The 288,358-nt window shown below is 44.2% G+C and overlaps 1 protein-coding gene across 13 annotated transcripts; it reads left to right on the top strand.

Moving 5' to 3' along the window:
- Window positions 1-2,933: 2,933 nt before the first annotated feature.
- nfasca (neurofascin homolog (chicken) a) lies at window positions 2,934-228,339 on the top strand. Of its 13 annotated transcripts, none has more exons than XR_012769529.1 (34): window positions 2,934-3,091; window positions 80,778-80,838; window positions 89,771-89,945; window positions 97,536-97,553; window positions 100,360-100,465; window positions 103,570-103,766; window positions 103,909-104,031; window positions 106,087-106,257; window positions 107,334-107,381; window positions 111,696-111,807; window positions 117,741-117,925; window positions 118,002-118,133; window positions 118,546-118,689; window positions 119,646-119,757; window positions 119,844-120,010; window positions 157,075-157,228; window positions 158,812-158,936; window positions 166,012-166,056; window positions 166,313-166,414; window positions 168,171-168,368; window positions 168,732-168,802; window positions 170,169-170,391; window positions 170,545-170,660; window positions 171,673-171,883; window positions 176,466-176,588; window positions 177,456-177,629; window positions 180,367-180,393; window positions 182,505-182,711; window positions 183,305-183,427; window positions 186,655-186,804; window positions 187,444-187,572; window positions 189,316-189,385; window positions 190,331-190,947; window positions 224,267-224,312. XR_012769529.1 is itself a non-coding variant. In XM_075461905.1 (34 exons), the coding sequence occupies exons 4-34, from the start codon at window positions 89,852-89,854 to the stop codon at window positions 224,493-224,495; spliced, it is 4,086 nt and encodes a 1,361-aa protein (XP_075318020.1). In that variant the 5' UTR covers window positions 2,934-3,091; window positions 33,076-33,162; window positions 80,778-80,838; window positions 89,771-89,851; the 3' UTR covers window positions 224,496-228,339. The 13 variants fall into 13 exon arrangements, 12 of the variants coding, with proteins under 12 accessions (XP_075318020.1, XP_075318018.1, XP_075318022.1 ...); XM_075461905.1 differs by lacking the exon at window positions 190,331-190,947 and adding an exon at window positions 33,076-33,162 and having other exon boundaries at window positions 224,267-228,339; XM_075461903.1 differs by lacking the exon at window positions 190,331-190,947 and having other exon boundaries at window positions 224,267-228,339.
- Window positions 228,340-288,358: the final 60,019 nt, after the last annotated feature.

Below are 288,358 nucleotides of genomic sequence, written 5' to 3' on the forward strand. Positions count from 1 at the left end.
CGAGTTCTGACACTCCCATGGCAGATATGGGGTGCCGTTTTTAAAGCGTCTCACGCTGAAAATAACAGCAACATTTAGCTTCAAACAATGTTTAAAAGACTGGTGTGAATTTTGGAGTCCATTTTTTGCACATTTACAACAATATTTGTCAACTTAGAGATATTTTAAATATTTAAATCCAAATGTTGAATGTAAAATGTAAATCTAAATGTTAAATCTAAATGTTTCGGGTGAAACTAAATATTTATCTAATATGCAAATTGAACACTGTTCACTAACAATGGCAATAAAACGAATTCGGATTCTGTTGCTGACAGTGTTTTCATGCTAGTCAGAGTTCACATTTACTTTAATTTAATATTACCCTTTATAAAGTAGGCTATGAAACATTTTGCGTTTTTTTACTCCACAAACACATAATGGCGTGCTAAAATGAGGTTCCACAGGCTTTGAGAGGACGCGGCTTGCTGTGCCATAGTGGATCGAAGAACAAAAGGCTCTTCGCGCCACAACCTCCCGACCCGTCACTCTGATTGGTTGACCCATGGATGATGTTCAGGCTCTGAGAGTTGGAACAGAGCCCGTCTACGAAGAGCCTCGCCACTCTCCGTAAGCCCCATTGTATGCAGTCCCACCAGAATTCCACTGGGGGTGATCGCGGGCGAGTCCAGAATGAATGGGGGTCTATGGGGCTAAACGGCTAAATATATTTATTTCACCTGCTTGTCGTTGAAACATCGCATATTTTATTCTAGATTCGGCAAGTTCAATATAGATTATAGGTCGAAAGTCGAATTAATGAGTATTTATGTCCTTTCAATTTCTTTCAGTTTGGGTCGTTGTTGGCCATAACACGCTAGCATTCTGCTAATGAATGCTGATTGGTCAGTGACGGACATGCGACTGATTACGACCAGAGACCCCGCTTGATGGCAGCTGAAGCCAAAGCAGTGGATGTCCAGAATGGAATATGAAACAGAATCTTAAGGAGGACCTTCCCGCTATTAATATTTAAGTTAATATTTGTTATTTGTGTATAGTAACTTATTTCTTCCTGCGGGCACTTTTGTTTTCAGATCGTTATATATGTATTGTGAAAGTACATGGGTATAAATGGAATTTGAGTCTCTTATTCGTGTGTTCAACGTGTCAATATACATGGTTTAGTATTACGACCTTAAAAAGTACAGTAAATGTCCCGCTCAATAATATTAAACAATCATTTTTATTCCGCCATTCCTTCACAGCCTGAATTCTGCAGCTTGACTGTAAATTGCAGTGGCAGTAGGGGGGGTTTAGTAGATAGATTAGGGGTTAGTTAGGTTTGTTAGATTAGGTTAGGTAAAATAGGTTATTTTAGGACATTAATAAATATATGTTTAACAACAAGGGCCTACTTTTGGAATCTTTACTTAAGTTTGTGTTATTATTTTTCATACTACATGCATCAAGTGTTACTTATTTAGTCAATTTATTCATTAGTCCTTTGTTTTATTAAGAAAATCAAACTCACTGAACGTGTCCATGCATTCAAACTGAGCTCTGTTGGTATAAACTTTGTCTAAACTTTGTTTTAATTTTCGCTATTGCCACCGTAAGTTGGCTAGGGCAGAGCTATGGAAAGAAGTATCTATATATAGCTCTGGGTTAGGGTACATAGCGACCGTGCTGAATTGCCAGACGGGCTCTGCAGTGACTCAGAACTTGCCGTAAAGCAGAACGTACGCAATCTGTGACGTCATCACCATTTTTGAACGGCTTTTTAGAACAGATAAGTGAACTTCAAAAATGCAATATTCAGCCGAGTGTATTTTTTTAGTCCCCCCTTTTGAATGCAACTTTCAAATTACTTGACAAAAAATTATATCCTGAGAAAAGTGGATTTTTAGGGTGCAACCCCCATAGACCCCATTCATTCTGGACTCGCCCGCGAGCGCCCTCACATGGACAGAGACACCAGTTCAGAAACCGGAAGTTACCGAGAGTGGGCAGTTCTCTTCCATTAGACATTCTCTGCTACTACATACTTGAAAATGGCATACTCATCGATCAGACAGCATGCAGAGCGTTTACACACAGTGCACTTCACTCCTGCCCGAGCCGAAATCAGCCGGCCTGAAAAGCTGATTTCCCTTAAGCTATAAACTCTGTAAATATATAACTTTAGCAACATTTGAAACATTTTCAGGCGAGAAAGTAGTCATTTAGACCCCCAAGGTGTTGAAAATCTGACAAAATACCGGCTATTTACAACAAGAAGAAGAAGCATGAATCCAGTCGAAGAGAGACTTGCCGAAGAGGTCCTGGCGGTGAATTTCCTTTCATCGTAGTAGGCTTGTCATTGAAAAAACCCGCTACTCCACCTACTGTCCTGGCGGTGAATCGCCACGCAGCACACGCAAGCGCCGACAAAGCTAAATGAAGCATAAACGTCTCGAGCCATTAACGCAAGCGCAGTTAAAAGAGGTATAACTCAGCCTTTAGAAATGAAAATCAGCACGCTCGTTCAAACAAAGAGGAACTAAATAAATACCAGGGTTGTGTTTTTGCGGAGTTCAGACACCCTGATATATGCTCCCAGGAACAGGAAGAAGGGTTTTTTACACAATAAGTCACCTTTAAGAGTTTTTAAATGAAACAATCCAACTGTTCTAAGAGGTCATTTGTTTTACATGAGGTTATATATTTGATCACTCAGCAGTCTTATATGGGCTTTGGATTGTAGGCTGTGTCCTCTCAGAAAATGGACAGAAGCAAAAACTACCGCTTTACGACCTAAGTATCCGTCATACCGGTAATAACGTTTTGGCCTGAAATATACTTCTCCATACCATGCCCTCCATCACCTGGCCGACACTGTGAACGTGTGCGCGCCCCGGCGCTATGGGGATGCGCACCGCGCGGTCCAGATGAAAAACAGATGAGGAGGGGAGGAGTACAGAGAGAGAGCTGCATCACACTGACAGGAAGCTCGGAGTCAGAGCTTCGGTTATACCGACAGCTCGGGGAGGAGGCAGATTGTTCTCTGATGCCGCTGCAGAGCTGACGGTGCCGGTACAGCAGCGGCGGGACCACCGCAGGACCACCGCAGGTAAGCTGGCACTTTGCCGCACTGACGCATCGGGGGGTGTCTGGGTTCTGGGCGACCTCGTGCAGGATGATGGGGAGATGGAAATGACAGCAGGGCAGCACACTGCAGGTCCGGTCCCGAGCCGGGCCGAGGCTCGGGGAGCTGTCCCCACGTCTCTCTGCAGTGCCTCCCGGGAACCCGGTGCGCACGGGCCCCCGCCTCTCTCTGCGCATCTTCTGGATGATGCTGCGGTTTTCAGAAATTTTGCTGCTCTGCGCAAATTACAAATACAGGTACCAAAGTCCGAGGAATGTAGTGGGCCCTGCTTCTCCGCCTGCATCTGCAGAGGCCCCGGGCTGTGCACGATGTGTGAACACAAGTGCCATTGCAGAGGACAAGTGCACGAGGGCATTTAAAGGGCTGTCAAGCGGGGCTTGTTTGGTTAGGCCCCGGGCCTGCATAGTGAGTCAGGACTGAGCTTTAGCACAGGAAGTGGATCAGAGAGCATTTGAATGTGCGTGTGTGTGTGTGTGTGTGTGTGTGGGGGGGGGGGGGGCACTAAAAGAAAGTCTTCCATCATAGTGGATTATGTGGTGTTACTTTTTACAACACACTAAAAATGTTCTCTCCTGTAGGAGGAACATCCACGTTTCCCCGTGCTCCACAGTGACCTTGTTGTGCGTCATGTGTTTGGATCTTCCACAGAGACTTCATTCTTCCCTGGAATTGTCTGATAAAGCTTGTTGGCAATAAGTAAAAGGATGTCCAAACTTTTTATTGACTACAGCAGCTTAGTATTGTAGTAAGTGGTTGTTGTAGTGGCCAACATGGCTACATGCACTGTAAACTACACTGTGCCATCCCAGCAATATTTCTAAAAAATGTCCAAAGTCTTGTGATTATCTTTTCAGTTCTGTTCTTTTACACAGCCATGTATACCAGAGGGTTGTATTACAGGACTCTGCTGGGCTTCTTGTTTTTCTGTGTGTGATTGAATGTGAGGGCAGGGTTTATGGAGTGCAAGACAAACTCTAATCATGTCCAAAAGAGAGGTTGAGCAAAGTGTTGGTGTTTGGCATATACACAGCAACCAGAATCATGCAGTGATTCTGGTGCTGGCCCACTCTCCTCTGGGCCTGCATTCTCTGCTTCTTAACTCAGTTTATACTGTCTGCATCTGCCAGTACAAAGGTCTGGCAGAGTTAATGTGGCAGAAATGTCATCTTAACAGGATGTTCCTGAGGTTCTGTACAAATTCCTTTTTTTGTGTGCGTGCCTTTGGGCTACGAGGGACAGTAAGGCAGAATTCACACGAACACCTTCCACCTTTGGACCATCAGTCATAACATCAGTCAGGTACTTTGATTGGCTGGAATCTGAAAGATTAACTTTGTTCAAGCAAGGCAAACACAGGAATGCAATGTATCCCCAGTTTGGTTTGGCAACACACCCCCCCCCTTCAGACGTAATGAGAAGTGAGACTGTAAAAAAAACACAAACCTAAGAATCCTGCATACGCTCTCAAAAACCCAAACAGATGTTTAACAGATGTGTCTGCTGAAGTACTGAACATGTGTGTCCTGCTGTCCAAGCAGAGTACAACTCATTTCTTCATGAAATGAGAACAAAAAGTGGCCCATCAATAACTGAGGGGAACATGCACATTACAGTGCCTGTTAACTGTACGCATATATACATATACATATATATATATACATATACATATACATATACACATATATATGTTTATATATATATATTTTTTTTAAATGGCTTGTTAGTAATGAATGGGGACCAGTGCAGTGTGACACTGGTCGTGACTACTTACTGGAGCCAAGAAAGGGTTTCTGCTAAAATGTGAGAAACAAACAAACACCCTCAGGTGGGCCTTCTCCCTTTAAAGCCTGGGTCCTCCAGAGGCCTGGGGGCTTGAGGGTTCACTCTCCCAGTGTGGGGGTCAAGGCCCCAAGTGCCCCGATCAGCACTGGCACCACTGCTACCTTCACTTCCCACATCTTTTCAACCTCCTCCTTCAGCTCTTGGTCATTTCTCGAGCTTCTTGCCCTCCTTCTCCTTGTTGTTGCTGTCACCTGGAATTGCTCCATCTGTCCCTGCTGCCTTCTTCTTTCACTAGTCGAGCAGCATGAAGTCCGGGTGGTCAGCCATCACCTGTTTATCGGTCCCACAGGGTCTGGGCTCTGTCATTATCCACTACCCTGAGCACATCAAAAAAGAGGAAGAATTTCTACATCCTGGACTTTGGAACTTGTGTGTGGCGACCCATTTGTCCTGCCAACATGGCACTGATATTCCCGTGGTGTTCTTATGTAGGGGCTGTGGCCTCTGTGTTTTGCAGTGACTGTGTAATTGCATAGAGAGGTTTTATATGAGCTTGTGTAATGGGAGCCTAATGCCCATACCCAGCCATGAACAGAGGTGTATGGAAGCGTGTGTGAATGGATGTGTGTGTGTGTTTCAGTTCAATGACTAAAGCTGTATAATACTGTAGAGAGCAGCGGATACTACCCTGCTTTGGAGTTCATTTCACAGCAGGGGGCATTTGAAGTTCAGAATGAATCATAAGCAGTCAACAGATAATTCTATCACTTAATATAATTGATTTAAGGCAACTTTGAAACAAAGCTTTAGGCTGACCTTGACTCGGTGTGGAGATCAGCATGGGCACATTGCTGTGTGGGATAAACTGACGGGTGTCTGTGTTTGTTATCCATCATAAGAAAATTTCAAACTTCATCTTACAAATGGGAGCTAGGACTGTCAGATGTTACATCAAAACAATGTCACTGATCCCAACCATATGTTCAGCAGGCGTCCCTTCTCTGTTTCAGCTCGGATGGAGGGCCACACACAAGCTCTGACCTTAGCTAAACTCATTGGTTTAGTGAGTCTCTATTCTACACGGTTCTTTTTAAAAGAAGGATCAGTGTTGTCCAACCTAAATGACAAAGTGAGGAAAATAATCATTGTGAAAAGCAAACTGTACGAGGTGATTTTGCACTGGAGTTGCTGAGAGCCAAAGAGGTCAGTTTGAGGTAAGCTATGTTCAGATTGCAGAGCGAGTGGCACGCTGTGCGTTACAGAGGCTGCTGGGACATGTGTCCATTGCCCTGCCTCAACACTTAAAACACTACGTTTGTTGTCGTGTTAAACTACTGATTGTGCTGCTGTTGGTACTGAAATGAGCTGACTGCATTCACGAATTCACTAATTGACTAATTCACTGGTAGAACGGGGGGGGGGGGGGGGGGGGGGGGGGGGGGTAGTCATTGGGGCTCGTTACCCCACCGACTGGCTGCTGCTGTCTCTCATACTGAATATGAGAGATAGAGATTCAGATCATCCACAGCATGTCCTGCGAAGGAGTGGAATGTTTTCCACTATGAATTAAAGATGTTAGGGCAGTCAGAATAGCTTCCAAGCTAACATGAGCTAGAGCCTAGCTTTGTTTGGTAATAAGCTCCCATTTTCTGGTAAGCTTGCTTCATCTCTCAGCTATGGTTACATGGTTGGTAGAGTTTTGCTCTAAAATGGAGTGAGTATGTTGTGAGGAAAGATTAGTGCCACACATGAAAAAAGTGGGCCAAGCCTGTATGGAGAGGAAGGCTAATATGTAGATGTAATGTGACCCTCTGGTGTCAGCTGGTTGAGGAATGACAAGAGAAGATGCAGAGAGCATCTTCTTCATATGAATATTTTATTATCTTGTTCATAAATATGTTCATATTTCACATCACACACCAACAGCATGATTTATAAGCTCGCTGCAGAGGAAGTGCTGGCCAAATGAGTCTGAGACTTGGTTTTAGTGATGCTGTACAGGGATAGTAGTGTGCTCTGCACAGTGTTTTGTTGAAGCTATAGTTTGTGTTGGTGGAACATGGATGTGATTGTTGTCTACTTAAAGGGATGTTTCTTTTTTCTTTCTTTAGGTTTGGCTGTGTGAAATTAGGGTGCTCTCAGTCTGAAGCATCAGAGGCTTTCCTGAACATTTCCCCCAGCAGTGGGATTACGATTATGTTGTGTGTTCAAACTTTTTCTGGACTCTTAGTTCTTGCCAGCCTGAGTGTCATTTCCCTGATCAATAAGCTCTATCGAGGAACTGTAAGCTCTCTTGGTACTTGGCATGATCTTTTTGTGGCATATCCATCTGTTATCCATTTACATGTTAAAGTTTGATACTTTAGGATAAAGTATTTTGATGTGGAAAAGCGAAATCTAAAAAAGAAATCTAAGTTGCCCTAATCTGTTGTCTTTTTTTTTAATTAGTTCTGGATAAGCCTCTTTTTGAAAACCCACTTGTGATCTCACACCGCTGTAGTTCCAGTGTTTGGCCAGTAGATGTCAGTGTTACAACACAGAAATGTGTCCTTTCCAGCTCCCGCAGATACATTCAGCATATACACTCTTCCTCACCGGTGCGTTCTACAGCCAGAAGGTTTTGTGCAGAGACAAGCCTTGATGATGTGTGTGTGTGTGTGTGTGTGTGTGTGTGTGTGTGTGTGTGTGTGTGTGTGTGGAGGGGGAGGGGGGGGGGGGGTTACAATGATAGGCTGACCTGGAAGGCTGTTTAACAAGCAAAACCTTTGCTGAGATGACTGCATGTAGCTGTAGATGAGTAAATATTTGCCCACACAATCTCCTTTAAACTCCCAGTTAAACCACCATTTTCTTGCGTGGTTCTTAATTAAACATGTTCAGATGAAAATAGATTCCTTTAATTTGGCTTAAGAAAGTCAGATTCAATCAACCAGATTCACACTGCAGCTGTAAGATCATAAATACAAGCAGCTGCAACATGTATTCCTTTTAATTACCAACTTTATCCTGCTCAGGATCAAAAGAGGACTGAGGCCTATCCCGCTGCACTTAAAAGGTAAAAAAAAGGAATCAACATTGGTAGATTTCACAGGTTGTGATTTTCACAGTTCAGGTCGGTGGTCCCATCTGCTATAGCTGTGGGCATGAGCGAAAACAAGATTATCCTCCAAGATATTGTGTGTATAGCTCACCATACCAGGTCTCACTCTGTGCACAGAAGGAAGAGAGGGTTGAGTTTTCATACATGTGAAAACGTTCTCTTGCCATTCCAGCACCATTTCCATGCAACATACAGTGGGAGTGCAAAAGCCTGACGAGTTCGAATTCATTCAGTGCTCCCAGTGCTCAGTCTGTGTGTTGTGTCTTTTTTCTACCATTCAGGAGTAATCATTCTCATGTCACAGCTCTGACACCTTCTGAAACTACTTTGCATCAAACAGCCCTTTTTGATGAAGTGGTTGTGGGATTTCTGTTATCATAAAAGTCCCATTCAAGCTAAATTGATTTGCCCTTTTGACTGATTATCAGGCTGGCTCTAAGACTTCTGATTAGTTTGCTTTATGTTTCTCATTTGTCTTTTATATATAGAAGATTGATTCAATTGACAGATACACATGTGATTCTTCCCGTTTGTGACGTTTTAAAACGTGTCCCAAAGCTTTTTTCTGTCCATCGTCTCCTTGGTGTGCAGCTCCTCTCAGCTAACCTGTGCCTTTCGAAGGCTTTTGCTCTACAGCAGCTTTCTATTTTTGAAATGTTTCTTTAGAGGGCAGGCAAAGGCAGAGAAACGTGAAGGTGGGAACCTCATGGCATGACCCTGTAAAGACTCTTTTCAACTTTTCTTTATTCCAACTGGTTTTGGGAGTGTGCAGAAAAGTTGAATTTAGTCCAGAAACCTTGTGGATACTGCGTTTGAATTATTTTTCTCTCTGTGCACATAAGATAATAAAGATAGCTCTTTTCACCTGGGTGACTGTCTGGGTGATTTCTCTCCCTTCCACATAAGTGTATTAGAGGAGAATTTACCTCAGAGCAGTCTGGCAGGCTGCCATGTGAAGAGGATAAACAGAGGATGGGGAGAGCAAAGCAAAGGAGGGAGGGAACTATCAGGTCTCCACCAAGATTGCAGCAAAACTTGTAAACAGGGATGGAAATGTGCGTGCTACTGATACAGTTGGAAGGGCAATCGTTAAAAATGCTGTTAAATGTGTGACTGTCAAGAAAATCTGCAAAACAAAGCGTGAATTTGATCCCTGTGTCAATTCACTTCCATGATGCAAACCATCTAATAGAACCATAGACTTCCTGCTGTGTTATACAGATGTGTCTGAACTAAGAATGATACTGATCTTTAATTATTCAGGAATTACAGCCAAATGAAAACATCTGAGGCCGGGGTCAAAAAGCAGGCTTCATTTTTAACAAGAGGACGGTCTGAAAAACAAATCTTTCAGGCGTATTACAGAGGAGCGGCACGGTCTGTGTTAGCTGAGTGATGACCATCATGGTCTGAGTGGGAGACTGGAGATTTTAGTTTAAAATGAGATGCAGGTTTCAGCTGCTGCAGAGAGACTGTAAAAGATGAGATGATGGTGTTTTTGTGTGTTACCACCTTTGGTTGTTCTTTACTGATCTTTGCGTGAATGCTGCTGGTGCAGGTGTATCCAAACAAAGCGAGCATCACTGATGTTTTATCTTTTTAACCCTGCTCCTGTTGTGTTTGACCAACTCCGGTAAATAGGCACAATCACATTCAAGATCAAGGTTTAAGATGAACAGTGTCATAGATGTGAGAGTAGCCATTTAAAACTAGCTAACGTGTGTTCTGTTTTATGGGTTACCTGTGCTCATACATAAGTGGAGACGCAGAGCCAGACATCTGTAGCTGGAGCTAGATGGAGCTGGAGCTGGATGTAGGTGGAGCTGGAGCTGGATGTAGGTGGAGCTGGAGCTGGATGTAGGTGGAGCTGGAGCTGGATGTAGGTGGAGCTGGAGCTGGATGTAGGTGGAGCTGGATGTAGGTGGAGCTGGATGTAGGTGGAGCTGGATGGAGCTGGAGCTGGATGGAGCTGGAGCTGGATGTAGGTGGAGCTGGATGGAGCTGGAGCTGGATGTAGGTGGAGCTGGATGGAGCTGGAGCTGGATGTAGGTGGAGCTGGATGGAGCTGGGGCTAGATGTAGGTGGAGCTGGATGGAGCTGGAGCTGGATGGAGCTGGAGCTGGATGTAGGTGGAGCTGGATGGAGCTGGAGCTGGATGTAGGTGGAGCTGGATGGAGATGGAGCTGGATGGAGCTGGAGCTGGATGTAGGTGGAGCTGGAGCAGTCAGTGCACTGCAGTGGGTGTCTTCCCTCGGCTGACTGGCCACACAGGGAGCAGGTGAGGAGTATCTGCAACAAAAGGCTTTCTTTACCATGAAGCTGAAGCTCCCAGAGCTGAACAGCCTTTCTGCCCACTGCACTGACCCTGCAGGGCTTTCTCGGTGCCTTCTGTCACCGCTTCATTGATCACAGTTAACCCATCAGTCAATAACACTGGTGCAAGGCTGTCACCTGATATGACTGCTGTTGACACCTGAGAGGGCAGTGGAAGGGCAGGTACTATCACACAAACAGTAGATGCCATACACAACTTCCAAGTCCTCTGGGTTGAGGGTTAGGGTTAGAAACCTGACTACTATGACCTGTGAGCTGGTTAGAGTCCACACAGAAGGGTTTCCATCACTCTGTTCTCTACAGTAGTAGTGCTATAGCAGCAGTCCCATTTCAGATGGGGAAAACTAGCAGAGTTGTTCCTTTTATATATGGAACAAATATTTCTCAATCCTTCCAACACATTTGCTGTTTGCCTACGCTAAGAATGTTTTAAAAACATTTTCATGTCTCTTAACTGTTCATAAAAGTAGCCATCAGGAACATTTGGACTGCTGGCCATCAGAGGTTGGGATCAGAAGCACTATGAGAGGCCATTAGCAGGGAGCGTTAATGACCACTGAGGGGAAATGCTCAGAGGTTATCCAGTTTTCCATCAAGGAGACATGTGTTGATATGGAGCAGCCGTGTGTGTGTTTGCGTATGAGCACGTCATCCTCTATAAAACTCTTTTCCCTGAAGAGAAACAGCCCATCGTTGCTAATTAGATATTCTCTGTGACTGAATACCCCCTTTTGTCACACACACTCACTCACCGACAAATTTGTTTGGTGGTTTGTGGGGGTTACTTCTTATTGTCTTTCATTCTGTAAACATTAACCTTAACCATCTCTGCTGAATCATCACATTTATGTTCCGATCGAGTCTTAACCCTGAATAATCAGTGTCTACACGTGCACACACACGCACACACACGCACACACACAGACACACACACTTGCACACTCACACGCACACACACAGACACACACACTTGCGCACACACACGCACACACACACACACACACACGCACGCGCGCTCACACATGCACACACACAGACACACACACTTGCGCACGCACACACACGCACGCGCGCTCACACATGCACACACACAGACACACGCACACACACACGCACACGCACGCACGCACACACACACGCACAGACACACGCACACGCATGCACACACGCACGCACACACACAGACACACACGCACACACACACGCACACGCACAGAACGCACGCACGCACGCACGCACGCACACAGACACACACGCACACAGACACACACACACACACATACGCACACACACACACACACACGCACACACACGCATGCACGCACGCATGCACGCACGCACACATGCACACACACAGACACACACACACGCGCGCACACATGCACACACACAGACACACACACGCACGGACACACACGCACGCACGCACATGCACACAGACACACACACACGCACGCACACGCACATACACGCACACACACAAACACACACACACGCACACTTGCACATGCACGCACACACACGCACACTCACAAACACGCACACGCACGCACACACACATGCACACGCACACAGACACACACATGCACATGCACACACGCACACACGCACACACACACACACACATGCGCACGCACACGCACAAACATGCACACACACACACACACGCACACAGACGACGACGGAACCCGAGCCGATCTGGTACCTACACCGTCATACAAAACTGCCGTATACAAAGTGGAGAAGAAGCATGTTCCACTTACTCAGTTAGCATTCATATGCAGCATTTCAGGATGTTAAAACATTCAGTCATCACTAAAGTGTATAACAAGCTGCATGTTTTAACTGTCATCTTGATATTCCAGCTGTGTGCCACTGCCTCTCTTTGGGCCAGCTTCTGAGTTAGTCTGCACCAAACTGGGATTGGTCCTGTAGTTACAAACAACATGTCCGACATGTCAACGCTCAAACTTCTGTTTCTGCTCCCTGTGTCCCAGATTCATGCCATTACTTTGAGTTAGCTTTTAAACTAATCAGTATATTAAAGGGGAACTCCGGGGCATTTGAAGCGTGTTTCCATTGCTAGAGGTTGTCAAATAATGATAGTATGACACAGAGAGGTGCGTATCTGCGCTTCCTGTGTGGAGATCGCTCTGTCCGCACAGCATGTCATGCGAGGCTAATACGTGGTGGCTAAGGGGCAAGCGCTAACCCTTCCACGTAAAACAACAACTTGCACACTGCAGAAACGTCACACCACTTTATAACCCATCCGACAATAAAGTCACAAGCCTTACCATCAAAACCATATGCATGGTTCTCACATTACTGGCATGGGGACGTTACAAAACAACTTTATAAACAGCATGTCACTCACCGGCTGGTTGTAGGCTCGCGCATGTGAAAGCCCAGAAGAGTCGATGGAGAATAATCCCATATACAAAACAATTATATTCTCTAGAAAAACTGCGTTCAAGTATTTAAAACATTACAACAATACTTGCCCAGTAATATTCTTGTAATGTTTTAAATACTTGAACGCAGTTTTTCTAGAGAAGATAATTGTTTTGTATATGGGATTATTCTCCATCGACTCTTCTGGGCTTTCACATGCGCGAGCCTACAACCAGCCGGTGAGTGACATGCTGTTTATAAAGTTGTTTTGTAACGTCCCCATGCCAGTAATGTGAGAACCATGCATATGGTTTTGATGGTAAGGCTTGTGACTTTATTGTCGGATGGGTTATAAAGTGGTGTGACGTTTCTGCAGTGTGCAAGTTGTTGTTTTACGTGGAAGGGTTAGCGCTTGCCCCTTAGCCACCACGTATTAGCCTCACATGACATGCTGTGCGGACAGAGCGATCTTCACACAGGGAGCGCAGATACGCACCTCTCTGTGTCATACTATCATTATTTGACAACCTCTAGCAATGGAAACACGCTTCAAATGCCCCGGAGTTCCCCTTTAATATTATTTACTACCAAAAACAAAGAAACAAAAATTTGTCACAACCCCCAGACAGGTTCTGTTGCTGGTTGGCTTGGCCGTCAGTTTGTCAGTGTGCCATGTTTAACTGTAGTCACTGACTGAAAACAGAGCATATGAAAATGGACTAGTGCATGTTAGATGAACTCATTTGGCACACTCGATAAATTGGTGGAAACTTCATATGAACAGGTCACCCGCAGAGACTGCCATGCTACTGCCAAGACCACAATGTTCATTTCTATTCTCCCACCATGATTCAGTTTGCATGTAGGACTAATAAATGTTAAAAGGATACCCGTCCAATGACTATCTATTGGAACCTTAACCTCAAAGCTGTTCCACTTTTTTTCCCTTCTCCTGGTTGTCACCTCCAGGAGTGCAGGGCGTTTAGAATCCATGGCCCTCAATGTCTTAAAAATGATTTAGCTCTCATGGTGAGGCCAGATTCACTTTTGTTCCATGGCCTGCCTGCAGTTCAAACCTTTAACCAACTGAAAACATTTGGAGCACCAGGAAACACAAAATACAGCAAAGAAGACCCAGGACTGAGCAGCTGGAATCCTACACAGACAGGAACGGGACAACATGCGTCTCCCAAAGGTGCAGCAGCTGGGCTCCTCAGTTCCAGATGTTTCCAGATGTTGTTCAAAGAAGATGGGATGCTGCACAGTGGGAAACATGGAGCTGGCCCAACTTTTTTGAGACGCGTTGCTGCATAGCAAATAGCAAAATGTCTGTCTTTCAACATTTGATATGTCCTGTGTATTCTGTTGGGAATACAATATTTATTTATGAGATTTCTGTGTTTTTTTTTTTTTTTTTAACTTTCTACTGAACATCCAAACTTTTTAGCAATTGGGGTTGTAGGTTTTGGTTCTACTAACCCAATAATTAGTTGTTTTTTCAGTGTCAAATGATGTACTTACTGAACACAATGAACAACACTCAGACGGCATAAATTGGTTACAACATGACTTAAAGTTGAGGTGATTCGTGAATGTCAATTGTTTACTGCAGTATTTATACAAACGTCCCTACAATGAGTTATTTGGAGCTTATTATTATTGTTGTTGGAGCATGACATTTCAGTCCCATGAGGAGTTAAAGTGCTGTTCTGCACCAACACTAGTGGCTTTTGTTTGTGCTCTTTCTTTAATGCTAACAAAATGTCAGTGTCTATATTCAATGAAAGTACTGTTCCATATATTAATGTCACGTTCACTGGGGCTTGACCTATGAACACTGCACTGACACGCCACAGTACACATACAAAATACTCACAATGCACATATACATGCATAATGCAAAGATACACACTACAATGTCCACAATACATCTGATCTCCAAGTCTCTCTGTGGTCCCTTCTCATCAGTACAGCCATTTGAAAGAACTGTATAATATAAGTAGGCAGTGAGTGTATTGTGTGTATGTGTATCCAGCTGACAGAGACTAGTGTGATAGGCTCCGTTTGTAACAATAGCATGGAGGTAAGAAAAAGTCTGCTCCTCTGAGGGAACTTTTTTTTCTCCTACACTTTATATCTGCAGATTTTCTAAAAGTTTCACCATCAACTCCATATCAATCAAATTTTAGCTCTGTTTGATTATATATGCTTCAAAGTGCTTCTGAAAGAAGAAAATAGATGCAGACACTGCTTGTTATCAGTAGGATGATGCCTTTATTTCTTCATCAGCTTCTGAAGCATGCAGGCAAACATCCAGGCATCCATTTAGCTGTTAGACTGTAGAAATATTATGTTCAGTATATACAGTATATCCACTCATTATCTTCTGTTTATTATCCGGGAGCTCTGGAGGCGTTCCTAGGCCAGATGGGATAAGTTTTGAGGCGAGCAGGAGGCATCGTAATAAGATGCTCAAACAACCTCAGCTGATTCCTTTCAATGGAATGGAGGAGCATTGACCCGAACTCCCTCCGTGTGGTCGAGCTCCACACCTTATCTACTGGGCTGAGCGCAGCCGCTCACTGAAAGAAACGTACTTGAGCTGCTTGTATTTGTGACCTCTTTCTTTTGGTCATGACCCAGATCTTGTGACCATAGGTGAGGACAGAGATAGACCAGTAAATGAACCTTTCGACCCAGCTCCCTCTTCACAATAACAAACTGGCACAACCTCCTTATTACTGCTGACAAAGCCCCAATCCATCTGTCCATCTCTCGCGCCAGCTTGCTATTGCTCGTAATTAGGATCTCAAGATACTTAAACCTCTCCGCCTGAGGGAGAGACTCATACCTGACCTGGAGGGAGCACTCCACCTTTTTCCATGGCCTCAGATTTGGATGAGCTGACTCTCATTCTGGGTCGCTTCACACAGCTGTGAACCGCTCCAGTGCATGTTGAAGGTTACAGACAACCCTGAGGTTTCCAACGACACCTTGAGATCCTATCCATGAAAATCACAAACAGGATTGATGACAAGGGGGAGCCCTGATGGAGTCCAACACATCGTAAACAAGCTTGACTTTGTGCCAAGAATGCAGAAAACAGCTCTTACTTTGGTTATACGGGTACAAAATTGCCTGTAAAAGTGACTCCGCTACCCCATAATCCTGTAGCACCACCTACAGAATCCCAAGGAGAACACAATCGTAATCCCTCTGCAAGTCCACGACTGGATGGCCAAACTCCCATGATCCCCTCAGTAACTCTGTGAGGGTAAAGATCTGATCCACGACCTGGAAGAAAACCACACTGCTCCTCCTGAATCCAAGTTCGACAACCTGGCCAAGCTTCCTCTCCAAGACCGTGGAGTAAACTTTACCAGGGAGGCTGAGTAGTGTGAACCCCCTTATTGGAACACACTCTCCAGTCCCCTTTCTTAAAAATGGGAACCGTCACATAGGTCTGCCACTCTATAGGCATTGTCCCAGACCTCCATGCGACACTGAAGATGCGTGTCAGCCAAGACAGCCCCATAATGTCCAGAGCCTTCAGCATCTCAAACTGAATCTATCCCTGGCACCTTACCGCTGCGAAGCCTTTTAACTACCTTAGCAACCTTAGCCAAAGTGATGGGCGAGCCTTCCACCGAGTTCCTAGACTCTGCCTCCTCAATGGAGGGCATGCTGGCCAGATTGAGGAGATGCTCAAAGTGCTCCTTCCACCACACAGTGATATCCTTGGTTTGGGTCATCAGTTTTCCACCCAGGGCAAGCACAACCAGGGATGGACGCTACTGTACCCTTCTAACTTGCCGAATGGTTTGCCAGGACATCCTTATATACAGTATATAATTGTATAGGGCCACTGTCCCAGTTTGGGGGTCACGGCCCTGAGTGCTCAGATTAGCACTGGCACCACTGCTGCCTTCACTTCCCACATCTTTTCAACCTCCTCCTTCAGCTCTTGGTAATTTCTCGAGTTTCTTGTGTTCTTTCTACTTGATATTTCGCTGTCACTTGAAATGACATCTATCACTGCTGCCTTCTTCTGTAGTTTGTTGGTTAGCCATCACCTGTTTATCAGTCCCACAGGGTCTTTGCTCTGTCATTCTCCACAACCTTTGGAGGTGTCTCCCACTTTGACTTTAGAAACCAATCAAATTTTTTAATCTCATTTATCAACATTGGTGAAATCATTCAAAGAAGTGGCATTTCCAGAGGTCATGAACACTTCTGGAACCACAAGCTCCTCCCACCTCCCCAGGTCTTTTGTGGGAAAGGGAGAACAGTGTGTTTACTGTCCAGACACAGATCACAGTCCACTCACTATCTTATGCTAGTCTGTCTGTCTCCGTCCTCATAAAGCTCCTGGTTTCCTTTCTGCAGCCCAGCAGATGGGAAACACTGCCCAACACCCCCCAACTGCTCTGTGGGGAGCAGCCTTTTGATACTTGTACTGCCCCTCCGATCTACATCCCCTCCCATCACCTCGGGGCTCACTCTTCATTGTTTCGACATAAAAGTGGGTTAAGAAAGACAGCAGCGTTGGACAGAAGGGACAGAGGGATGAGAGGGAAGGGGGCAGTGAGCAAAAGACACAGACAAATACTCAAAAGACAAAGAGTGAGAGAGAGAGAGAGAGAGAGAGAGAGAGAGAGAGAATAACCAAATGATGAAGGTGTTAGGTGAATCCAACACAGAGAGATGATGACGGGGGTGTTAAAAATGAAACACATTGGGGGAGGGATGAGATAAATTGGTCAGCAGTGAAAGAGGGGGAGGTGTCAAGAAATCATTGAACAGACATCAGGAAGAGGTTTGTGTTGACTGTTCATTTTCTACAATCTATATTACAGATGTATGAAAGTATAGATCCATATATGGTCTAATTACTTTGTTCCATAGAAGAGCGTGTCTGTGATTTCACTAAAAAGAGCACAGAATTAAATGAGACAATGTGAGATTAAATATGATCAAAGACGTCAAGTTACATTTGTGAGTCTGACGGCTCATCAGACAGCAAAACACACCCACACTTGTATAAAATATGATATAGAGCCATTTTCCAGCCCTGGAGTCATCACTCTGATAGTAATTGCTTATTTCCCGTCATGCTCATTGAGAGGCAAACAGGCTGGGACCAGCATCAGTCATGTGGTCATATTAGTTCTGCTGTTGTTGCTGTGGTTGAGCAGGGAAGTTCCTTGTTCAAATCTGGTGTTGGCTGAGGCTTGTGAGATTGTTAGATTATCTGGAAGAATCTTGTGTCTGTTTGGGGCAATATTTGCCATGTTGTTGACAGGGAAAACAAATCATTCCATCCATGTATTTCTTATACCCACTTTATACCCACTTTATACCCACATTTTGGGATAAGAGCTCAAACATGGTCCAGGCCACAGATGCTGGAAAAGAGCACACCTCAAATGGAGTTCACACACATGAAAAGCTTGCAGCTTTGTCTGACTTTCCATGTGGTTTTGACATTTCAGGGAGACAAACAAATGCTGAATACTTTACAGTACTTTCATTGTTAGCTAGGATGCTCATGAAGATGCCCTCACATACACAAACCTCTGAATCCTCATGAACTCTCCATATGTTTTTTAAGCTGAATGCCTTGTAAATGTTTGGTCATTCGTCTTTGTGAGTCTGCTTTGCAGCTGCCCTACCTCTGATGTTAAGGTTTTAAAAAAGGGCTTGAAGCAGACTGCTCAGATTACTCTCTGCTTAGCTGGGGGTATTCAGACTATTGTGTCCTTTACAAAAGGCATGTGGTAGTTCTATCTCAGTTAAAATGTGGACTTAGTGGGAAACTTTAAGTGCTCACTGGAACCATCAACAATTCTCTGTCTTAAAAAGAGTGGCCAAGAGAGCTGCAACAAAAAGCATGCATACAGACAGCTACACTGCTAATTAAGAAATGACAAAACCTGTGCCACAGATATATGCCATACATGCAGTGACTACATGGCCATCTGTTTGCATGTAAGGCCTACAGCCCCAGTTCTATTAGTTCAGTGTTCACACACCAATCAGTCATCCTTGGTATCTTGCCCACTGACACCACTAACTCTCCAATTACTGGACAACCCTATCTTTCTCCTTAGGCACCGATGCCCATGTTTACATGTCCAAAAATCTCAACTTCCAAAGAGTTCATCTTTGCCTTCTATGAGAGCAAATGTGGCAACACTGCCTTATCTTTACATCATTTGAAAACTTATGGACTTTATAACAAATGTGGAGCCAGTGCCCTATTGTGATAACTGCTTTTGGATCTATTTTATCCAAGACTGCACTGTTCCCAAGGCAGTAATAAGAACCAAGCTCAACATGGAGGCTAAACAGTCACTCTATAATTAATCAAGGCCTTAATCCTAATTTAAGCTTTGTGCGTATTTACTGAAGTGCCTGGTTGACAGTATAAAGAGACCATTGAGCTAATGTGAAGTGGAGTGAATTCATGCACCCAGCAGCTGATTTGATGACTAATGTGTTAGCCAGATCCATCAGTGGTGAGGTTTTGTCAGTCATAGGGGACTGTAGTGTGTGTGTGCATGTGTGTGACTACTCCAATGAATGTTCATGGTGTTATTTTGCATTCACATGTGCACAGGGAGTGTATTAATGCAGTGCATGACAGACGTTCCACCCACCCTCAGGCAGTAAGCTGTTATGACAATCTGTCTGAATGGACTAAGGGTTACGTGTTTAAATTCATAATCTTTCTCACGTCATTTCATCTCTATCCTTACTTTGCAGTATTTGCATTATAACTTATGCATTTTCTCACTACTTTATTTGCTCAACGCTTTTTTTTCTTTTTGATCTATCGCTGCACTTTTAACTTGCTGACTGAATGTAATGTGTCAGCTAAGACCTGACTGCTATCAGTTCAGATCAGTTTCAACAGGACACAGGTGCAACAGCGGGCAGTCTCATTAACACAGTATCTGTACTGCAGTTTTCACTTTGATTCAATTCAGTTTTATTTATAAAGCGTCAAATCAGAACAAATGTTATCACAAGCAAAAATACTGTCCAATTTAAGTCAATTATAATCCAATAAATTATAATCTATTCATGATCCAGTAAAATCAAAATAATTTAAATCCAAATTAGTCTCATTCAAACAAAAAAAGTATCCTAGCTAAGGAAACCAACAGATTGCAATGAAATTGTCTTCAGTCCAATCCCCCGTCCTGAGTGTGCACGAGGCGACGGTGGAGAGGAAAACTCCTTTAAAACTGCGATTATCTGTGCAGGTTTCAATAACCGAGAGGTGCTCAACTGGCTGAAACAACACCAAAGCACATCTTTTGTGATATCAATTTTTGCACACTATGCCACATGATGCCGTGCACGAGGGAGTATAAATGAAGCAACCCTGTGGAAATCCATGGTGTGTGAGGATGACATCATCATTTTTAGTGTGAGTAAAGATTAGGTATCTTCTGTTGTATTTGCACAGGGCTCTGAAGACACAATTTTTTTAATTTGGTCAAAGCATTCTTTGATACACTCCTACTATAAAGACATTTCTTCTTCAGATGCTGTGTAGCCAAGTAATGTAAAGTCAAAGGTTTTAGAGAAATAAGAAAATAGAGTTTTTTGTTCAGTCAGAAACGTGGACAGGTTGGTGGTGAACCACAGGCTTGACTTTAACGCGATGCCTGCTCTTCCTGGTGTCACCCAGTCAGCCTGCTGGGAGTTTTTGTCATTCATTGGTTGAATAAAAGTATGGAAAGAGAAAGGAGATGAGAGAAAGAAAGTGAAGGATCGATGTGAGACTGAAGCAAAAGTTTTTAAAAATGTTTTCCCCCATAGGTTACTCTTTTGTTTCAGTGGTCATCGCCTTGTTATCTCAATGCACTGTCTCAGTCTATCCCTGGTCTTCCGCTACTTTAATTGGACAAGGCGTTGGCCCCACTGGGAATGCACACCCAGTCATCTCAAAGGTCATATTCCTAAGCAAAGTGGATATATACAATGGCTTTGGTTGTATGATGATTGGAATGTTAAATAAGCAGACAGACCAGAATATATTCAAGATGAGCCAGAGAGAAGCATCCATGAAGACATACACAGTTATTTATAAGGCTGTGGTAGTCAGCTGTAACTCTCCCAAAGTTATTGGCCATAATGCTGAAGGTCAGTGGCTCAGGAAATGAGTGTGTATACCAAACACTGTGTTGTAATAGTGACCACTTTTTTACAGAGCAGCACTTTTCAGGAATATATTTATGTGCAGTCAATGGTATTTCTGATCTGTAGGCCTTGGTGACCTTTATAATGCAGTCCTTCTGTCACATCTAAGTAATTATGTTGGCATCCACGGCACTGCATTGAAGTGGTTTGCATCTTACTTACCACTTGGGTCAGTTATAGCCAGGCACAACCTTTCTTTCCTCTGTTATGCAGACGATTTACAAATTGATCTACCATTGAAGCCAAATAGTAACAGTGCACAATGTTCTTTGTTTAATTGTATTGCTGATATTAAGCAGTGGTTGGCCCAAAATTTTCTTCATTTAAATGATGACAGAACTGAATGCATTGTGTTTGGGGACACTGTGACGGCTGGCTTTGGCACCTTGTCTTCTTTTTTTTTTTTTTTTTTTTTTTTTTTTTCAATCTTTTTATTGCAAACAAGTCGTGGTACAGAAAATGGCATAGTATAAACAGTAAGTATTATCAAAACAGAATTATACCATTACATACCTGTTATAACAGGAGGACAATAGTGGAATGAGGGAAAAAAAAAAAGAAAGTAAAGTGCAACATTCTAAAGGACATCCTCATGGATTAAATACAGATAGCAATATGAGTTGCTCCACTAACACTTTAAGTTACCTAAAGTCCTTATTCACAGTCTTGTTTTATTTTTTAATTATATTTATCAAACCCTCCCCACCCCCCACCCCCTACCCACGGGTATGTTTGGGCCACAAATAATATTAATAACATATTAAGAATATAAGTTAACGAAAACAGTCTGAGTAAGTCCAGTATTAAAGAAGAAGATAATAGACAGTGTTGTCCTGGTAAAGAGAAGGTTACAATAAAAGGGGAAAAGGAAATATAGTGGAGTGTTGTACGGCAGAAGACAAAGGGCCAGTGGAAGAGCAGTAACAGGATGGTCACATTCTCCTCTATATATTTTTTTCCACTTCAAGCCTGCGACCCAGCGGCAGGATTGATAGGGAGTTTTTTAATAAGAGCTAATAGTGGGTCCCAGGTGGAATGGAAGGATTTCAGAGAACCTTTTAATGAGAATCTTAGCTTCTCCAGCTGGAGGCTCTGTAAGATGGACTGTATCCATTGATCACGTGTTGGTGGAGAGGCATGAATCCATTTGAGGAGAATAGAGCGTCTAGCTAGCAGAGTGGAGAAGGCAACGACACGGCGTAGAATGGTGGGCACGTCTCCAGGTGGAGGGAGACCGAACAGTGCAGTCATAGGATTGGGGTCTATCTTTATGTTATAGGCCTGTTCAATGGTTCCAAATATGTCAGACCAAAATTTGTCAAGCTTCGGGCAGGTCCAGAACATGTGCATGTGGTCAGCCGGGGACTGGTTGCATCTGTTACAAGCATCGTTCCGATCCGGGAATATTCTAGCCAACTTAGCGTTAGTAAAGTGAGCTCTGTGGAGAACCTTGCATTGGAGTAAGCCATGTCTAGCGCAGATGGAGGATGTATGAGCTAGGTTGAGCGCGTCAGTCCATTGGTCATCAGAAATTGTATTACCCAGATCACTCTCCCATAGCTCCTTAAGAGATAGCGTAGGATTTGGAATAAGGGAGCCAATCTGGCCATAAAGAACTGAAATAAGCCGTTTTTGGTTTGGGTCAAGAGTAACAATTTTATCGATTGGTGATTCGGGGGGGCGATTAGGAAAGTGGGGGAAAAGCTTTTGAATGAAGTGCCTGGTTTGAAAAAACCGGAAGAGATGGTTGTTGGGCAAGTTGAATTTAACTGACAAGAGTTCAAAGGAAGAAAAAACACCATCCACGTAAAGGTCGTTAATCGTCAAAAGACCACCGTTAGACCAAATGCGGAAGGCCGGGTCAGTAGACGATGGGGAGAATAGGTGGTTATTTGAAATAGGGGCATGAATTGAAGCTCTATGTAACCCGTGTTGTTTCCTGAATTGGATCCAAATATTTATGGAACTAGTAACAATTGGGTTATTTAATTTTTTATGGGTAGTTACCGGGAGTTGAGAGCAGATTATAGAGTATAGAAAGGAGGAAGTTGACAATTCAATATGAACCCAGGGTGGGCAGGGGTCTGAAAGTTTACAGTTAGCCCAATAGAGGAGTTTGTTAATATTAGAAGCCCAGAAATAGTGGCGAAAGTTGGGGAGCGCCAGGCCTCCTTCTGGCTTAGGGAGTTGGAGACACGACCTTCTAATACGCGCCGGCTTATTGTTCCAGATGAACGCATTCAACTGCTTGTCGAGATCAATGAAAAAAGACTTGTTGATGCACACTGGGAGATGTTGGAAAAGGTAAAGAAACTTTGGCAGGATGACCATCTTTATAAGGTTGACACGACCCGCAAGAGACAGGGGGAGGGAGGCCCACCTGGTCATGTCAGCTTTGCATTTGTCTATAAGTGGTTGAAAGTTTTTATTAAACAGGTCTTTAAAAGAGCTTGAAACAAACACCCCCAGGTACTTGAATCCCTCCAGAGCCCTTTTAAAAGGAAATATGGATTGAGGGAGTGCCTTTGCCATTTTATTAACCAGAAATACTTCGCTTTTTTGAATGTTTAGTTTGTAACCTGATATACGGCCAAATTGATCTAGAATTGACAGTATGGGGGGAAGAGAGAATAAGGGGTTCGAAATCATAAGGAGAAGGTCATCAGCGTATAGGGACAATTTATGAACCATGCCGTGACGTGTAATGCCTTCAAACCTATCTTGGCTTCTGAGCCAGATAGCGAGAGGTTCAATAGCAATATTGAACAGCAGTGGCGATAGAGGACAGCCCTGGCGTGTACCACGTTGAAGAGAGAAAGGGGGAGATCGAATGCCATTGGTATGTACCGAGGCAGAAGGAGAGGCATACAGGAGTTTAATCCAGGAAATAAAGTGGGAGTCAAAACCAAATTTGTCGAGAATAAAAAACAAGTAACCCCACTCAACCCTGTCGAAGGCCTTCTCTGCGTCAAGAGACACTATGACTTCGGGGGTGTTAGAGGAAGGAGAGTAAATAATATTGAGCAACCTCCTTGTGTTAAAAAAAGAATGTCTCCCCGCCATGAAGCCTGTTTGGTCGATCGAAACTATATCTGGCAGTACACGTTGGAGGCGGGTAGCCAGTATTTTGGACAATATCTTACAATCCACATTTAACAGTGAGATTGGTCTGTAACTGCTACAGGAAGTAGGATCTTTATCTTTCTTGAGGAGCAGTGAGATGGATGCAGTGGACAAAGTTTCCGGCAGTCTGCCTGTCTGGAGAGAGTCGTTGTACATTCTTGCCAGAATAGGGGCTAACTTAAAGACATATGCTTTATAAAATTCGACTGTATAACCATCGGGCCCAGGAGACTTCCCACTTTGCATAGATTTTATTGCATCTTGTATCTCCAGAGTGGAGATGGGGCTGCCCATATCACTAGCAGTGTTCTCGTTGATTTTGGGGTATGTTAAAAAGTTGAGAGGATTTGGGGTTGTGGCGGGGATCTGGGGGCATTCCGAGGTGTAGAGGTTGGTATAAAATTCTAAGAAAGACCTGTTAATATCAGCTGGGTTAGAAGAAAGGTTACCATTAGACAGTTTAATTTGGAGGATTGATCTGGACGTACTGGCGGCGCGAGCTTGTTGAGCTAAAAGTCTACCAGCCTTGTCACCCTGCTCAAAATAACGCTGCCTACACTGTTTCAGTTGTCTCTCAACAACGCCTGTCATTAGAAGGTCGTGTTCCGAGTGTAGCAGAAGGCGTTTTTTATAAAGACAAGGGGAGGGGGAGGAAGAGTATGTTTCATCGAGTAAACTAAGCTCCTCGCAAATTTCGGAAATCCTAGCCTTTTCATCTCTCCTCCTACGTGTAGTGTAAGAAATGACCTGTCCTCGCACTGTGGCCTTAAGAGCCTCCCAGAGAACACCGCTACTAACGTCAGGAGTGTCGTTAATTTCAATGTATGAGGAAATCTGAGTGGAAACAAAATCCTTGAATTCACTATCTGACAGCAGTGGGGAACTGAATTTCCATAATGGAAGGGGAGACCTACCAAGAGGGAAATTAATGTCAATTGAGGTGGGAGAGTGATCAGAGATGGTTATTGAGTGGTATTCGCACGAGTTGACTAGATGAATCAAGTTGTTATCGAGTAGGAAGAAGTCAATTCGTGAATAAGTGTGGTGCCGGTGCGAGAAGAAGGAAAAGGCTCTACTTTGGGGATTAATAAATCTCCAGGGGTCTGAGAGTCCTAATTGTGATGCATTACGCAGTACTACTTTAGCGGATTTGGAGAGAGAAGATTGTGTGAGCGATGACCTATCGAGATTCACGTCTTGGACCAAATTCCAGTCCCCGGCCATAATAATACGGTGGTTGTCGGCATTGGGAATTCGAGCAAAGAGGTTCACAAAAAATGTTTCATCATCCCAATTGGGAGCGTAGATAGAAGCTAGTATTACTGGTGTGCTCTGCAACATGCCCGAAACCACAACGTAACGACCATTAGGATCTGAAATTGAATGCGTTAATTCAAATCCGACATTTCTGTGAATAATAATTGCTGCTCCTCTGGCTTTGTGGGAGAATTTTGAGTGAAACAGGTGGCCCATCCACGCCCTCTTAATATGAAGGGTATCAGAAGATTTAAGATGGGTTTCCTGTAGGAATATGACGTCACCTTGAAGATGTTGCAGCCGCGTCATTACCTTACCAATCTTAGCAGCGTTATTCATGCCCTTAGTGTTCCAAGAAATCAGTCGCACTCCACTACGTGTCGTTGTCATGGGAGAAACCATCAAAGAGGGAGAACAGTTGACCTGGACAAACACTGTCTTTTTTACACAGGAGGGTGGGAAAAAGAAGACAGAAAATTATAGTAATATTGACGGTAACAAAAAATAAAATAAAAACCCGTGTGGCCATACCCAGAACTAAACCCAAATTACACGACATACTCAAACACTTCTAGCTTTAGTCTGTGTAATTACACAATGTTTGTAATTACACTAACACTAATCTTCCGGGGTTCTATTCCCTATCTAAACATTAAGGCATCCCCATAGTATTACATCCAGGATAAGTGAATGAATAAAAAAAAAAAAAATAGAACATTATCGAATATTATGCAATTAAATCTATGCCAACACCACAACAGTAACAGAGTAAAACACACATACACTTCAGTGTAGTAAAATCCACATGAGCAGCTGGTCCAGCAAAGAGACAAAATGTGATTGTTTGCTTTTTCATTCAGCGACCCTAAATGGGATAAAATAAATTAAATAAGGTGCAAAATAAAGTCTCTGAATGGCACCCCTGGCAACATATCACGAGATCCGGCAACGGGACCTCAAAACAACAAGGATCAGAAAAAATATGTAAAAAGTCACTGAAAACACTGAAAACCGGCCAGAAAAAAAGACCATTAACAGTGGAAAAACACACATCCGTCTTCGTGATAACGCCAAAACAACAAACCTTTGTTATTATAAAACAGACGGGAAACTGAGGTACAGAGGAAAGGTGCAAAATAAAGTCTCTGAATGGCAAAGGCACTCATGGCAACATATCGTGAGATCTGGCAACGGGACCTCAAAACAACAAGGATCAGAAAAAATATATAAAGTCACTGAAAACACTGAAAACCGGCCAGAAAAAAGACCATTAACAGTGAAAAACACACCTCCGTCTTCGTGATAACGCCAAAACAACAAGCCTTTGTTATTATAAAACAGACGGGTAACTGAGGTAGCCATGGAGGACTTGTAAACAAGGCTAATGTTAACAAGCTACAATGCTATGCTAGTGTTAACTCTCGGATAATCTTGTCCTTCTGCTGGAATCTGTGGAGTCTGATAATCACGGGCCTCGGTCTCTGGCCTGGTCTCTGGCCTGGTCTTGGCTTGCTGGCGAGTGTCCGGTGCGCTCTGTCGCACTCCGGGGGGGAATCAAAAACGTCGTCACCGAGGACTTCGAACAGAAGCTCAGAGAAGAAGATGGAGGGCTGAGGTCCTTCGATGGATTCAGGTAAGCCGACGATTCTAATGTTATTACGGCGACTGCGGGACTCAAGGTCCGTTAGCTTAGCCTGTAGCCTGGTGTTGCTCTCCGCTAGTTTAGCATACTTTGACTCCAGACTTTGTATGCGTCCGTCTTGTTGGTTTGCGTTGGCTTCAAGAGACACAATTGAATGGGTATGGTCAGAGACTGTGGTTTGAATGGAGTCCAGTTTGGCTTCAAGCATTGAAAAGGATGCCTTAAAATCCGAAGAAATAGCGCTCCGAAGCTCCTCCAAGTGGCTAGCCAGGACCGCCATGTTGAACTCCGAACCTGTTGCGGTAGCGAGGTCGCCCCTGTCAGACTCGTCCTTTCTGCCTGATTTTGATGGTTTGGGAGGCATCATCCAGCACCAAAGTGTTCTGAGTGAAATAAATAACAACTTGGCGATGGCCAAAATCGAAACTATGGGGATTTGAAATGTGAAATGAATAAAAGTGACGGGAGCTAGACTCGACGCTGCCTACTGCATTTCGTCCAAACCGGAAGTTCGGCACCTTGTCTTCAAAGCTTAGTTCAACTGTCAGAAATCTGGGAGTGACCTTTGACCTTTGACCTTTGACCTTTGACCTTTGATCTGAGGTTGGACAAACAAATGAACAATGTCGTCAGGACTGTTTTTTTTTCCAGTTACGTCTCCTGGCCAAAGTTAAAATGTTTTTAAGTCGTCATGACCTTGAGAAAGCCATCCATGCCCTAATAAGTTCAAGGTCAGACTATTGCAGTGCACTTTATGTTGGCGTCTCCCAGTCTTCTCTCAGTCGCCTTCAGCTGGTGCAGAACGCTGCTGCCCGTCTTCTAACCAACACCAACAGACGTGTGCACATCACTCCTGTTCTTAACTCCCTCCATCGGCTTCCTGTCCTTTATAGAACTGATTTTAAGCTTTTAATGTTTGTTTTTAAAGCTCTTAACGGCCTCGCCCCGTCGTATTTATCTGAGCTTTTAACAGTCCTGGTAGAGCTCTGAGGTCAGCAGATCAGTTTCTGCTGGAAGTGCCCAGGTCAGAATACAAACCGTGGGGTGAGCGAGCCTTTTCCCAAAGCTGCCCCCAGGCTCTGGAATAAGCCCCCCATTGACCTGCGTCTTATTTCTGACCTGGGCCTCTTCAGATCCAGGCTAAAAACCTGCTTATTTAGGATTGCTTTTAATACCCAGTAGTATGATGACACTTATCTTATTTTATCTTATTCGATTTTGTTGTATTTTGTTGCTTTCACTGTTCTTTTATTGTTTTTATTTGTTTTTACTTCTTCTTCTCTTTATTTATTACCTGCTGTAAAGCACTTTGGTACAGCGGAAGGATTGTTTGTAAAGGGCTGTAGAAATCAAGTACATTTACATTTACATTTATAAGTGAGTATGAATCAAAGTCTAATGAGATATGAACCTTAATGTAAAAAGAAAGAAATGTGATGGTGGATGGATGAGCGGTTCATGGTTTGAAAATTCAAGTTTGTCAAGAAATACTCAGCATTTGACCAAAGCTATTTGCAGGCTACAGTCCTAGTGTCCTAGTTTCATCAGAGATGCATTGGCTTAATTGTGCTGTGATGCAATGGTACTCACATTTACTGTGATATTATAAAATGAATACAGATATTGGGTCAATGACACTCATTTGATAATATCATAGGTGCTTTTTTTTCACTCAACACTATGTTGCAAATACAAAGGTGCTGTTGAACAGTTGGTGAGGAAGAAGAGCAGTGGCCAACCAATCGGAAGGTCGGTGGTTCAACTACTGGCTTCCCTGGGCTGCATGTCGACACGTCCACACTGAACCCCACGTCGCCTACCGATGCATCCATCATTGTGTGAATCCACCGAAGAAGACGTGTTGAATGTGAGGTGTTGTGTTAAAAGTGCTTTGAATGGTCAGCACGACTGGAAAAGAACTATACTCACTCATGTGTTTGACCTTTTCATTATCCTTTGAGATACAATCGTTGACCCTGGATTCCCCTGTAACTTTTCAATCAAGGGTCCATAACAAACTGTCTCACCTGTTTCATGTAACAGGAAAGTTTGTGTGTGTAACATTAAAATGTCTTATAAGATACCAGCTTTATCATTCATTTTCAGACTGAATCTAATGAAAAATCTAGTTTTTAACATTGTTAACATGTCCAAAGAATTTCTTTATCAACTCTTTCTCCCAGCAAAATGTGTAATAGTCATGGAACACAGAACATTGTGTTCATACAGATGGACAGTTGTTTTATCATCTACTGCTTGCTCTTCTCTTCATGATCTTTTTGAGTCTACAAAGGCCAAAGAATCCATCACTAATGTCCAGGTACCAGATACTCAGGGACACACTCAAATGTTCTGTGTCCATACCCTTAGTGGTGGTGTCATGGCTCACCTGTACATGTGTGTGCACTTGCAGTGCTGAGGGCTGTTTGTGTGGAGCAATCTAAAATCAATGGAGCATGGCAGGTCAGACCTGAATGCCAACATAGGCATTAGAGAAGAGTCAAGGACATTAAACCATACAATCACTTCAACTGGTGACCTTCACCACAGCCATATAGAATACTGGCCATGGTGACAGATTAACAGTGTTGGATTGATGGGCATAAGCCTGACCACACTGATCCTTCACTGAATGCCTTGCTCAATAACTCACAACTGCAGTGTTGTACAGCACTCAGTCAAATTATATCTGCTTTCCTTATGTGTGCAAAGACAGAAGCTCTGTGGTGAAATGTGAATGTTTCATATGCCATAACACTTAGATAGAGCAGTACAGTCATGAACTAATGCCAAAGAAATATTGCTAATATTCTTGGAATATTCCCACAAGAGGTTATTTTTTGTGGCTTGTGGTGTTTCCTAAATATGTAGGATGGCATAAAGTCATTTCAATCCCATTTTTTAGAATAAACCCTTCCCTTAAAGCGGCACTATGCAACTTTTTCATGGTCATAAAATTGCTTGGCAATCATCAGATACCTTGGCTGACCTGTTCTGATGAAAACGGTGACATTTCCATCTCCATCTGGTGGCCCTAGCCCGAAACAGCGCTTGCAACTTTGCCTGTGGCGCCGCGTGCTTTGTTTACCTCTGGAAGTCTCGCGACACACGAGAGCCGAGAACTACTGCTTCACGGCAGGTCTAAAGGGCTCTGAGCCGAGCCAGGGAGCCTGATAAGACACACCTCTCTCCATTAGCTGTCGACGGCTAAATTGAATGTGGTTAGCTTCTAGAGTAGTAATATATAATATGACTAGACTGTCGCCTTATTTTCTACGGAGCTCCCCCTACAGCTTTGGGGTGTGTATTGCATGGTAAACAAACCCCGTATTACTGAAAGTTGCATAGTGCCGCTTTAATTCCCAGTGGTCCTTGCCAATTGAAACAGATTTAGGGGTGTAGTGGCTAAAATATTCCCCTATGAAGTAAGACACCACTTTAAGAGTCATGTAAAAACATACATATAAACAGGCATTGTTGTAATCTCCTACATACAATTTTACACCAAAATTAGCATATCGATTAAATGTTTTTTTCTCTTTTAAGAAACAGGCCACTCCGTAAGCCAAGCTGTTTGAATCCTTTTCCACTGCCCATATTCCTGGCTTACACACATTTACCAAAGCTCAATTCAATCCAATAGCCACCATTTCCTTCCAGGGGGCTAACACTGTAAACTACTACAACAGGAAGGGATAATTAGCTGTTTGTAGCTTTGAGAGCTATCCGTATCCTTTCATAGTTGTCTGGAGTATATTAGAGAAATGTAAGAAAACCAAAATGTCTTCCATAGCTGCAAATACTGGTGGATCAGTTTGTGGAAGGTGTGATAGGTTGCAAACGTGTATTTTTGTAATTAACTGGATGCTACTTAGCATAAATAATACTTGTGACTTTTGTTCATCTTGAATTAACACGTAAAAGTTCCAGATGCATGATGTGATCACTTAATGAGCTCTGTGTTGAACTGTGTGAAATTTATTGTAAATGCTAGTTTGAAGTGTGCCTCTGCAATACTTGTGTGACAGTGTGAAGTCTTTGTGGCTTTTCAGTTTTGCCCTACCTACCATCTCAGAATGAAGCGACATGCACTAGCTCTTGGCTGTAATGGCAAAATGGAGGGATAGGGCTAACTGGTAGGGGTAAGAAGTGAAATGGGATGGTCTGATGCTTTCAGGCTCAGTACACCAGAGCATTTTCACAATGACATAAAAAACTCTTTCTGACCACTGTGTGTGTGTGTGTGTGTGTGTGTGTGTGTGTGTGTGTAATTACTGGTTCAGTTAACATGAACCATGACCAAATATAACCTGAGCCCAGGGGTCTCCTACATACTGAAGTGGTACATGTAGGTCACCCGATTACCAGCACACATTCACACCCATCACTGACAGCCCCAGTGTTCATGTGTCCTTCTGCCTGTTTTCATTTTCTCTTTCTAACAGTTATTGCTGACAGAGACTGCTAGCACTGCTGTCTCTGTCAGCTAACCTCGTCTAAACTCGTCCCTCTCAAAGACTATTCTTTGCGTTCATATGGGAGCGTCACTGAAGCTATGTAAGTTGATCTGAATTCAGAGGAGTCTATTGGTGAATAGATCTGATTGAAGCGGTTGATTATTTCCACTTACTTACAGGGAACATGACATGTGAATCTACTTGTCTCTCACAATGCAGTGCTTCCTGTAGTACAAATTGATCTAATGTTTTACTTTAGAAATATAGGCTCATTGAGGTGACAAAGCTTGTAAAAACAAAGCTGAATATAAACTATTCTAAATGCTCCTGAACTGTCACTTTGAGACAGCTGTAATTAATCTACTGTAAATGATGCTAAAGCATTTAATATTGAATGAGAGGTTTTCTATTGAATACTCCAGCCAGTCTCGCCACCAATCTGATGTTCAATATTAAGAGTTGTTTTAATGGCATTTCTCTTATCCCAACTCTTCACTGTGACTGTTGATAAGAAGTATTCAGAACAAATAAGTCACAAAAGTAGCTATGTTCCTCAGAGTGCACGACTCTTCCGGTTGAACATTTTGGTCAAACCACCCTGGAAAATGTGCTGTCGTTGTCTCATCTTAAACCATATGTTGGAATACCTCAAAGTTGCTCAACTGGATGAACTCATCTTAGTCTTATATACGATCAACCTCAGGATGAATTTTACACTTGCTCCATAACTGCTTTGGTAAGTGTTTGTTCTGTCCATCTTTTTGTAATGTTGGAGTGATAGAACCAGCAGTCTGGAGGGATCATTGGACTGTAGAGACTTTAGTTTCCCCTCAATGGGTCAAGGTTGCTTTAACATTAGTTTATAACTCCTTCTAATTCAACACATGCAATATATTCAGTCATGAAGAATACTGATGACGAGAAGATGATTATTATCAATCATGATCCGTCATTGTATGATATTTATGACAAAAACATGAGGGTGATTTTCAAAATGAGTTCACCTGCTCCCTAAATGCCTTTGTGCTGCCCTCTTCTGCCTTTTACAATGATGTCTAATGAATACTGTGACACTTCAGATTTGAAAAATGTTGAAGCAGATAAGCAGTTTCTAATGCAGTGTATGTGTGTGTATGTGTGTGTGTGTGCGCGTTTGTGTGCGTTTGTGTGTGTCAGCAGTCTCCAGTCTAACTGCCTAAGGGATGTGTGAACTGTGTTCTGGCAAATGTGCTCTGGTGTTCTGTTTCACAGAATAACAAGTATGGCTGTAGGTGTTTCAAGAAATGGGGGAGGTGTGTGTGTGTGTATGCAATCAAAGTACTCCACCAAAACAAAAAAAAAGTACTCCACCAAATCCTGATGTGTTTATAAGCAGCAGCACATTCAGATATCTATTGAGTATGTAATTGTGTGATTAATGATTGTGGAATTCTGCCATATCTGTTTACTTCCATACAGACTGTTAGGAAATGCAAATGAATGCCTCCACAACTTGAAATCAATAGAAATATGATTTTTTTGTTTTTAAATGGACTGAATTTATTTGGTGCTTTCTTGTCATATTGACTTCTCTGAGCACTTTCAGATTACAGGCCACATTAACCCATCCCCACACACACATTTCATACAAGGCTTCTTTTGTTTTCAGGAGAAGCCAGGGATTGAACCACTGACCTTCTAACTGGAAAAGCCCTTGATCTCCACAGCCACCAAAATGTCCAGTATGTTACTACTGGTATGTCTTATTATAAATCCTCTATACCTGCTTGATAAATTTCAGGGCCATCGGGGGGCTGGAACCTATCCTAGATGCCACTGGGCGAGAGGCGGGGTACACCCGGGAGGGTTTGCCAGTCCATCACGGGGCCACACAGAGACAAACGTGACACACAACCATGCACACTCACTTCTAGGGACAATTTAGAGTCACCAGTTAACCGAACATAGATGTTGGAAAGTGAAAAGTGGGAAGAAGGTACTCGGAGGGAACCCACACAGAATAATATTATTAATGGTTCCTAATGATATTTTGATCATATGTGAGACCCCCGCGGTCAGAATATAGAATTTTCTTGATTTTCTCGACCGGTGTGGTCCAGTGTTCTAGAAAAGCAGCGGCCCTCACATTACCCAACAGTCCACTGTGCTTTTACCTGACTACATCACCACCACTACTTCTTTTGTCATAGTCCCCTCTGCAGTGTGTCAGTTTGTGCATTTCAAATGTACTTTCACCGCCTTGCTAAACTTGTACTTGGCCTCTTTGAATCTGTCTTTGTCCCCACTCCTGAAGGCCTCTTCCTTATCCAACCTTAACCTTCTGAGTTTGGTTGTGTTTGTCGTTGTCGTAACTCACCCTGGTGCGTGATGGAACAGAGCTTTAGTTTCTGCCTGTAAGTAGGAATCAGGTGGACCATGACGTGGTCAGAGTGGCCCGGTACAGCACAGGGGACGGCGTGATAAGCATCCCTGACTGTGTTGTAGCAGTAATCCAGAATATTCTCCTGTCTGATCGGGCATTTAATAAGCTGTCTATATTTAGGAAGTTCGTGAGTGAGATTTCCTTTGTTAAAGTCACCAAGGACAATAACTAAAGAGTCCGGGTTGGTCCGCTCCACACACAGTATCTGGTTGGCGAGCATGTGCTGTGCGTCCTGCACGTTGGCATGCGGCGGGATGTAAACACCGACCAGAATGAATGAAGCAAACTAACAGGGTGAATAAAAAGGCTCACAGTTTATCATGAAGGATTCCAGGTCAGGAGAACAGTGCTGCTGGATCACTGTCACATCGTTGCAGCAACCACCGTTGGTGTAAAAACACATTCCTCCACCTTTAGCTTTGCCGTCGAGTTCTGTGTCTCTGTCCGCTCTGTTGAGTTGGAAGCCTGCCAGCTGCATTAATACCTATTAATCCACACAGCCACGTCTCCGTGAAGCACAAAACAGCAGATAAAGAAAGGTCCCTGTTTTTTCCCAACAGCAGTTGTAGTTCATCCAGTTTGTTGGACAGTGAACGCACGTTTGAAAGAAATATTCCCGGTAGCGGTGTGCACTATCCGCACTGGCGAAGATGCACAAGCCTGTTTCCAGTGTTGGGAGTAACGGTGTTTAAGTGTAACGGCGTTTAAGTATAACAGCGTTTAAGTATAACAGCGTTTAAGTGTAACGGCGTTTAAGTATAATGGCGTTATTTTTCCAGTAACGGAGTAATCTAATTAATTACTTTTCCCATCGTTACAACGCCATTATCGTTACTGAGAATATAAAGTGGCGCGTTACTACAATTCGGTTGTAGACTTTCGGCTACACATCAGCTGCATGCTGCCTGGAGAGAGCAGGGGTGGGGATGATGACACCGTTGCAAATGCGATGATGATTGGCTGTGTGGGCGGATGCCCTGCTCACGCTGTCTCACTGCACGCGCTGACGACTACTACTAAACACAGACAAGACAGCGGCGACGAGCCAGGGAAGTTCAAAGGTAGCGTTCTCTAACTGGAAGTACCGGCACTACTTCTCACTCGTGGAGATAAAAGAATGTGTATGTAACATGCATGCTATGCCCAGGGAAAAAAACTTTATCCACGTCTACCTCAAGTAACCCAAATCTAATGAAGCACCTTACATCAACCCATGTGAGTATGAAGCACTTGTTGCTTCTGCAGCTGCTAACCCAACCCCAGGCCCAAATGCAGCTAGCTAACCCAACCCCAAACCCAAATGCAGCTAGCTAACCCAACCCCAGGCCCAAATGCAGCTAGCTAACCCAACCCCAAACCCAAATGCAGCTAGCTAACCCAACCCCAAGCCCAAATGCAGCTGCTAACCCAACCCCAAGCCCAAATGCAGCTAGCGTGAGCCCCAACGAAGGAGGCAGAGCCACTCGAAAACAAACAACACTCGATTTTTTTGGGTCAGAAACAGGTGACCACCATTCTATATTCAATATTTATGTTTTTATTTCTATGCATCATATGGCAGGCTGCAATCTATTGAGTTCAAATAAATACCGAATGTTCTTTATTACTGTATATAGCGTTTTTATTGTTTAATCAGTTAATATAAACATATTTGATGTTAAAAATGTTGTAAAACGTAACAGCGTTATAGAACATAAAAAATAACGCCACAGTTACTTTGCTGAGTAACTAATTACTTTTGCAATGTGGTAACTGAGTTACTAACTCAATTACTTTTTGGGAGCAATAACTAGTAACTGTAACTAATTACTTTTTAAAAGTAACTTGACCAACACTGCCCGTTTCCCTCTCTTCCGGCGTTTCACTGCGTGAGCAAAGGTGAGCACACCTTTGACCAGAATGTCCAAAATTTCCAGTGTAGGGAGAAGAAAAGTCGGGAATAAATCGTCTGGTGATGTTACCCTGATGTTCATGAGCTCTTCTCTGAATTAAAGTGCAAAAAAAACCAACGCGCACCAACACATCGAGGCAGCTGTCCGCGGCGCCATCTTGGATGGTGTGAATGGAAGGCTTTATCTACTTCTGGGATCCAGGAGAAGGGGGTTTTAAATGAAAGTTAGTTTAGTTAAGGGGGACCTGGCTATAGTTGTGGATGAAGCGACGATAGAAATTGGCAAAACTAAGGAACCTCTGGAGCTGTTTTCTTTTGGAAGGAGGCGGTCACTCTGCCACTGCCTTTATTTTGTCCGGGTCCGTCCTCACCTGCCGGCCCTGAAAGATATAACCCAAGAAAGAGATGGATGTAACATGGAACTCACACTTCGTAGCCTTTACATATAGCCGGTTCTCCAGGAGGCGCTGCAATACTAGACAGACATGTCTCCAAAAAAATTGTTTTCTAGTTTCAAGAGCAAATTGACCCTTTTCAGCTTCCTCAAAGACCCAGAGATCTTGGATCAGTGGAGCCGTTTGTTTTTCATGGCCAGCAACACGGGCAGGAAAATGTTTGGATTTGCTTGCTGCACTTCACAAGGATCTGTTGGACTCTGGAGGGAGACTGACGCTAAAAGTGAAAGCTGTTCCAGCACTAAAAGGTCACAGCTCTGAAGCTGAAGTGGAGAGTGAAACTGTTTCAAATGTCTGTGCTATGTTGGCATTAGACTTTCAAACGTATTGAAGTACAAGCTAGTTACACTGAGTGAAAAAGCAGCTAAGGGGGCTAATATACTTTGTATTCATTTATATGTGCAATTCTTTGTAAATCATCTGTGCCCCCACCACTGTCATTTCCAACAGCGTCAATGCTGTTGTCTGGGACACTAAGGGCCTCTGTGTTGACCTCAACCAGAGGTCCAAGGATGGAGTGAAGAGAGGGACAATCAGACTGTCCAATCAGAGAAATCTTATCCATATCCTTTGCAAGAACACAGCGTCCAGTTCAACTATAACTAATCTCAAACACACAGTACTCAATGTCAGATCTTTAAAGGGGCACTAGGTAGCATTTTCACCTAAAATTAAAGCCTTCAGGAGTTTACCAAAGGTTAAACAAGTCAATAGTAAGCGAATGAAGCCTGTCTCGGTCCCAACAGGGGTCTGTATGCTGAGAATCCCATATGTAACTTCGGCAGGAGCGACCCGCTTCTGAAGTCTCGCGATGTGCGAGAAGAGTCGTTTGTGTTTACGGCACTTAGCTAGGTACTGTATGCTAGCTGTACCTGTAGTTGTAGCTATGTGTTAGCTTGCGTTGAAGAGCCAACACCAAGCGTTTCATATTCTGCCTTTCACAGACTGAATATGAAACGTTCGATGTTGGCACTTCCCATCTTTGTGAAATTTCTCCAAGCGTGATCTTGTTCATCTACCATAGTGATCTGCGTTTTAGTTCGTAAAGAGACAGGTGATGATGGTGCTCTAATTCCTCCTGAGTTCGAGACGTAGCCTAGCTTCAGAAATACACGGACTGACCTGATTAGAATAAGAATAGCGTTTTGATCCGAACAAGAATTGTTATCTACACATGAAAAAGGATTCATTTGTTCGGATTATGATTGTAATAGGAATAGTGTAGAGCTAGTCTGCGTTTATTGCGGCGTGTATGTTGGTAGTGCCTGTGCGCATCTGTCTAAGATGTAACTTTTGTAAGTGTCTGCTAATACAAAGGAATCACTCCACGAATACACTATGATGAGGGAAGAATCCCATTCAAGATCAGCAACAGTCCATCCATCCATCTATCCATCCATCCATCCATCCATCCATCCATCCATCCATCCATCCATCCATCCATCCATCCATCCATCCATCATCTTCCGCTTGTCTGGGGATCGGGTCGCGGGGGCAGCAGCTTGAGCAGAGAAACCCAGACGTCCCTGTCCCCGGCCACTTCCTCCAGCAACAGTATTATAGCATATTATCTTGAGTTCTCTCTTTAGAAAATCTCTGATTATAGTATCTTACGTGGGCATTCTACACTTGTGAATCAGATGACCTAACTGCACTGACTAAATAACACAACGGCAGCATTCGCCACGATGTTTAGTTAGTGGATGTGTATAATACAAACATGCAAAACAACCAAATTATCATAGGAAAAACGGACAATGTACAGAAGACATGGTCGCTGTCGTTTATCTGCCAGGTTGCACGAATAGGTCAGAGGTCTCATACATTCATTGCCATATCTTCACCTATTAACAGCAGCTTACTCAGAAAAATAGGGTGTGGAGCTGAGAGAAAACACAATCAGTAAAGTTGCAGGTTATGAGGGTACTCACCAAACAGACGTCCTGTTGTGGCAGTTTGTCATGCTGCTCACTTTCATTTTCTACATCCAATTCTGGCTCAGACATGTACAGCTGAATTTGAGGTGTTGTTGATACTGTGTTTGTCAAAGTTTTCTCTTATGTAAGGTATTAAAGAAGCTCAGTCTATTACTAGAGCTACTGAGGCATTTGACGTTGGATGGCTGGTTGACGCGCTGCCTGTCCTGGCTTGCTGCTCTCGTACCATTTTTAAATCAATTTCCACGCCGTCTTGAAGTTGCCACCAGTGGATTTATTCTCTCATAAGTTTAACGAACAAACAAACAACAAACAGCGGCATGACGAGAGCCTCGCGCCACAGCGGTCAAAAACCGTTAGCACTTCCGGGTCAAAACACCTGTCCAACAAGAGTGCATGAGACTCCTATATGCACCTGAGACCCCCTGGTGACAGCACAGTGACACCACACACATACAGAGTACATTACACCCTTGACTCAGGACACCAACAACACATTTAGCTCCTACACACCGGCCCCTATTGTTAATGGCAGACCGACATAACAATTCAAAATACAACGAAAAAGGAGCAACAAATGTGTTATAGTTACATTAAAGTACAGTACGGACACATCTATTTTCCATGCACCAAACACAGTTTTGTCACTGGCCTTTCAATAATGTTGGCCTTTGTCTGTAACCTCACAGAACGCACAAGTCCTTGCTTATCTGGAAAACCCTCCAGAACCTTGGCAAGTGGCCATGAATCACGTGGAGCTGAAGAATCCATGATCACCACAATATCTCCAGCTGTCAAACTCCTCTTCTTTTCGTTCCACTTCTGCCTCTTTTGTAGCAAGGGCAAATACTCCCGTATCCATCTCTTCCAGAAAAGGTCTGAGAGATACTGTACTTGTCTCCAACGTCTTCTCACATACAAATCATGAGGTTCAAACACTCCAGGTGGCAAAGCTGGTTTACCCCTCAAGAGAAGAAGATGATTAGGCGTGAGAGGTTCCAGGTCATTAGCATCCTCTGAGAGTTTGGTGATTGGACGATCATTCAAAATGGCCTCCACTTCACAGAACACTGTATGAAGTCTAGGGCTGACGGCAAATAATCGATTGGTCGTTGGTCGACCAAAAAAATTACCAGTCGACTAAATTCCATTGGTTGATTGGTCGCAGAAAAAAAAAAAAGGCGCGTCTCGTCAAAGGGCTCCCGGGACTTTTAATTTGAAGGGCTTGACAAAGGAAGACGTCAAACAAATCAAAACGGTAAATTCGTGTCACAAGGACAGAACGATCAGTTAGCCCGTAACCCGTCCTGGAGTAACGTCCAAGGAGGTCGTTGCGCAGGGCACACTTTGCAGCTGTGCATCGATCCGGCTCTTAAAAAAGATCCCATTTGCCGTGTCATAGCAGCTGCCAGACGTCTTGTTGGAAAAGTGCCAAGGCTACAGCGGCTCTCACTGAAAAACAAATACAACAGAACGTTGTTGAACACGTGAAGTTCCATCTCGTGGAGACATCCTGGATGAAACTCATCCAGGATGTCTCCACGAGATGGAACTTCACTGCATGTTGGAGCGCCTTCTGGAACAGAGGTGGCCGGTCACCGCTGTACTTTCCGACCCCGTTACCACACACAGATCACGGCCGCGCTGTCATCCTCGTGCAGCAACAGGTGTCTTTTCATGTTTATGAGCATGGGCAGCGTGTAGACCTTAGATCGGGCCTAAAAAATCAAACCCGACCCTTTCCGAGCCCGTGCACATTGTGTCCGAGCCCGGCCCGGCACATTAACTGTAATTATGAGCCCGAGACCGCTTTAAACCCGACCATTTCTTAATATGTGGGCCGTTATAGCTGACGTTGTCAACTACAATTCCACAAAGCCGACACATACATTGTCACTACCCACGACTTGTTTAAAATATGTCCATACCTCCGACTTTCCTTCAAACTTGCTCACTTTTAATTCTCCCGTTTTTATTTTTTTCTTTACTTCTTCAGGCTCCATGTTGCACGCCAGCCAATTCAGCACAGCAGGGCAGGCTCGGTGTTACGCTTGCCAGTGGAGGAAAACTGCGCATGACACATAGCTAGCCTTTTGCAATTTCGTAGACTGACTTGTGTAACTTTGTATACATTAAGAATATTGTCTATATAGAATATTTCGTCTAATTATTACATAATTTTGCCCATACCAATTAAGCTAATAGTGATTAAAAAAAAAAAAAGCTTGATCACGCCCGGTCCGGTCCGACCCGAGGATAGTGGCGTGAAATATCGGACCGGCATCAAGTTCGGGCTCAGGTGCGGGCAGAGAATCTAAACTCTAGCAGCGTGGCAGAGAGAGATGCATTAACATCTTGTGAAAGCAACTCGGTAAGTGTGACCATCGGCTTCAGCACCGACACTATGTCTTCTGTTATCCTCCATTGGACCGTGGTGAGATCCAAATCGCGGTCAAAATGTTCAAAGTCCGTCTGTCTTTCTGATTATTTTTGTGACACATTCAGAATGTCAAAATCTGAAATAATTTGCCCGTGTAAAGAGAGGGCAGACTTGAAGCACCCGGCTTGTGCGCTGGTAAAATTCTGCTTGTCAGCCAATGGTCACTAACGTAAATGCGGCAGCCGGGCATTAAAGGAATTATTTTTTTTTTTTTTGGGGTGGGGGGGGGGTGTCGATTAGTCGATTAATCGGAGTAAATGACGACCACTGGTCGACCAACAAAATCCTTGGTCGTGGACAGCCCTAATGAAGTCCATCGTCATCCAGCTTCTGCTGATGCAGAACAGAACTGAGGACTCTTCTCACCAGGCGGATCATCCGTTCCCACACACCACCATGATGTGAGCCTGCTGGTGGATTAAAGCTCCAATGAATCCCAACCTGTGACAGAGCTCCTTGAATCCTGTCCTGATTCAAAGCAGTAAGGGCCTCCTTCAGCTGTCTGTCTGCTCCAATGAAGTTAGTGCCATTGTCTGATGTTAGACTCGTCACCTGTCCTCTTCTGCTGATGAAACGCCGCAGAGCATTGATACATGCGTCCGTGTCCAGTGAAACAGCCACCTCCAGATGGACAGCCCTGCTTGCCATACAGGTAAATATAACACCATATCTTTTACAGGTTGATCTTCCTCTTCTCACTTCCACTGGACCAAAGTAATCCACTCCTGTGTTGGCAAATGGTGGAAGATCAGGAAGGATTCTCACCTTTGGCAGGTCAGCCATTTTTTGTACCACTGCTCTTCCATTGTAGCGCCTACAAAAACTGCATTCACCAATAATTTTCCTGACAGCTGCATTGGCGTTTGTAATCCAAAATCTCCTCCTCACCTTGGACAGTGTGTGAGTCCGCGCACCATGGCCCAGATTCTGATGTACATGTCTGAGAATAAGTGTAGAGATGTGCTGATCTTTGGAGAGAATGAGCGGATGCTTGGCTTCCTCAGGCATTGCTCCTCTGCTCAGTCTTCCTCCAACTCTCAGGAATCCATCCTCCAAAACTGGATCCAGCCTGTATATGGGACTCCGTCGACTCACTGACACTTTCCCGGAAGACAAAGCAGACATCTCTTCACCAAACCTCTGTCGCTGACAATAGCGTATTATGGCACTTTCTGCTCCAAGCAAATCATCCAGCGTCAGGGAACCACTCATGGATGTTGATGTGACTCCCTTTCTTTCAGTCCACCTCGAACCGTCCTGACTTCTTTTCTCGAGACAGTTAGCCACAGAAGCCTTAAACTGCTTCCCCTTGCGACTCCATTCCAACAACATGACCTTTAATCTCAAGATCCAGGCAACAGCTGTCTTGAGTCTCCTCCAGTCAGAAAAGTAGGCAAGTAGCTGGTCACTTGGACTAGAGATGTCACACACACTGATGGTATTCACCATTACCTCCTTTCTGACCTCTTGGTCACTTGAGTCCACTGAGACGTCCAACACAATTCTAGGCCAGTCCTCCTCATGTTTCCAAAGAAATGTAGGTCCTTCCAGCCATCTATGATTGTTCAGAAAATCCGAGACCTTCATTCCCCTAGATGCATCGTCAGCTGGATTATCCATGGTACCGACATGCCTCCATTGTGAGGGTTCAGATGTTTCTCTGATGGTCGAGATTCTGTTGGCCACGAACGTGTGAAAGCGTCTATCCTCATTGTTAAGGTACTTCAAGACTGAAGTGCTGTCAGTCCAAAAGACTGAATCCTCGACCTTAACGTCCAGCTCCGACTTTAACAATGAGTCCATTCTGACTGCTAGGACAGCTGCTGTCAACTCCAGGCGGGGAATAGTCACCGCCTTCAGTGGAGTGACCCTGGCTTTGCCGAGCAGAAAGGTGACTTGGATGTTGTTTTCCTGATTTAACATACGGATGTATGTTACAGTTCCGTATCCACCTTCACTAGCATCAGCAAAGTGATGTAATTGGGCACACTTGATCTCTCCAAACTCCACTGGCTTGATACACCTTCCCACATTGAATGCAGACAGCTGATCCAAGTCCTTCAACCACCTTTCCCAACGAGGTTAGATGTCCTTGGGTAGATCATCATCCCATCCACAGCCTCTCCTACAGAGCTCCTGCTGCATCATCTTGGCAGGCAAGGTGACTGGTGCTAGAAAACCCAACGGATCATACACTGAGCTGGTTACTGACAGCATACCACGTCTGGTGAAAGACTGTTGCTTCATCTCCATCTTAAACCTGAAAGAGTCAGTTTCCACACACCACTGTAGACCCAGAGCCCTCTCTACTGGAAGTTTATCTCGGTCCAGATCCAACTCCTTTAGGTCTTTGGCCCTTTGATCCACTTTGATGGCTTGTAACACAACACGACTGGTGCTAATCCATTTTTCCAGAATGAAACTCCCCTTCTGACATAGAGCAGTTAGCTCTTTTATCGTTTGGATAGCTTCTTCTTCGGTGGCCGAGCTCTTTAAACAGTCATCAACATAGAAATTCTGCTTAACAGACTGAACCACCCTATCCAAAAACTCAAGACTGGTTGTCGTCCGCAGTTTTCCTCAGTGCATAGCTTACACAACTAGGACATGACACAGCGCCGAACAGGTGTACAGTCATCCGATACTCCTTGAGATCCTGAGTGATGTCACCATCCGGCCACCAAAGAAAGCAAAGAAAATCTCTGTCCTCCTCAGTCACTTTTACTTGGTGGAACATGGCTTGAATGTCGCCCATGAATGCCACCACTTCCTTCCTGAAACGAAGAAGAACTCCAAGCAGTGAGCTGGTGAGGTTGGGACCTGGCAACAATTCACTGTTCAAAGATGCTCCTTTAAATGTGGCTCCACAGTCGAACACTACACGGAGAGATCCTTTCCTTGGATGATGGACGCATAATTCTTACTGATGAGCGTGTTCATGTACCCAGCATACTCTTGGTGCAAGTGTTTGTTGTTCAGGAATTTCCTCCTCAAACCTTGGATCCTTTGCTTAGCCACTGCAAAGTTATTAGGCAGATAGACCTCCTTATTCCTATAGGGCAACTTCAAACAATACCTTCCCTCCTGAAGTACTGCTGACTGCTCCATGATTTCCAGAAACTTGAGGTCTTCTCTGGACATTTCCTTCTCCTTTGTAGTCTTCTCATTACACTCATGATTGTATTGCTTGGCCAACATTTCTTCAAGTTTACACATAGAGATCCTGTTTACCATTACCAAGGGCAGCTCCGCCTCTGAAACACCACTGTTTCCATTCAGTGGTCCATTAACAACCCACCCAAGCACTGTCTTAATAGCATATGGGCCATTCCCACAACTATTAATGACCTCCCAAGGTTCTAATATCTCGGGAGCGTTGGTTCCAATTAACAGGTCGACATTTGCTTTTATGTTAGGGATGTTCACCTTGGACAAATATGGCCATTTTGCCAGTTCTTCAGATGTTATCATGTTATTAACATTGACTGGTATTTGTGTCTGTGTGAGAACCTCTGGGAGAATGTGAAAGTCGTTGCTGTCCAGATCAGATAACTCCAAACCAGTCAATGAGTACGCTGGAACCACTGTCTTTTGCCCCATTGTGCTCAATAGGAAGTTGGTTTTTCTCCCTGTGACATTCAGCTTCCGCATTAGATGTTCTGAGCAGAATGTGGCCGAACTTCCTGGGTCCAAAAAGGCATAGGTTTTTATGATGCGATTTCCCTTTGCACTCTTGACCTTCACAGGCAGGATGGATAACACACACCGGTCCTTACCGGCCCCTGTATGTCCACATGTTTTGATTGAAGTTGACTGGTTAGGTGTTTCAAACTGTTCCAATGCGGGTTGCCTTTTAATATGAAGCACAGTGGGATGGGTTCGCCCACATATTTTACATGTCAAGCGGCTTTCACAATCACGGCTCATGTGTCCTACACATAAACATGCAAAACAAACCCCCTTTTTCGTCAGCAGCTGAATCTTTTCTTTGTGCTTCCTTCCCTTGAACTGTTTGCAATCCTCCAAAGAGTGGCCACGAGCACAGCAAAGGCATTCAGCCTTTTCAGCTTTTCCTGGATCTGATGTAGGCTCTTTAATTCTCTCAGGCACTTCCATAGATGTTACGGTGGTGGCCCCAACGTTTCCTTTCATTCGGTTTCAAGGCTGTGCTTTAAACCCAGTGGCAGTCTTTATTCCAGCAACACCATATGACTCCTGTATCTCTCCAAACAAAGGGTCAGAAAGAATCCTGACACGGCGCTCAATAAACATGACCAGATTATTGAAACAAGCTGGTTGATTGGTTGTCTCCATTATGTCATGAGCTATGGTCCTCCTTTGCTCCCTCATTCTGAATGGCAACTTGGACACAATGGCTCTTATATTTACTGCCATATCCAGTTCCTGCATGTACTGAAGCTCTTCCATTACATTACAGCATCCACGCAGGAATAAGGAATAGGCTTGCAGTATTTTCACATCCTCAGATTTTATTGACTGCCACGCAAGAGCCCTTTCCATGTAAGCACTTGCTATTTTGTACTGATTTCCAAAATGTCTCTGGAGAAGTTCCTTTGCCATTGCGTAGCCATGCTCAGGAGCCATATGCTGACAGCTACGCACCAATTCACGTGGCTGTCCTCTTGTAAATTGTTCCAGATAGTATAAACAATCCGCTTTTCCTGCCTTTTCCTCAACTCCTTGCTCAAAGGCTTTGTTGAATACTCTGTAATGGAGAGGATCCCCTTCAAATGTGGGAATATCTCGTGGTGGCAATGACATCCTATTCTGTTGCTGTACCAGCGCTGCTGTTATTTCATTTTGTCTTTGCATGATGGTAAGTATGTCAGGTGGACCTTGACTGATATGTTGATAGTATGTAGGTTGAGCGGTTGTTGATTGGTGTTGAATTTTCAGTGATGTTCCAGACACATTTACTTGGTGTTGTTCATTTTGGCTGCACTTATGCGTTGAAGCAGCCTGGACCCATTGCTCAGTTTCCTTAGGTCGCACATCCTTTAATATTGCTTTGTTGGGTGGTAGTGACCATTTTCTTAATTCCTTTTGTTGTGTTGATTTCCATGCTTCAGGGTGGTACTCCGTTGCTGTAGGGTTTAATGCATTGATTGATTCTCCCTGCCTTTTCCTTGTCTCCTTTTCTAAATAGGAATTCATGCCATTGCTGGGTGCTTGAGATGAACTTGTCCGTGATGAAGCCTGTAATACAGCCAGCTTAGCAGTGGACGCAGCTATTTCAGCTTCCAACTCGAGCTGCTCTCTATTCCTCTTCAGCTGCTGTTCCTGCTCCTCCAATGCATGCTTTCCTTTTAAAGCTGCAGCAAGAGCAACAAGTGCTGCCTTTTCTGCCTCAGCCTTTATGGCTGCACAGGATGTTGTGCTTGATTTTGCACTGTTATGACTCCTATGACTTGAGCGTTTGCTAATATTTGAAACGCTGTCATTGGGATTGATGTCATCCACAGCATTACCATTTTCATTTGCATTACCTTCATCACGTGAAATCCACATTTTTGTGTTAGCAATGCACTCATTAATAGGCAGCATTTTAGCTTTAAACCATATATCATGTTTTTCCTTTTCTTCACATGGCAATAGACCCAACAAACTGTTATGCATGTTTTTTACTTCATAACACACTTCAAACAATTTTTCAAGAGCATTCTGTACCTTACTTTTATCATGCTCCAACATGAAACCTTGTATTGTTTTTCTTATGTTGGTTGCTTTATTTAAATTCACTTTTCTGCCAGATTGCAACCTGTCTAATTCATTGGCAAACGCCTTTGCAGTGAGTTTAACCACTTGTTTTTGAGTTTGCATTTCAACACTGCCAGCCACACTACTGGACTTATTTATAGTTTGCACATTAGTCCCGGTAGCTTTAATTATGTCCGAAGTAGTGTCACGCTTCTCCATGATAGTCAATTGATGACCAGTTCGCAGCAAAAAAGATAAAAGAACCGACGCAAAGTTTTATATACCCCGCCCTCCAGCGACCAATGCATTGGGTTTATGCCCAGTTATGTGTGCACACAATTTAAATGGCCATTTACCGGTGTAGCGCTACAAATACCTCCTTCTCCTTGCGTTGGGCGCCGTGCTGTGATCCGGTGCTCCACAGGCAGCTCACCCTAGCTCCGGCGTCCCGACATCCGCGACCAGACGTTCCTTAAAGTCCAAACCGTTTCCAGCAGCTCCACTCGTCCTTACGATCACCTCCGTTCCGTGCCAAACGTTCCGGAATGTCCAACGAAGTTTCAACTGGTGCGGGTTTTTGACTAATATTAAAGAAGCTCAGTCTATTAGTAGAGCTACTGAGGCATTTGACGTCGGATGGCTGGTTGACGCGCTGCCTGTCCTGGCTTGCTGCTCTCGTACCGTTTTTAAATCAATTTCCACGCCGTCTTGAAGTTGCCACCAGTGGATTTATTCTCTCGTAAGTTTAACAAACAAACAAACAACAAACAGCGGCATGACGAGCGCCTCGCGCCACAGCGGTCAAAAACTGTTAGCACTTCCGGGTCAAAACACCTGTCCAACAAGAGTGCATGAGACTCCTATATGCACCTGAGACCCCCTGGTGACAGCACAGCGACACCACACACATACAGAGTACATTACACCCTTGACTCAGGACACCAACAACACATTTAGCTCCTACATAAGGGTTGTGGTAGCTTCTGACTGGACACATGAGTCGTGAACATCCATGAATCAACACCTCCAGGAATTGACCAATCGGAAGACATTTTAACTAAATCCTCTCAGGAGTATGCTTCTTCCAGGGGTTCAGAAATAATTCCAAATTATTTTGAGTTATGATGAGTACAAAGCTAATCAAGAGATACCTAAGATTAGGAAATGACTGGAGATGATCGTGCCATGTCCACTTTCAGGAACAACTGAATATGTGACAGGTGATCATAATATTTAGCTAACATGGTAGCACATTATGCAAGTCAATGCAAAGCTTCCCTTGTTTTTTTTTCCCTTCATACTCACCCACCGGAGAGTATTCCTGCTTCCACTGTGCTCTGCAGTCACCACCTTGTATTCGCTGGTATTCCATGAAATACAGCTGACTTGGCCACCAAAAACTAAGCAAAGCACTGATTGTCCAAATGTTTGCTTAGCAACTTTAACGGGCACAGAGGCTGAACATGCTAATCGAGTGTGCACAATTAACAGCAACATAGAAGTTAAGACTCATTCACCTGTTTGTTTACTAGGAAACATTAAATGGAGGATTTCTGCAAAAATATAGCTCTTTTTATACTTAAAAGTATGTCCTTGCTCATACACATCTACTTGGGTCAGTGTGCACTCATGCGTGCCTTTATGCATGGAAGAGTGAGTATGTTATTGATTGGCACAGATGTTCCACATGGCCTCTGAACCACAGATGGCCAGTCAAGTTGTCTTCTCTTGTCCTTGTGTCATCTTGGCACCTCATTAGACATGCAGGGACTTGTAAGTGTGTGTATGAGTGTGAATGAGTGTGTGTTTGAGACTCATATGGCTACTGCCTACCAGATGCTGCCAGAAGCTGTGGTGTGTGTGTGTGTGTGTGTGTGTGTGTAGGAGGGGAAGGGTGGCCTGAAGGCTCTCAGGACTGAATGAATGAATGATCCATGCTTTGCTTTGTCCTCATGGGCCCGCCAACTCATTAGCTGTAGAGAAACGAGCATACCTCCTGTTGCTTAAGACTGTGGCTCTGAATGAAGTGTGCGTGGGTGTGTGTGTGTGTGTGTGTGTGTGTGGGGGGGGGGGGTTAGAGTGTGGACAATAGGGTTGGCACATGACAGCCTTTATTTGACTTAACAACCAAGGAACAAGTGTTTTAAGACCTGCTGCCTACTTGACCCACAAATGCACACGATCTTCCAAAAATGTCACTGAAGCCATTTCTTGCTGTCATTGTGTCTATCAAGAATTCTGCCTTTTTTATTTTAGTTGTACAAATATTAAATGAGTGATCTATTGTATATCCACATTGAACCACATCATCATAACTGGTCACATGCTATTTGAGATATTGGGGTGTTTTAAAAATTAAATGAAATGTACCACTCACTAATAATCCCACAAAGAGAGACAAAGAAATGAAAAGTCAACTGTTTTACCCAAGTTTTAGAACACAATAACTGTAATGTCATACAAACAAACACAAATGTATATAAATGTAACCTCAGAAAACCAAAGAAAAAAAGACTTATCATCAAGTGCTCCTATCAATGCAGCCAAAGAAAGTTTTTTGTTCATATAAGTGAGCCATAATGGTTTTCTCTAAAGCCCCTGCAACGCTGTGGAATGAGTTTTTTAACACCAAGATATGACAGCTCTATTTTACTTCTAGGTTACAGTCAATAACACAGCATAATTTTACTAAAAAACTTGATTTTAAACACCTGGTAGTGCTAAAAGATGAGGGTGACGTGCGTTTTTAAAATCAAGTTTAGTAGTACTGCTACGTCATCCTCATCTTGCCATTTTGCTGACTGCCTTGGTTAGAAGAAACCACAACAAGAAGTTACTACAGAAATCGCTCACTTACTAGTTGGGTTGACGCAGTAACATGAGCTGGTAAGGGTAAATATGGTATGGTATGGTAGAGTAAATGGACTTGTATAGCGCTTTTCTAGTCTAGCTGACCACTCAAAGCGCTTTCATTCTACCACATTCACCCATTCACACACACTAATACAGCAGGTCTTAGTCCACATAGGCTACACAGCAGCTTCTTCTACGCATTCACACACATGGATGCATTGGGATGCAACATGGGGTTCAGTGTCTCGCCCAAGGATGCCTCAACACAACACCTGGGTTAGAAATTTAATATACTTTCTCATGATTAGTTAGAAAAAAAGAACACCATCAGGACTAAAATCTGTCCTTCGTACTGTGCAGTGATCTCGTTATTGGACACCATTTTTGCACTTTACATGCAATTCACATAATTATTAGGGCTGGACGAGTTAACTCGTTGATTATTTAACACAGATAAATATTTAATTGCGCATTAACGCAGATTTTTTTTTTTTTTTGGGCTTTTGTGCCTTTAATGGATAGGAAAGTTCAGATAGACAGGAAGCATGGGGCAGAGAGAGGGGGAACGACACGCAGCACAGGGCCGTCCGATGCAAGACTGGAACCGGGGCCCGCTGCAGCGAGGACTATAGCCTCTGTACATGGGGCGTCTGCTCAACCCACTATGCCACGGAGCACCCCTGTTTTATTATTTATTTTATTATTGTAAAACTCTGTTGCTCACAGGCTTTTATTTTGTAAAAGTCTGTTGCTGTCTGCTGCAGAACCGGAAAAGAAAGTAATTTGCGGATCCACCAAACATGGAGAAGGGTACGGAACTTTTACTCGGCCATTTTCATGTTAAAGTTCTTTGTAAATTTCTTCTCAGAAACTGTATAGTCAAGTAATGTAAACTCAAAGGTTATCAGAAAATGGTCAGATAAGACAGAGTTATGAGGGAACACTGTTAACTGTTCACTCTCAATGCCATAAGTCAGCACAAGATCAAGGGTGTGATTAAGGCAGTGAGTCGGTCTGTGAACACTCTGAGAAAATCCAATAGAGTCCAATATAGAATTAAAGTTCATATTCAGGCTGTCATTTTCAACATCTACATGAATATTAAAGTCACCCACTACAATGACTTTATCTGTACTCAGCACTAACTGGGATAAAAACTCTGAGAATTCAGACAGAAACTCAGAATAAGGGCCAGGTGGACGATACACAACAACAAACACAAGAGGTTTCTGGGATTTCCACTTTGCGAGGGAAAAACTGAGAATCAGAGATTCAAAAGAGCTCAAACTAATCTTGGGTCTGGGACTGATTAGTAACCCTAAATATATCAGTATGATGATCACACATCAACTCATTCACTAACAGAGACTTGGAAAGGAGAGATCTGATATTCAGCAAACCACATTTAATAGTTTAAATGTTTTTGTTCAGTGAAAGATTTTGTTTTCAGAAATTCATCCATATTTCTAGAAATGAGAGCTGCTCCTTCCAAAGTGGGATGGATGCCGTCTCTCCTCATCAGACCAGGTTTTCTCCAGAAAGATTGCCAATTATCTATGTAGCCCACGTTGTTTGCTGGACACCATCTAGACAGCCAGCGATTGTAGGACGACATGCGGCTAAACATGTCATCACTGGTCAGATTTGGCAGGGGTCCAGAGAAAACTACGGAGTCCCACATTGTTTTGGCAAAATTACACACCGATGCAACATTAATTTTAGTGACCTCCGATTGGCGTAACCGGGTGTCATTAACACCGACGTGAATAACTATTTTACCATATTTACGTTTATCCTTAGCCAGCAGTTTTAAATAGGATTCTACGTCGCCCGCTCTGGCCCCTGGAATGCATTTGACTATGGCCGCTGGTGTCTCTTATGCCACGTTTCTGACTATAGAGCTGCCAGTTACCAGGGTTTTGTCCTCAGCGGGTGTGTCGCTGAGTGGGGAAAATCTGTTAGAAGCGTGGACAGGTCGATGGTGAACAACGGGCTTGACTTTAGAGCTATGCCTCTTCCTGACAGTCACCCAGCCACGTTGTAATCCTGGCAGCTCAGGTTCTGCTAGGGGGAGGCTAATTGAGCTAGCTACGCTAGGTGGCTCCACACTGGCTAAAGGGACCTGGCTCGCTATCGGTTGATTTTCAACAATGCAGAGCCGAGCTTCGAATTCAGATAACCTCGCCTCCAAAACTACAAAAAGACTACATTTGTTACATGTACCATTATCGCTAAAGGAGGCAGAGGAGTAACTAAACATCTGACACACGGAGCAGGTGAAAGCAGGAGATGGAGGGAGAGAACTGGTAGCCATGCTACGCTAGATAACCAGACGCACCGCTAATAAGGGAAAATAAAGACTAAATATCTTTAGGAGTGAGTGTAAGAATAGAACGGTAAGCTATAGAGTTAACGATGCAAAAATGTGTAAATTATTGGGAGAAATAAGGTGATTATCAGTCGTCCAAGAGGAGCAAGAAATTCCACAGTACACAAACAAGGTAACAGGAAGTGATGCAATACGTCTTACCCCAAAGCGTGAGCCACTGAGTGACAGTCAGACAGTTAGACAGATATTACAGACTGACACTGAGGAGAAACTTGATGTAAGAAAAAAGGAGAATCTATTTTTCAATCAAATGATCAAGTTATTGATCAAGTTCTTGATACTTTGGAGTCACAGGAGCTCAATAGACCCGACAAAGTTCCCTTAAAAATTATCTTTTTATGGTTGACACGTGTAGGAATAACAGTTTCATGCTGTTTATACAATGGCTTACCAACTGTATGGTCTTTACACTGCCACCCCTGTCATCTCCGACAGAGTCTGATTTGTGGTTTCCTTCTATGTAGCTGTTTTATCTTCATTTGTAAGTCGCTTTGTATAAAAGCATCTGCTAAATGCATAAACAGAAACATAAACATAAATTTTATTTTGACCAAAGCATATCACAGACATTTAATCTTTTAAGATGGTGGCTTGTGTATTGGTCTTTGTCAGATAGCGTGCTGTTCTGTTCTGTTTTTATACTCTTCCCCATATTCAAACCATATTCTCTCACAAATTGCCTTATTGTCTTTAGCAAAAAACACTACCACCAAAATGTCTTCTGTGATGCTTTATCTGTTTGGCTGACTGTTGCTATCACCGTGGCATTTGGGTTATGCGGAATGAACTGGCTCATCCACCTTACTGGAATTGGCTAGAGAACCTGTCGTAATGGCCCATCAGCTGGTGTTGAAGTTTTCTGTTTTGTTCTTCCTTTCCTCCAATGAATGAGTCGCAATGCATCTGCTCCTTTTGTTCACTGGGGAGTGGAACGTTGTCTTCCTATTTGGTGTGTCTACAACCTGACTATTGGCCTAAGGATACTGCTCTCATGTAGCAGTTGTGGTATCATGTAATGTCCAAACAAACCCAGGCCCAGAGCCGACACCGCTTCAAACACCTTCTGATTTTAAGATTACAAGCGGTATACAGCTATTCCAATCTTAGTCTGATGTAAAAAATAATCTAATTAAAGTGTGGGCTGACTCCTCCTACTGTGACATCACTGTCCTCTCTGAGGTGTGGCTAAATAAATTGATCACTGATGACTTCATCAACATAAAAGAATGAACCAAGCCAAAAAAGGAGGTGGGATTGTAGTTTATGTTACACCAAACTGCATCTATATTCAGTCCATTCGTAAACCAAATTATTTTTAACTCTTGCATGTCAAATTAATATTCCTAAATACTTAAGACTTGCATGGTTGCATGTTATCACCAGCCTTCAACCTTATAAGAAGTGGTGACTTCACTCACTGACCTTCTTTATAACTGGTCCAACTCAGAGATGGTTTTACTGCGAGATTTGATGTGGGATTTGTAAAAATCATCTTTGGACTCCTCAAGGAAATTATTGCCCCTCTTTGTTTGGTGCTACTGTGAATTCTACTAAATTCAAGAAGTTGTTCCAATCATATTTTGTGTATTTTGTATTTCTAAGATTTCTTCATTAAGCCTTTTTAAGGCCTTTGGAAATGTTCCAGTCTGGAGTGAGATGTTGACTAGATGAGCGAGTTGTGGTAACAAACTGCTCAGCACAGACTTTAGGAATCTAGTGGGCAACTCATCAAGGCAGCACGTTGATGAACTCAGACTGCAGATGGTCTCTTCGACTGTTTTGTCAGTAATAGGTGTGAAATGTGTCAGCTCTAGGTGTCTAGCTGGCTGCAGAGTAGTTATTTGTGTTGTGGAAATGATTGCATTTTTAATGCCTTGAACTTTGTCATTAAAGAATGTTGCAAACTCATTACACTTGGATGTAGAAATGAGTTCTAAAGGCAGTGAAACTGGAGGGTTTGTTAATCTGTTTACTGTAGCAAACAGGACACGAGAGTTGTTACTGCAGTTTTTGATGATTTCAGAAAAATAACTCTCCCTTGTTCTACGCAAAGTCTGGTTGAACACACATAGCTTTTCTTTGTAAGTCTCATAATGAACCTGGAGCTTTGACTCGGCTCTCCGGCACTCCCTTTTCTGTGCCCTGACCGACTCTTCTTTCCTCCATGGCGCCCTTTGCCTACTTTTAACCATTCTAACCTTGACAGGAGCAATGGTATCCAAAACATTTAAGAGACTTGATTTGTAAGAGAGCGTGTGTGGTTGTTTGTCTCGTTTGTCTCTGTGTGTCCCTGCGATGGACTGGCAGCCTGTCCAGGGTGTACCGCACCTCTTGCCCATTGACTGCTGGGATAGGCTCCAGCCCCCCCGCGACCTGGCCGAAGGATTCAGTGGTATAGATAATGGATGGATGGATGTGTAAGAGTTCAACAGATCATCAACATTAGAACACGGGGTGTTCTCAAACCTAATCATTTCCATAAACTGTGTCCCTGTGCTGTCATTTATGAGTCTTCCCCGAACAACTGCAGACCCAGCTGGTGTTTTGGGTAAAGTAGATAGGTCGAAGAAAACACAGAAATAATCAGATAAAGCAACATCGACCACATCCACGTTTGAAATAACCAAAATTCAGAATGAGAAGTATTACTGGTGGAATGGACAACTATATCCCAGGTTACAAAAAATGAGTGAATGAGTAGAATAATTCAAAAAGTTGCATCAAATTTAGATTTGATATATTTTTGGCTGGCTGTTAATTAAGTGTATGGTTAGCTGCTTGTTGGTGAAAGTAAAATTGATAACACAGGATTTCCAGTTTCTGGTCAACATGAATGTCGTTGTCCCTGAACAGTCTTCCCTGCTCTCTCCCTTTATATTTCTGTCTTGTAAATTTTCAAACAGCTGAATTGGTGAGATACCTGATACTGATGAGGGGTGTTGTTCATGTATGACCATGCATCTGTTCTATGTGACCACTTACTCTCTCAAAACACACCAAAAACTGCATATCATGACTCAATTCTAACATGTAGACATCAGAAATCCATAACTGTAATCTGGTCAACTCTTTCTGATGGATCAAAAGGAATAAGATAAAGGCATACTCAGCAAGATATACTTTAAATAAGAACTCAAAGAGAGTAATCCCTCTCAATTTTCTCTTCTGGCCCACTATAAGTGTGTGCTGAGGTATCTATCTCTGGAGACTCCGTCCTCGGCCTGTGCTTTTCTTGTTGAATGGATACACTTAAAGGTTGCAGTAATGGTTTGCTGAGGGTCAATGTAAATGGCTGTCTCCTCCCTCTGGTCTGCAGTCACATTAAATCCATGAAAGTTGTGTGGAAGTGTGCTAACGTGTGGACATATTTGTTGGTGCGGTAGAATGTAACCATTAGGAAACAAACAACGATTCTCAATGATTTCCAGCTTTTTTGTGTTACTGTTGCAGTCTCTAACTTGCACTTTCTTTAGCTTAGAATTTGAGTTTATGCCTTTAACAAACTCCTTACAGAAGAATATTGATGTGTTTAGTCATATCTAGAATATCCATGTTTCTTTTCATGTTTGAATGATAGATTATAACCGGGACATAGTGGCCTATTCAGCACGTGTTCAGCAAACTAAAACAAACAAAGCAAAGCTAAAGCTGTGTTCATGCCAAATGCAATTTATTGAATCATGGCTTCAAATTATACTCCCAAAAGAAGAACCTCTGGAAAACCTGAAAGAAGCTTTTTAATAATTATTTTACTGTCTTAAGTACATCATCTGAAAAAAAGTCATTCTCAGATGTACTATTCATACAAGTTGCAATAAACTGACAACCTGCTGACAAATAACTGAAGATATACATACAGTGCTTACATGATGAATTCAGAGAAGAATGAGTTTACACTGAAGAAAAGAATAACCTCTGAAGTCAAAGTTATATTTTTAGGATTAAAAAGACAATGATTTCCTATAATATTCTGGGATTCAAAAGTCATTTTCTGCAAGACTTTGGTAATCCCGTCACTTATTTTGCATGGTTTAGCTCTAATGTTCAGCCGGGAATATTATTGTATTGACCATCATTCTGTTCTGTAACGTTTGTGTCTGTGGCTGTTGGGATTCTGCTGTGTTTTCTGAGAGGAGTTGGACACAATCTGTACAATAGTTACAGTCTGTTGCTCCTCCACTCTGTTTGGCTTGATCCTCCTTTACCGGACAAAGCCTCATTGATAGCAGCCCACACAGTGAAGCCACTTGGCAAAGATTGTCAGCTGACAAACACACAGACACAGAAATTTTTGTATAAGAATGGGAAGTAACAGAATTTTAGCCATGTTTTGGGAATAACAACGCACGACGTGACCCTGTACAGAGCAACACAGGAGTGTTAGTTTTGCATTCAGGTGTGTGAGAACTCTGAGTTTTGCTGCGTTTGGATTAGAAAAAACCTAACTCTCAGTGCCCTGGGTGATCTGCACCCTACAGACAGTCCAGTGCCCATGTGTGTGTGTGTGTGTGTGTGTGTGTGGAGGTCAACAAGTTAATTAATACGGTCCCCCCTCCCCCGACATACAGTGGAACGAGTCCAGCTATTGTCTGGCTTTGAAGTTGTCCTCATTTCTTCTTTCCTGTCTGCTTTGTTCATCACTCGTTCATTCTTGTTTAGCTCTTCACTTTGAGTTCCAGTATAATTCTTGTGTGACATGTAGACCTGTATGATGTAGAACGTAGAAGTCGGTTACAGGTCTCATGTGTTTCTGGGGTTTGATTACACCAATGACAGAATGAATCATCGTCCAAATAAATACCAGCAAGCTTACTTTATCAAATATGTAGTCCAACACACAAAACTGAGAGCTTTGAAGTTTGAAAGTTCACTCTTAACCTTTATCTACACAGATGAGATGTGTAAAAACCTTTAGCTTCATCACTTTGGTGTCGGGTGCAGATTTACTGAGCCGGGAACTTAATGTGTGCTCACAAATAACACCTGTTTTATTTATGATTTGTGACCAGAGTTCTGCAGGCCAGGACTTAAATCTGTTCTGATCGACACACAAACACAGACACCAGCAGCTCATGGAAGTGAGGACCAAACAGTCTGCTGGAGCAGCATGAATCAGTCTTAAAAGTGTCAGAAGCCTGTAGTTCCCTACCAACACAGTTCGTATGAGCACAACCCGATTACCTGCTCAGGTGAACTGTCGAAAAACTACAGTTTATCAGGTCTGCTTTGCTAAATAAGCTCCTCCTCCAAATGTGTGGTCACATGTCAGTTTAACTTCATATTGTTTTTTCATGGTTCAGGATCAGAGCGCACAGAAGAGTGAAGAAGAGTCATTACAGCCCAGCATGGAGCTAAACTGCAATGATAAGGAAACTCTCACATAAACTCAAATGAGTCCAACACCCGAACCACCTTCCTGCAGTAACAACCACATCAAGCACAAAAGCTGACATGGCCTGTTTTTTTGTTGTAAATAATGATGCGTTAGCAGCATACTGAGCAGTTTTAGAATTACTCTGGATGAATTGTTTAGAAATCCCCCTCCCCATCCTTTGTGTTCTGAGAGGGAAACTCCCATAAATACATGTTCAACCAAAAGATCAACAGGGCTTCAATTACCACTGCACCTTGTAAGCCGCAGAGTGATTTAAGTATAAATATTCACGTGATGTACATCTTTCTATGCAGACCTGTTTTATTATTTCCACTGACTGTTAGCTGCTGTTTGTTCCATTTGACATTCTAGTGTCACAATGTAAACTCCAAGCTGCAAACTTTATCTCAGACAATTACAGGATGCATAAAGTTTCCACTGTGTGTGTGTGTGCGTGTGTGTGTGTGTGTGTGTGTGTGTGTGTGTGCGTGTGTGTGTGTGTGTGTGTGTGTGTGTGCGTGTGTGTGTGCGTGTGTGTGTGTGTGTGTGTGTGTGTGTGTGTGTGTGTGTGTGTGCGTGTGTGTGTGTGTGTGTGTGTGTGTGTGTGTGTGTGTGCGTGTGTGTGTGTGTGTGTGTGTGTGTGTGTGCGTGCGTGTGTGTGTGTGTGTGCGTGTCTCTGCACATGAAGGGAACTCCAGTGCACTTGTTTGTCTGTTGCAGAGTACAACGGACTGGAGTCCATCTGGGCACGAGCTGCTGTGTCTTAGCTTTTGTTTGTGCACACTCTCTTTGTACGTGTGTGCGCGTGTGTGAACATCTTGACACATGGCTTAAGAAAAACAGAAGGAGGCTCAGGTTATTCTATTGTTGTCAGGACATACTTTTAATTATATGCAAAGCTCATTTGCATGTCATAGCTTGCGGTATTGGCTCTGTGGGGGGTTATTGATTGTTTGGGGGTTTGGCTACAAGACAGAATGTAGTTGAAAAAAAACAACTAAGGCCAGTAGGTCAAGCTTACAGACACACACACACCCACACACACCTGCCTCCTGTAAACTGACTTGAGGCCTACTGAGGCACAGATTCACGGAGAGTTTAGTCTGTGTGTTCTGGTTTCTCTTACATACCCCACAGACCTCTTTCATATCCCATCTCCCACTGACTGTCTTTCCTTGTCAAGAAGTTCACTCCAGATTAAAATGTAGTTTTCTTACAAAAACTTTGTATAATGATTTCAGAATTAGTTTATTATGGGTTTGTTTCTTGGATAGAAGTGCAGTATAGTCAGTTCTAGCACTGATTACATGAGTTAGGTTAGAGATTGTTGAAGATGGCAGGACCCCTAAGCAAAGACAAACTCAAAGGCTGGTGGAAAAAGGTTTATTTACAAAGCAAATGTGCAGGCTCAGGCTCCAACAAGCTGAGGTGTGGAACAAGGAGAGGTCTACAGAGAGGAAGCCCACAGGTGAGTTTTCCAGGTGAGAACAGATATTTGTCCAAGAATTGAGACAGAAGGATTTCTACAGAGTTTTCCTTGTGGGCTTAGATGTACACATTCCGGTGGTGTCGGTGGCTCAGAGTGGCTTGAAAACAGGTGAGTGACTAAAAACTGAATGCTGGCTGGTTTGCGCTCCACACAGAGACGCACAGACAGATCCAGTTCAGAAGTTGTTCAACAGAGGGAAATCCAAAAAGCCCCATCAGGTATAGACAGCCCCTAGGAACAGAGAGAACAACAAGGTTACTGAAAAAAAGTTAACACCACACGAGACAAAAACTAGGTTGTCTATACAACACTGCATGGAGAGCAGAGCCAGGCTGCTAAGCAGGAGGGAATCAACACAGTCTCCGGTGAGTCTGATGAGTCAGCCTCTCAGGAAGCCTGTGGAACGTAGGAGCAGAGAACATTAAACCCACAGATCCTAACAATTAACTGAGATAGATTCAGTTTAATCCAGAAATGGTTCACAAAGCACCGTGAAGACGCCGTGTGTAAACACTTATATTTGTTTCGACTCAACGTCCTGCAGAAGTCCTGCTGTGGTGTGAAAGGTTGGCTTTAAAGTCAGAATTTGATTTGTCCCTTCTGAGCTACTGTAGCGACATGGTGGAAGGGCGAGGAGGCAAATGTAAAAACACTCATTCTCCGGTTATGAAACACAACAGTTCCTGTTCTTACATGTATTTCTACCAATAGATTCCCCAAAAATGTTTCAAAGTGGAGCTTTAATACTTTAATTCGGAGGCAGGCAGAAAATGAGGGGAGGAGACAGAGTCCACTGCTGGATGAGGGAGTTTTTAATTAGATCAAATTTCAATTCAATTTCATTTACATAGCACTAAATCCCTAGCCTAGCAAGCCAGACCCCTACAGCAAAAAGCTGTACAGGGGTCTAGTGACGCTGGATAGCAGTGTGGGTGGGATAAACGGTTGTCTGTTAAGTTGCCTCTGCACTCAACGCCACGCAATAGGATGGCGCAACAACCAATCAGAGCGTCGTCCCACCAACGGAGCAAGCTGGTAAATTAAACTTTTACGGTACCCGGTGAGCAAAACTCCAAAAACGTCCTTTTTTTTCAAGAAAAACTTAAGTGCAGTTATCTGTTCGTCTCGCAAAGAAAAATGTAAATTTAAATCTTCTAGAGTCGCTGCCAAAGCCAAATCGAAAGACTGTTCGCTGGGCGCAGCCCTTGTTTACCTCTCTCTGGAACTACACACTGAAACATAGCACCTCTGTCGTCACTACGTAGCCCGGCCTCCGACCCCGCTCCTCACAATTTGATTGGTCCGATTAAGTTTCGATTTTCAGCCTCGCAAAATGACCACAAGTGACTAGACTAGCCCGGGAGCAAATTCAATTTGCGGTCGCTAGGGGCGTCTAGATTTCTAGGCTACTAAATCCCAACAAATGTCATCCTAAGGCATTTCAAAGATACAGTCCAATTGATTTTAATACAATCATATTCCACTTCCAATTCATTAAATTCGAAATTAGTCCAAGCTGGTTCCACAGAGAGGGGCCTGATAACTGAAGGCTCTGCCTCCCAAACTGGCAGCTGGTTCCACAGAGAGGGGCCTGATAACTGAAGGCTCTGCCTCCCAAACTGGCAGCTGGTTCCACAGAGAGGGGCCTGATAACTGAAGGCTCTGCCTCCCAAACTGGCAGCTGGTCCCACAGAGAGGGGCCTGATGACTGAAGGCTCTGCCTCCCAAACTGGCAGCTGGTTCCACAGAGAGGGGCCTGATAACTGAAGGCTCTGCCTCCCATTCTCCTTAGAAACTCTGGGAACCTCAAGTAAACCTGCAGTCTGAGAGCAAAGTGCTCTGTTAGGAAAATATCTTACAATGAGATCTTTAAGATATGATGGAGCTCGGTCATTAAGAGCTTTATATGTGAGGAGAAGAATCTTAAATTCTATTCTGAGTTTAACAGGGTGTCACAACGGGATGGGTTGGTAGGACACGGCTGCGGACTCAGAGGTGTAAGGCAAAAACGACGGGGTTTTATTCACAAAAACAAAGTTAAACAAAAGGCCGGATGACAAAAAACATGAACATCCATCCATCCATTATCTTCCACTTGTCCGGGGATCGGGTCGCGGGGGCAGCAGCTTGAGCAGAGAGACCCAGACGTCCCTGTCCCCGGCCACTTCCTCCAGCTCTTCTGGGGGGACCGCGAGGCGTTCCCAGGCCAGCCGAGAAACATAGTCTCTCCAACGTGTCCTGGGTCTTCCCCGGGGCCTCTTCCCAGTGGGACGGGCCCGGAACACCTCACCAGGGAGGCGTCCAGGAGGCATCCTAACCAGATGCCCGAGCCACCTCATCTGACTCCTCTCGATGCGGAGGAGCAGCGGTTCTACTCCGAGCCCCTCCCGGATGACCGAGCTTCTCACCCTATCTCTAAGGGAGAGCCCAGACACCCTGCGGAGGAAACTCATTTCGGCCGCTTGTATTCGCGATCTCGTTCTTTCGGTCACTACCCACAGCTCGTGACCATAGGTGAGGGTAGGAACATTGATTGACCGGTAAATCGAGAGCTTGGCCTTCTGGCTCAGCTCCTTCTTCACCACGACGGGCCGGTGCAGAGCCCGCATCACTGCAGACGCCGCACCGATCCGTCTGTCAATCTCCTGTTCCATTCGTCCCTCACTCGTGAACAGGACCCCGAGATACTTCAACTCCTACACTTGGGGAAGGATCTCATTCCCGACCCGGAGAGGGCATTCCACCCTTTTCCGGCCGAGGACCATGGTCTCAGATTTGGAGGTGCTGATTCTCAAAATGACTAAAGGAAACAAAAGACTTGGCATGATAATGAAAACCACTTAACTTGGGTACGAGGCGTCATGGCATGAGGGGTGAAAATCAGGAAAAATTTCACAAACAGACAGGGGAGCCTGGGAACTAAATAGTGAACTGGGGGGAAGACAATGGCAAACTAAATATAAGACATGAACTCAAAAACCAAGACATGACAACCTAAAACCTAAACCTAAAACTAAAAACATGGGGAAAACCCCATGGGCATGACACAGGGAGCCAATGAAGAGAAGCTAAAACTGGAGAAATATGATCTCTCCTGTTAGTTCTCATCAGAACTCTGGCTGCAGCATTTTGGATCAGCTGGAGGCTTTTCAGAGAATATGTGGGACAGCCCAATAATAAAGAATTACAGCAGTCCAATCCTGAAGTAACAAATGCATGGAGCAGTTTTTCTGCATCACTCTGAGACAAGATGTTCCTGATTTTGTGTCACAGGTGGTGGAGTAGAGTAGCCTGGGTGCCAGCCGAACTTAGCCCTGCCCATAAAATTTTTGATCGGGAAGTTCGGTATGGCTCTGCTCAGTTGGGGAAATCTCTATGCTCGACATTGCGACAGTCGACCCAATCAGATTGCCAGGGCGGGCTTTATACGATGATGGACAGATGATCAACAGGGACATTATCGATTACGCTTAATCTACGTCACATACGTTTAAACAGTTTGTGTCCTGGGTGTGATGGGTCTGCAGAGATGTTACCTGCCCGTTTCCTGACTCTGGACAGGTACAGGTCCTGGATGGAGGGCAGGCTGACACCAATAATCTTCTCTGCAGACCTTATTGTCCGTTGCAGTCTGTTTTTTTCCTGTTTGGTGGTTGATCCGAACCAAACGGTGATGGATGAACAGAGAACAGACTGAACAATGGCGGTGTAAAACTGGATCAGCAGCTCCTTAGGTAGGTTGAGCTTCCTGAGCTGCCGCAGGAAGTACAACCTCTGCTGGGCCTTTTTGATGGTAGTGACTGTGTTGGTCTCCCACTTCAGGTCCTGAGAGATCCAACAACAATCATGATAAATGATTTAAAAAGAAGAAGGTCCGTTCTGGTATGACATGCTGTACAGTGATCTCCTGCCTGGACAAAGTTGGAGTGGGAAACACTACACAAATAGAAACATAGAACTGTACTTTAAGGAACGACTACACATGTCTTGTCACAACCCTTTAGGTCCTGAGCCAGGTTGTCTCGAGGCCTCAGCATGCTTCTCCGTCGCTATCCGTCAATTCGTCTCCGTTCTCCGTCGGGCTGTCGGATACGCAAGGCAGTTCACCTCCCGATCAGTAGGCGTCGCTAAGTTAAATGACCCAATCTGGCGATGTCTATGGTGAAAGTGGTTGATTGGTTGTTCACCTTCCGGCTCCGTTCCACTCCTCACAGTGAACGATGGCGACCGAGAGAGAAAGACTGTTGTTGGAGTTGGAGCTTGTTGATATTGAAATGCAAATAATTTTGACCAAATGTTGACCGGCACACAGTAAACTCTTTCAAAAATGGCGGTGTTGTTGTTCTGAGAGGAAGGAGCTAAACCGGAAAAGTGATTCCGGAAATTATGTTGTTAGCCGACCAATCACAACCCTTGCGGTCTCGAGTCTCCGTCTCATCGACGGATAGATAGATATGTTGGCCGACGCACGCAAGAGATGGAGAGCGTCTCCGGGAGGGTCTCTCTCCGTAGCTCTCCGTTGGCGACCATAAATCAGCCTTAAGTCTCATTTGTTTTCAGTTTCCAGCAGCATCAATGTGGGAACTATTTGGCTTTTTTCTGTTTTGAGACCGCTGCAGCGCAATGCATTATGGGATACAGTATGCAACGTAGACTGGTCGGATGTATACTGGAGAATTTTTGAAAAACAGCACACCACCCGGGTCCTTTTCGCAGACTTGGAAACAGTCTTGTTTTTTGAGTGGTGTTACTTTTCGCTACGTCTCATCCATGAGAAAAGTCAGATTAGCCCCAGCTGAGGGGGCTTCCTCAGCCACACTGCATGCATGGACAGCTCTGTGTGTGTGAAAAAGAGAGAGAGAGATGTTGCTGCGCACTCATGCACGCTCAACCCTGTCTTCTCTGTGACCTTCATGTGTTTGGCGTGTGAATTGTCTTCATGCTCGGTAGAGTGCATCCCACTGCCCTGCATCTTTTACATGTTTCCCTGCTTCCACATGCTTGGCTCAGGTTAATGGGTCATTTATAGGTTTGTGCAGAACTTGATGTTAAGAAGAGACTTTTCATCTGTGTGTTGGAAACCACTGCTTTGTCATCATTCCTTTTCAAGTTTGCTCGAACACTTTGGGGCGCTCAGCCTGCCGTCTCCTCCACTCTGAAGGGAGCAGGAATTACCAGCAACGTAAGACATTGAACGAGAAATTACGAAAACTGAAAGATGGAAAGAAGACACTGAGAATACTCAACTAAGCTAGCTAGTTAGCTAATTCTTTTGAAATATTATATAAAATATTAGCCTGATATTTTCTGTTCAGAGGACAAACCGACAGAAAACTAAAAAGAACACGAAACCCAAAGCAGCTCCATCCATAGATGTGAAATCAATAAAAACAAGTTTTTATCTTAATGGTTGAATGTTCAAGATGTGTCAAGACACATATAAGCAAACATATTTAGAATCATTCATGCAAAAAAAAACAGCGTACACACGTTGGTGAAGTGGGTTTCATGGTATATGACGTGTGTGTGTGTGTGTGTGTGTGTGTGTGTGAGAGACTTTTATGCATGCTTTTGTGGGTTTGAGTGTGTTTGACAGCACTGGAGCGTGTGTGTATATCTGAGGCTCATGAATAATGTATGAGGTGGGAGGGATGAAGGAGAGGAGGCGGTGACAGATGGAGAATCAGTGTGGGAGTGTGTGAGAGTGTATGGGCTGAGATCGAGTGTGAGCCCAAAGAAAGGGATAGAGAGATTAAAGGAGAGTAAAGAGAGAGTTGGGCAGATTGTAGACTTTTCTTTCATTTTTTCATGTCTGCGTTGGATTTGACTGACAGGCTCCAGTCTTTTTACTGGATGCTGATGGATTGATGGAGATGGATTTACAACACAGCCACCCAGCACTGCTGTATGCTTTGAAACCAGAGCTGCACTGACAGAGGTACTGATACGAGTGCATTTACTACACGAGTGTTTGTGTGGGCAAAATAAACTACGTTGCTCAGCTAACCCCAACCCTAACCCAATTTTATTTTCTGTACAGTGATGAAGTCTGGCAGTCCTGTCAAGCAAAGAATCTGTAGAAAATTCCCTTTGAAAGCATGGGAAAGCTGCGATGAAGGCAGCCGTGCAGCACAGGTTGGACAGATAGTCTGTAACCATCCACAGTAACACTAACAGGATTGTGCTTTTGTAGATGGTTGAGTTTGTGCTCTGCAGCTCTCAGTCTTTTTCAGATAGAATTTCATGTTCTATTATTTAGAATATTTCTTTGAATAACAACAGCTGTGAAATGTGTTGTCTTTCTTTAAATGTCTCCACCCTGGTGGTTTTAATCAGCCTCTGTACAGCTGTCTGCACTGCCAGGCTGCACACACACTGATCAGTCTGGCTGCCACAGCTGACTGGTAAAACAGATATTTAATCTAGTGTCCACATTATTATTGGCTATGATTCCTCCTTAAGCTGCCCGTCCATCTCCATTTTGGTCTCTCTGTGTGTCTGGGCTCTTCCCTTCCTGTGTGTGTTTGGACCCACTCACCACCTTAGTCATCAAAATTATGGTGAGAAATGGCTGCTGGCAGCTCAGCTTGCATCAGTGATCTGTACATGTAACACATGTTTGCTGTTACAATGATGTATGGAAAGTTGATGGAAAGGAGACTAAATCATACACATGGATGTGATGCCCAGATTTCTCACTTGGAATAAAGTGCCAGCTGCTCAGAAGATTTCTCCAACACTGTTTAAATGTGAAACAGGATTAAATATCTGCTCTTTATGCTCTGGGTTTCAGTTATTCAAAGCCTTCTTACTTTGTTTAGAAAGGCCTAAAAAATACCCTTGGTTGTATGAATGTGTGCTCCCTGCTGTCAGCTCGAACAGAACTGTGTACCATGGATTACTCTGACCTTTGATGATTCAGCTGATCTATTTACCTCTTAGTCTGAGAATAACCACACTTTCTACACCTGGTGTGTCTGTATGTCTATGTTCTTGTTTTTGACTCACCAGGACCTTTTCTGGTGTAATCAGACCAGTAGCAGAAGGTTCTTATGGACCAAAGCCCATCTTAATGCGGTAGAACACCCTTCTGGGGTCCTGTTTGGAGTTGGGATTAAGGTGAAGTTAGATAAAGGTTAGCATTAAGCAGGGACTGATACTGGTTAAGGTTACAGTTAGGCTTTGGGTAAGGCTGTCCACACTGTCCTGATATGGACAGCCACCCACGTGTGTGTGTGTGTGTGTGTGTGTGGGCTCACTCAGATGTTTACACTGGAAAAAATGCCCCTCCAAAAATGAGTAGAAAAACAACAAATACAAGACGTTTTTGCTTGAAATAAGCAAAAAAATCTGCCGATGGAACTTGTGAAAATCGGCTTGTCAAGATTTCTTGAAATAAGATGTGATATTTGGCACTTTTGAGATAAAAGTGATCTTGAAATTAGCTTAAAAACCTCTTCAAATATAAAAAAAAAAGCTAGTTTCATATGAAATCCGACTTTTTCATTTAACAAGATATTCCAGATGTATTGTCTTCAAACAAGTCCCTATATCTGGCTGAAATAGAACTTGTTAGGCAGTTGTGTCTTATATTAAGTGTAATGAGATATTTTGACTAGAAATGAGACAAATATACTTGGTAAGACTTTGATTTTTTCCAGCGTATTTTGGGAGTGTTTCTCCTGTGTTGCCTATGTGAGTGGGGGGATGACCCATTCCTACATTTCTAACGTTGTTTTAATGGTCAGGTGGATGTGGTGGTGTGTTTGTTGTGGGATGCAGAAGCAGTGTGGGACTGGCCGAGAACTAGATGCACGCACTCACAGACACATTCATGGATACAGTCCGTCCTTTGTTCGGAAGCTTTGTGGAGAAGAGGTTCATGCACCCAGAAAACAGAAAGAGAGAGAAACAGTAATGGATAATGACGGGCCTTTCATTACAAATATTTGGTAGAGAGAGGTCTCACCCTCACCCCCCGCCCCCTCCCCCAGACCTCCACCACCCTGATTCACTCCACCCCCTCTCAACATGGCCAAAGGGAAGAGATGAGAACAAATTGTCACTCTGTGATCTGCCTATGAAACAGCAGCGCTCAAGGCCTGGAATCTGTTGTCTATCATGATTCTGATGGGACGCAGAGGAAAAAGGTAGGATTTATTTAAGTTGTGAGGAAAAATATTACCCCAGATCTTTAGCTTTTTTTAACTGAGAATAGAATACAAATGTAAGAAGGCAGAGGTCAGATTGTCTCTGTTTCATGTTCCATACAAATGATGAACTTTGTCTTTTAGTTCCATTTTGTGCTTGTGTGCTGCAGTTGGATTATGTTACCGTCATATAAATAAGGATCAGCAAACTAGAACTCATCAAAACACGGTCAGTACAGTTAGATATCACATGATCAGTGTATATTTTCTTCTGCCACTTGCTCCTAGATCCTGTTCCCACCTGCTGTTAAAATGCATCTTCTCCGATCATTTGGAAGTTGACTCTGGGATGTTTCTGTCAGTAATGCCAGGTCTGCTGCTCCTCAGTGTCACTCAGTGTGTGTGTGTGTGTGTGTGTGTGTGTGTGCGTATACAGCACACACGCACCAGATAAACCCTCCTCAGCAGAATATGTAAAGAAGACAAAAGACTGCACGCAGCAGAAACATAGTTCCTGTCATGAAATATTTTGTCCGACTCAAAAGCTTCGTGTTCCCCTCAGCACAAGATTATTTTTTAGTGATCATCTCCCATCTAACATGTAAAAACAGAAGATTAGAGGCATCTGCTGCTGATGGGGGGGTTGCCGTTTATGGAAATAATTTCAATCTTGTTGATGCCAATTATGTTTATTAATTCTTTCTTTCTTTTAATTTAATTTAATTTGTTTTTAGCTGAAAGGAGAAATATGTGAAATCTGATGTGTTGCCCCACACAAGAAAGGTGACAAATGTGTAAGAAATGCTCAGAAATGAATGCGATGTTGCAGAACTTCAGTCATATTTACACGCTAACTATGAATCTTTTGTCATTCATTGGAGTTTATCATAATATTTTTTATTTAATCAAATGCTTTTTCTAAATTGGAGTGAGTGTGGGTGTACCTGGTTGTGTGTCTCTGTGATGGACGGGTAAACTGAGTGTCCAGGGTGCCCCCCGTCTCATCCAATGGCAGCTAGGATGGTCTCCAGCTCCCCAATGACCCTGAATTGGATAAAGCAGGTATATAAAATGGATGGATACAACCAATAGATTAATAAAACACACCTGTGAATACTGTGTATTCATTTTATTTGTTCAGTCAGATCATTGTTTTGTTTCCATGGATTGAATTAAGTGTGCTACATTACAGCTGATGGCAGGTGGAAATACCTCTGTAATGCCCACATGACAGCTGTTTAATCTGCCTTTCTGTCTGTCGGTGTGTGTCTGTGTTTTAATAATAAGGTTTTAGTAAGGTCACCTTACAAGAAAACCAACAAAAATAATTCAAAATAATTCAAATCACTAAGAGTAAAGAGAGTTAGAGGGAGTAGGCCTGTTTAAAAAGGTGGGTTTTCAGATGGGATTTGAAAGGAGAATGAGTCAATGTACCTGATGCTGGGGGGGGTTCCAGAGATGGGGGGCAGAGCGGCTGAAGGCTCTGGGCCCCATGGTGGACAATGAGGCTGATAGAAGAGGTTGATCTAAGTGTCCGTTGGGGTGTTGATGTGGAGGAGGTCAAAGAGGTATGGGGGAGAAAGGTTATGGATGGCCTTGAAGGTATGGAGCAGAATTTTAAAGACCAGGCGAAATTTGACCGGAAGCCAGTGAAGCTGTTGGAGAGCAGGTGTAATGTGATTGATGGATAGAATCCTGGTGATGATACGGGCGGCAGAGTTCTGGACCAATTGGAGCTCATGGATGGACTTGTGGGGGAGACCAAAGAGCAGGGAGTTGCAATAATCCAGGCAGGAAGTGACCAGAGTGTGTACCAGGATGGCAGTGGAGCTGGGAGTGAGGGATGGACGGAGACGGTAATAGGCTGACCGGGTAATGTTATTGATATGGGTATGAAATGAGAGGACAAGATGTCAAGGACGACACCCAGAGTTTGAGAGTGTGATTTGAAGCACGTGTCAGACATGTTATCAAAGTAAAACACCCAAATACAAATGCTGAGAAAAAAAAAACTGCTACTTGGCCAACAACCAGCTCCTGTCCGGCTGCTTGTGACATTTGCCCTTCAATCAAGCGATGGCTGGTTGAAATGCCATCCCATACAATCTTCCACATTAATTTCACTTTTCTACTTTTGCTGTATTTCTACAGTTAGATACTTTTAAACTTGGTGGCAATCCACCGATGGTTGAAGGTTGGGAGTTAAAGGTACATGGTTAGTAGTACAATTAACATACAGGGTTTGGTTTAGATGTTAAAAGTGACTGCAGAGTTTAATACTGGGAAACTACTACATACTGGACAAACACTCCTATTTTTCAATTTCTGGTGAGACTGCGCTACTAGGGCTAACTGCTACTATTGAGCTGTCACCTTACCGTGGTGGGGGGGTTTGCGTGCCCCAATGAGTCTGGGAGCTATGTTGTCTGGGGCTTTAAGCCCCTGGTAGGGTCACCCATGGCAAACAGATCCTAGATGAGGAACCAGACAAAGAACAGCTCACAAGAACTCCTATGATGATTAAAGAAAATGGACACCGTGTTCCCTTGCCCGGACGCGGGTCACCGGGGCCTCCCCCTGGAGCCAGGCCCAGGGGTGGGGCCCGCCGGCGAGTGCCTGGTGGCCGGATCTGTGCCCGTGGGGCTCGGTCGGGGACAGCCCGAAGAAACGACACGGGTCCCCCTTCCGACAGGCTCACCACCCGTGGGAGGGGCCATGGGGGTCGGGTGCAGTGTGAGCTGGGCGGCAGCCGAAGGCGGGGACCTTGGCGGTCTGATCCTCGGCTACTGAAGCTGGCTCTTGGGACGTTGAACGTCACCTCTATGCTGGGGAAGAAGCCTGAGCTGGTGCGCGAGGCTGAGTGGTTCCGGCTAGATATAGTCAGACTCACCTCGACGCATGGCTTGGGCTCCGGAACCAGCCTCCTCGAGAGGGGTTGGACTCTCTTCCACTCTGGAGTTGCCCACGGTGAGAGGCGTAGAGCAGGTGTGGGCATACTTATTGCCCCCCGGCTGTGTGCCTGTACATTGGGGTTCACCCCGGTAGACGAGAGGGTAGCCTCCCTCCGCCTTAGGGTGGGGGGACGGGTCCTGACTGTTGTTTGTGCTTATGCACCGAACGGCAGTTCAGAGTACCCACCCTTTTTGGAGTCCCTGGATGAGGCACTAGAGAGTGCTCCCCCGGGAGACTTCCTCGTCCTGCTGGGGGACTTCAATGCTCACGTGGGCAATGACAGTGAGACCTGGAGGGGAGTGATTGGGAGGAACGGCCCCCCCGATCTGAATTAGAGTGGTGTTTTGTTGTTGGACTTCTGTGCTCGTCATGGACTGTCCATAACGAACACCATGTTCAGGCATAAGGGTGTCCATATGTGCACTTGGCACCAGGACACCCTAGGCCGCAGCTCGATGATCGACTTTGTGGTCGTATCGTCGGACTTGCGGCCGTATGTCCTGGACACTCGGGTGAAGAGAGGGGCGGAGCTGTCAACTGATCACCACCTGGTGGTGAGTTGGCTCCGCTGGTGGGGGAGGAAGCCGGTCAGACCTGCCAGGCCCAAATGTATTGTGAGGGTCTGTTGGGAACGGCTGGCGGAATCCCCTGTAAGGAGGAGTTTCAACTCCCACCTCCGGCAGAGCTTCAACCATGTCCCGGGGGAGGTGGGGGACATTGAGCCCGAATAGGCCATGTTCCTTGCCTCCATTGTTGAGGCGGCCGACCGGAGCTGTGGCCGTACCGTGTGGTCGGTGCCTGTCGAGGCGGAAATCCCCGAACCCGCTGGTGGACCCCAGTGGTGAGGGAAGCCGTAAGCTGAAGAAGGAGTCCTATCGGGCCTTTTTGGCCAGTGGGACTCTGGAAGCAGCTGATGGGTACCGACAGGCCAAGCGGAACGCAGCCTCGGCGGTTGCTGAGGCAAAAACTCGGGCTTGGGAGGAGTTCGGGGAGGCCATGGAGAATGACTTCCGGACGGCCTCGAGGAGATTCTGGTCCACCATCCGGCGGCTCAGGGGGGGAAAGCGGTGCACCGTCAACACCGTGTATGGTGAGGGCGGGGCTCTGCTGACTTCAACTAGGGACGTCGTGAGTCGGTGGGGGGAATACTTCGAGGGCCTCCTCAATCCTACCGACACGCCTTCCGATGAGGAAGCAGAGTTGGGGAGCTCGGACATGGGGCCTCCCATTTCTGGGGCTGAGGTTGCCGAGGTGGTCAAAAAACTCCTCGGTGGCAAGGCCCCGGGGGTGGATGAGGTCCGTCCTGAGTTCCTCAAGGTTCTGGATGTTGTGGGGCTGTCTTGGTTGACACGCCTCTGCAGCATCGCGTGGACATCGGGGGCAGTGCCTCTGGACTGGCAGATCAGGGTGGTGGTCCCCCTCTTTAAAAAGGGGGACCGGAGGGTGTGTTCCAACTATAGGGGGATCACGCTCCTCAGCCTCCCTGGTAAGGTCTATTCGGGGGTACTGGAGAGGAGGATCCGCCGGATAGTCGAATCTCGGATTCAGGAGGTGCAGTGTGGTTTTCGTCCTGGCCGTGCAACAGTGGACCAGCTCTATACCCTCGGCAGGATCCTGGAGGGTGATGGGAGTTCGCCCAACTGGTCTACATGTGTTTTGTGGACTTGGAGAAGGCGTTCGACCGTGTCCCTCGGGGACTCTTGTGGGGGGTGCTCCGGGAGTATGGAGTGCCGGACTCCTTGATATGGGCTGTTCGGTCTCTGTATTACCGGTGTCAGAGTTTGGTCCGCATTGCCGGCAGTAAGTCGGACATGTTTCCTGTGAGGGTTGGACTCCGTCAGGGCTGCCCTTTGTCACCGATTCTGTTCATAATTCTTATGGACAGAATTTCTAGGTGCAGCCAGGGCGTTGAGGGGGTCCGGTTTGGCGACCTCAGAATCGGGTCTCTGCTTTTTGCAGACGATGCGGTTCTGTTGGCGTCGTCGGGCCGTGACCTTCAGCTCTCACTGGAGCGGTTCGCAGCCGAGTGTGAAGCGGCTGGGATGAGAATCAGCGCCTCCAAATCCGAGACCATGGTCCTCAGCTGGAAAAGGGTGGAATTCCCTCTCCGGGTCGGGAATGAGATCCTTCCCCAAGTGGAGGAGTTCAAGTATCTCTTGTTCACGAGTGAGGGACGAATGGAGCAGGAGATTGACAGACGGATCGGTGCAGCGTCTGCAGTGATGCGGGCTCTGCACCGGCCCGTCGTGGTGAATAAGGAGCTGAGCCAGATTTACCGGTCAGCCTATGTTCCTACCCTCACCTATGGTCACGAGCTGTGGGTAGTGACCGAAAGAACGAGATCGAATACAAGCGGCCGAAATGAGTTTCCTCCGCAGGGTGTCTGGGCTCTCCCTTAGAGATAGGGTGAGAAGCTCGGTCATCCGGGAGGGGCTCGGAGTAGAACCGCTGCTCCTCCGCATCGAGAGGAGTCAGATGAGGTGGCTCGGGCATCTGGTTAGGATGCCTCCTGGACGCCTCCCTGGTGAGGTGTTCTGGGCCCGTCCCACTGGGAGGAGGCCCCGGGGAAGACCCAGGATACGTTGGAGAGACTATGTTTCTCGGCTGGCCTGGGAACGCCTCGGGGTCCCCCCAGAAGAGCTGGAGGAAGTGGCCGGGGACAGGGACGTCTGGGTCTCTCTGCTCAAGCTGCTGCCCCCGCGACCCGACCCCCGGACAAGCGGAAGATAATGGATGGATGGATGGATGGTATTGGCCAAGGCTGAGAGACATCCACTAAACTGAGTGTAATAATCTGTTCTGGGGTGACTTGTTGCAGAGAATTTTCCACTCAGTGACTGGTTCAGACTTGAGGCTCAGCTTGCCATTGGCTGCTGTGCCACTCAGTCGTGAAATTGTTCTTTTAACTGATGCTAATGCTAATGGTGGTTTAGTATTCTTTTACCCCATCACTTGAAGCAAAATGCTTGAAAAGGCAGAGGATAAAACAGTTTGTCCGTGCACATGTAGGCCTCATGTTGAGCTCCTCAGATGTTTGATTTGCCTCAGGTGTCACTATTTGATTCCCTTTGTTTATTTTTCTTTGGCTCATTGTTACTCTTTTAATCTTATCGTAGAAAGGCCAGTGTCTACTGTCATGTTAATTTCAGTTGATTTGTCTGACCATGTTCTTACCATCCTTCTGGGCCTTAGCCACAGCAGAATGTCAACATTTGATCAATCAAACTATGAGTCTTTACTTTTCATCCAACGGAATATTTCTCTCTTTAAAGTGAATACAGTTTGAGTTTAAAGCAGGTCTGAGAGAGGAAAGCAGGTGTAAAGCACAGACATAGGTCAGCTTAGTGTGCATCCTGAGATCATTTTGCAGTGTTGTGAAGTGTACTTGTGTCTGAAGTGCTCTCTGTCGGACGGAATAAGTCAAAGAAATCTTCCACTTCCACAGATTTTTTGTATCAGATCAGGAGTTCAAACCTGAACGCCTCAAACTTAAAATGTTTGTCTGCTCATATTAAACAGTATATTGAATTAACCTAGAAATATATTTTAGATTTAAAGATCCTATGGCATGAAAATAAATGGAGGCTTTTATATATTTTTATAGGCTTTAGTGGTCCTCTAATACTGTATCTGAGTTTTTTTCCCCAAAATTCTGCCTTGGTGCAGAATTACAGCCAGTCCCAAAAATGAGCTTTCCTTAGGATCCTCAGAATGAGCTGTTTAGTGGGGGTGTGGCCTTACTTACGCCCGTGGTACCTTGTGCAAATGTTTTGTGAATCGCTATGGCACGTAGATGGCACGGCAGCCTTATGCCGTAAAACTAGCGAAACCTGTTGATATGAGCTTACTTTGACAATATGACGAACTAGTTACTGAACAACTCTCCTAACACAGTCAAACATCAAGCTACACAAGACACAGCAAAAAAGGCGTGCGTGAAGGGGAAAGCAGGAGTGAGGATTTCTCAGCTGATTGCTCTGGTTTGCAAAGATGCACATAGCGCGAGTCATTTCAATCAGGGGAAAGGCAGATATCGTGCGCGCCATAACACCAACAGCAGGACGGCTATCAAAACAACAAATAAGTACACAACACTCGCGTTACAGTAAATGAGGTGTCCACTCGCATACCTCATGCTATTTACCGTTACATGACCGAGCTATTAGCTGCAGAGCTAACGACACAGACAGACTGACCGTTTTGACTCTGGAACCATGAATGAATCTTTATCCTGATGCACTGAATTTGCGGATTCATTCTTCTTCAGGAAGCTTGAAGTAGGGGGTTTTGGTCTAAAATGAGCGAGCTAACCATCTCATGGGCATGCAAACACCTCCAACAGCCCAGTTGGCAGAGATAAGAGCTTGCAGATGCTATTAGCTGCATAGCTAACCGTTAGCTAATGTTAGCTGCTAACGATACAAACCCTTTCCTGTGGTAACAAGCTATGTAACTATACTGTACATACAGGAAAGCCACACAATAATAGAGCGTTAAATGACTTACTCGGGAATGAGATCCTTCCCCAAGTGAGGGACGAATGGAGCAGGAGATTGACAGACGGATCGGTGCGGCGTCTGCAGTGATGCGGCTCTGCACCGGCTCATCGTGGTGAAGAAGGAGCTGAGCCAGAAGGCGAAGCTCTCGATTTACCGGTCAATCTATGTTCCTACCCTCACCTATGGTCACGAGCTGTGGGTAGTGACCGAGAGAACGAGATCGCGAATACAAGCGGCTGAAATGAGTTTCCTCCGCAGGGTGTCTGGGCTCTCCCTTGGGCTCTGTATTGGCCCAAGTTCTGGAAACATTCGTCGGTGAAATATTTGGCGCACACATACACAAATCTCTTCGGTTCTGTCGTCACTTTCCCAGAAAAAAACAAAATCCGTCCACTGGCTCTTTAGAGGTTCTGATGCAGGAGCTCTAAACAGATTTTTTACATCGATATACAGCGCAATGAGCTGGCCAAAGAGCTGTGGGCGGGGAAAGGCAGTTTATTGGCTCTGGGTGGAAACAACCTCCACGTCATAAGTGGCGGCTTTCCCGATCAGGCCATCTGCATGGTCACATTACCAAAGGCGGAGAATAATTTCCAGTGCATGGTTTAGGTCTATTGTCATTTTTAGCCATTGGGGGACCGCAGGCAGGCTAGAGGAACTCATATTAATGTTAAACAACCTTAAAAAGTGAAAATTTCATGCCATGGGACCTGGACATAGAATTACCCTCTGCATACTTTAAAAATGGTATTTTCTTTTTTGTGTGAAGTAATAAAACCTTTATGGTGCTCCTCAGTTTAAGAAAACTGAGAAAACCTTTTTGCTTCAGCAGAATAATGTCTGTTTTAGGATGGCTTGTGATGTCACTTACAGCAGAATTTAATGTCTCTGATTTAAGCCTCATTTTTTCCTGAGAACCAGACGCCTTCCCCTTCTCTTGGGGAAGACTGAGCTCTGAGTGCGTTTGATCTGTTATTCCCAAAGTGGTTTTTAGATTTCTCAACAATCTCAAACTCTTAACTATTTTATCACACACACACACACACACACACACACACACACACACACACACACACACACACACACAGCAGGGAAGAGGAAACACCTGATATTTCAATAACATGCACTCAGTGAGGCACCAAGCTCCATCCTGCCTAATACACACACACACACACACACACACACACACACACACACACACACACACATGCATGTACCTAACATTGGTACAAAGGCACACTTTGTCACACCTTTCAACCACTTCACCGGAGCAATCATCAGCCACACACACACTCACACACTGACATGCCAGTCATTTTAACAGCATGGTGCCAGAGGCAGGGGGAGAGGGTGGGGGTGGGGTGGGGGGGTGGGGGGTCACATGATACTGAGAGGGGCTGAAACAAAGAGGACACATGCTTCTTCATGTACAAATTTAGATACTCTGCACATTATCTATTCATGAGAAAAAAAGGTGATTAGAAAGGGGATCAGTTAGGTGTAATAAAAAGAGTTCTTAATGACGATAAGAAAATATCTCAGCCTTATCTCAGGCCATTTGGACCTTCAGTTGGAAATGATGAGAGAGAGATGAGGGGTAGATGTAATATCATCCAATTTAATGAATGACTAGAGGAAGAGGCAGAGAACAGGGAGTGTTCTGTTCACTCTGTCCCTGTAGCTGGACACACTGAGGATAATGGACCTAATGTAATTCTACGAGCTGTACGTGTAAGAGGAAAGACAAGAGAAGGACTGCAGAGGGAAGGACTGAGTAAATGAAATTTGGTAATGGTATAATTATGGCAGAAAAAACTGTGTGCATGTGTACATGCTAGCCTGCTCGGTCTAGCTGAATTACTTTAATTGACATGTTTTCCTCAGGCAGATGAGCCCATGCAAGCACACACACACACACACACACACACACACACACGGACACACACACACACATACACACACACACACACACACACACACACACACACACACACACACACACACAGGTGTCTGGTGTGACTTCATGCAGAAGCAGAAAGACACAACAGAGAAATGAAGAAGAAACTCTCCACACAGGACAAGTGAATGTGACATTTAATGCATGGAGAAGCTCCAAGAAAGCTCTGCTGACATAAAGGAGGCCCTACACACGACCTTAGTGTGACACTCAGGAATCACACACACACGTTTCATTTCAATTTAAAACATCAATGAAATTGTCCATTTCATTTACTTCATTTGAGATTATTTTCTAGTTCTTTTTGTTTCTCGGTGGATATTTTAAGCTTTGCTGTTTCTTTCATACAACCTGACTTATGGGCGCCATTCAAAATGTTTACAAACAGAATATGATGATTTCCAAATCTCATAAACCAACATTTTACTCACATGTCAACATAGAAAACATGTCTGATGTAAAAAATGGAGACATTTTTCTGTTTCATGAAAAATATGGGCTCATCTTGAATCTGATGGCAGCAACACGTCTCAGGGAAGTTAGGACAGCTCCATGTTTCCCACTGTGTAGCATCCCCTTCTTTAACAACATCTGTAAACATCTGGAACTGAGGAGCCCAGCAGCTGGACCTCTGGCAGAGGAATGTTGTCCCGTTCCTGTCTGACGGAGGAGTCCTGGCTCTTCTTTGGTGTGTTTGAAATGTTTTCAGCTCTGGACTGCAGGCAGCTCGGTCCAGCAGCCGGACTCTTCTACTACCGAGCCGTGCTGCTGGATTAGATGCAGGATGTGCTTTAACTTTGTCGTGCTGAAATATACAAGGCCTTCGTGGTCTTAATGAGCTTTGGTCCAGAGCTTTGCTCTGGGGATGAGAAGCTAAGGTAACTGGTTGCTTTGAGTAGTATTGATATTCTAATATAACGCTGGTTAAGGCAGTGTACTTTTTTTCATTCATTTCAAACAACAATAGTTTGTCAGTTCAGAGGTCAGTCAAAGGGAGGAGCTTGGGAGAAGTTATCTCCTCATTAAGAAATGCAAACTATAAGTAAACTAACTACTTACTTATGGTTGTATTACTTATATTGTCTTGAGCAACTTGAACTGTGAGATTTGAATGAATTTCTGCTGAGTGTTCATGTGATGGTGGTTGGTTCTTATCAGTCACAGACAATATTCAGCTCAGTCTTTCCTTTTTGTCTCTTTTGTAAAGGAAAACGATTGAATTATTTCCCTGTGTTAGAAAGTGCAAACCCTAGATTTATCTTGAGAGGAATTTTGTTTTTATATATTCAGAAGAAGTTGAAAACAGGGAGAAATTGAAATACAACTGTAGAAATCCTATTGTGATCTACAGATTGTATGGCCAGGAGCAGGATGCCTTATGAGGAGACTTTTAGCTGATGTGTGCTGGATTATATGTGCAATTCTTTGAATTCAGCTTTTTCTTCACTGAAACACAGCGCAAACAACACACCCACACACACCAGGTGCAAGGCTTGATAATGGCAAACAGAGCTCTAACCTCATGCTCCCACTGGGTTCGGTCTCCCCAATCACTTCCTTCTCCGCCTCGTCTTCATGCCCCCCCCCCACGGCCTTTGTTTCAACCCAACCCCCTTCATCCATCCTTCGCTTTGTGGGGCTGTTGCTAAGGAGTCCTGGCAGCCACAGTTCTGTCATTGGGCAAAATAAGGAAGCTGAAAAAGGAGAAGGGAAGAAGGGAAGAGGGATGCTGTGAAAGTGATGGAGGATTAGAAGAGAAGCACAGAGTAAGATTCACATGTGCTATTGAGGTGCCATAGTAAGTTGACATTGTGACAGTAGGTAGATGGAATTGATGGATTGATTGACAGGAGCAAGAAAACAGTGGAGAAGAGGAAAGAGTGAAAGATGGCTGGGGTGATCATAGGTATTGGACAGACCTACGCATGCACGCTCACCTCCACCACCATACATCCATTGTTCAGGAACAAGTTGTGATCACAAAGATTTAAGGAGGTCTCAGGAAGCTGAAGAAAATCATACTAGAATGCATTATGACCTCACACCCTCCCTGTGGCACCTCTATAACCTCCCTAAAACCTGCTCATTTCAGCTTACACTGAGGCCTCCTCTGCCTCCCCGTGCAGCCTGGCAGTTTCCTGCAGTCTGTGAGCAACACTAGGCCCATTCTGAATATTCATCGCACTGGTTCTGATGAAGATAACAAAACAGTATCAGCCTCAGTCCATTTGTGATGGCGCTGTAAGCCCAGGTCGTTCAAACGGTCCCTCATCATTTATTAAAAAGTCTCATAAAAGGAGCTGAGTGGACACATCACTGCGAGAACTCTGGGATCAATTAATCTGTGGTTGAGCTGTAGGGTGCTTCCCCTGAAGGTGAGACACACACACACACACACACACACACACACACACACACACACACACACACACACACACACACACACACACACACACACACACACATCAAGTCGATCAACTTTGTGTCCTCTTTCCCTTTAACAGCCTGTCCTCTCTGCTGTTGCTTCCTTTTCATCTCTCCCTCCTCAGTTGAACTGTCTTTGTTCATCAATCTTCCCCTCGTGATCTTTTCTTCTGTTTTTAAAAATAAAACCAGTGAAACTGTCCATATTCCAGATTTATGTCCACATTTCTCTTGCACTCTCTGTTTCCTGTTCACCCCTACTCTTGCTTTGATTAAAACTAGGTCATCCTGCAACATGGAGCCACGGCTCCTGCCAAGCATGACATCCAGAAACACACGCGTATTGCCTAGCAACCACACATTCACCCCACTCCCCCTCATCTTCATCCTCATTTCCTCCATCTTACCTTCCCTGGAGGTTGGGCTCAGTGCAGAGGGCTAGGTTTGAAATCTGACACTGTTTGGTTTAGTCTCTGCTCTGCCTCCATAAAGGGTCCGATTGGAGCTTTGTCAAGAAAGGAGGGTTCATTTCTCACATAGGCCTGCAGTGTGTAACCTCATATCTTAGAATAGAAAAAATACTTTAGTATTCCCCCAGTGGGGCTGCTCCTCTGTCCTGCCAGGATGCTGTGGAGATATAAATACAAATATAAATGGATTTGTTTTCAGAGCAGCATCTAATCCAAATATTCAAACTCTCCATTGGTTGTAAAGATTATGTGTGTAGAATACTTTGTCTAGATTTCAATGATTGATTTATTGAATTCATTCCTCTCTTTTCTGAGTAATTACAATACATTCAAAATGTTCATGACAAAACAATCTTGGATGCAGTAATGAAGTGGGTTGAGAGGTCAGGAGGTTAGGAACATCAAAGTGCCCGAGCTGCAAAGGTCATGTGCCACAAGGCTGCCGAAAACTGCCCAAAGAGAGCGGCCCTGGTCTGTGTGTGATGGAGAGCATCAACATCATCCCAACTGTGGTGCTTTAGATCAGATTCAGAAACACGTACAGTGGGATCAGGATACATGGGAAAAAGGAAAGTTTCTTTCTTGTCATTGTGAACCAAAACGTCATTATTCAGATCTTTGTCATTTTGTGATGTTGGTTTGTTGGGTGAGGCCTCTGAAGACAGAGCTGCTCCCAAAGAGGATGACAACCAGGGTCTGCTGTGCAGCGCTGCAGCCTCTCCCACATGCACATCACCCTCAAGTAGGACACGCCACTGCTGTGGCCTTTGGCAATGCACTTAACCTAGTTCAACATTTCTCTCCCAGATGTTGAACACGGTATATGTCATGCTGTAGAGAGTGGGGTATAATGTATAGCCTAAACACATACTGGATGAACTTCATTGATTTGTTTGACTATAGCTATTCTACTGCTACAGTACAGTACAGTACAAGCTCAGATTTATCACGTAGAATGAGGCTCAGTACATAAACCATTTTAAACGACTAAAGGAACGTCTGTTGGATTGTTGTTGTGTTTAGTACCATTATTTTGCGGGATAAAATGTTTTATCCTCCTCTGAGGAGCACACGTTGCTCCATCAGCTGCCATAGCTCAAAAGCTAAAACACATACAGATGAATATAAATACAATATGGGAATTGTACTCTATATGTTTTGGCCTATCTTCGATGTATCTCCTTACATCTTGTCAGAATGTTCTGACTAGATGTTTCTAGAAGGGACAGAGCCACAAGTCTCCATAATGAAAACTGTAGTTTTGGTGTGAGAGGATTGATTTGGGTTACGTTTAGGGATAGGGTTAAACCTAAACCTAACTACTGTCTACTGGATAGTTTACTGCATTAACTCAACCATGTCTATGTTGCACAAACTGTATTGTAGACAACAAAAAGAGTTGTTTCACATTTCCACAGAGGCTTTTCTAGAGTTCCATGGGCAGACTGTGTGTCTGTCTGTGTGTGTGAGTGTGTGCAGAGAGACTCAAAGGAAGAGGGAAAAGGCATTCTGTGATCCCAAGTGCAGCAGCTGGCATACAGACGAGCTCTTTGAAAGTGAAAACACCCAGTTGGAGTTACCATACTGTTGCAGATAGTCCTGAGGCGCGACATACTGTGTGTGTGTGTGTGTGTGTGTGTGTATTTTCTGCTCTACGGTATCTTCTGCTTCTTGCTGTTCTCAGCAGACTAACAAAAAACTAAAGAGCAGTCAGCACGTCTGACTCCTGTCGTCTCCCCAGTCTTATTTATTGCTGAATTTGGTCAGCCATTAACATATTCATTATTTACCACGGTCCTTTAAGTGGTCCGGTCTGCTTCTGATGTGTCCACAGGTGTCACTTATACAAGTTAAACTGATGCATTAACTGTTCGCTGTGGAGGATTCATGACGTTGTAATGTTATATGTATTTTCTTTTCTTCTTTTCAGGTCTGCTAAGTGATCACGGCAGAGGGAAAGGAAAGACTTCACAAGTCTCAGAAAGTGTGACGTAAGTCTACGTATCGCACCACTGGTAGACTAGAACATACACAAGAATCTACTCTTGATTCTCTTAAAACCCTGCATGTGACATGAATAAATAGATTCAAAAGAGAGATAAATAGATGAATTAATGAGTCGCTCTGCTTAGTGTACATGATTCTTTCCGCTCAGAAAAGTGGCAGAAAAACTCCTCCCTGTTATGTGAGTGTTGCACCTCTCACTCCTATCCAGCAGCAGTCTGGGTGATTTGCTCGTACAAATGGGCCCTTTAGTCACATGATATCTGAAAAAAGGTACAATTCTACATCAACCAACATAGCCAGAACTACTTTGCCCAAATGATACTGGCTACCAGGGTGGCAATTTCTGCACATATAATTGGGTTCTTGAAAAGGAATGTCAGTGACGATAGTAGCACTGTAACGAAGTCCTACAGTCAGTGTGGCTGCACAAAGAAATACTGAAGGCGAGAGCAAGAGACTTTCTGCATTCTGCTTTAGAGGGTTTTATTTTTAACATTCTTTTTTATTGTTTTTAACACATAACAACTTACAAAACACTCCCATCCCACCCCCCACCCATTAGACAGCTTATCAGGGCGCAAACAGAAAATACAGGGTACATTAATTAGTAAACAAAATAATAAATAAAATAAACAACAACAGATAAATAGACATCTGCTTTAGAGGGTTAAATACTGTATGTTAGCTCCCTATTCAACGACTGAAAAAGGATAATAGAGCTCAGAAACATAATGTGGACACAGGTCAAGGCTAAATCTGAAACTAATCTGAAAATGTTGAAGTGTTCTTGCTGATGAGCCCTAACCGTTACAGTTTCCTGACCAGAGAAACCCCAGAAAGCTTTTCTGATGTTTTTTCTCTGATCCTGAAACATGATGTTGACTTTTCCACATGGGTAACCTTAAATGTATGGAACAACACTGCTGCTCATTGTGTTTGCACCGTATGTTGTAATTCAAAATCCTATACGGGCACACCTATTATGTTGCTGTTGACTATAGTACCTGTGCATGCGGGTTTCATAATCAGGATGTTCTGGTCAGACTTTTATAGTCTGTTTAGTAAATGATAACCATCATTCTGGAATTTAATGAATCAAAATAATCAAATATAGTTGGATCTGGGCTCCATCTTCATTTGAAGGATATTAGGAGCAGGTACAAAGAAATGATCAGTTGATAGATGATGACAAACTAAAGCATTATCTCTTTCTTAATAGCAGAGATTGACTCCTGTGCACTACACCAATAAATACAGTCAATTATTAAAAGATGAATAAAGACAAAGCAAATGAACAGCAAATCAGGAGATGTGTGTGTGAAGAGGTGGATGTCAGGTTGAGGTCAAAAGGAACTGATGGCATCATATCATGTGGTGGTGTGTGAACAGTCTGTTTTAAGCTTACAGAGTCAGTGGGAAAAAGCCTGTCTTTTACACGAAGCTAACATTGAGTCAACAGCAGAGTAAGCTGAGCACGAGACGCCATCACGACCACAAACCTTCCGGTAAACAGTGATTCGGGTGAGGTGGTGATCTGAATGCGTGTGTGCTGGTGTACCACAGTCTTTTCATGAAAACACATTTCAGGCAGAGATGCTCAGATTGCTCTTTTTCAGCTCAGTTCAGTTTACTCTCTGAGAAGTAGAATTTATTGTATTTTAGTTTAATTGAAAATTCAACCACATATTAATAATAAAGCATTGCTTACAAATGATAGTTCCATTTCCTTCAGACCTGTGGCAGGTGACAGGGCCTTCTGTCTGTCATTCAAATGCTAAAGAAAGGACAGGGGTATCTGTGCTTTAAATCCAACTCAACTACAGTAACCCCCTAAGTTTCTGTTGTAACTGATGTTTCTGGTCACTTGTTAGAGTGTTGCATGTTAGTATCTTGAGGTATTGGTTTAAATGAGGATTTATTCCCTGTTTGTATTGGTCTATTCTTGATTTGTCTTTTTGTCTATACTTCATCTCATGGTTGTCTTCTTGTTATTCTTACTTTTGTCTGTCCTCTTACTTTTGTCTGGCCTCTTACTTTTGTCTTGCCTCAGTTCTGTACTTGAGTCTTCTCTGGGACTGTTTCTGGTTCACCCTCACCAGTAGTTGTCCTCGGTGCCCCTGTTTGGTCCTTAGCTCCATACTCACATGTTGTCAGTCTGTGACAGGTGCAGCCATTTACTCATCAGTTCCCAACAGTATTTATGCTCCTGGGTTTATCTTGGTTGTTCTCTATGGTTCAGCTCATCACTTGTCTGTTTTCACCATGTGGTTTGTTCTGTAGTTTCACCGTTCAGTTTATGGTTTTCAGGCTCTGAATTGAATAAATCTCGTTTAGTCTCTGGTTGGCTGTCTGTATTTGGGTCCTCTTCTCTCCACCATCTCCAAATCGTAACACTTTGGCTAAGGTGATACATCAAATTACACGTTTGCATGTTTACTTACATAAATACTGTATGCTAAAACAACTAAATTCCAACTAAAGCTACACTTATTTCCATTGTTTTTCTCTCAGATGATGACTTGAGTCTTAAATTGTAATTGACAAAAGGCCCATCAAACTATGTCACCTTGTGATCACCTCTAAGGCGTTTCCAGGCTACTGCTGTGATATGATAAAGTCTTTATTGGATAACCTCAGTATTCTGTCCACTGCTCGTGCGTAACTCTGCACCGAGTAACAGGTAGCTAAAGACTTGGTTTGGCGTTGAGAAGGTGAAAGAGTGAAAGGATGACACAGACGTGGAAGTAAGTTGAGGCTTTACTGTTTGTCTTTGTCACGCCTTGCAAGCCAGACATTCTTTCTCGTGAAAAAACAAAGCTTCTCCAGAGCTCAAAGCACATTTACATGAATAACAACAACCAAGATGGCCGGTCTCAGCTGTGACCTTGCCCATGTGACTCTGATAACCAACAGAATGCTAAAGAGCTTCAAAATAAAAGAGCACCTTTCAGAACAGAGCTAAGAGTCACTGCTGTGCCACATCACACTCAGCATCTGACAATATTATGTATTTTTTACAAATGATTCATTCAGGACAGCAGCATCATAGTAGTATTTACATAAACAGTTATCACTCAGGCTACGGCTACACGAAAACGAAACGAGGGTTTTTTTGAAAACGGGTACGAAAATTATTGCGACCACACGGGGAAGCTTCTGTGTCCTCATGGAAACAATGAAAACGATGAAACGATGCAGTACACACGAAACACCTCTAGGTGCGATGTAAGCCACCCCCACCGGTTACACCAGAACAATAGAAGAAGCAATGCGCATGCGTGTACGCCCCTACTTCTACCAGCGCGAAGCTCACGTTGTTCCTTCAACAGCCGCTGTAGTTAGCAGTGTCTGCAGCAGTGCTGCTATCAATGTTGTGGGGTCCATGATGATCGCTGTCTGTCCTTGTTGTGTTGTCTTCTTCTTCCGGATTTTGAATGGAAGCCACTTTTTGTTCTGATCACTGACGTATGTGTATACGTCACTGCGTTAGCCATGTGGCTGTGACGCAGAAACAAATCCGTTTTCGCTGTAACAATGGAAACGAAACGAGGCCGTTCTCAAATCTTCCCACTCTGGAACCCGTTCTCAAAAACTATCGTTTTGGGGTAGTGGGAACGCCGGCTCCGTGTGGCCGCGACAGCCAAACGATAAGAAAAAGTATCGTTTACAGTGAAAAACGTTTTCGTGTAGCCGTAGCCTTAGAGCAGTGATACTCACTATTTTTTTCACAAGAGTCACATCGGCAGAGCAAAATCAAGGGAAGAGCCACTTTTACAATAACATACTAAAGTCCCCTTTTGCATTTCCACATATAAAACATTCCACAAAAAGAGAAACAACACAGCCAATACATTTTCAATTAAGACCACATTCACCTTAATACTGGGATGAGAGGAAGCTGGCGTGCATGTCCTTGACTTTCTTCATGTTGTATTTGTAGTTTGTTGTTGTAATCGCAGTGAGACATTTAAGATGGGCATGGTTTTTGTGCTGGTTTTTGCCCTTTTTTAATTAAAAGCTGATTGTGCCTGCATCTTGCGCTGGCTAAAAGAGCCAGCGTGCACTACGGTCAAGTGTGATGGTGGGTTAAGCGGGCGTTGCCAGGTTTAACAGTGTGCCCCCTTTAGGAAACACCATTAAGCCTTAAATAATACTTAATAAAAATACTTAATACTGTGCAGTATTCGCTGTATGTTATTTGAAAAAATGTATTGTTATTGTTGTTGTTATAAGCTACTATGCGAGTGCGAGCAGCCAATTAGAGCTTGAGGAGCCGCATGTGGCTTGCGAGCCACTCAATGAGTATCTCTGATTTAGAGGTGAACAGCCCTTCTAACAAACTGCAAGGACAATACTGCACATGTGTGGCTGCTGCTTGTTAGCTCGATTCTTTCATTGGAAGCTCAAGTTAAATAAAGTGTTTCTTGGTGGTCACATGTGAAGCATATCAGCGCTGGGCTCAGTGGAACAGAGCTCTCGCAGGAAATCCGTCAGACCGAGCCCTGATTTCCGGGTACATTTCGTATTTATATGACTCCTTATTTCACATAGGTTGGACTCACACTCGACCGAGTATGATTGGACATGAGTAGGTTCAAAATACTTCGTCATGTTCTCTGGATCAGCCAAACAATGTGTGTGTGTGAATCTTGCACCTGCTTTCCCAGGCTAATTGTTTTGTCTCACTATGCTTGGATCACACAAGGTCATATATCGTGTGCATCGTGGAAAAGTACTGAGACTCTTTAATATGCACTTATAATGTCTAAGAACAAAGCCAATTTTAACAATACCACACTTGACGTTAACTTGTGCAATTGGCTTGGAATTAGCCCCCAGGGTGTCTCCCGCAGTCCCATTCTGTTCTTAATGAAGGCTCTTTGTGTCCCGTTGATGTTGTAGAGCTTCAAGCATCCCACTATCAATGTGTGTGGCATTGTATTGAGTCAGCTTTCTTGTAGTTAATCCAGGCAGCGCACAGATTTGCATGCCTGATCTTACAGTTTTGAGTGACAGTTATGTTGACCAGTAGCTGGTGTTTAGCTCCTCCGGTGTTACTTCCAATTCCTCTCTGGGCCCCGCTCATGTATTGAGCCATGTGCCAAGATCATCTTATCCGCTATGATGCCTGAGAGGGGCTTTCATGTTGTACAGAGGCAGGATGTTGGCTGGTAGCTGGATGGAATTTCCCTCTCAGATCAGAACAGTAACCATCTACATCTATATACAGAGCTGGAGTGTTTTTGATATGACTGAAGGGATATATTGTGCTCACTGCATTAAATTACACAACGAGTGCCCAGGTCTTGATGACGGGTAACCTATGTATACTCACCGTATGAACTTGTATCAGCAACAGCCGGCATGACAGTGTGTCCTCAGCCAATGTACAAACATACAGGAACAAACCTTTCAGCCACATTCTGTTGCAGTTTAGTTGGTTGGACCTCTCTGAGAGCTCCTCGTAGTTCAAGCTCTGACTGGTTCAAACTGATATAATTCCATGGTTCTGTTCTGTTCTTTTCACTTTCTGTTGGGAAACTTTCTTTCACTTTCTTCCAAAGACACTGTTCACAGAGAGCTGTGAAAACAGAGATGAGAAAATGGCCACTGTGCTTAAACCAAAGGTATTTTCTCATACATCCCAAGGGCAGAAAATGGCAACATATTTTTGCATGTATATTATCGATCAATGTACAAAAAAAATTGCCAAAAAAAGTAGATACAGTACAATATCCAGTTAAAAAAAAAGAAAAGAAAAGCGTTGCCTTGGGCTTCAGATGTGACAGCAGGAATGACATTGACAGATATTTCATCTGCTACGTGCCTGCTCTTTTTGTAAGGTTAACTGCTCGGAGGATTCTCATTAACAAACCATCTGTTGTTTCACAATAGCAACATACTACTTTGAAGAATTACAGTCTAATTACTGTTGTTGGTTAAGTTACTGAATTCTATCAAAGTGCACCATGTTTTTACAGGCAGTGGTTGGGATTGTCGCAGGAAAGGGTCACTGATAAACACTAAATATTGGGGATGTGTTTTTTGTGTAGTTTACCCTCTAGCAGCTGTATTTAAAGACTTTTGTGACTGGCTTGCATGTACTTTTACTTTGATGTGCGATGCTTCCATAAACTGGGAAAGTTCTGTGGCACTGAAGGTAATTGCGTTTGATGGGTGAAGGAATATTTGGGGAGTTTTTGCTAAACACAACTGGTGATGCTGTTTTAGGTATATGTATGGGGGTCAGGAGGCTTGAGAAGGCAGTTAATGTGTAAGTGCCTCCAGAGTAGCCAGTGCCACAGGGAAGTAAAAAAGAAGGCAAGGTACTTCTATGGATGCCCACGGATGCCTTAAGGCTCTAGCATGGTTGCCGCGTCTGCTAGCGCGAGCGGTGTTGATGACGTCACGATTTCGTGCCCACAATATGTAGTGGCACCAATCGTTGCGCCAGTAGTTGCAATTTTCTCCGTCACAGAGGTGGCGCTGCTACGTGAAGGTTACCGCTACTCTACAACCACGAAAGTGGAGAAGAAAACAATGCCACTGTCAAGAGCAGGAACACTGTAATTAATGATACTGCTGCAGTATTCGGATCATTCTAATTTTTTAATTCAGTTAAAAGAGGTGAAAGTTTGAAGCCCCCGGCATCAACAGAGTCTCTGCCCTCTTCTTTGCCTTCACGTATCTGTCCCGTAGCTTCTTCCACACATTCTTACAGAACTCTCCCTCTTTCCCCAAAGTTCTGCCAATCTCTGTGCACCAGTTTTGGGAGTTTACGTGCTCCCTGTGCTGTTTCACTGCAGTTTCGTACAGCTGCTGTACAAACGCACCTCCTGACTGAGCCTGGTCTCACATCGGTCCATCCGGTTCGTTGTGCTCGGCGCAGCCAAGTTACAAAAATGGACTGGTGCACGACATCGCGCTGCGCCGTCTTTTCAAGGGAAGCGCCAGGCCTGATACGTCATTTTGACGTCACGGTGAGACACCGCCGTGACAGACGCGTCAACTATAACTCCGGCTTTATTGTTACTCGTAGCACATCATCTCAGTCCATCTTAAATGGTCTTAGGTGCAGATGAGACAGCTGTGCTCCACTTGTTCTTCAAATGTTTTTTCTTTTCTTTAACTTGTATTTATGGGTACAAGGTTGCACTGACTATGATATTTAGAGCCAATGCAGCATTTTCCCTGAATAGTTATGGATGGTTTTAAAGTGATCTTCTAAATTCACAGTCCAAATCTAAACAACCCCTCACCGCCCCTTCCACATTGCATTTTTCCACAGACGCACCATTAGCACCCAACACAATCCACTTGAAAGTGCATGCTTTTCATGGACAAAGAACAGGCATAGCAGTAAGCCCAATGACTTGAAAGGAAATATTGCAATACTTAAAAATAAGACAATGACATGTCCATCTATGCAATTCTGTTGATGTTATCAGTGTGTACTGCAGTGAACTGCTTTCTACAACTCCATTTCTGAAGAAATTGGAATGCTGTAAGAAATGTCAATAAAACCTAATGCCATGATTTCTACATGTAAGCCTGCAGTCTGAGTTCTGTTAAAATATTGAATCATGAGATCTTTGAAATATAATGGAGCTCGGTCATTAAAAGCTTTATATATGAGGAGAAGAATCTTAAATTTTGTGCTGGGTTTTACAGGGAGCCAATGAAGAGAAACTAGGATCTGAGAAATATGATCTGTTGTATCAGAACTCTGGCTTCAGCTGATGGAATCTGGAAAATGCATTGATAGGTACAACTGAGTATCATCAGCATCATCAGTATCATCAATATTAATTTATGCCATGCTGTCTAATAATGTTACCTAATGGAAGCATGTATAAAGTGAAAAGAATCGGTCCAAGCACAGAACCCTGAGGAACTCCATGACTTACTCTGGTGTGTGAGGAAGATTCTTCATTTGTATGAAATTTATCAGATAAATATGCCTTGAACCGGGTGTTTTAATCCAGGAGGAGGAAACAGGACCGAAACAGTCTAAACCTAAATCAGGTTCTACAGAAACTTCCGAAGCTGCTGTACATGATGATACATTAGCAACAATTGTTGGAATGCCATATTTTCTTTCTTTGATGAAAACAATTGTCACTGAGAGTCAAAGGAATGCATGGCTCAACAGAGCTAGGACTCTTAACCTGGTTACAGTGCTGTAAGACACCTAGGGTTCTTCTTATTATCTTCAGTCAATGATGAATTATAAGTAGTTCTAGATTTATGAATGGCTTTTTATGTTATCATCTTTCCAGAGTAAGTTTTTTAGTTTTTTCAAGCATGTGTGCTTCAAAGCATGCCGCTGTGTTTTAAACACAGGAGTCAGCCTAAATTTACTGAAAGCTTTCTTTTTCACAGGGGCAACTTTTTCCACTGTTGAACACATTAAGTACAATGAGATCATCAACTTTTGTAGAAGTAATGTTTATATAGCTGCCCTTTGTTGTATTTGCACATGGCATTGATGAAAAATAGTGTTGGAATTGAACCATTAAATTTGGTTATAGCTTTCTCTGATATATGCATACACTGATGACATAACTCAAAGGTTATCAAATGATATCAAAAGACAGAATTGTGAGGAAATAGTTAATCGTTTCCATATTAGAATGTTTTTATCATGTATATTTTTTGCGTCCCGTCTTCCTGTGAAGCAGCTTATGAATGGAACCTGATCCTTCAGGCATCCTATCTTCCTCTTGGCTTTGTTTCAAGTAGTTTTCTCCAGGGAGCCTCAGAGCAGCTATGCTATGAATGGAGCCCAGAACTAAATCCTCTCTTGTGCCAAAAAACATTTCTAGAGCTTAGTTAAATGTTTTTATGCTGGTTCTATACTGTATGCTCTGCTAAACTGTCCTCATCCTAACCGTCTTTCTCTGCCTTTTCTCATAGGTCCTTGCCACACCTGTCAGAAAAACCATCTGACCATTCAGGAGAGGTCAGGATTTAGAGTAACTAATTGGAGGGGGAGAAATGTTGGGACAGTGCAGGCATGCGGCCTTGACTCTCATGTCATTACTGCTGCTACTGTGGCAAGAGGTCGCACCCATAGAGGTTCCTCCAGACCGTAAGTAACTCAGCAGTCTCTATATGCACGTTTGGTCACAGAAAATTGTGATGCACATGCTACTCCAAAAACTATAGCAGCTACACCCACTTATTTGGCTGATATATTTGTTCATACAGGTTATTACTGGTTATTACATAAAGGTGCTGTTAGGACTGCTGAAGATAGAAAATTCCTCAAATAATTTTAGATCTCATTTTTACAAACTGACACAGCAAATAAGCTGTTTGAGTTTAAAAGGTAATTACTTTTAGAGTTTAGTCAAAGACAGATCATCATTTTGGATTTCAAATGCAGCAAATATTTCCGTTGAGATATGCACTTTTCTGATAGTTTGTAGTTTGTAGTTGTACCATACCATACCATACCAACTTTATTTATAAAGCACTTTATACACCCACAGGACCAAAGTGCTATACACAATCATAAAATACAATACAATCATAAAATAATTGTAGTTGAAATGTTTAATACATTAAAGTTTGGGAAAAACAGAGCTTGTTTTAAAACTCCAGGTGGGGTTTTATAATCTGGGCGGGCAGAAATGAGTCTCTTGTTGAGACACTGTTGTTGGTTAATTCAACATGAATTTAAATTGCAGGCAGAATACTTCTGACCTTGTTGTCTGAGTTGAAGCTGTTGTGCAGCTAAACTTAAGAGTTGAACTTTTTCAATTGTGACATTGTTTTCTTCTGTAAAGTTCAGATTTTGGCAACAGCTGCTAATGACTCGTAATGGAAGGCCAACGGTATCTCTTCCTGCACCACCTTACACTGCAGGATTATACCGTGTTGAACGAGTCCAGAAAAACAAGCTTTTATGTCAGACTCCTGACTTCAGGTGCAGCTGCAACACAAATAACAACAACACAGCAGGGTTAGGAGCATGAACTAAGAAGAACCATGACCATGGGGGACATTAACTGGCATGCCATAGGGAGTGCAGGGTGACCACTCCTTTGTACATGCCCCAATATCTTGATCTTTAGCATGAAATCTTTTTCCTCACATCTTATGGAAGTGAAGCACTATAGTATTAAGGGGCTTTGGCATGGGATTAGGTTTGTGCTGTGCTTCTGAACGTTTTCATGTCACCGTGTTGCAGAATAGATCTGCGCTGGGAGCAGTTCAGAGTCGTCCGTGCGCTCCTCACTGACTTTAAAGTGGACCTGGCTGATCATAGCCAGTCACTGAATTCTAAATCTTGGGTACTTCTGGATTAGCTTTACACACTTAATAACTCCATGACGTGCTACTCGTCTCCTCCTCCTCAGTAACAGTAATGCCAGGACTTTGATGTGATAACTTGAGAAATACATTGTGCATAAAACCCCACAGCTGATAAACATCTTTCAGGGTTAACCCCTAACCCTAGCCTTGCACCTGGCACTGAATCTGAACGCCATCTGCCTGTGTGCGCCCTCTCCCCTAATCTTTATCCTAACCCTGCAGAGAGCACAGCGCAAACCAAATCCTATTTAGTTTCAGATCTTTGTATCAACATTTTATCATTTCACCTTCAGATTGAGCAGTATATTGGTTTGTAATTACAGCTGGATTTAGTTTAACTTTGGTATGCATATTTGCTTCAAATCTGAAGAAAAAGTCAACTTTGAGTCAACCTCTTTATCATGCACATAATTTTGCTCTACATATTTTAAATGTGAAACCAGGGTGTTGGAAATGATTCCATTAACATTTGATTATCATGCAAACAGCCTGCTATATGTCCCTGAGCAGTAGTGTGGCTCGCTCCCTGCTGCAAATGAAAAAAAAGATTAGTCTGCATTGATTCAGCAAGCACGCATTGATATATTATGTAGATATGCTTAGATACATACACACGTGCACGCCCCCACACACACACCCAACTAGACTTATTTCATACTCCTCTATTATGAGCAGAATAAAAGCCAGACTGGATGCTATTGTTAATGGAATCCTGAGGGAGAGAACAAAAGCACAAAGAAGAAATGGAGGAAAGAGGAGTGTGTGTATGGATGGAAAGAAGAAGAACCTTCTTTCCATCCATACACACACTCCTCTTTCATAGCAAAATAACTGTTTTTGTTGTAAAACAACAAATTATTTGATACTGAAGGGTCATAAGGACACCTGCCTTTCACATTGCAGACAGAAACAAGCATAAATGTGTGCTGCCCCCCTCACCCCCACACACCAGTCAGCTGTCAATCACACTGTTGTCTCGTTGTCTGTCCCCCATGGTGTCATCTTGCTATGATTTTTTTCCCCACAAGCCTGACCTTTTAACCTTGCTCTACTGATGCTCTTTTGATCTGACACACACAGACACTGACACACACACAGGGGACATTTGGATAATACCATGACAACCCAGTGACCCCTTCTTCATGGATTCACCACACTGTGATTAAACTGACCGTCAGATATTTGACTTATTTATAAGATAAGAGTTTAGCAGTAAATTTGAACGTTTTTCAATTAGATTGAATTAAATTTGATTAATTTAATGCCAAATTATAACAAAATCATCTCAAGGCACTTCAAAGACGCAGTCCAAATCATCACATGAATCCAATTAATTGGAATACCATTTTCCCATAGTAAACTAAGAATGAATGGATGAAGGGATGGTTGGATGTTTAAACACAAATGACCCCACCTGTCATCTGCTATGATAGCTTAATTTAATTCAATTCAGTTTTGATTATAAATAGCATCAAACCCAATCTGGTTACATACACCTTCTATACGTACATTTCTTCTCAGAAACTGTATAGTCAAGTAATGTAAACTCAAAGGTTATCAGAAAATGGTCAGATAAGACAGGGTTATGAGGGAACACTGTTAACTGTTCACTCTCAATGCCATAAGTCAGCACAAGATCAAGGGTGTGATTAAGGCAGTGAGTCGGTCTGTGAACACTCTGAGAAAATCCAATAGAGTCCAATATAGAATTAAAGTTCATATTCAGGCTGTCATTTTCAACATCTACATGAATATTAAAGTCACCCACTACAATGACTTTATCTGTACTCAGCACTAACTGGGATAAAAACTCTGAGAATTCAGACAGAAACTCAGAATAAGGGCCAGGTGGACGATACACAACAACAAACACAAGAGGTTTCTGGGATTTCCACTTTGCGTGGGAAAAACTGAGAATCAGAGATTCAAAAGAGCTCAAACTAATCTTGGGTCTGGGACTGATTAGTAACCCTGATCTGAAGATAGCTGCCACTCCTCCTCCTCTGCCTGTGGTTCCAGGAACGTGAACATTTAAACAGTCAGAGGGAGTTGCTTCATTAATGCTAACATGATGCTAACATGATGCTAACATGATCCTCCTGCTGCAGCCAGGTTTCTGTAAGACAAAATATATCAATATGATGATCACAAATCAACTCATTCACTAACAGAGACTTGGAAAGGAGAGGTCTGATATTCAGCAGACCACATTTAATAGTTTGATGTTTTTGTTCAGTTAAAGTTTTTGTTTTAATAATTTCTTTTTGCACAAGAGGATTTGCTCCTTTTGTGTTAATTGATTGGGTGGGTAGCAGTAGGTGGGAAGCTGCAGAGAAGTGTGTAAGACTACAACTCTGCATCCTGGTCTGAACCCTGGGTTGTCATGTTTTAGGGTGGCAAATAAATTCATCCATATTTCTAGAAATGAGAGCTGCTCCTTCCAAAGTGGGATGGATGCCGTCTCTCCTCATCAGACCAGGTTTTCTCCAGAAAGATCATATGACAGCTTATTAGGACACTGTATACAATACAGTTTAAGTCAGTAGGTGTAGCGAGACTGCCTGTTTACCTGTTTTTCTTGTCACCTTCTCTCTTTCACAGCAAACTGCTCTCTTAAAGGGGAAGTTAGTTTTTGTAAAACCTGGACCTTATGTCTGCTATAAAATACGTTCTTCTCATCATTGATAACAGTTTGGTGAAAGTCGGCGTCCTTCTGAAGATATTTAGATCACTGGAGATCGGCGTATATCCATATAACAGAGAGAACAGGGCAGAGACAATACAGGCTCTTAATAAGGTTTATCTGTCTTTATTTCACCAATACTTTAAGACCAATGAATGAATGAACGTGTAACTATTGCACTGTTAGCTCAGAGCTGCAGCACAGCTAAGTGGATAAGCTGCAGGGCCGTGCGGCGATGACGTCATCCCAGTAGATGCACGCGTGTGTAGAAAGCCCCCCAATAGCCCCCGATAACAACAACACGGCAGCTCTGTGCTAACAGAAGGACGCCAACTTTCTCCAAACTGTTATCGGTGAGTAGATGAATGTATTTTATGCCAGAAATAAGGTCCAGGTTTTAAAAAAACGAACTTCCCCTTTAATTCTTTGCACATCCCCACAGTACACACAAATGTTCACGCCATGGCTTACTCTCCCTCTTATGATAGTTATGAGCATACAATGAATAGTATTTTAAATAAAAAAGGATACCCTTATCAGTAGAGCATAGACACACACCACAGTGTATGTATCCATGTGTATGACCTGCCACTGCTGCCTAAGAAGCAGCTCATTCCAAAATCTGAATTCATCAACACTTCATCTGTAGTTGCTCCTCTCTTTATTTTGGTTTTGCACATTTAGAGACCATAAGTGCTCTTTGTGTGTTAATGGGTGGTATTTAATTGTTCCCAGTAGAAAATGGGAACATGTGCTGTGAATACCAACTGTAGTAAAAAGGAAGAAAAACAGACTAGTGCACAGAGTACACTGGCCTTCAGACATCTCATGTGCAGCTCCCCCAAAGAAAGCCCAAAGTGTTCCAGTCTATAAATAACATGCTCTAACTCACAACTGGTGTGTTGTCTTTCTTTTGCTCACTGCTCATCCCTGCTTCTGTGGAAACTTCTTACAGGTGAGTGTCCTGTTCTTGTTTCGTTTTAAAGACCACTGTCTTCTTTCACATGCACCTAGAACTTGCATAGATAAACACTAGACTTAACTGTAAGTCATCACAGTGGCTCTTAGCTGGTCCTCAAGCTCCACGTTTTCCAACTGTATAGCCTACATTAGAGTATGAGGACAGTTTGTTTTGATCCATTCTCCCTGTCAGGTGGATATGGAGCCATATCAGGGCCATAATAGGTGCATTCCCACTGTAGGAACCTTTGGCAGTTCTAATAACCTTTTAATCCGCGGGGCCGTTTTCTCCCGCATTCGGACATACAGGAACTCGGGGCTATCACCCTCAGTTCCTATAACCATTTCAGCTCCTTCTCCTCAGCTGGGTCTGTTCTGGGTTCTATAGGAACACATCTGACGGAGGTGTGTGGTGGTTGGTAGCTCCGCCCCTTGGTGGTCGGTAGCTCCGCCCCTTGTCATGCTGTCAGGCTGAAATGTTTCCTCATACGACACGGACACAACCTTGGCGTGTTTAATAAGTTAAACCTCCACGTGGTCTCCTTTGTCTGCGGCGCTCTGCTCTCCTTCCTTCATGAAACCAAGAAGTACGGCCTGCGCTCCATCCTGCGTCTCCTGACTCTCTCTGTGAGCTCTTCCAGCCTCCATGTTAGACGCCCCATGTGATCGTCCATGATAAATATCACCATCATGCAGACCATGAACACGGTGGCCTCCCCGCTCTCCATGTTAGCTTCTTTGTGGTGTTTTTTCTTCTTTGCTTACTTTTACCAGGTTTTGTTTTGTTCTGTTTTGTTGTTGAATGTGGCGCTAAAGTAACACGTCGCTGTCGCAGACGGTTGCGTCGCATCAGTCCCGACCTGGTCCTGACTCATGTGGGAATGCAGACTGAAACGGTTCCCCTGGAGAAGGACAGCTATCAGAACGGAATTCCAGGAGGACTGCTCTGTCCGAATGCGGCTATTGTTTGTTCAACTCTGATTTTGAATTTGAAAAACAAAGAATTGTGTTCAAAATGAAAAGATTTATTTTTACTTTGAATTCCAGTTGAATTAGTTTTCTAATGTTTATACAATTTCTTAAATTTAGGATTCTTTCCTTCAGTTTCAGATTTGATATATTTTCTGAGTTTTGGATATTTTTTCACCTTCACATCCTTTTTTTACACTTTCAGATTCCTTTTTTTTCAGTTTCAAACTTTGGCCCTGATCTGGTTTGAGGGGCGGGGCTTCAGATGACAGGGGCGGGGAATCATGAGTGACAGCTAGCTGCCGGGGCTCAGGTTTAAACGTATGCGCAGTATTAATGGGATTCCTAGTGAACATAACATGTGCCACTAACAAAATTTGGTTATTTAAGCTGTCGACATGTGTCAATCCTGCTCTTCTAGCACATTCCCATCCGTCCCACATTAGCAAACGCACAGGATTACTACAGGATATGTTGACGTCACTAACAGACGACTCACCAAACTCTGACAGAACAATATTACAGTCTATTCCAGAATAAAGAAGAGCCCAACGACACTTTACACTGTAACACCTGCACCTTTTAATACTGATGAGTTTTCGATGCTACTTTAAGCTTTCACTGTTGCTGTGATTTAAAAAAGACACATTGTGAAGGAAAGAACTTGTCACCACTTCCGTTTCTACACTGTAGCCTGACATCTGTCTGTAGAAACAGTTTTTTAGCATGAAATGCAGTTTGTGTACTGTTTTCTCTCCTGTCAGACAGCATGCACACACTGAGCTGCCCCTCTTCAGTAGTTTCAGCCTCCTGATGAAGATCTTTAAATGCTGCGGACACCACTCAGCATTTTGAAAGAAAAAACGAAAGCAAGGCCCTTCTCCCTTATTAAACCATTTATCCATCAATACTATCTGAGGCTAAACAACACTATCAGTCTATTATTTTCAGTACCAGGTACACATTACCAGGTTTCATGTCTTTAACACAACAAACCCGTGGTAGAAGAGTACACCGCAATAGAGTTTCCATCGTTTACTAGAAATCATGTAAATACTGTGGTGTCAAACAAGTCGTCAAAGTTTCCATGTTTCCTGAAGGCAGCATGACAAGATGGAGCCAGTGGTCACTCCTGATTTCGCACCCCTATCATCTGAAGCCCCTCCCCTCATACCCGCTGGTATCTGGAATCTGAAAGGGAGAGACCAAAGGAAAAATATTTAACTCAAATAACTTTTGCTGCACTTCTTTTTTTTTTTTATTCAATTTTTTGTTTTTCAAAGTTCAAGTTCAAAATAATTTTTTCAATTTCAGCTATACGTTTCAATTTAATAAACATTATGACCCGCACAGGCTCCATATGCTGCCCTTTCACACTGATAAGCAAAATGAGACCTAAAATATCTTTAAAAGGACAGTTTTATGAAAACAGCAGCTCTATCAGAAGACAGAAAACAAAACAAACCAAAAGAAGGCTCCAAAGTCAAAGAAGTGGTCAGGTGACAGATGTTCAGGTTAAAAGCATGCATCACTACAGAAAAGGTCTCTATAGTTAAACCGCCTTGTGACCCACAAAATGGGCGGAGTGGACCAGCTGTGAACCACTGAGATAACACATGGTCATTTTATGACTATGCATACAGTGTAGCATTGCACAGTAAATGTTTATACTGTCTGTCTACTGTTATTAACAACCACATCCCAATTTGTCCATCCTTCTTCCTGTCTCTCTTTTCATTGGACTAACAGCAAAGATCCAGCAAGACCGTAAGTGTTTCTTCTTAACATGTCACTGCTAATGCTTCTGTCCCACCTATTCCTTCCACAGCTCACAGCTGGCAGCATGAAATGCTACAGCAGTGTGGGCTAATTAAACCGTGAAAATGACTAAATATTATAAACTTAACAGCTGATATTTACAGAGTCTATGTCCTGTTGGCTCACAGAGATTAAACAGTCTTTCAATAGATTTCAGAAGCATTCTGCTGATGAGCAGACGCTGTGTCACGCATTTTGTTGTCCGGTTTGATCTAGAGAAAACACAGCTTGCATTCTGTGAATTGGTGAAACACGCACTTGTATCCGATTCCTGTATGTCACTGGACACTGTGAGCTATAAATGCAAAAAGGCAGAGAAATATGGCTGTGTGGTGTGTCTGTAGCGTTGAGGAGTTGTAGCCATCACATATGTATAGCAGCGAGAACACAGCCTGGGGAGTAAGATTATCAGAAACAGTTGAAAAGGTATAGAAACAAATTGGTGAAATACAGAAGTTTATTTTTCTCATCAGCAACAAAGCAAACACCCTACTACAGTACATTCCTACATTGCCACAGACACATCCTATAGTTCAGTTGCTGCACTCTGACCACATATACAGCCATGCTGCAAGATACACTCACCATGAAGCCAAATCTGTATTAATCTGCTGCTGATATTATTCCCCTCTAAATGCCCTATTCCTTTATGCTTGAGAAAACATTTTGAACACTGCAGTGGCCAGCTGTCTGATTATTTCTCACCCATGAAAAAACTGTGTCAGAAATGGGTAGAGAGATCAGAAAAAAACCTCCAGATTGGCATGCCATGTTAAATATATGTTATTAGGAATAATTACAAGATAGAATTATATTAATTTCATCTTTATCCTTTTATTTATCTTTAAGATCCTATGATGTTTCAGTCCTAACAGGAAAATATTTTTTGGCCTGAAAACTGTAAAATCTGTAATTCTTGCTACTAGAAGTTAGTACACCGAATACCAAAAATTAATTCACTTGGAAAAGGAAAACTAGGGCACCCCCCTGGAGCCAGACCTGGAGACGGGAGCTCACTGGCAAGTGCCTGGTGGCCAAGTCCTGGTTCCAGGGGCATGGTCAGGCTCTGCCCAAAGAAGAAACAGGAAGCCACTTACATGTGGGCCCGCCCCTCGCAGGGAGTAAATTTAAGGTTTAATGCTGGGCGGCAGACGAAAGGGGGGGCCTGGTTGTGCTGATCCCCAGTGTTGCAAACTGGCTCTCGAGACGTGGAATGTCACTTCGCTGACAGGGAAAGAGGATGAACTGTTGTGCGAGGTGGAGCAGTACCAACTAGATATAATTGGGCTCACCTCCGCACACAGTGTGGGCTATGGAATCAAACTCCTGTAGATGGGCTGGACTTTCTCATACAACAGCTCAGATTACCCGGCCTTCTTGGAATCTCTGGGTGGTGTCCTGGAGAGGGTTACACATGGGGATTCCATTGTTCTTCTGTGAGACTTCAGTGCCCATGATGGTAATGATGGAGTGGTGTGATTCGGACAAACGGCCCCCGTGATCTAAATCCGAGCTGTGTTTTGTTTTTTAAATCTGGGCTAGTCATGGATTGTTAATTTCAAACACCCCGTTCAAGCATAAGGTGGTTCAGATCTGTGGCCATATGTCTTGGACACTCAGGTGGAAAGAGGGGCAGAGCTGTGAAATGCCCACCACCTGGTGGTGAGTTGGATATGGTGGCAACTCCCACCTCTAGGAGAATTTTTTCATATACCTGGAGAGGTTGGGGACATGGAATCTAAATGGATCGTGTTCAGGACCTTCATTGTGGATGCAACTTCCAAGAACCGTGGCCTGAAGGTTTTCAATACCTGTTGGGGTGGTAACCGGAGGACCCACTAGTGGGCGCCAGCGGTGAGGGAAGCCGTCAAGCTGAAGAAGGAGGCTATTCGGGCTTGGTTGTTCCAGAGGTGACCTAAAGCAGCTGGAGTGGCCAAAAGGGCTGCAGCATTGAAGCTGAACCTAAAAATTGAGTTTGGGAGGAATTTGGCGAGGCCGTGGACAAAGACTTTCAGTTGGCCTCAAGGGTGTTCTGGCAAACCATTTGACGACGAAAGGGAAAGCAGGGTCCATCCCAGGTTTCGCTTGATCTGAGAGGAGAATTGCTGACCCAGACTAAGGATATTATCAGGCAATGAAAGGAGCACTTTGAGGATCTCTCAATTCCGGCTAACGTGTCCTTCAATGAGGAGGTAGAGTCTGAGGACTTGTGGGAAGACTCGCTCATCATCTTGGTGGAAATTGCTGAGGTTGTTAAAAAGCTTCCCGGCGGCAAAGAGCTGGGGGTGGATGAGATTCGCCCTGAGATGCTAAAAGCTCAAGACATGGTGGGGCTGTTGTGGCTGACATGTCTCCTCAATGTCGCATGCAGGTCTGGGAGTGACATGCTTACGACCGAACTATTCGGTCCCTGTATCACCAAAGCCAGGGCTGCCCCTTGTCACGATCCTGCGACCCGACCTCAGATAAGAGGAAGATGATGGATGGGTGGACTTCCTTCTGATGTGTCCCCATAAAGTTATTCATTTATTTTTAGGGTAGAAATTGGTTTAACTTTAAGTTAGGTTTTAGTTAAAGTTAGGGGTAGTCAAGGGTCAAAGGGATGGGGAAGTGAGTCCTGAGGAAATGATTGAAAGACATTTCAATGTTTTCTGAAGTGATGGAAACAGGACTGTTTGTGTGTATATGTGTGTGTGTTATCTGTTCACAACCCTATTTCTGTAACCTTGTTTGTGTCTCTCTGTTCCTCCCACAGTGAAGCAGCCCCCCACTATAATCAAACAGTCTGTCAAGGACTACATTGTCGACCCCAGAGATAACATCATCATCGAGTGTGAGGGCAAGGGCAATCCAGTGCCAGTGTAAGGAGTAACTATACACTCAACAGCACACACAGAGCTTTTACTATAGATTTACTTTTTTTACCCTCTACTCAGTACACAAATACACAATAATGCAAATTTATACTGTTAACATAGGTGTCAATATAATAGATTCTTGATTCTTTTCCATGTGTGTATTGTGCTGTGACTCAAAGGTGACAGCCTGGTAAGCGCTCTATTCAGACTGACAGCCATGTTAGCTTGAATGTAGGAAGAGCACAAACTAGCATATCAGCGAGCAAATGATACCCCCTTTACACCAAAGCTGGGATGAACCTCTACTTCTCATAAGCATGAGTGCAAAATAATGAGCATCACGATAAAAAAACGTCAACAGGATAAGATGACACACTTTCTGCACCAATTAGACCCAGCTGGACGGTAAGCAGCAGAATGCAGCAGGACATTAAACAGTCGATGGGAGAGTTGTATCATGCTGATCCAGCGCTAGTCAGAACACATTTTAAACCAAAAGCACTTTGAATTGTTTGTACATGAAATGTGCTATATAAATAAATTTGATTTGATTTGATTTGATACCATCATCTCCATCCTCACACTTTCAATCATTAATTGTTTTCACAAAACCCTGTACCTCGCTCAGCCTTCAGGGCCTGTCTGTCTCTGAGTGATGAGGAGTGACAATGCTGCACTGCCACTCTGTCTCTTCCCTGTCTGTGTGACTTACACACACACACGCACACACACACATACACAAACATGCACGCACATGCACACACACACATACACGCACACACACGCGCATACACACGCGCACACACACACACACACACACACACACGCACACATACACGCACACACACACAGACACATACACGCACACACACGCGCACACACAGACACACACACGCACACACACATACACACAAACATGCACGCACATGCACACACACACACATGCACACACACACACACGCGCACACACACACACACACACACACACACACGCACACATACACGCATACACACATGCACAGACACATACACGCACACACACGTGCACACACACGCACACGCACACACACACACAAACACGCTCACACACACGCACACACACACACACACACACACACACACACATACACACAAACACGCACGCACACACACACACACACACACACACACACACACACACACAAGCTATCAGTTATCAGGCCCCTCTCTGTGGAACCAGCTGCCAGTTTGGGAGGCAGAGCCTTCAGTTATCAGGCCCCTCTCTGTGGAACCAGCTGCCAGTTTGGGAGGCAGAGCCTTCAGTTATCAGGCTCCTCTCTGTGGAACCAGCTGCCAGTTTGGCTTCAGGAAGCAGACACCCTCTCTGCCTTTAAGACCAGGCTTAAAACTTTCCTTTCGGATAAAGCTTATAGTTAGGGATGGCTCAGGTGATCCTGAAACATCCCATAGTTATACTACTACAGTCTTACAGTGCACTGTGACCTCCCATGATGCACCTCTTCTCACACTACTCTCTTTCCTATGAAGTAATCTGCACCATACTGTAGGTATAAGAGAATTAGCAATGGTTCTTGTCTCGCAGTAGGGTTTTCTGTGTTTTTTTTCCCTTTTTTTCTTCTTATGGTGCCAAAGGCATTCATTTGACAGTTGTTAGACAGGAAGTAGGGCAGAAAGAGAATTGCAGGAAGGCAAACAATAAAGGGCATCAATTCGGGCCGGTTGTATCCAGGAACTACAGCCGCAGTACAAGGGATGCCAGCTTAGCCAGTCGAGTTTTATGTTCTTAAATCATTTTATATTTGAAACCAAATTTCAACTCTGGTTGCCTGCAGTAAAATGTTGTGCACATATGCACAGAATGACCTCAGCTGCACTTACACTTTCTCATGCAATTCACATGCACACACACAGAGATACACAGTTACATCACTGGGGGGGGGGGGGGGGGGGGCGGGGGGGGTGACCAGTCAGGACAGTGGCACATTGTTTATTTGGAGAAAGACTGGCTTTACGTAAGACAAATGAACACACACACACACACACACTTACACAACCTCACAATACGGCACTGGTGTGTGCACATACTGGCTCTGTCCCTGTGAGAGGCTTTGTCCTCCAATAATGCACTCAGTTGACTACTATACTCATGAAACATTCACCGAAAGTGATCGTTTACTTATTTACTTGCAATCAGTCTGTCACTGCACAACACACACCATAACACACACAGCTCTGGGCTCCATTGCTTAAACAGTGGCCCTTTGTTCGGACTCCTCCAAAAGACTGAGTTAAACTTTAAAAAGAAGCATTTTTTTTTTAAAGATCCCCTCTTCTCGCTAATAATAGAGCTGACTTATGTGAGCAGACTCACTATCAGGCAGTGCTCTGGAAACACTTCATGGAACCAGATAAATGAACTACAATATCGCATGCACAACAAAGCAAGTGGATGTTTGCACTGCTGTCAGATGTCATATGAGATGCAAATAATAGGCATAATGGTTTCTACATTTTCTGGTTTTAAAACTCAAGTAGGAGGTTTCTACCTCCAAAGCCTTGGGTTTCTGTGTAATCTGTACAGAACTGGGCTCGCATTTACAGAGATAACATGCATCCACCCAGCTGTTTGATTTAAAAGTTTTAATCACTGTTAAAAAGTCACTGCCCAAAGCATAATCTAACAAGATGCAAAGGTTAACAAAAAAATGACACAATGTGCATGAAGCTTCCATTAAACAGGAGAGTTAACAAGGCTGTCAGGGCTCAAAGGGCTACATGAAACTAGATTCAGGAGCATATCTCCATCATATTTTCTGCAGTGTTTTTCACAGTTTGGTTAAATAGTGACAGCTTAGTGTCAACTTTTCAGACTCTTGTTCTTTCTCTGGGATTCATTTGCAGGATAAGATAGACCTTTATTCATCCTAGAGGAAGAAATTTCAGAGTTACTTAGAGCCTTTTCTTGTTTGAATCAATCCATTTAGTCCACTAGTGTAGATGTGTGTGTGAATATTCATGCAGTCAGAAGTTTGCAGCCAGTTTTCATGGTTTCATGGTTAATTTGCTCCTGTAAAGCTAACCCTTGGTTTAATTGAAACGTGGCTCAGGTTCTCATGGCGAAGGAACGGAAAGTTTTTCAACATTGGGAAAAATCCGATGGTGACTATGCGGAAACGCTCAGGAACCCTGGAGATTGGTTTCCGTAGTGGAGAACGACCAGAAGACTATGAAGGAGAGTACCAGTGTTTTGCCAACAATAACATTGGAGCGGCACTGTCCAACAAAATCCTGCTCCGGGTCTCCAGTAAGAACACAGAAAATGTTCAGATTCCTCTGAAATAAAAAAAGAGACTTATTCAAATCTGTGGAGAAGAGTGAAAGACTGATCAGCTCAGTATTTGTAAAGGAGAAAATCTTTCTTTCTTTCTCTCTTCCCCTCCTTCCAGAGGCTCCCCTGTGGCCTAAGGAGGCGCTGGAGCCAGTGTTGGTGACTGAAGGCTCCTCGCTGGTTCTACCCTGTAACCCCCCACCTGGCCTGCCTCCTCCTATCACCTTCTGGATGGACAGCAGTGAGTAACAGTTACACATAAACATGCCCCCACATGCACTCCTTCTTATATGTATACAGTATATATATATATGCTATATTTTTGTGTCTTGTTATTGTTATTTACTGACTTCACCATATTGGCCACGAACGATGACATCATCAGCAATCTATCTATCTATCTATCTATCTATCTATCTATCTATCTATCTATCTATCTATCTATCTATCTATCTATCTATCTATCCATCCATCCATCCATCCATCCATCCAGTGATGGAAGAGGTGAGGATGGACTCAATGATGGAGGAGTAGAAGTGCACCATCATTGTCCTTGGCAAGGTGAATTTCTTCAGATGCCGCAGGAAGTACATCCTCTGCTGGGCTTTCTTGATGAGGGTTCTTGAGGTTCTGGGAGATGATAGTTCCCAGGAAGCAGAAAGACTCCACGGTGTTAGTTGTGGAGTCACAGAGGCTGATTGGGGTAGGTGAGGCTGAGTTCTTCCTGAAGTCCACACCCATCTCCACTGAGCTCCAGGTTGTTTTGGTTGCACCAGGTCGCCAGATGGTCAGCCTCCCACCTGTAGGCGGACTCGTCACCATCAGAGAAAAGTCCGATGAGAGTGGTGTCGCCCACAAACTTCAGGAGCTTGATGAACTTCTGACTGGAGGTGCAGCTGTTGGTGTACAGGGATCTGTTGATTGGTTCCCTGTCATTGTTTTGGCGGCCATACGCCATCAGTTGGTGTGTTTAGAGTGTAGCTTACGCTCTTCCAGATCCTTTTAGAGTTGATTTTAAAATTCTTCTTTTTGTTTTTAAATGTCTTCATGGTCTTGCCCCACAGTATCTGTTTGACCTGCTTCTGACCTAATCCTTAACCTGCCTACTCTAATATTACAATATTGCACTATTGCACAATTCTCACTCTCTTCAATTGTATCAATTGTATTATTGCATTTTGCTTGTACCTGTTGAGGCGTCCATGACCATGGTACACTGATAGGGACAACAAGAAGGCGGACATTCCCAGCCGCACACCCCTCTGGACAATTGCATTCCCACCCACAGTGTCTATTTATTGCAAATGTACATACTGTATTTATTATTATCATATACATCCCTATTTACCACCCATACTCAATTCCATTCTTACTGTTCTGCATTTCTATTTTTTATTCTTTTATGTTATTGTTGAGTGTTGTACTTTGCGATTGAAGTTTTACCAGAGTCAAATTCCTTGTTTGATTAGTCAAACCTGCCCAATAAAGCTGATTCTGATTCTGATTCTGATTCAGCCATACGCTCCTTCACGTTCTCTCAGGTCAGCAGATCAGTTATTGTTTGTCGTCCCCAAAACAAAGAGAAAACTTAGCGGGGACCCTGACCTTCTCAGGCGCTGCCCCAAAACTGGAACGAGTTATATTTACACATCAGGCAGGCCGACTCACTCACTCTTTGTCTGTTTGTTGGCTTTTAATTCACTCTGACGTGTTGGCTTTGTTTTTATTTCATTTTTATGGTTTTTATGCTTTACTTGTATTTCATATATGTGTACAGCACTTTGGCCAACTGTGTTGTTTTAAAAGTGCTATACAAATAAAGTTAGATTGGATTGCACTTCCTGGATTCTTTGGGCCTAAAAAAAAGCATGGCAACAATCAAAAGAGCGGCTACTCTGTTGTCCTCCATTTAAATCCATAGCTTGGAACAGTCTGAATGGTTGGTATTTGTTCATTCACTCGTGACATCAGTCAGTGTTTTAAAGTTAAACATTTCTGAAAAAACCTCTAATGATAGCCCATTTTGATCCTTGTGACAAAAGGAGGCAGAACTTTGAAGAAAGTAGGCTCCGCAAAATTGAACAAGTGCTTAAGATACGAACTAAATGTACACAAAGAGTTGAGCAAAGCCAAAGAACATTAGCAAACAAGGAATGACCCAAAATATCAGAATAAAATGAGAGTTCAACCAGTACTTGACCAAACCCACAGACCATGACAGTTTCCTCTTGTGAAAGTCATACGTATTGATGCGGCTTCATCACCTGCCTCCTTGTCCTCTTCCTGTGTCTGTCAGGTATGAGTGCCATTCCTCGGGATAAGAGAGTGTCCATGGGTCTGAATGGAGACCTGTACTTCTCCAATGTTTTGGCTCAAGATGCTCAGAGAGACTACAGCTGCAACGCTCGTTTCCTCTTCACACACACCATCCAGCAGAAGAACCCCTTTACACTCAAAGTCCAGCCCAGTAAGTAGAGAACACAGAGGCACATAGTGTGATGACTGAGATTAACATTCCACCATTTCTCCAGGAAAACTAGGGCAGGTAGCCTACATTGGATTTTCCAAAGGATTTCTCTTCGTGTGTTAGTAACTACATTGCAGTTGTCCCACAATAGACAACCCTGTAAACTACAGCAACTGTATGAATGGGGAGGTCCACAACCTTTTGAGAAGCATTGGTTTTTGGAGAAAAAGGTTATGTTTAACTGGATTCACTCAGTAATGAACAGCATGCCTCCTGGCATTCAGGTTGACGTGACTGAAGACCAAAGCTGGAGCCAATGAATAACCACAACCTACTGAACGCCCACTCTATTCTCTGTCTCATTGCAGAGTTAGTGGCCCTGTTCAGACCTGGTATAGTCTGGATGATCCAGTTGCAGGTGGACATCTCTAACCGTGCTTGAGTGTGCTCACACCTGAAGTTAAAATTAGTCTTCACATGCATTCTGAGTGACCATTTGTTATCTGATTACCCAGGAAGCCAGATCATCCGGGACACCAGCCCTGAACAGGGCCAGTGAGTGTTAGTGTTGTTTTGTCCGGTGGAAAAAGGGCTATCATGATTATTTTAATAAACCATTTTAACACTAAAACAATTGATCTTAAAACAACATGGGCAACCCTGCTATAAGATGCTGATTGAATCCTTTCCCACTGCCTGTGGCTGTGTTTACCCTCAGTGCTGGCAGAATTATGAGCTTCATCATGCCTGTAACTATGAAAACATGAAGGGATGGCATGGGATCGTATCCTGTTGTGGACCCAGTTTCTGACCATCTGGACTTTCTGAAAAGATTGTCTACGTTTCTTGTTTTTGACTGAGCCACAGGCAGAAAGCTAGCACAGGAAGTCTGAGATGTGCTAGATGGAAAAAATGTGATGTTTTCCTGGTTTCTTCAGAAGGTTGAACACTTGCTGGACTCATTTCTCATCTTTACTTTCAGTTTTATTCGGAGCATATCTCCACTGTGTTATCAGGGTGCCTGAATGTGTTTGTGTATGCACTGATGAGTCATTGTGTGTGCCTGTTGTTTCCAGAGGAGCCGTATAATGACACATCTTACAATGCCACTGACCTCTACGGTGGTGAGTCCCTTACCGTCCAGATAGCTCCTCTTCCTATATGGCTGGCACACTAATCTGGTAGCTGGATCTAACCTCTTAACTGCTGTCTACATGTGTACTCTTTTTCTGATGTAGATTTTTGTGTGTATGTAGGAGCTGTTTTTACTTCCTGATTGAAGGTATTGATACAATGTCAAACTGAAACCAAAAGCATTACCAGCCAGAGCCTCTGCTCATCTTGAAGCAGCACTCCTGCGTGATATCTCGGCTCGGTTTACAATTTCTTGCTCATGCCTCCTCTCATCCCCTTCTCGTTTCTCTCAGCATCATATTGAGAACCCCACAGACCATCTTGGCACTTGACAGTTCTCTCTTCAAACCCCTGACCAAACAACTGAAATGATTTCCTACAAAACGTTGCAACAAACAGTTTCTCTTGATCAATAAAACGGAGTATAGATGATTATGGTTGTTTTTTGTTGTAATTTTGAAGAGTAAATGTGTTGGAACAAATGTTCTAACAGAATGCAACCAAAGCCCAGGATGTCATGACGGTGGAGGTTGTGTGGCGTGGTGCTGAAGAAGGACCTGGGTGCAGATATTTCCAAAAGAAAACTGGATTTATTCCACAGAAAAAAAACGAACAGAAAGCGCAGCTGAGCCGGATTACCAAAAAAAACCTAAACTGAACCTGAAAATCTTACATTAACATGGCCACAAGGACAAACCTGAACCAGAGCATGAATGACTGGCATGGATGACAGGGAGGATCTGGGCCTGGACCATGGAAAAACCCGAGGAGGGTGATTAATGAGTGAAGGCAGCTGAGGGGAGAAACACGGGAGACGTGAGTGAAGCTGATGGCAGGGCAGGAGAGACTGAGGAAAAACATGGCAAAACTAAAGAGTGGACAGGAACCGGAAACATGATCAAAACTAACAGACATGACAGAAATGTCAAACATGACACAGGACGTCATAACCAAGCAGGAGAGAGATGTGACTCAAGGTGACTCTCATCTCCACTCAGCGTTAAAGGATTACATGTAATGAATAAGCATGCAGTAATCAACTCACCAATGATCATTCATTTAAGTATGCTGCACATACAGAGTTGAGTGTGTATTCATTATTCCACACACCTCCTGCATGTGTCCATAGCTGGAGGGGACAGATCAGACAAAGTGACACCATGTGTGCAGCCGGTTGATGACGGGGGGCACAAAAGCCCCAGGGATGGTGGGATACCTCCCAGAGGGAGCAGACTTTCCTGGTGAGAGACAAGGCCAATGCATCTGAGGCACTCTGAGGAGGATTAGGTCCCACCATGAATATTCAGTCTCGATTCATGTTGTGGTCATTAATAGTCATGTATGTATGGAAATGAAATTAGGTTTGCTGCTTTCTACTGGTGTTCTCTGTGAGAGGAGCAGGGGTGGTTAGAGCAGTGGAAGTGCTCACACACCAACATACTCTCACACACAACTACTTTAAAATGAGTCTGTGATGAATACACACAGAGAAATTTCCAAACTCTGGCATTTATTTGGTTTATCACTAACCCTTTTCCTCTCTCGTCATTGGTCTTGGTCTTCTCCCCGTGGCACTGACAGCAGCAGATCCACCTCCTGTGTGTCGGCCACTGGAGAAACTAACAGCATGCTTTAATGCTTTGATCCCATGTAGATCTGCACCACAAAAGAAGCTAATGTTGAATTAATCTTCCACAGAAGGCTGAGCTGTGCACTCTAGTCTGTGTACCTATTCACAGAAAAGTGTAAATACAAGTAAACACTAAAAATGGTTGAAAAGGATTGTTAAGTTAATGACTTTGTTTGTTTGTTTGTTTTGTTGGCTTTATTATTCGGCTTGTTGTCTGATGATGTTTAGAGCAATGTTAACACACTATGTAGTCTAACATCCAGTTTAATACAGTTTATTTGCCGTTAGCTGTACTAAAGTTGATCAAATTATTCAGAATTGATATCAATCAAAACTTTATTTATATAGCACTTTTTTAATCTTCAAAGTGCTTAGACATAAAATAATATAAAAATAAGACAAATTACAACAAATATTAAGGTATAACAGAGGTACAGCAAGTAATAATAAAAAGATAAAAGGCTTATGATAAAACAATGAGATGAAATAAGACAAGATAAATCAAAGAAAAGTACAATAAGAAATTAACCAAATGTAATGACAAAGAGAAGTTTTAAGAAGTGATACAAAAGACAAAAGAGTTTCAGCAGATCTGCTGTTCTTTCAGAGTTTCTTTCAGAGAAAATCTGAAAGGTATTTTGGTCTTAAACCATTTAATGCTTTAAAGACCACACTGATATTTTACCAGTGTAAAGATCTCTGTCTGATAGATTTTTATTGCAGACCTGAAAACAGGCTGTTGCAAGAATAAACTGACTGTCTCGTGGAAAAGTATACAGTCCATTTTTTATACATACGATTTCAAGAAATCTGCACTAAATATTGATGGACCGAGGTTTCGTGCTATTATTGACACTAAGGGCGCTTTCACACCAGAGCCGGTTTAAATGGACCAGAGTTGGTTTTCTCAGACGGTCCGCTTCGTTTGGGCAGGTGTGAAAGCTCATTTGAACTCTGGTCTGCCTGAAACGTGGTGCAGTTCACTTACAGTGGCAAATGCACACGGTCTGTCCAGCGAACCAAAAAGAGGAAGTGACGGGCCTCGCTGGGCATCTGTGTAAGCACAGCAGCACGTGGCAGTCTCTGCAGTCTTTTTGGTTCGGCTGCTTTCGGCTCATGTGCAGAGCAACATGCTGGACAGCTCGCTGCCTCGCCTGCTGCTCATACTGGGCAGCTACTTGTGAAAAAGCAATTAGGTTTGCACAACAAAGTGAAAGCAGAAACGCGCCCGAAAACAAAATGAGCAGCTGTTGTGCCTGTGTGATATGGTGCAGGTGTTTTGGCCTGCTTTCAAAGTGCAGTGTGAAAGTCAACCAAAGCAAATGAAGATGGGACATTTTTCAGCATTCCCCGTCCCCCAGACTCTGCTGGTGTGAAAGCACGCTGCCAATCCTAAACTGTTCTACACGAGCGAACCCAGTTACTGTGACAGGGGCATAAAAGTGAGGGGTTGAAACGGGAATCAAACACCATGAGGAGGTGGTTCAGGCATGTGCTCTGTTTCTTACAGATTTATCTGAACTGAGCATCAGTAATCATTGATTGCTAAATGCAACTGTGGCTTAAAGGCACAGTTCGCCTCTTTTGACATGAAGCTGTATGACATCCCATATCAGCAACATCATTTCTGAACATCTTCTTACCCCCTGCTGCGTCCTGTGAGCAGAGTTCCAGCCTCGTTTTGGTGTTGATGAAGGTAGTCCGGCTAGTTGGCTGGGGTTTAAAAGATAAAGCGTTTTGCTTCTCAAAACAATATGCGTTCAACAGAGTAATACATTTGCATCACAAAATGGTTCTCCAGGAAAAAGTCAGAGCTCACATCGCTTGGCCCTATTTTCTCTCCCTACGTATCACTGCGCGCTGCCGCCTGCCGACAGCCGCGCCTGTTATGGTGTTTGCTGCTCGGAAGCAGGGGACTGCTCGCTCTGCACTTCGGTCTGCACGGTCTACACAGCAGGCAGTGATACGAAGGGAGAGAAAATAGGGCCAAGCGATTGTGAGGTCTGACTTTTTCCTGGAGAACGATTTTGTGATGCAAATGTATTACTCTTTTGAACGCATATTGTTCTGAGAAGCAAAACGCTTTATTTTTTAAACCCCAGCCAACTAGCCGGACTACCTTCATCAATGCCAAAACGAGGCTGGAACTCTGCTCACAGGACGCAGCAGGGGGTAAGAAGATGTTCATAAATGATGTTGCTAATATGGGATGTCATACAGCTTCATGTCAAAAGAGGCGAACTATCCCTTTAATGCGGTATCCAAGCCCGATGGGAAGGTTTAACGTGGTGCTGGGGTCTACATGACCTTAAATATGTTACAATAATCTCATTACAGCGAGTAGAGAAAAAAATGTATCTGCTGCCCCCCCCCAAGCTTTTAATGACAGCCTTTGCCATCTGTGCTCTCTTGGTCAACACAAAGCAAGATCAATGACCCTGTTGTTGTTTCTGCATCTCTTAATGTCTTCTTGTGAGAAAAGCCAGAGGGTGTTGAACCTTTTCAAAGCCGACTTTGCCTCTACTCACCAAGCCAGAGGGAAACTATCAGAATAATACTGGCAGACTGATGTGACGGAAAGGATGTTTAGCTACTTGTAGAGAATGAGTCATGCATTACAGATAAATAAATGCGTTTGTGTGTGCATTATCCTGACATTGTTCCTCCTCTGCAGGCCGCAAAGTAGCAGAGTCCACGCCGACCTTTCTCTCACCCTCAGGGAGTGAGAGCTCCAAAATGGTGCTGCGAGATGAACAGCTGCTGCTGGAGTGCATCGCTGCTGGACTGTGAGCACACAAACACACACACAGACACACACAGACACACACAGACACACACAGGCCCACACAGACACACACAGACACACACAAACACACACAGACACACACAGGCCCACACAGACACACACAGACACACACAGACACACACAGGCCCACACAGGCTCACACAGACACACACAGGCTCACACAGACACACACAGACACACACAGGCTCACACAGACACACACAGGCCCACACAGACACACACAGACACACACAGACACACACAAACACACACACAGGCCCACACAGACACACACAAACACACACACAGACACACACAGACACACACAGGCCCACACAGACACACACAAACACACACACATACACACACAAACACAGACACACACACAGACACACACACAGACACACACAAACACACACACAGACACACACAGACACACACAGACACACACAGAGACACACACAGACACACACAGGCCCACACAGACACACACACAGACACACACAGGCCCACACAGACACACACAGACACACACAGACACACACAGGCCCACACAGGCTCACACAGACACACACAGGCCCACACAGACACACACAGACACACACAGGCTCACACAGACACACACAGGCCCACACAGACACACACAGACACACACAGACACACACAGGCCCACACAGACACACACAAACACACACACAGACACACACAGACACACACAGGCCCACACAGACACACACAAACACACACACAGACACACACACAGACACACACAGACATACACAGACACACACAGACACACACAGACATACACAGAGACACACACAGACACACACAGGCCCACACAGACACACACAAACACACACACAGGCCCACACAGACACACACAAACACACACACAGACACACACAGACACACACAGGCCCACACAGACACACACAAACACACACACAGACACACACAAACACAGACACACACACAGACACACACAAACACACACACAGACACACACAGACACACACAGACACATAGAGACACACACAGACACACACAGGCCCACACAGACACACACAGGCCCACAAACACACACACAGACACACACAAACACACACACAGACACACACAGACACACACAGACACACAAACACACACACAGACACATACAGGCCCACACAGACACACACAGGCCCACACAGACACACACAGATACACACAGGCCCACACAGACACACACAAACACACACACAGACACACACAGACACACACACAGACACACACAGACACACACACAGACACACACACAGACACACACAGGCCCACACAGACACACACAGACACACACAGACACACACACAGACACACACAGACATACACAGACACACACAGACACACACAGACATACACAGAGACACACACAGACACACACAGGCCCACACAGACACACACAGACACACACACAGACACACACACAGACACACACACAGACACACACAGACATACACAGACACACACAGAGACACACACAGACACACACAGACATACACAGACACACACAGAGACACACACAGACACACACAGGCCCACACAGACACACACAGACACACACAAACACACACACAGACACACACAAACACACACACACAGACACACAAACACACACACAGACACATACAAGCCCACACAGACACACATACAGGCCCACACAGACACACACAGACACACACACACAAACACACACACAGACACACACAAACACACACACAGACACACACAGGCCCACACAGACACACAAACACACACACAGACACACACAGACACACACAGGCCCACACAGACACACACAGGCACACACAGACACACACAGACACACACAGGCCCACACAGACACACACAGACACACAAAAACACACACACAGACACACACAGACACACAAAAACGCCCACACAGACACACACAGACACACACAGGCCCACACAGACACACACAGACACACACACAGACACACACAGACACACACAGGCCCACACAGACACACACAGACACACACAAACACCCACACAGACACACACAGACACACACAAACACACACACAGACACACACAAACACACACACAGACACACACAGACCCACACAGACACACAAACACACACACAGACACATACAGGCCCACACAGACACACATACAGGCCCACACAGACACACACAGACACACACACACAAACACACACACAGACACACACAAACACACACACAGACACACACAGGCCCACACAGACACACAAACACACACACAGACACACACAGACACACACAGGCCCACACAGACACACACAGACACACACACACACAGGCCCACACAGACACACACAGGCCCACACAGACACACACAGGCCCACACAGACACACACAGACACACACAAACGCCCACACAGACACACACAGACACACACAGGCCCACACAGACACACACAGACACACACACAGACACACACAGACACACACAGGCCCACACAGACACACACAAACACACACACAGACACACACAGACACACACAAACACACAGACACACACAGGCACACACAGACACACACAGACACACACAGGCCCACACAGACACACACAGGCCCACACAGACACCCACAGTCACACACAGACACACACAGGCCCACACAGACACACACACACAGACACACACAGAGACACACACAGACACACACAGACACACACAGACCCACACAGGCCCACACAGACACACACAGACACACACAGGCACACACAGACACACACAGGCCCACACAGACACACAAACACACACACAGACACACACAGACACACACAGACCCACACAGACACACACAAACACACACAGACACACACAGACACACACAGGCACACACAGACACACACAAACACACACACAGACACACACACAGACACACACACACACACACACAAACACACACACAGACACACACAGACATACACAGACACACACAGAGACACACACAGACACACACAGGCCCACACAGACACACACAGGCCCACAAACACACACACAGACACACACAAACACACACACAGACACACACAGACCCACACAGACACACAAACACACACACAGACACATACAGGCCCACACAGACACACACAGACATACACAGACACACACAGACACACACAGAGACACACACAGACACACACAGGCCCACACAGACACACACAGACACACACAGGCCCACACAGGCCCACACAGACACACACAGACACACACAGGCCCACACAGACACACACAAACACACACACAGACACACACAGACACACACAGGCCCACACAGACACACACAAACACACACACAGACACACACAGACACACACACAGACACACACACAGACACACACAGGCCCACACAGACACACACACAGACACACAGACACACACACAGACACACAGAGACATACACAGACACACACAGAGACACACACAGACATACACAGACACACACAGAGACACACACAGACACACACAGGCCCACACAGACACACACAGACACACACAAACACACACACAGACACACACAAACACACACACAGACACACACACACACAGACACACACAGACATACACAGACACACACAGACACACACAGACATACACAGACACACACAGAGACACACACAGACACACACAGACACACACAGACACACACACAGACACACACAAACACACACACAGACCCACACAGACACACATACAGGCCCACACAGACAGACACAGACACACACACACAAACACACACACAGACACACACAAACACACACACAGACACACACAGGCCCACACAGACACACAAACACACACACAGACACACACAGACACACACAGACCCACACAGACACACACACAGACACACACAGGCCCACACAGACACACAAACACACACACAGACACACACAGACACACACAGACCCACACAGACACACACAAACACACACAGACACACACAGGCCCACACAGACACACACAGGCACACACAGACACACACAGGCCCACACAGACACACACAGACACACACACACACAGGCCCACACAGACACACACAGGCCCACACAGACACACACAGACACACACAGGCCCACACAGACACACAAACACACACACAGACACACAAAAACACACACACAGACACACACAGACACACACAGACACACACAAACGCCCACACAGACACACACAGACACACACAGGCCCACACAGACACACACACAGACACACACAGACACACACAGACACACACAGACACACACAAACACACACACAGACACACAAACAGACACACACAGGCCCACACAAACACACACAGACACACACAGGCACACACAGACACACACAAACACACACAGACACACACAGACACACACAGACCCACACAGGCACACACAGACACACACAGGCCCACATAGACACACACAGACACACACAGGCCCACACAGACACACACACACACACACACAGACACACACAGACACACAAAAACACACACACAGACACACACAAACGCCCACACAGACACACACAGACACACACAGGCCCACACAGACACACACACAGACACACACAGGCCCACACAGACACACACAGACACACACAGACACACACAGGCCCACACAGACACACAAACACACACACAGACACACACAGACACACAAACAGACACACACAGGCCCACACAAACACACACAGACACACACAGGCACACACAGACACACACAGGCACACACAGACACACACAGGCCCACACAGACACACACAGAGACACACACAGACACACACAGGCCCACACAGACACACACAGACCCACACAGACACACACAGACCCACACAGACACACACAGGCCCACACAGACACACACAGACACACACAGGCACACACAGACACACACAGGCCCACACAGACACACACAGGCCCACACAGACACACACAGTACTTGTAAGTCCTGTAAGAGTATAGAAAACAGAGTACAGGTTGTTTCAAAATGCCATTTTTAGTTGTCTGCAATTTCCACTGCAGATTATTCTGACTAGCCCAGAATCAGCTGAATAAACACATATACTTTTATTATATTCATACAAACATTTTGTATAAAAAGATTCAAGGAAACAAATGGTGAAGAGGCCACAGACTTACATATATTCAGTTGGTAGAACACATTCAGAAACATTGAAGATTAGACATCCAGAAGATTAGAATAATAAGTTTTTATTTCACTGTTTTTCATTGCTTTCTGAGTATACAAAGAAATAAGGTGAAACAGGAGCTTAACATGAGCATTCAACATCCAGCCAACTGTTTGTCTAGTAACTTATACAAAGTATTGAACTTGTTTATAGTCATTTTCAGATTTGTATGTTGGCGATTTGTTCAAGGTAAAAAATGTATTTGCAGCGTTGCTTTGTCTCCTCTATGGGCAGAGAGGAACTTAGTTTATTCACAGCACCAATTCACAACATATGTTATCTTAAGCATTTTAAACTAAGACTAAATAGGTTGAATATAAGTTCGATTAAATCTAATTCAGCCCCCTTCATTGTAGCTGTATTCAAATAACGCCAATGCGTAAAAAGTTGCTTTGCTAGGGAAACCAACAGCTCTCAAATCTTCACTTTAATTCAATACCAGAGCGGGAATGGGGCGTGGCTGATAGTAGGGGAATATTTCTATTGAATCTATTAAAATAATACATTGTTACTCCACAAAGTAAAGTCTGGGCCTATAGCATCATAACTATAGGATGTTTCAGGGTAGCCTGAGCCATCCCTAACTATAAGCTTTATCAAAAAGGAAAGTTTTAAGCCTGATCTTAAAGGTAGAGAGGGTGTCTGCCTTCAAGCCAAAGCCTTCCTTTGTCACTCTCATCTTTTGTCTTACTCTTCAGCCCGACTCCCACCATCAAATGGTTTAAGAAGGGTGGGGACCTGCCAGGACAGAAAGTGAAGTTTGAGAACTACAACAAGACCCTGAAGATCATCAGTGTGTCAGAGGAGGATGCAGGGGAGTACGTTTGCATGGCCAACAATCATTTAGGCAGCATTCGCCATTCCATCTTTGTTCAGGTCAAAGGTGAGGAGGTTAAAAGTTATTTTACAAATGTACTAATTTATGTTAACATGCTAACTTGACACCTTGTGTCCCTCAGCGGCTCCTTATTGGCTGGATAAACCTTCAAACCTGGTGCTAGCCCCAGATGAGAACGGGCGTCTGGTGTGTCGGGCCAATGGCAACCCTAAACCCAACATTCAGTGGCTTATCAATGGAGAGCCTCTAGAAAGTATGGACTCTTTCGCTGTGATTGTAAAGTAACAGAAAAACGATAGCTGCAGTGACTTATCCTTTTTTTTTATATTTTCAAACGCAGAATCAGCCAACCAGTGCTGCTCTGCATTAATACAGTTGTTACACTTTGAGAGAGCATAGGATTAGATTTACAGAGTAGGACTGGTTACACAAAAAGTTGGGATAGTAATATGTACTTCTTTCTTTTGTGTATTGGAATAAAATGACCTGAAAAGATTAAGGATTCCTGTAAACCAACAGTAAATATAACCTTTTACATTAGATCCAGTCACATTTAAATGAAGTATCCAGTTTAAACAGTGGATGAGACATATCAGTCAATATTCTTTTTGTCATTCAGACCACCTAACCCTGTTATCCATCCTTTGTCCTCCTGCTGACCACAGGTGCTCCCCCAAACCCAAACAGACAAGTTCTGGGTGACACAATCCTCTTCCGCTCGGTGCAGATTGGAAGCAGCGCTGTGTTCCAGTGCAACGCCTCCAACCAGCATGGCTATCTGCTTGCCAACGCCTTCGTCAATGTTCTCGGTGAGACAGAGAGAAAGGCTGCTCAGAGCTGCAGCAAGTATTTCTGAAAACCTCCAAAACCTCCGTGAGAGGGTTAACATGAAGTATGTGCTAAATGGCTCCCAGATCTGTTTGATGGGAGGCAAAAAAAGAGAGAAGTTTCTTCTTAAAACAGAAGCAGTTTTCAGTCAGAGCTGTCATCTAAAACTAACCTTAAGCTATCAGAGATAATAGTTTATTTGATCTGGAATTAGTGAAAGCCAAACACTTATGTGCAACCAGCATCCAGCAGAAGTTTCTATGATATTATATGATATTTAATACAAAAATAAGACTCTTGTTTAAAGTATCAGTGTATAATCACATCACTTTGTTGGTGCAAAAAGATGATTAAATCCAATCAGTCCAAGTTACCGTATCAGCAGCTAGAAACGGCTGAAACATTTGAGGTGTGAATGTTAGAGGGTGAAGCAACATTAGTTGAGACTGAAAGAAATACTTCCTGTTTTAAAAACCACAAGGCCAGGTTTGTAGAACTGCTGAATGCTCAGGAAAGATTCACCAACCCAAATTAGTGATATGGGAGATGAGACAATGACAGCAAAACTTTGACTAAATTTGCACAAGCAGAGGAAAAGGTAGAATGACAGAGCAGGAGAGATATTTAAAGAACAGGGAACTTCCTGCATGCATGAGGACCTAAGAGACTGCGTTTATGGTTTGGACTGCATCTTAGTCCAGGCCTGGTCCATTTAAAGGCAACGTTGAAGATGGGTGTAGCTCCTGGGGTGTCCTTTGGATGTTTTTTTTTTCTTTTAAGGCATGGCTTGATGTTATAACATCCTGTTGTTCAAGCCTTTTATTCGTCAATGATAGAGATTCAAAAAGTTGTTAGATGAAAACATACCCAATCCTCGTATGTCATTGTGAGTCATAATTCACTGTGGAAATGTTATCAACTGACTCTCATGTTGTAGACATACCTCCCAGGATGCTGGCCCCCAAAAACCAGCTGATCAAAGTCATTGAGAACAACCGCACTTTCCTCGACTGCCCCTTCTTCGGCTCCCCTTTACCACTGTTACGCTGGTAAGGAACTAATGTTTACTTTTGAATTTGTTCGTTTTTCTTCACAATCCTCTAAAAATCCACATTTCTGTCTGCTTTCTATGTAGGTTTAAGAACGGACAAGGCAGTGGGCTGGATGGCGGTCAGTACCGTGTTTACATAAATGGCACCCTGGAGATAAAAAGGGCCCGAGCAGAGGACGAGGGCACCTATACCTGTGTGGCTAGCAACATCTTGGGTAAAGCTGAAAACCAGGTCCGCCTGGAGGTCAAAGGTCAGACATTGCATCACTGCATCACTTAAATGAGTCATTGAGACGCCATGTCAAGAATCCCCAGAATGAACATGAGAATTAAAGTCGTAGGCAGACATATGAGGCAATTTAGGAAATAATTCATATACTCCTACATGTTACATCATACTCTCACAAACACTACTATAGTCATGTACACACGAATGTTAACACGAAAAAACTCCTCCGCATTTGACCCATCCAGGTTGGGTCATGCACATGCACATGCACAGGGTCACACACTCATGGAGACCATTCACAGGAGCGGTCACAGCATGGGGGTAAGGGTGCCTTGATCAAGGGCACCTCAGCCGTGGCAAGGAGGTAGACTGCCACCCCTCCCGACCTTCCGGTTATTGGACGACCCTCTCTAATCACTGAGCCACGGCCACGCCCTTTATAGCACACTTAGTATCATACTCTCTCACAAACACTAGCAGGGGGATTGGGGGCAGAGCAGAGAGGGAGTTCAGTGCCCTGACAGCCTGATTGTAGAAGCTGTCCCTCAGTCGGCTGGTCCTGGCCCGGAGACTCGTCAGTCTCCTCCCTGACGGCAGCAGGCTGAAGAGGCTATGTGAAGGGTGGGTGGGATCTCCTGCGATACGGATGGCTTTTGGGTGAGGCGGGCGTTGTAGGGAGGGGGGTGCCTGTGATCTTCTCCGCTGCTCTCACGATGTGCTGGAGGGACCTGCGGCAGGATGCGGTGCAGGCGCCATACCACACTGTGATGCAGCTTGACAAGACGCTCTCGATCGTCCACCTGTAGAAGGTGCATATGATTGGGGGCGGGGCTCCAGATCTTCTTAGTTTGCGGAGGAAGTGGACGCATTGATGAGCCCTCTTGGCCAGTGATGAGGGGTTGGTGGTCCAGGAGAGATCCTCTGAGACGTGCACACCCAGGAACTTGGTGCCGCTCACCCTTTCCACAGCAGCACCGTTGATAGTCAGACGGGGGTGTTGGCTATGCGCTCTCCTGAAGTCCGCAACAATCTCTTTTGTCTTCTCCACGTTCAGGGAGAGATTGTTGTGCCTGCACCAAGAGGTCAGACGGCTCACCTCACTCCTGTAGTTTGTCTCATCGTTGTTGCTGATGAGATCCACCACAGTTGTGTCGTCCGCAAACTTGATGATGGAGTTTGAGTTGTGCAGCGGCGTGCCGTTGTGGATCAGCAGGGTGAAGAGAAGGGGGCTCAGCCCACATCCCTTGGGGGGCCCCGTGTTCAGGGTGATGGTAATGATGTGCTGCTGCCGACCTGCACTGCCTGTGGTCTCCCTGTCAGGAAGTCCAGCAACCAGTTGCACAGGGAGGTGTTCAGTCCTAGCCGGTCAAGTTTGATGACCAGCAGTGTTGTGTTGAATGCTGAACTGAAGTCAATGAATAACATTCTGACGTGGGAGTTTTTATTTTCCAGATGTGTAAGGGCTGGGTGGAGGGCGGTGGCAATGGCATCCTAGGTCGAGCGATTTGATCAGTACTGGAAGGGGTCCAGGGAGGGGGGGGGGCACCAACCTGTGTGCTCCATGACTTGAAGCACTTCATTAGGATGGGGGTGAGTGCAACCGGACGGTAGTCATTGAAGCTGGATGGTGAGGACTTTTTTGGTACCGGGATGATGGTGGTGGCTTTGAGGCACGTGGGGACGACTGTCTGACACAGCGAGGTGTTGAAGATGTCTGTGAAGGCATCTGCCAGTTCTCCTGCGCAGTCCCTCAGTACGCGGCCAGGTATATTGTCAGGACCAGATGCTTTTCGGATGTTGATCCTGCTGAGTGTTCTTCTTACACTGTCTATAGGCAGTATAATCACCTGGTCATCTGGAGGAGGGGGGTATTTCTGTGCAGGCATGGTGTTCTGTGCCTCAAAGTGAGCGAAGAACCCGTTAAGCTCATTCAGCAGAGAGGGGGAGCTGAAACACGTCTGTGGTGAGAGTTTGTAGTCTGTGTTTGACTGTAGTCTTCGCCATATGCTGCATGAGTCTCTGCTGTCGCTGAAGTGGTCCTCCTGGAGTATTGCCTCTTAGCCACTCTGATGCCGCGTGACAGGTTGGCCCTTGCAGTGATGGAGTCAGTGTATTCCTGGAGGTTAGTGGTGGAGTTGTGGGAGGTAGCTTGCTTGAACGCCTCCAAATCTGTGGTGTCCTGAAGTGCCTCTACATGTGTGGTAGTAAGTGTGCGTGACTGTAGTAGTGTTTGTGAGAGTGTGATAGTGAGTGTGCGTGACTATAGTAGTGTTTGTGAGAGAGTGTGATAGTAAGTGTGCGTGATTATAGTAGTGTTTGTGAGAGAGTGTGATGGTGAGTGTGCGTGACTGTAGTAGTGTTTGTGAGAGAGTGTGATAGTGAGTGTGCATAACTATAGTGGTGTTTGTGAGAATGTGATAGTAAGTTTGGGACTATAGTAGTGTTTGTGAGAGTGTGATAGTAAGTTTGGGACTATAGTAGTGTTTGTGAGAGTGTGATAGTAAGTTTGGGACTATAGCAGTGTTTGTGAGAGTGTGATAGTAAGTGTGCGTAACTATAGTAGTGTTTTTGAGAGAGTGTGATAGTGAGTGTGTGCGACCATAGTAGTGTTTGTGAGAGAGTGTGATAGTAAGTGTGCGTGACTATAGTAGTGTTTTTGAGAGAGTGTGATAGTGAGTGTGCGACCATAGTAGTGTTTGTGAGAGTGTGATAGTAAGTTTGGGACTATAGCAGTGTTTGTGAGAGTGTGATAGTAAGTGTGCGTAACTATAGTAGTGTTTTTGAGAGAGTGTGATAGTGAGTGTGTGCGACCATAGTAGTGTTTGTGAGAGTGTGATAGTAAGTTTGGGACTATAGCAGTGTTTGTGAGAGTGTGATAGTAAGTGTGTGTGACTATAGTAGTATTTGTGAGAGTGTGATAGTAAGTGTGTGTGACTATAGTAGTGTTTGTGAGAGTGTGATAGTAAGTGTGTGTGACTATAGTAGTGTTTGTGAGAGTGTGATAGTAAGTGTGCGTGACTGTAGTAGTGTTTGTGAGAGAGTGTGATAGTGAGTGTGCATAACTAGTGGTGTTTGTGAGAATGTGATAGTAAGGGTGCGTGACTATAGTAGTGTTTTTGAGAGAGTGTGATAGTGAGTGTGTGCGACCATAGTAGTGTTTGTGAGAGTTTGATAGTAAGTTTGGGACTATAGTAGTGTTTGTGAGAGTGTGATGGTAAGTGTGCGTGACTGTAGTGTTTTTGAGAGAGTGTGATAGTGAGTGTGTGCGACCATAGTAGTGTTTGTGAGAGTGTGATAGTAAGTTTGGGACTATAGCAGTGTTTGTGAGAGTGTGATAGTAAGTGTGCGTAACTATAGTAGTGTTTGTGAGAGTGTGATAGTAAGTGTGCGTGACTATAGTAGTGTTTGTGACAATGTGATAGTAAGTGTGCGTGACTGTAGTAGTGTTTGTGAGAGAGTGTGATAGTGAGTGTGCATAACTAGTGGTGTTTGTGAGAATGTGATTGTAAGGGTGCGTGACTATAGTAGTGTTTTTGAGAGTGTGATAGTGAGTGTGTGCGACCATAGTAGTGTTTGTGAGAGTGTGATAGTAAGTTTGGGACTATAGTAGTGTTTGTGAGAGTGTGATAGTAAGTGTGCGTGACTATAGTAGTGTTTTTGAGAGAGTGTGATAGTGAGTGTGTGCGACCATAGTAGTGTTTGTGAGAGTGTGATAGTAAGTTTGGGACTATAGTAGTGTTTTTGAGAGAGTGTGATAGTGAGTGTGTGCAACCATAGTAGTGTTTGTGAGAGTGATAGTAAGTTTGGGACAATAGTAGTGTTTTTGAGAGTGTGATAGTAAGTGTGCGTGACTATAGTAGTGTTTTTGAGAGATTGTGATAGTGAGTGTGTGCGACCATAGTAGTGTTTGTGAGAGTGTGATAGTAAGTGTGCATAACTATAGTAGTGTTTGTGAGAGTGTGATAGTAAGTGTGCGTGACTATAGTAGTGTTTTTGAGAGAGTGTGATAGTGAGTGTGTGCGACCATAGTAGTGTTTGTGAGAGTGTGATAGTAAGTTTGGGACTATAGTAGTGTTTTTGAGAGAGTGTGATAGTGAGTGTGTGCAACCATAGTAGTGTTTGTGAGAGTGTGATAGTAAGTGTGCGTGACTATAGTAGTGTTTTTGAGAGAGTGTGATAGTGAGTTTTCATAACTAGTGGTGTTTGTGAGAATGTGATAGTAAGGGTGCGTGACTATAGTAGTGTTTTTGAGAGAGTGTGATAGTGAGTGTGTGCGACCATAGTAGTGTTTGTGAGAGTGTGATAGTAAGTTTGGGACTATAGCAGTGTTTGTGAGAGTGTGATAGTAAGTGTGCGTAACTATAGTAGTGTGTGTGAGAGTATGATAGTAAGTGTGCGTGACTATAGTAGTGTTTGTGAGAGAGTGTGATAGTGAGTGTGTGCGACCATAGTAGTGTTTGTGAGAGTGTGATAGTAAGTTTGGGACAATAGTAGTGTTTGTGAGAGTGTGATAGTAAGTGTGCGTGACTATAGTAGTGTTTGTGAGAGAGGGTGATAGTAAGTGTGCGTGATTATAGTAGTGTTTGTGAGAGTGTGATAGTAATTGTGCGTGACTATAGTAGTGTTTGTGAGAGAGTGTGATAGTAAGTGTGCGTGATTATAGTAGTGTTTGTGAGAGAGTTAGATAGTAAGTGTGCGTGACTATAGTAGTGTTTGTGAGAGAGTGATAGTGAGTGTGCGTGACTGTAGTAGTGTTTGTGAGAGTGTGATGGTAAGTGTGCGTGACTGTAGTGTTTTTGAGAGAGTGTGATAGTGAGTGTGTGCGACCATAGTAGTGTTTGTGAGAGTGTGATAGTAAGTTTGGGACTATAGCAGTGTTTGTGAGAGTGTGATAGTAAGTGTGCGTAACTATAGTAGTGTTTGTGAGAGTGTGATAGTAAGTGTGCGTGACTATAGTAGTGTTTGTGACAATGTGATAGTAAGTGTGCGTGACTGTAGTAGTGTTTGTGAGAGAGTGTGATAGTGAGTGTGCATAACTAGTGGTGTTTGTGAGAATGTGATTGTAAGGGTGCGTGACTATAGTAGTGTTTTTGAGAGTGTGATAGTGAGTGTGTGCGACCATAGTAGTGTTTGTGAGAGTGTGATAGTAAGTTTGGGACTATAGTAGTGTTTGTGAGAGTGTGATAGTAAGTGTGCGTGACTATAGTAGTGTTTTTGAGAGAGTGTGATAGTGAGTGTGTGCGACCATAGTAGTGTTTGTGAGAGTGTGATAGTAAGTTTGGGACTATAGTAGTGTTTTTGAGAGAGTGTGATAGTGAGTGTGTGCAACCATAGTAGTGTTTGTGAGAGTGATAGTAAGTTTGGGACAATAGTAGTGTTTTTGAGAGTGTGATAGTAAGTGTGCGTGACTATAGTAGTGTTTTTGAGAGATTGTGATAGTGAGTGTGTGCGACCATAGTAGTGTTTGTGAGAGTGTGATAGTAAGTGTGCATAACTATAGTAGTGTTTGTGAGAGTGTGATAGTAAGTGTGCGTGACTATAGTAGTGTTTTTGAGAGAGTGTGATAGTGAGTGTGTGCGACCATAGTAGTGTTTGTGAGAGTGTGATAGTAAGTTTGGGACTATAGTAGTGTTTTTGAGAGAGTGTGATAGTGAGTGTGTGCAACCATAGTAGTGTTTGTGAGAGTGTGATAGTAAGTGTGCGTGACTATAGTAGTGTTTTTGAGAGAGTGTGATAGTAAGTGTGCGTGACTGTAGTAGTGTTTGTGAGAGAGTGTGATAGTGAGTTTTCATAACTAGTGGTGTTTGTGAGAATGTGATAGTAAGGGTGCGTGACTATAGTAGTGTTTTTGAGAGAGTGTGATAGTGAGTGTGTGCGACCATAGTAGTGTTTGTGAGAGTGTGATAGTAAGTTTGGGACTATAGCAGTGTTTGTGAGAGTGTGATAGTAAGTGTGCGTAACTATAGTAGTGTGTGTGAGAGTATGATAGTAAGTGTGCGTGACTATAGTAGTGTTTGTGAGAGAGTGTGATAGTGAGTGTGTGCGACCATAGTAGTGTTTGTGAGAGTGTGATAGTAAGTTTGGGACAATAGTAGTGTTTGTGAGAGTGTGATAGTAAGTGTGCGTGACTATAGTAGTGTTTGTGAGAGAGGGTGATAGTAAGTGTGCGTGATTATAGTAGTGTTTGTGAGAGTGTTAGATAGTAAGTGTGCGTGACTATAGTAGTGTTTGTGAGAGAGTGATAGTGAGTGTGCGTGACTGTAGTAGTGTTTGTGAGTGTGTGATGGTTAGTGTGCGTGACGATAGCAGTGTTTGTGAGAGAGTGTGATAGTAATTGTGCGTGACTATAGTAGTGTTTGTGAGAGAGTGTGATAGTAAGTGTGCGTGATTATAGTAGTGTTTGTGAGAGAGTTAGATAGTAAGTGTGCGTGACTATAGTAGTGTTTGTGAGAGAGTGATAGTGAGTGTGCGTGACTGTAGTAGTGTTTGTGAGTGTGTGATGGTTAGTGTGCGTGACGATAGCAGTGTTTGTGAGAGAGTGTGATAGTAATTGTGCGTGACTATAGTAGTGTTTGTGAGAGAGTGATAGTGAGTGTGCGTGACTGTAGTAGTGTTTGTGAGTGTGTGATGGTTAGTGTGCGTGACTATAGTAGTGTTTGTGAGAGTGTGTGATAGTAAGTGTGCGTGACTATGGTAGTGTTTGTGAGAGAGTGTGATATTAAGTGTGCGTGACTATAGTAGTGTTTGTGAGAGTGTGATAGTAAGTGTGCGTGACTATAGTAGTGTTTTTGAGAGATTGTGATAGTGAGTGTGTGCGACCATAGTAGTGTTTGTGAGAGTGTGATGGTAAGTGTGCGTAACTATAGTAGTGTTTTTGAGAGAGTGTTATACTGAGTGTGTGCGACCATAGTAGTGTTTGTGAGAGTGTGATAGTAAGTTTGGGACTATAGTAGTGTTTGTGAGAGTGTGTGATAGTAAGTGTGCGTGACTATGGTAGTGTTTGTGAGAGAGTGTGATAGTAAGTGTGCGTGACTATAGTAGTGTTTGTGAGTGTGTGATAGTAAGTGTGCGTGACTATAGTTGTGTTTGTGAGAGAATGTAATAGTAAGGGTGTATGACCATAGTAGTGTTTGTGAGAGAGTGTGATAGTAAGTGTGTGTGACTATAGTAGTGTTTGTGAGTGTGTGATAGTAAGTGTGCGTGACTATAGTTGTGTTTGTGAGAGAATGTAATAGTAAGGGTGTGTGACCATAGTAGTGTTTGTGAGAATGTGATAGTAAGTTTGGGACTATAGTAGTGTTTGTGAGAGTGTGATAGAAAGTGTGCGTGACTATAGTAGTGTTTGTGAGAGTGTGATAGTGAGTGTGTGTGACTATAGCAGTGTTTGTGAGAGAGTGTGATAGTGAGTGTGTGTGACTATAGTAGTGTTTGTGAGAGTGTGATAGTAAGTGTGCGTGACTATAGTAGTGTTTTTGAGAGAGTGTGATAGTGAGTGTGTGCGACCATAGTAGTGTTTGTGAGAGTGTGATAGTAAGTTTGGGACTATAGTAGTGTTTGTGAGAGTGTGATAGTAAGTTTGGGACTATAGCAGTGTTTGTGAGAGAGTGTGATAGTAAGTGTGCGTGACTATAGTAGTGTTTTTGAGAGAGTGTGATAGTGAGTGTGCGTGACTAAAGTAGTGTTTTTGAGAGAGTGTGATAGTGAGTGTGTGCGACCATAGTAGTGTTTGTGAGAGTGTGATAGTAAGTGTGTGTGACTATAGTAGTGTTTTTGAGAGAGTGGGATAGTGAGTTTGCATAACTATAGTAGTGTTTGTGATAATGTGATAGTAAGTGTGTGTGACTATAGTAGTGTTTGTGAGAGAGTGTGATAGTTAGTGTGCTTGACCGTAGTAGTATTTGTGAGAGAGTGTGATATTGAGTGTGCATAACTATAGTAGTGTTTGTGAGAATGTGATATGACGGTGAAACATAAACTGGGAGAGGACGCTGGCGCTGAATGTTCGCCGCTTCTCCACGGAAAACAATCCTCTCTGCCGTTGCCTACTGCCGTCATTTTCTACTGGACTTCCCCTGCGCTATTTTTCAGGTGATGCTGTGGATTACTTTGCTCTGCTCCCGGAATATCTGTTTTGGAGCCATGGGTCTGCTGTCAGCGGTTAGCTCCATGCTAGCCTCACCCGGCTCGGCCGGCTCGTTGATGTTGAGCTACTCCGCCTCCCAGCTGATTGGACTTAACAACTGCTCCACTCCACCGTGTGTTTCAATCTTAAAGCGACTGGGTCTTCTGCGTAGACCTCGCTATGTCCATAGAGGCTCCCGGAGAAGAACTGTTTACTATCGACAAGCGGGATCGGGCCCCGTGGTTTCCTGCTGGTCTACTGGACGCGCCGCGCATCGATTACGTCATCAGAATGCAGCGTCTGTGCTCCCTGATATGGCTGGAAAAACACAATGCATGAAGGGGCAAGGAAAGCGTGGAGTGGATTTCAGTGTACTGAAGCCTCTTCAAAAGGCTTCTTCTCCAGCCAGTATTAAGATAAAACTTTTCAATGTTCAATCACTGACCAAAAAATCCTGTCTTATTCATGACCATATTCTGGAGAAAAAAGTGGATCTTATGTGCCTTACTGAAACATGGCACCCACCGGATGTGTACAGCTCGCTGAATGAAGCTTGTCCCCCTGGATATAGCTATCTGCAGAGAGCTCGCCACACGGGTCGAGGTGGTGGTCTGGCCATAATTTACCGCAGTAATTTTAAATTGTCCCACCTGGCTCTTCAGAGCTTTTCTTCTTTTGAATGTTTGGCTCTCAATCTTAAAGCCCCTCTCCAGATGAACTTAGTATTGCTTTATCGGCCTCCAAAATATCATGCCTCATTTAATTCAGAAATATATGACCTCCTAACTTCTTTCTGTACCCGCACTGTGAAAAATATCATTCTTGGAGATTTAAATATCCATTTAGATCATCCTTCCTCCCCTATGGCAGCAGATTTTAAGTCCCTGCTGGACTCACTTAATCTTACTCAGTTTGTTGACGCCCCTACACATAACAGGGGGCACACTCTGGACCTAGTGATCACAGACACTGTAGCTATCAATAACTTATCTGTATATGACTTGGGCGTCTCGGACCATAGTCTCATTTCCCTGGAAGTGCCTTCAACTCTGTCTGCTCCAAAATCTAAACGTCTTATTCAGTTCCGTGACCTAAAGAATATTTCCCCTGAGACTCTGTCTTCGGCTCTTCACTCTCTGTCTGCTGTCAGTCATTCATCCGTAAATGACTCTGTGGAATACTACAATCAATCTCTCCAGGAGCTTCTGGAGCTCCTTGCCCCCCTGAAGTCGAGGCTGGTGTCTTTCTCCCGCTCAGCCCCTTGGTACACCGAAGAACTGCGGAACATGAAAGCTGCTGGACGTGCTATTGAGAGACGTGCACAAAAATCGGGTCTCTCTGTCCACAAGCTGGCATTTAAGGAACATCAGAAAACCTATGCCTTCTCTCTTAAGGAAGCACGATCTAAGTACTATTCCAACATCATCAACAGCTGTCCGGGAAATTCTAAACAGCTTTTCTCGACAATAAACCATCTCCTTAAACCCAATCAACAAACTGAGGATGAGGACTCGACTCGTAAATGCAACCTGTTTCTCTCATTCTTCAAAAACAAAGTTAACTCTATCAGATCTCAGTTCCATAGCCTTCCTGATCTTCGGCTGGCACCTACCCTCCTACATCATGGGTCCCTGAGCTGCTTTGATGAGGTTTCACAGAGCGAAGTGGAGAACATCCTCAAGATAATGAAGCCCTCATTTTGTGCCCTGGACCCCTTCCCCTCGTCTCTTATAAAATCTAATCATCCTGCAATAAGCCCACTAATTACACAAATAGTAAACAAATCACTGAAATCTGGTCATGTTCCACTGCCTCTCAAAACAGCTGTCATTAAACCTCATCTAAAGAAATCTTCCCTGGATCCAGACATTCTCTCTAATTACCGTCCAATTTCTCATCTTCCTTTCCTGTCTAAAGTGCTGGAAAAAGCTGTTGCCGCTCAGCTGCAGCTCCATCTACAACAAAACTCTCTGTACGAGAAATTTCAGTCCGGGTTTCGTTCTGCTCACAGCACTGAGACCGCTCTGCTGAGAGTTACTAATGACATACTCATGACAGCGGATACTGGGTCTACCTCTCTCCTTGTTCTCCTTGACCTAACTGCAGCGTTTGACTCGGTGGATCATCACATCCTACTACACCGTCTTCATGTGGAGGTTGGTCTTTGTGACACTGTTCTGGACTGGTTTAGATCTTTTCTCTCCAATCGGCTGGAATGTGTTAGCCTTGGCAAGGCCAAGTCCCAGGCTGTCTCTGTTTCCTGCGGCGTCCCACAAGGGTCAGTATTAGGGCCCCTGCTGTTTTCCCTGTATATGCTGCCTTTGGGTCAAATCATCAATAGACATAATATCTCCTTCCACTGCTATGCCGACGATATTCAACTATACATTAAAACTGGAGCATCATCATCATCGCCTCCTCTCAATGCCTTCACTACGTGCCTGGAGGAGATAAGGACGTGGTTAAATCAGAACTTTCTTCAGTTAAACTGCTCCAAAACTGAGGCCATGTTGTTCGGAACACCTCACCAGGTGCAATCTTCAACTTTGACAACTGTTTTCTTTGCTGGACAAAACATCCCCCTTTCCAATACAGTCACAAATCTTGGAGTTAGATTAGATTCCCATCTTACACTTGAAAACCACATTAAGCATCTGTTTAAAATCAGTTTTTTTCATCTTCGCAACATCTCCAAAATTCGTCCGTTTCTTTCCTTTTCTGATGCTGAGACCCTCGTCCATGCCTTTGTCTCCTCCAGGCTTGACTATTGCAACTCTCTGTTTGTTGGAATACATAAAAAATATCTCCAGAAGCTCCAATATATCCAAAACAGCGCAGCCAGGATCCTTCTGAGGGCCCGTAAATCAGCCCATATTACACCTATTCTGCATGATCTCCACTGGCTTCCTATCACCTTCAGAATTCAATACAAAATCGCTCTCATCACCCATCAGTGTTTATACGGAACCTCACCGGATTATCTGAAGGACCTTCTCACCCCACACTCACCCTCCAGATCCCTACGATCACATGAATGCAACCTACTCCACCTTCCTCGCTCCAGATTAAGGACCATGGGAGACCGGGCTTTTGCTGTGGCTGCCCCCCGTCTTTGGAACTCCCTCCCGGATTGCCTGAGAGCTCCACAATCACTGACTGATTTTAAAAGAGGCTTGAAGACTTTTTTATTTAAGCAAGCCTACTCTGCCTCCACATGATTTTATGTTTTTATGATGTTGATTTTATTTTTGATTTTAGTCCAACTGTGTAAGCACTTTGAGATTTTGCTATGAAAAGTGCGGTACAAATTAAATTGATTATTATTATTATTATTATATTAAGTGTGTGTGACTATAGTAGTGTTTGTGAGAGTGTGATAGTAAGTGTGCGTGACTATAGCAGTGTTTGTGAGAGAGTGTGATAGTGAGTGTGTTTTACTATAGTAGTGTTTGTGAGAGTGTGATAGTAAGTGTGTGTGACTATAATAGTGTTTGTGAGAGTGTGATAGTAAGTATGCGTGACTATAGCAGTCTTTGTGAGAGTGTGATAGTAAGTGTGCGTAACTATAGTAGTGTTTGTGAGAGTGTGATAGTGAGTGTGTGCGACCATAGTAGTGTTTGTGAGAGTGTGATAGTAAGTGTGTGCGACCATAGTAGTGTTTGTGAGAGTTTGATAGTAATTTTGGGACGATAGCAGTGTTTGTGAGAGTGTGATAGTAAGTGTGCGTGACTATAGTAGTGTTTGTGAGAGTGTGATAGTAAGTGTGCGTGACTATAGTAGTGTTTGTGAGAGAGGGTGATAGTAAGTGTGCGTGATTATAGTAGTGTTTGTGAGAGTGTGATAGTAAGTGTGCGTGACTATAGTAGTGTTTGTGAGAGAGTGTGATAGTAAGTGTGCGTGACTATAGTAGTGTTTGTGAGAGAGTGTGATAGTAAGTGTGCGTGACTATAGTAGTGTTTGTGAGAGAGTGTGATAGTAATTGTGCGTGACTATAGTAGTGTTTGTGAGAGTGTGATAGTAAGTGTGTGCGACCATAGTAGTGTTTGTGAGAGTTTGATAGTAATTTTGGGACGATAGCAGTGTTTGTGAGAGTGTGATAGTAAGTGTGCATGACTATAGTAGTGTTTGTGAGAGATTGTGATAGTAAGTGTGCGTGACTATAGTAGTGTTTGTGAGAGTGTGATAGTAAGTGTGCGTGACTATAGTAGTGTTTGTGAGAGAGTGTGATAGTAAGTGTGCGTGACTATAGTAGTGTTTGTGAGAGAGTGTGATAGTAATTTTGCGTGACTATAGTAGTGTTTGTGAGAGAGTGATAGTGAGTGTGCGTGACTGTAGTAGTGTTTGTGAGTGTGTGATAGTTAGTGTGCGTGACTATAGTTGTGTTTGTGAGAGAGTGTAATAGTAAGTGTTTGTGACTATAGTAGTGTTTGTGAGAATATGATAGTAAGTGTGTGTAACTATAATGGTGTTTGTGAGAGTGTGATAGTAGGTGTGCGTGACTATAGCAGTGTTTGTGAGAGTGTGATAGTGAGTGTGTGTGACTATAGTAGTGTTTGTGAGAGTGTGATAGTGAGTGTGTATGACAATAATAGTGTTTGTGAGAGAGTGTGATAGTAAGTGTTTGTGACTATAGTAGTGTTTGTGAGAGTGTAATAGTAAGTGTTTGGGACTATAGTAGTGTTTGTGAGAGTGTGATAGTAAGTGTGCGTGACTATAGTAGTGTTTGTGAGAGTGTGATAGTAAGTGTTTGTGACTATAGTAGTGTTTGTGAGAGAGTGTGCTAGTAAGTGTGCGTGACTATAGTAGTGTTTGTGAGAGTGCGATAGTAAGTGTTTGTGACTATAGTAGTGTTTGTGAGAGAGTGTGATAGTAAGTGTTTGTGACTATAGTAGTGTTTGTGAGAGTGTGATAGTAAGTGTTTGTGACTATAGTAGTGTTTGTGAGAGAGTGTGATAGTAAGTGTTTGTGACTATAGTAGTGTTTGTGAGAGAGTGTGATAGTAAGTTTGGGACTATAGTAGTGTTTGTGAGAGAGTGTGATAGTGAGTGTGTGTGACCATAGTAGTGTTTGTGAGAGTGTGATAGTAAGTTTGCGTGACTATAGTAGTGTTTGTGAGAATATGATTGTAAGTGTGTGTGACTATAATAGTGTTTGTGAGAGTGTGATAGTAAGTGTGCGTGACTATAGTAGTGTTTGTGAGAGTGTGATAGTAAGTTTGGGACTATAGCAGTGTTTGTGAGAGAGTGTGATAGTAAGTGTGCGTGACTATAGTAGTGTTTTTGAGAGAGTGTGATAGTGAGTGTGCATAACTATAGTAGTGTTTGTGAGAATGTGACAGTAAGTGTGCGTGACTATAGTAGTGTTTTTGAGAGATTGTGATAGTGAGTGTGTGCGACCGTAGTAGTGTTTGTGAGAGTGTGATGGTAAGTTTGGGACTATAGCAGTGTTTGTGAGAGTGTGATAGTAAGTGTGCGTGACTATAGTGGTGTTTTTGAGAGAGTGTTATACTGAGTGTGTGTGACCATAGTAGTGTTTGTGAGAGTGTGATAGTAAGTTTGGGACTATAGTAGTGTTTGTGAGAGAGTGTGATAGTAAGTGTGCGTGACTATAGTAGTGTTTGTGAGAGTGTGATAGTAAGTGTGGGTGACTATAGTAGTGTTTGTGAGAGAGTTAGATAGTAAGTGTGCGTGACTATAGTAGTGTTTGTGAAAGAGTGATAGTGAGTGTGCGTGACTGTAGTAGTGTTTGTGAGAGAGTGTGATAGTAAGTGTTTGTGACTATAGTAGTGTTTGTGAGAGTGTGATAGTAAGTGTGCGTGACTATAGTTGTGTTTGTGAGAGTGTGATAGTAAGTGTTTGTGACTATAGTAGTGTTTGTGAGAGAGTGTGATAGTAAGTGTTTGTGACTATAGTAGTGTTTGTGAGAGAGTGTGATAGTAAGTGTTTGGGACTATAGTAGTGTTTGTGAGAGAGTGTGATAGTAAGTGTTTGGGACTATAGTAGTGTTTGTGAGAGTGTGATAGTAAGTTTGGGACTATAGTAGTGTTTGTGAGAGTGTGATAGTAAGTGTGCATGACTATAGTAGTGTTTGTGAGAGAGTGTGATAGTGAGTGTGTGCGACCATAGTAGTGTTTGTGAGAGTGTGATGGTAAGTGTGCGTGACTATAGTAGTGTTTGTGAGAGAGTGTGATAGTGAGTGTGTGCGACCATAGTAGTGTTTGTGAGAGTGTGATAGTAAGTGTGCGTAACTATAGTAGTGTTTGTGAGAGTGTGATAGTAAGTGTGCGTGACTATAGCAGTGTTTGTGAAAGAGTGTGATAGTGAGTGTGTGTGACTATAGTAGTTTTTGTGAGAGTGTGATAGTAAGTGTGCGTGACTATAGTAGTGTTTTTGAGAGAGTGTGATAGTGAGTGTGCATAACTATAGTAGTGTTTGTTAGAATGTGATAGTAAGTGTGTGTGACTATAGTAGTGTTTGTGAGAGAGTGTGATAGTGAGTGTGCATAACTATATTAGTGTTTTTGAGAGTGTGATAGTAAGTGTGCGTGACTATAGTAGTGTTTGTGAGAGTGTGATAGTAAGTGTGTGCGACCATAGTAGTGTTTGTGAGAGAGTGTGATAGTAAGTGTGTGTGACTATAGTAGTGTTTGTGAGAGAGTGTGATAGTGAGTGTGTGTGTGACTATAGTAGTGTTTGTGAGAGTGTGATAGAAAGTGTGCGTGACCATAGTAGTGTTTTTGAGAGATTGTGATAGTGAGTGTGTGCGACCATAGTAGTGTTTGTGAGAGTGTGATAGTAAATTTGGGACTATAGTAGTGTTTGTGAGAGTGTGATAGTAAGTGTGCGTGACTATAGTAGTGTTTGTGAGAGAGTGATAGTGAGTGTGCGTGACTATAGTAGTGTTTGTGAGAGTGTGATAGTCAGTGTGAGTGACTATAGTAGTGTTTTTGAGAGAGTGTGATAGTGAGTGTGTGAGACCATAGTAGTGTTTGTGAGAGTGTGATAGTAAGTTTGGGACTTTAGCAGTGTTTGTGAGAGTGTGATAGTAAGTGTGCGTAACTATAGTAGTGTTTGTGAGAGTGTGATAGTAAGTGTGCGTGACTATAGTAGTGTTTGTGAGAGTGTGATAGTAAGTGTGCGTGACTATAGTAGTGTTTTTGAGAGAGTGTGATAGTGAGTGTGTGCGACCATAGTAGTGTTCGTGAGAGTGTGATAGTAAGTGTGCGTGACTATAGTAGTGTTTGTGAGAGAGGGTGATAGTAAGTGTGCGTGCCTATAGTAGTGTTTGTGAGAGAGTGTGATAGTAAGTGTGCGTGACTATAGTAGTGTTTGTGAGAGAGTGTGATAGTAAGTGTGCGTGACTATAGTAGTGTTTGTGAGAGAGTGTGATAGTAAGTGTGCGTGACTATAGTAGTGTTTGTGAGAGACTGTGATAGTAATTGTGCGTGATTATAGTAGTGTTTGTGAGAGAGTGATAGTGAGTGTGCGTGACTATAGTAGTGTTTGTGAGAGAGTGTGATAGTAATTGTGCGTGATTATAGTACTGTTTGTGAGTGTGTAATAGTTAGTGTGCGTGACTATAGTTGTGTTTGTGAGAGTGTAATAGTAAGTGTTTGGGACTATAGTAGTGTTTGTGAGAGTGTGATAGTAAGTGTGTGTGACTATAATAGTGTTTGTGAGAGTGTGATAGTAAGTGTGTGTGACTATAATAGTGTTTGTGAGAGAGTGTGATAGTAAGTGTGTGAGACTATAGTAATGTTTGTGAGAGTGTGATAGTAAGTGTTTGTGACTATAGTAGTGTTTGTGAGAGAGTGTGATAGTGAGTGTGCGTGATTGTAGTAGTGTTTGTGAGTGTGTGATAGTTAGTGTGCGTGACTATAGTTGTGTTTTTGAGAATGTGATAGTAAGTGTGTGTGACTATAATAGTGTTTGTGAGAGTGTGATAGTAAGTGTGCGTGACTATAGTAGTGTTTGTGAGAGTGTGATAGTAAGTGTTTGTGACTATAGTAGTGTTTGTGAGAGTGTGATAGTAAGTGTGCGTGACTATAGTAGTGTTTTTGAGAGAGTGTGATAGTGAGTGTGCGTGACTATAGTTGTGTTTGTGAGAGAGTGATAGTAAGTGTTTGTGACTATAGTAGTGTTTGTGAGAGAGTGTGATAGTAAGTGTTTGTGACTATAGTAGTGTTTGTGAGAGTGTGATAGTAAGTGTGCGTGACTATAGTAGTGTTTTAAAGAGAGTGTGATAGTGAGTGTGTGCGACCATAGTAGTGTTTGAGAGAGTGTGATAGTAAGTTTGGGACTATAGTAATGTTTGTGAGAGTGTGACAGTAAGTGTTTGTGACTATAGTAGTGTTTGTGAGAGAGTGTGATAGTGAGTGTGCGTGATTGTAGTAGTGTTTGTGAGTGTGTGATAGTTAGTGTGCGTGACTATAGTTGTGTTTTTGAGAATGTGATAGTAAGTGTGTGTGACTATACTAGTGTTTGTGAGAGTGTGATAGTAAGTGTGCGTGACTATAGTAGTGATTGTGAGAGAGTGATAGTAAGTGTTTGTGACTATAGTAGTGTTCGTGAGTGTGTGATAGTAAGTGTGCGTGACTATAGTAGTGTTGTTGAGAGTATGATAGTAAGTTTGGGACTATAGTAGTGTTTGTGAGAGTGTGATAGTAAGTGTGCGTGACTATAGTAGTGTTTTTGAGAGAGTGTGATAGTAAGTGTGTGCGACCATAGTAGTGTTCGTGAGTGTGTGATAGTGAGTGTGCGTGACTATAGGAGTGTTTGTGAGAGAGTGTGATAGTAAGTGTGCGTGACTATAGGAGTGTTTGTTGTTACGTTATTAGACTGTTCTAGTAATAACGAGGCAGAGCGTGAGGTTCTGTGTAACTTTTACTGAAGACCACAACACATAACACAGGTGACATGTCCGTATCTCTATATCGAGCGTTCTCATAGGCTGTCACAGAACACTGGCGTTAACCCTTTGCTTACACAACATCTCCCCCTTTTAAGTAAGAACCTTTCCTGTTATTTGTAGCAGAATACAATCATCAAAAATCTACTCTTCCAAGAACATAACATACAAGTCTTCTGAACCGGTAACCTCTTCATTATCAAAACGCACACGTTGCAGTGACTGTGAACAAATCAAATCAACTTTTCTTTTGTTCTCTTACAAAGTAACATTGCAATGCAACAATCAGTAACATCATCACAAGTCCAGTCTCTTGGGTGAACGGGAGTGTCTCCCTGAGCTTGTGACATGGTGTGGTGTGGCGCCTGTGTCACCTGCAGTGTTGACAACACCACCAGAGCCTATAACAACTGGAGTGTGTGGTTGTGCATCAGATGGTGGCTGCTGGGTTGCACGCTGGTCCTCCTCAATAGTCCATTCTCCGTTCTGACGATGTAGGACCTTGGGTCTGCTGTCGGCTGTACCACTGTCCCGTAGGCATTCTCTGTAGTAACCCACACACTCTGGCCTGGGCGCAGGTCTGGTTTGTAGTGTGGTCTGTGGCGGTTGTTGTAGAGTCGCTCTTGTTTCCTCTTCGCTTGCATCTCCATGCTGCGGACCTGCTTGATGTTGGGCCAGCGTGGAGACAAGGCTTTAGGTACTTGAGGTAGAGTGGTTCTCAGTTGTCTCCCCATCAGGAGCTGTGCTGGAGAATAGCCATTCTCCAGTGGAGTGGATCGGTAGCTGAGCAGAGCTTTAGAAAGATCTCCACCCTCCTTCCACAAGCCCTTGACAGTAGCCACGGCTCGCTCCGCTTCTCCATTGGCTTGGGGGTACCTCGGGCTGCTTGTTATGTGATTGAATCCGTACTCACTGGCAAAGTCTCGAAAGAGATCGCAGGCATACTGTGGCCCATTGTCCGACATGAGGAATTCTGGGACCCCGTGAGTACAAAAGACATGCTTCAGAGCTGCTATGACGGTGTTGGCTGTTGCAACATTGAGGTGGGCAACTTCAATGTAACGGGAGAAGTAGTCCACAGCCACGAGGTAGGTCTTCTTGTTCCAGACGAATAAGTCTGTCCCTACGCGTTGCCATGGTCTCTCAGGTACTGGAGTTGTCAGCAGGGGTTCTCTCTCTGTTCTTCTATGCTGGGTGCAAGTGAGACACTGTCCAACTTTCTGTTTAATGTCAGCTGAGAGTCCTGGCCACCAGAGTGATTGACGGGCTCTGGCGCGGCATTTCACTATGCCTTGGTGCCCCTGATGGAGGACGTTGAGCATCTCCTCCCTCATCGAGCTGGGGATGACGATCCTTTGTCCTTTCAGGAGAAGATCTCCAGCCAGGGTCAGGTTTTGTCTTTCCTTCCAGTAAGGCCCCATTTCAGCTGGCAGGTGGACTTTGTCAGGCCACTCTGTCCGACAGTAGTGGATTAGTGTTCTGCATAGGCGGTCTCCTTTCTGCTTCTCCGCGAGCTGTTGCAGTCTAGTTTCAGTAGCAGGAAGAGACTGTATGACCGCATCCACAAAGATCTGGACATCCGCTTCTAGGACTTTCTCAGCCTGAGTTGCTGTGTGCTCCACCGGTGCTCGTGACAACGTGTCTGCAGTTATGAGCTGTTTTCCGGGCACATGCACGATGTCGTAGGAGAATTTCAACAGTCTCAGGCGGAATCTCAGGACTCGAGGAGGAAGCGCGTCTAGCGCCTTAGTACTCAACAATGGCAACAGAGGTTTGTGATCTGTTTCGAGGGTGAACCTCATGCCCAGCAGGTATGGTTGTAGTCGTTCACATGCCCAGGTCACTGCTAGTGCCTCCTTCTCAATCTGAGCATAATGTTTCTCTGCATCAGACAGACCTCTTGAGATGTACATAACTGGCTTCCAGTCACCGCTCTCTGGCTGTTTCTGGACCATGACGGCTCCGAGACCGAAGGACGACGCGTCGGCTGACACGCGTGTCTCTGCACAGGGTGAGTACACAGCAAGGACTCTGGTCGAGCTCAGCTCTGTCTTTAGCTTCTGAAAAGCCTCTCGCTGCATTGCTCCCCAACACCATTCTGTTTTCTCAGACAGAAGATCTTTCAGAGGTCGTGTGAATGATGAGAGGTGAGAGAGAAACTTACCCAAGTAGTTAGCCATGCCCATCACCCTTCTGATGTCGGCAACATTGGTTGGCTCTGGCATTTCCAGAATGGCTTTGACCTTGCTTGGGTCCGGCTTGACTCCCTCTGTCGTGATCTGATGTCCAAGGAACATCAGTTCGCCCCTGGAAAACTCACATTTCTCCTTATTGAGAGTCAGCCCCTCTTCTCTCAGTCTCCTGAGAACTTGGTGCAGCCTGGTATCGTGTTCAGCCTGATCCTGGCCAAATACCAGTATGTCATCCGCGTGGCACACTGTTCCTTCACAGCCCTCCAACATCTGTGTCATCCGCCGCTGGAAATGTTCTGGGGCTGAGGAGATCCCAAACGGCAGCCTGTTGAAGCAGTAGCGGCCGAATGGGGTTATGAAAGTGGTTAGCAGGGCGCTGTCTTCAGTCAAGGGAATTTGCCAAAACCCTGACGTGGCATCCAACTTGGTGAACACTTTCGCTCCTGAGAGCATGGCTAGTGTGTGGTCCACAGCTGGCAGAATATGTCTCTCTCGCTTGACCCATCCATTCAGGGGTGTCAAGTCCACACACAGCCTCAGCTTATCCTTTAATTTTCTTGGTACAACCACTAGGCCTGCACACCATGGGGTGGGTTGGGTGACCTTAGAAATCACACCCATTGCTTCCATGCGATCCAATTCACTCCTCACTTTTTTCTGCAATGGCAGGGGGATTCGCCGTGGAGCAGACAGAGCATGTGGTGTGGCCCCTGGTTCCAGTTCAATTTTATATGGGTCTTTCAGCTTTCCCAGCCCTTTGAACACCATGGGGTAAGTTTTTGTAAAATCTTCGCCTACCTGAACTGTGTGTACTCTTTTCACTAGAGTCAAGGCCTCAATGGCTGGAAGTCCCAGCAGTGGTCTCATCAGCTTAGCCACCACATAGACATCCTGCTCTGTTGTCTTGTTCCTTGACGCCAGTTTTCCTTTGAAGAGTCCTCGCACGTCCAGGCGCTGCCTGCCTGGACCATACAGGGGTATCTTTGGTGGCTGTAATGGCCCATGCTTCTTTTTGGAGTATTGTTGGCTTGGAATAGCTGTAACTCCAGCTCCAGTGTCTATTTTGAACTCCACTGTCTCTCCATTCAGTTTTAGACCTTCTGTCCACTCGTGTTCAACATTGTCCATGACAATTGTCACCTCTCCCAGAAAGGCAATCTCTTCTCCATGTTCTGAAGACTCTTCCGTGATGTCATTAATGCCACCGGCTGAACGACATTTGCGGGCATAATGTCCTTTTCGTTTACATTTGCGACATTCTGCTTCTTTTGCGGGGCAGTCCTTCCAGGGGTGCTTTGAAGCATGTCCACAACGTCCACATCCTGTGTCTTTTGATTTATTTTCTGCCTTGGCTTGTGAGCTCCATTTGTGTCCTTTTATGCCTCTGTGTGTGTGTCGCCTTGCACTTATTGCATCCAGGTTGTCTGCCTGTCTGTCATTTAAGCTGCCACGCAGCATTGGCTGCTGTTTCTTTATTTCTTCACTGTGGCGCACTCTTGCAACAGTTTTCTGTAATGTCAGATCAGGGTCCAACTGTAGCGACTCAGACAACTTTGTATCTCTGAGGCCAACGACAATCCTGTCTCTTATGAGCTCTTCTCTGAGATCTCCATAATTGCAGTGCTCAGCTAGTGTATGGACAGCAGTAATAAAGGCTTCGGCACTTTCACCAGGCTCCTGGTTGCGCCTGTTGAACCGTGCACGCTCAAAAATAATATTCTTCTTGCTCACACAGTGTTTCTCAAAAGCCTCTTTCACGTCCGTATAAGACTTTTTCTGATTGTCATCCAAAGGTAGGACATGCAATATATCCTCAGCCTCATCCCCAAGTGTGTACATCAATGTGTTGACTTGGTACTCTTGTGACTGTTTGTCTAGGCTTGACGCTATTCTGAAGCGCTCAAAACGCCTTATCCACTTTGGCCATTCATTTGCTTCATTAAAATCAAACCTGCCTGGTGGAGTCAGTTGTACACTGCTTACTGGAACAGCTACAGTTGCTGCTGCTCGAGCCGAACCTCCCGCTGCTTGGCCATCAGTACTCATCTCGTCCTTTTTTTTTTTTTTAAACGGCCGTCGTTTCAGCGCGGTTCCGCCGTCCTTAGCTTCCTAGCTTCGATTAGCACACACGTTAGCTCCCGTCAGTGGACTTGCCGGCCGCTCCGTCCGTCCCCTCTCGCAGACTTGCGGCAGCTTTCACTCCTACTCAGAGGCGGAAGACTTCAGACACACTCCTACGTGTCTACTTTATTCTGACACCATGTTACGTTATTAGACTGTTCTAGTAATAACGAGGCAGAGCGTGAGGTTCTGTGTAACTTTTACTGAAGACCACAACACATAACACAGGTGACATGTCCGTATCTCTATATCGAGCGTTCTCATAGGCTGTCACAGAACACTGGCGTTAACCCTTTGCTTACACAACATTTGTGAGAGAGTGTGATAGTAAGTGTGCGTGACTCAGAGCATGTGAAAGGAGCGGAGCGCAGCGCAGCGCAATTCCCGCTCCCCGCTCAGGAGGATGTTCACTCATTCGCTCCCCGCTCAAAGTTGCACCAGGACGCTCCGCTCAAAACTCGCTCCGCGCTCACCTTAATTTTCCTGCTGCTCAAGCGAAATCGCTCCACGCTCGCTCAAATTTTCAGGAGAAGGATTTTTCCAAGAGAGTCTGGCTGCAGACCTGCACTGTCAGGACCCTGTTGCAGACCGTCACCTGCACTGTGAGGACCGGAAGTGCACTGTGAGGACCGGAAGCTGATTCGAAGCCTTTCAAAATAAAAGCGTGTGTATCGGAAGCACGTATTTTTAAACGATTTTAAACGCTATATTTTTCAAGAGGTCCTCACAAATGAATTAATTAGTTAACAGTACGACATAAAATCTATCAATTCCCGGTCTATTGTTTTTATTTGTATAGTAAACTTTTGTTTGGTCACTGCACACATTTTCTCTTAGGCTCATATTCATAAGCCAACATCTCACAAGATGCCATAGGCCTATACTGTACATTTTATTGTGTACTATAGAGTAAGTCACTGCTATTTCATTATCATTTCATTTTGACTTTATCGCACTGCTCTTTATATATATATTTGTTTCAATTAGTTTTTCTGTTGTATTATTCTGTATTTTTATCCTTAACCACCATAAATTTCATGTTTGGTTCTATGTCTATGCCAATTATGTTCTTTTTTTTTTGTTACTTTGTTTATTGGTAGAGTTGTACAACATATACAATTTCATCATCATCATCAAAATATTTATGTATATATTTTTTTCCCTTTCTTCTTTCTCTTCCTCCAGTTCAGTGTATGCCCATACACGACTAGTTATTTTCCATTATATTTCAACATACCACCATATAAACTTTTTTTTTTTCTTTTCCCCACAAATATACACAAATGACACTAGACAGTCGACGCATAGACAAACACATAAGCATACAAGAAAATGGGGCAGAGAGAGAGAGAGAAAAAGTAAGAGATAGAGAGAGAGAGAGAGAGGGCTGCTGGAACACCTTAGTACCACTAAATAATACCCTAACTCTTGATATCTACAGTATAATCCAAGTCAAATTATTAAGGGATCAATGAGAAAACATAAAAAGCACACCAAGTCACAACATGATCAAATGTTCTGTAGTGTTAATTCAGTCAAACATTCACAATATGACAAAAAAATCTTTGTTTTTGTCGACTACCTGTTCAAAAAATATCCACGTCGTTAATATTGTGAAATATCATTTTGAAAGGCTCCAGGATCGCTTCTCTTTCATCCTCGTCCAGTTCTTCGTTCCACAACCTCCCACAACCGCTGCCTGTTCCTCTTCCCCGATGCCCAGAACGTCAGGCAGGTCCAATCTGGCAGACAACAGTGGTTTGTTGGCCTCAACCCACTCTGCTGCATGTCTGCAATTTTGAAGAATGCGATCTTCAACCGAGTCCTATGGAAAAGACAGAAAGAAAGATGTCTGTACTATAGCTGCCACACCAACAGTATCTGACCAATAGATACTGTGCAAAAGCTTACGCCTTCCACTGGTGTGTCCACATCAGCAAGTCTGGCTCTCTTGGAGACCTCTGCCTGCTGCTCTTCTTCCTGAGTACTCAACTATTAATATGAATACATGCATTATACATACTTTATACTCTTACCTGAATTTGTAGTCCAGTTTTCTCTGTCCAGTTGCCAGGATTTAGTGACTGGGATAGGTTTCTAAAAGACAGAAAGTGAGGTGTCAGATGTTCTTCACTGCAACCTACATTCCCTTCATTTTCCTTTTACCCTTTTACAAACCAAACCACAACCTGCCAGAAGTTAGTAGCGTTGGCTAATACTTATGAGTACAAACAAACAGACAAATACATTATGCTTACCTTTAAATAAAATGCCACCTTTTGTATGTGCCTCTAAGTGGCTCTGCAGCTTGGACAGTTTTGCTGGTTTAAATTGTAGGCACAGAGGGCAGTGAAACAGTTTGCAACATGACGTGCAGCGTTCGATTTTGGGCGTAGTGCCGGCGGTTGTTATTGAAATATGCATCTGTAAGAGACAAATAATGTCGTAATAAGTAAAACTAAATTATATATATATATATATATATATATATATATATATATTGTAGCGTTATTGGGTATTTATATACGTATTAAATATAAGGATTTATGAGATGTTCTTACAGTCTCAAATAAACCTTACCTCGAATTCAGGGCACCACCTACCTAGGTTTTGACTTAATTTAAGTCACAGTCAGGTAGGAAAACTGTTCGAAATCTTACGATCCTGGTGTTAAATTAATCTTTCAATTAATATTCAATTAATATTCAGTCTCATATCTCGCTACTTTCGTGAAGTTCTCGTTTGGTTAGACAGACATTACGTAAAGAAAGCATATGACACAATCTGTGATTATAACATATATATAGATATATGAGCTGTTTATTACAATGATATGATCTTAGACATGAACCTTTAAACAAACAGGAGATGCATTGAATATGGGTGATTATATAAAACACTTAGTGAATATAAAATAAAATATGGGAATGGAGAGATACTGGATGTATTCAAATAGTTTGGGTTGGCTGACTATTTGACGCTAAATACTGACATTTCGGATTAATTTATCATTCTGTGAAAACCTCGAGACATCCATCAAACCCACTTTAAGGTGAAAACGGGTCGGTCTTACTGTGCTGAAGTTCTGTTCAGTCGGTTCGGAACACGGCAGCGGTCACGCGGGGTCCGAGGGGATTTCTCTTCCGCTCTCTGGGCCTTCCTGGCTGTGGTGGCTGACTTTAGCGGACTTCTCAGTTGCTTCTTTGATGAAGTGAACTTAAGTTCACAGAAGATTAATAAAAGGTTGCTTGGAGTTGGCTTTCTTGGTAGGAAAAGGTGATGATGGCGTGAAACAGCGGAGATTAGGACGTGCGACGTAGAAGGACGTGGATGGCGAGGGACGAACAAAAACACGTAAAACGTGCATCTTCAGAGTATTTCAATCTGTTTCTTTGTTCGGGTCTTTCTTTCTCGTCTCCGGGGTCTCACTGGGTTCTGGAGGGTCTCCTCCGGTCGTCCGCTGCATCGTTATCCACACGTCCATCCGTTCTCTCCTGAGATTATGGGAAAACTCCCAAACTCTGGTGAGCTCTTCTCTTCTGCTTAAACCATCTCCAAAACTCTCTGAGCAGCTGTTCTCTGCTCAAATCTCCTTCTGAAACTCTGGGTTGGAACCCTTCTGGAACAAGAGGCAAGAAGCAAGAGAGCAGACACCTGAAGCGAGCCAGCAAACGAGAGAACTAGAGAGCGTGTTTTCCGCGGGTTCCGGGTTTTGACTCTCGGAGGCGGGGCTTACACTACTTTTTCAGCCAATGACATGCTTGAACTGTGTGCATGTCTGTGTAAGGTGATCTGTGCTATATGGGGATTTCTGGATTTAGACAAAGAAAACTCTTATTTCTCCATTACTCCCATCTCATAGAACATTTGTCTCGGTGATTCTGAAAACACCACATCTTGTTAAGATATGCAGATTAAAGATATAACATAGACTTGTAATATAAAGACATCAAAATAACACACATGATAAAGACAATTATGACTTTCAAAATTCAGATGAATATCTATGAAATCGTGACATATGAATAGTGAACCACACAATGCTAATTTTCTGTGTTAACAATGGGGACACCAAACAAATACCAAATAGATACCGAAGGGACATCGTTAAAAGTTAATAGTTGCCTATATTGTCCATTTTACTGAGTCCTCTGGGATTTAAATGTTCAACTAATCAACACTGCAGACCACTAGGGGGCAATGTGGTTCCATCAGGCAGGTTGGGCATTTTCCAACAAGTTTGTTTCTTCGTCAATATTTAAGCCAGAATCGTACAAATTGTCTCTATATGCGTCTTGTGATCAAGCTGGAAACCTGAAAGAAATTGTACACGGTTATCAAACACATTTAATATAGTTTTAAGATTCGACTAAAAGTGAGTCTTATGAAGTCTTCTCAGTTCGTGTGTAGCCATCTGGTCGGTTTGCTGGTGAAAAGGGGTGTTAAAGTGTCAACTTTCGAGTTATGGTCCAGATAAGATCCCACTTTTCCAAGAGTGAGTTCTTTGTTCGTTAGAGTCTATCCCAATTTTTATTGCAAGTGTCTGTTGCTTATTTTTTTTTCACTCCCAAAAAGCTTTTAAGAAGGTAGAAGGTGAACGTAAATTAGGCAGTTTCTGTCTCTTTTTCCTTTGTGGAAAGAAAATGAAGATCTGGTTTATATCCACATACGTAAACATCCCCCACAGGAATGTTGGTTTTGTCAAAGTTTGAAAAACTCTTAATCCACACGGCACTGTGACTGCTACATTCCCCCATTCGAATCGGATCTGAACTCGTGGCTGATCCGAATCGCAGGTGAAGAAGTCCAGTGTGTCCGAGTCTGGTGGTTGCTAGGACTCTCAAGAGGGTTATGGTGGGTGTCTCGAGACAGCCTAATACAATTCTGACACAACAATGGCTATAAACGTACAATGGCTATAAACGTAATTTTGTTAAGCTTACTTAACCTACGTAGTAAATGTCTAATAGCTAAAGATAATGTTCATAAGTAAAGGTTTCTAAGCCTATATAATTTCAAATGGAAAATCCTAGTAAAAGCATGCAGATTTCTTTTGGAAAAAGATCAATGTTAGGGGAGAGTTTTACTCATTGTTAGAGTCATGATCTAGGATGTGGTGTTTCTTAATAGTTAGGAAATGAGCACGTTTACTACCTGAGTGTGAGCATATTCGCAGGACTTATACGATCAGTATTGTGTAACATATTTGTCGCGGCGGCGGTCCTGGACAGGGCTTCACTGTACAGCAGTAACGAGTGATATTCTAACTAAAGGATCCATGGTGAAAGCTGTTGTCAGTATTTCACTGCTAATTTTGCTTTTAATTCAGTTGTAGACCAGTTTCCCCCATTTGTAGATGTCACATGGGTGAAAAAAGATAAGTTGAGTGTGTCACCAGATGATGATAGACTTGAAGATTGAAGTTTTGAGCACTGAGGTGTCCTGGATTCAATCTTGAGACATCATGATACTACGGAGTAGTTTTATCGTGATTGGGTAAGTGATATTTTGAGGGTAAGCTTCTTTGCTTCCTTTAAGAGTTAGCTATGGTTAAAGGTTTGGTATTCGAGGTTACTAGAATGTTTGTTGGAGTGTATGGTCCTACCTCCAGGAACAGGCTAGCATTTCTAAGTCTCTGTTAGCACGGTTGGGTTCTGAACTTTTTCTTTTCTTTTAGTAGCAGACTTTTCAGGCTATCAATATCATCTTGACTGATGGCACTTATTTCACTAGACCATTGCTGAGATTTGATGTGGTCCTTGTCGATGACTCTGCTCATCTCAGTTGTTTTCTGATCTGGTGATGGTTGTGACCATGCAGTGTGTGATGGTTTATAGCGAGACCGAAGTCTATAATTGCAGTTGCGGTTTTGAGCAGACTGCTGGTCATGTCGATTTTGAAAAGACATGTCTTTTTGCGGGTTTGAATGAACACTGTGGTTTTCACTGTGGCAGTGAGTTGGTTCATGGCTGGGCCATGAGGGTTTGGAATAGTTGTGTTTGGAGCCTTTCTTAGGCCGTTGAGAATGTGGCCAGTGGGGGACCTCTGCTGGAGGTCTGCCACTTTGTCCCACTTCTAACTCTGGGGACCAAGAACCAGGGTTCTGGGTCTGTGTGGTGATGGGTTCTGGCTGTTTAGCTTGTCTATGTTTTTGGAAACCTAGACTGGCCCATTCACGTAGCTGCTGAATGGTAGCAGTGTGAGGGTTAGCTATAACTCCTAAGTGATAGCTGGTAGTTGGATGGAGGTTTTGAAGGAAAAGAGTTTTGAAACTCATGTCTTCCTCCATTCCTACCTTGTTGCTGAAACCAAAATAAGCTTTGAGGAGGCGGTAATAATACTGCTGAGGCAGCTCATTCTGTCCTTGTTTAACCATCATGGCAGCGGTTAAGCCAGATGGGGTCAGCTCATCTGAAAACTCGCGTTCGAGTGTTTGGCAGAGGAGTGTATAGTCGTTCCGGATGTAATCGGGTTGACGTTCAATGAATCTACTGACTTCGCGGCTAGATGTAACCTTAATCAAGTAGAATTTGTTGTTAACTGATGCGTTTGGAAACCTTCGCAGGAAGAAATCAATGTCGTCCAAATATGCTCGGGTGTCATGTGGCGTCCCAAGAGTCGGTTCGAATCTGGGCACATGGCGAGCAATTTTGTCAAGCTCTTCGTCAGAAGGAGCTTGTGGAACTTGAGGTTTTAGAGTGGGAAATGATTGATCCGGTTTACCTGGATCATAAACGATCTTTTCAGATCTGAAAGAATTTGTTGTCGTTGAAGACGGGGGTGAAATAATTGAGCTCTTGTAGGCTGTTTTCACTTCAGGAAAAGGGTTCCCTCTGTCTTCCTGGGGGAAGCCATGTGTTTCCTGTTCATGTCCAGTCTCCAAAGACTGACGTAGGTCTATCTCAACACCTTCTGGTTTATCTGATAGGTGTTCCTGCTGTGGATGAGCGGCGGTTTGCTCATCCTTAGCTTTGCTTAGCTGTTCTGTCAACAGCTGCATTTGTTCCTTCTCAACATTAAGATGCTTGTCATCAGTTGGCACTTTGACTGTTAAATCCTGCATTTTCTGCAGAACCACGTGTAGAGATTGCTGGGACTGTTTTTGTGCTTGGTCCACCTTCTTCAGTTGGACTTGGGTTGAAATCAACTCTTGTTGGCAGTTTTGAAGTAGCTGTTCAAGCTTTTTGTTGTTTTCATTGAGTTGAATAATTTGTTGGTTTGAGTTTTCAACCTGTGTTGTTAACTCTGTTACTTGGGCATTAGCTTGGCAGAATGCCTTCTCAGTGGCTTTAAGTTGGTGTTGGAGGAATTTGGTTTCCTCCTGAAACTGTGGCTTTTTCTGTGACCGAGTTTTAAGTTTGTCAGCGGCTTGTTCCATCACTTGGTGTGCATGTTTAACGAACACCACAGCTAGACTACTTAACATTTTGGTCAGAGATTCTTCTTTGGGCTTTTTAGCTTTTGTCTCAGCCGATGGCTTTAAACTGATTTGCTCTGTTTCAGGTGTTTTAATGCATCTTTTCTTTAAGGCATAACCCAGTATCAACTGTTTTGTTAAGTCCATCATCTTGTTTTTCACTTTACTCAGAAAGGGTTCTTTCTGAAAATAAGTTTGAGTTTGGAACAAGGGAAAATAGTTGGGTTAATGTGAAGGTAGTTGGGAATAAGGATTGTTCTCCTGAAATTAATTTCTTCCTTTTGAATTTGTTTACTTGAGAAACAAATAAGGAAGGATGTTAAAATAAACACGACTGTGTTATTTTACTCAAAACTGGAAGAAATGCATTTAATTTAGAAGCTTATCATTAACCGTTATGGTAAAAAAGATGGAAAACATTAATGCTAACACAAAAGGGAACATACAAGCTCTTGGCTGTTGTTTTCTTTAAGCCTTAGTGTCTTATAATCAGTTCCTGTTAAGGTAATCTGATTTGGTGAAAGACACACATTTGAGATAAATTAGCTTCAATTAATGTTTCCAAATAACAAAGTTGGTATTGTTTATGTCAAACAATTAATTCAAATGCATTAAAGAATATTCAAATATAGCTGGTATTCGTTAGTACCAAGCAAAATGATCAGCTTTCTTTGTGATCCTATTTAATGTGATCCGAAGCGCTCACATGTCAAAAAGCTTCAAGTGGGCGGGTTTGAGAGAAGGGAGGAAGGAGTGACGTCACTGGTGACGATTTCTAGCACCGCCCACCAATAGTCCTTCAAGGATTCAGTGAATTCGCCTCATTTTCCCTGGGGAGTGAGAGGGTTAACGTCTCTAACAGACAGTGCACAAGCGATGTTGCAGTTTGCTCACAAACTTTTAAACACAGCTTTGCCAAACTCACAATGCTTGAGACACGGCGTTCTCAGTTCAGAATGCTTCTAAAAGTCACCAACTTTGATAATAACAACAAATAGAGTCACCAACTCAATTTTTCTGCAGCAAAATTGGTCTGTCCACTACTGCCGTTTATTATTTTAGTTAGGGCTTGTAGCATTTTAAAAATAAACACACCCTCAGTTTTTTCTTTCAACTGGGTTCAACAGACACGGCGTTCCGGTCGTTTATTTAATAATACAAAAACAATTGACTGTTTAAGTCATTCATGCCATCACGTTTTGTGACCGTGTGTATTTTATTTACTTATTTTATTCATTTATTTTATCAGGAGCGACGGCTCTGACTCATTCAGTTAAGCTCAGCAGCTTTAACTTTCAATAAGTAATCTGTATTACTTTATTTTAAGCGTCACAACGCTCCGTTAAACAACGTTTAAACTCACTCCCCCACTTCATGGGATTTCAATATAGCACCTTGATGCTTTCTTTTTTTTTTTTTATGTCCGGCTGCAAGATTACAGCGGATCAAAACTCCTGTGTTTGAGGAGGCTCTGAGTTGACTAAATTCGCCGGGACTCGCGGCTGAATTTGTGATACTCATAAAAAAAATCAAATCAACCGTGTTGGAAACTCGCAACTACGGCCAGGCCTTTAAATTCAGCGTTCTTGCGCTGTGCATGCAATCTTTATTCTGGGAGGATACAGCGACAGCGGGACAGCTGGCTGCTCTTCTGCGGTGTGCAATTAATATTGCGCACCCACGGATTTGGAGAGTTATCATGCGTCCACGATTACTCTGATAAAGTGCTTTTAGTCATTCTAAGTTTATAAAGACAGACACAGCCACTGCTTGCATTGCTCACACACAGATAATGAACCAGCCAATATCATGTTTATGCTTTCCTTCACGTAAGTCAGTCTACCGTAAAACGCCTCGCACGGCGCACCAAAAATATGTAGCGTTATTGGGTATTTATATACGTATTAAATATAAGGATTTATGAGATGTTCTTACAGTCTCAAATAAACCTTACCTCGAATTCAGGGCACCACCTACCTAGGTTTTGACTTAATTTAAGTCACAGTCAGGTAGGAAAACTGTTCGAAATCTTACGATCCTGGTGTTAAATTAATCTTTCAATTAATATTCAGTCTCATATCTCGCTACTTTCGTGAAGTTCTCGTTTGGTTGGACAGACATTACGTAAAGAAAGCATATGACACAATCTGTGATTATAACATATATATAGATATATGAGCTGTTTATTACAATGATATGATCTTAGACATGAACCTTTAAACAAACAGGAGATGCATTGAATATGGGTGATTATATAAAACACTTAGTGAATATAAAATAAAATATGGGAATGGAGAGATACTGGATGTATTCAAATAGTTTGGGTTGGCTGACTATTTGACGCTAAATACTGACATTTCGGATTAATTTATCATTCTGTGAAAACCTCGAGACATCCATCAAACCCACTTTAAGGTGAAAACGGGTCGGTCTTACTGTGCTGAAGTTCTGTTCAGTCGGTTCGGAACACGGCAGCGGTCACGCGGGGTCCGAGGGGATTTCTCTTCCGCTCTCTGGGCCTTCCTGGCTGTGGTGGCTGACTTTAGCGGACTTCTCAGTTGCTTCTTTGATGAAGTGAACTTAAGTTCACAGAAGATTAATAAAAGGTTGCTTGGAGTTGGCTTTCTTGGTAGGAAAAGGTGATGATGGCGTGAAACAGCGGAGATTAGGACGTGCGACGTAGAAGGACGTGGATGGCGAGGGACGAACAAAAACACGTAAAACGTGCATCTTCAGAGTATTTCAATCTGTTTCTTTGTTCGGGTCTTTCTTTCTCGTCTCCGGGGTCTCACTGGGTTCTGGAGGGTCTCCTCCGGTCGTCCGCTGCATCGTTATCCACACGTCCTTCCGTTCTCTCCTGAGATTATGGGAAAACTCCCAAACTCTGGTGAGCTCTTCTCTTCTGCTTAAACCATCTCCAAAACTCTCTGAGCAGCTGTTCTCTGCTCAAATCTCCTTCTGAAACTCTGGGTTGGAACCCTTCTGGAACAAGAGGCAAGAAGCAAGAGAGCAGACACCTGAAGCGAGCCAGCAAACGAGAGAACTAGAGAGCGTGTTTTCCGCGGGTTCCGGGTTTTGACTCTCGGAGGCGGGGCTTACACTACTTTTTCAGCCAATGACATGCTTGAACTGTGTGCATGTCTGTGTAAGGTGATCTGTGCTATATGGGGATTTCTGGATTTAGACAAAGAAAACTCTTATTTCTCCATTACTCCCATCTCATAGAACATTTGTCTCGGTGATTCTGAAAACACCACATCTTGTTAAGATATGCAGATTAAAGATATAACATAGACTTGTAATATAAAGACATCAAAATAACACACATGATAAAGACAATTATGACTTTCAAAATTCAGATGAATATCTATGAAATCGTGACATATGAATAGTGAACCACACAATGCTAATTTTCTGTGTTAACAATGGGGACACCAAACAAATACCAAATAGATACCGAAGGGACATCGTTAGAAGTTAATAGTTGCCTATATTGTCCATTTTACTGAGTCCTCTGGGATTTAAATGTTCAACTAATCAACACTGCAGACCACTAGGGGGCAATGTGGTTCCATCAGGCAGGTTGGGCATTTTCCACCAAGATCAGTTCTTTGTCAATATTTAAGCCAGAATCGTACAAATTGTCTCTATATGTGTCTTGTGATCAAGCTGGAAACCTGAAAGAAATTGTACACGGTTATCAAACACATTTAATATAGTTTTAAGGTTCGACTAAAAGTGAGTCTTATGAAGTCTTCTCAGTTCGTGTGTAGCCATCTGGTCGGTTTGCTGGTGAAAAGGGGTGTTAAAGTGTCAACTTTCGAGTTATGGTCCAGATAAGATCCCACTTTTCCAAGAGTGAGTTCTTTGTTCGTTAGAGTCTATCCCAATTTTTATTGCAAGTGTCTGTTGCTTATTTTTTTTTCACTCCCAAAAAGCTTTTAAGAAGGTAGAAGGTGAACGTAAATTAGGCAGTTTCTGTCTCTTTTTCCTTTGTGGAAAGAAAATGAAGATCTGGTTTATATCCACATACGTAAACATCCCCCACAGGAATGTTGGTTTTGTCAAAGTTTGAAAAACTCTTAATCCACACGGCACTGTGACTGCTACAATATATATATATAAATGGCGCATTTAAGTGAGCACTATCGATACGATAACAACGCTAAAGACTAGCCAAAAGTAAAAAAAAATGATTCTTTAAAATTAATATAACTTTACAGTATATAGTTATTGAAATATGCATCTGTAAGAGACAAATAATGTCGTAATAAGTCAAACAAAATTAAACAAGTCAGCACTATCGATACGAAAAATGGCACATTTAAGTGAGCACTATCGATACGATAACAACGCTGAAGACTAGCCAAAAGTTTTAAAAAAACCCTGATTCTTTAAAATTAATATAACTTTAGATATAGTGTGCAACGTAACGTTCCAGTGAATAAAGACTGTTTCTGTTTCTTCGTATTAAAGAAAGTTGTTTTCACTCGACTTTTACTCACCTCGTCGTCTCCACAGTTCAAATGTGGAACAAAAAATACGTGCTCCCAGAGAGTCTCTATTATGAGGAGAGGGAAAGCTGGCGGCTTTTTCCGGGTGGTACTGCACTCTAGGGGCGCCAACGAAGCAGTGCAGAGCACGCCGAACTCTATGGTGGTACTATGAGATCCACCTTAGATGCAGCCATTGCTTTTGATAGAATTTTTTATATTTTTTCATTTTAATTTTCCTAAAGGCAGGATAAATTATCCTTTCAAACGGCACTTGGTTTGATTTTTTTAGACTCACTAGATTTGTTTAAAATACACATTTATTGTCAGTATTGCATCCCGAGTGACGTCACGCATGTGGCATCACTTTACGGCATGGTCAGTCCTAGCGCTGAGCTAGCAGAGAGGGGTTAGCTCAAATAGTTACAGATTTCAGCACAGCCCTTTTACATACTCTCTGACTAGCCTCTGGTTTAGCTTTGGTTGTTGTTAGCGGCACCAGGTTAGCACTCTGGCACAGTGGACGAGTGCCGTAAAGCAGCCGGTCGTAATCAGCCGTGCGTTCTTCAGATTCCGTTAGCTAGATGCTAGCGGAGACTGACTCGCAAATGCCAGACCTGTAAGAAAACAGAAAGCTATAACTCCCAGGTTATTGTACTTTCGATATAAATCCACATCCCTCTGTCAGAAATCACAGTATTATTTTCAGGTTTCAGCCGCTAGCGGGGACATTTTTTGAGTTATTAGCGCCAGCCCTATGGAAAATGGTCATTCTGCACTCGCTCGCCAGCGCCCCCAGAGAAAATCAACTGAACTGCAGCCAAATTTTTTATAATGGGGCGAATAGGAAGTGGAACGGTTGTCTGTAAAAGGGCTGTGGTGCTCCTCGCTTGTCGCTTCGGGTCCTCACAGTGCAGGTGACGTCACAGTGCAGTCTCCAACTAAGGGTCCTGACAGTGCAGGTCTGCAGCCAGACACCTCTCGAATTTTCTGACATTTTTACTTCATGTAATTATGACAGGGCCCTGGGACACACGGCGTTTGATTTAATGATGTGACCGGTGTATTGTCTTATTTAACTGGCTGTTAAATTATCGCCATTCTGAAGTACAAAAAATAATGTTCAGAAAATGTTGGGCGCCAGGTAGAAAACCAGACCCGGCGGCAGAGACAAGCTATTGGGCGGGCATTTAAATGAGTAGGGGGGGCCCCCTAGCGGGGGGTCTGGGGGTCCTCCCCCAGAAAATTTGGTATTTCTTAGATGCAATTTTCTGCATTTTAACCGAATTGTGGGCCCCGTTTCAGCCCAATAAGGAACTGTCCTTTTGTTACTAAATACGTGACGATTCCATTATTTCAAGGGACAGTTGGCAACTCGTTTAGGCAGCCCTGGCAAACACATCACGCTTCCTTTAAAGTAGGCATTCGGAGACATCTCGAATAGCCTGCACAGTTTAATCCACTCTGTATAATCATCGGTGCATAAATTGAACGCAAAGCCCAGATCACGTTTGCCCCTTTCTAGTCGCCATTAATACTAATACACACAACGAGCAAACAGGAGCGCAACAACAACAGCAACGCCCACGCACGGCCACAGTGAATTCAGACTGGCGTTGAGCCGACATCAGAACGCATTTGAACATGTAGTTCAGGGTCGGACTGGGAAAAAAAAATCGGCCCTGGCAATTTTCCACGGGACCAGCCCCGGGACCAGCCCCCCCCCTCCCCCTCAGTATTAATTAGTATCTCCAATCTAATTAAATAAAAATAAAAAACGAGCACAGACCGCTCAGTCAATGGCATGTACCCATTGAAAAAATACACACCCAACACACAACCTGACTATAGGCTAACAACCATGATCAGTAACCTACACAAACCCAGACACATAATGGCTCGGCGGCCAGCAATCAGATAAACCAATGAAGTGAATCAATCCTGTGAAAGAATGAAAACAAGTGAATGAAACCTGCACTCACCCATTATGAAGTTAACTCTGCCAGCCCCATACTCTTGCCCCTGCTCAGCCAACTCCTTGACGTCGGGTATGGTTGGTAACGTTACGGCGGCTAGCATTAGCAACGAGGCTGCTAGGCTTGCTAAATCGGTAAGCATTAGGCTACTGAAGAAAGCTAGTCTTTTTAGCTACGTTATATTATCATCTTTCTTCTCGGCTATAACCTTTGTTTACGGCCACTGGCCCTAACCTGACGCGTTAGCTTAGCTGTCAAATCACCGGAAGTTTTCACCGGAAGTACTGGCGCACACACAAAAGCTCTCTCCAGACATATCTTTCTTTCATTCCGCCCAGATGAAATTTAACGCCACTCTTCGAAAATCAGAGAAATTTAAGACATTTTAAGACCTTAAAAAACGTATTTTTTATTTAAGACTTTTAGATCGTGTCCCCTCATGCACTGCAGTGTTTGAGGCAATCTCCGGTCAAACATCAAAGTGAACCCAGGGGGGGCGTGGATGGGGGGCCAATGCCCGCGAGTGCCCCCCCGTGGCGCCGGCGCTGTAGAAAACTACCACATCAGGACGAAGCCCACCAGATTAGCCTACTCAGCTTAAATATGCATCACATGACACAGCAAAGAGAGAGCCCAGGCTGGGCTAGGCAAGAGGAGGGAGAGGCCTGCGTGTGTGTGCGTTTGTGGCCGCGAGAGCATCAGCAGAAACGGAAGCAAAGCAGAGGAAACGAGGGTCACGGTTAGAACTAGCACCTGAGCAGTCAGCTTAATTCAGACAATCAGAAAGGGGAATATGTCTTCACGGTACCTGACCTGTTCCGAGCGTTCCCGTGTCCCAAAACTCCAGACGAAATACACAATCCACGCTCGATAGCGTTTGTAGGCCCTACAGTTCGGGCGTTTCCCTGTTTATTATCCGCACTCTCTCTGCAACTAATGCTAGCTCCGCCACACATAGAACACACCGCCCTCGACATGAATTGCTCATTTCCTCATTTACTACGGGTGACAAGGCCCGCGTGGCTGCTTGTCCCCAGCTGTGAACGTAACATCTCGCTCCATTCATGTTGCCCCGTGTTTCCTATTTAATTATTAATTTATTACACTAGACTACATTAAATCAAAAATGTTATTTTACAAATTTTATAATCCGACATTTTTAATTGACGTTGTGAGCGCATCGGAGCGAACTGGAGCGGAGCGAAATCCTCGCTCCGGCGTTTGAATTGAAAACCGCTCTCACCATATTTCACCGCTCCGCTCCACGCTCCGCTCCGTTCACATGCTCTGGCGTGACTATAGTAGTGTTTGTGAGAGAGTGTGATAGTAAGTGTGTGTGACTATAGTAGATGTATTGCTCTTTGTGATCATGTGCAAATATTTTGTGCCTTAATTATGTTTTTGTATTTAAATATTGTTATAGAAAACCCCCCTGCATTCATTGTTTGTGAAGTAAAGTAATCTGCACAGGATGTAAACAGAACAAGGTTGTTGTCTTCCAGTTTGATCTTTTATTATTAACTTTTACTATATCATTACTTTTCATATTAAAAGATTTTCAACTATAAACAAAAGATGAATCATTTTTTTAATAAACTTGTCTCAGACAAAAATAGCTTTTAGTGAAAACATTATGTGCACTCAAATTAATGTTCATTTTTAAGTACAAAGGATTGGGGTCTTATGCCAGTTTCTTACCATGGTAGGAATATGGATGTGATATTTTTCATGCTTGGACCATATGCTCCTGGATGCCAGACACAGGAGTAGTTCCACAGATTTTTTCTGGAAGCCTCTTGATGTCACACTTCATGTCGTATGTGTCTGTGTGCCTTTTCTTATTCCTCCCTTCGATCCAGAACCAACTCGTATAGTTCAAGCCCCAGTTCACCTGTCGGCCATCAGAGGCTCCACAGCCCGCTTCGACTGTAAGGTGAAGTCAGATCCCAGCCTAACCGTCACAGTGTTCTGGACCAAAGATGACAAGCCCCTGAATCTGGGATGGAAGTTATGGTAAAACAAAAAGTTGGGATGCTGAGTTGTTGATAATGCTAATGAGAGTAGCAAACACATGTGAAAATCTCAAAAATTAAAACAAAAGGGCATAGAAAATATATAAAATGTTGAAAGTGAAACATTTTATTATTTCATGAAGGAATATCAGCTCATCTTGAATTTGATGGCAGCAACACACCCAAAAAAGTTGGGACAGGGACAACAAAAGGCCAGAAAAGTAAGTGGGACTAAAAACAAACAACTAGAGCAACATGTTGCAACTAATCAGGTTAATAAGCAACAGGTCAGTAACATGACTGGGTATAAAAACAGCACCTTCGAGAGGCTGAGTCTCTCAGAAGTAAAGATGGGCAGAGGTTTAATAAACAGCAAAAAAAAGTGTGGGCCAATTTCAGAAAAGTGTTCTTTTCCTTATTCCATCATAATGAACATAATCTCATCTAAACATTCAGCTCTGTGTGCAAAAGACCCAGCTGAACATGAATACTGGAGGTGTGCGACCTTCAGGCCCTCAGGCAGCTCTGCATTAAAAACAGAGCTGATTCTGTCCTGGAAATCCCTGCCTGGGCTCAGGAAGCCTTCAGAATCCTGCTCTGTGAACACAGCTCACCGTAACATCCACAGCTCTGTCAGGCAGAGAAGAAGCCACATGTGAACATGATCCAGAGACTCCTGTCTTCTCTGGACCAAAGCTCATTTAAAATTTAAAACTGTTCTGTGGTCAGATGGATCAGAACCTGATGCTGTGTCCTCCAGACTAAAGAGGAAAGGGACCATCCACCTTGTTACTAAATCGGGTGCCTGCAGTCCAGACCTTTCACCACCCGAGAACATCTAAAATACAACACAGAAGGTCCAGGTCTGCTGAGCAGCTAGAATCCTCTATCAGACAGGAATGGGACAACATTCCTCACCCAAAGGCCCAGCAGCTGAGCTGATATTTTTCATGAAACAGAAAAATGTCTCACTCGTTTTCTATGTTCTCTGGTGAATCTGATATTGATTTATGAGATTTGAAAATATGTGTATTCTGTTCATATGTACATTTGTCCTAACTTTTTTGGAATTGGGAATATTTTAGGGGTAAGCTAAATGTTAATTTGGTGTGAATAAATCAAGTCTTAAGGTTTATTGTATTATATTCTGCCATTTGGTCAGGACCCATTGCTGTCAGAAATCTATTTCTAAGGAGCTTTTCTATAGCTCACCCGGCAGACTGTGTGCCCTACACAGAGAGGCAGAAGTCCTTACTGCATCAGGTCCAGGTTTGATTCCACTGTTGACCATTTGCTATATGTTGCTCTATCCCCCTCTCCTATCTAAGCTTCACTAGTCACACTTTAGTTTGGGTCATAAGTGTTTGAACACAAGGTTGGACTTTCTCTCAGGGAAAGCAGCTAAATAATTTGTTGTTACAACATTATGAGAAGTATAATGAAGTGTTTTGTGTTCTTTAAAGTTAGTAAATTATGGATTGATAGATTTATCAACTTCAAAAGAGTTGACTTGAAAACCTGAACAATAAAAGCTTCAACTCTGCAGTATGATAACCACCAATGTCTTCTCTGTCTGTGTCTAAGGCCGAGGAAGGAAGAAGAGTCGCTGACCATCCCCAACGTCAATGAGGGCGATGAGGGAGAGTACACCTGCACTGTTAAATCTGAGATAGACCAGGATTCAGCCTCAGCCCGCCTCACTGTGTTAGGTACACTCACACAAAAAATGGTGCCGAATGAAACAACCTCCCCTCACAGATATATGTAGAATAAGTACAAACTCACTTTACAGGGAAGTAGATGGCGCTGACGTGTAACAGGTTGAAATTCAATGCTGGAAGCATCGAACAAAACCAAAAGGAAGTCAGTTCGCAGATTCGCTGTGTTGGTGACTTGTTTTCTTGTGCACGTGAGCTGCAAGATGTAGGTAACTGATAGAGGGTGTGTAAGCTCACTTTTAATGTTTTGATGTTTTGCATCATCAATTTCTCGCGCCATGCTTAGTTTAGGGGCCTCACATACCATCCAGTGTCCCTTTTTCTGTCCTGATCTTAAGATCAACGAAATGCTCACCTCTTCAACACACCCCATATTTACCATTTATCAGAGCGCTTCTGCTTCCATCCTGTAAACCTGGCAGCAGGTCTGAGTGGTCAGATACGCCCCCTTGTGAAATCATACGCATACTACGCAGGAAGTGTGTGAGCAGTTAGGCTGAGAGCGAAGGAGGTCACTGACGCCAACGTGAGGTGAAACAGCAACTGTATTTTCAGCCTTAGAGTGGACACACAATTTTACTTGTTGTGAGTTCACTCGCTTAATGAATAGATTTCTAAACAAAAAAAAAGAAACCAAGTAGGCTGGTGTGATGTACAATGTAAGATGAAGATGACATGGAAGCTTTTCTTTTTCGTAATTAATCAGAAAAAAATTTTCCATGGAAACAAATACATATGAACACCAGACTCCAGCAATTTTTTCTTTTTTTTTTGAAGGATCTATGACACAAAGATGTGAAAAGGCAGCTGTAGAACAACCTTCATGAAACACTTTTATTTTAGTTCACTTTTGTAACATTGTAGCTTTACCACAGTAGACAGCAGGATGTTAGTCAGTAAGCATTTTGGGGTGGGTGGGAAAATATGTCCACAATCAATGTTTTTTTACAGTAGAAAATCTCAAGAGGATGAGAAGACAGAAAGAGAGGGGGGGCGGTGTTGGCGGCACTGTAACACCATTCAAAGGATATCTGTTGGAACAGGGAAACACGAGTTAATGACTACAATAATGTCACATATACATAAAGAGAGTAAAGTGAGGAAAGGTGTGACAGATGAGGCCCCCCAGCAGTCTAGGCCTATAGCAGCTTAACTATGGGATGTTTCAGGATTACCTGAGCCATCCCTAACTATAAGCTTTATCAGAAAGGAAAGTTTTAAGCCTGGTCTTAAAAGTGGAAAGGGTGTCTGCTTCCTGAAGCCAAACTGGCAGCTGGTTCCACAGAGAGGGGCCTGATAACTGAAGGCTCTGCCTCCCATTCTACTTTTAGAAACTCTGGGAACCTCAAGTAAACCTGCAGTTTGGGAACGAAGTGCTCTGTTAGGAAAATATCTTACAATGAGATCTTTAAGATATGATGGAGCTCGGTCATTAAGAGCTTTATATGTAAGGAGAAGAATCTTAAATTCTATTCTGAATTTAACAGGGAGCCAATGAAGAGAAGCTAAAACTGGAGAAATATGATCTCTGCTGTTAGTTCTCATCAAAACTCTGGCTGCAGCATTTTGGATCAGCTGAAGGCTTTTCAGAGAATATGTGGGACAGCCCAATAATAAAGAATTACAGTAGTCCAATCCTGAAGTAACAAATGCATGGAGCAGTTTTTCTGCATCACTCTGAGACAAGATGTTCCTGATTTTAACAATATTACGAAGGTGAAAGAAGGCAGTCCTAGAAACCTGTTTTATATGCGAGTCAAATGATAAATTCTGGTCAAAAATAACTCCAAGGTTCCTCACTGTAGAACTAGAAGCCAAGGAAATACCATCTAGAGTAACTATATAGCTAGACAATTTCTCCCTGAAGCGCTCAGGTCCAAAGATAACGACTTCAGTTTGTCTGAATTTAGAAGCAGACAGTTCTGAGTCATCCAGGTCTTTATGTCTTTAAGACATGCTTGTAGTCTGACCAACCTATTGGGTTCGTCTGGTTTTATAGATAAGTACAGCTGAGTATCATCAGCATAGCAATGGAAATTTATGCCATGCTGTCTAATAATGTTACCTAATGGAAGCATGTATAAAGTGAAAAGAATCGGTCCAAGCACAGAACCCTGGGGAACTCCATGACTTACTCTGGTGTGTGAGGAAGATTCTTCATTTACAAGAACAAACTGAAATCTATCAGATAAATATGACTTAAACCAGCCTAATGCAGTTCCTTTAATCCCAATAACATGTTCAAGTCTGTGTAATAAGATACTGTGATCGACCGTATCAAATGCAGCACTGAGATCCAACAGGACAAGCACAGACACAAGTCCGCTATCAGAGGCTAAGAGGAGATCATTGGGAACTTTCAGCAGTGCAGTTTCTGTGCTATGATGCACTCTGAATCCTGACTGAAACTCTTCAAACAGATTATTTCTGTGTAAATGATCACAAAGCTGAGCTGCAACTATTTTTTCAAGAACTTTAGACATAAAAGGGAGATTGGATATAGGTCTATAATGAGCCAACACTTCTGAATCAAGAGTAGGTTTTTTAAGTAAAGGTTTAATTACAGCAACCTTTAAAAGTCTGAGGTACATATCCTGTCAACAAAGACAGATTGATCAAATCCAATATGGAAGTGTCAATTAATGGGAAAACCTCCTTGAACAGTCTGGTTGGGATTGGGTCTAAAACACAAGTTGATGGTTTAGAAGAGACTATTGCTGTTGTTAGCTCAGAGAGATCAACTGGGCAGAAGCCGTCTGAATACAAATCAGGTTCTAAAGATACTTCTAAAGCTGCTGTACTTGATGATACATCACTGATAATAGTGGGAAGGACTCCATCAATCTTCTCTCTGATAGAAACAATTTTATTAATAAAGAAGCTCATGAAATCATCACTGCTGAGAGTTAAAGGAATAACTGGCTCAGCAGAGCTCGGACTCTTAGTCAGACTGGCTACAGTGCTGAAAAGAAACCTGGGATTGTTCTTATTCTCTTCTATCAATGATGAATAATAAGCAGTTCTAGCTTTACGAAGGGCTTTCTTATACATTGTTAAACTATCTTTCCAGACTAACTGAGACTCTTCTAAATTAGAGGAACGCCACTGTCTCTCCAGCTTTCTTGCAGTCTGCTTTAAAGCACGCAGCTGTGAATTATACCAAGGAGCCAACCTCTTCTGACTGATTACCTTCCTTTTCAGAGGGGCAACATTGTCCAGTGCTGTACGCTTTGAAACTATAGTGCTGTCAACAAGAGAGTCAAGTGCTGCTGGAGTAAAGTTTAGGTAGTTGTCCTCTGTAATATCTGCACATGGCAGTGAAGAAAAGGATGATGGAATTAATTCTTTAAATCTGGTTACAGCATCCTCTGATAGACACCTTCTATATGTAAATTTCTTCTCAGAAACTGTATAGTCAAGTAATGTAAACTCAAAGGTTATCAGAAAATGGTCAGATAAGACAGGGTTATGAGGGAACACTGTTAACTGTTCACTCTCAATCCCATAAGTCAGCACAAGATCAAGGGTGTGATTAAGGCAGTGAGTCGGTCTGTGAACACTCTGAGAAAATCCAATAGAGTCCAATATAGAATTAAAGTTCATATTCAGGCTGTCATTTTCAACATCTACATGAATATTAAAGTCCCCCACTACCATGACTTTATCTGTACTCAGCACTAACTGGGATAAAAACTCTGAGAATTCAGACAGAAACTCAGAATAAGGGCCAGGTGGACGATACACAACAACAAACACAAGAGGTTTCTGGGATTTCCACTTTGCGTGGGAAAAACTGAGAATCAGAGATTCAAAAGAGCTCAAACTAATCTTGGGTCTGGGACTGATTAGTAACCCTGATCTGAAGATAGCTGCCACTTCTCCTCCTCTGCCTGTGGTTCGAGGAACGTGAACATTTAAACAGTCAGAGGGAGTTGCTTCATTAATGCTAACATGATGCTAACATGATGCTAACATGATGCTAACATGATCCTTCTGCTGCAGCCAGGTTTCTGTAAGACAAAATATATCAATATGATGATCACACATCAACTCATTCACTAACAGAGACTTGGAAAGGAGAGATCTGATATTCAGCAAACCACATTTAATAGTTTGATGTTTTTGTTCAGTTAAAGTTTTTGTTTTAGTTTTTTTTGCACAAGAGGATTTGCTCCTTTTGTGTTAATCGATTGGGTGGGTAGCAGCAGGTGGGAAGCTGCAGAGAAGTGTGTAAGACTACAACTCTGCATCCTGCTCTGAGCCCTGGGTTGTCATGTTTTAGGGTGGCAAATAAATTCGTCCATATTTCTAGAAATGAGAGCTGCTCCTTCCAAAGTGGGATGGATGCCGTCTCTCCTCATCAGACCAGGTTTTCTCCAGAAAGATTGCCAATTATCTATGTAGCCCACGTTGTTTGCTGGACACCATCTAGACAGCCAGCGATTGTAGGACGACATGCGGCTAAACATGTCATCACTGGTCAGATTTGGCAGGGGTCCAGAGAAAACTACGGAGTCCCACATTGTTTTGGCAAAATTACACACCGATGTAACATTAATTTTAGTAACCTCCGATTGGCGTAACCGGGTGTCATTAATGCCGACGTGAATAACTATTTTACCGTATTTACGTTTATCCTTAGCCAGCAGTTTTAAATAGGATTCTATGTCGCCCGCTCTGGCCCCTGGAATGCATTTGACTATGGCCGCTGGTGTCTCTAATGCCACGTTTCTGACTATAGAGCTGCCAGTTACCAGGGTTTTGTCCTCAGCGGGTGTGTCGCTGAGTGGGGAAAATCTGTTTGAAGCGTGGACAGGTCGATGGTGAACAACGGGCTTGACTTTAGAGCTATGCCTCTTCCTGACAGTCACCCAGCCACGTTGTAATCCTGGCTGCTCAGGTTCTGCTAGGGGGAGGCTAATTGAGCTAGCTACGCTAGGTGGCTCCACACTGGCTAAAGGGACCTGGCTCGCTATCGGGTGATTTTCAACAGTGCAGAGCCGGGCTTCCAATTCAGATAACCTCGCCTCCAAAACTACAAAAAGACTACATTTGTTACATGTACCATTATCGCTAAAGGAGGCAGAGGAGTAACTAAACATCTGACACACGGAGCAGGTGAAAGCAGGAGATGGAGGGAGAGAACTGGTAGCCATGAGCTAGAGAACCAGACACACCGCTAAAAAATGAGAATAAAGATTAAAGATCTGTAGGAGTGTGTTAGAACAGAACGGTAAGCTATAGAGTTTAACTATGCAAAATTGTGTTACTTATAGATAGAAATAAAGTGATTATCAGTAGTCCAAGCGGAGCAAGAAATTCCACAGTACACAAGCAAGGTAACAGGAAGTGATGCAATACGTCTTACCGCCGGAGTGGCCTATTTCTGACAGTGCGTGTCAATCTGAGCACAGCTCTTGCTGACAACACAACTTCCCTCCTCTGAAGCATATCAAATGCAACATAACTGCAGTTTAGTCCTTGTTTTGGCACACAGTATTTGGGGTGTTTAGGAAAAGATATATATATATAAGATTTTATTCTGATTTTACTGTACCCTTCCTGTTTAGACTTTGTTTTTCTTTTCAGATAACTGTTCATCACATAAATATTATGCATGCAGTCAAACTAATTGGAAGCAACAGCTATCCTAATGTTAGTTTCACTCATCACAGGTATCCTAAGTGTGTGAGGGACCACAGCTGTATTCACTTTTATGCATCTGATTCTATGATGCTCATCAAATCAACAGCAATTACAGTATGTTGTGATCCAGGAGATAAGATGTTGCACAGGGTTGTTCGAACTTTCTCAGGTCGTCCAATTCAGTTTAAACCTTAGGGACAAAATCTTAGGTGGAAGCTTTAGTTTCACTTCGCTGGAGTCAATTTTCTATGAGTATGTTGAATTAAATGTGTTAAGTGTGAAGTATTGAACATTAATCTGCAGTATTGTACTATATGGCTGGAAAGACAATAAACCCTCTTGAATCTTGAATCTTGAATATGGTCATTAGGTTTATTGGTCCAAGGCTTCATCCATGATATACATATATATATACATATATATATATATATATATATATATATATATATATATATATATATATATATATATATATATATGAATGCACACACACACACACACACACACACACACATATATACTGCAGTCTACTCCAGTACTCAGATTACCACTGGTACCACTGCTGCTTTCGGTTCACACATCTTTTCAACTTCCTCCTTCAGCCCTTGGTATTTTTCGAGCTTCTCACGCTCCTTCTGCTTGATGTTGCTGTCCCTTGGATTTGCTACATCTATCACTACCACTATCACCACAGTGTATATACAGATATACTATTCGTAATTCGGTAGAAGCAGCGAATCAGTCAGCTGATAAACTGATGAAAAATGACAGGATTCAAATGGCTCTCACATGCAATGACACACAGTTTGGGTTTTTTGGATCAACACCTTATTGATAAAACTGAACATGTCGAAGCTTTTCTTGACACTTTGCTGTTTTTCAGCTCCGTGCTTTCAACAGGAAATAGTGCATGTCTCTGCATTGCAATTGACTGAATACTCACATATCTTAGCTTCAACAATACTTATTGCTCTGATTTAACAGTATGCATGCTGCACATGCAGATTCTGTAGTGCAATGTAGAATGTGCTCTGGTGAAGATAGATGTTAGTTACTTTCACAGATAGCCTTTGAACTGATGACTGTGCTTGAGTCACAGGTATATGAGGCTCCTGTGTTCTGTCTTCCACAGTACTAGGCCTTTCTTTGGATCAGCTGATAGCATCACATGTTGAGAAATGGAAACATCTCTTGCAAAATGATGAATGAACTAAAACAAACATCCCTGTGTGAGCCAAACATTGTAATCAGTGCAAATATAATGAGATTTTCAGAGTGGTCTATAATAACTGAGTGAAATGAAGCTAACTTAAATAATATTGTGTTTAACTGTTGTGCGCCCTTGCTGTTGATTGGTTTTTGAACTAACATGTAAACTAATCTTTATACTCACCTCCTGCTCCTTCACCCTGCCCCACAGAGGAAGCCTCCCTCAACCCCTCAATCACTAGTGCCTTGCCTCCAGGTAACATGGCTCAGCTGGATGTTCTTCTCTGTTTTACTTTTTGCTACCTGTTGAACTATATTGACGTCTCTTTATGAAAACACAATGATGATAGAAATATAAGGTTATTAATGTGTTTGTGAGAGGATAGGATTGTTAGAACGGGATAGATGACGAATGTAATTAGTTCATCCTTTAAAATGTTTTAAGCTCATGCTAAGAATGTCCAGATTAGTTTGACATCTATAAAGTCAGACTGTTTCATGTTTCTCTGCAGACCGTCCAGACCCCCCAACAGATCTGGATCTGTCAGACCCAGCGGCCCGTAGCGTTCGCCTCACCTGGATCCCTGGAAATGACCACAGGAGCACTGTGACAGGTCACTGCACCCCTTGTGCTACTGTATTCTCACTTCTTTGAGCCATAGCTTTATTTTCTGAAAACATTGTGTGACGATCCTGTGGAGAGTATAGCTAAAGAGACTTAAGTGGTAGGGTTTGTTTCAAGTTGTGATTCTTAGAAGGGAAATGATAATGAATAGATGCTTAAACACAAGTAGTCATTACCAAATAGATAATGTACAAATCCCATAATGCAACAAAAGCTTAAACCTGTCATTTTTTACAAAGGAAATCATTTCTGTGCCTTCACTGACAACCTTTTTGTATTTCAAAACTGAACCAAATGTAGAATCTAAAGCATCAACACTCAGTGAGAGCTGTTCCAGAGTCCTGTTCCCATCCTGCTCCATCAGCTTCCTTTAATGACACTTCTTAACGCTTTGGGATTGTTGCAGTTTTTCAGAGGAATCTGGGTCAACACTCCCTGGTTGTTGTCTGGTTCTCCTCTTCATGATGCTCCGTACATGTTCAGCAGGGGACAGATGTGGACAGATGTGGGCTGCAGGCAGGCCGGTGGAGCTCACAAACACTGTGTGCATGAAGCTGCTGGAAGTCCTGCAGAATGAGGTCTGACGTCGTCCTGCTGAAATAACCATGGACCTGCCGGGAACAGACGTCACCTGGATGGCAGCATCTGTCTCTCCAGAACTCCAGCATCCAGCTCTGCATCAGGGGCACCTTCACACAGACAAAGCCCTCCCTGCCATGGACCCTGATGCCCCCCCACACCATCACAGACGCTGGCTTTAAAGCTTTCTCTGAGAACAGCCTGGATGCTCTTTCTCAGCAGTTTTCCCAGAAGCAGCTGTAAGGTGGACTCATCTGCCCACAGAACACGTGTCCTCTGTCTTTCTGTCCATCTGAGATGAGCTGGTGTCCAGAGAACTGGGCCGTGTTCCTGCACAGAGCTGATATACATGTATCTTAAATTTTGATTGGTTGAAAATAAGCCCCAGTAGGGATGGGCTGATCCAAACAGAATTGATAAAGAAGATGAAGATGATGAATAACAAAGAAAAAAAATGTGAAGACCACAGGTGGACCAGACCATTTTGACTGTTTTAACACACAAATTCCATCATAAAGCACATCTTTGTTCACTTTGACATCTGTCTTTTTCTAAAGGACCAACAACAGCAGCAACACAACCAAGAGCAGCCCACAGCTCAGTCCATTTCTTATATATTTCTGAAGCTACCATGTGCCAGCAAAGCACTAAAACATGCAGATGTGTGTTTGCCAAGCCCCAACACAGAGTTGGCAGAACCATGTTGGATGACCAAGCATCTGGTGGATGCTCCTTTTATACCCAATCCTGACACCCCCGCCTGTGAGCAATTAATCTGCTGATTTTAAAATCTTGCAAAACACAGTTCAAATTTTCTGTTTATTGTTGGTTCTCTTATTACTTTTTTGGAGTGTCCTGCTTCATCAAATTGATATTTTCCCAATACAACATAGTTGGTCAGTGAAGACACTACACACTTTGCACTCGTGCCTGTGAAAGGTTCAAATGATTAAAAAGAAATGACAGATTAAAGTGTTTGTTGCATTTGAGAATGAATGGAAGAACTGAATTTCAGATGGGACTCTTTATCAAACACATGAAGGTAGGAAAAGAAGCCATTAAACCTTATAGTCCCCAAAAGTCTTTCTAACGTTGACATCCAATATTTCTACAGCACAACTATTGAATTCCTTACCTCTTCTCATGCCAGTTGTTTTACTCTTCAGAGTTCTTGGTTCAGTTTGAGGAAGATCGCTGGGAGCCGGACAGGTGGCAGAACCTGTCCACTTACCCCGGAGACCTCAACTCTGTCATCTTGCAGCTCAAACCCTTCGTCAACTACCAGTTCAGGGTCATTGCTATCAACTCAGTGGGTCAGAGCAAGCCAAGCCACCCTTCACCACGATACAAGACCAGCGGAGCAGGTTAGCAGCACTGCTCACACCCTCTGAAAGAATGTGTGTTCAATCTCTGTCATTATAAGTTTGAATTGAACTGTCTTAATCAGCTGGTTACATTTTTTTTTACTTTCTCTGCTCTCAAGGTTTGTGAAGAATATTTTTTCTCTAATGTTTTTAAGCCCAAGCTACCTGGGAAAAGACAAAATGTAAAATAAAGTGTTTTGTGAGACTCAGACCTCTGAAAGAGTTGGCTTCTGAAATGTGAAAGATTGAATACAGTACTGTTTATAAGCTGGACAGCGGATCCTCCATCTACCCCTGTTGGCATTTGATATGTTAGAGCTGAATTTGATCAATCAAAATGAATTCTGCTTATTTAAAAACAAGCTCCAGATGCTATTCCCAGAGGTTTACGAGGATGGGGTACCAAGAAGGACAATATGGAGATCACCTGGGAGGTAAGCCATGCACAAGACCACAGATCCTGCATGTCAGATTCTGTTCAAATCAGCAATATGAACAATAACACAACTATGTGTTGTCTGCTCTGTGATCACAGCAATGAAAGCAGAGGTAATCTGAAACTTAAAAAAAAAGGAAAATGTTAACTATTAAACTTTCCCATTTTAAGTGCACTGCAAAATACTTAAATGATGTTCAGATTCTAAAATGACAAAACTGACAGATTTGAATGAATTGTGTTTTATGGTCTGCCCACCATCAAACATTCAAACAGTTTCCTGAAAATGTTGAATCTTCTCATATATTCTGTCAGAAGTGTTCTCTCTGAACCACCCAACATCAGTGTTCAGTGGTAGTTACACGCACACAGAAAAGCTCTGAAAAGTCTACCGGTTTCTGATTGACTTCCTGCAACTCCTTAATTTATACTTGTATCACCCTTTTGTGCTTTACAAAGTCAGTAGTAGTTTGAGGGCAATGATCAGATGCTCCAGAACCAACTTTAGAACGTTGAAACATGGTATCTGAGGATGCTCTTCAGATTTGGCACAGAGGAAGCCTCACTTTGTGTCAGTTATGCCCAAAGTATTGAAAGACATCAGAACAACACCCTAAAATTTGCATTCTTAGTCATTGTACCACTTCAAACCTCAGGTAGGGTCCACATACAGTAACAGCACAACCCTCCACAAACTGGAATTCCTTCACAGAATAGATTTTAAAAGCCTGCTGATGGTTTACAAAGCCCAGAACGGTTTAGGCCCAAAATACATCTGTGATATGTTCAGAGAATATAAACCCAGCAGAGCTCTTAGGTCCAAGGACTCAGGTCAGCTGGTCCAGTCCAGAGTCCAGACTAAACATGGAGAAGCAGCATTTAGCTGTTATGCTGCAAACAAGTGGAACAAACTGCCAGTGGAGATTAAACTTTCACCAAATGGAGACATTTTTAAATCCAGGTTAAAAACATTTCTTTTCTCATGTGTCTATGCAGGAAATCTGCACGATATCTTTGAACTTATCTGGACTGTTGCTTGTTTTTAAATTCATTTAAATGATTTTATTTGTTTCTCTTCATATTCTTTTATGTATTTTTAATGCTTCTTCCACTCCCTGCTGCAATGCTTTTATTTTATGTAAAGCACTTTGAATTGTTTGTACATGAAATGTGCTATATAAATAAATTTGATTTGATTTGAAATGCCATTGTAAGTCTGATTACAAGTCGAATTTAATGTCAACATTGCAGTGTGTTGTCATAGTCACCAACATGTTCCCAGGCGTGATGTGATGACTTTTTCTGACTTTCTCTCAGTACATGCTTTTTGGCAGTTTGTTCAGTTTGATGTTGTGTTTTTCCAGCCCCTGCTTGATCTGGAGAGAAATGGCCAAAATCTGCACTACAGTGTGTGGTGGAGACGGAAAGATTCTGTGGACGAGTGGAATAATGTGACCACGGTGCAATCAAACCATGTTGTCCACAACACAGAAACTTATGTACCTTATGAGATCAAAATCCAAGCCAGAAATGAATTTGGATCAGGACCAGAGTCGAATATGGCCATTGGATACTCTGGAGAGGACAGTAAGTATATTTAGTAGATGCAGCCAACATTACATAAAAAAAACTGCTGCATTTTTGGTTTAGATATTTTCCATATAAGGAAATTGTCATCATAGTGTCACTTCACTTAGACCAGAAAAGTTACTGACATTTCACACCTCTTGGTATGTTCAGAGCCCACTGAAGCACCCACTGACCTGCGGGTGTCAAAGGTCGACAACACCACAGCAAACATCCATTGGAAGCCTGTGGACCTGAGCTCTGTCCAGGGGGAGTTCAAGGAGTACAGAGTGAGACTGGCAGCAGTTTGATGAAAACTAACTCCAGAGAGATGCCATGTTTTTATTTATCTATACAGCCCAAATCACAACAAATGTCATCTCAGGGTAGCCTAGAAATCTAGACGCCCCTAGCGGCCGCAAATGGAATTTGCTCCGGGGCTAGTCTAGTCACTTGCGGTCGTTTTGCGAGGTTCCAAATCAAAACTTAATCGAGCCAATCAAATCGTGAGGAGCGGGGTCGGATGCCGGTCTACCTAGTGACGACAGAGGTGCGACGTTTCAGTGTGTAGTTCCAGAGAGAGGTAAAAAAAAAAAAAAAAAAAAAAAAAAAAAAAAAAAAAAATTCCAGAGAGAGGTAAACAATGGCTGTGCCCGCCGAACAGGCTTTCCCCAGTCGATTGCGAGCATGATGTACCGAAGACGGCGGGCCGATCTTCGTCTCAGAGCTGACAAAACTCTCCGGTAAGGCATTTGAACGGTCAAATTCCGTTAACGGCAAAACGGCAAAACCGGAAGTGCGTTGCTCACTGCGGCTAGCTTTAGTAGCGCTGAATTCGTGGGAACAAAATTGTAAATAGCCGCTATTTTGTCAGATTTTCAACACCTTGGGGGTCTAAACGACTACTTTCTCGCCTGAAAATGTTTCAAATGTTGCTAAAGTTATATATTTACAGAGTTTAGAGCTTAAGATAAATCAGCTTTTCAGGCCATAGACTACAAACCATTCCGTCGCGTTGACTACGTAAAACTTCTTCATCGCTCTGATTGGTTGTTGCGCCATCCTATTGCGTGGCGTTGAACTTGACAGACATCCGTTTATCCCGCCCACACTGCTATCCAGCGTCACTAGACCCCTGTACAGCTTTTTGCTGTACGGGTCTGGCTTGCTAGGCTAATCTCAGGGCACTTCAGAGATACTATGCATGTTTCTCACCCATTCCCTTAGTTTATCCTTTTTATTCCATTTTACCATATGTGAATATGGTAAACATTACTTGTTCTTTCCTCCTTTACTTCCCAGTTGTACTATTGGCGTGAGGCCAGTCAAGTTCCGGGCCTGATTGTCAGCAAGGAGAAGAAGACCAAAGGTTTCTACACCACCATGACAGAACCATCTGGGATTCTCAGTGACCTGGTGCCCTACTCTAGATATCAGATGTACATGGTTGTGGCCAACAACCACTTCGAGAGTCAACAAAGCAACATGGTGGAATTCACCACCAAAGAGGGAGGTGAGAGTACAGCTCTGCCGACCAAGACTTTACATCCAAGAGAAGGCGTCCTGTGATATATTACGTTATGATATCCAGTGGTATCACGTTGAATTCATGCAAGCTCAGTGTTTTGTTCAGAAACACAGACCAATTTTACAACCTATTAGAATTTTTCAGCTCAATGATTTGCCCTCTGTAGAATTACAACAGGCAGCACAAATATAATTTTCTGCTAATTGTCTGTCTAGTATGCTTTTCAGTACAAGTCTTTAAGTAGAGAAAGGCTCTGAAAAACTCAAAGGCTAGCCATCTAGCCTGCTGCTGACGATAGCAGCTGCCACTGATAATGAGGATGATCCATCCATCCATCCATCCATCCATTGTCTTCTACTTATCTGAGGTCAGGTTGCGAGCAACAGGTTCAGGAGAGAAACCCAGACATCCATCTCCCCAGCGACACTCTCCAGCTCCTCCTGGGGGATCCCGTGGTGTTCCCAGGCCAGATGGGATATATAATCCCTCCAGTGAGTTCTGAGTCTGTCCCGGGGCCTCCTCCCAGTTGGATGTGCCCGGAAAACCGCCAAAGGGAGGTGACCAGGAGGCATCCTAACCAGATGAACCACCTAAGCTGACTCCTTTCTATGTGGAGGAGCAGCAGCTCTATTCTGTTCCCTCCAGATGGCCGAGCTCCTCATCCTATCTCTAAGGCTGAGCCCAGCCACCCTCTGAAGAAATTGTTGGTTACGTACTGTAACACCAGATTCTATGAATATACGTGCAGCCCCTTAGGGTTATCATTAGTGACTTTATCCCTTGCGCACATGTGCAGCACTGAGAAACTTTAGTCCATGCCCATCTGCTGAGTGGGCCCCATCTAGGCCTTGAGCATAAATTGACCTCGGACCGGCAACTGTCTCTTTCTAATCATTTGAGGAGCCAGTGAGGCCCACAATTTAAAGGGATTTATCTATACTCATAGAATCTGGGATTACAGCACGTGACCAATGTACTATTTTACATAGGCTTTGCCCTTTAAAGCTATCGCTAATGGGTTAAATGTGAAGTAGGATGTAGTCAATGCCTCACCATGTCCATTCAGCACCACAAGCATAAACAGGCCTGCTCACAATAACCCTGAAGGACTCAGAAACAAATCAGTGGAAAACCACCTCTGCATCAGGGCGTGGCTGGAACGATAATATCTACAGCTGTGAAAGACAAAGATGTAGGTATGTGCTGTAACAGTCTAACATAGTGAGCAGAGAAGGGAGAAAAGGACTGACAGAAGGGGGAGCGCACACTGCTCAATCAGAAAACAGAGTGAGTCATAGAGTCACTCTAGTTGTCATAGGCAATAGTCTACGGAGGTAAACCAGTTGTCCTGGTGATTACACCCCAACATCCCTCTGATTCTCAGCAGGTGAAACATCTTTTCCAGGACTAAGAAGTAATGGGAGTAAAAGCCCTGATTTTCCTCTCTGTGGGAAATTTCCATCGAATGGGGGAAAACTAGCCTAGAAATCTAGATGCCCCTAGCGGCCGCAAATGGAATTTGCTCCGGGGCTAGTCTAGTCACTTGCGGTCGTTTTGCAACGTTCCAAATCAAAACTTGATCGAGCCAATCAAATCGTGAGGAGCGGGGTCGGAGGCCGGGCTACATAGTGACGACAGAGGTGCGACGTTTCAGTGTGTAGTTCCAGAGAGAGGTTAAAAAAAAAAAAAAAAAAAGGTCCAGAGAGAGGTAAACAATGGCTGCGCCCGGTGAACAGGCTTTCCCCAGTCGATTGCGAGCATGATGTACCGAAGACGGCGGGCCGATCTTCGTCTCAGAGCTGACAAAACTCTCCGGTAAGGCATTTGAACGGTCAAATTCCGTTAACGGGACGAGAGTAGTCAAAACGGCAAAACTGGAAGTGCGTTACTCACTGCGGCTAGCTTTAGTAGCGCTGAATTCGTGGGAACAAAATTGTAAATAGCCGGTATTTTGTCAGATTTTAAACACCTTGGGGGTCTAAACGACTACTTTCTCGCCTGAAAATGTTTCAAATGTTGCTAAAGTTATATATTTACAGAGTTTATAGCTTAAGATAAATCAGCTTTTCAGGCCATAGACTACAAACCACGTCGCGTTGACTACGTAAAACTTCTTCATCGCTCTGATTGGTTGTTGCGCCATCCTATTGCGTGGCGTTGAACTTGACAGACAGCCGTTTATCCCGCCCACACTGCTATCCAGCGTCACTAGACCCCTGTACAGCAAAAAGCTGTACAGGTCTGGCTTGCTAGGCTAGGGGAAAACCACACAAGGGGTTCCATTACAAAGGTGAATCCCTCCACCCCACCAGGACAGTCACCATGCATAGGGCTACAGGGTTGTTCGGAGTCCTCCGACTCCTTGTCATCTTCAGCGAGTGGGATGACATCCTCAGCAGCAGTCATGACGAAATCAAACCTGCGCTGCTTCTCATGGAGAGGGAGAAGTTTGCAGTAAGGGCAGGACCCCTGAGGAGTCAGCGCCAGACTGGCAAGCAGGGAGCTGAGGCAGCTGCCGTGCAGGTCAAAGCCCCTGATGCTGCCGGACTGGCATACAGGACACTCGCTAACACTGCTGGACAGTCTGATTTCAGGTTGCAGGAACTTGTTAACACTGCTGTGACTGATGAAAATTGGGAGCTGATTGTCCGGACTGGGGTCAATTTACACTTGAGGCTGAGGTGGGGCCCACTCAGCAACTAAAGTTTTTCAGTGCTGTGCATGTACAGTATAGTGGGATAAATCCACTAACGATGACCTTAAATGGAAAAGGTTAGAAGAAATGGAACCTATTCAGCCACTTGTATCAACAATCTCATTCTTTGAGTCACTACCCAGACCGTGTGACCATAGGTAAGGGCTGGAACAAAGATGGAGCAGTAAACTGAAAGCTTCTCCTTCCGGCTCAGTTCCCTCTTCCCCACAACGGACCGGAGCAGCGCCCTCAATACTGCTGACGAAGCCCCGAATTTGTCCGACCATCTCTCATTCCAATGAGAGTCCTTTCTTGCCAAAGGTGGAATGCTCTCTCTGAGTTGAAGATGAGCCCCTGCCTCAGGGGATGGAGTTCTCAACAAAGCATTTCCTGCATTTAATAGGCTGCTTGTTAGATTTAATATCAGTTCTTCAATAACAATCTGATTACTCCTTTTTGATCACATTTGGTAACTGGTCACTGGTGCTTGTGTGTGGGTTCTCATTCTGTGCCAACTTATTTGTTACTGAGATGATGTTGTGCGTTCGGTTACTGCATCTTACGCCCCGGTCCTTTGTCAGGATGCAGCACCTGAATGCATGTACAGCTTGTGTGATAGTCAGAAGTCCAAAATTCACACCTTCTTGAGACTTTTCAAGAGATGGATCAGTCAATTTTGTTGGACAACTATATGTAAGGATAGTTTTTTTCTGAATTTCTGAATTTCTGATCTGATGAGGAAACAAGGGTCAGATATCCAAGACTTGGGAGTCACAATTCTATTGTCTATGAACCCACAGTTTGGGAGTATGGGCTGTGTCTTGCCCATGGAAATTTAACACATGCTTGATGTGGGGATCAAATTGTCAAACTATTCTACAGTAAAAAAGAAAGTGCACAGAAAATGACTACTGACTGCATTTTCATAACCTATCTCATGATAACGTCACATTTCATAAAGACCAATGTAAGCACAGGATGCTTATCTGAATGGTAAACCTGGTGAAGGGAGGAACAGGTTAAAGGGCCAATGAATGTCTTTTCTATCAAGAACTAGGAGACTGGTGGACACAAATGCAGGCAGACAGACGGTATTCAGTTCTCAGGGTTATTTGGTTATTTGGTCCAAGGGTCAAAATCCAAGAAGTCAATCAGAACAGGCACAAAATCGGAAGGCTGGACTGGAAAAACTGGGAACAAAAACAATCAGACATAGGGATTACTCTTTAACAAAGAGCTGGAGAGCTGCTCTATGAGACAAGACAATCTAGCACTGACACACAGGGGAGCACTGGTTATATACACACAGGTGAGAAGGGATAACAAGACACAGGTGAAACACATAAGGGCGAGGACGGGTGATCAGTGGGGGAGTGAACACAGAGACCAGACTATCAAAATAAAACAGGAAGCTGACACAAAACATGACATTTTCAAACACAGTTTGACATTGAGTATGCAACATGTACATTGCGTCAGGCACCCAATTTGCTCACATTTGTGTGTTGTTGTTTCCACTACCCTTGCAATTAGAAACTGCAGGTCAGACATAGAAACTTGTAGTGTGATCCTGCCCTAACAAGCTGAAAGCCTTTCAATGGATCATGTGAAAAAATATTTCTAGTTGTACCGGGACTCCTTAAGATGTAAAATTTGCTTTGAAGCAAATTTCTTATAGGGAAAAAGCAGGCTTTGAGTTTTTAGGGATGCTCCAGGACAACTGAAAGAGATGTATTGAAACCAGCATGTGGCAGATACACACCAAATTCTCACTGATAAAGCTGTAGCAAAAACAGTTTCTGTTTTCCTTTGTTGGCCTCTTAACCCTCTTACCTTTTTTTCTTTCTTTTATTTTTCTGTATTTATTTGAAGTTCCGGATGCTCCAAGGTTCTTCAGGATCAACCGCAGAAGTCTGGATACCATCTACTTGGAATGGGACAAACCTCTAGAGCCCAACGGCATTCTGGTTGGATACAAGCTCAAGTACCGAACAGGTAAACTGCTCTGATCTGTCAAACCCATAATATTCCCACGGCTGTATACAAAATTTTAGATCACAAGGTACCATGAGGCACCCTTCACAGCTGGCCCAGGTTATGCCCCCCTCTCTACGTGTTTAAGTAGTCATAAAATGCATTTAGTCAGGGAGGCTTAGACAGAAGCAGCTGAACACTGTGCAAGACAAACAGATATTACTCTAAAAATGCACGTCATTCCTTTATTTGGTCCATAAATATTTTCTTATTATTAATCAATAATATTAAAACATTTGATTATTATTATTTCACACAAAAAGGTTCTTTCTGTGGTCATCATTTTATCTTAACGCAGTCGAATGCAGCTAATAACTTATTTTCAGCTGTAAAGTCTAATGAACGTGTCTCTAACATCTAGCTTGTGTTTCATTTTCAGTGCTCTTGTACACGTGTCCTGCTAATGTCAGCTAATATCAAGAAATGAATGAAGCCTCTCTGTCATGTTGTGGCTCTGATTGTGCTGCAGTATAACTGCCATCAGTATCTGAGCTCTTCAACTCTGCTGTAGGTGTCAGACTTGTTTTAACAAGATGTTACTTCACAAAACAGTACTCAAAGCTCACTGATCCATGACACCAAACTAAGGTGTGACTCCACAGATGCTTTCTTCATTTAGGTTCTACTTTGAGAAACTGGGACAGGCACTAACATGTGAATATGATTTATAAAGCACAAGCCATGTGTCTTCATTTATCAGTTTGACTATGTTTGACGCTAAGTGTTGAAATCAACTGTAAGGTGTAAACAACAAAGACGTTTAGCTGTGTGCTAGCAGGAAGGTTACAAACATTTGAAACGGTTGTGTGTGTGTGTGTGTGTGTCTAGTTAATGGCTCCAGGTTGGGTCCCATCCATTTCGAGACTTTTCTTCCTAATGTGACAGAGTTAACCCTCCACCTGCCCGACCGATCGACGCGTTACAAGTTCCTCATGTCAGCACTGACCCAGGTGGGAGCAGGGGAGGTTTATGCTGAGGAGTCCCCCCACTTCACCAATGAAGGTGAGTGTTTCCCACCATTTGTTTGTCACGATACAATCTCAAAGACCAAAAACATCTACTGAAAGCAATGGTTACTATACAGTAATAAGCAACTAATTTGACCTTTGAGCGGTTAAGCAGCATCTGATAAAATAAGGAAATAAATGAATGTAGTAATGTAGGTTAAAATTGTGATATGGTTTCAAAGATGGTTTAGTGCTGAGAGTTATAGACAGGATAGAGAGGGGACAAATGAGTTGACTCACTGATTACTCATTTATTAAAACATTTTTTTCTGTCTGAGAACTGGGTTGGTTCAAGACATTGGGCCTCATGCAAGAACATTTTTGTATTTTTATTATAAATTTCTCTCACTTTTTTCGTACGAAGGTCTCGTACGAACACGCTACGCCAGATTCAACAAACGCTCTTAACTTCAGAAAAAGTGTGTAAACGACCTGCGTAAATGATAAATGCCACCCGTGCGTATTTAAGTGCACGTGCACGAGGATAGTAGATTTGTATACTCCACGCCCAAAATAATACCATATAAGGCTACGCTTTCTGTCTCATGTGTATGTTGGACAACGGTGTATGGGAATCTGATGTACCATGGGTGATAAACTGATGAGAGCTTTGATGACCAAGGGGAGCGCATGACTCACAGAGGACTGGGACACCCCCGATCTGTCTCCAATCTCCCTCTGAAAGGTTCCAAGGGTGCTGAGGACCTGGACGTGTGGTGGAACTGGGTTTGATCGGCGTGTTTCTCTCTGGAGTTGTGGCTCTAGCAAGCTGCATATTTACAGCAGCACAGTCCTTGGCAATCTAAATTGCAATGTCGGCCATTTGTGTGTCTCCGCAAGGATATCTACAAGGTCTCGAAACACACGCTCTCTTCCAAGAGCATGACGCACTCAAAAGGCATCCAAAAGTAACAAGTCAGCCGCTGGTTACGCTTCCCATTGACCTTGTTATATACAGAGTCAAATTAACCTTCAATTAGTGCATAATTTAAGTCAAACAGAATAATGTCAGCATCATTATGGGGTATAATGTATACATTTATTTATGTTTAGGCTTCAAAGTAATTAAATATACAATCCATTAGTCAAGCAAACTTGATTAGAATAACAGCGGATTATTTTAGGAAACTCCTACAACAGGTCTGGATCACTCGTAAATTCTGTTTGTACCTGAAAGAAAACGTAAAATACGAAAAGATTGGTGAATGTGCAAATTCTCTTAAATCACTCGTACGGACGATTTAAGAACAAATCTGTGCGTACGAACGGTTGTTGCATGAGGCCCAATGTCTACATGATGAAAGTCTGGCCTGACAGTGTGTGTGTGTGTGTGTGTGTGTGTGTGGGTGGGTGTGTGTGTGTGCGTGTGCGCGCGTGTGTGTGTGTGTGTGCGCCTGTGTGTGCGTGTGTGTGCGTGCGTGCGTGTGTTTGCGTGTGTGTGCGCGTATGTGTGCGTGTGTGTGTGTGTGTGTCTGGTGGAGGTGGCAGTGATTTGGTAGACGCTAACCACTTTGTCGGGTATCAGACAGTCAGCTACTGACTGACTTTGACTTCAGAGTATGCACACATTGGAGTAACAGTAAGACATGATGTTACTGTCATACAAATAAATCCTGACTTAACTACCGTATTTTTCGGACTAAAAGTCGTATCAGTCAAAAAATGCATCATGAAGAGGAAAAAAACATATTTAAGTCGCATTTATTTCCAAATTTATTTCACAAAATCCATAACCTGTTTTTCAATTACCTCACGGAAACTGTCCACCTCGGCTGGGAAGTCTGCGGCAGCTTCTGACACACCGCTGTCCGTGCTCTGATGGAGAGGCTGTTGGCTTGCATGAAGCGGTAACACCAAGAAGGCCCTCCTGCAGGGTCATTTATATCCATCTCCTTGGCGATCACCAGGGCGTGGAGACGTAACTGCACCGCTGACGAGCCTCTCCCGGCAGCTCCAGGACCCACCTGTGGACTCCTTCCTTCAGCTCGGCCATCTTGCTTTCAGCCCTCGATTAGCTTTCTTTGTTTTCTTCACTGCAGTCAGACCAACCTCAGACCAATGCTTTTCTCCAGTCCCTCACAAGTTTCTCACGCACTCCAAACTTTCTCTCTGCATATTTTCCCAGCTGCAGTTGGTAATCTGCAGAACAGGATTGTCTTTCTCAGTGGTCTTTAAGTTGATGTTTCAGTGGTACAGGAGCAGCATGTAGTTGTCTCAAGCCTACAGTGTCCTCTCACGGCTGTAGATGGGAACGTTTACTCCTTGGTTCATGTCAGTCGGTATGAATTAACATTTAAAAACATTTTCAATTATATTTACTTTGATATACAAGTTGCACCTGACTATAAGTCACAGGACCAGCCAAACTAGTCCGGAAAATACGGTACTAGATTTTTCAATCAAATCTAGAAAAATACTCACTCACCTGGAGTGATAAGTATCTATCTAAACTAGCTTTGAAAATATCCATTGTTTGCTCCACTTAGTGCCAACACATTGGAGGTTAATGGAGTATTGTGTGATTTCTTTAGTCGAGATTAGCTCAATTAAGTCTTTTGACAAAGAGTTAAATCTCTAAACAGATCAAATGGAAATTCTACAAGTCATCCCTGAGTCTGAGCAGCTGCCCGTGTGAACTGTGGTACCGACACTTCCGATGTTGTTGTTGTCCCTTTCTATCATTCTTACAGCTCTCCTTTCTGTCCTGTGTCCCTTCTTCTTTTCATTGGCAGAAAACTTTACTGATGCGACTGGTCTAGGTAACGGGGCACAAGAAGGCAGTGTGTCTGTCCATTACCCTTCATACAGTATCTGTCTGTTTAAGCACCATCAGCTGTGCAGTCCTTCCTTCTTATTTTCAAATATACAATTAACTTGGTGGTCCACAGGCTCACATTTGTTGGGCATAAGTTATGGATGTGCTTTGTAACAGGGTTGACTCTGTTCATTTTGAAGACAGAATAACCAGACCTGCAGCTATACTGAGAGGCCTAAGAGGTCTTCTCAAACAAAAGATAAATCAGTTCCAACAATGCACACTGAGGGTCCGTCAGCCCATCAGACTGTCGGTGGATGTGTTAAATCCATGGTAAGGATAAAAGGAACTGAACTGCTGTGTGTGCTGTTCATCTGCCTCTCCTCATCTCACCATCCTTCCTGTGTGTGGAAGGCATTCAGTAACTGAATACACCTACTCACCACTTTTCTTCTCTATAAATCGCATCCACTGAATGAGCTGTTTAACATGCCAAACACATCACATCACACACCTAACAGTATGATATTCTCCCATATCACCCCAGTAGCTGTGATGTAAGCAGTTTCAGAAACAATGGCTGATGGTGCATGTGTGCGCTGTAACCCCACAACATCACTGCCTTATGCTGTCTGTCCTGAGATGATGTCAGACTCATGGAAATAATGGCCATTTCAACTTATCGTCCATGGTGATGCTTTCTTCATGACACTGCTGCTTTGGGTGTGGGAGGAGCTGCATGCTGCTACATCAGAATGCTCTTGTTGAATTCTGTAAGTTGAATTCTGAGGAGGACAAACAAAGGCCTCAGTTCACTGGGTCATTAGTTCATTCTGGTGTTTGAAGGTAAGGTGGTGGCTTTTGGCTGAACTGATCTACCTCACCGCACATGCAGACGTTTCAGTCATTTGGTGGTTTACATACATGCTTGGAATCTAGCCTGCTGATACAAGCATGGTGTTCTGGTGTGGGGTGTTAAATGGGGGCAATGTTTTAGGGAAAGGGAAGAACATACTGTAAGTTCTTTAACCTTCACAGGATGGAAATGATTTCAACTTCAAGGTACAGTAAGACTGAATTTCATTTAAAGTGGAATCCAGTATGAGCTGGCTTCCAACCTGACATAAGCCTGGTCCCCACAAGGGGGCATGATGGTCTCACAGAATTGGAAATGAAATGGAACAGCACAGACTTTATTGTCATTGTGCTTTAGGGTGCAACAAAATGATCAGAGGATGAATTTTTGAATTGGTATGATTAGTCTGAAACAGAAACCTGAAATGTCCTATTCAAGACCAGCAACTTCTCCTCACCTGTACGGATAACAAAATGACTGCTCAAACGTGTATTTCTGCTTGGCTCGATCGAGAATAAAGACTGTGATTTATGGTAGCAGTTATAATGGCTGCTCATGCAGCTTTTACTGGGTTGTACTTTTTACTGTGTGTTTGCCCCTAAGACTGACAATAATAATAACAACGGTGATAATAATCATAATGATTATAATAACTATGTGGTGGTTAGCGCCTCACAGCAGGAAGGTTCCTGCTTCTGATCTCAGCTGGCTCTTTCTGTGTGCAGTCTGCATGTTCTCCCCGTGTATGCGTGGGTTCTCTCCGGGTACTCCGGCTTCCTCCCGCTGTCCAAAAACATGCATGTTAGGTTCATTGTAGACTCTAAATGAACTCTTGTTTGTCTCTGTGGGGCCCATGATGGACTGGCCACCTGTCCAGGGTCCATGCCTCTCGCCCAATGACAGCTGGGATAGGCTCCAGGCTCCCTGAATTGGATTAAGTGGGTATAGAAGATGGATGGAAGGACAATGAGCGCTATAAAAACAGTACAAATTTTCCCAGCCCTGTTCTTTGAAAACACAAGCAGAGACGAGTTGCAGTGTCAGTATTTGTCCTCTTGAGGGCAGTGACGTTAGTGTTGACGAACAGGGCACGTTAGTGAGCAGGGCAGCGGGGGTGAAAAGTGTGTGAATCCCAGCAGAGAAGAAAAGACTGACTGACTCTGATGACTGTGCTGCTGGTGTTTCAGCTCTGGGCTTCATTGTGTGATGTTCCTGCTGCCATGTTTTTAATCCTCTGCTCTCTTCCTCCTCCCTTATAGTTGAGCTTACCGATGCCTCCGTGTCTTCTGCTCTCACTCCTACTCCTCCTCCTCCCACCATTATTGCTACTGCAACAAGTAGTCCCTCAACTACTACCACTCCTAGAACTACGACTTCCACTACTACCACCACTACCACAGCTGCGACCACTACCATCACATCTCCTGTGCTGATCACCACCAAGCGTATTGATCAGAATGTGTTGGGTACATGTTGTTGTTCCACTGTAGTTGTTACTGTTTTGATTGACCTTGAATGGCACATCGCAAATACCAAAAGATGGTTGCCTTCTCCCACCTGACAAAACAGGAAACTACATTGGGGCTGCATCCTGATAATCTGTGCTGTACCTGCCGCATACACAGCAGGGGATTACTGCAGAATATTAGGATGTAGCCAGCAACTACTCTCCTGGTCAGGAGGTGAGAATCCAAACTGTTTTTGTGAAACACTAGTCTCCAGGAACAGTGTCACTGAAATTCTTTCCTCACATTTACAGTCAGAACAGCTCAGTTAACATCGGAGCATACTCTAAACCAGACGGAAACATTAGACAACTCATGAATTTAAAACAAACCTCAGGAACTTTATTGTAGGTGAATCACTGTTACTATTCAGTTGATCGTGATTAGAAACAATTAACTACCGTTCTTGAAAGAAGACAGCAGCCGTGCCACTACTATGTATGGCACTAAAGATAGTCTTGTTTGTGGTTTTGTAACTGTGCCCTCTCTGCCCCTTGCCCCTGACCTTTAACCTCTTGCCCCTGACCCCATCCTCCACCCCCCACCTTGTGTAGTGACCCCTGTGCGAGAGATCTGGAATCTGACGGTGGAGCCTAACAGTAACTACGCTAACGTCAGCTGGAGACACAACTTCCCGGCCGGCAGCAGCGAGTTTGTGCTAGAGTTCACACTGGACAGTAAGAACCAGACGAAGCCCACGCTGAGCTACCAAACACTGTAGTTAGATCTGAGAGTACTTATTAGAGAGGAAATCAACCAGCGGGGTGAGATATCCAGTTACAAGATGACTCTTAAGGACAAAGCAGAGGAGGGCATTAGAGCAGGCAGAACAGAGCTCAAACTTCGGAAGTACGCTATCAGTTTAATGTGCACTTTGGCATGGCTGCGAAGGGTCCAAACTTAGCAGAAATGTCTCACTTAAATGCGCTAATCAGTTATTCAAAGGACTAGATATGAATTTGTAGTTTCTTTTTAACAACGTGGGGTTGCAGCAGATTAAAGCTGCGGTCGGCAACTTTTTTTTAGTCATATTAGCTTGAACTGTCATGGGATTCTGGAAGTAGAATATTAAATAGGCTGTTTAGGAAAAATAACGAAATCTGTAGCTCCCTCTGGAGCCTGTAATCATGCTTGCAAAAACCGAGCGCTCCCGGCTGTTTTTAACCAATCAAGTTAGGGTGGAGGAATCCTACCTGTCAATCACAGCTTGTGCACACGCTGCTGAGCGTGAGTCTGCCCCAGCTTGTGTGCGCTCACACTGGTGTGAACTCACGTGCACAACCTCGTCCACAGAGGGGGAGGGGTTTGGGGGGCGATTCGGAGCTTGTTAGAGGTTGGGGGAGGGACCTGAAAGTTGTATCAGTTTGAATTTTCCGACTTTAGACTCGCAATTTTGAAAACCTGCCGACTGCAGCTTTAACTGTGCAACTCAAATTTACCGTCGATTTTCAGGGTTTGCACACAGACTGTTATTAGTTGTAGACATTAACACAAACAGGTGTTTTGTGCCTGGACTTGGAATTAAATAGGCGTCCTGTATGTTGCAGTTGACTTAAAAAAGATGTTAGCATATCATTTTATATTCAGAAACATCAGTGGAAACCAAAGTTTTATAAGGATGAGATTTCCTTAAGGATACGCGCTGTGTGAATGGTGCTTTTAGCCAGGAAACCTTAAAAGATGGGGGGAGTTTCATGCATCTCTGAGTTAAACCAAAATCAATTGAGCAAAGCAAAGAATGAATCGATGGCCCATGCTTATATATTTCAGTACATACTTCAATTATGTTTGTGGAAAGTTTTATTCCATCAATGCCTTTGCTCAAGGGTTGAAAATCTATGTATCACCTAACAGATAGTTGATTTGACTGTTAGGGAAACTGCGGGTCTATTGTTCTCTCTTGCTCTCTGCCTTTCTTTGGTCTCTATGTGTTTGAAAATGTTCATCATTTTGTCTCCGTCTTCATGTGCAGTTTCTTTTCAGGCTGCTGCCTGGCTTTGAATGGCTCTTGTAGGGCTGTGAATGGGCTGTTCTGCTTGCTTTCTTTGATCTACTGTTGGAATATATGTCACTTTTCTGGCCATCCATGCTGTCATAATCACTTGCTTTTCTTTTGGACTGGGTGTTCCGTGTCCTTGAATCCCACTTTTCTAAAACGTATCATCCCTCCACGTCTGGAATATTAGAACTGGTTGAGGTTGGAATACCTGGGACTTACAGACACTAGATTTGATCTAGTCTGCCTAGTCAATCTTTGATTGAGGATGTAAAGACATGAGAATGAATTTTTCATGTACTTGCGCAGCAGTTTTAACTTTTAATGATGTCTGAGCGACAGGAAGAGAATGATGACATTGGTCTTTACCACTCCTACCTGCAGTCCAAGGTCAAGCCTGTAAGCTTTGACTACAGAGAGGTTGCCAAGAAGCACCTGATCCTCCCTTCCTGTTCTCCATCACCACCCTGTCCTCCTGACTCTGACTCTGGAGTGTCTGTATGTCCGTCAGCTAAAGACATATATTTTGACAGAAAAAAAGAGGATAACTGTGAATTCTATTCATTATAAAAGAAATTAAAGTAATCGTCTTTAGGAGCAGAATTGTACAATGCTATATGAAGTCTTATAAAACACAGCATTTCATCCACAGTAACTCAACAAGCTGAGTATTAAAGACAAACCTTTATTTTGCTTTCCCCATTTTAGAAGTAAATGATTAACAAAAAGCACAGCATATTCAAATGACTTGAACAATGACAATTAATCAGATGATTTTAGTCAAATGTTTCCAACAAAAGAACAAGGAAACTGGAAGAAAAAGGCCCAAAGAAAAGAAAGAAAAACATGGACATACATATACTAACAAAGATTTATTTGGAAACATTTCCTTATTTCAGGATAGTGATAATTCAATAAGCTGGTATGCTGAGTTACACCTACAGAGCTAAATTAGCATAACCACTTAAATAATCACCATATGGAGCTTTACAACATCTATCAAAGCGCTCCAAAGGCAACAGAGGATGGAGCTGTCAGTGAATGAGGTCTGAAAGCTACATTTCATTATGGAGCTTAAAAGACAATTGAATCCTGGAAACATAGAAAAACACTGTTGCATCTGCCTTGGGCTGAACTAATAGTTCAAAAAGGACTTGCATGTCTTTTCTTATGTGGGCATCACTGGTTTTCTTTGGCTGGTTTGAGGACTGGTGTGAATAGCATGGCTTTGATATGATCAAACCCTTTGAAATGGTTGAAGGCATGGTGCATGATGTCACCACTTCATGTTATGCTCTGCTGTCACTGAGTCATGCTCATGTTGTGAGTGACACGTCTTTCCAACAGAAAGATGCAGGTTATGTTGTTTTTTTTAATGAATCTTATCCCTGTGGAGAACTGAGACAAACAATGCTTTGCCACTGAAGCCCTTCATGTCATTCCTGAAGTAAGAAAGCTTCGGAATGACTATTTCAACTCTACCAGAGGAACACATGGCGCATAGCGGCCACTTCCACACACATGCTTGTAGTGGGGTTTTGGCTGAAAAACATCTTCTCTTTGTGTTCTATTTCTCATTCCCTCCCAATTTTCAGAGGAGTTTTCTATGGATAATTATGCTCATAAGACACAATGTAGTGTCAGAGCCATAAAAAAAAGGAAAAGGAACCAGAATTTGACAGCTGAACTGAGCTGCCAGTGAAGGCCAAACACACGATCAGGACCTGAATGATGAGGATGGGCACTGCATTGTTCTCAGTCTCAGTCCACTTTAGTGACTCTGCTGTAAGTCTGCTGTCAGAATCGAGCATTGTGATGTCACCGCCTTCGCTAGCAGACACAGCCATTACTGTGAAATGATGGCCACATCCCTCGCAGTGAGATTGGGCCCTTTCTTGTGTCTCCAAGGCGAGAAGACGGTGAAAGTGGTACAAGTGAAACAACAGCCCCCCATTACTGTGGCGGATCTGATCGCTGGCGCCGAGTACCACCTGAGGGTTTACTCCCATGAGCTCAACACCGTCAGCAGCAAATTTATCACCTTTAAGACCAAAGCAGGTGAGCCCACACCTGGGTTCCAGCTGGGTGGGCTGCTCTGGGTACAGGTCTGTCACTGCCAGTCGGTTTCAGGAGGTCGTGCTGTATTATTTCCCTTTGGTCACCTTTACGAGCAGTCATTTCTGAGAGAAATGAAAAGTTGATGGTAGCTCACATGAAAGGAAAATGTCTCTCCTCGTGTGTGAGGGAAGCTTTTGACACTGAACTGAGTACAAATGAAGAGCTTACATTACACATCTTTAACACATTTTATGGAAACAGAGTACACCTTATGGTGGACAGCTGTCATGAATTCATTAAATCTTTATGTCCAGTGTCCGAGGTTTGGAATTATCAGACTGGATCAGTTTCACACAGTTTTATTTTATGGACTGTAAAAGTGGAACAGAGCAAACATGAGATGAAGCACAGGAACTGTGTTCATAAATAACAGCTTCAGGAGTGCTGAATCCTGTGTGGTGCTTCTTAAGCCCAACCTGCAGATAGTCCCCTCTCAGCCCAACCCAACAGCTGCCATGATGAGTTTCTCAGTCAGTGATGTCAACTCTAAAAAGCAGTGAAACGTCTCCGTCATTTCTCTGCCTCACGATGTGAACATGATTTTTTCTGTCTCCTCTCTTTCCCTGTGTGCGCCCCCAGCTTACATAGACCAGGTGGACATAGCCACGCAGGGATGGTTCATTGGCCTGATGTGTGCCATCGCTCTCATCATTCTCATCCTCCTCATTGTCTGCTTCATCAAGAGGAGTCGTGGGGGCAAATACCCAGGTAAAGCCATGCTCACTTCCAACATGTGTTATTTTATATTATTCACTCACAAACAAGTCGAAATATTCAGAGCAGTCCTTTGTTTTTGCTAGATTGTTATGTCAAAGTACTGTAGTTGAAACATACAGAATGCTCAGTAACAGCCACCCAATTTTTGAAAAATGGTGCAAGACAAACCAATCCAAAATTCTCTTCATCATGTCAACAAAAAGCCCACCTGACTGGATGTAGACAAACCTGCTTCTACGGGTGGCAGAAGGCTGTCACTATTGTAGTTTTAGCTGGGCCTGTTTTAGCTTGGGTCGTTCACCAGGTACAGACCATAATAAGCACAGCTCAACAACCGACTGCTGTTTATAGCATGAGATGCACTGATATCACAAACAGGGAGCAGGACTTTAAAGGGATAGTTCGCCTCTTTTGACATGAATCTGTATAACATCCCATATCAGCAATATCATTTCTGAACATCTTCTTACCCCCTGCTGCGTCCTGTGAGCAGAGTTCCAGCCTCATTTTGGTGTTGATGAAGGTAGTCCGGCTAGTTGGCTGGGGTTTAAAAAATAAAGCGTTTTGCTTCTCAAAACAATATGCGTTCAACAGAGTAATACATTTGCATCACAAAATCGTTCTCCAGGAAAAAGTCAGACCTCACATCGCTGGGCCCTATTTTCTCTCCCTTCGTATCACTGCCTGCTGCCGCCTGCCGCGCCTGTTACGGTGTTTGCTGCTCGGAAGCAGGGGACTGCACGCTCTGCACAGCAGGCAGTGATACGAAGGGAGAGAAAATAGGGCCAAGTGATTGTGAGGTCTGACTTTTTCTGGATGCAAATGTATTACTCTGTTGAACGCATATTGTTCTGAGAAGCAAAACGCTTTATTTTTTAAACCCCAGCCAACTAGCCGGACTACCTTCATCAACACCAAAACGAGGCTGGAACTCTGCTCACAGGACGCAGCAGGGGGTAAGAAGATGTTCATAAATGATGTTGCTGATATGGGATGTTACACAGCTTCATGTCAAAAGAGGCGAACTGTGCCTTTAACTTTAAGGGAACTTTTTTTTTCTTGTGGAGACTTAAATGAAACGTTATAAAGCACCAATCAGAGTTATCCACAGTATGTCATGATGTAAAGGTTATGAACAAGAGAACATAGTGTTTTGGTACTGTTTTACAGTTTCTATAATGTGTAGGTGCCGGTTCCATGACTGCTTTCGCAAAATATTTAGGTAGGTGCCAAAGTGTGATGCAGTAACAGCTTTGAACTAACAAAGTCAAATGATGACGTAACAGGATGACATGCTGTGATATTAACACGCTCAGACCCGACCCAATCTATTAAACCTGCTACTAAAACACTCTTCACAAGCTTGAAGAAGTTCATTTCTTTTGAATGGCAGCAAATAAAATGCCATCTGTCAACAAGTATCTCGTATAATGTCCATTCATTCTTGGTGCAGTTATTCAGGTGGTCTCTGGTGGATACGTTCCCCTTTTGTTTATTTGAAAGTATCACTTTTATATGACTCACAGTACATACAAGTTGGGAATCTGGACACAGGGACAGTTTAATCATTGAAAGCTGAAGACCCCCATGAGGGCTAAAGGGATTACTCTGTTCGCAGACTGAGCTCAGAAAGCCATCAGCATGTGGAAAGTTCTGTCAATCAAATATCCCCATGACATCAGTGAAGCTCTCAGAAAAGGGTTTGAAATGTTCCTTCTGTCCTTCTCTTGTTAGTACGTGATAAAAAAGATCTTCCCTTGGATCCAGTGGATCAGAAAGACCAGGATGGATCCTTTGATTATCAGTAAGTATAAACACACAGACTCCTCTCTGCATGCATTCCAGCTGAAATGGACTTACTAATGTTTCCACACCAGCCTCAGAGATTTATTTCAGGAATTCAAAGCAAACTTTGTGCTGACAGGTATAAGCTTGTAATGAAGCTGGTGGGTTATATAGTCTGAAACACTTTAATACTGAAGCAAAGATTCACGAAGGGACTGAGCAGGAACGAACATTCAGAAAAGAACTACATCTTCAGGCATGCATCACTGCAGGAGGCTTTGGCCTGTCTATAAGTCAACTTTGTGAGAATGTTCAAAGTTAAATCATGGTCATTTCTGGCACCATCTAGGTATCAAGTTCTGAGGGATTTTTGTTGAAAATATAGTGATACTGAAGCCAGTGCAACATTGCGAGCAGCAAGTCATGCACACATAGTGGAGGATATTCACTTGAAAAACTCACTTATAAAGACAGCTTTTAAGATTTTCTTACCTTCTTACACAATATGTGACAACTTCCACAGAGTCTGAGTGTCTGCTCAGCCAGTCAGTGACATTCTTATCAGATGAAAATCCCATTCTGTATTCTGAAGCTGACTTTTTCGAGTGATTTTCTTTGAATGCCAGAGTGAAATTTCTCAAAAAGCCTTATTTAAACTTTGTGCTTTTGACGAACCCTTTTGGAAAGTCAAAGTTGTGGCTTTTTCAGTGAATACTCTGCTGTTACATTTAGTGAGCAGGAAGCATTTAGGACCTGCAGGAAGCTAACTACTCTAACATAGCAGACACAAAGAAAAAGATCCGTCAGTGGTAACATGAGGATGAAATGATGAAATGTAATCCTATAGTTACAAGAAGAATTCTAATGGAAAAAAATCAATCCGCATGGAGCTATATTTCTGAGATGTGATCTCTGTAAAGTACACCACTGTGTTGGTAAGTGATGTGTCTTTTGTTCCTTGCAGGTCCAACTGATCTCTGTGGCCTGTGTCTTTCTCTCTATCTCCAGCCCTCTTTGACTAAAAATGTGCTGAATTTAACCTGCTTTCTTAACCTCAGATGGAAATGTTCTAACTCAGCCGTGTGGGAGTGGCACTAAACCTTCTCCCTTTCATTTTACACATTGTAGCATCAGGAGCTTCTCTGCAATACATTACTTACATTCATCAACCGGATGTACCGATGAGAAGATGAAAATAATGACAGCAGAGATCCTGCCTCTCATAGTGTTCATATTATCATATTCAGACTGGAGGGATACACATACCATACATAATATATTGTAAACTAATGTATGACTGCTTCAGTATAAAAACTGCGATAGGTGACGTGACAGTGAGGCTGTTGCTTTTCTCTGAGTGTGGCTCAGACTCGATCCTCGGTGCTAGTCCCTGAAGTCCACTTAGCCGTGCGTGTGAGTTTGTGTGCATGTACCGTGTGGAGCTTGTCTTCTGTCATCTCTGTCTCCTTCTCTGCACTTTCTCTCTCTTACTGCCCCCCATGTTTCCTCACATGTCGACCTTCTTTCTCCCAAATGCTGAAATGGGTCATCTGTCCCTCACAGGAATGAAAATGAAAACAGGTACTATGGTCTCTGCACGGCTTGTGCATGTTGAAAGGAGAGGGCGTAGGTTGGGGTGGGGGTGTACTCAGTTGGTCTATGAAGAGTGAGCAGCTTTCATTCATGAAGCGAGCTGGATGAATGTCAAAGACAGGGGTAACATAACTGAAAGCAGCTAACATAAACACCTTGCTTGGCTCAGTCAGAGGCCAAGCCGGCCCTACTTAACCTGGAAATGAAAAGAAAGGGGACATTCACAGTTCCTGGTTTGGGGTATTTCTTCACTTGCACCAATGATGGCATCCAGCAGGTAATGTCACCCGCTAAACAGACTAGACCCAACAGTTCCACCAGCCAGCTTTAGTGTTGTTAGAAGCCATTTCATGGAGAGAGAGGCGGGCTTTACATGTAAGCTAAACATGCAACACAGTAAAATGCTCCCTCTCTTTGCACTGTTGTGAAGGCTGCTGAACTAATCTTTCAAAACTAATCTTTCAAAACTAAGGTTGTCCTGTAAGTAGTCCTAGTTTGATTAAACTGAACTAAGTTTGGTCTCTTTTGAGTAAATACATCTCGTATTTTTCATCTTATAATTTTTATGATTGTATTGTGAAACTAGAACATTTTGGACAAAAGTTCCTATTTTACGATTTCAATCGATGGAAAAAAGAAATAGTGGTTGTAGAGAAACCAGGTGGCCAGGATGATGTGTGCTTTGGAAAAGACATTTGTGGGACAACAAAACTTCGCAGGTCCAAAAAATGAGGATGTTAAAGGTAGAACATACTGAAATACCAATTGAAAGTATTGCAAATGTGACTTTATATGTGCTGTGCTGGCAGCTTCTCCTGTTTTTATTTAAGATGCAACATAATTGTTAAAATGCAGCAACAAAGATTTTAGTTGTCAGCATACATAAAAACTATATGATGCAGTTGGGTCTTTAATTTCTCAGTTAGTTAATAAGTTAATAAGATCTACAACAAGCGCTCAGACAGTCTTACAGTTTGAAACCAAAAAGCAAGTGAGATTTTTGTCATATTTGGCTAAATTGTCACTTTAACCTGACAGTAACATATGACAAGATTTGAAAGTTGGTTCCTCAGGGTCCCTGAGAAATGTACGAGCTCTTTTACACATGACAGGCTCCTTTGCAGCTGTCACGATGTGTGTTGTAGGCGAGGAGGAGAGGACCCGGATGCAGAGTTATTGTAAAAAAAACTCATTTCTTTTAATAAGTTAAACAAAAGGCGCGGCAAAATAAATACCTAAACTGACAAAAAAAAAAATCCAAAGAACAGATCTGACTATGACAATTAAAAATAACCTGACATGAACGGTGACGGTAACGATGACCAACCCGACATGAACGGTGACGGTAACGATGACCAACCCGACATGAACGGTGACGGTAACAATGACCAACCCAACTTGAACGGTGACGGTAACAATGACCAACCCAACTTGAACGGTGACGGTAACAATGACCAACCCGACAGTAACAATGACCAACCAGACATGAACGGTGACGGTAAAAATGACCAACCCGACATGAACGGTGACGGTAAACATGACCAACCCGACATGAACGGTGACGGTAACAGTGACCAACCCGAAATGAACGGTGACGGTAACCATGACCAACCCGACATGAACGGTGACGGTAACCATGACCAACCCGACATGAACGGTGACGGTAACGATGACCAACCAGACATGAACGGTGACGGTAACGATGACCAACCAGACATGAACGGTGACGGTAACGATGACCAACCAGACATGAACGGTGACGGTAACGATGACCAACCCGACATGAACTGTGACGGTAATGATGACCAACCCGACATGAACGGTGACGGTAACGATGACCAACCCGACATGAACGGTGACGGTAACGATGACCAACCCGACATGAACGGTGACGGTAACGATGACCAACCCGACATGAACGGTGACGGTAACAATGACCAACCAGACATGAACGGTGACGGTAACCATGACCAACCCGACATGAACGGTGACGGTAACGATGACCAACCCGACATAAACGGTGACGGTAACAATGACCAACCCGACATGAACGGTGACGGTAACGATGACCAACCCGACATGAACGGTGACGGTAACAATGACCAACCAGACATGAACGGTGACGGTAACCATGACCAACCCGACATGAAAGGTGACGGTAACGATGACCAACCCGACATGAACGGTGACGGTAACCATGACCAACCCGAAATGAACGGTGACGGTAACCGTGACCAACCCGACATGAACGGTGACGGTAACGATGACGAACCCGACATAAACGGTGACTGTAACAATGACCAACCCGACATGAACAGTGACGGTAACGATGACCAACCCGACATGAACGGTGACGGTAACAATGACCAACCCGACATGAAAGTGTGACGGTAACCATGACCAACCCGACATGAACGGTGACGGTAACAGTGACCAACCCGACATGAACGGTGACGGAAACGATGACCAACCCGACTTGAACGGTGACGGTAACGATGACCAACCAGACATGAATGGTGACGGTAACGATGACCAACCCGACATGAACGGTGACGGTAACAATGACCAACCCGACATGAACGGTGACGGTAACGATGACCAACCCGACATGAACGGTGACGGTAACAATGACCAACCAGACATGAACGGTGACGGTAACCATGACCAACCCGACATGAAAGGTGACGGTAACGATGACCAACCCGACATGAACGGTGACGGTAACCATGACCAACCCGACATGAACGGTGATGGTAACCGTGACCAACCCGACATGAACGGTGACGGTAACGATGACGAACCCGACATAAACGGTGACGGTAACGATGACCAACCCGACATGAACGGTGACGGTAACAATGACCAACCCGACATGAACGGTGACGGTAACCATGACCAACCCGACATGAACGGTGACGGTAACAGTGACCAACCCGACATGAATGGTGACGGTAACGATGACCAACCCGACTTGAACGGTGACGGTAACAATGACCAACCAGACATGAACGGTGACGGTAACCATGACCAACCCGACATGAACGGTGACGGTAACGATGACTAACCCGACATGAACGGTGACGGTAACAATGACCAACCCGACATGAACGGTGACGGTAACGATGACCAACCCGACATAAACGGTGACGGTAACAGTGACCAACCCGACATGAACGGTGACGGTAACGATGACCAACCCGACATGAACGGTGACGGTAACAATGACCAACCCGACATGAACGGTGACGGTAACCATGACCAACCCGACATGAACGGTGACGGTAACGATGACCAACCCGACATGAACGGTGACGGTAACAATGACCAACCCGACATGAACGGTGACGGTAACCATGACCAACCCGACATGAACGGTGACGGTAACGATGACCAACCCGACATAAACGGTGACGGTAACCATGACCAACCCGACATGAACGGTGACGGTAACCATGACCAACCCGACATGAACGGTGACGGTAACCATGACCAACCCGACATGAACGGTGACGGTAACAATGACCAACCAGATATGAACGGTGACGGTAACCATGACCAACCCGACATGAACGGTGACGGTAACGATGACCAACCCGACATGAACGGTGACGGTAACAATGACCAACCCGACATGAACGTGGACGGTAACCATGACCAACCCGACATGAACGGTGACGGTAACGATGACCAACCCGACATGAACGGTGACGGTAACGATGACCAACCCGACATGAACGGTGACGGTAACGATGACCAACCAGACATGAACGGTGACGGTAACGATGACCAACCCGACATGAACGGTGACGGTAACGATGACCAACCAGACATGAACGGTGACGGTAACGATGACCAACCCGACATGAACGGTGACGGTAACGATGACCAACCAGACATGAACGGTGACGGTAACGGTGACCAACCCGGCATGAACGGTGACGGTAACGATGACCAACCCGACATGAACGGTGACGGTAACCATGACTACCAAGACATGAACGGTGACGGTAACAATGACCAACCCGACATGAACGGTGACGGTAACGATGACCAACCCGACATGAACGGTGACGGTAACGATGACCAACACGACATGAACGGTGACGGTAACGATGACCAACCAGACATGAATGGTGACGGTAACGATGACCAACCAGACATGAACGGTGACGGTAACGATTACCAACCAGACATGAACGGTGATGGTAACGATGACCAACCCGACATGAACGGTGATGGTAACGATGACCAACCCAACATGAACGGTGATGGTAACGATGACCAACCCAACATGAACGGTGATGGTAACGATGACCAACCAGACATGAACGGTGACGGTAACAATGACCAACCAGACATGAACGGTGACGGTAACCATGACCAACCCGACATGAAAGGTGACGGTAACGATGACCAACCCGACATGAACGGTGACGGTAACCATGACCAACCCGACATGAACGGTGACGGTAACCGTGACCAACCCGACATGAACGGTGACGGTAACGATGACGAACCCGACATAAACGGTGACGGTAACGATGACCAACCCGACATGAACGGTGACGGTAACAATGACCAACCCGACATGAACGGTGACGGTAACAATGACCAACCCGACATGAACGGTGACGGTAACAGTGACCAACCCGACATGAACGGTGACGGTAACGATGACCAACCCGACTTGAACGGTGACGGTTACAATGACCAACCAGACATGAACGGTGACGGTAACCATGACCAACCCGACATGAACGGTGACGGTAACGATGACCAACCCGACATGAACGGTGACGGTAACAATGACCAACCCGACATGAACGGTGACGGTAACGATGACCAACCCGACATAAACGGTGACGGTAACAGTGACCAACCCGACATAAACGGTGACGGTAACAGTGACCAACCCGACATGAACGGTGACGGTAACGATGACCAACCCGACATGAACGGTGACGGTAACAATGACCAACCCGACATGAACGGTGACGGTAACCATGACCAACCCGACATGAACGGTGACGGTAACCATGACCAACCCGACATGAACGGTGACGGTAACAATGACCAACCCGACATGAACGGTGACGGTAACCATGACCAACCCGACATGAACGGTGACGGTAACGATGACCAACCCGACATAAACGGTGACGGTAACCATGACCAACCCGACATGAACGGTGACGGTAACGATGACCAACCCGACATGAACGGTGACGGTAACAATGACCAACCCGACATGAACGGTGACGGTAACCATGACCAACCCGACATGAACGGTGACGGTAACGATGACCAACCCGACATGAATGGTGACGGTAACGATGACCAACCCGACATGAACGGTGACGGTAACGATGACCAACCCGACATGAACGGTGACGGTAACGATGACCAACCAGACATGAACGGTGACGGTAACGATGACCAACCAGACATGAACGGTGACGGTAACGATGACTAATCTGACATGAACGGTGACGGTAACGATGACCAACCCGACATGAACGGTGACGGTAACGATGACCAACCCGACATGAACGGTGACGGTAACGATGACCAACCAGACATGAACGGTGACGGTAACGATGACCAACCCGGCATGAACGGTGACGGTAACGATGACCAACCCGACATGAACGGTGACGGTAACGATGACTACCAAGACATGAACGGTGACGTAACGATGACCAACCCGACATGAACGGTGACGGTAACGATGACCAACCCGACATGAACGGTGACGGTAACGATGACCAACACGACATGAACGGTGACGGTAACGATGACCAACCAGACATGAATGGTGACGGTAACGATGACCAACCAGACATGAACGGTGACAGTAACGATGACCAACCCGACATAAACGGTGACGGTAACGATGACCAACCCGACTTGAACGGTGACGGTAACCATAACCAACCCGACATGAACGGTGACGGTAACCATGACCAACCCGACATGAACGGTGACGGTAACAATGACCAACCAGATATGAACGGTGACGGTAACCATGAACAACCCGACATGAACGGTGACGGTAACGATGACCAACCCGACATGAACGGTGACGGTAACAATGACCAACCCGACATGAACGTGGACGGTAACCATGACCAACCCGACATGAACGGTGACGGTAACCATGACCAACCCGACATGAACGGTGACGGTAACGATGACCAACCCGACATGAACGGTGACGGTAACGATGACCAACCAGACATGAACGGTGACGGTAACAATGACCAACCCGACATGAACGGTGACGGTAACGATGACCAACCAGACATGAACGGTGACGGTAACGATGACCAACCCGACATGAACGGTGACGGTAACCATGACCAACCCGACATGAACGGTGACGGTAACGATGACCAACCCGACATGAACGGTGACGGTAACAATGACCAACCCGACATGAACGGTGACGGTAACCATGACCAACCCGACATGAACGGTGACGGTAACGATTACCAACCCGACATGAACGGTGACGGTAACGATGACTACCAAGACATGAACGGTGACGTAACGATGACCAACCCGACATGAACGGTGACGGTAACGATGACCAACCCGACATGAACGGTGACGGTAACGATGACCAACACGACATGAACGGTGACGGTAACGATGACCAACCAGACATGAATGGTGACGGTAACGATGACCAACCAGACATGAACGGTGACAGTAACGATGACCAACCCGACATAAACGGTGACGGTAACGATGACCAACCCGACTTGAACGGTGACGGTAACCATAACCAACCCGACATGAACGGTGACGGTAACCATGACCAACCCGACATGAACGGTGACGGTAACAATGACCAACCAGATATGAACGGTGACGGTAACCATGAACAACCCGACATGAACGGTGACGGTAACGATGACCAACCCGACATGAACGGTGACGGTAACAATGACCAACCCGACATGAACGTGGACGGTAACCATGACCAACCCGACATGAACGGTGACGGTAACCATGACCAACCCGACATGAACGGTGACGGTAACGATGACCAACCCGACATGAACGGTGACGGTAACGATGACCAACCAGACATGAACGGTGACGGTAACAATGACCAACCCGACATGAACGGTGACAGTAACGATGACCAACCAGACATGAACGGTGACGGTAACGATGACCAACCCGACATGAACGGTGACGGTAACCATGACCAACCCGACATGAACGGTGACGGTAACGATGACCAACCCGACATGAACGGTGACGGTAACAATGACCAACCCGACATGAACGGTGACGGTAACAATGACCAACCCGACATGAACGGTGACGGTAACCATGACCAACCCGACATGAACGGTGACGGTAACGATTACCAACCCGACATGAACGGTGACGGTAACCATGACCAACCCGACATGAACGGTGACGGTAACAGTGACCAACCCGACATGAACGGTGACGGTAACCATGACCAACCCGACATAAACGGTGACGGTAACGATGACCAACCCGACTTGAACGGTGACGGTAACAATGACCAACCAGACATGAACGGTGACGGTAACAATGACCAACCCGACATGAACGGTGACGGTAACAATGACCAACCCGACATGAACGGTGACGGTAACCATGACCAACCCGACATGAACGGTGACGGTAACCATGACCAACCCGACATGAACGGTGACGGTAACGATGACCAACCCGACATGAACGGTGACGGTAACGATGACCAACCCGACATGAACGGTGACGGTAACGATGACCAACCAGACATGAACGGTGACGGTAACGATGACCAACCCGACATGAACGGTGACGGTAACGATGACTACCAAGACATGAACGGTGACGTAACGATGACCAACCCGACATGAACGGTGACGGTAACGATGACCAACCAGACATGAACGGTGACGGTAACGATGACCAACCCGACATGAACGGTGACGGTAACGATGACTACCAAGACATGAACGGTGACGTAACGATGACCAACCCGACATGAACGGTGACGTAACGATGACCAACCCGACATGAACGGTGACGTAACGATGACCAACCCGACATGAACGGTGACGGTAACGATGACCAACCCGACATGAATGGTGACGGTAACGATGACCAACACGACATGAACGGTGACGGTAACGATGACCAACCAGACATGAACGGTGACGGTAACGATGACCAACCCGACATGAACGGTGACGGTAACAATGGCCAACCCGACATGAACGGTGACGGTAACCATGACCAACCCAACATGAACGGTGATGGTAACGATGACCAACCAGACATGAACGGTGACGGTAACAATGACCAACCAGACATGAACGGTGACGGTAACCATGACCAACCCGACATGAAAGGTGACGGTAACGATGACCAACCCGACATGAACGGTGACGGTAACCATGACCAACCCGACATGAACGGTGACGGTAACCGTGACCAACCCGACATGAACGGTGACGGTAACGATGACGAACCCGACATAAACGGTGACGGTAACGATGACCAACCCGACATGAACGGTGACGGTAACAATGACCAACCCGACATGAACGGTGACGGTAACAATGACCAACCCGACATGAACGGTGACGGTAACAGTGACCAACCCGACATGAACGGTGACGGTAACGATGACCAACCCGACTTGAACGGTGACGGTTACAATGACCAACCAGACATGAACGGTGACGGTAACCATGACCAACCCGACATGAACGGTGACGGTAACGATGACCAACCCGACATGAACGGTGACGGTAACAATGACCAACCCGACATGAACGGTGACGGTAACGATGACCAACCCGACATAAACGGTGACGGTAACAGTGACCAACCCGACATAAACGGTGACGGTAACAGTGACCAACCCGACATGAACGGTGACGGTAACGATGACCAACCCGACATGAACGGTGACGGTAACAATGACCAACCCGACATGAACGGTGACGGTAACCATGACCAACCCGACATGAACGGTGACGGTAACGATGACCAACCCGACATGAACGGTGACGGTAACAATGACCAACCCGACATGAACGGTGACGGTAACCATGACCAACCCGACATGAACGGTGACGGTAACGATGACCAACCCGACATAAACGGTGACGGTAACCATGACCAACCCGACATGAACGGTGACGGTAACGATGACCAACCCGACATGAACGGTGACGGTAACAATGACCAACCCGACATGAACGGTGACGGTAACCATGACCAACCCGACATGAACGGTGACGGTAACGATGACCAACCCGACATGAATGGTGACGGTAACGATGACCAACCCGACATGAACGGTGACGGTAACGATGACCAACCCGACATGAACGGTGACGGTAACGATGACCAACCAGACATGAACGGTGACGGTAACGATGACCAACCCGACATGAACGGTGACGGTAACGATGACCAACCAGACATGAACGGTGACGGTAACGATGACCAATCTGACATGAACGGTGACGGTAACGATGACCAACCCGACATGAACGGTGACGGTAACGATGACCAACCCGACATGAACGGTGACGGTAACGATGACCAACCAGACATGAACGGTGACGGTAACGATGACCAACCCGGCATGAACGGTGACGGTAACGATGACCAACCCGACATGAACGGTGACGGTAACGATGACTACCAAGACATGAACGGTGACGTAACGATGACCAACCCGACATGAACGGTGACGGTAACGATGACCAACCCGACATGAACGGTGACGGTAACGATGACCAACACGACATGAACGGTGACGGTAACGATGACCAACCAGACATGAATGGTGACGGTAACGATGACCAACCAGACATGAACGGTGACAGTAACGATGACCAACCCGACATAAACGGTGACGGTAACGATGACCAACCCGACTTGAACGGTGACGGTAACGATGACCAACCCGACATGAACGGTGACGGTAACGATGACCAACCCGACATGAACGGTGACGGTAACAATGACCAACCCGACATGAACGGTGACGGTAACGATGACCAACCAGACATGAACGGTGACAGTAACAATGACCAACCAGACATGAACGGTGACGGTAACAATGACCAACCCGACATGAACGGTGACGGTAACCATGACCAACCCGACATGAACGGTGACGGTAACAGTGACCAATCCGACATGAACGGTGACAGTAACGATGACCAACCCGACATGAACGGTGACGGTAACAGTGACCAATCCGACATGAACGGTGACAGTAACGATGACCAACCCGACATAAACGGTGACGGTAACGATGACCAACCCGACTTGAACGGTGACGGTAACAATGACCAACCAGACATGAACGGTGACGGTAACCATGACCAACCCGACATGAACGGTGACGGTAACGATGACCAACCCGACATGAACGGTGACGGTAACAATGACCAACCCGACATGAACGGTGACGGTAACAATGACCAACCCGACATGAACGGTGACGGTAACCATGAACAACCCGACATGAACGGTGACGGTAACGATTACCAACCCGACATGAACGGTGACGGTAACCATGACCAACCCGACATGAACGGTGACGGTAACAGTGACCAACCCGACATGAACGGTGACGGTAACCATGACCAACCCGACATAAACGGTGACGGTAACGATGACCAACCCGACTTGAACGGTGACGGTAACAATGACCAACCAGACATGAATGGTGACGATAACGATGACCAACCCGACATGAACGGTGACGGTAACGGTGACCAACCCGACATGAACTGTGACGGTAACGATGACCAACCCGACATGAACGGTGACGGTAACAATTGACCAACCCGACATGAACGGTGACGGTAACGATGACCAACCCGACTTGAACGGTGACGGTAACAATGACCAACCAGACATGAACGGTGACGGTAACAATGACCAACCCGACATGAACGGTGACGGTAACAATGACCAACCAGACATAAACGGTGACGGTAACAATGACCAACCCGACATGAACGGTGACGGTAACGATGACCAACCCGACATGAACGGTGACGGTAAAGATGACCAACCAGACATGAACGGTGACAGTAACAATGACCAACCCGACATGAACGGTGACGGTAACAATGACCAACCAGACATGAACGGTGACGGTAACAATGACCAACCCGACATGAACGGTGACGGTAACGATGACCAACCCGACATGAACGGTGACGGTAACGATGACCAACCCGACATGAACGGTGACAGTAACAATGACCAACCAGACATGAACGGTGACGGTAACAATGACCAACCCGACATGAACGGTGACGGTAACCATGACCAACCCGACATGAACGGTGACGGTAACGATGACCAACCCGACATAAACGGTGACGGTAACAATGACCAACCCGACATGAACGGTGACGGTAACAATGACCAACCCGACATGAACGGTGACGGTAACGATGACCAACCCGACTTGAACGGTGACGGTAACAATGACCAACCAGACATGAACGGTGACGGTAACCATGACCAACCCGACATGAACGGTGACGGTAACGATTACCAACCCGACATGAACGGTGACGGTAACGATGACCAACCAGACATGAATGGTGACGGTAACGATGACCAACCAGACATGAACGGTGACAGTAACGATGACCAACCCGACATAAACGGTGACGGTAACGATGACCAACCCGACATGAACGGTGACGGTAACGATGACCAACACGACATGAACGGTGACGGTAACGATGACCAACCAGACATGAATGGTGACGGTAACGATGACCAACCAGACATGAACGGTGACAGTAACGATGACCAACCCGACATAAACGGTGACGGTAACGATGACCAACCCGACTTGAACGGTGACGGTAACCATAACCAACCCGACATGAACGGTGACGGTAACCATGACCAACCCGACATGAACGGTGACGGTAACAATGACCAACCAGATATGAACGGTGACGGTAACCATGAACAACCCGACATGAACGGTGACGGTAACGATGACCAACCCGACATGAACGGTGACGGTAACAATGACCAACCCGACATGAACGTGGACGGTAACCATGACCAACCCGACATGAACGGTGACGGTAACCATGACCAACCCGACATGAACGGTGACGGTAACGATGACCAACCCGACATGAACGGTGACGGTAACGATGACCAACCAGACATGAACGGTGACGGTAACAATGACCAACCCGACATGAACGGTGACAGTAACGATGACCAACCAGACATGAACGGTGACGGTAACGATGACCAACCCGACATGAACGGTGACGGTAACCATGACCAACCCGACATGAACGGTGACGGTAACGATGACCAACCCGACATGAACGGTGACGGTAACAATGACCAACCCGACATGAACGGTGACGGTAACAATGACCAACCCGACATGAACGGTGACGGTAACCATGACCAACCCGACATGAACGGTGACGGTAACGATTACCAACCCGACATGAACGGTGACGGTAACCATGACCAACCCGACATGAACGGTGACGGTAACAGTGACCAACCCGACATGAACGGTGACGGTAACCATGACCAACCCGACATAAACGGTGACGGTAACGATGACCAACCCGACTTGAACGGTGACGGTAACAATGACCAACCAGACATGAACGGTGACGGTAACAATGACCAACCCGACATGAACGGTGACGATAACAATGACCAACCCGACATGAACGGTGACGGTAACCATGACCAACCCGACATGAACGGTGACGGTAACCATGACCAACCCGACATGAACGGTGACGGTAACGATGACCAACCCGACATGAACGGTGACGGTAACGATGACCAACCCGACATGAACGGTGACGGTAACGATGACCAACCCGACATGAACGGTGACGGTAACGATGACCAACCAGACATGAACGGTGACGGTAACGATGACCAACCCGACATGAACGGTGACGGTAACGATGACTACCAAGACATGAACGGTGACGTAACGATGACCAACCCGACATGAACGGTGACGGTAACGATGACCAACCAGACATGAACGGTGACGGTAACGATGACCAACCCGACATGAACGGTGACGGTAACGATGACTACCAAGACATGAACGGTGACGTAACGATGACCAACCCGACATGAACGGTGACGTAACGATGACCAACCCGACATGAACGGTGACGTAACGATGACCAACCCGACATGAACGGTGACGGTAACGATGACCAACCCGACATGAATGGTGACGGTAACGATGACCAACACGACATGAACGGTGACGGTAACGATGACCAACCAGACATGAACGGTGACGGTAACGATGACCAACCCGACATGAACGGTGACGGTAACAATGGCCAACCCGACATGAACGGTGACGGTAACCATGACCAACCCGGCATGAACGGTGACGGTAACGATGACCAACCCGACATGAACGGTGACGGTAACGATGACTACCAAGACATGAACGGTGACGTAACGATGACCAACCCGACATGAACGGTGACGGTAACGATGACCAACCCGACATGAACGGTGACGGTAACGATGACCAACACGACATGAACGGTGACGGTAACGATGACCAACCAGACATGAATGGTGACGGTAACGATGACCAACCAGACATGAACGGTGACAGTAACGATGACCAACCCGACATAAACGGTGACGGTAACGATGACCAACCCGACTTGAACGGTGACGGTAACGATGACCAACCCGACATGAACGGTGACGGTAACGATGACCAACCCGACATGAACGGTGACGGTAACAATGACCAACCCGACATGAACGGTGACGGTAACGATGACCAACCAGACATGAACGGTGACAGTAACAATGACCAACCAGACATGAACGGTGACGGTAACAATGACCAACCCGACATGAACGGTGACGGTAACCATGACCAACCCGACATGAACGGTGACGGTAACAGTGACCAATCCGACATGAACGGTGACAGTAACGATGACCAACCCGACATGAACGGTGACGGTAACAGTGACCAATCCGACATGAACGGTGACAGTAACGATGACCAACCCGACATAAACGGTGACGGTAACGATGACCAACCCGACTTGAACGGTGACGGTAACAATGACCAACCAGACATGAACGGTGACGGTAACCATGACCAACCCGACATGAACGGTGACGGTAACGATGACCAACCCGACATGAACGGTGACGGTAACAATGACCAACCCGACATGAACGGTGACGGTAACAATGACCAACCCGACATGAACGGTGACGGTAACCATGAACAACCCGACATGAACGGTGACGGTAACGATTACCAACCCGACATGAACGGTGACGGTAACCATGACCAACCCGACATGAACGGTGACGGTAACAGTGACCAACCCGACATGAACGGTGACGGTAACCATGACCAACCCGACATAAACGGTGACGGTAACGATGACCAACCCGACTTGAACGGTGACGGTAACAATGACCAACCAGACATGAATGGTGACGATAACGATGACCAACCCGACATGAACGGTGACGGTAACGGTGACCAACCCGACATGAACTGTGACGGTAACGATGACCAACCCGACATGAACGGTGACGGTAACAATTGACCAACCCGACATGAACGGTGACGGTAACGATGACCAACCCGACTTGAACGGTGACGGTAACAATGACCAACCAGACATGAACGGTGACGGTAACAATGACCAACCCGACATGAACGGTGACGGTAACAATGACCAACCCGACATGAACGGTGACGGTAACAATGACCAACCCGACATGAACGGTGACGGTAACCATGACCAACCCGACATGAACGGTGACGGTAACGATGACCAACCCGACATAAACGGTGACGGTAACCATGACCAACCCGACATGAACGGTGACGGTAACGATGACCAACCCGACATGAACGGTGACGGTAACAATGACCAACCCGACATGAACGGTGACGGTAACCATGACCAACCCGACATGAACGGTGACGGTAACGATGACCAACCCGACATGAATGGTGACGGTAACGATGACCAACCCGACATGAACGGTGACGGTAACGATGACCAACCCGACATGAACGGTGACGGTAACGATGACCAACCAGACATGAACGGTGACGGTAACGATGACCAACCAGACATGAACGGTGACGGTAACGATGACCAATCTGACATGAACGGTGACGGTAACGATGACCAACCCGACATGAACGGTGACGGTAACGATGACCAACCCGACTTGAACGGTGACGGTAACCATAACCAACCCGACATGAACGGTGACGGTAACCATGACCAACCCGACATGAACGGTGACGGTAACAATGACCAACCAGATATGAACGGTGACGGTAACCATGAACAACCCGACATGAACGGTGACGGTAACGATGACCAACCCGACATGAACGGTGACGGTAACAATGACCAACCCGACATGAACGTGGACGGTAACCATGACCAACCCGACATGAACGGTGACGGTAACCATGACCAACCCGACATGAACGGTGACGGTAACGATGACCAACCCGACATGAACGGTGACGGTAACGATGACCAACCAGACATGAACGGTGACGGTAACAATGACCAACCCGACATGAACGGTGACGGTAACGATGACCAACCAGACATGAACGGTGACGGTAACGATGACCAACCCGACATGAACGGTGACGGTAACCATGACCAACCCGACATGAACGGTGACGGTAACGATGACCAACCCGACATGAACGGTGACGGTAACAATGACCAACCCGACATGAACGGTGACGGTAACAATGACCAACCCGACATGAACGGTGACGGTAACCATGACCAACCCGACATGAACGGTGACGGTAACGATTACCAACCCGACATGAACGGTGACGGTAACGATGACTACCAAGACATGAACGGTGACGTAACGATGACCAACCCGACATGAACGGTGACGGTAACGATGACCAACCCGACATGAACGGTGACGGTAACGATGACCAACACGACATGAACGGTGACGGTAACGATGACCAACCAGACATGAATGGTGACGGTAACGATGACCAACCAGACATGAACGGTGACAGTAACGATGACCAACCCGACATAAACGGTGACGGTAACGATGACCAACCCGACTTGAACGGTGACGGTAACCATAACCAACCCGACATGAACGGTGACGGTAACCATGACCAACCCGACATGAACGGTGACGGTAACAATGACCAACCAGATATGAACGGTGACGGTAACCATGAACAACCCGACATGAACGGTGACGGTAACGATGACCAACCCGACATGAACGGTGACGGTAACAATGACCAACCCGACATGAACGTGGACGGTAACCATGACCAACCCGACATGAACGGTGACGGTAACCATGACCAACCCGACATGAACGGTGACGGTAACGATGACCAACCCGACATGAACGGTGACGGTAACGATGACCAACCAGACATGAACGGTGACGGTAACAATGACCAACCCGACATGAACGGTGACAGTAACGATGACCAACCAGACATGAACGGTGACGGTAACGATGACCAACCCGACATGAACGGTGACGGTAACCATGACCAACCCGACATGAACGGTGACGGTAACGATGACCAACCCGACATGAACGGTGACGGTAACAATGACCAACCCGACATGAACGGTGACGGTAACAATGACCAACCCGACATGAACGGTGACGGTAACCATGACCAACCCGACATGAACGGTGACGGTAACGATTACCAACCCGACATGAACGGTGACGGTAACCATGACCAACCCGACATGAACGGTGACGGTAACAGTGACCAACCCGACATGAACGGTGACGGTAACCATGACCAACCCGACATAAACGGTGACGGTAACGATGACCAACCCGACTTGAACGGTGACGGTAACAATGACCAACCAGACATGAACGGTGACGGTAACAATGACCAACCCGACATGAACGGTGACGATAACAATGACCAACCCGACATGAACGGTGACGGTAACCATGACCAACCCGACATGAACGGTGACGGTAACCATGACCAACCCTACATGAACGGTGACGGTAACGATGACCAACCCGACATGAACGGTGACGGTAACGATGACCAACCCGACATGAACGGTGACGGTAACGATGACCAACCCGACATGAACGGTGACGGTAACGATGACCAACCAGACATGAACGGTGACGGTAACGATGACCAACCCGACATGAACGGTGACGGTAACGATGACTACCAAGACATGAACGGTGACGTAACGATGACCAACCCGACATGAACGGTGACGGTAACGATGACCAACCAGACATGAACGGTGACGGTAACGATGACCAACCCGACATGAACGGTGACGGTAACGATGACTACCAAGACATGAACGGTGACGTAACGATGACCAACCCGACATGAACGGTGACGTAACGATGACCAACCCGACATGAACGGTGACGTAACGATGACCAACCCGACATGAACGGTGACGGTAACGATGACCAACCCGACATGAATGGTGACGGTAACGATGACCAACACGACATGAACGGTGACGGTAACGATGACCAACCAGACATGAACGGTGACGGTAACGATGACCAACCCGACATGAACGGTGACGGTAACAATGGCCAACCCGACATGAACGGTGACGGTAACCATGACCAACCCGGCATGAACGGTGACGGTAACGATGACCAACCCGACATGAACGGTGACGGTAACGATGACTACCAAGACATGAACGGTGACGTAACGATGACCAACCCGACATGAACGGTGACGGTAACGATGACCAACCCGACATGAACGGTGACGGTAACGATGACCAACACGACATGAACGGTGACGGTAACGATGACCAACCAGACATGAATGGTGACGGTAACGATGACCAACCAGACATGAACGGTGACAGTAACGATGACCAACCCGACATAAACGGTGACGGTAACGATGACCAACCCGACTTGAACGGTGACGGTAACGATGACCAACCCGACATGAACGGTGACGGTAACGATGACCAACCCGACATGAACGGTGACGGTAACAATGACCAACCCGACATGAACGGTGACGGTAACGATGACCAACCAGACATGAACGGTGACAGTAACAATGACCAACCAGACATGAACGGTGACGGTAACAATGACCAACCCGACATGAACGGTGACGGTAACCATGACCAACCCGACATGAACGGTGACGGTAACAGTGACCAATCCGACATGAACGGTGACAGTAACGATGACCAACCCGACATGAACGGTGACGGTAACAGTGACCAATCCGACATGAACGGTGACAGTAACGATGACCAACCCGACATAAACGGTGACGGTAACGATGACCAACCCGACTTGAACGGTGACGGTAACAATGACCAACCAGACATGAACGGTGACGGTAACCATGACCAACCCGACATGAACGGTGACGGTAACGATGACCAACCCGACATGAACGGTGACGGTAACAATGACCAACCCGACATGAACGGTGACGGTAACAATGACCAACCCGACATGAACGGTGACGGTAACCATGAACAACCCGACATGAACGGTGACGGTAACGATTACCAACCCGACATGAACGGTGACGGTAACCATGACCAACCCGACATGAACGGTGACGGTAACAGTGACCAACCCGACATGAACGGTGACGGTAACCATGACCAACCCGACATAAACGGTGACGGTAACGATGACCAACCCGACTTGAACGGTGACGGTAACAATGACCAACCAGACATGAATGGTGACGATAACGATGACCAACCCGACATGAACGGTGACGGTAACGGTGACCAACCCGACATGAACTGTGACGGTAACGATGACCAACCCGACATGAACGGTGACGGTAACAATTGACCAACCCGACATGAACGGTGACGGTAACGATGACCAACCCGACTTGAACGGTGACGGTAACAATGACCAACCAGACATGAACGGTGACGGTAACAATGACCAACCCGACATGAACGGTGACGGTAACAATGACCAACCAGACATAAACGGTGACGGTAACAATGACCAACCCGACATGAACGGTGACGGTAACGATGACCAACCCGACATGAACGGTGACGGTAACGATGACCAACCAGACATGAACGGTGACAGTAACAATGACCAACCCGACATGAACGGTGACGGTAACAATGACCAACCAGACATGAACGGTGACGGTAACAATGACCAACCCGACATGAACGGTGACGGTAACGATGACCAACCCGACATGAACGGTGACGGTAACGATGACCAACCCGACATGAACGGTGACAGTAACAATGACCAACCAGACATGAACGGTGACGGTAACAATGACCAACCCGACATGAACGGTGACGGTAACCATGACCAACCCGACATGAACGGTGACGGTAACCATGACCAACCCGACATAAACGGTGACGGTAACAATGACCAACCCGACATGAACGGTGACGGTAACAATGACCAACCCGACATGAACGGTGACGGTAACGATGACCAACCCGACTTGAACGGTGACGGTAACAATGACCAACCAGACATGAACGGTGACGGTAACCATGACCAACCCGACATGAACGGTGACGGTAACGATTACCAACCCGACATGAACGGTGACGGTAACGATGACCAACCCGACATGAACGGTGACGGTAACAATGACCAACCCGACATGAACGGTGACGGTAACGATGACCAACCAGACATGAACGGTGACAGTAACAATGACCAACCAGACATGAACGGTGACGGTAACGATGACTACCAAGACATGAACGGTGACGTAACGATGACCAACCCGACATGAACGGTGACGGTAACGATGACCAACCCGACATGAACGGTGACGGTAACGATGACCAACACGACATGAACGGTGACGGTAACGATGACCAACCAGACATGAATGGTGACGGTAACGATGACCAACCAGACATGAACGGTGACAGTAACGATGACCAACCCGACATAAACGGTGACGGTAACGATGACCAACCCGACTTGAACGGTGACGGTAACGATGACCAACCCGACATGAACGGTGACGGTAACGATGACCAACCCGACATGAACGGTGACGGTAACAATGACCAACCCGACATGAACGGTGACGGTAACGATGACCAACCAGACATGAACGGTGACAGTAACAATGACCAACCAGACATGAACGGTGACGGTAACAATGACCAACCCGACATGAACGGTGACGGTAACCATGACCAACCCGACATGAACGGTGACGGTAACAGTGACCAATCCGACATGAACGGTGACAGTAACGATGACCAACCCGACATGAACGGTGACGGTAACAGTGACCAATCCGACATGAACGGTGACAGTAACGATGACCAACCCGACATAAACGGTGACGGTAACGATGACCAACCCGACTTGAACGGTGACGGTAACAATGACCAACCAGACATGAACGGTGACGGTAACCATGACCAACCCGACATGAACGGTGACGGTAACGATGACCAACCCGACATGAACGGTGACGGTAACAATGACCAACCCGACATGAACGGTGACGGTAACAATGACCAACCCGACATGAACGGTGACGGTAACCATGAACAACCCGACATGAACGGTGACGGTAACGATTACCAACCCGACATGAACGGTGACGGTAACCATGACCAACCCGACATGAACGGTGACGGTAACAGTGACCAACCCGACATGAACGGTGACGGTAACCATGACCAACCCGACATAAACGGTGACGGTAACGATGACCAACCCGACTTGAACGGTGACGGTAACAATGACCAACCAGACATGAATGGTGACGATAACGATGACCAACCCGACATGAACGGTGACGGTAACGGTGACCAACCCGACATGAACTGTGACGGTAACGATGACCAACCCGACATGAACGGTGACGGTAACAATTGACCAACCCGACATGAACGGTGACGGTAACGATGACCAACCCGACTTGAACGGTGACGGTAACAATGACCAACCAGACATGAACGGTGACGGTAACAATGACCAACCCGACATGAACGGTGACGGTAACAATGACCAACCCGACATGAACGGTGACGGTAACAATGACCAACCCGACATGAACGGTGACGGTAACCATGACCAACCCGACATGAACGGTGACGGTAACGATGACCAACCCGACATAAACGGTGACGGTAACCATGACCAACCCGACATGAACGGTGACGGTAACGATGACCAACCCGACATGAACGGTGACGGTAACAATGACCAACCCGACATGAACGGTGACGGTAACCATGACCAACCCGACATGAACGGTGACGGTAACGATGACCAACCCGACATGAATGGTGACGGTAACGATGACCAACCCGACATGAACGGTGACGGTAACGATGACCAACCCGACATGAACGGTGACGGTAACGATGACCAACCAGACATGAACGGTGACGGTAACGATGACCAACCAGACATGAACGGTGACGGTAACGATGACCAATCTGACATGAACGGTGACGGTAACGATGACCAACCCGACATGAACGGTGACGGTAACGATGACCAACCCGACATGAACGGTGACGGTAACGATGACCAACCAGACATGAACGGTGACGGTAACGATGACCAACCCGGCATGAACGGTGACGGTAACGATGACCAACCCGACATGAACGGTGACGGTAACGATGACTACCAAGACATGAACGGTGACGTAACGATGACCAACCCGACATGAACGGTGACGGTAACGATGACCAACCCGACATGAACGGTGACGGTAACGATGACCAACACGACATGAACGGTGACGGTAACGATGACCAACCAGACATGAATGGTGACGGTAACGATGACCAACCAGACATGAACGGTGACAGTAACGATGACCAACCCGACATAAACGGTGACGGTAACGATGACCAACCCGACTTGAACGGTGACGGTAACCATAACCAACCCGACATGAACGGTGACGGTAACCATGACCAACCCGACATGAACGGTGACGGTAACAATGACCAACCAGATATGAACGGTGACGGTAACCATGAACAACCCGACATGAACGGTGACGGTAACGATGACCAACCCGACATGAACGGTGACGGTAACAATGACCAACCCGACATGAACGTGGACGGTAACCATGACCAACCCGACATGAACGGTGACGGTAACCATGACCAACCCGACATGAACGGTGACGGTAACGATGACCAACCCGACATGAACGGTGACGGTAACGATGACCAACCAGACATGAACGGTGACGGTAACAATGACCAACCCGACATGAACGGTGACGGTAACGATGACCAACCAGACATGAACGGTGACGGTAACGATGACCAACCCGACATGAACGGTGACGGTAACCATGACCAACCCGACATGAACGGTGACGGTAACGATGACCAACCCGACATGAACGGTGACGGTAACAATGACCAACCCGACATGAACGGTGACGGTAACAATGACCAACCCGACATGAACGGTGACGGTAACCATGACCAACCCGACATGAACGGTGACGGTAACGATTACCAACCCGACATGAACGGTGACGGTAACGATGACTACCAAGACATGAACGGTGACGTAACGATGACCAACCCGACATGAACGGTGACGGTAACGATGACCAACCCGACATGAACGGTGACGGTAACGATGACCAACACGACATGAACGGTGACGGTAACGATGACCAACCAGACATGAATGGTGACGGTAACGATGACCAACCAGACATGAACGGTGACAGTAACGATGACCAACCCGACATAAACGGTGACGGTAACGATGACCAACCCGACTTGAACGGTGACGGTAACCATAACCAACCCGACATGAACGGTGACGGTAACCATGACCAACCCGACATGAACGGTGACGGTAACAATGACCAACCAGATATGAACGGTGACGGTAACCATGAACAACCCGACATGAACGGTGACGGTAACGATGACCAACCCGACATGAACGGTGACGGTAACAATGACCAACCCGACATGAACGTGGACGGTAACCATGACCAACCCGACATGAACGGTGACGGTAACCATGACCAACCCGACATGAACGGTGACGGTAACGATGACCAACCCGACATGAACGGTGACGGTAACGATGACCAACCAGACATGAACGGTGACGGTAACAATGACCAACCCGACATGAACGGTGACAGTAACGATGACCAACCAGACATGAACGGTGACGGTAACGATGACCAACCCGACATGAACGGTGACGGTAACCATGACCAACCCGACATGAACGGTGACGGTAACGATGACCAACCCGACATGAACGGTGACGGTAACAATGACCAACCCGACATGAACGGTGACGGTAACAATGACCAACCCGACATGAACGGTGACGGTAACCATGACCAACCCGACATGAACGGTGACGGTAACGATTACCAACCCGACATGAACGGTGACGGTAACCATGACCAACCCGACATGAACGGTGACGGTAACAGTGACCAACCCGACATGAACGGTGACGGTAACCATGACCAACCCGACATAAACGGTGACGGTAACGATGACCAACCCGACTTGAACGGTGACGGTAACAATGACCAACCAGACATGAACGGTGACGGTAACAATGACCAACCCGACATGAACGGTGACGATAACAATGACCAACCCGACATGAACGGTGACGGTAACCATGACCAACCCGACATGAACGGTGACGGTAACCATGACCAACCCGACATGAACGGTGACGGTAACGATGACCAACCCGACATGAACGGTGACGGTAACGATGACCAACCCGACATGAACGGTGACGGTAACGATGACCAACCCGACATGAACGGTGACGGTAACGATGACCAACCAGACATGAACGGTGACGGTAACGATGACCAACCCGACATGAACGGTGACGGTAACGATGACTACCAAGACATGAACGGTGACGTAACGATGACCAACCCGACATGAACGGTGACGGTAACGATGACCAACCAGACATGAACGGTGACGGTAACGATGACCAACCCGACATGAACGGTGACGGTAACGATGACTACCAAGACATGAACGGTGACGTAACGATGACCAACCCGACATGAACGGTGACGTAACGATGACCAACCCGACATGAACGGTGACGTAACGATGACCAACCCGACATGAACGGTGACGGTAACGATGACCAACCCGACATGAATGGTGACGGTAACGATGACCAACACGACATGAACGGTGACGGTAACGATGACCAACCAGACATGAACGGTGACGGTAACGATGACCAACCCGACATGAACGGTGACGGTAACAATGGCCAACCCGACATGAACGGTGACGGTAACCATGACCAACCCGGCATGAACGGTGACGGTAACGATGACCAACCCGACATGAACGGTGACGGTAACGATGACTACCAAGACATGAACGGTGACGTAACGATGACCAACCCGACATGAACGGTGACGGTAACGATGACCAACCCGACATGAACGGTGACGGTAACGATGACCAACACGACATGAACGGTGACGGTAACGATGACCAACCAGACATGAATGGTGACGGTAACGATGACCAACCAGACATGAACGGTGACAGTAACGATGACCAACCCGACATAAACGGTGACGGTAACGATGACCAACCCGACTTGAACGGTGACGGTAACGATGACCAACCCGACATGAACGGTGACGGTAACGATGACCAACCCGACATGAACGGTGACGGTAACAATGACCAACCCGACATGAACGGTGACGGTAACGATGACCAACCAGACATGAACGGTGACAGTAACAATGACCAACCAGACATGAACGGTGACGGTAACAATGACCAACCCGACATGAACGGTGACGGTAACCATGACCAACCCGACATGAACGGTGACGGTAACAGTGACCAATCCGACATGAACGGTGACAGTAACGATGACCAACCCGACATGAACGGTGACGGTAACAGTGACCAATCCGACATGAACGGTGACAGTAACGATGACCAACCCGACATAAACGGTGACGGTAACGATGACCAACCCGACTTGAACGGTGACGGTAACAATGACCAACCAGACATGAACGGTGACGGTAACCATGACCAACCCGACATGAACGGTGACGGTAACGATGACCAACCCGACATGAACGGTGACGGTAACAATGACCAACCCGACATGAACGGTGACGGTAACAATGACCAACCCGACATGAACGGTGACGGTAACCATGAACAACCCGACATGAACGGTGACGGTAACGATTACCAACCCGACATGAACGGTGACGGTAACCATGACCAACCCGACATGAACGGTGACGGTAACAGTGACCAACCCGACATGAACGGTGACGGTAACCATGACCAACCCGACATAAACGGTGACGGTAACGATGACCAACCCGACTTGAACGGTGACGGTAACAATGACCAACCAGACATGAATGGTGACGATAACGATGACCAACCCGACATGAACGGTGACGGTAACGGTGACCAACCCGACATGAACTGTGACGGTAACGATGACCAACCCGACATGAACGGTGACGGTAACAATTGACCAACCCGACATGAACGGTGACGGTAACGATGACCAACCCGACTTGAACGGTGACGGTAACAATGACCAACCAGACATGAACGGTGACGGTAACAATGACCAACCCGACATGAACGGTGACGGTAACAATGACCAACCAGACATAAACGGTGACGGTAACAATGACCAACCCGACATGAACGGTGACGGTAACGATGACCAACCCGACATGAACGGTGACGGTAACGATGACCAACCAGACATGAACGGTGACAGTAACAATGACCAACCCGACATGAACGGTGACGGTAACAATGACCAACCAGACATGAACGGTGACGGTAACAATGACCAACCCGACATGAACGGTGACGGTAACGATGACCAACCCGACATGAACGGTGACGGTAACGATGACCAACCCGACATGAACGGTGACAGTAACAATGACCAACCAGACATGAACGGTGACGGTAACAATGACCAACCCGACATGAACGGTGACGGTAACCATGACCAACCCGACATGAACGGTGACGGTAACGATGACCAACCCGACATAAACGGTGACGGTAACAATGACCAACCCGACATGAACGGTGACGGTAACAATGACCAACCCGACATGAACGGTGACGGTAACGATGACCAACCCGACTTGAACGGTGACGGTAACAATGACCAACCAGACATGAACGGTGACGGTAACCATGACCAACCCGACATGAACGGTGACGGTAACGATTACCAACCCGACATGAACGGTGACGGTAACGATGACCAACCCGACATGAACGGTGACGGTAACAATGACCAACCCGACATGAACGGTGACGGTAACGATGACCAACCAGACATGAACGGTGACAGTAACAATGACCAACCAGACATGAACGGTGACGGTAACAATGACCAACCCGACATGAACGGTGACGGTAACCATGACCAACCCGACATGAACGGTGACGGTAACAGTGACCAATCCGACATGAACGGTGACAGTAACGATGACCAACCCGACATGAACGGTGACGGTAACAGTGACCAATCCGACATGAACGGTGACAGTAACGATGACCAACCCGACATAAACGGTGACGGTAACGATGACCAACCCGACTTGAACGGTGACGGTAACAATGACCAACCAGACATGAACGGTGACGGTAACCATGACCAACCCGACATGAACGGTGACGGTAACGATGACCAACCCGACTTGAACGGTGACGGTAACAATGACCAACCAGACATGAACGGTGACGGTAACCATGAACAACCCGACATGAACGGTGACGGTAACGATGACCAACCAGACATGAACGGTGACGGTAACGATGACCAACCAGACATGAACGGTGACGGTAACGATGACCAACCAGACATGAATGGTGATGGTAACGATGACCAACCCGACATGAATGGTGACGATAACGATGACCAACCCGACATGAACGGTGACGGTAACGATGACCAACCCGACATGAACGGTGACGGTAACAATGACCAACCCGACAGTAACAATGACCAACCCGACATGAATGGTGACGGTAACAATGACCAACCCGACATGAACGGTGACGGTAACAATGACCAACCCGACATGAACGGTGACGGTAACCATGACCAACCCGACATGAACGGTGACGGTAACGATTACCAACCCGACATGAACGGTGACGGTAACCATGACCAACCCGACATGAACGGTGACGGTAACGATGACCAACCAGACATGAACGGTGACGGTAACGATGACCAACCAGACATGAACGGTGACGGTAACGATGACCAACCAGACATGAATGGTGATGGTAACGATGACCAACCCGACATGAATGGTGACGATAACGATGACCAACCCGACATGAACGGTGACGGTAACGATGACCAACCCGACATGAACGGTGACGGTAACAATGACCAACCCGACAGTAACAATGACCAACCCGACATGAACGGTGACGGTAACAATGACCAACCCGACAGTAACAATGACGAACCCGACATGAACGGTGACGGTAACGATGACCAACCCGACAGTAACAATGACCAACCCGACATGAACGGTGACGGTAACGATGACCAACCCGACAGTAACAATGACCAACCCGACATGAACGGTGACGGTAACAATGACCAACCCGACAGTAACGATGACCAACCCGACAGTAACAATGACCAACCCGACATGAACGGTGACGGTAACAATGACCAACCCGACAGTAACAATGACCAACCCGACATGAACGGTGATGGTAACAATGACCAACCCGACATGAACGGTGACGGTAACAATGACCAACCCGACATGAACGGTGACGGTAACGATGACCAACACGACATGAACGGTGACGGTAACGATGACCAACCCGACAGTAACAATGACCAACCCGACATGAACGGTGACGGTAACAATGACCAACCCGACAGTAACAATGACCAACCCGACATGAACGGTGACGGTAACCATGACCAACCCGACAGTAACAATGACCAACCCGACATGAACGGTGACGGTAACAATGACCTACCCGACAGTAACAATGACCAACCCGACATGAACGGTGACGGTAACAATGACCAACCCGACAGTAACAATGACCAACCCGACATGAACGGTGATGGTAACAATGACCAACCCGACATGAACGGTGACGGTAACAATGACCAACCCGACATGAACGGTGACGGTAACGATGACCAACACGACATGAACGGTGACGGTAACGATGACCAACCCGACATGAACGGTGACGGTAACAGTGACCAACCCGACATGAACGGTGACGGTAACGATGACCAACCCGACAGTAACAATGACCAACCCGACATGAACGGTGACGGTAACAATGACCAACCCGACAGTAACAATGACCAACCCGACATGAACGGTGACGGTAACAATGACCAACCCGACATGAACGGTGACGGTAACGATGACCAACCCGACAGTAACGATGACCAACCCGACAGTAACAATGACCAACCCGACATGAACGGTGACGGTAACAATGACCATCCCGACGGTAACGATGACCAACCCGACAGTAACAATGACCAACCCGACATGAACGGTGACGGTAACAGTGACCAACCCGACATGAACGGTGACGGTAACAGTGACCAACCCGACATGAACGGTGACGGTAACAGTGACCAACCCGTCATGAACGGTGACGGTAACAATGACCAACCAGACATGAACGGTGACGGTAACAGTGACCAACCCGACATGAACGGTGACGGTAACAATGACCAACCAGACATGAACGGTGACGGTAACAATGACCAACCCGACATGAACGGTGACGGTAACAATGACCAACCAGACATGAACGGTGACGGTAACAGTGACCAACCCGACATGAATGGTGACGGTAACAATGACCAACCCGACAGTAACAATGACCAACCCGACATGAACGGTGACGGTAACGATGACCAACCCGACAGTAACAATGACCAACCCTTTCTGTCCTTTGACAGAAACAGTTGAAGAAACTTATATGCTCACTTTGGGTGATCTGTGGCATCAGTCACCAAGACAGCAGAGGGTCCTCAAACTCCTGTAAGTTGGACTTTGAAGTGCCAGAGCAGACTCGCTCAAGCATATCTCCCTCCACACTATTGGTGGTTTATGTTTTATCCATCCTTACATTTCCACTGTCCCCACTGAGATTACAAGTCCAACAATTGTTACCTTAACTTGTCGCTATAAACACATCGACTTTAAGAGCTCACTGTCACCTCTTAAATATAGCCGAGCTGTAACATCTGTAACTGTTATAAGCAGCATTGGATGGATAAAGAGTTAGTTTGTTTTAAAAGCAAAGCTACTAGCTGTCAAAAACATCAGTATTGTACAATCTGGATAATTTAGTGTTATTTTCTTTAGTTGTGTAGTAATTAAAATACCAGAATGTTATAACATGCTCCATCAGCTGAGAGATGCTATTTCTGTTCTTCTATGTAAGTCTTATTAGAACTGTTAGATATGACAAAACAAGACCCAATTTATGATGGACTTCCATCACACACTGCCATTTTCTCACATAGTAACAACAGAAAAAAATAAACATTTACTTGTTTGAAAGCTCAATAATTAGGATTGTTGTGTTGATAGTTTATTTACTGCCACTTTTATCAAAGTTTTACAGATCTTTAAATTGAGCCTGAGAACCCTGCAGCGGATTATTAGATATGCTTTTAGGATTTGTTCATGTAGTGTGTCTGGTTATCCATCCGTCTCATCACTGTCTCTCTGTTCTACCCGTCATATGTCTGTGTCCTTTGTCGCTTTTTGGATTTATTTTCGTCATTGGCCCAAAGATCGCTTGAAAGGTAGGTTTTGGCTCACTGAAGTTTCCTTTGAAAAGCAATGAACAAATGGAAGTAAGCTTGACAAATGAATCTTAGCATGTGTTTTGAAAAGGCTCTGCCTCTTAGTAAAATCTATTCAGTTAGCTGTAGGAGATGCAAACTTTTTGGGTACTAGTGGTCTTTATTTGAAAGCAGGTGGTCAGGAAAGGGGCAGAGAGAGTGGGGGAAGACATGCAGCAAAGGGCCCCGACCAGGACTCCAACCTGGGCCTGGTGTTGTCCAGAAAAAAAAATGCAATAATGATAAAGGAAGGAGATTTTTCTTGCTGCAGCTATAAATAGAAAATTAGAATTGACTTTAAAACTTTTAAAAAATATTTTACTACTAAGAATCAAAAGCTTTTTTTCACCTGCAGACAAGTTACAAAGTCAGAAGAAAAAGTTCATTTGGCCAGACTCAGAAAAAAAAAGTTTTTCTTGCCTTTCAGGGAGCATAAGATGAGGAGAAAAAAAGACTCGTCAGACTTAGATCATACATGGATGACCGGATATTTTATTTTTCTTTGCTTGTTTCTCAGAGCTTCAGTAGAAATCCATAGTGGCTAAAAGGATATGTTATTAGTCTAGTGGTATCAGACCCAGCCCAAAACCAAAAAAAATAATTATTCTCGGTTCCCTGTCATGCCCAAGCCAAGGGTCAAACCACCAACCCTCTAGGTGGAGGATGACCACTTCTCTATCCACCAAGCTACAGCCAACCAAATAGAAGTGCTCAGTTTTTCTGTTCTAACTGCTCAGTGCAGTCTTACGTCAGAGCTACAGTCACAGCAGTTTCACCATCCTATAATTCACGTTTGCTACTTTTTGCAGCCTCATTTACAAGCAAAAGATGGATTTCAGCATGAACAAGATCATGCACACTGAAAGTGAGCATTAGATATGGGCTGAGCCTATAACAGCAAATTTATGAGTTACAGGCTCCGCCCAGAACAGCATACGTTTGATATAATCAAAAGGTCCACTTAGTGGCATTAAAGATTAAGTATGGGCTGAAATGCAATATACAAAAAAAAGAGAAAAAGTGTCATCGTATGTGAAAACGGAGAACCTTCCTCAAATGGGTTGCAGTCTCTGACAGCTAAATGATTCTGGTTTTAGCCCCAGAACTGATCAGAATCTGTCATGGTCCTTCTGTTTTTTTAATGAATTACAATATATATATGTATACATATATATAATAGTTTTTTTTCCCATGTATCAAGTGAAGCCCTCAGATAATATTGTACGTTTGCATCCCTCAGTTCCTAGCTGTGAAAACCACTGGTTTGATTGGACATAAGAAAGCTAATGCTTATGTCAAGCTTCTTATTCCTGTGCATGAAGTTTTCTTCCTCATAAAATCAAATAAAGGACATGCAGCCATGCTATGATCTGAGATCACACAGGAGTTTCTATGTTCAGCCTCCATCCCAGCTCAGCTATTTGTTCTGTATGTAACTTCTGTCTTCTATGAAATACTGAATGGTTGTTTAATTCCTTTTTCAAATATGTTTTGGAGGAATGTAATTTCAACCTGGATTACTTGCTTGTAGCATGTTTTCCAGCCCAGAAAGTGTGATGTTTGATACTTTGGAGACATAGGAAGAACAGGGTTATTCCAGGTGGAGTTACATATCTTCCAAAAATATTAGTTCAGTTTGAGCGTTATGTTTGGGAGATGGAGTTGTTTTTAAAGACAGAAATATACTGTAAAGAATCTGTAAAATACTACTTTTGAGTAAATGCATCCTTCTAATGTGAGTGTAGCTGTGTTTGTAAAGGGTAGGCTTGGATTTTCTCTTAGTCTAGTTTGAATCAGTACTCATATGCCATTGGTTCATTGAAACAACTGTATCTGTCCTCAATGCAATGTGTGTGTCTCAGTAAGCTTGAAAAGTTAATTTATGCATATGTCGCTCCAGGTCACAATGGGTTGATATATGATGAATAAGGCAAAAACTACTCTTTTTTAAATGATAATCAAAATTGTGCTAACTCTGATGAAGGTTGGTGCCAAATACAGCCCCCATCTCCTTTGCACCAATGCAACTCAAATTAACTCTGAAGAAGAGCTCTATTAAAACCAGACAAATTGGAAATTTTAAAGAATTTTTTTGTCAGATGTCATATTGGCTCAACAATTGTTGATGAAAATAAATATTACAAAAGAATTTTAATGAAGGCTTTGGAGTTGGCTTTGGAAACAGAGCATATGCCCGTCAATGACTCCCAACCTGGGGTAAATGCCAGAGATCACGAGTGGTGGACATATGAAAATAAGTCCCAGCTCAGCATACCACTCAGGTAAAGGTAATTAGCATGGGGAGGGCTGGGCTAATTAGCATGTCATTACAGATACATGTTATAGATGCTATTCCTCAGTTTTTTCTAAAAGGTTTACACCATACAGCCAGGACATTAAACCCACCTGCCCAACATTGCAAAGGTCCTCTTCATGACCACAAAAGAGCTCTGAGCAGTCGAGGCGTGGACAAAGAACATCTAAGGATGTCCTGGAGTGTCTGTTAGCTGTGCTGGAGTGATGGTAGCAATGGATCCTTTGGCTGCTTTGGGTTGCACAGTGGGCTCTTTGTGAATTTGGTTTGTCAGATGCCATCAGACTGATATCTCAGTCGTGATGGCAGGTGAACAACTCAGAGTGTGTTCTTTAAGTCCTTCCTAAGAACTTTTTTTTTCATATTTCTGTAGAAGCTTTCCTAGCTACTACTTTGTAATATGAGATCAAAAGAGGACCCCATGAACACAGTTCTCCAAACTGCATCAGCCACAGCTCCCACGATGCAAACTCAAATGAGAAGAGCAACTGTATCCAAAGATAAAAGAACCATGAAAAGGTTCCTGCAGTCTGAAAGCCCCACCGCTGTCCTGCTGGGGGAAGTTGCGGCTGTGCTTTGGTCACATTGGGTAGTGACTGGTTTGCTAAAGTCTTTAAGTAGGTGGCAAGTTTCAACATAACATGCATGTGAATGGCAGGATGGCCGTTTCCTAGCAAACATTTCATTGTAACCATACGAGCGCTGTTACCCACATTGCCTGCTTGTGGTTTTTAATGTCGTGGCTGATTAGGTGGATATCATCATCATCATAACAACATTTAGATAGTGTTTGATAAAATAAACACAGCACATATTTTCCTTGTATGAAAAAAATCATTGCAACTGACCTTTATTGATGAATCGGTCGGAGCCCTGTGCTTGTTTCCACACAACCAGTTGGTCCCAACTCTTCCCTCCTAACATGGGCCAGTGTCAGGTTCCCTGTCTCCTGCTGACATGGTGTAACAACACCCTGCTCCCATTTTAACCTTAAGCCTTCCTTTTGGTTTACCTTTGCAGCAGCGATGAAGACAACAAGCCTCTGCAGGGCAGCCAGACTTCCCTGGATGGCAACGTTAAGGAAAGTGACGACAGCCTGGTGGACTATGGGGAAGGTGGCGATGGCCAGTTTAATGAGGATGGCTCTTTCATTGGCCAGTACACGGTGAAGAAAGACAAGGACGAGACTGAGGGAAATGAGAGTTCTGAAGCCACCTCACCCGTCAACGCCATCTACTCACTAGCATAGCGAACCCTCTTGGACGTTTTGATCATCCACAGCACCGTACACCAGACCCACACATGTGATTATATGAATATATGAAACACGTTGTACGCACATAAAGGCAGCAGGGCCTGCCTGGAGACTGTAAAGGCTCTACACTGCAGATAAAGTGGATGAACTCTGAGATGGAATTAGACCACAAGCCTTTCATTTCTGTTTCCAGCTCAAAGAAAAAGGTGGTGTTTGGACAATGACTTGCTCGTTTTCCTCTGCTCTCTGCCTGCTCTTTTCCCACACAGACTTGAAGTGTGCCTTCAGGGCAGCGTACAGCTTTTGGAGGCATCAACAAATGCTCTTTAGAATTTTTTTTGATGTTTTAATGGGTTTTTTTACGTGTCCTTCCTGATATGACCCTTGCACCTGCGTGTGGTATCCCATTAAAGCGAACATTGAGATTAAACACACACACACACACACACACACACACACACAATGACACTCGCCCTGGCTTGTGACATATCAGCCTCTGAGCATTAATCTCAACAGGATGCCAGCAGATCCATTTATCAGATTGCTGTTTATGCGATGAAAGATTTAGTTTTTCCACAGTGTGTAGATGAGTCATTAGATTCTTAGAAATGCTGAACACAGTCCTGGCCCCCACATTTTAGAAACTCGAAAAACTATGCATTATCATTTCCTCCATATCCTTTTTGGGTTTTATCTGGTTACTAAAAGTACACATTCAGGCACTGGCAAATGAAATCCTATATTTTTCTTTACCGTTTTCTTCTTACCTCTTGTCCAGTGTTATCGTGCAGATGTGTGTGAAAAATGAATCTCCTGCAAAAGCTGCAAGCTGTTCCAGTATGCTGTTACTGATTCCATTTTTATAAGATTCAACAACAACAAAAACATTTTGTTGTATGATAGTACGCTTAATTCAAGTGAACTTTGGATACTTGGAGCAATACAAAGGAGGGACGTTAGTTTTTCAAGAAACCCCAAATGATTAAAGCAAGTTCAGTCCCTCACGAGGGGAAAGTTAATGCTGCATTCACGCCAAACGGGAATAGGCTCAGCCTCTTTGTAGCTGCAGAATTCTCTTGAATTGGACTTTGTCATTTATTATATGCAAATACATGAGTTTTAGACTAATCTAATGTCGCCACATCAGCAGTAATCCTATTGTGACCTGTTATGATAGAAAGAAAAAAACATATTTTATCTTCTGGATGGTGACACCAGAATTTCTGAAGGTTAGACCAAACCTGGGATTTCCTTTTAGTCTTCAGCTCCTCGAATCCAAGATGTACAATGCTGTGCAGTTTTTTCCTGTGGACCATGAATGCAGCTTTCTTCCCAGGGTGTGTTCAGGCTTAACTTCGCCCCATGTTATCCACACAGCTTTCACCGCTGGGTTGTTCTTACATTTCTCAAACAGCTAATGTTAGCAGCTAGGATGTTCTCCAGCTCAGAAACTGAAACGTTAAATCACACAGACATGTCACTGCTCATTTCATGATGTTTACTGTCATGTTTGTGCACTGATTTTGTCATAGGCACCACCTTCAAAAAACACTTTTATTCATGTTTAGTCTGAACCGGCTTTTACAGAAGAATCTACACCTCTTTATTTCCTTTCCCCAATTTTTAGAAGCTCAGTTTGTTCATATGACAGACAAGACATCCTTAGAATACTTGAATCTAATGGCATTTACAGCATGAAAATAATATAGAGTGAATTCACAGCCACGTTTGAAACGGCATGCAAACAGCTTCATTGTTTTTGCAGACGATGGTTTGGAAAGACATTTGCTCAGTATTTTACCGTCCCAAGAGCTGACTCACTCACTCTCCCTCTCAAAAGTTACTTTTGTATCTTTTCATTTCTACTGCATCCACTGAGTGCTCACCTGATTCCTCACATCATTTCAGCACTCATACTGAAGCTGAGTCAACAGCACTATTAAATAAGAAACATTACTTACAATTAGCTTAGCTTCCTATTTCAAATATTTATTTTATATTTCTATTTATTACATGATTTGGATAGTCTAAATATATTAGTTTTATACACATTTGAACCAACTATTTTGTTGTTGCATTCTAGAAATAGCTAAAACGACATCTTCACAATCTGATTTTGTTCATCATGAGAGGCTTCAAACACAAGAATATTTTTTGAAACACAACCAATTTGAATAATGTCACGTTTTTCTGTCTATTGCGCTCCTCTTATTGTACTCATAATGTATAAGTGTTTCTCTGTGTTGTTATTCAGATTTATGTAACATAACCTCTCTTCCACACAGAAAAATAACACGAATCATTTGGCATTTACCCTGTACACGTGGTCCTGAGAGAAAATTTCTTATCTTTGTAAATATTCAAAACCTGATTTCTTCCCCAAAAAATGCTTTATCTGAAAATACAAAATAAAGTCCCCGATCTGTATCCACCAAGCAAACGCTATGGTGCATCTTTAGCCTGACATGCATCTTTGTAATGTAGCTTTGACTAACGTTTGCACTCTTAAAAAGTAACAAGAAACATACTTCATCTTCTGCTGCCCTTTCCTTTGACATTGTAATGCTGTACTATATATGGAACTGGCTGCGACCAGTGCGTTTGTCACTTGTTTGGTGATGGTTTGGAGTCTAAATTGTGAAAAAGATTAGATTCTCTGTGATGTTAAAAGAAGCAAGCAGTATCCTGTCTGTAGCATTTGTCTTACACAAACTGCTGCTAAACCAGGAAACAGACATTTGCTGTGGTATTGAAACAAATTCTGCTCCTTTACACTCCTCTGGGTGGTCTCTTTATGAGACTTCATTCTCCCCCTCCTGGAGTCTATCTGACCAATAATGCCTGTTGTTCTGTAGCTGTGTCCCACTGACTGAGGCCTTGAGTCAACTCCACCTCCACATCCTGTTTCCCTTCTTTTTGCAATATTTGAACCCTTCATGTTGCATTCAGGTGCTCTTTGGCAACTTGCAAAATCTGCATTTCTGAGATTACAACAAGCATTGTGGTTCTTTTTTTTTTATTAACAATCATTCTTTTGGGATGAATTTCTTCACTGCATTTTCACTGTGGTGCTCCTTACTGCTCTCTGAATCCCACTCTGCTAGATTCTGCAGTTTTATTGGGCATCCTCTGTCAGCAACCATGCTTGACATTATGAAGAACTCGCAGAAAGTATCATCGCTTCAGTAGGCCCCAGATTTTCTTCCAGTGGCTCATCCCCATATCAGAGCACAGTACGAGTTCCAGTATCAGCAACGCTTTCAACTGTGAGACTCCAGTTTGACAGAAGGTTGACCAGGATCACCTTAATCCAGTTAAAAAGCTGTCACACAATCAGTTGCAGAAATGTGGGTCTTTGCTCACTCTGAGAAGGGTCATACTACCAACAGACTATGCGGAATCATTTTCCCATTTTATTGTGCAGAGTTGAAAGGAGGTTATCTCCAACTAACCCCCCATGGATGCACGCACACACAGGTCTCCTTACTGTCTGCTTTGTCTCAGCTCAGCTTTCATGAGAATAAAAAGATGTCAGCGTGCGTTTTCCCATCTTTCAAAAGTTGAAAAGTCTGGAAATTTACTTGTGCATATGCACAGGCTTTTTAAAAAAAAAAAAAAAAAAGTTTTTCTTTTAAATCAAGTGTCATCTTTGCATCTTTTTGTTTTCATCATATACATCAGAGCAGCTTGTGAAAGTCTTGCCTCAACATGCAAAGTAACAGCTTTTGTAAGGTACATCTACTTGAGAAAATGTATACTCACCATGTATGCGTGTATGAGATGTTGCAACTTCTGCTAGCGACGCCCTCTTTATAGTAAAGCTATCTCCTTTTCTCTACCTCCTGACTTCCTGTCTTTTTTTGTGTTTTTTTTTGTTTCGGGCCAAACCTGGTTTTTTTCCGACACTGTTTCTACATGTAGTAGATGCCTTTCACTGCATATTGCTGCAGCTTTACACAGTCACTTTGAAAACATTGTCGTGGAAGGTTTTTTTCCTTCTTATTTGTCAGACCTGGACTTTAAAGAGGCCTCAGATGCAGAAGGATGACCATTAAGCAGACTTAATTAATATCTCCTACCTCCAACACTGAGTGCTAAAATAACAAGCTATGAAATGTACAAGAAACATTTCTGTACATTTCTATTTACATCATTTTTACGTACATTCATTACAGGTTTAGAGGGAACTAAGTATCAAGGGAAATATCGCTTGACGATTGACGGTTCAGATGACCCAGCTTTCCACCAGTACTTCTGGTTCTGTGAGGCTTCTGGAGGCGTGAAAAGAGTCAAAACCCCTCGTGCTATTATAGGTGAATGTAGGAGGCTCTTTGAATTCGTAATTATAATTTTGTTCGTAACTCCGGGCAAGTTACGCACAAAATGTTCTTCGCGGTTTACAAATCATGTTTTACACATACATGTACACAAAGCTACAAACAAACAGGTTTACACATGCACAAATCAAGAAGTACGCACATACCGGTATATATGGAGTAGGGCTGGGCAATGATTAAAGTTTTTAATCTAATTAATCACATGATTTCCCTGATTAATCACGATTAATCGCATTTGTACACAAAAATGAATCCAAAAGTAGCGTATAGCCTTTAGCATTTAGCTTTATTTTAAATGTGCTGCCATATGAATGAAAGTGCCATAACATTTGTTGTGCAAACACACTTTTAACATCAGCATCTTTCTGTAGTTTTTATGTAGAAGCCTCGCTCCACTGTCTGTTTCCTTGAATGACTTGCTGCTATCAGTTGTGTGTTTTGCCTTTAAGTGATATTTTAGACTGGAACTACTACGCTGAGAAGACAATTCAACTTGGCAGTGTTTACAGATGACTTTGGTTCTGTCGACTCCGCCGTCTGGAAGAACTTTAAAATGAAAACGGCCGAGTAAAAGTTCCGTACCCTTCTCCATGTCAGGATGGGGAAATGTGTTTCTGGAACACTGGAATGCAGTACTGGGGCTCCGCAGGGTACTGTTTTGGCTCCTTTTCTTTTCACCCTGTACACATCAGACTTCAGGTACAACTCAGAGTCCTACCAAATAACAGCTGGCTGCTGAAGCTGCTAAGCTCAACTCTTCACGCTCATGTCCGTCTCTATCTGACTGGAAAAAAACTCATCAGTGCACTACAACCTCTATATCTCTGTTACACCACTAGGTGGCAGCAGCAGACCACCAAAACTGAGAACATAAATATTTCAATAGTAGAATGGGTGTTCAGAGCACCTAGCTACATCTGCAGTGATATGATGTGCATGTTTTATCACACCATCATTGAGAGTGCACTGTTCTATGCTGCTGTCTGCTGGGGGAGTTGCACTACAGACACAAACTGTAGGCGCCTGGACAAACTGGTGAAAAAGGCTGGTTCTGTTGTAGGCAGAAGGCTGGACCCTCTCAGTGCTGTGGTGGAGCAACGGATGAGGAGGAAGTTAGATTCTGTGATGGAGAACAATAAACATCCTCTCCACAGCATCCTGCAGGACAGAGGAGCAGCTGCAGCGAGAGGCTGCAGGACTGAGAGCTTCAGGAGGTCCTTTGTCCCCACAGCCAGAAGGCTTTTTAACACTGACTGCTGATTTGTTCTTCTCACATTTATTTATTTAGTCATTTATTATCATCATTATTATTAGTAGTAGTAGTTGTTGTTGTATTGTTGTTGTTGTCTAATATACGATCATTGTAAATATAAAAAAAAATTTGAGCTACTTGACTAATTTGAATTTCCCCCACTGGGGGATGAATAAAGTACCTTTCTATTCTTCTAAAACTAAATACAGAAAAAATAACAAAAACTTAGAGTATTCCATAGAACACCTCTAAATCTATAATGTCAAAATGGGAAGTATATGGCTCCACAACTGCTCAAGTATTTAAAACATTACAACAATACATGCCCAGTAATATTGTTGTAATGTTTTAAATACTTGAACGCAGTTTTTCTAGAGAAGATAATTGTTTTGTATATGGGAGTATCGTCCATTGACTCTTTTGGGCTTTCACATGCGCGCGCCTACCGACAAGAGGTAAGTGACATGCTGTTTATAAAGTTGTTTTGTAACGTCCCCATGCCAGTAATGTGAGAACCATGCATATGGTTTTGATGGTAAGGCTTGTGACTTTATTGTCGGATGGTTTATAAAGTGGTGTGACGTTTCTGCAGTGTGCAAGTTGTTGTTTTACGTGGAAGGGTTAGCTCTTGCTCCTTAGCCACCACGTATTAGCCTCGCATGACAGGCTGAGCGGACAGAGCGATCTCCACACAGGGAGCGCCGATTTGCACCTGTCTGTGTCCTACTGTCAGTATTTGACAACCTCTAGCAATGGAAATGCGCTTCAAATGCCCCGGAGTTCCCCTTTAAGCAAATTTAGTGACCTCTATATAGATGGAACTTTTGCTACTTTTGATGCTCTCTCCACCAAATTTAATTTACAGCGCTCTAACTTTTTTTTTTAATTTTGTATTATTATTGTTTTTATTATTTTTATTATTTTAATCTTATATGTTTTCATGTCTGGCTGCACAGTGGTGTGGTGGTTAGCACTGTCACCTCACAGTGAGAGGGTTCCAGGTTCAACTCCTGGCTGGGGCCTTTCTGTGTGGAGTCTGCATGTGCTCCCCGTGTATGTGTGGGTTCTCTCTGGGTACTCTGGCTTCCTCCCACTGTCCAGAAATATGCATGTTAAGTTAATTGGTGTCTCTAAAATTGTCCATAGGAGTGAGTGTGTATGGTTGTTTGTCTCTGTGTGGCCCTGTGATGGACTGGTGGCCTGTCCAGGGTGTACCCCACCTCTTGCCCAATGACCGCTTGGATAGGCTCCAGCCCCCCGCGACACGACCGACGGATTCAGCGGGTATAGAAAATGGATGTTTTCATGTCTGTAACTTTTTTCTAGTGTAACATTTGGGAAGTACTTTTCACTCACTATGTTTATTTTTATTATTCAGCTTATTTTTTATATAGGCAGCATAGTAGGGTGGGGTGGGGGGAAAAAAATAAGAAAAGTTATGGATGTTGAATAACTTTTATCAATGCTCATTCTCTCAAATAAGAACATCTTAAAAAAAAAAGAATGCGGTCGATGACTGCAACTAAAGCCATGCAATCAGTTATTGCCTCATCATGATGGCACTGTGATGGGGCGGTCCACGAGAGGGGTCTTTTGTCTACCTGGGCTGATTCAGGTAGTGGAAGACCCTTGTTCATGGCAATATTGTGCAAAACACAGCATGCCAGATTCTCTGGGCTATAGAGTAGTTTGCCCCCCCCCCGCTGGTTACGCTTCCCATTGACCTTGTTATATACAGAGTCAAATTAACCTTCAATTAGTGCATAATTTAAGTCAAACAGAAGAATGTCAGCATCACCTTTAAGAAAACTTAAAATGCGAAAAGATTGGTGAATGCGTACGTCGTACGCACGACTTAAGAACAAATCTGTGCGTACGAACGGTTGTTGCATGAGGCCCAATGCCTCTATGACCTGCACAACCAGAAGTCACTGAACACCATATTTGGATAATGGTGAGTACTTTTTTCATCTGCTGCAATGTACAAACCAGGATCTTGCTACTTTAATCCTTCCCTGTAATGTCTGAAAGCCTACAGTATGAAACTTTGATAGCTTGCACAAACATGCCTCTTAATAGCTCTCTTACACTGTCAGATGGAACATTGATCAGTTCTTACATTTCCATTTCAGCTCACAAAGTAACCAAACCAGAACTGGATGGTCTATTGATTTTCCATGTACCCTGGGATGAAGAGGATAACACCATTCCCACTGAAATGCCATCTGGGCTGGATTCATTTTACACAAGTGACTCACACAAAACAAGCTCAAGGATTAATAAAACTCACTCCCATTGTAAATATAATACTGGCTTTGACAGAGTGGAGAGACCATGTGACAGTGGTTGCTGTAAGGGTGACGTGTTTTATTGAAGATTGCCTAATCCATTCTGCCTTGCCACCCTAAGGCTGGTAAATATTAATATTTTGATCCACCCTAGATGGCTGTTCCTGCTCTCTCATACATCATTGGGTAAAAGGCATTATAGTAATCCAATATGTGGAGTGACAGGGCATTATAAGGCAGCTGCTGCCCAGAGAAAGCGTTGGATAATTATTACATCTTTCTCAACTCAAAAGATTGGCGTTTTCAGGTATTACCAAAAAAAATGAAAAATGAAATTTGATCCTTGTGTGGGTTAAGATTAGCTACTGAGCTACAGGTCACCCTTTTAATTAATTTAATTAAGGAGGAAGAGCGGTTTGGTGGTTGGATCCCTGATTTTCCCAGTTTACGTGTAAAAGTGTCCATGTTCTTCTGTGTATAATAGAGGAACACAGTACACAGTAGCCCATAATTCTGTATAGACTAATAAGACTCAGTCATGTCTGTAAAAGCTTGGATATTGTTTTTTTATTGTTTGTTTTTTTCTTTTGAATTGACATTGTATGATTTGGATGAAATAATCCAAGACGTTATGAGGTGTATTAATGGATATGAACTGTGGTAACTTCAACTGGAAAATAACCACTCGACAATGTCTTGGCCGTGGTTGCACTTTATATACGTAAGGATGGCAAACTACACATTACATCTAGAACTCATCTGTAGACATCTCTGTCGGCTGAAGGTCAAGCATACGACTACACCCAGGGCGGAAAAGACCTTCAAAATAAATGCAACATATGCAACGTCAACCCCTAGTGGTTGCATGGCTCTTGTGCTCTTATTCTGAAAAAGAGTAACTTAATAATGTTCACATTACAACATTCCCCCAAAATGTAAATTAACTAGGAGAAACCAACAGTGGTGTTTTTAGCTGGCGTACACCCAAAACTTAAACTATTGTCCCAACAACTGTAAACACAAATACCTGGAAAACATGACAGCTTTAACATTCAATCCCACTTAAACTGTTCAATCAAATATTCAGGCTGTCTGGAGGTTTGCGAGTGCGTTGTCACTACTGGTGTTTTGGGTGGATCTGGTGTAGGGAAACTGAGAGGGGTCTGGATGTCAGTGTGAGAATGTTTATCCTCTCTGGAAGACCCGGAAGCCTCTGCCTGTCTCTCTTGTGGAACCACCTCCACAGCTGTTGGTCTCATCACTGGAAACTCAGCGGCACTGTCTGTCTCCAAACCTATATCATGCCACAGGCTTACATGGTCCTGATGTCTGCAGAACATACGTCCATCAGTCAGTGTGGGAGAAGGATGTCATGACATTCTCATGACTTCTGGCCTAGTTACATCCTGGGCCTTGTTGACTGGTTCATATGAATATTGTTGATAGTTAGAATGAGCGTGTTTATGATAAACTGCGAAAGCTAGGCGCCTCCAGAGAGGGCCACGTACACTTGTTATGATAAAACGGTATAAAAGGGTGTCCCAGAATGAAGACGGTGGACATTTTGTACACTCTGTACGCACATTTGCTGTGACGGTTTGTTCAATAAACTCCCCAATGGACGGCTGACCAACGCGGGATTCGACTCTAATTTCTCCACGACATAATGGTGACCCCGAATTCGTGAGAGTTTGCATCTGGATCCCGGCGGAGCGTGTCCTCTGTGCCCCGACAACCGACATCAGCTGTAACAAGCCGGCAGGTGGGATTTTGTTCCTACCATTACGCAGTTGATCTCGGTTAGTGGAGCACAGCTGACGGCTTCTTCCGGCTTCCCCAAATTTAAAAGAACACAGGAGAGAGACGGATCCTGCATTCGGTAAGCTCTTCCATTGTTACCTCTGCGCAGGGGGGCTGTTGAAATTGTTGAAATTGTGGGCCAAGGGGAGCCAAGTGTTTTAATTGAGATAAAAATTGGGTAAACAGCAGCTTATGTGAGACGTGTTTTGTGAAGCAGACAGCTGTGAGCAGCTGGTCGGGCTATTGTGTTGTTGTATTTTTTTTGTTGGTAATTAAGAAGGACTATAGTCGCTGCGCTCCGGCCAATTGTGAATCGGATGAATTCAAACTGGATTAATTAATAGCTGTAGAGAAGCGGGTAGGCCGTTGAGCGACCACCAATAGTACCTCTTGCGTTCTATCAGCCATCCTTCAATGCATGGGGGGGGGGACACTGACGGGAGTACGGGGTACACTAGACGCATTAAACATACGTGAAAATTATTTTCACTAGTCAAGGAGTAAAACGAATACTGATAATTGATTGACTGGCGAACATTAAAGTTCAACGATTGAATCAATCAGGCTTTCAAAAAAAACTCTGAAATGAAAAAATCCAGTTCTATGAGGAGCACATTTTAAGTATGTATGTTTATATCATTTTATATATCTGCCTAGAACTCTTTGGAGTTATCCGAGACCTCAGTATAAAGACATTTTGAGAAGAAAATTCAAATTCGTTTATGAAATTGGCCACAGGAGATTATTATTGAGAGGTCACAGCGAAGCTGGTAAAGTACACGTCAGCATCTGTTGCTTTGGTCAGAGACCATATCACAAGGCTTGTAGGGAAAACACATTTTGTATTCCATATATTGCCGACACCAACATCTCCTGAAAAATTAAAAGTCTAAATGAAAGAAATTGATAATTTAAAAATGTGAAGATTTGAACGGTGACTGACACAAAACTTTTGACCGACTTGGTGTGAGTGCGTGGGACCGGTCTCTGTTGTCTGTCAATGTGTGTGTGAAATCTGATGTTTGTGTGAATCAAGAAAGAGAAGAAAAGAAAAAAGGTTCTGACTCATATCATCCCTTGACTTTTGAGTATTCGTAGCATTTTAAGTTAAACTCAGATTTGCTTCATTGTTATAATTTGCTTCATTGTTATAATTTGCTTCATTGTTATAGTTGCCACATTAATAACTTGGGGAGATAAGGAGTTGTTGCAGTAATGTGCTATGACTTTTTCGTTGAGTGCATCTTGTTATTATTGAATTATTGAGTACTGCTGTGATTGGTGTTAAGTTTCTAAAGTTCTATTCTTAACAGGCGAGTGAATGTGTTTTGGCTTTCAGGGGGACAGAGGGTGCTGCGCGTTCACGAGGCCGGTGTGGAGGCGCGGGCTCTGGCCTTGAGAGTTTTCTGCTGCTGCAAATGTTCGTGTGTGATCACATTTTCTTTCCTTGTGTCTTCCAGGGGCAGTTTATGGTTGAACTGTAATAATTATTAGTTTTCTTTAGGTAATGTGCTAATTGCGGAGTTGTTATCAGTCGAGTAATGAGGGTTTCGCAATTCTAGAGGAGAGGTTGCTGTCTCTAGTCAAGTTGAATGTGACATTCCTGATAAAGAAAGTTTTTCGCTTATGCATTGTTTCTGTATCTTTTGATTTGTAGTTTCCCTGTCCACAGCGTGTTAAATTGTATTTCTCTCTCTTTCTTAACAAATGCCATTTCGAGGTGAAGAATAGTGCAACTGTTATTTCTGTGTTAAATTGTATTTCTTCTCTGTCCAGCTGAAAGTTTGTATTTCCTCCTTTTTCTCAACTTGTAATATAAGTGTGACAAACGCCATTTTGAGTTGGGGTGTGGTTCAATTGTTACGTCTGGTTCAATTGTTATGCTTGGGAGGAGTTAATAACAGTCTAGGAAGTAGATGTAATGATGTGTTCAGATTTGGTTGGTTAGAAATTCACGTGGTTCATTGGAGGCAGGCTTAGAGGTGTGTTCATATTTTATTGGTTAGAAGTTACGTGTCTCAGACGTGTTTCACTGGAGTTAGATTTAGAGGTGTGTTCAGATTTCATTGGTCAAAAAATATTTTTATTTCATTGGTCAGAATTGACGTAGCTGTGACGTACATTGGATCATCTGGATTGGTGGAGGACATTGTGTGTGGATTGGATCGGAAGCATCCGGATGTGAGCAAAAGTTGGGGCAACGCCTTTAGCCTGAGTCACTTCATACAGAGTAAGCATTAACTGAGCTTTCGATTAGCAATAAATTAACATTGGGTAGCATTAGCAATACAGCAAGTATTGATTAGCAATAGCTAGTATTGATTAGCAATAAGTAGCATTGATTAGCAATAGTTAGCAATAGTTAGCATTGAGTAGCATTTGTTAGCATTTCATTAGCCATAATTAGCATTGATCAGAAAGACAATTAGCATTGATTAGCAATAGCAATAAGGCAAATATTGGTTTAAATCTTAATTAGCAATAGGTTAGCATTTATTAGCAACAGCTAGGAAGCTAACATCAATTGGCATTGGTTGGCAAACATTAACATTAGCAATAATAGTAACCGAACTCCAAACCGGAAGTCAAAAAGCTAAATTAGCCTAACATTGAATTAACATTGGTTTAATTTAAAAAAAAAAAAAACAACCTAGAGCATAAGCTTTCAAAGCTAACGTAGGCTAACCTTAACATTAGCATTGACAACATCCAATCCAATAATTAGCTGCATCTAAGCTAAATTTAGCCGAGCATTAAATTAGCATTGATTAGAGTTGAATAATTAGTTCATTTAAATTGACTTTCAAAAAAAAAAAAAAAAAAAAGGGGGGAATACGAATAATAAATAAGGAAAATTTAGAAAATAGATGAGTAAATAAAAAGAAAAAGTCAAAAGACAATAGAAGGGAACTAACTAGGTGAAACAATGGATGTAACACCAACAATAATCATCAGCGCCAAACATCCTGAACATTCCAAAGATATTAAAAAGATATCTCTAAAATGGGAAAAACGAACAAAAAATAACGTCTCACCCTGGCCAAAAGGTGGCACTTTCAATGTAACTACCTGTAAGATTATGGAACAAAGGATTAAAGCTTACAAACCAAAGGACAAAAGCAAAAAGAGACAGGAAAAAAGAGAGCTTGAATTAAAAGTTTTACATTTCTTTGAAAATGCAGAGCTATTTCCAACACTGCCGGGAGCAGCAAACATACAAGGAGATTCTGAAATAAAAGATCATAAAATATCTCATGAACGTCCAGAACCACAAATAGCTACATCAAGCAGTCATGGAGCTCCTGAGCCAGACGCCGTCTGTAATTCAGATCAGGCAAGGGGACAGCTCCCACAATACCAAAAATCACCCAAACTGGCACCTCCAGTTTAAAAGGCATCTTCTGAAGAACATAAGAGTCCAACAGCGTCGTCACCGAGTTTGATAGAAATGACGCAGGGACAGTATGTGCCGTGGCAGACGCTCGACCTAGGGGGGCTGGTTGCTCGATTGCCGGACATTCACAGAGGTGCAAGTAGATGGATAAGAGCTTTTGAACAAGAGACTGTGCATAAACTGTTGTCTGTGGGACACATTAAGGCAGTGTGGGCACTGTGTTTTGGAATTTCTACCATGGAGGGCATTTTGAGACACAGTGAGAATGACTGGATGTTAAGCCACCGAGCTGATGGAACTGATTTTAATGCATATCGAGCTGCACTCTGGAGAGCGTTACGAGCTGAGTTTCCTGTGGGAGTGGACCTCGAAGCATTAAAGGGGGAACCACTGTCAGGAACAGAGAGTCCGGCTGTGTACATTGCACAACAATTGAAGAAATGGAGACAAGAGTCTGAGGGAGAAATCGAGAAGAGCCCAGCTTGGGTGACATTGTTCAGAGTTTCCATCAAAGAGGCTCTGCCTGCCCCAGTTCAGGGGCGGCTGGAGGATGTGGTGGGGCTGAATTCAATGTCACATGGACAATTCCGAGACCACGTGGTGCATGCAGTAAACAAATACAGAAAAGAACTGAAACGGAATGAGCAGGAGAAGGATATGCAAAGGGAACTTGCACGGTTGCAGTTAGAAGAACTGCAAGCGAAGCAAGAAGTACGAAATGAGGCCATGACAGCGGGGGCCGCTGAACAGCCATCACAGGGGCAAGTCCATCGTCGACCCTGTCAAAGGTCAAGAAGAGGTGCACCTGGAGGACGAAGGTCCTCGGGGGCATGTTGGGCCTGTGGCGAGAGGGGACACTTTGTTTACAGCTGTCCGAGAGCACCGAGAAACCCGAGTGTTCGGCAGGACCGTGGCCAGTCCCTGGGGGGCGGAGCAAGTGGCCCGGCAGGTCCAAGGCGTTCCTCTGGCAGAGGAATCCCAGTATTGGTTTACATTGACATATAGAGGTAAGAAGTACACTTACACCAGTCGTACTCAAAAGGGTTTAAAAACCGCCCTCAGGTGTGTCATCACTACAAAACAAAACAAAGTTTTTAAGTTAAATGTATCACGACTACTAAGTTTCTAAAACTTGAATTTAAATAGGTCACTGTTACTAGGACACAACAAAACAAAGTTTCTGAATTTAAAATTTAAATGTGCCACTATTACGAAGTTCTAAAATTTGAACGGAACAAAGTTTCTAATTAAAATTTTAGCATTGATAGTCTGAATTAGAGTATCTATTTAGCCCATAGGGAATTACTGATATCTCTCCATCCCACTTGGAGGGAGTAAGAAAAGCGCCATGTCCAACATAAATAAATAAATATCTAATGAATAAATAAGTAAAATTAAAATACAACAAGTATGATCTTCTTTTGGGAGGATTATGCAATAAAATGCGCTTCCTCTGGAAGGAATCATGAAAGATCCAAAGATCAAAGGTTGAAAGCACAACTGGAGAGGACAACCGAGGCTAAGTTAGCCTTTGAAAATTTGAAACGAAATTAGCAAAAGTCATCCAAAACGGGCAACATTAGTCTATGAGAAGCCATTTTTCTTATATGTCTCCAATAAAAACCATAAGATTTCAGAACTAATAAATCAGAGTAGGTATGTTGTGACTCGGACAGGATGTTTGCAGGTTGTGCATCTTTTGACACATCCAGATGTGATTACAGAAGTGTACTACATCGGATCCTGCGGATGTCATTTCACGTGAGTTTGAAGGAGAACCACATGAGCGTGTGTCGGAAGCTGTGAGATACATTAAACTGAGACCTGACTTAGAAGCAACTCCACTTGTTCAGGCTGACGTCACTTATGTTGTGTATGGATCATGTGTGAGATCATTTGGGTAATCATGAGGTTTTGCAGTTGTGAAACAGGAAGGTGGAAACTTTGTGACGGTGAAAGCTGAGAAGTGTGAACGGCCATGTTCGGCACAGTTGGCTGAACTGAAGGCACTAACGGAAGCATGTTGACTGGTGAAAGGTAAGGTTACGAATGTATACACAGATTCTGCATAGACTCATGATATTTTCTCTTCGTTTGGAGCAGTTGTGAAGCAGAGAGGGTTCAGGAGGTCAGACGGAAGTCCAGTGCGACAGGAGGTCCAAATGAAGGAGCGGATTGCAGTCATGAAAATTGTAAATTGGCAGTGATACAGTGTCAAATAATCGTAAAGGTAACAAAATGGTTGGGAAAGTTAATATCGCGGCTGATGAAGCAGCGAAAGTAGCATCAAAGTGCCAGCTTTCTGTTTTGGCACCAATGGTGTTACTGGAGCCAGAGGTCGCGCCATCACAAGGATATTGGTCATACATATTGGATAAATAGTCGTAAATTAGTTTTTTGGTAAGAGAATTGATTCATCTGTTTGTCTTTCCATCAGAGATTAGCTCAAATAATGGTTAAGTGTTTGTTTATAAAGGTGCAAGAGGCATTCTGCAGCAGCTGCGAATCAAGCAGCGCTGTGGGGCCGTTTATCGTCCACAAAGTCAGGGGATGGTTGAGAGAATCAATGGAACCTGGAAAGTGAAATTGAATTGAATCTGTGCTTCAACTAAACTAACTAGATGCTTTGCCGCTTGCACTAATGAGCTTTCGTATGCAGACTCATAGAGTCAGGCACTAACACCGCATAAAATGCTAACGGGTCGACCCATGCCGGCACCTCAGTTCCCACTTGAGCAGGTGCAAACAGAGTGGACAGCTTACATGAAGCAACTAACTGCAATCCACAGAACAATCTATCTACAGGAGGAGTTCAGAGACGTGAGTCTCAAACAGCTGGTTGAGAGGCCAGTGGTGCCGGGCGACCAGGTGCACATCAAAGTGTTCCGAAGGAAGTGGCTTGTGCCAAGACGGAAAGGACCGTACACAATGGTGCGAGCAACATCAACAGCAGTTCAAGTGGAAGGTAGCAACACATGGTACCATTTGAATCACTGCACTAAGGTTCGGACTAAAGACACAGACGGAGTTGAGTCCGAGGGAAAGGATGAACAAAAGGAAGAGGTTAAGATTTCTGACACTGTGAGCATCCAGGTGTGGGTGTTGGCCGACAGCATGGGCTCAGGAGAACGAAGCCTGGAGATGTTGGACAGGATCCCGCAGACAGGAGAGGCTGGAAGGGTCCCGTGATGAAGCCACCCCGCAGGGAAGTAGCCAGCCTGGGTCAGATGAGTATGATGCAACAATACACACCCAATCAGACCATGCCACGCCACAAACTTTGCCAGCAATACACACTAGAGCTAGTCGTGAAGAGGTATCTGCTAAGCTTGAATTTAAGTTCATGGAATAAACGATTTGAGGAAGTGTGGATCATGGGTCCGGTGGAGGAGACGACCAAATCACCACCTCTGGACGCCAAGACAAAGGGGCAATCTGGTAAGATCATGTCAGATTGGGTCAGAAGGAGTTGTTCACAATGGTTGTAAGAATAGAAAGATTTTTCGGGAAAGACTAGGGGGACTTGATACCATTAGCACTACAGGACAGAATAATCATGTTAATCCAAGAACAGATGGAGTGTACATGCACAGGTGGAGTCGGGAAAACAGTGTAACGGTGGAAAATGGGTTAAGGCAGCACAGGATATGTGGTATAGATGGGCGTGGTACACTACGAGGGAACTGACAGCGACGGAGTGTCTCGTATGTGCAGACGCTCCAGGAGCATTGCCTGTTGTTGTTCCAGAGCCACACACCTTCAGGGACTGTGCAGTGGTCCAGCAACGGGAATGCAGAGAAGGTAGGTTCACATCGGAAGAGGATAAACGGTTATTGTTTCCTATGTGTGGTATTAAGTGCAGATTGATGTTCGGGCCAAATAAATTACATAGTTATTTTCAAAATAAGGGAGGGCCACAAATTGGAGTCTTCTTGTGCTGAATTTAATCTGGGTACATCACAGGAGGGGCCTCCCACTGATTATAGAGTAGATTACAATGGTGAGTTTGTATGTTTTTGGAACTCGCGTAGGTAATACTAAGGTTAAATGAAAACAAGATTTATTGGGATTTATTTATTTGGATCAAAATGTGAAAATATAGAAATGATCATTTTAACTCTATATCTTTTTGGGGATCAGACACACCCAGTAGCTGAGAGTTACTGGATGTGTGGAGATGATGTTTTGTTAAATGTGTTACCCAACAGGTGGATAGGTCTTTGGGCACTGGTGAGGAGGAACACATCAGTTGTGGTAGTGTATGACAAGGTAAACGAGATGCGAGGTTTGGTTGTGGAAAAAGGGAGAGTTAAAAGATCTAGTGATGACTACATCAGGGATATCCACGTTTACTTGGATGCAATAGGGCAGCCGAGAGGGATTCCTTTTGAGCTCAAAGCACACAGGGAGATTGCAGCTGGATTTGAGGCTGGTTTGCAGGGAATCATATTTAACAAAATGGGGAATGGACTAATTACATATAATACAACCAACAGGGAATTCTTAGCTACACGAGTGAAGGGTTTGCAGGCTTTGGAGAACAACTACATGAGACGAATATGATGGCTTGGTAGAACAGACAAGTTTTAGAAGGTATATTAGAAGGGAAAATGGTGTGTGCCAGATGGTTGGGGAAAATGTTGTACATTTACACCCGGGAACACTGCAGCTGATAGAACGTTTACAACGGCCGGGAAGGAGTTCAGAGAACGGAGAGAGGAGCTGACGTGTGAGGCTGGTGGAGGTGAACGGTGGTGGACTGGTCTGTTTGGGATTTTGGGAGAAGGGGGAGCGATAGCAGTTAAGGCGGGAATAGCAATATTGTTGATAGTGAGGATGGTTTCCCTATTGTTGTGTTGCATTATACCCATTCTGAGAAGGTGTTTGCTGCAAGTGATGTTCAAACAAACAGCGGAAGGAATCTGGAGGCGGATGACCATGCGAGACCAGGTCTGAGGACCAATGCATGGAAGAGCTGGTCAACGAATGAAGGTTATCAACGGACGGTTCACATGATTCTTTCCTCGAGGGTGGAACCACGGTTAGTAGGATAGGGAGAAGAGATGCTGAAGATCTCTTTGATTGGGAGTGACGTACTGGCGACCTCTCCTCCCAGAGTTAGCTTAGCAGTTCCAGACCCAGCCGGACGGATGTTCGGCCAGGAGCAGACGACACCAGAGTCCAGGAGATGGGACGGGACTGGAAGAGCTGCATTACATTGCTTTTTATTACGGTTGTTGTGTGATAATCCATAATTTTATGTATTGTACTCGAGACGAAACTGTGATCAATCGGTTTGATGGTCGTGTATTCATTCTATGTTTATTATCAATCAAAACTGATCACTGATATGTCCATTGCCAATTGTGTCAGTCAACTGTTCGGAGTGCGACCTTGGTAAAGTGGTCGGTCGCCAGGTGGGGAGGGGCCGTAGGTGAGTTTTCCCAAGATAAGAACATGAGTTACGGAAGTAGCAGTCGGTGGGTTTTTCGCACCTATGCACTGCGAACAGTGGACAATTATGTTGGCAATGTAAAACTTGTAGTGTTGTTGAATGCAATATCGTGTAAATTAATTTAATCATTTGATGTTATTAGAGTACGCATATATATATTCCTTTTCAGTTCTTCAAATTGGTCCCGTTGATTGATATTGTAGAATTATTAGAATAATTTAGTGTGATTATGTTAATTAATTATTAATTAACTATGTGGGATGATTTTCTTTCATTTTAGATTATTTCTTTATTAAATCACTGATAAGTGATTTCAGGGGGGACTATGTGGGAGAAGGATGTCATGACATGTTCATGACTTCTGGCCTAGTTACATCCTGGGCCTTGTTGACTGGTTCATATGAATATTGTTGATAGTTAGAATGAGCGTGTTTATGATAAACTGCGAAAGCTAGGCGCCTCCAGAGAGGGCCACGTACACTTGTTATGATAAAACGGTATAAAAGGGTGTCCCAGAATGAAGACGGTGGACATTTTGTACACTCTGTACGCACATTTGCTGTGACGGTTTGTTCAATAAACTCCCCAATGGACGGCTGACCAACGCGGGATTCGACTCTAATTTCTCCACAACATCAGCTTGACAACATAGAAGACTGGCCCCCTACGCTTGAGAATATCCCAGGTAGCCACTGCTAGTTGTTATTGCTGCTGAAGTTCCTCACATTGACACAGTCATCTGGTTTCAAGTGTCTCTCATGTTAATCGTGTCTTTCTTTCTGTTTTTCCTGCTTTCCCTCCACTTTTGCCCTCATGTCCAGACACAGTAGGTCCAGTCTTGATTTAGGCCTACGCCCCATCAGCATCTCTGTTAGAGTGCGTCTAGTTGTAGTTTATGGCGTGAGGCGGTATTTAAACAGGTAACGTGAAAGCTGAGTGCTGAGTGAATCTCCTGACATCCGCTTCAGGCCCTCCTTCACTGTCTGAACAGCCTGCTATGCTAACCCATTTGAGGCCCAATTGGTTTGACACTTTGTGCACAATTTCACCTTGTTCTCCAGATCTTGATCCATATGATCTTGCAAGGCTTTTCATCCGAGATACACCTGGATGAGTCTCATGTAATTCTTCCATAATCTGTGCACAGCCTGGGGGAGGCACGATGACCCTCGCACCCCAGAAGATGCAACCATCATGCAGACTCAGTTCTGTTTTGCGTTGAGCATAAGACCTCAACTCCTCTCCTTCCACCACACTGGGCCAGCCCTGTAAAAGGAAAGTTTTGACTTGGGACAGGACTGGGTCCCTCTCTGTCCACTGTTTTTAGCACGATGCTTTTGCAGGTTTCTCTGCCAGCCTCTGTAACGAGAAAACAGTCTCTGGAGGGACATATGTAACAGTAGGTGATTCAGGTAATGGTAGCCAACTCAGCGCATCGGCATTTCCATTATCCTTATGCGCTCTGTACACTGTAGTGTACTGATAGGCTGACAGTGTCCAAAGATAACAACTTCAGTTTGTCTGAATTTAGAAGCAGACAGTTCTGAGTCATCCAGGTCTTTATGTCTTTAAGACATGCTTGTAGTCTGACCAACCTATTGGGTTCATCTGGTTTTATAGATAAGTACAGCTGAGTATCATCAGCATAGCAATGGAAATGTATGCCATGCTGTCTAATAATGTTACCTAATGGAAGCATGTATAAAGTAAAAATAATAGGTCCAAGCACAGAACCCTGAGGAACTCCATGACTTACTCTGGTGTGTGAGGAAGATTCTTCATTTACAAGAACAAACTGAAATCTATCAAATAAATATGACTTAAACCAGCCTAATGCAGTTCCTTTAATCCCAATAACATGTTCAAGTCTCTGTAATAAGATACTGTGATCGACCGCATCAAATGCAGCACTGAGATCCAACAGGACAAGCACAGACACAAGTCCGCTATCAGAGGCTAAAGCCCTATTCGGACGGGACTAGTTTAATGGGGGGACCTGGGGTAAAGTAATAATAACCGGGAAATCTAGTCCCGTCCGAACGCGCCATGTCAGTAAAGATAGCGGAGTATGTCGGTAAACTTTGCCGAGAATTCTACCTCCTGTGAAACGGTCCGGAGTATCTACCATAGGTAATACTAATCCCGTGCGAATGCGACCTTCGGTAATAAGTACGGAATATGTTGTCACATCCTTTTAAAGAGAGAAACAATTAGGTGTGTCTGTTTGCAAACATGGAGGTTCTGGATGAAGCGCTGCTTGCAAGCACGCATGGTCGGTGCCATGTCTGTTTACAGATGGGGTTTACGGAAGTGAAATGAAGACGTGCATGGCATCCAGGATGTGACGGTTGTGCGTAACCAACAACTCCTCCCATGTTAGATGAATAGTACAGGGATTTCTTGTCCCGTCCGAATTGGTCATTTCTTCTCCCTGGCGTCGTCTGGTTAACCAACATTACCATACGTCCCCCCATTGAACTAGTCCCGTCCGAATAGGGCTTAAGAGGAGATCATTGGTAACTTTCAGCAGTGCAGTTTCTGTGCTATGATGCACTCTGAATCCTGACTGAAACTCTTCAAACAGATTATTTCTGTGGAAATGATCACAAAGCTGAGCTGCAACTATTTTTTCAAGAACTTTAGACATAAAAGCGAGATTGGATATAGGTCTATAATGAGCCAACACTTCTGAATCAAGAGTAGGTTTTTTAAGTAAAGGTTTAATTACAGCAACCTTAAAAGGCTGAGGTACATATCCTGTCAACAAAGACAGATTGATCAAATCCATTATGGAAGTGTCAATTAATGGGAAAACCTCCTTGAACAGTCTGGTTGGGATTGGGTCTAAAACACAAGTTGATGGTTTAGAAGACACTATTGCTGTTGTTAGCTCAGAGAGATCAACTGGACAGAAGCCGTCTAAATACAAATCAGGTTCTAAAGATACTTCTAAAGCTGCTGTACTTGATGATACATCACTGATAATAGTGGGAAGGATTCCATCAATCTTCTCTCTGATAGAAACAATTTTATTGATAAAGAAGCTCATGAAATCATCACTGCTGAGAGTTAAAGGAATACCTGGCTCAGCAGAGCTCGGACTCTTTGTCAGACTGGCTACAGTGCTGAAGAGAAACCTGGGATTGTTCTTATTCTCTTCTATCAATGATGAATAATAAGCAGTTCTAGCTTTACGAAGGGCTTTCTTATACGTTATTAAACTATCTTTCCAGACTAATTGAGACTCTTCTAAATTAGAGGAACGCCACTGTCTCTCCAGCTTTCTTGCAGTCTGCTTTAAAGCACGCAGCTATGAATTATACCAAGGAGCCAGCCTCTTCTGACTGATTACCTTCCTTTTCAAAGGGGCAACATTGTCCAGTGCTGTACGCATTGAAACTATAGTGCTGTCAACAAGAGAGTCAAGTGTTGCTGGAGTAAAATTTAGGTAGCTGTCCTCTGTCTTATCTGCACATGGCAGTGGAGAAAAGGATGATGGAATTAACTGTAACTTTCTTTAAACGCCGCTGCCTTGAACCAGGCCAAAACAGAAGTAGCTGATCTAAATTACGGAACAGCTTACCTCTCTATATTAGATCTGCTCATGGTCAAATTTTCATGTACCTGTTAAAAGTCGTGCAGGAGGACAGCCAGGAAAGACTGGATGACCGCAGGAAAGTCTGCACCTGGGGGTGGCAGGCTAGTTACCTACCCACCAGTCTCAAGGGACACCCCAAGCAACTACGAAGACAAATAAAGGAAAACAACCCGAAGGCCCTCCAAGAGGCTGGGTGGAAGAAGGGCCAAACCGGACAGATTCTTTGGTAACGACCGGAACGGACACAGGCAACGATCGTAGGATTATGAGAAGATGCAGGTGTGGATGGGAAAAGGTGACCACCTTCAGAGGGCTAAGGATCCACCAAGGAAGGAGAAAGTGTGAGGAGGGAGCCTGAAAGCAACATTGCGCTGCAGCTGCAGGTCAGACAAAAGGAACCCAGAGCCAGGTCGCAAACCACAGAGCGGAGGGATCCAACGTTGCAGAGGGAAGGCAGGTGACAGGGGAAGGAGGGACCGTGGCGGACCCTGAGGCATCTGAAGGTGGCCCCTAGAACACCAACAGACCCTGGAACACCGTTACATCCAGACACCCAAGAACCAGGACCGAGGACAGAAAGGAAAGAGCCAGGAAGGAGGCCACCGGTCAAATGGCCAAAAGCAAACGAGACAGCAGTTTGGCAGTAGCTGGACAAAGACCTCAGCATCATCCTGGAACACTCATTGCGTGGACAGGTGGAGACCAAACTGAACAACATTGGGGACATACTGTATGAGGAATGCAAAGGCAGGTTTGGGGCACTGGCAGCAAAGCGGAGCACCGGCCCAAAGCAGAAAGGGAGGAGGGAGAGGGAGATCGAGGCACTGGTGAAGAGGCGGCGTCACCTTCGAAAGCAGTGGAGGAAGGCAAAGCCAGAGGAGAAGGAGGGCCTGAAGCTACTGTGGGAGGAGGTGAAAAAGAGCATCGCCAGCCTACGGAGGGCAGAGCACATCCGCAGGCGCGGAAGGAGAAGGAGAGAAGCAGCTTCTTCAGGAACCCCTACCAGCATGCAAGATGGCTGCTTGAGGAGAAGAGGAGTGGGAAGCTGGAGATCAGTCCGTCAGAGCTGGAGAACTACCTCAAGGAGCTCTACAGCGACCCAGCAAGACAAACCCCGCTAGGACCACCAGGGTATGTTCCTCGCCCAGCTCCTCCGGCTCACCTCTTCGATGCTGCTTTGCCCAAGCTCAGCGAAGCGGCAGAGGTTATTCGGAAAGCAAGAGCAGCTTCAGCACCAGGCCCCAACGGGATACCCTATAAGCTGTACAAGTACTGCCCAGGGGTCCTGAAACACCTATGGAAGCTCTTAAGAGTGGCCTGGAAGAACCAAGTCATCCCGACAGAGTGGCAAAGGGCAGCCACAGTCTTCATCCCGAAGGAGGCTAACTCCACCACCATCGGCCAGTTTAGGAGTATTGCGCTCCTGAACGTCGAGGGCAAGATCTTCTTTGCCATCCTAGCCAGTAGGCTGACCAGCTACCTCACAAACAACGGGTACATCAACACCAGCTGCCAGAAGGCAGGGGTACCAGGCTTCCCAGGGTGCGTGGAACACTCCGCAGTAATATGGGAGCAGATCCAGCGAGCAAAAAGAGAGAAAAGTGACCTGCATGTGGTGTGGCTAGACCTTGCCAATGCACATGGGTCAGTCCCCCACCAGCTAATCGAGTATGCCCTGGACTTCTTCCATATCCCTGTCTGCATTCGCGCCTTGGTGTCAAGCTATTTTGCAGACCTCCAGATGTGTTGTACTCATCAAGACTTCACCACGAGATGGCAACGACAGGAAGTTGGCATTGCTATGGGATGCTCAATCTTCCCCATCCTGTTTGTCGCAGCGTTTGAGGTCATCCTAATAGGAGCAAGGAAGATGGCGGGAGGGGTGAAGCTACCATCTGGACAAAGGCTGCCACCAGTGAGAGGCTATATGGACGATGTCACCACCATCCTTCAGACAGCAGCATGCACAGCGAGACTGCTTAAGAGGATCGATGAGCTCGTGGGCTGGGCAAGGATGAAAATCAAACCCGCAAAGTTACGTAGCCTGTCCCTTAGGAAAGGGGTCAGGAGCGACCATACCATCTTCGTCGCAGGTGGCGAGCAGATCCCGTTGCTGGCTAGTCAATCCGTCCGTAGCCTCGGTCGGACCTACACGGCAGACCTCTCCGACAAGCAGATGGGGGAAGCAGTGAGGAAGCAGCTTGCAGAAGGCTTGGCAAGGATCAGCGAGAGCCAGCTCCCTGGCAAGTACAAAGTATGGACTTACCAATTCATCTTGAACCCAAGGGGTGATGTGGCCACTGAAAATGTGCGAGGTCCCCTCCTCAGTGGCAGATAAGATGGACAGGTCAGCGAACGTGTTCATCAGGAAGTGGCTGGGACTGCCAAGATGCCTGTCGGACGTGGGGCTATTCGGGAGGAACACGCTGCAACTGCCTTTGCAATCCATCAGCCAGGGATACAGGCAGGAAAAGGCCCGACTGGTGCTTGAGCTGAGGGGTTCCACTGACGAGCTAGTGAGAGCGGCTGGTGCCCAAGTACGAACAGAGAGGAAGTGGAAAGCCCAGGAGGAGGTTGACATGGCCATCAGCAGGTTAAAACACCAGGAGGTCATGGGAAGAGCCCAGGACGGTCGAGCAGGGTTGGGGAGAGGGGAGGCCCCCCTCTTCTGGTCCAAGGCCTCCAAGGAACAGAGAAGAGCCATGGTGGTGGCAGAAGTGGCAAGGACGGAACAAGATCGGCTATGCGTCAAAGCAGTGTCCCAAAGCCGGCAGGGAGGCTGGATGTCTTGGGAAGGCGTCACAGTCAGGCCCATGTCATGGGCAGATATGTGGAAAACCCCCCAAGCCAGACTCAGCTTCCTAATCAAGTCCACCTATGACACTCTGCCTTGCCCCCGAAACCTCCACCTATGGTTTGGCGCGGAAGAAAGCTGCCCCCTGTGCAACACCATCAACGCAAGCCTCCAGCATATCCTCTCAGGATGCAAGACGGCGTTGTCGCAAGGCCGCTACAGGTGGTGGCATGACCTGGTGCTGAAAAAGCTGGCAGAGGTGCCAGAGGCATGCAGGCAACAGGCCAACAGCCAACCTCCTGCCCCAGTGAGACGGCCCATCCCCTTTGCTAGAGCTGGGGAGAACCCCAAACCCACCCACCAGAGAGCAACACCAAGACTCCTCTCACCCGGTGGAGAGTGGACCATGAGGGTTGACCTGGGAAGACAGCTCCAGTTTCCTAGGGAGATAGTGGAAACATCACTCCGGCCAGATCTGATCTTGTGGTCAGTCCCAAGCAAGACCATCCTGATGGTGGAACTCACTGTCCCGTGGGAACAAGGGATGGAGGCTGATGGAGGCTGCCATCCCAAGTATGCAGACTTGGCGGGAGAGTGTCAGGAGGCTGGCTGGAAAGCCATTACATGCCCTGTTGAGGTGGGGTGTAGGGGCTTCGTGGGCTCCTCAATGGTTTGCCTGCTTCGAGACATTGGCTGGACAGGAGCAGGGAACCGGAAAGCCATTAAGGAACTGGCGGAGGAGGCAGAGAAGGGCAGCTTCTGGCTATGGCTAAGGAGGAGAGATAGAGGGTGGGGGCAGAACACCTAGGGCTTCAGCAGGGGGTGGCAGGTAGAGATACCAGCCATCGCTCCGCCACCAAGAGATGTACTGGGGTTAAAGGAGCGAAACATCTGTGATTGGTGGTCCCCAGCTGATGACCCGTTCCTGCCCATAGGTGTTTCAAGGGAGCACTTTAGCATAGAGGGCACTGGTGGAGGTGCATCAGGCAGCAATGCCTAGCAGGCATACCAACAGCCTGTATCTTCAAATCCCACTGTTGAGCAATTCAAATCAATGCTAAACACCCATCTTTTTTTCTTAGCCTTCCTTTGAAATTGAGCAATTATATCATGTCATATTTTCTGTAATTTTTGTATTATTTTTAGTTATTTATTGTTTTTACATTTTTATTCTGTGAGGCACTGTTGTTTTTAACTGTGCGACGTAAATAAAGGTGACTTCACTTGACCTGACGTATGGTTTGGTAATGGTAATGTTTTAATTGGGTTAATGATGTGTTACAGTGATAAAGGGATGTGGGTGTGATTACTTTATCTTTCTCACACCATATACTGTCGGTCTCTGTCAGAAGAGACCTGGGTCAGGGTGTTCTCCGATAACATAAATAACAGAAGATGTAGACATCAGCTTGTTCGTGGTCAGGTATGCACAATTGTTATCAAGAGACATGAAAAGTGTCCAACAATCCATTGTCTTTGGGAATCCTTGTATGCTGCTATGATTCCTACTGAATGTAGTAAGAAAAAATCCTCCAGGAGGCTGCAAACACGAGTCCGATTATTCTGACTTTTCTACACAACATAATGATGAGTCCGGTGTGATAAGAACACACATCCGTCAGTCACTTTTCAGTCGTTTCAGGGAGAAATTGTCTAGCTATATAGTTACTCTAGATGGTATTTCCTTGGCTTCTAGTTCTACAGTGAGGAACCTTGGAGTTATTTTTGACCAGAATTTATCATTTGACTCGCATATAAAACAGGTTTCTAGGACTGCCTTCTTTCACCTTCGTAATATTGTTAAAATCAGGAACATCTTGTCTCAGAGTGATGCAGAAAAACTAGTCCATGCATTTGTTACTTCAAGATTGGACTACTGTAATTCTTTATTCTTGGGCTGTCCCACATATTCTCTGAAAAGCCTTCAGTTGATTCAAAATGCTGCAGCCAGAGTTTTGATGAGAACTAACAGGAGAGATCATATTTCTCCAGTTTTAGCTTCTCTTCATTGGCTCCCTGTTAAATTCAGAATAGAATTTAAGATTCTTCTCCTTACATATAAAGCTCTTAATGACCGAGCTCCATCATATCTTAAAGATCTCATTGTAAGATATTTTCCTAACAGAGCACTTCGTTCCCAAACTGCAGGTTTACTTGAGGTTCCCAGAGTTTCTAAAAGTAGAATGGGAGGCAGAGCCTTCAGTTATCAGGCCCCTCTATTGTGGAATAAGCTGCCAGTAAATGTCCGGGAAGCAGACACCCTTTCCACTTTTAAGACCAGGCTTAAAACTTTCCTTTTTTATAAAGCTTATAGTTAGGTCTGTTGAATCTGATAGTGTGTCTTGTCCTGCCTCCACCTCTGGCACCCTCTATACTTTCATTACCCCCTACCCGAACCAGGGTTTGAATCCCATTCCCGCCTATCTTACCTCTTTTATTTCTCCCCCTACCCAAACCAGGGTTTGCATCCCCACCCCGCTGTGACTGGTGTGCAGTTGGTGAGAGGCTGAGGTAGCTTGTGGCTGTAAAAAGATGGTTGTTGTGGTGTGAGGAGCAGATCTATATAGGGAGTATAGGGAATTACTCACTGAGTCTGGTCCTTTATTTTATTATTTATTTTTTCGTTAGCACAAGTTTCTTGTGTTTACCTTGAATAGGGATGGCTCAGGTAATCCTGAAACATCCCATAGTTAAGCTGCTATAGGCCTAGACTGCTGGGGGGCCTCATCTGTCACACCTTTCCTCACTTTACTCTCTTTATGTATATGTGACATTATTGTGGTCATTAACTCGTGTTTCCCTGTTCCAACAGATATCCTTTGAATGGTGTTACAGTGCCGCCGCCGCTGCGGCCCTCCCCCCCTTTCTGTCTTCTCAAACTCCAGCTGGTGGAGGCGGATGGCCACCCTTCCTGAGTCTGGTTCTGCCAGAGGTTTCTTCCTGTTAAAAGGGAGTCGTTTCTCTCCACAGTCGCCTCAGGCACGCTCAGGCCGGGAGATTGGACCGAAAAACAAAAAGTTTTCAGTGCAATCTGTTGGTTTTCTTAGCTAGGAAATTGTTTTTGAATTGGCTCTATATGAACGAATTGGATTATTTTATGAATTATGATTATTATTAATTAATTGAATTCCAATTGGCTTGAATTGGACTTACTATCTAAGTGCCTTGAGATGACATTTGTTGTATTTGGCGCTATATAAATAAAAATGAATTGAATTGAACTTCTGCCAGTGGTCCACAGTGTATGTCAGGTAAGTGGTTTCTGATGATGATCAGTGAGTCGTGGGCAGGAGATAAAATTTCTGAATTCAGGGTGCATCCTTCTCTATAACCTTGCCGTAATTGAAGTATGTGATCACCTTTTTAAAGACATCAAAGACGAAGTACGTTTTTTAATGAGTTAACTTAACAGCTCCAAGAGAAATATAGTAAAAGAACCATCTCCTTTTAAATATGTGGACTTACCCGTCTTTTTGGAAGAATAGATATTATTCTCCACCCCCAGGCCCCAACCTTCCCTTCCTCCCATCCCATTTACCAATCCATCAAGTCCCACCTTGTCCTCATCCACTCTGTCATGCTGGTTGGTGCTGCATGGCTGGCAGCGCCTCATTTAGCAGATGCATAGCTCAAACACACAGTCCCAGCTGGGATTTGTCTGTATACTGTCTAGATGGGAGATGGTGGAGGGGCTGAAAAGGGATGGGCACAGTAGGGGGTTGAGGTTAAAACAAGTGCATCATTTATTAATTGGGGGAGACTTTAAGTGATCTCTATTAATTATTCATATTGTTTGTTTCATTACATATGCTGTCATTGTAAGTTTGATTTGAATGTGAGGGGAAGATGAATATTTATGATATTCATGACTCGGATCATCAAATGGTTTGAGTTCCAAACTTGTTTCCACTTTTTTGATGATAATGAATATATACGCCCTAGGTTTTATGTATAGCCTATAATACTTGAAGTTCCCAGAGTTTCTAAAAGTAGAATGGGAGGCAGAGCCTTCAGTTATCAGGCCCCTCTCTGTGGAACCAGCTGCCAGTTTGGGAGGCAGAGCCTTCAGTTATCAGGCCCCTCTCTGTGGAACCAGCTGTCAGTTTGGGAGGCAGAGCCTTCAGTTATCAGGCCCCTCTCTGTGGAACCAGCTGCCAGTTTGGCTTCAGGAAGCAGACACCCTCTCTACCTTTAAGATCAGACTTAAAACTTTCCTTTTTGATAAAGCTTATTGTTAGGGATGCCTCAGGTGATCCTGAAACATCCCATAGTTAAGCTGCTATAGGCCCAGACTGCTGGGGGAGTTCCCATGATGCACCTCTCCTCCCTCTGCTCTCTGCACTCTCCATGTACATATGACATCATTGTTGTCATTAACTTGTGTTTCTCTCTCTCAGCGGGTATCCCAGCCCTGGGGTCCGTTTCACAAAGCAGGTTCAACAAACTCTGAGTCTATTCCTGAACTCTGAGTTGATCTACTCTGAGATAGAAAACTCTGAGTTTCCGGTTCCAGAAACGCTGATTTGAGTGAGGTTAATCAACTCTGAGTAGTTTCATCTTGAGTTCAGCACGTGCACCACAAATTTAAAAAGCCAGCATCAATGGAGCCCCGATTCGACTAGTTTCCGTGGCAACGAGGAAGAGGAGGGCTACGTTTTTCACCAACCTTGAATTGGAAATCTTAATGCGCTCATACGGCGAGTTTCAACACGTTTTTAGAAATAAGTGCAACACCGCTGCTTGAATGGTAGCCCATTCATTTATTTCATTTAGGTGCAATCCCGCAGGGGAGAAGCGCACTCTGCTCAGTTTAAGATGAAATATAAAAACATTGTTCAAACAGGTGAGACCTCGGCATGGAGGTACCTCATTTTGATCATGTTTTACACTGTAAAGTAAATATTAAGTGGCTATTTGACTGTGCAGTTGTTTTATCCCCAACATAATGCTGTTTTCACACACATAAATGTCTTCTCATCTATATCATGTTCAGTTAAATAAGTAAGCCTATTTAAACTAACACAGACTTCTACTGAGCCAACAGAAAGAAGGCAGATGCCCGTAAAACGGGTGGTGCCCAGCACCGTCACCTCTGACGGAGGCAGAGGAGCTGGCCCTAAGCAGAATATTGGAGGGCCAGTGGCTGAGGGAATCCACCCCCAAGACGGGTTGCACCACCCATTCCGACATCCCACCATTCCGACAAGGCTTTCCATATAAGGAAATGTGTGTTACTCAATAGATAACAGTCCCTTCTTTCTGTTCATGCATTTTAGATGTTTTAAGACATGTGATACAGTCTTTAAAAGCGTAGTTAAAAACCTCTGCCTGTTATTCTTCAAAGCTTGTGATGTTTGCATGATATTAAATTGATACTGAATGATGATTTAAGGATCAAATCTACAGTCAGAGGGGAGGAAGAGGTGGCTGTGGGCTTATTTTGGATTTTAAAAATAAAAATACAAGATGATGGCACTCAGGATCCATCTATAAGGGCTGTGTTGTTACCATTTCAATATAAATCTGGTATGTGCGTGTAACAGCTGTCGGATACGTCAGATCCTGACAATTTCATACCATACCATACCATACCAACTTTATTTATAAAGCACTTTATACACCCACAGGACCAAAATGCTATACACAATCATAAAATAGAAGGGTCAAGTATAAAAGCAGTACTAAAGTAATTAAAATGTAAACACAATAAAACGAAGTCAAACATCTCAGATTGTGCCAAAAGCCAAAGAAAAAAGATGGGTCTTAAGAAGGGATTTAAAAACAGCAAGTGAAGAGGCCTGTCTTATGTCCAAAGGAAGGTCATTCCATAGCTTGGGAGCTGCCACAGAAAAAGCACGGTCCCCTCTGAGCTTGCGCTTTGTCTTCGGGACCCTCAGAAACAACTGGTCAGCTGACCTGGGGGAACGGGAGGGTGAGTAAAGGCTCTACTAGCGCGAGCGGTGTTGATGACGACACGATTTTGTGCCCGCAATATATAGTGGCGCAAGTCGATGCGCCAGTAGTTGCAATTTTCTCCGTTACAGAGGTGGCGCTGCTACATTAAGGTTACCGCTACTCTACAACCACGAAAGTGGAGAAGAAAACAATGAAGAGCAGGAATACTGTCATTAATTATACTGCTGCAGTATTCGGAAAATTTTAATTTTTTAATTCAGTCAGTAGAGGTGAAGGTCTGAAGCCCCCGGCATCACCACTTGGAGTCTCTGCCCTCTTCTTTGCCTTCACGTATCTGTCCCGTAGCTTCTTCCACACATTCTTACAGAACTCTCCCTCTTTCCCCAAAGTTCTGCCAATCTCTGTGCACCAGTTTTGGGAGTTTACGTGCTCCCTGTGCTGTTTCACTGCAGTTTCGTACAGCTGCCTGTACAAACGCACCTCCTCACTGAGCCGGTCTCACATTGGTCCATCCGGTCTGTCGTTGTTGGCGCCGCCAAGTTACAAAAATCGACTGGTGCACGACAACGCGCTGCGCCGTCTTTTCAAGGCAAGCGCCAGGCCTGAAACGTCATTTTGACATCACGGTCCGCCACCGCCGTGACAGACGCGTCAACTGTAACTCCGGCTTAAGAATGTAACAGCTCATGCTGCATGTACACCAAGAGCGACCTACGCTACCTGAGCGCCGGAAATCATTATTTCTCTATGGAGGGTGAGCTAACTGGGCTACCAGAGCGGATTCTCCAGTGGCGAAGCTACCTGAGCGACCAGAGCGGATTCAAGCGATTAAACTCAAGCTAACATTATGGTAATGAGCTATGACGTGTTTCGGCGAAAACCAATGACAATCCACAGATTGTAGGGGTCCGACAATCCGCGGGGTTCGCGGAAACAAACGTGTAAACTTTGGTTCCTATCCAAACAAAAGTTGTTTAATCCTGAGACTGTTGCAATTGCCGTGTCGAGTGCTTCAATACAATAGTGTAGTAACCCCATGCATACCTTTCTCACTGCAATTAAGTTTTATTTCGGATTTTATTTCGAATTTAGTTTATTTTCACAGCTGCTATTCCTGCTCTTCTCAGGTGTACCTAATGTAGTTTTACATCATTTGTAACGTGATGTATATCTTGTATAACAAATTGTAAATAACAACACGTTTATTCGTGTCCCTGCCCTCTCTTTCCTCCATTGTTCTTTTCTGCGGGGGTGCTGCACAGCCGCGGGGCCTTTAAGAATTGAACATTCTAAATGTGACGTCACGAGCTACCAAAGCTACCAAAGCTACCAAAGCTACCAAAGCTACCAAAGCAAATTCTCAAGCGAAGCTTCTCCAGCGACCTCCGCTACCAGGTAGCGGAGGTCGCGCTTGGTGTACACGCAGCATCAGACAGGTAGGGAGCAAGGCCATTAAGAGCTTTAAAAGCAACTAAAAGGATTTTAAAATGAATCCTAAAATATACTGGCAACCAGTGTAAAGAACCTAAAACAGGGGAAATATGGTCAAATTTTCGTGTACCTGTTAAAAGTCGTGCAGCAGCATTTTGAACCCTCTGAAGCTGGGAAATGCATGAATCACTGACGCCTATATAAAGTGCATTATAGTAATCCAGCCGTGAGGTTACAAATGCATGGATTGCTGTTTCAAAGTGCTGTCTAGGAAGAATGGGTTTTACTTTGGCTAGCTGCCTTTTGTGAAAAAAGCTGGATTTTACAACAGCTCTAATGTGAGCTTCCAGCTTCAGACCAGCATCCATCTTGACCCCTAAATTTGTAACCGGCTTGACATACTGAGCCAAGAAACAAGCATCGGACAGAGAGTCTTCATTGGAACTGCCAAAAATCACTACCTCTGTCTTATCTTCATTAAGTTTCAAGAAATTTAGAGCCATCCAGGCCTTCAAATCTTCCAGACATAAGAACAGAGACCGAAGAGAGGTGGAGTCCGTGGTCATTTTCAAAACGCACTCCAAAAGCAAATTAATCATATTCAAATAGTTTATTACACAAAAAGGAGCGACAAACATAGACAAAAACTGTTCACTTATTGATTTAAAACTCATAAACTAATGTTTTGGGTAGCCTAATATATGAAATTGATTTTATTTGCGACCTGTCCAGGGTGTACCCTGCCTCTCGCCCGATGACCGCTGGGATAGGCTCCAGCCCCCCCGCGACCCGACTGACGGATTAAGCGGGTATAGAAAATGGATGGATGGATTTTATTTGCAGCACCGGGACGTCTGACACAGGTTAGCTGTCATTGATGTCTGTAATTGCAGTTATTAATGTTGCATATGATGCCAGCGAGCTAAGGACGCATGGGCTTTGTGTAGAGCTCCGCTCCAGCTGGCTGCTGTGACAGGTCACTGACACTGGATTTCTACTTAATCTAACATGTTTCAGACTTGCCCCATTTACATTAATACCTGTATTTTTATATTTGAAATTTCAGGGGATTTTGATAATAATTTATTATAGTTGGTTTGCGAGGTTGTGGAGTTCCTCTAAAAAAAAAAAATAGGCTTTTATAATTGTCAGAATGGCGGGACGTTTGATAGAAAATTAAGTGTCACCATTCTGACAATTGGAGGCCCATGTCGGAATGGTGGGATGTAAGACATAAGTGCCTTCATAAAATGTAATAGGCCTATAGATATCTTTTTTAAGCCTATTCATACAAATATTTGTTTGTCTTTTTTTCTTTTGTCCCAACAGATTCTGATGGTACCGCTCAAAAAGATAATTTTCTAGAAATGCTAAAACATCTGATAACCATCTCCCGACAAATATTTCATTCTCTGCGCAGTAATGCTGCACCTTCATCCACGGGATCGTTGTCAAAAGGCAATCATTTTACATTAGTCAAAGATATTTTTTGTAATTGTGAATAGAAAAAAAAATATCTTTCCATAACATCTTTTTTTCACGAATATTCTCGAGACCACAGATTTGTCAACAGGAGCCTTCGAGGTCATTTAAGTCCTTAAGTCTATAACCTCATTATTTATAACCTACTTACTTATTTATCAGTCTGAAGTAATTGTCTCCAGGTCCTCAGATGGTCCTCAGACCTCAGAGTTCACTTTAAGTCTCACTGAATTCTAAATAAATGCTATTTTTAAATTTTTCTGAAGCATTTTTTTCTGACACAACATATTCTTGCAGTTGTTGTCGTGACTACTAGTTAAGTAAACCTGTGGTTTTAACTGCTTTTACAGACTGTGGGAAAATGGATGGATTGGGAGAAGATGGACATTCAGTGTGGTATGGCTATAGGTGGGCTTTCCCTCCCTGTGTTTGACCTAATGGCTGTCTGCTGGCATCTGGCGAGCGTGAATGCATCCAGTTTAATATGAAGTCACCGTGTAACCCCCAAGAGAGAAAAAGAGAGAAGCAGGGGGGTGGAAGCTGGAGAGGGGTGTGGTGTCACTATGATGGCAGGAGGATCACATTAGCCCCCTTTCCTCCTACACTGAAACACCGATGTTTGTGGGAGTGTACGAGACGAAAAATGTCTTCTTGTCTGAGACTAAACTCAATACCTGATCAAAGAAATAAAGTATATACTTACATCAGGAGATACTTTCATGGAAGATAGCATAAAAATGTTTGATTTATTAGTCACCTGTGTAATTGTTATTTTTTGTAATTCATCAAATTAAATAAAAAAAATATTAAGTATAAATCCCACATTTATATTTCATTTTAGTTTACTTGAGAAAACAAGATGTTCATAAGATCAGTTTATCACAGCCATTAAAACATTTAGGACTCTACTCTTAGTGAAGGCTTGGGATGCTGATTGGTTTCTTTAGTCCGTGTGTAAAAGCCTTCACGGTAAAACAGCTTTAAATAAACCACTTCTGAGGGGCATTAAAAGGAAGAAGAGAAATTATTGTCTAACTGTTTCTTTGTTAGACGTGGCAAAGGTGAACAGATGGTGAATGTACATTGTTTTCAGAGCAATTGTTTTCAGAGCCACATTTAACCAGCATTAAAATCTCAATATTCTGTAGAACCAGTATATTTTATTTGGTTTGCAGGATAAGCAATCCATACTAATCGTCCAAGCTATGTAAAGGTTGGTTAACCAAGAGGAAGACTGATAGAGAGCTGCATTAGATGACTGTAATGCAATACAAATCAAATCGAATTAAATCAAATCAAACTTTATTTATAAAGCACTTTTCATACATTAAAAATGTAGCACAAAGTGCATGTTTTAAAAGCGAGAAGCATATGTATATATATAAATAAATAAAATAAAATAAAATAAACTTAGAAACATGTGGCTGAATACAGAGGAGCCAGGTCAGGAAACACCATCACAGGAGGCCATATCCACCCGGGCGCACACCAAGCTAATAGGCCAGCGAGGGGCCCACAGGAGTGGAGCTCTGCCGCAGACCCCCCACCCGGCCAAGCCAATGTTCACCACAAGTCAGGGGCACTTTACATGGAAACGAAAACGGGTTAAAAACGCAAAACCTTTTTGCGTATGCACTATATCGTTTAGATGGTAACTGCGTTTTGGGGCATAAAAACGCAAAAAAGTGAAACCGCCCTCAAGAGTGGAATTCTTGAAAATGCTCCACTGTCGCGCCACCGTGTAAAGGATGAAAAATGCAAAACTGCGTTTCTCGTCACATAGAAATGAGTAGAGAACTTGGTCTTGGTAGTGTTGCCACCTAGCCATCTGGCGTGTTTACTGCATCGATAAATATGAAACGTCACACACTTTTGAGTTTCCGTATGCACGCAGATTTTCACCCTAAAACGCTCGTCTAAATGCAGATTTAAAAGTGAAAACGAAACGCCACTTTTGCGTTTTGGTTTCAGATCGTTTCCGTGTAAAGGTAGCCTCAGAGACATCCCAGCCAGAGTCGATCACAGCCCCCAGCACAGAGGGCCCCCACCGAGGAAACACTGGGAATATGGAATAAGAACATAAAACTACAATGGCTAAGAACATTAAATAAATAAATAGATAAAATAAAATAATAATAGGAAATAGCTAAAATGAACTCTGTCGTAAAAAGTAAAAAGAATAAAATAATAAAAGGGCTAAAAATATAAATTGACTAAAATAATTAAATGAATGTATAATTAAGACATTAGTTAAAAGCCAAGTTAAATAGGTGGGTCTTAAGCCTCCATCCATCCATCCATCATCTTCCGCTTCTCCGGGGATCGGGTCGCGGGGGCAGCAGCTTGAGCAAAGAGACCCAGACGTCCCTGTCCCCGGCCACTTCCTCCAGCTCTTCTGGGGGGACCCCGAGGCGTTCCCAGGCCAGCCGAGAAACATAGTCTCTCCAACGTGTCCTGGGTCGAGAGCTTGGCCTTCTGGCTCAGCTCCTTCTTCACCACGACGGGCCGGTGCAGAGCCTGCATCACTGCAGACGCCGCACCGATCCGTCTGTCAATCTCCTGCTCCATTCGTCCCTCACTCGTGAACAAGACCCCGAGATACTTGAACTCCTCCATTTGGGGAAGGATCTCATTCCCGACCCGGAGAGGGCATTCCACCCTTTTCCGGCCGAGGACCATGGTCTCAGATTTGGAGGTGCTGATGGTCATCCCAGCCGCTTCACACTCAGCTGCGAACCGCTCCAGTGAGAGCTGAAGGTCACGGCCCGACGACGCCAACAGAACCGCATCGTCTGCAAAAAGCAGAGACCCGATTCTGAGGTCGCCAAACCGGACCCCCTCAACGCCCTGGCTGCGCCTAGAAATTCTGTCCATAAAAATTATGAACAGAATCGGTGACAAAGGGCAGCCCTGACGGAGTCCAACCCTCACAGGAAACATGTCCGACTTACTGCCGGCAATGCGGACCAAACTCTGACACCGGTCATACAGAGACCGAACTGCCCCTATCAAGGAGTCCGGCACTCCATACTCCCGGAGCACCCCCCACAAGAGTCCCCGAGGGACACGGTCTAACGCCTTCTCCAAGTCCACAAAACACATGTAGACCGGTTGGGCGAACTCCCATGCACCCTCCAGGATCCTGCCGAGGGTATAGATGTCACACTTAGAGAACGGAGGACGCAGATGCAGGAGATGTTAATCCAAGAGCTTTATTATGGAGGGCAGCAGATACACCAAGTTCCTCTGCAGAGAAACTAAACAGGCTATGAAATATTATTCTAATAATATACTTTTCCAAAAGTGGAAAAGTATATCTATATAAATTATCAAAATCAAAATCACTCTTCTAACAGAGGAAAAACAAAAACACCTCTCCTTAAAAAGCGGAGGAACTATACTATGGAATATTACAAATCAAAATCACTCCAACCGGGAGGAAAAAACAAGAGGGCTATAAACATAAACTATCTCTGTAACTCTTACAGGATTAATTATCAAATGTTATCTGGAAAACAAAACTCTCTTACGAGGAAAATACCAACTGGTAGACTTGGGAATATACTTGGCAACAGATCAGGCTTGGTACAAGGCGAGAGTGAGGTACGTCAGTCGGACAGATACACAACACACTGGCACAAGACAGGGGGAGACGCAGACTCTTAAGCACACCGGGGTAATGGGAAACAGGTGGATTCATTCATACCACAGACTGGAGCACGAGAGGAAGGGCAAGTGACCTGAAACGAGAGGGAAGTTAATCTTTCAAAATAAAACAGGAAATGACGAAACAATACATGAAACGAGACAAAAACCCAACTTAACCTCACCGCAAGTTGGCAAATACAGATGACATTAGAGGAAGTGGGTAACGGTTTTTTATGGTAATGTCATTGAGTGGACTGTAGTCAATGCAAGGTCTTAGTGATCCATCTTTTTTATCCACGAAGAAAATTCCTGCCCCAGCAGGAGATGAAGACGGGCGGATGAGACCTGCCTTGAGTGATGACTCGATATAATCCTTCATCGATTGTTGTTCTGGTCGGGATAGTGAATATAGTCGCCCCTTGGGAATTGTTGCCCCAGGAATGAGGTCGATGGCGCAGTCGTAAGGCCGATGTGGGGGAAGAGATGTGGCCTTGTCCTTGCTGAAGACTTCCCCTAGATGGTGGTAGCAGGTGGGGATTGAGGTCAGGTCAGGAAGCTGGAACTCTGTGACAGGAACAGAAATATTTGTTACAGTGGTCTGTATCGGTTTTCCAGACTTGGTCTGCAAGCATCTTCTGTCACATTCTTCTCCCCATCCCATTATTTTGCTCGAAGGCCAGTCTATGTGCGGATTATGTTTGGTGAGCCATGGGTGACCCAAAACCAGAGTGTGAGCAGGAGAGTGGAACAGATAAAACTGAATTTTTTCTCGATGAATGTCTGTGGTCATGGCTACAGGTTCAGTGATGTGAGTGATGGAAAACAGAGATTTTCCATTCAGGGCGTTGGCGTTAATGGGCTGCGTGAGTGGTTCAGTTTTCAGGACAGGTTTTTTCGCTATGTCCCAATCCATGAGACTTTCATCTGCCCCAGAGTCTATTAAAATGTCAAGTTTAAGAGTGATGTTTCTGTGCGTTACCTTGACACTGAAAGGTTTTCGTGGCATGGAGCTGGTAACCACAGAGTCTCTTTTTACCTGAGATGGTCGGATGGGACATGCGGTGACGAGGTGTCTGGTCTCCCCACAGTAAAAGCATCGCCGTCTCTCTGCCGGTGTGAGCTGAGCTCTGCCCAGCTGCATGGGTTCCTCTCCTCCGGCAGGAGGCGGAGTGTGAGGATGAGCAGGTGGAGATCCGTGTGTGGGTGTCCGTGAGGAAGGACGAGAGGATTGGAGAAGGACGGGCGATCGTGGGTATTCTCCCTGATGAGCCTTTAATTCCCACAGCCGGTTGTCCGTCCGAACAGCGAGGGAGATGAGCTAATCTAAATCCGCAGGGAGGTCCAACGGGAGAAGTAGCTCTTGAATAGGGACAGCCAGTCCCTTCAGGAAGACATCGTACAGCGCCCGATCGTTCCAGCCACTCTCCACTGCCAGGGTTCGGAAACGGATGGCGAAGTCACAAACCGTCTCCCGGCCTTGTTTGAGACCGCTTAGCTCTCTCGCCTTCTGTCGCTCCGAAGTGACTGGGTCGAATACCTTGCGCAGAGCTTCTTTAAAGGCCTGGTGGGAGCTGCAAAGTGGGGACCTTCTGTCCCACTCTGCCCTGGCCCACGCTCTTGCTCTCCCGGTCAGGTGCGTCATCATGTAGCCGACCTTGTGGAGATCGGTGGGATACTGAAGCGGGTTGAGAGCAAAATGCAACTCACAGTCGCTGATGAAAGCTCTACTCAGACCGATCTCTCCAGAGAATCGCTCCGGGGAAGGCAGCCGAGTACCGGTGCCGTAGTGGGGGGGAGAGGGCTGAGGCGTGGGTGCGGCTGGAGCCGCTGCAGGTGCATCTTTGTCGAGGCTCCCCAGGACTTGCTGCAGCTGGCTGGCAAGCTGACCCATTTGGCCGGAGACGGTGGTCTGAAAAGCCAGCTGACTCTGGGCGAGGTTGTCGACCCCCTGGCCGAGAGTTGCCATCTGATCCTCCTGTCGAGTGAGGCGGTCGCTCTGTGAAGAGAGAGCCTCGGACAAAAGCTCGGATCCTGCTGCGTCCATTCTGGCCAGTGTGTACTGTCACACTTAGAGAACGGAGGACGCAGATGCAGGAGATGTTAATCCAAGAGCTTTATTATGGAGGGCAGCAGATACGCCAAGTTCCTCTGCAGAGAAACTAAACAGGTTATGAAATATTATTCTAAAATATACTTTTCCAAAAGTGGAAAAGTATATCTATATAAATTATCAAAATCAAAATCACTCCTCTAACGGAGGAAAAAACAAAGAACTATGAAACGTTGATATTAAATAAGGATCACTCCTGCTGCGGAGGAAAAACAAAAACACCTCTCCTTAAAAAGCGGAGGAACTATACTATAGAATATTAAAAATCAAAATCACTCCAACTGGGAGGAAAAAACAAGAGGGCTATAAACATAAACTATCTCTGTAAATCTTACAGGATTAATTATCAAATGTTATCTGGAAAACAAAACTCTTTTACGAGGAAAATACCAACTGGTAGACTTGGGAATATACTTGGCAACAGATCAGGCTTGGTACAAGGCGAGAGTGAGGTACGTCAGTCGGACAGATACACAACACACTGGCACAGGACAGGGGGAGACGCAGACTCTTAAGCACACCGGGGTAATGGGAAACAGTAAGTAGTAAGTAATTTTTATTTATAGAGCACGTTTAAAACAGTTTCCACTGACCAAAGTGCTGTACATATGATATGGCTAAAAAAAATAGAAAAATAAAAGCAAATCAAAACAAGCAAAATATAAAAGCAAACACAAAGAGAGTAAGAAAGACAAATACAGAAGTACAATTGACAAATAGACAGCACTAACAAATAAATAGCAACAGAACAGAAGACACTTGAATATAAAGAGAGGAGAGAGATGGAAAGCTAGGAAGCAGGGAAAGCCAGGGAGTATAAGTGGGTCTTGAGCCTTGATTTAAAGGTGGTCACAGAGGGAGACAGTCTAACATCTGGGGGAAGACAATTCCACAGAGGTGGGGCTGCTACTGCAAAAGCTCTATCGCCTTTTTGCTTGAGGCGGGTTATCAAAGCTAAAAACTTAGCTTAAACACTTTTATGAACACCAGCAAACTCTTTACAGTGGATTCATTCATACCACAATCAGACTGGAGCACGAGAGGAAGGGCAAGTGATCTGAAACGAGAGGGAAGTTAATCTTTCAAAATAAAACAGGAAATGACGAAACAATACATGAAACGAGACAAAAACTCAACTTAACCTCACCGCGGTGTGACAATAGAGCTGGTCCACTGTTCCACGGCCAGGACGAAAACCACACTGCACCTCCTGAATCCCAGATTCGACTATCCGGCGGATCCTCCTCTCCAGTACCCCCGAATAGACCTTACCAGGGAGGCTGAGGAGTGTGATCCCCCTATAGTTGGAACACACCCTCCGGTCCCCCTTTTTAAAGAGGGGGAACACCACCCCGATCTGCCAGTCCAGAGGCACTGCCCCCGATGTCCACGCGATGCTGCAGAGGCGTGTCAACCAAGACAGCCCCACAACATCCAGAGCCTAGAGGAACTCAGGACGGACCTCATCCACCCCCGGGGCCTTGCCACCGAGGAGTTTTTTGACCACCTCGGCAACCTCAGCAACAGAAATGGGAGGCCCCACGTCCGAGCTCCCCAACTCTGCTTCCTCATCGGAAGGCGTGTCGGTAGGATTGAGGAGGCCCTCGAAGTATTCCCCCCACCGACTCACGACGTCCCTAGTTGAAGTCAGCAGAGCCCCGGCCTCACCATACATGGTGTTGACGGTGCACCGCTCCCCCCCCTGAGCCGGCGGATGGTGGACCAGAAACTCCTCGAGGCCGTCCGGAAATCACTGCTTCGGTTTGTGATGAGGTATACTGACGTGCAGCATGCAGCACAAGAACGTTTTTTTTTCCTAATTTGTGTTGTGGATGCAATGTCTAATTTGATTGTCAGTGTGCTTTTGGAAAGACTGAACAGCCTTTTTTCCCGCTTACCTCACGTGTAAAATAGGCAAATGCCAAAACTCTAGGATGCAGTGTGATTTGGTCACGACTGTAATAAACAAATAAAAACAGGAATCCGCTTGATCACGGGCCTCTCAGCTGAAGGACATCATGACCTGAGTATTTCTCAGAGCCTCTTGACTCAGATGAAGATGCACTGCTGTTGAAATGTTTGTTTATTTGCACCCTTAAAAATCTAACAAAGAATCACTGAGCTTTGTTAGTACATTTGGAGATGTACGCACTCTGTAAACACAGTAGTAAGTAAGTAAGTAAGTAAGCTTTATTTGTACAGCGCCTTTCAGAGAGCAGGGTCACAAAGCACTTTACAGTTACAATAGAAACACACAGTTAGGAAGTACATACAAGTATAAGTTTAAAAGGCCAAGGCAACTCAGTGACAATCATAGCAGCCCAAGACAATTAAGCAAAAAACCTGAACAAATAAAAAGGTCTTAAGTTTCCTTTTGAAGGCGTCAACAGACTCCATTGACCGCAGAGAGAGCGGAAGATCGTTCCAAAGCCTGGGAGCAACAGCCTGGAAGGATCGGTCTCCTCTTGTCCGGAAACGAGTGCGTTACACCATCAGTAGATTCTGATCCACAGACCTCAGATCCCAAGCTGGGGTGTAAGGCTGGATCAGATCACTGATGTAAGGTGGAGCCTGACCATGCAATGCTCTGAAAGTTAAAACCAAAATTTTAAAATTGATCCTAGAGGAAACTGGCTGCCAATGAAGAGCTTTAAGAATACAGGTTAAGTGAGTCCTCCTATTAGAGCGGGTCAGAATTCTCGCTGCAGAGTTTTGCACCAACTGCAGGCGAGACAGCTCCTTCTTGTTCAGACATGAAAACAGACTATCACAATTGTCCAAACGCAAAGACACAAATGCATGAATGATCAGCTCCAAATCATTTTGTGACACCATTTCCCTGAGTTTGGAGATTTTCCTTAGTTGAAAGAAGCAGTTTTTGGTCAGCTGTTTGCAGTGTTGCACTAATGACATGTCTTTGTCAAACACAACACTCAGGTTTCTTAGGCATGGTTTAACAGACTAGCCCAAGTCACCCAAGTACTGATTAATCCCTGGAATGCAATAACCAGTGTTTCTGTTTTGTCCACATTTAGCTGCAAGGTGTTATCATTTAGCCATTGTTTTATATCCACCAAACAATGAACTAAGGAATTTAGCCTCTGGAGCCCAGTTGGCTTGAAAGAGCAGTAAAGCTGGATATCATCAGCAAATATGTGGTACGAAACATCAGAAAATCTCTGGATGATTTTTCCCAAAGGGATAAAATACAACAAAAATAATACAGGACCCAAGACAGCACCTTGAGGGACTCCACACAACAGATCTGCTGACTCAGACCTTATTTGGTTAGCTGTGACACTAAAACTACGCCCAGAAAGGTATGACGAGAACCAATGTAGAACTGAACCTGACAGACCTACTTCATCCCTCAGTCTTCTCAGCAGGATTTGGTGGTCAATGGTGTCAAAGGCTGAGGACCGATATAAGAGAACTAGAACAGTGCAAATCAGCAGATGTCATAATGTCACTGGACACTTTCAGCAAGGCTGTCTCCGTAGAGTGATATTTGCGGAAACCAGACTGAAACGTCTCATGGATGTTACTTTGATCCAGGAATAATGACAGTTGTTCAGAGACCACCTTCTCTAGGATCTTGGACAAGAGTGGTAGCTTTGAAATAGGCCTGACATTACTTAGGACAGTCGGGTCTAAGCCTGTCTTTTTAAGTAAGGGCTCCACTATAGCATGCTTAAATGTATGGGGAAACACACCAGTAGAAAGAGAGAGGTTAACCATTTTGGTAACCCAGGGGCCAATTACATCAAACACTTTCACAAAGAGCCGACAAGGAAGGACGTCCGATGAGCAAGAGGAGGGTTTCATCTTGGTCACCAGTGCCAAGATATCAGCAAGAGTCACAAACTTAAATGAGGACCACAAGCTGGAGACAGGCTCAATGACAGCAGGGGCTCCACACAAAGGGGGAGGGATTTTCTCCTTGATCATCTTAATTTTGTCAGCAAAAAAATCTCAACAATGCATTGCTGTCAGCTTCACAAAAAACAGGGGTAACTGGCACAGCAGGACATACAAGAGAATTGATAGTGTCAAACAATACTTTGGGGTTTTTCTTATTTACTGTTACCAGTTGACGAATATAGTCAGATCTGGCATTTTCCACCATCTCATTGTATGAGGACACAAGATCCCTGAGATAAAGTCTGTGCACCTCAAGGTTAGTGGATTTCCACAGACGTTCAGTCTATCGACATAGTCTCTTCAGACTCAGGGTATCTTCATTTGTCCAAGGGCACATTTTTTTCTGCATTGACAAGTTTGATTTGACAGGTGCCACCTGATCCAGAATTTTTTTCAACACACATGGAGCAGCTGAAGGAGGTTTGTTAAGACAGAAATCTATGGGCTTCTCTTATCCCTGTACTGCATGGAGATAAGCACATTAATATAGGTGTCTGGCAGCTGTGTGTATAAGTCACTAGGCTCAATATGTGGGGTGCAATAACGTCAATATTAATACTTTGATTTTGAAGCCAGGTTTGGGAAAAGTTGAAATGGTTTAAATGCCTATCCCACGCTACTTATCGCTTCCTCAAACAATGAAAAAAAATATATACATGAAATGTGAAACTTGTCAGTGCATTACCAACACAGTTAAGAGGTTATAACAATGGTAGCAACATATTTCAGCACTGCTAGAATGTGAAGGAAAAATGTCACGTGGATGGCTAGGTGATATCTGCCCAATCTAAACTTTAGAGTTTAAGAAGCAGTTATTAAACAGTAAGGTATTTTAACTGAGCACAAGTTGTTTGCTTCATAAAGGCCTAAACACACACACACCACACCAGCAGACACATAATATATCAAGCTTTCCAGTCGAGCTTGTCTCAGCCACCCCCCTATGTCTGTGACCTGATGTCTTCAGGAACATGAATAATTTAGCCATGACAGACTGAGCCTATAGTTGCTTAGTGCCCTTAAATCCCTGTTAGAGCTCCCACTGCTTCACTTTCAAACATGCCCCCCTGACGAGAGATAAACATTAATGGCATTCATTTCTGTGCTGTGAGACAACTTATTTTACTTTATGTGAATAATGAACATCAAAGGACGAATAACTCTGATTGATTGCTAAAAAGTGGGCAGATGCATTCATAACCGGAGAGCTGCTCAAGTCATGCTAATCAGGTTTCCTAACACTGGATGGGGTGCCTCTATGGAACAGGCTGGACAGAATTACATTGATCCTTAAACTAATGGATGACATAAGCCAGAAAACTGTCTGGTGAAGAAAAACAGAGATTAATGATCTGCTGTGGGAAGTTAAACTAAGTTAAACATCGAAGAGATTAAAAAATGACAAAAGATGGCCTTCTTTCAAAACCTCTGCTGCTTTAAATAACTCAAACCACAGTGACACAAATGGTATCGGTTTGTACTGTAAACTGTTGTTGTATTTATTCTTTTTATTACAGCAAAGTATTAATTTTTTACTGACTGACATTCATTATTATTGTGTGTTGCCACATAGCAGCTCTCAGAACACCCAGAAAAGACTGATGCATCAGGCTCTACGACCTTGTAGAACCAACTTCACTATGTCTTTGTCTAAAATAAATGTACACATACTAACTTGTGTTTTCCACAGATTATTGTAAACTTGTGATATTGGTCAATCAGCTGATTCATAGATTAGATTCGACTTAATCAACATTAGCCGCATTCGGACAGAGCAGTTCTAAGAACGGTTCTGTCACACGGTGAGGTCAAGTTGGGTTTTTGTCTTGTCTCCATGTTTTGTCATTTCCTGTTTTATTTTGAAAAGTAACTCTCCTCTTGTTTCAGGTCACTTACCCTTTCTCATGTGTCACCCGTTGGAGTGTCTTCCCTGAATCCTGATTGTGTCCACCTGTTTCCCGGTGCCCTCATGTGTCTTATAGTCTGCGTCTCCCTTTGTCTTGTGCCTGAGTGTTTCGTTTTGTCGTTCACCCGAGCCTGCCACAGTCACAGTAAACCTTGCCTTGCTCGTTCATATACAAAGCCACAATTCCTTGCCCCCTTGCGAGTGATTTTTTTTTGTTTGTAAATTTCGTAATCTAGTCTTAAGTTTTCATAGCCAGTTTTTGATTGCCTCCGTTAGGAGTGATTTTTTTTTTTAGATAACGTTTCAAAGATTTTGTAGAGCCTCCGATTTTTAGGAGTGCATTTAGTTGTTTTTGTTTCTGGTACGAAGTTGTTTTTCCTCCTTAGCAGAGTGAGTTTTTGTTGTTTTTTCCTCTTTTATTTATTAAGCTTTACATCATATATAGAAGTACATTTTAAAAGCTGATTATTTCATCACATCGTATTGGTGGTTGGAACTATATAATAAAATCTGCCTAAATTGGATTCTCTGCATCTGAGTCCTCTTTCAAGCTCAGGTCTGACAGAACACTCAGGCCAGTATGGACTCAGCAGAGAATTCATGGCTGACGGAGTTCCTGAGTGCCCAAGAGAACCGTCTCTCCCGTCAGGAGGAGTTTCAGACGACTTTGGCTTACCAGATGAGTCTTCTCACGAGTCTTCTCATCTACTGCCAGCCTCATCAGGGCTGGCAGTAGGTTAGCCGAATCGGAGAAATTCTCTGGAGAACCGGGACTATGTAAAATTTTTCTCATTGACAGTTCAAAATGAAGTGAACAATCTCCTCATGATTACTCCACTGATCGTTCTAAGATAGCCTTCATGATTACCCATATGACCGGACGAGCCAAGGTTTGGGCCGCAGCAGAGTGGGCTCGGGACTCTCCACTCTGCTTTACGGCAGCATTACAAAGGATTTTTAACCCGGTTACGACCGACCCGGCTCAGGAATTAAGCAGTCTTAAACAAGGCAACAACTCTGTCTGTGACTACCAGTGTTGCCATAGTTACTTTGAAACAGTAATCCGACTACTGACTACTGATTACTTCTTTAAAAAGTAACTTAGTTAAGTTACTGACTACTTGCTTTCAAAAGTAACTAAGTTAGATTACTTTTAGTTACTTTCAACAGAGGCTGATCCCCCACCCCTATAACATGAAAATGACTACCAGTTCTGCCAATACTCACTTTATTGACATGCATTTTAACCGGAACATCAAAAATGACACTGACATTTGCAAACTTTTTCTTGAAATAGGCTTACATGTTTTTTAAATAAAAAAAAAATAAGACAGTCTTTCTTGACTTTACTTAAAATATAAAAAACCTCTTACATAAAAAAGTAATACATAATACCTATATTGAACATCCCTTGAACCTGTAGTTGTCTAACATTAGAGCAGCAAGAAGTGGTTTTATGAAACAAAAACAGTATAAATAAATCTAAATACTCTTTCTTCACTTCATTTAACTGAAATACTTATTACAAATTAAATGCTTTTTTGACTTCATTAAATCTAACTTAAATACTTCTTATAAGAAATAAAGTGGTGTTTCTTGACTCAATTTAACATAAACACTTCTTTAAAAAAAAAAATACAATAGACATTCTTGACTCCATGCATTTAACTCTGATTGCATCTATCTATGAATTACGGTAACACTTGAGTTATATTGAACATGTAGTTGTCCCGCATTAGAGCAGCAAGGAGTGGTTTTACAAAACATCAGTCATTCACTCGCAGCGATGCAGACAAACGGACGGTTATATCACGTAACCTGCTGATAATTATGGGCCCAAGCCAGTATGACAGTCAAGTTTTTGAACAAAAAATGTCACGTTTATTCACCCGTTGACCAATAAAAGTTTAAACAAACCTGATTGATCGTCAGACCCGTCGCTTTGCAGAAATGTTTGTATGCTAGTCGCCTACAACTGCAGCTGTTACTGGATTACCCAAAGCTACACCTGACGAAGTATACATAGATAAACACGTGTACACTCATTCAGATATCATAGAAGATGTAATACAGTACAAAGACGTTAACAAGTCATCTTTGAGTCATCAATTGCGACCAGGTAAGATAAACAGCTAGCTAGCCCTCTCCATAGCACTGCCTGAAACGTAGGCTATATGTTATAAAGTTAGCACGAATAGCTAAACCCATCAACTATCGTCTGTGACAGGCACTGATGAAAACTGTGGTTTAGATTGGTGTATTTATTTAAAATGATTAGGGAAAGTGAGTAAAATGTAACAAATGATATCGCTGGTGTTTAACATTTTAGTGGGACAGATCAGTTTTACTGGGTAGGCAGATGTAAAATAACGACTGACTTCAGGCGAACCTGCTCCCGTCATGGACACTGATATAACTCATAAGAAAACGAAATTATCTCAAATTATTTCAATACAAATGTATGGTTGTAATAATCGTGAATATATGTTGACAAAAGCCAAATATATGTTCCCCTGAAATGCAGAAATAGTAACGCACAATGTTTTAGATAAGTAACTTCAATCTGACTACTAGTTTTGAAATAGTAGTTGCGTTAGACTACTCGTTACTGAAAAAAGTAGTCCGACTACAGTAACGCGTTACTAATTAACGCGTTACCGGCATCACTGGTGACTACGCCATCCACTTCCGCACCTTGGCGGCGGAGAGTGGGTGGAACTCAACCGCCCTGTATGATGTGTTCCTGAAGGGGCTGGCAGCCTCCATTCAAGATCTTCTCGTTCCTTTGTATCAACCTCCGGATTTAGACTCCCCCATCGCGCTCGCCATCCGGACGGACAACAGGCTCCGCCAACTGAATCAGCAACGTGGCGGACGATGGAGAGAGAGACCCACGCACACCCAAGCACCGGGCTGGCCAGTTCCCCGTCGTCCACCGCTGGAGCAGCGTCCTCAGTCACCCACGGAAGGAGAGGAGCTGGGAAGGGCTCGGCTGACGCCTGATGAACGACGGAGACGACAGCAGGAGGGTCGGTGCTTTTATTGCGGGGAGTTGGGTCATCTTGTCGCCGTTTGCTCAGCCAAGAGATCCGCAGTGGTGAGTCAGTTCACTGCTTCAAGCTCGGTGATACGTACCCTCACCAAAGTCAAGGTAATGCACCCCTCCGCCAAAGATGTTGATGCGCTTATAGACTCAGGAGCTGACGAGAGTTTGATGGACTGGGGTTTAGCTGAGGAGCTGGGTCTCAAATCCGAACTCTTAGTTAAGCCAATCAACGGCAAGGCTCTCTATGGAAAGGAACTGTTCACCATTACAAACATCTCTGAACCCATCAAATTGCACATAGACAAGCATAAGGAACACATATGTTTCTATTTATTCAAGTCACCCTCTCATGCTCTCATTTTGGGACTGCCGTGGTTGTTTCACCACAACCCCCATGTAAACTGGAGAACGGGGAAAATTATGGGGTGGGGGAAGGACTGTATTGGAGACTGTCTTGACATCTCAACTCGGGGGGAGGATGTAACTGTGGCTAACGTTGCCTCTGCTAATCTCACCACAAACTCTGAGTACCCGGACCTGAGCTCCATGCCTTCCTGCTACCACCGCCTTCGGGAGGTATTTAATAAAACTAAAGCCATGTCACTCCCTCCTCATTGGCCATATGACTGTGCTATTGAACTGATCCCTGGCTCCACCATTCCCAAGGGCCGCATGTACTCAGTCTCTGGGCCAGAGAAGGTGGTCATGTGGGAGTACATCGAGACTTCACTGAAGGCAGGCTTGATCCGTCCCTCATCATCACCAGCAGGTGCCGGTTTTTTCTTTGTGGGCAAGAAGGACGGTTCCCTAAGACCTTGCATAGACTACAGCCCCCTTAATGACATTACAATAAAGAACCGTTACCCTCTTCCCCTTATGTCTTCCGTTTTTGACCAACTCCAGCAGGCCAAAGTTTTCACTAAGCTGGACCTTCGCAATGCTTACCATCTGGTCAGAATAAGAGAGGGTGACAAGTGGAAAACAGGTTTTAATACACCAAGCGGTCATTACAAGTACCTGGTCATGCCTTTCGGGTTAACCAACACACCTGCTGTTTTTCAAGCTATGATTAATGAGGTACTCAGGGATTTTCTCAACCACTTTTTTTATGTTTACATTGATGACATTCTCATTTGCTCTCCTGACCTTAACTCACACCGAGACCATGTAACCAGGGTTCTAAAAAGACTTTTGGAAAACGATCTGTATGTCAAAGCAGAGAAGAGTGAGTTCCATGCAGACACCGTCTCCTTCCTGGGCTTCATTGTAGCCCCTGCAGATGGACCTGGCTAAAATTAGCGCTGTGGCCGAGTGGCCCACACCTCACAGCCTCAAAAGGGTTCAGCAGTTCCTCGGTTTTACTCATCTTTACAGGAGATTCATCAAAGGTTTTAGCGCAATAGCTGCTCCTCTCCATGCTCTTACCTCCTCTCAGGTGCGTTTCCACTGGTCCCCAGAGGCGGAAACAGCCTTCCAGACACTCAAGCATCACTTCACCTCGGCCCCCATTCTCACCATGCCAGACCCCCAGTGACAGTTTTCTATCCTCTGATGGACAGGCAGCCAGTGTAAAGACCTCAGAGCTGGACTGATGTGCTCCACTTTTTTGGTCTTAGTGAGGACTCGAGCAGCAGAGTTCTGAATGAGCTGCAGTTGTCTAACTGACTTTTTAGGTAGACCTGTAAAGATGCTGTTACAGTAATCAAGCCTACTAAAGATGAATGCATGGACTAGTTTTTCCAGGTCCTGCTGACACATTAGATCCTTTAACCTTGATATATTCTCAAGGTGATAGTAGGCTGACTTTGTTACTGCCTTAATGTGTTTTTCCAAATTTAGGTCCGAGTCCATCACTACACCCAGATTTCTGGCCTGGTTGGTAGTTTCTAGGTGTATAGATGGAAGCTCTGTGGTGACCTGTAATCGTTTCTCTTTGGCTCCAAAGACAATTACCTCAGTTTTGTTTTTGTTTAGCTGGAGAAAGTTGTGGCACATCCAGTCATTATTCTCCTCAATGCATTTACCAAGAGCCTGTACAGGGCCTCGGTCTCCTGGTGACATTGTAATATATATCTGCGTGTCATCTGCATAGCTATGGTAGTTTATTTTGTTGTTTTGTATAATCTGTGCCAGTGGGAGCATGTAGATGTTAAACAGAAGAGGTCCCAGGATGGAACTTTGGGGAACTCCACATGTGACTCTTGTCTGCTCAGATGTAAAGTTACCTATTGACACAAAGTACTTCCTGTTCTCTAAGTATGTTTTGAACCAGTTTAGTACAGTTCCAGAAAGACCCGCCCAGCTCTCCAGTCGTTTGAGTAATATATTGTGGTCAACTGTATCAAATGCAGCACTGAGATCTAGTAAAACTAAGACTGACATTTTTCCACCGTCTGTATTCAGACACATGTCATTAAACACTTTGGTCAGAGCAGTCTCAGTGCTGTGGTGCTGTCTGAAACCTGACTGGAAGGTGTCATAGCAGTTATTTTGTTTTAAAAAGTAATTAAGCTGTTGAAAAACCGCCTTTTCAATGATCTTACTTAAAATGGGAGATTTGAGATAGGTCTGTAGTTGTTCATTTGTGTCTTGTCAAGATTGTCCTTTTTCAGCAGAGGTTTGATTACATCTGTTTTTAGTGGCTCTGGAAACACACCCGACATCAAGGACAAGTTCACGATCAGTAACAGGTCTGACTCCAAAATCTTTGAGACCCTTTTGAAAAAAGCTGTTGGCAGGATGTCTAACCAGCAAGAGTCTTTGCTGTTAATAGGTTGTCACTGTGTCACGGTGTTTAAACGGGTTTTCGGTGGAGACGGTACATATGCTGAACCTGCTGCTCATGTACCAACTGCTTGTCTAATATTTTGGATTTTGTCTGTGAAGAATTTGGCAAAGTCATTGCAGGCCATGGTGGAATGAAGTTCAGTTGCCACTAACACAGGAGGGTTTGTTAGTCTGTCAACTGTAGCAAATAAGGCCCGAGCATTAGGACTGTTTTTGGTGATGATGTCAGAGAAGTAGGACTTTCTTGCATTCCTCAGTTGTAAATTATAAGAGTGAAGTTTCTGGTTAAAGATCTCACGACTGTTTTCAGTTCTACACCGTTTTGAGATCACTGCTGTTGAGACATTTGTGTGCAGTGAAATCGTACTCTCAAAGAAAACACAGGAATGATCAGACAGGCCCACATCAGACACAGTAACCTTTGAAATGCTCAGACCCTTAGAGATCAGTAAGTCTAGAGTGCGCCCCCTATTGTGCGTGGCCTCTGTTACATGCTGAGTCAGCCCAAAGTTGTCAGGAGTGTTACTCAGGTCTTTAGTCCCTTTGTCCTGAGGGTTGTCCACATGGATGTTAAAATCACCAACAATAATTACACAGTCAAAATCAACACAGATCATAGAGAGCAGTTCACTGAGGTCATCAAAAAAGTCTGCACAGTATTTGGGGGGCCTGTAAACATTCAGAAACAGGACTCTGGATGAAGCCTTCAGCTGTACAGCCACATATTCAGAGGACTGAAAACTTCCAGGAGATAACTGCTTCCATTGAAATGATTCATTAAATAAGACTGCCACCCCTCCTCCTCTCCTGCTCACTCTGGCCTCGCTGATAAAGCTGTAACCAGGAGGGGTCGACTCAATGAGAACAGCAGCACTGTTATTTTGATCTAACCAAGTTTCAGTTAAAAACATCAGATCCAGGGTGTGCTCAGTGATAACATCATTCATTAAAAATGTTTTCCCAGCTAAAGACCTAACGTTTAATAAAGCCAACTTGAGTGTTTTAGAGGTATTATTTGCCCCCTCGTGTTTGGGAGCAGTCAAGATCAAAGAGATCATGACGCTGTGACGCTTTGCTTTGCGGTAAGACGTGTTGCATCACTTCCTGTTACCTTGCTTGTGCACTGTGGAATTTCTTGCTCCACTTGGACTACTGATAATCACTTTATTTCTATCTATAACTAACACAATTTTGCATAGTTAAACTCTATAGCTTACCGTTCTGTTCTAACACACTCCTACAGATCTTTAATCTTTATTCTCACTTTTTAGCGGTGTGTCTGGTTCCCTAGCGTAGCATGGCCACCAGTTCTCTCCTTCCATCTCCTGCTGGTGACTGGGTGGCTGGGTGACTGTCAGGAAGAGGCATAGCTCTAAAGTCAAGCCCGTTGTTCACCATCGACCTGTCCACGCTTCAAACAGATTTTCCCCACTCAGCGACACACCCGCTGAGGACAAAACCCTGGTAACTGGCAGCTCTATAGTCAGAAACGTGGCATTAGAGACACCAGCGGCCATAGTCAAATGCATTCCAGGGGCCAGAGCGGGCGACGTAGAATCCTATTTAAAACTGCTGGCTAAGGATAAACGTAAATACGGTAAAATAGTTATTCACGTCGGCGTTAATGACACCCGGTTACGCCAATCGGAGGTCACTGTAATTAATGTTGCATCGGTGTGTAATTTTGCCAAAACAATGTGGGACTCCGTAGTTTTCTCTGGACCCCTGCCAAATGTGACCAGTGATGACATGTTTAGCCGCATGTCGTCCTACAATCGCTGGTTGTCTAGATGGTGTCCAGCAAACAACGTGGGCTACAGAGATAATTGGCAATCTTTCTGGAGAAAACCTGGTCTGATGAGGAGAGACGGCATCCATCCCACTTTGGAAGGAGCAGCTCTCATTTCTAGAAATATGGATGAATTTATTTGCCACCCTAAAACATGACAACCCTGGGTTCAGACCAGGATGCAGAGTTGTAGTCTTACACACTTCTCTGCAGCTTCCCACCTGCTGCTACCCACCCAATCAATTAACACAAAAGGAGCAAATCCTCTTGTGCAAAAAGAAATTATTAAAACAAAAACTTTAACTGAACAAAAACATCAAACTATTAAATGTGGTTTGCTGAATATCAGATCTCTCCTTTCCAAGTCTGTTAGTGAATGAGTTGATGTGTGATCATCACATTGATATATTTAGTCTTACAGAAACCTGGCTGCAGCAGGAGGATCATGTTAGCATCATGTTAGCATCATGTTAGCATCAATGAAGCAACTCCCTCTGACTGTTTAAATGTTCACGTTCCTGGAACCACAGGCAGAGGAGGAGGAGTGGCAGCTATTTTCAGATCAGGGTTACTAATCAGTCCCAGACCCAAGATTAGTTTGAGCTCTTTTGAATCTCTGATTCTCAGTTTTTCCCAAAGTGGAAATCCCAGAAACCTCTTGTGTTTGTTGTTGTGTATCGTCCACCTGGCCCTTATTCTGAGTTTCTGTCTGAATTCTCAGAGTTTTTATCCCAGTTAGTGCTGAGTACAGATACAGTCATTGTAGTGGGTGACTTTAATATTCATGAAGATGTTTTTTTTTCCTTTTATTTAACCAGGCAAGCAATTAAGAACAACAATTCTTATTTTCAATAGCAGCCTGAACGAGCAGAGGCTCGATAAAGGGAAGGGGGAGGAGGAGCTAACAGTTAAAAGAATAGGGTTATATAAAATACACAACAAAAGAAATCAATAAAAATAATAAAATAAATAAATACAGTACAAAACAAAATACAGACAAACAGTAAACAGTATGGCAGGAGGACATATTAACAAGTGCAGGAATCAACTGTGGCTTGGAGCAGGTTTGTTTTGAAGACAGAGATTGGGGTGAGGACAGACAGTTTCAGGATGTGTTGAAGTGCGTTCCAGTCGAATGCTGCAGCAAAACGGAAGGCACTACGTCCAAAGACAGTCTAGGCTTTGGGAATAGATAAATTGAGGAAGGCATTGGATCTTAAGTTACGGGCAGGCTGGGAAATGTGCAGAAGGGACGAGAGGTAGCGAGGTGTAATGCCAAGAATGGATTTGTAGAGTAGAATAAACCAGTGGTGAAGCCGTCTGGTGTGAAGTGATGTCCAATCAACCAACTAATTTAAGTTGCAGTGGTGGGTTGTGAATGGAGCTCCAGTGGCAAAACGGATGGCGGAGTGATGGAGGGGGTCCAGTTTGCTAAGAGTGGAGTGGGAAGCTGCTCTATAGATGGTGTCACCGTAGTCGAGGATGGGCAGAATGGTCATTTTTACAAGTTTGTGTTTGGCTGCACGGGTGAATGAGGCCTTGTTTCTGTAAAGGAAGCTCAGGCGAGCATTGACTTTAGACTGTAGGTGCTTGATGTGGGTGGTGAAAGAGAGGGAGGAGTCCAACCAGAGGCCAAGGTATTTATAAGAGGACACAAACTCCAGCTCAGAGCCACCAGCACAGAGGATTTTTGGGGCAGAAGGGGAAGTGTGTTTCCCGTTGAAGATAATGCATTTGGTTTTTGTGGTATTGAGGAGAAGGTGGAGACTATGGAAATGCTGTTCAACAGAGGTGAGACTAAGTTGAAGTGTGGCTGCCGCTGAGTGGAGAGAAGGGCCCACTGAATACAAAATGGTGTCGTCAGCATATAGGTGGATTTTGGAGTTGCCAGCACTTTTTGTAATGTCGTTGATGTAGATGGAGAACAGCAATGGACCTAAAATAGAACCTTGAGGTACTCCTTTGGTGATGGTGAGAGGGGCTGACACGATGTTTTCAGTTTTTACTTGCTGGGTTCTGTGACTTAGGTAGCTGGCAAACCAACAGCATGAGTGGGACGACAGACCAATGTTGAAGAGCCTCTGAAGGAGGATGCGATCGACGACGGAATCAAAGGCCTTAGTGAGATCAATGAAGGCAGCGATACAGGACAGCTTGGAGTCCAGAGAGGAAACAATGTCATCCAAGACCTTCAGAGTGGCTGTGCTGCACCCATGACCATGTTGAAAATGACAGCCTGAATATGAACTTTAATTCTATATTAGACTCTATTGGATTTTCTCAGTGTTCACAGACCGACTCACTGCCTTAATCACACCCTTGATCTTGTGCTGACTTATGGCATTGAGAGTGAACAGTTAACAGTGTTCCCTCATAACCCTGTCTTATCTGATCATTTTTTGATAACCTTTGAGTTTACATTACTTGACTATACAGTTTCTGAGAAGAAATTTACATATAGAAGGTGTCTATCAGAGGATGCTGTAACCAGATTTAAAGAATTAATTCCATCATCCTTTTCTTCACTGCCATGTGCAGATATGACAGAGGACGACTACCTAAACTTTACTCCAGCAGCACTTGACTCTCTTGTTGACAGCACTATAGTTTCAATTCAATTCAATTCATTTTTATTTATATAGCGCCAAATACAACAAACGTCATCTCAAGGCACTTAGATAGTAAGTCCAATTCAAGCCAATTGGAATTCAATTAATTAATAATAATCAGAATTCATAAAATAATCCAATTCGTTCATATAGAGCCAATTCAAAAACAATTTCCTAGCTAAGAAAACCAACAGATTGCACTGAAAACTTTTTGTTTTTCGGTCCAATCTCCCGGCCTGAGCGTGCCTGAGGCGACTGTGGAGAGAAACGACTCCCTTTTAACAGGAAGAAACCTCTGGCAGAACCAGACTCAGGAAGGGTGGCCATCCGCCTCCACCAGCTGGGGTTTGAGAAGACAGAAAGGGGGGGAGGGGGCTGCAGCGGCGGCGGCACTGTAACACCATTCAAAGGATATCTGTTGGAACAGGGAAACACGAGTTAATGACCACAATAATATCACATATACATAAAGAGAGTAAAGTGAGGAAAGGTGTGTCAGATGAGGCCCCCCAGCAGTCTAGGCCTATAGCAGCTTAACTATGGGATGTTTCAGGATCACCTGAGCCATCCCTATTCAAGGTAAACACAAGAAACTTGTGCTAACGAAAAAATAAATAATAAAATAAAGGACCAGACTCAGTGAGTAATTCCCTATACTCCCTATATAGATCTGCTCCTCACACCGCAACAACCATCTTTTTACAGCCACAAGCTACGTCAGCCTCTCACCAACTGCACACCAGTCACAGCGGGGTGGGGATGCAAACCCTGGTTCGGGTAGGGGGAGAAATAAAAGAGGTAAGATAAGCGGGAATGGGATTCAAACCCTGGTTCGGGTAGGGGGTAATGAAAGTATAGAGGGTGCCAGAGGTGGAGGCAGGACAAGACACACTAGCAGACACACTATCAGATTCAACAGACCTAACTATAAACTTTATAAAAAAGGAAAGTTTTAAGCCTGGTCTTAAAAGTGGAAAGGGTGTCTGCTTCCCGGACATTTACTGGCAGCTTATTCCACAATAGAGGGGCCTGATAACTGAAGGCTCTGCCTCCCATTCTACTTTTAGAAACTCTGGGAACCTCAAGTAAACCTGCAGTTTGGGAACGAAGTGCTCTGTTAGGAAAATATCTTACGATGAGATCTTTAAGATATGATGGAGCTCGGTCATTAAGAGCTTTATATGTAAGGAGAAGAATCTTAAATTCTATTCTGAATTTAACAGGGAGCCAATGAAGAGAAGCTAAAACTGGAGAAATATGATCTCTCCTGTTAGTTCTCATCAAAACTCTGGCTGCAGCATTTTGGATCAACTGAAGGCTTTTCAGAGAATATGTGGGACAGCCCAATAATAAAGAATTACAGTAGTCCAATCTTGAAGTAACAAATGCATGGAGCAGTTTTTCTGCATCACTCTGAGACAAGATGTTCCTGATTTTAACAATATTACGAAGATGAAAGAAGGCAGTCCTAGAAACCTGTTTTATATGCGAGTCAAATGATAAGTTCTGGTCAAAAATAACTCCAAGGTTCCTCACTGTAGAACTAGAAGCCAAGGAAATACCATCTAGAGTAACTATATAGCTAGACAATTTCTCCCTGAAACGCTCAGGTCCAAAGATAACGACTTCAGTTTTGTCTGAATTTAGAAGCAGACAGTTCTGAGTCATCCAGGTCTTTATGTCTTTAAGACATGCTTGTAGTCTGACCAACCTATTGGGTTCATCTGGTTTTATAGATAAGTACAGCTGAGTATCATCAGCATAGCAATGGAAATTTATGCCATGCTGTCTAATAATGTTACCTAATGGAAGCATGTATAAAGTGAAAAGAATCGGTCCAAGCACAGATCCCTGAGGAACTCCATGACTTACTCTGGTGTGTGAGGAAGATTCTTCATTTACAAGAACAAACTGAAATCTATCAGATAAATATGACTTAAACCAGCCTAATGCAGTTCCTTTAATCCGAATAACATGTTCAAGTCTGTGTAATAAGATACTGTGATCAACCGTATCAAATGCAGCACTGAGATCCAACAGGACAAGCACAGACACAAGTCCGCTATCAGAGGCTAAGAGGAGATCATTGGTAACTTTCAGCAGTGCAGTTTCTGTGCTATGATGCACTCTGAATCCTGACTGAAACTCTTCAAACAGATTATTTCTGTGTAAGTGATCACAAAGCTGAGCTGCAACTATTTTTTCAAGAACTTTAGACATAAAAGGGAGATTGGATATAGGTCTATAATGAGCCAACACTTCTGAATCAAGAGTAGGTTTTTTAAGTAAAGGTTTAATTACAGCAACCTTAAAAGGCTGAGGTACATATCCTGTCAACAAAGACAGATTGATCAAATCCAATATGGAAGTGTCGATTAAGGGGAAAACCTCCTTGAACAGTCTGGTTGGGATTGGGTCTAAAACACAAGTTGATGGTTTAAAAGAGACTATTGCTGTTGTTAGTTCAGAGAGATCAACTGGGCAGAAGCCGTCTAAATACAAATCAGATTCTAAAGATACTTCTAAAGCTGCTGTACTTGATGATACATCACTGATAATAGTGGGAAGGACTCCATCAATCTTCTCTCTGATAGAAACAATTTTATTGATAAAGAAGCTCATGAAATCATCACTGCTGAGAGTTAAAGGAATACCTGGCTCAGCAGAGCTCGGACTCTTAGTCAGACTGGCTACAGTGCTGAAAAGAAACCTGGGATTATTCTTATTCTCATCTATCAATGATGAATAATAAGCAGTTCTAGCTTTACGAAGGGCTTTCTTATACATTGTTAAACTATCTTTCCAGACTAACTGAGACTCTTCTAAATTAGAGGAACGCCACTGTCTCTCCAGCTTTCTTGCAGTCTGCTTTAAAGCACGCAGCTGTGAATTACACCAAGGAGCCAACCTCTTCTGACTGATTACCTTCCTTTTCAGAGGGGCAACATTGTCCAGTGCTGTACGCATTGAAACTATAGTGCTGTCAACAAGAGAGTCAAGTGTTGCTGGAGTAAAGTTTAGGTAGTCGTCCTCTGTCATATCTGCACATGGCAGTGAAGAAAAGGATGATGGAATTAATTCTTTAAATCTGGTTACAGCATCCTCTGATAGACACCTTCTATACGTAAATTTCTTCTCAGAAACTGTATAGTCAAGTAATGTAAACTCAAAGGTTATCAGAAAATGGTCAGATAAGACAGGGTTATGAGGGAACACTGTTAACTGTTCACTCTCAATGCCATAAGTCAGCACAAGATCAAGGGTGTGATTAAGCAGTGTTGTGCCAGTTCACAGCTTTTCTGAACTAGTTCAAGTTCAGTTCATACATGCTCAAAGTGAACAGTTCACGTTCAAAGTTCACAATTTTAATTCTGAACTAGTTCAAAGTTCAGTTCATTTTACTTTTTTCGTCAGATATTCAAATAAATACTTTTTTTCACACTACGAGCTAGAAATCACTATAGTTCTTTGAAACTGCTCATTGTAGACATTTGCTCATGACACTGCAATTGTGGGTTTCTTACCAGGTGATGAAACTTGCAGCAGTACAGACAAGGTAGACCAGTTGGCAGTGTCATTTGCGTTTGGGGTTGGCAGGGGGTCTTTTTTCCCTTTCCTCCCTTATGACCCTCGAGGGCGTGCATATATGCATTCACACTGGATGGGATGTTTTAACTCAATGTGCCGTTTCAAATTCGAGAAGGACGTTGTTGATGTCCTAACTAGGGTTGGGACTTTTCAGGAATTTTCATGTTCGAATATTGATAACGTTATCAAACAATAATCGATTATTCACTAAAGCATGATGTCACTTGTTCCCGCTCAGAGCCATCGACATGGTTTTGCCTTCACCATCACCCCCACACAAATTAAGGTCAAAACACGCACACGACAGGACTGATTTCTCAAAAATAGATTTATTAAGAAAATATGCCATTTAGTAGTCAACTTTAGATTATCACAGTGCATTATGGCATCCGACGGCTTTTTAACAAGTCAGCTATGCAAACGCATCACTGCCTGATCACTTTGAAAAAAAAGTAGGCTACAGCCTTGACTAGACCTTTGAAAAATGAAAATAATAATAACATTGGAAAATAATGACATTAAGAAATAACACGGTCTAATGACTGTATTCTGTTAAACTTCAGCTCAACGCTGGCGGCAATTAGCCTATTTGACAATTGAGTTTTAACTTGGATTACGTTACCGTAGGCTACGAACGAAATTGACGGTCATCAAATTGGACATAAATACACAATAATGATACCAAAACCTGGCTTATTGCCATATTATATCACTTAACTGTTATAACTGACTGTCGTGCCAACGTATTGGCGAGATGCAGGCTACCTTACAGGCTACAGAAAGGTAAGAAATGGGCTAACGAACAACAGTAGGCTAATTAACAACTGCCTGCATGGACTGCCTGCATACATTATCTATCACAGACTCACCTATGTGTTTTTGTTCATAAAAATCTGGATGGAATATGGTATCCTGGCTCAATAAATCCCATAAGTTCCCGAAAACCCTCGCCGTCAGCCACACTTAAAGGCAACATATCTTTCACAATCATATTCACTATGCGTTTGGTGATTTCGTTAGCTCGCTTGTCATCACACATCCTCCTAGCTAGTGTAGCCTGAATGGTTGGCTGCCCTCCGCTTGAGCTGGCTTCGCCGGAATTAACGTTCGGATGTACATTTTTCAGATGATATATTAATGGAGACGTTGCACTATGGTAGGTAAACAGGGCGTCACAATAATTACATTGGACTTTATCGTCTTTTCTAGAGAAATGGTCCCACGCTGCACTTCTCCTAGCCCGCTTCATCACTGCTAGTCTGTTGTTGCGCAAGATACCGGAAGTTATAGCTGTTCTCATGAGAATAAATTCTTACAAACAAATAATCGATCATCGATTATTCATTACCAACCCTAGTCCTAACTTGTTTTTGCTGCGCAGGTGGACATATCTTACACAGAAAAGTAAGATTTTTGCCGTCGGGGTCTTGGTTTGAAAGAGTGTAAAATTGTTTTAAATGTTCATAAGGAGAATCGGTGTCTGTCTCCGTGCCATCACTTCCACTAGCCTTTTTTTTTTTAATTGCAGTGCTTTCACTCACTCTCGTCATTGCTCTCTCTCTCTCGCGCTCCTCCAGCCCTCCGCGCGCAATTCATCACGGGTAACGTCGTGTGAAAGCCAGTATGTTATTCAACTATTCTCAGCCGGACACTACGTTGCCCATAATGCATTGCGCACCCAATGTCAAAACCATTTCTGTCTGGTGATACATGATTTAAGCGGCACCAGCGAGAATACAGGAGGGAGGAATTTCTCTCGTTACGTTTCAAAAGAGAAAACAGATGTCACTCAGTTTTCAATGGAAAACAAATTCCAACGTTCATTTACAGTGATGTCTGCCGTTCATGACACATAATGTGAACTAATTCACGTTCAAGTTCTTTATTAAAAAATGTGTTGCGTTCAGTTCAACATTCATGAAAAAATGAGCGTGTTCAATGAACGCGTTCTTTTGAACTCGTTCATGCACAACACTGTGATTAAGGCAGTGAGTCGGTCTGTGAACACTCTGAGAAAATCCAATAGAGTCCAATATAGAATTAAAGTTCATATTCAGGCTGTCATTTTCAACATCTACATGAATATTAAAGTCACCCACTACAATGACTTTATCTGTACTCAGCACTAACTGGGATAAAAACTCTGAGAATTCAGACAGAAACTCAGAATAAGGGCCAGGTGGACGATACACAACAACAAACACAAGAGGTTTCTGGGATTTCCACTTTGCGTGGGAAAAACTGAGAATCAGAGATTCAAAAGAGCTCAAACTAATCTTGGGTCTGGGACTGATTAGTAACCCTGATCTGAAGATAGCTGCCACTCCTCCTCCTCTGCCTGTGGTTCCAGGAACGTGAACATTTAAACAGTCAGAGGGAGTTGCTTCATTAATGCTAACATGATCCTCCTGCTGCAGCCAGGTTTCTGTAAGACAAAATATATCAATATGATGATCACACATCAACTCATTCACTAACAGAGACTTCGAAAGGAGAGGTCTGATATTCAGCAAACCACATTTAATAGTTTGATGTTTTTGTTCAGTTAAAGTTTTTGTTTTAATAATTTCTTTTTGCACAAGAGGATTTGCTCCTTTTGTGTTAATTGATTGGGTGGGTAGCAGCAGGTGGGAAGCTGCAGAGAAGTGTGTAAGACTACAACTCTGCATCCTGGTCTGAGCCCTGGGTTGTCATGTTTTAGGGTGGCAAATAAATTCGTCCATATTTCTAGAAATGAGAGCTGCTCCTTCCAAAGTGGGATGGATGCCGTCTCTCCTCATCAGACCAAGTTTTCTCCAGAAAGATTGCCAGTTATCTCTGTAGCCCACGTTGTTTGCTGGACACCATCTAGACAACCAGCGATTGTAGGACGACATGCGGCTAAACATGTCATCACTGGTCAGATTTGGCAGGGGTCCAGAGAAAACTACGGAGTCCGACATTGTTTTGGCAAAATTACACACCGATGCAACATTAATTTTAGTGACCTCCGATTGGCGTAACCGGGTGTCATTAACGCCGACGTGAATAACTATTTTACCATATTTACGTTTATCCTTAGCCAGCAGTTTTAAATAGGATTCTACGTCGCCCGCTCTGGCCCCTGGAATGCATTTGACTATGGCCGCTGGTGTCTCTAATGCCACGTTTCTGACTATAGAGCTGCCAATTACCAGGGTTTTGTCCTCAGCGGGTGTGTCGCTGAGTGGGGAAAATCTGTTTGAAGCGTGGACAGGTCGATGGTGAACAACGGGCTTGACTTTAGAGCTATGCCTCTTCCTGACAGTCACCCAGCCACGTTGTAATCCTGGCTGCTCAGGTTCTGCTAGGGGGAGGCTAATTGAGCTAGCTACGCTAGGTGGCTCCACACTGGCAAAAGGGACCTGGCTCGCTATCGGTTCCAATTCAGATAACCTCGCCTCCAAAACTACAAAAAGACTACATTTGTTACATGTACCATTATCGCTACAGGAGGCAGAGGAGTAACTAAACATCTGACACACGGAGCAGGTGAAAGCAGGAGAAGGAGGAAGAGAACCGGTAGCCATGCTACGCTAGAGAACCAGACACACCGTTAAAAAGTGAGAATAAAGATTAAAGATCTGTAGGAGTGTGTTAGAACAGAACGGTAAGCTATAGAGTTTAACTATGCAAAATTGTGTAAGTTATAGATCGAAATAAAGTGATTAACAGTACTCCAAGCGGAGCAAGAAATTCCACAGTGCACAAGCAAGGTAACAGGAAGTGATGCAACACGTCTTACCGCAAAGCGTCAAGTCCTCAGTTTAAGCTTGCTTCATCTTAAAATATGGATAGGATATTCTATGTCTATGTTTGAGAGGAAAAGATAGCTACCACACACACACACACACACACATAGTGTTTCTGTTTACATGGCCTATATGCTTATATCCTTCACAGGCAGAAGTTTGCTATGTTAAACTGAAATGTATTTTTTGCTTCTTTTTTTTTTATTTTAGATGCCCTGACTCAACGACTGAGTACTGCAAATACATGAATTCGCACAAGCTGTGCAGAAGTGGCTGCGCTACGCTCCAGACCGGACGGGGGGATCTGGACGACGGCCACTGCAGGAGATAGCCTCGCGCATTAAAAGAAAAAAAAAGAAAAATGCAATAAAAACGATTGTTTGATTTTAAAAAAAAAAATGCATGGGGTGTTATTTGTGCTAGGCGATATAGCCTATACGCTTAGTCTGCTATAGTTTCTATATTTTGCTCATAGCCCATCCTGGCTGTAGATAGCAGGATTAATAATAATAATAATAATAAATTTGTTTTATATAGCGCCTTTCATGGTACTCAAGGTCGCTTTACAAGATATTAATGTTAATAGTCTAATAATAATTTTTTTAATATATTAATTTAGACCTTTTTAGATTAAACTTGTGGTATAGGCATGGGTTACTAAAATACCATTGAAGTTTCGTTGATGATTTCAACATTGTTTCAATATCCATTGTAATCGAAATATCATTGAAATCTTGTTGATCTCTAGGTATGATTTCAAGGTTGTTTCAATGATAATGGAGGGTGCAAAATGTTGTTGAATCAACATCAGAGTTCGACGTTGATTCAATGGCTTTATCGTTGACAGCGGGATGTTGATTTAACATCGTTTCAATGACTATTTGCTATCTGGGAATCAACCAAAAACCACAGTTTTCTTGGATTAAAAGTATGAAA

Source organism: Odontesthes bonariensis, chromosome 3 (genome assembly GCF_027942865.1).
Source record: "Odontesthes bonariensis isolate fOdoBon6 chromosome 3, fOdoBon6.hap1, whole genome shotgun sequence".
In the NCBI taxonomy this organism is placed as follows: Eukaryota; Metazoa; Chordata; class Actinopteri; order Atheriniformes; family Atherinopsidae; genus Odontesthes; species Odontesthes bonariensis.

Bases quoted from the DNA above. Each gene is read 5' to 3' on its own strand.
- nfasca (XM_075461905.1), top strand. From the start codon at position 89,852: ATGTTGGGACAGTGCAGGCATGCGGCCTTGACTCTCATGTCATTACTG. The intron at 120,011-157,074 runs GTCAGACATTGC...CCTTCGATCCAG, and splicing joins GGTCCGCCTGGAGGTCAAAG to AACCAACTCGTATAGTTCAA. The intron at 168,369-168,731 runs GTTAGCAGCACT...TTTAAAAACAAG, and splicing joins ATACAAGACCAGCGGAGCAG to CTCCAGATGCTATTCCCAGA.